This window comes from Thermothielavioides terrestris, chromosome 3, assembly GCF_000226115.1.
Source record: "Thermothielavioides terrestris NRRL 8126 chromosome 3, complete sequence".
In the NCBI taxonomy this organism is placed as follows: Eukaryota; Fungi; Ascomycota; class Sordariomycetes; order Sordariales; family Chaetomiaceae; genus Thermothielavioides; species Thermothielavioides terrestris.
In genome coordinates this window covers 117,923-361,715 of record NC_016459.1, presented here as the reverse complement: position 1 = coordinate 361,715, position 243,793 = coordinate 117,923, and the positions used below count along the sequence as shown (strand labels likewise).

At 52.5% G+C, this 243,793-nt stretch overlaps 63 protein-coding genes across 63 annotated transcripts in view; 28 read left to right on the top strand and 35 right to left on the bottom strand.

Moving 5' to 3' along the window:
• Positions 1 to 5,994: 5,994 nt before the first annotated feature.
• Positions 5,995 to 6,810, bottom strand: THITE_2129386 (uncharacterized protein; the record flags this gene model as incomplete). Its single annotated transcript, XM_003653777.1, has 3 exons — positions 5,995 to 6,360; positions 6,442 to 6,509; positions 6,567 to 6,810. 3 exons carry the CDS (start codon positions 6,808 to 6,810, stop codon positions 5,995 to 5,997), a joined length of 678 nt encoding a protein of 225 aa, XP_003653825.1.
• Positions 6,811 to 9,065: 2,255 nt separating this feature from the next.
• On the top strand, positions 9,066 to 10,962 carry THITE_2144836 (uncharacterized protein; the record flags this gene model as incomplete). Its single annotated transcript, XM_003653776.1, has 2 exons — positions 9,066 to 9,174; positions 9,248 to 10,962. The coding sequence occupies 2 exons, from the start codon at positions 9,066 to 9,068 to the stop codon at positions 10,960 to 10,962; spliced, it is 1,824 nt and encodes a 607-aa protein (XP_003653824.1).
• A 2,167-nt stretch (positions 10,963 to 13,129) lies between these two features.
• Positions 13,130 to 17,109, top strand: THITE_53748 (uncharacterized protein; the record flags this gene model as incomplete). Its single annotated transcript, XM_003653775.1, has 5 exons — positions 13,130 to 15,877; positions 15,935 to 16,018; positions 16,135 to 16,439; positions 16,524 to 16,842; positions 16,951 to 17,109. The coding sequence occupies 5 exons, from the start codon at positions 13,130 to 13,132 to the stop codon at positions 17,107 to 17,109; spliced, it is 3,615 nt and encodes a 1,204-aa protein (XP_003653823.1).
• A 768-nt stretch (positions 17,110 to 17,877) lies between these two features.
• THITE_2129383 (uncharacterized protein) lies at positions 17,878 to 18,615 on the bottom strand (the record flags this gene model as incomplete). The annotated part of the gene is made up of 4 exons (XM_003653774.1): positions 17,878 to 18,039; positions 18,083 to 18,258; positions 18,370 to 18,434; positions 18,563 to 18,615. 4 exons carry the CDS (start codon positions 18,613 to 18,615, stop codon positions 17,878 to 17,880), a joined length of 456 nt encoding a protein of 151 aa, XP_003653822.1.
• A 1,906-nt stretch (positions 18,616 to 20,521) lies between these two features.
• Positions 20,522 to 21,091, top strand: THITE_160883 (uncharacterized protein; the record flags this gene model as incomplete). Its single annotated transcript, XM_003653773.1, has 1 exon — positions 20,522 to 21,091. One exon carries the CDS (start codon positions 20,522 to 20,524, stop codon positions 21,089 to 21,091), a length of 570 nt encoding a protein of 189 aa, XP_003653821.1.
• A 2,818-nt stretch (positions 21,092 to 23,909) lies between these two features.
• On the bottom strand, positions 23,910 to 25,550 carry THITE_2144834 (uncharacterized protein; the record flags this gene model as incomplete). Its single annotated transcript, XM_003653772.1, has 7 exons — positions 23,910 to 24,317; positions 24,383 to 24,448; positions 24,512 to 25,032; positions 25,098 to 25,249; position 25,409; positions 25,483 to 25,486; positions 25,533 to 25,550. The coding sequence occupies 7 exons, from the start codon at positions 25,548 to 25,550 to the stop codon at positions 23,910 to 23,912; spliced, it is 1,170 nt and encodes a 389-aa protein (XP_003653820.1).
• Positions 25,551 to 38,223: 12,673 nt separating this feature from the next.
• Positions 38,224 to 41,060, top strand: THITE_118127 (uncharacterized protein; the record flags this gene model as incomplete). Its single annotated transcript, XM_003653771.1, has 5 exons — positions 38,224 to 38,613; positions 38,653 to 38,715; positions 38,798 to 39,370; positions 39,436 to 40,362; positions 40,401 to 41,060. The coding sequence occupies 5 exons, from the start codon at positions 38,224 to 38,226 to the stop codon at positions 41,058 to 41,060; spliced, it is 2,613 nt and encodes an 870-aa protein (XP_003653819.1).
• Positions 41,061 to 42,289: 1,229 nt separating this feature from the next.
• On the bottom strand, positions 42,290 to 43,419 carry THITE_2144844 (uncharacterized protein; the record flags this gene model as incomplete). The annotated part of the gene is made up of 2 exons (XM_003653770.1): positions 42,290 to 42,837; positions 42,921 to 43,419. 2 exons carry the CDS (start codon positions 43,417 to 43,419, stop codon positions 42,290 to 42,292), a joined length of 1,047 nt encoding a protein of 348 aa, XP_003653818.1.
• A 937-nt stretch (positions 43,420 to 44,356) lies between these two features.
• THITE_2116365 (uncharacterized protein) lies at positions 44,357 to 46,120 on the bottom strand. Its single transcript, XM_003653769.1, has 3 exons — positions 45,671 to 46,120; positions 45,251 to 45,616; positions 44,357 to 45,198 (listed from the first exon to the last, which is right to left on the bottom strand). The coding sequence occupies exons 1-3, from the start codon at positions 45,923 to 45,925 to the stop codon at positions 44,566 to 44,568; spliced, it is 1,254 nt and encodes a 417-aa protein (XP_003653817.1). The 5' UTR covers positions 45,926 to 46,120; the 3' UTR covers positions 44,357 to 44,565.
• Positions 46,121 to 48,946: 2,826 nt separating this feature from the next.
• On the top strand, positions 48,947 to 50,459 carry THITE_2170544 (uncharacterized protein). Its single transcript, XM_003653768.1, has one exon. The coding sequence runs from the start codon at positions 49,365 to 49,367 to the stop codon at positions 49,761 to 49,763; it is 399 nt and encodes a 132-aa protein (XP_003653816.1). The 5' UTR covers positions 48,947 to 49,364; the 3' UTR covers positions 49,764 to 50,459.
• A 345-nt stretch (positions 50,460 to 50,804) lies between these two features.
• THITE_160890 (uncharacterized protein) lies at positions 50,805 to 52,301 on the bottom strand (the record flags this gene model as incomplete). Its single annotated transcript, XM_003653767.1, has 5 exons — positions 50,805 to 50,845; positions 50,944 to 51,097; positions 51,277 to 51,517; positions 51,645 to 51,817; positions 51,900 to 52,301. The coding sequence occupies 5 exons, from the start codon at positions 52,299 to 52,301 to the stop codon at positions 50,805 to 50,807; spliced, it is 1,011 nt and encodes a 336-aa protein (XP_003653815.1).
• A 3,712-nt stretch (positions 52,302 to 56,013) lies between these two features.
• THITE_2116361 (uncharacterized protein) lies at positions 56,014 to 56,884 on the top strand. The gene has a single exon (XM_003653766.1). It carries the CDS (start codon positions 56,160 to 56,162, stop codon positions 56,520 to 56,522), a length of 363 nt encoding a protein of 120 aa, XP_003653814.1. The 5' UTR covers positions 56,014 to 56,159; the 3' UTR covers positions 56,523 to 56,884.
• THITE_2088966 (uncharacterized protein) lies at positions 56,852 to 58,743 on the bottom strand (the record flags this gene model as incomplete). Its single annotated transcript, XM_003653765.1, has 2 exons — positions 56,852 to 58,310; positions 58,376 to 58,743. The coding sequence occupies 2 exons, from the start codon at positions 58,741 to 58,743 to the stop codon at positions 56,852 to 56,854; spliced, it is 1,827 nt and encodes a 608-aa protein (XP_003653813.1).
• A 1,376-nt stretch (positions 58,744 to 60,119) lies between these two features.
• Positions 60,120 to 62,140, bottom strand: THITE_2116360 (uncharacterized protein). Its single transcript, XM_003653764.1, has 5 exons — positions 61,630 to 62,140; positions 61,023 to 61,555; positions 60,859 to 60,951; positions 60,681 to 60,796; positions 60,120 to 60,623 (listed from the first exon to the last, which is right to left on the bottom strand). Exons 1-5 carry the CDS (start codon positions 62,020 to 62,022, stop codon positions 60,268 to 60,270), a joined length of 1,491 nt encoding a protein of 496 aa, XP_003653812.1. The 5' UTR covers positions 62,023 to 62,140; the 3' UTR covers positions 60,120 to 60,267.
• Positions 62,141 to 62,808: 668 nt separating this feature from the next.
• On the bottom strand, positions 62,809 to 63,945 carry THITE_2116356 (uncharacterized protein). The gene has a single exon (XM_003653763.1). The coding sequence runs from the start codon at positions 63,677 to 63,679 to the stop codon at positions 63,128 to 63,130; it is 552 nt and encodes a 183-aa protein (XP_003653811.1). The 5' UTR covers positions 63,680 to 63,945; the 3' UTR covers positions 62,809 to 63,127.
• Positions 63,946 to 63,984: 39 nt separating this feature from the next.
• THITE_2116354 (uncharacterized protein) lies at positions 63,985 to 65,644 on the top strand. Its single transcript, XM_003653762.1, has 3 exons — positions 63,985 to 64,448; positions 64,506 to 64,853; positions 64,925 to 65,644. The coding sequence occupies exons 1-3, from the start codon at positions 64,088 to 64,090 to the stop codon at positions 65,482 to 65,484; spliced, it is 1,269 nt and encodes a 422-aa protein (XP_003653810.1). The 5' UTR covers positions 63,985 to 64,087; the 3' UTR covers positions 65,485 to 65,644.
• A 218-nt stretch (positions 65,645 to 65,862) lies between these two features.
• Positions 65,863 to 68,224, top strand: THITE_2116352 (uncharacterized protein). The gene is made up of 5 exons (XM_003653761.1): positions 65,863 to 66,192; positions 66,250 to 66,515; positions 66,580 to 66,774; positions 66,835 to 67,873; positions 67,939 to 68,224. The coding sequence occupies exons 1-5, from the start codon at positions 66,002 to 66,004 to the stop codon at positions 68,033 to 68,035; spliced, it is 1,788 nt and encodes a 595-aa protein (XP_003653809.1). The 5' UTR covers positions 65,863 to 66,001; the 3' UTR covers positions 68,036 to 68,224.
• On the bottom strand, positions 68,225 to 69,654 carry THITE_2116350 (uncharacterized protein). Its single transcript, XM_003653760.1, has 3 exons — positions 69,410 to 69,654; positions 69,208 to 69,341; positions 68,225 to 69,148 (listed from the first exon to the last, which is right to left on the bottom strand). Exons 1-3 carry the CDS (start codon positions 69,411 to 69,413, stop codon positions 68,414 to 68,416), a joined length of 873 nt encoding a protein of 290 aa, XP_003653808.1. The 5' UTR covers positions 69,414 to 69,654; the 3' UTR covers positions 68,225 to 68,413.
• Positions 69,655 to 69,933: 279 nt separating this feature from the next.
• THITE_2051103 (uncharacterized protein) lies at positions 69,934 to 73,203 on the top strand (the record flags this gene model as incomplete). Its single annotated transcript, XM_003653759.1, has 4 exons — positions 69,934 to 70,044; positions 70,402 to 70,710; positions 70,891 to 72,795; positions 72,919 to 73,203. 4 exons carry the CDS (start codon positions 69,934 to 69,936, stop codon positions 73,201 to 73,203), a joined length of 2,610 nt encoding a protein of 869 aa, XP_003653807.1.
• A 361-nt stretch (positions 73,204 to 73,564) lies between these two features.
• THITE_125640 (uncharacterized protein) lies at positions 73,565 to 76,292 on the bottom strand (the record flags this gene model as incomplete). The annotated part of the gene is made up of 8 exons (XM_003653758.1): positions 73,565 to 74,532; positions 74,674 to 74,859; positions 74,930 to 75,139; positions 75,250 to 75,700; positions 75,775 to 75,849; positions 75,911 to 76,036; positions 76,099 to 76,154; positions 76,238 to 76,292. The coding sequence occupies 8 exons, from the start codon at positions 76,290 to 76,292 to the stop codon at positions 73,565 to 73,567; spliced, it is 2,127 nt and encodes a 708-aa protein (XP_003653806.1).
• Positions 76,293 to 77,899: 1,607 nt separating this feature from the next.
• Positions 77,900 to 79,893, top strand: THITE_2051832 (uncharacterized protein; the record flags this gene model as incomplete). The annotated part of the gene is made up of 5 exons (XM_003653757.1): positions 77,900 to 77,994; positions 78,101 to 78,320; positions 78,433 to 78,684; positions 78,778 to 79,548; positions 79,651 to 79,893. The coding sequence occupies 5 exons, from the start codon at positions 77,900 to 77,902 to the stop codon at positions 79,891 to 79,893; spliced, it is 1,581 nt and encodes a 526-aa protein (XP_003653805.1).
• Positions 79,894 to 80,066: 173 nt separating this feature from the next.
• Positions 80,067 to 82,121, bottom strand: THITE_2066678 (uncharacterized protein; the record flags this gene model as incomplete). The annotated part of the gene is made up of 1 exon (XM_003653756.1): positions 80,067 to 82,121. One exon carries the CDS (start codon positions 82,119 to 82,121, stop codon positions 80,340 to 80,342), a length of 1,782 nt encoding a protein of 593 aa, XP_003653804.1. The 3' UTR covers positions 80,067 to 80,339.
• A 1,114-nt stretch (positions 82,122 to 83,235) lies between these two features.
• Positions 83,236 to 85,593, bottom strand: THITE_2144820 (uncharacterized protein; the record flags this gene model as incomplete). The annotated part of the gene is made up of 2 exons (XM_003653755.1): positions 83,236 to 85,298; positions 85,383 to 85,593. 2 exons carry the CDS (start codon positions 85,591 to 85,593, stop codon positions 83,236 to 83,238), a joined length of 2,274 nt encoding a protein of 757 aa, XP_003653803.1.
• An 812-nt stretch (positions 85,594 to 86,405) lies between these two features.
• THITE_2129363 (uncharacterized protein) lies at positions 86,406 to 87,717 on the top strand (the record flags this gene model as incomplete). Its single annotated transcript, XM_003653754.1, has 3 exons — positions 86,406 to 86,592; positions 86,644 to 86,762; positions 86,842 to 87,717. 3 exons carry the CDS (start codon positions 86,406 to 86,408, stop codon positions 87,715 to 87,717), a joined length of 1,182 nt encoding a protein of 393 aa, XP_003653802.1.
• Positions 87,718 to 87,990: 273 nt separating this feature from the next.
• THITE_2027419 (uncharacterized protein) lies at positions 87,991 to 89,643 on the bottom strand (the record flags this gene model as incomplete). The annotated part of the gene is made up of 3 exons (XM_003653753.1): positions 87,991 to 89,121; positions 89,203 to 89,443; positions 89,504 to 89,643. Coding segments are annotated over 3 exons (1,512 nt in total), but the record flags the coding sequence as incomplete, so codon positions are not given.
• Positions 89,644 to 90,413: 770 nt separating this feature from the next.
• THITE_2144817 (uncharacterized protein) lies at positions 90,414 to 91,157 on the bottom strand (the record flags this gene model as incomplete). The annotated part of the gene is made up of 3 exons (XM_003653752.1): positions 90,414 to 90,417; positions 90,522 to 90,792; positions 90,857 to 91,157. The coding sequence occupies 3 exons, from the start codon at positions 91,155 to 91,157 to the stop codon at positions 90,414 to 90,416; spliced, it is 576 nt and encodes a 191-aa protein (XP_003653800.1).
• Positions 91,158 to 92,034: 877 nt separating this feature from the next.
• Positions 92,035 to 93,119, top strand: THITE_2144816 (uncharacterized protein; the record flags this gene model as incomplete). Its single annotated transcript, XM_003653751.1, has 2 exons — positions 92,035 to 92,591; positions 92,684 to 93,119. 2 exons carry the CDS (start codon positions 92,035 to 92,037, stop codon positions 93,117 to 93,119), a joined length of 993 nt encoding a protein of 330 aa, XP_003653799.1.
• A 2,085-nt stretch (positions 93,120 to 95,204) lies between these two features.
• THITE_2088950 (uncharacterized protein) lies at positions 95,205 to 96,323 on the top strand (the record flags this gene model as incomplete). The annotated part of the gene is made up of 1 exon (XM_003653750.1): positions 95,205 to 96,323. One exon carries the CDS (start codon positions 95,205 to 95,207, stop codon positions 96,321 to 96,323), a length of 1,119 nt encoding a protein of 372 aa, XP_003653798.1.
• Positions 96,324 to 98,143: 1,820 nt separating this feature from the next.
• Positions 98,144 to 99,306, top strand: THITE_2051196 (carbohydrate esterase family 5 protein; the record flags this gene model as incomplete). The annotated part of the gene is made up of 4 exons (XM_003653749.1): positions 98,144 to 98,518; positions 98,599 to 98,778; positions 98,841 to 99,113; positions 99,232 to 99,306. 4 exons carry the CDS (start codon positions 98,144 to 98,146, stop codon positions 99,304 to 99,306), a joined length of 903 nt encoding a protein of 300 aa, XP_003653797.1.
• A 413-nt stretch (positions 99,307 to 99,719) lies between these two features.
• THITE_2129357 (uncharacterized protein) lies at positions 99,720 to 100,471 on the top strand (the record flags this gene model as incomplete). Its single annotated transcript, XM_003653748.1, has 3 exons — positions 99,720 to 99,782; positions 99,834 to 100,150; positions 100,276 to 100,471. The coding sequence occupies 3 exons, from the start codon at positions 99,720 to 99,722 to the stop codon at positions 100,469 to 100,471; spliced, it is 576 nt and encodes a 191-aa protein (XP_003653796.1).
• A 221-nt stretch (positions 100,472 to 100,692) lies between these two features.
• THITE_2129356 (uncharacterized protein) lies at positions 100,693 to 101,390 on the bottom strand (the record flags this gene model as incomplete). Its single annotated transcript, XM_003653747.1, has 2 exons — positions 100,693 to 100,962; positions 101,037 to 101,390. The coding sequence occupies 2 exons, from the start codon at positions 101,388 to 101,390 to the stop codon at positions 100,693 to 100,695; spliced, it is 624 nt and encodes a 207-aa protein (XP_003653795.1).
• A 1,111-nt stretch (positions 101,391 to 102,501) lies between these two features.
• THITE_2088947 (uncharacterized protein) lies at positions 102,502 to 103,661 on the bottom strand (the record flags this gene model as incomplete). Its single annotated transcript, XM_003653746.1, has 2 exons — positions 102,502 to 103,296; positions 103,530 to 103,661. The coding sequence occupies 2 exons, from the start codon at positions 103,659 to 103,661 to the stop codon at positions 102,502 to 102,504; spliced, it is 927 nt and encodes a 308-aa protein (XP_003653794.1).
• Positions 103,662 to 106,272: 2,611 nt separating this feature from the next.
• On the top strand, positions 106,273 to 108,123 carry THITE_2116333 (glycoside hydrolase family 10 protein). Its single transcript, XM_003653745.1, has 3 exons — positions 106,273 to 106,804; positions 106,864 to 107,698; positions 107,786 to 108,123. Exons 1-3 carry the CDS (start codon positions 106,472 to 106,474, stop codon positions 107,860 to 107,862), a joined length of 1,245 nt encoding a protein of 414 aa, XP_003653793.1. The 5' UTR covers positions 106,273 to 106,471; the 3' UTR covers positions 107,863 to 108,123.
• Positions 108,124 to 108,565: 442 nt separating this feature from the next.
• THITE_2116332 (uncharacterized protein) lies at positions 108,566 to 109,770 on the top strand. The gene is made up of 2 exons (XM_003653744.1): positions 108,566 to 109,037; positions 109,161 to 109,770. The coding sequence occupies exons 1-2, from the start codon at positions 108,648 to 108,650 to the stop codon at positions 109,479 to 109,481; spliced, it is 711 nt and encodes a 236-aa protein (XP_003653792.1). The 5' UTR covers positions 108,566 to 108,647; the 3' UTR covers positions 109,482 to 109,770.
• A 169-nt stretch (positions 109,771 to 109,939) lies between these two features.
• On the bottom strand, positions 109,940 to 111,419 carry THITE_2144812 (uncharacterized protein; the record flags this gene model as incomplete). Its single annotated transcript, XM_003653743.1, has 2 exons — positions 109,940 to 111,241; positions 111,354 to 111,419. 2 exons carry the CDS (start codon positions 111,417 to 111,419, stop codon positions 109,940 to 109,942), a joined length of 1,368 nt encoding a protein of 455 aa, XP_003653791.1.
• A 3,580-nt stretch (positions 111,420 to 114,999) lies between these two features.
• THITE_2116329 (uncharacterized protein) lies at positions 115,000 to 117,298 on the top strand. The gene is made up of 6 exons (XM_003653742.1): positions 115,000 to 115,390; positions 115,469 to 115,505; positions 115,570 to 116,245; positions 116,313 to 116,718; positions 116,816 to 116,962; positions 117,035 to 117,298. The coding sequence occupies exons 1-6, from the start codon at positions 115,121 to 115,123 to the stop codon at positions 117,080 to 117,082; spliced, it is 1,584 nt and encodes a 527-aa protein (XP_003653790.1). The 5' UTR covers positions 115,000 to 115,120; the 3' UTR covers positions 117,083 to 117,298.
• Positions 117,264 to 119,124, bottom strand: THITE_160918 (uncharacterized protein; the record flags this gene model as incomplete). The annotated part of the gene is made up of 2 exons (XM_003653741.1): positions 117,264 to 118,041; positions 118,106 to 119,124. 2 exons carry the CDS (start codon positions 119,122 to 119,124, stop codon positions 117,264 to 117,266), a joined length of 1,797 nt encoding a protein of 598 aa, XP_003653789.1.
• A 205-nt stretch (positions 119,125 to 119,329) lies between these two features.
• THITE_2116328 (uncharacterized protein) lies at positions 119,330 to 121,101 on the bottom strand. Its single transcript, XM_003653740.1, has one exon. The coding sequence runs from the start codon at positions 121,022 to 121,024 to the stop codon at positions 119,591 to 119,593; it is 1,434 nt and encodes a 477-aa protein (XP_003653788.1). The 5' UTR covers positions 121,025 to 121,101; the 3' UTR covers positions 119,330 to 119,590.
• An 873-nt stretch (positions 121,102 to 121,974) lies between these two features.
• Positions 121,975 to 123,125, top strand: THITE_160920 (uncharacterized protein; the record flags this gene model as incomplete). The annotated part of the gene is made up of 3 exons (XM_003653739.1): positions 121,975 to 122,102; positions 122,593 to 122,768; positions 122,845 to 123,125. The coding sequence occupies 3 exons, from the start codon at positions 121,975 to 121,977 to the stop codon at positions 123,123 to 123,125; spliced, it is 585 nt and encodes a 194-aa protein (XP_003653787.1).
• Positions 123,126 to 123,341: 216 nt separating this feature from the next.
• Positions 123,342 to 124,142, top strand: THITE_2129349 (uncharacterized protein; the record flags this gene model as incomplete). Its single annotated transcript, XM_003653738.1, has 4 exons — positions 123,342 to 123,465; positions 123,516 to 123,795; positions 123,847 to 123,904; positions 123,969 to 124,142. 4 exons carry the CDS (start codon positions 123,342 to 123,344, stop codon positions 124,140 to 124,142), a joined length of 636 nt encoding a protein of 211 aa, XP_003653786.1.
• A 16,619-nt stretch (positions 124,143 to 140,761) lies between these two features.
• On the top strand, positions 140,762 to 141,850 carry THITE_2116327 (uncharacterized protein). Its single transcript, XM_003653737.1, has 3 exons — positions 140,762 to 140,831; positions 140,902 to 141,272; positions 141,328 to 141,850. The coding sequence occupies exons 1-3, from the start codon at positions 140,814 to 140,816 to the stop codon at positions 141,830 to 141,832; spliced, it is 894 nt and encodes a 297-aa protein (XP_003653785.1). The 5' UTR covers positions 140,762 to 140,813; the 3' UTR covers positions 141,833 to 141,850.
• Positions 141,851 to 142,307, top strand: THITE_2116326 (uncharacterized protein). Its single transcript, XM_003653736.1, has one exon. The coding sequence runs from the start codon at positions 141,864 to 141,866 to the stop codon at positions 142,041 to 142,043; it is 180 nt and encodes a 59-aa protein (XP_003653784.1). The 5' UTR covers positions 141,851 to 141,863; the 3' UTR covers positions 142,044 to 142,307.
• THITE_2116324 (uncharacterized protein) lies at positions 142,308 to 144,797 on the top strand. The gene is made up of 4 exons (XM_003653735.1): positions 142,308 to 142,741; positions 142,794 to 143,110; positions 143,169 to 144,563; positions 144,646 to 144,797. The coding sequence occupies exons 1-4, from the start codon at positions 142,561 to 142,563 to the stop codon at positions 144,682 to 144,684; spliced, it is 1,932 nt and encodes a 643-aa protein (XP_003653783.1). The 5' UTR covers positions 142,308 to 142,560; the 3' UTR covers positions 144,685 to 144,797.
• Positions 144,798 to 145,903: 1,106 nt separating this feature from the next.
• THITE_2050978 (uncharacterized protein) lies at positions 145,904 to 148,079 on the bottom strand (the record flags this gene model as incomplete). The annotated part of the gene is made up of 4 exons (XM_003653734.1): positions 145,904 to 146,365; positions 146,645 to 147,183; positions 147,275 to 147,846; positions 147,922 to 148,079. Coding segments are annotated over 4 exons (1,731 nt in total), but the record flags the coding sequence as incomplete, so codon positions are not given.
• A 258-nt stretch (positions 148,080 to 148,337) lies between these two features.
• THITE_2144808 (uncharacterized protein) lies at positions 148,338 to 152,389 on the bottom strand (the record flags this gene model as incomplete). The annotated part of the gene is made up of 5 exons (XM_003653733.1): positions 148,338 to 148,367; positions 149,403 to 149,421; positions 149,619 to 149,990; positions 150,049 to 151,481; positions 152,069 to 152,389. The coding sequence occupies 5 exons, from the start codon at positions 152,387 to 152,389 to the stop codon at positions 148,338 to 148,340; spliced, it is 2,175 nt and encodes a 724-aa protein (XP_003653781.1).
• Positions 152,390 to 153,447: 1,058 nt separating this feature from the next.
• Positions 153,448 to 154,665, bottom strand: THITE_2088932 (uncharacterized protein; the record flags this gene model as incomplete). The annotated part of the gene is made up of 5 exons (XM_003653732.1): positions 153,448 to 153,596; positions 153,685 to 153,930; positions 154,018 to 154,092; positions 154,173 to 154,254; positions 154,318 to 154,665. The coding sequence occupies 5 exons, from the start codon at positions 154,663 to 154,665 to the stop codon at positions 153,448 to 153,450; spliced, it is 900 nt and encodes a 299-aa protein (XP_003653780.1).
• Positions 154,666 to 155,818: 1,153 nt separating this feature from the next.
• On the bottom strand, positions 155,819 to 157,033 carry THITE_2050501 (uncharacterized protein; the record flags this gene model as incomplete). Its single annotated transcript, XM_003653731.1, has 5 exons — positions 155,819 to 155,964; positions 156,040 to 156,275; positions 156,358 to 156,467; positions 156,522 to 156,611; positions 156,704 to 157,033. Coding segments are annotated over 5 exons (912 nt in total), but the record flags the coding sequence as incomplete, so codon positions are not given.
• A 493-nt stretch (positions 157,034 to 157,526) lies between these two features.
• On the bottom strand, positions 157,527 to 159,373 carry THITE_125655 (uncharacterized protein; the record flags this gene model as incomplete). Its single annotated transcript, XM_003653730.1, has 2 exons — positions 157,527 to 158,965; positions 159,175 to 159,373. The coding sequence occupies 2 exons, from the start codon at positions 159,371 to 159,373 to the stop codon at positions 157,527 to 157,529; spliced, it is 1,638 nt and encodes a 545-aa protein (XP_003653778.1).
• A 1,383-nt stretch (positions 159,374 to 160,756) lies between these two features.
• On the top strand, positions 160,757 to 162,514 carry THITE_2049603 (uncharacterized protein; the record flags this gene model as incomplete). Its single annotated transcript, XM_003653729.1, has 2 exons — positions 160,757 to 161,037; positions 161,098 to 162,514. The coding sequence occupies 2 exons, from the start codon at positions 160,757 to 160,759 to the stop codon at positions 162,512 to 162,514; spliced, it is 1,698 nt and encodes a 565-aa protein (XP_003653777.1).
• A 1,181-nt stretch (positions 162,515 to 163,695) lies between these two features.
• THITE_2116320 (uncharacterized protein) lies at positions 163,696 to 164,745 on the top strand. The gene has a single exon (XM_003653728.1). It carries the CDS (start codon positions 163,902 to 163,904, stop codon positions 164,547 to 164,549), a length of 648 nt encoding a protein of 215 aa, XP_003653776.1. The 5' UTR covers positions 163,696 to 163,901; the 3' UTR covers positions 164,550 to 164,745.
• Positions 164,746 to 166,136: 1,391 nt separating this feature from the next.
• THITE_2116319 (uncharacterized protein) lies at positions 166,137 to 166,883 on the bottom strand. Its single transcript, XM_003653727.1, has one exon. It carries the CDS (start codon positions 166,774 to 166,776, stop codon positions 166,201 to 166,203), a length of 576 nt encoding a protein of 191 aa, XP_003653775.1. The 5' UTR covers positions 166,777 to 166,883; the 3' UTR covers positions 166,137 to 166,200.
• A 111-nt stretch (positions 166,884 to 166,994) lies between these two features.
• On the bottom strand, positions 166,995 to 168,176 carry THITE_2116318 (uncharacterized protein). The gene is made up of 2 exons (XM_003653726.1): positions 167,926 to 168,176; positions 166,995 to 167,827 (listed from the first exon to the last, which is right to left on the bottom strand). Exons 1-2 carry the CDS (start codon positions 168,118 to 168,120, stop codon positions 167,648 to 167,650), a joined length of 375 nt encoding a protein of 124 aa, XP_003653774.1. The 5' UTR covers positions 168,121 to 168,176; the 3' UTR covers positions 166,995 to 167,647.
• Positions 168,177 to 168,309: 133 nt separating this feature from the next.
• Positions 168,310 to 170,567, bottom strand: THITE_2170542 (uncharacterized protein). The gene is made up of 3 exons (XM_003653725.1): positions 170,195 to 170,567; positions 169,022 to 169,226; positions 168,310 to 168,484 (listed from the first exon to the last, which is right to left on the bottom strand). The coding sequence occupies exons 2-3, from the start codon at positions 169,133 to 169,135 to the stop codon at positions 168,338 to 168,340; spliced, it is 261 nt and encodes an 86-aa protein (XP_003653773.1). The 5' UTR covers positions 169,136 to 169,226; positions 170,195 to 170,567; the 3' UTR covers positions 168,310 to 168,337.
• Positions 170,568 to 193,079: 22,512 nt separating this feature from the next.
• THITE_2116317 (uncharacterized protein) lies at positions 193,080 to 194,188 on the top strand. The gene is made up of 3 exons (XM_003653724.1): positions 193,080 to 193,383; positions 193,451 to 193,563; positions 193,658 to 194,188. Exons 1-3 carry the CDS (start codon positions 193,275 to 193,277, stop codon positions 193,886 to 193,888), a joined length of 453 nt encoding a protein of 150 aa, XP_003653772.1. The 5' UTR covers positions 193,080 to 193,274; the 3' UTR covers positions 193,889 to 194,188.
• Positions 194,189 to 195,802: 1,614 nt separating this feature from the next.
• On the bottom strand, positions 195,803 to 198,737 carry THITE_160936 (uncharacterized protein; the record flags this gene model as incomplete). The annotated part of the gene is made up of 3 exons (XM_003653723.1): positions 195,803 to 195,983; positions 197,458 to 197,613; positions 198,664 to 198,737. 3 exons carry the CDS (start codon positions 198,735 to 198,737, stop codon positions 195,803 to 195,805), a joined length of 411 nt encoding a protein of 136 aa, XP_003653771.1.
• A 127-nt stretch (positions 198,738 to 198,864) lies between these two features.
• THITE_2049581 (uncharacterized protein) lies at positions 198,865 to 202,349 on the top strand (the record flags this gene model as incomplete). Its single annotated transcript, XM_003653722.1, has 5 exons — positions 198,865 to 199,323; positions 199,432 to 199,681; positions 199,760 to 199,996; positions 200,065 to 200,140; positions 200,198 to 202,349. 5 exons carry the CDS (start codon positions 198,865 to 198,867, stop codon positions 202,347 to 202,349), a joined length of 3,174 nt encoding a protein of 1,057 aa, XP_003653770.1.
• A 309-nt stretch (positions 202,350 to 202,658) lies between these two features.
• On the bottom strand, positions 202,659 to 204,615 carry THITE_2088921 (uncharacterized protein; the record flags this gene model as incomplete). The annotated part of the gene is made up of 6 exons (XM_003653721.1): positions 202,659 to 202,925; positions 203,013 to 203,466; positions 203,528 to 203,540; positions 203,607 to 203,647; positions 203,697 to 204,331; positions 204,406 to 204,615. 6 exons carry the CDS (start codon positions 204,613 to 204,615, stop codon positions 202,659 to 202,661), a joined length of 1,620 nt encoding a protein of 539 aa, XP_003653769.1.
• A 23,306-nt stretch (positions 204,616 to 227,921) lies between these two features.
• On the bottom strand, positions 227,922 to 229,198 carry THITE_2088919 (uncharacterized protein; the record flags this gene model as incomplete). Its single annotated transcript, XM_003653720.1, has 3 exons — positions 227,922 to 228,203; positions 228,905 to 229,005; positions 229,102 to 229,198. 3 exons carry the CDS (start codon positions 229,196 to 229,198, stop codon positions 227,922 to 227,924), a joined length of 480 nt encoding a protein of 159 aa, XP_003653768.1.
• Positions 229,199 to 230,718: 1,520 nt separating this feature from the next.
• THITE_2050923 (uncharacterized protein) lies at positions 230,719 to 232,173 on the bottom strand (the record flags this gene model as incomplete). The annotated part of the gene is made up of 1 exon (XM_003653719.1): positions 230,719 to 232,173. The coding sequence occupies one exon, from the start codon at positions 232,171 to 232,173 to the stop codon at positions 230,719 to 230,721; it is 1,455 nt and encodes a 484-aa protein (XP_003653767.1).
• A 2,446-nt stretch (positions 232,174 to 234,619) lies between these two features.
• Positions 234,620 to 237,772, bottom strand: THITE_2144801 (uncharacterized protein; the record flags this gene model as incomplete). The annotated part of the gene is made up of 6 exons (XM_003653718.1): positions 234,620 to 235,024; positions 235,064 to 236,458; positions 236,625 to 236,810; positions 236,881 to 237,399; positions 237,482 to 237,536; positions 237,612 to 237,772. 6 exons carry the CDS (start codon positions 237,770 to 237,772, stop codon positions 234,620 to 234,622), a joined length of 2,721 nt encoding a protein of 906 aa, XP_003653766.1.
• Positions 237,773 to 237,832: 60 nt separating this feature from the next.
• Positions 237,833 to 238,190, bottom strand: THITE_2088916 (uncharacterized protein; the record flags this gene model as incomplete). Its single annotated transcript, XM_003653717.1, has 2 exons — positions 237,833 to 238,028; positions 238,069 to 238,190. 2 exons carry the CDS (start codon positions 238,188 to 238,190, stop codon positions 237,833 to 237,835), a joined length of 318 nt encoding a protein of 105 aa, XP_003653765.1.
• A 1,410-nt stretch (positions 238,191 to 239,600) lies between these two features.
• Positions 239,601 to 240,616, bottom strand: THITE_125661 (uncharacterized protein; the record flags this gene model as incomplete). Its single annotated transcript, XM_003653716.1, has 3 exons — positions 239,601 to 239,978; positions 240,058 to 240,489; positions 240,575 to 240,616. The coding sequence occupies 3 exons, from the start codon at positions 240,614 to 240,616 to the stop codon at positions 239,601 to 239,603; spliced, it is 852 nt and encodes a 283-aa protein (XP_003653764.1).
• A 243-nt stretch (positions 240,617 to 240,859) lies between these two features.
• THITE_132390 (polyketide synthase) overlaps positions 240,860 to 243,793 on the top strand; it is a gene marked incomplete at its 3' end in the record, with an annotated part of 7,685 nt that continues 4,751 nt past the window's right edge. The window contains exons 1-2 of the mRNA XM_003653715.1: positions 240,860 to 241,564; positions 241,665 to 243,793. The exon at positions 241,665 to 243,793 is cut by the window's right edge and continues 3,000 nt beyond it. Coding sequence (XP_003653763.1) covers positions 241,285 to 241,564; positions 241,665 to 243,793 — 2,409 coding nt within the window. The 5' untranslated portion in view covers positions 240,860 to 241,284. The remainder of the gene's footprint in view (positions 241,565 to 241,664) is intronic.

Sequence of the window (243,793 nt, the reverse complement as noted above, 5' to 3'; positions counted from 1 at the left end):
TTGATTTGCCTATAGATGACTATAAGCCGATAGTACTAGAGAAGTATTCGACTCTAGGCCTTAAGATACCTACCGATTTACTAGAGATACTCACTTCAGAGGGTATATATATATATACCCAAGATCGTAAGCTAGTATAGCGATTAGTTGATATCGTTAAGCGTTATCCCCACTTATAGAAGGATAAGGGCTAGATTGTCTAGGACGAAGAGGATATAATGTAAGTACCTTTTGTAGAAGGCTAGTAGCATTAGAAAATCTATGCTCGCCAATACCCTCTAAGTGTACACGATCGCGAAGTTCTTAACGCTACCTTCGACGAACTATACTGGTAGAAGCGCTTCGAATAGGCTACGAAGGCCACCCCTTTCGCGTACCTAGTATTTATCGTTTAACGTACCTCTCATAGTAAGATCAAGGGCTATATAGTTATCGATTTATATACTTTTAACAAGGTTATAGTACCCGACAACTACCCTTTGCCACTCTAGTCGGATATTATTGTATACCTACAAGGTAAGAAGTTCATTACTACGATCGATACTATATCCTTCTTCTACTAATTCGATATATATCCGCTATACTACAACTGCTTTACCCTGATTAGCCCTTATAGATTGGAATAGCTGAAAGTATGCCTAATAGGCTACTACAATACTCCTATATATATCTAGCGCTTTATAGACTAGTTGCTTCGCCTTTACACCTCTTTCGCCTATATATTTATCGACAATATCATCATCTTTAGCGACACTGTAGACGAGTACGCCAAGTACCTAGAAACTATCTTCAACTTGTTCGAGAAGAAGAACATCTCTATTGTACTAGCTAAGTCGTATATTGTATATTCTAGCGTAGAGCTACTTAGTTTCTACGTCGATAGATTCGGATTGACTAATATAGAGCACTGTATCGCTACCTTCAAGAACCTCGCCTTTCCGAATAACCTAAAGGCTCTAGAGCAGTATATCGGCGTATTAGGATTTCTATACTATCTGATCCTATACTATATATAGCTTATCGAGCTTCTCTAGAACCGTAAGACTATACTGCTTATAAAAGGCCGAGCTACTAGCTAAGTATAAAATAGCAACCCCGGCAAACGTACTACCTATTACGCTAAGACTTCCTTCGAGCCTACGTCTACCGAGAAGGCCTCCTTCGAAGCTATTTAGGATACTATCTACAAGCTAGACCCGACTATTCTAGTCTACTTTAACCCTAATAAGACCCTCTTCTTATAGATCGATAGATGCCTAGAGCGTAGCTTCAACGTTATAGCGTTCTACCTTACTAATAGCTACGAATAGAAGTCTAGAACTATTATCCTATTAACTTAAGTTTGGCTTATTATATTCCTAAGCCAATGCCTCACTAGATAGGAACTCCGATATAGACCTTCTAAATAGAAAGTCGCCTACCTTGTTTAGGTAGTTAAGAAGCTATATACTATAATCTACTTATTATATAAGCTAGTCGTTGTCCTTATAGATTACGCCTCTACGAAAAGCATCGTCAACTAGACTATTTTAGATATATTGTCTACTGAGCGAGCTAATTATAGGCTTATCAACGCCTCTATCTATCTCTTATAGTATAATTTAGAGATCTATTATCTCCTAGGCTACCTAAATTTAGTGCTAGATATACTTAGCTGTCTAAAGGCCCTATAGGACGACTCGGACTATAAGAACGGTTCTATCGACGACGATATAGTCCTCGACAATATCTGGTTCACCTTCGTAGAAGCAAAGTTGGATAACGACCTTCAAGCTTGCTTTATAGCTATATATTCTTATGACACTAAGTATATAGCTATTATCAAAGATCTTATCGTCGAATTAGCTACTAAGGGCAATAGCAAGGTTTTCTCTTAGCCTAGCCTCCCGTTTATCCTTGTAGATAGCCTTCTCTATAATATTCGACCTAACGGATTGTACTCACTTTATATACCTTACAATATAATTTAAACTATCTTAGAAGCCACCTACGATAAGAAGCACCACTTTGGTATCAAGTAGATATTATACGACTTACAAGGTATATCGATAGCCTATAAAACCTACAACGTTAAGAAGTACGTCAAACTGTGCCTAAAGTACCAAGTTAATACAACGGATCATCGCCCTAAACTAGGCAACTATTAACCGATTCGACTATCTAATACTTTGCCAATATACGTTATCGCTATTGATTTTATTCTAGGCCTACCGAAGGTCCTAGCTACCAGTTTGCCCTAGCAGCTCCTAAACTACGACCACTTCGATAGCTTGCTTATAGTATCTTATAAGTCCTCGAAGTATATCCTCCTTATTCTAGGCAATTCCAGCTATTCGGCTTAGGAATAGGGGTATATTTTGATTTACCAACTGCTTCTTAGCGACTAGGGCGTGCCTACTACAATCATCTCCGACTACAATTATAAGTTTACTTCTAACCTCTAGCAAGATGTCTAGAAGGCTCTAGGCACTAAGTTGCTAATAACGATATCCTACTACCTATAGACGGATGGCCTTTCGAAACGTAAAAAATAGACTATAGAAATTACAATATACTTCTATATATTTGAACGCCTAGAGGGCAATTGGCTAGATATCATTGTACCTCTATAATAGTACCTCAACAACGTTTATATTAAAGCTGTCAAATCCTCGCTTTATAAGCAGCTCTTCGGCTTTAAGTTTCTTAGACCGTTGGAAGCTCTTACCAACTAGGCCACTACTAAGCCAGCTACTATTCTAGCCTTATAAGATACTCTATATTAGGATGCTCAATTGAGTATAGACTTCATAGTAGTATACGCTAAGCGCTATTACAATAGTAAACACTACGACATTGAGTTCAATATAGGCAACAAAGTTTATTTATATCTATACTATAGTTACTATCTCCTAAGCAACCTATCCTAGAAGTACTTGCAATAGCGCACTAGGCCTTTTCTAGTCAAGTGCTACGTCGGTTACCTAGCTTATAAATTAGATCTCCTAGCTAATATAGGTATCTACCTAGTCATTTCTATCGCTCACCTTCGCCTAGCTCCTTAGGAAGACGATCCTTTCGACTATAATACGCTACCTCCTAGCCCAATTATCGACTCTTAATCGGACTGCTCCTCTAATAATAACGAATTAGGCAATAAATATAAGGTTGATATAATCCTTGACTATAAGGTTATATATAAAGGCCTTAAATACCTAATCAAATGGACTAGCTATAGCTAAGAAGAGAGCATTTAGAAAACCGTATACGAGCTATACTATATATAGCGCCTGATCAACGAATACTAGGCTCGCAAAGGCGATTATCTAGATCGCCTAGTCTCTCGAGAGGAGCCTCCTATACCTAATTAGGTACCTTAGCTAGCTTGTAAGCGTAGCTAGCCTCGTAAGAACCTTGTTCCCGCTAATGACGATAAGATATAGAAGAAGTCAGTTGATCGCTATCTAGACTAATCCGGCATTACACTTCTAGCCCTACGTTGTAGCACTCAATTAAAGGGTATTTGACAATACGAAGGATCTAGATAGGTAAGGCAATGAGGGTATTGCCGTTTTTTCCTATAGGCCCGGACTTGATATAGGGTAGGAGGAATAGGGGGGTTATATGACCTATATGTCTATATATATAGATTAGATAAGGGTACCCTACGCCCCGAGTTGTAGACTTTGCAACGCTAGGCCCATTCGGGCAGGCGGTATACGCATATATGTTCTGCCCTGCAGATATATATTTCTAGGCGCACTACCGCCTAGATCCTTAATCTACCACCATCATCAATCTACATCTTGTTATTCTACGTATCTACAGCACTTCTCCGCATTAAAAACCTACGAAGTCAAGAAGTATATAGCGCATTGCCCATTATACTATCTCAATGCTATAGATCGACAAAAGCCGATTGGCAAGTATTAGCCAATTTAGCTGAGCAATATACTTCTAATACGTATAATCGCGATCGATTTCATTGTAAGCCTCTTAAACACGTTATTAAAAGGCTTACCTTAGCAACTAGAAGGTTACAATAGCTTCGATATAATAATGACTATATCCTACAAGAGTAGTAAATAGACCTTTCTATTGCTAGGTAATAGCAAATACTCTATAAAGGATTAGGGCTACGTTCTTATACGCTAGTTGCTTCTATTAGACTAGGGTATACCATTAGCTATTATTTCCAATTACGATCGTAAGTTTATATTGGACCTCTAGACCAATATATAGGAGTACTAGAGCACTAAGCTATTGATAACCACTATATACTATCCGTAGGCAGATAGCTTAGCAAAGTATAAGAATTAGACTATAGAAATCGCTTTACAATTCTATACCTTTGAATTCCTAACTGGCAATTAGGTCGACATTATCCCTCTATTATAATAGAACTTTAACAACGTCTATTCGGCTCCTATCCGTTCAACGCCTTATAAGTAGTTGTACAGTTTTAAACTATAAGAACTACTCGATATACTTATAGCTAATCTAGGCGCGGCTACTCTAGTAGACCTACCTACACTGTGAGAGGATCTACGTTGTAAAGTATAGTTAGCAATGGATTTCGCAACTATACGAGCTAAGCGCTACTATAATAGCCGTCACCGGCAAATCGAATTCGATATCGATAACAAGGTTTACCTTCGGCTCTATTATAGCTACTACCTGCCTAGCAACCTACTTTAGAAGTTATTACAATAGTGTACTAGGCTATTCCCTATTAAGCGCTATATTAGCTACCTAGCTTATAAACTCGATCTTCTAAGCTATATAGGAATCTACCTAGTCATCTCTATAGAGTATCTCTTACCTACGCTATTAGAAGAAGATCTATATAGCTATATTAAACCGGAGGCAGGCTTAGTCGAAGATTCTTAAGTATCCGATTAGTCCAAGGATTACGAATTTAGCGATAACTACAAGGTAGAGCGTATTCTCAAGTGCTTGGTTATAGGTATATAGATTAAGTATCTAATCTAGTGGAAGAACCTAGGCGCCTACTACAACGCCTAGAAATCGCTATACAAAATACGGTATACGCCTAAGGTTGTAGAAGAATATTGGAAACGCCTAAGCATCGACTTGCCTATAGGCGCAATATAGAAGAAAGAGGAAGCCGAAGCCCTAGCTAAGCGCTTATATAGTTGGCCCTAGAAGAATATAAAGGCTATAGATAAGGCTATAGACAAGGCTATAGACAAAGTCGTAGACAAGGCTACAGAGAAGGCTATAGACGCTATAGCACCCGCTAAGCATTTACATAGCTACCCCTAGAACATAGCGCTAGCTATACTACAGCTTCTAGCGACTATAGGTAAGGCTCTATAGCTAGAAGCACCTACAGTAGGTCTATCGACGAGGACCTCCTTATAGGAGGCGTCTATACTAGCCGGCCTATCGATAAAGACCTCTTTACGAGAGGTGCCTATACTAGCTACTCTATTGACGAGGAACTCCTTATAGGAGGTGCCTACACCGGTAGCCCCGATTGAGTATATAATAGCGCTATAGCTTATAGTGCTATAACCTATAACGCCTAGGAAGACACCTATGCCAGTTTAGCACATTGTAGAGCCGCCTTCGCCAGTACGTTCAACCATTGTAGTGGCCGGTCTAGCCCTGAATCTATAGCGTAGTATATACACTAGCAAGGAGGATACGTAGAAGGATTAAATTACCGAATCGGGAAGGAGGATCAATACGAGGATCAACGTAGTAAAGGCACTGCTATATTTTTTCTTACGGCCTAGCACTTGATATCGGATACTCCTATATATATAAATAGATAATGACCCTATCTAGGTTAGGCTCTAGGTTAGGGTTGCTCTATATAGGGTTTGCCCTACATGGCCTATGCGCCCTACACACATTGCCAAGAATATCTTGGCAATGGTGGGAGCCTCCCCACTTGGAATCTAGGATCACACTTACCATCAATCTTCCTGCATACTGCATTTTGCGTGCCACCGCATCATTGAGGTCTGGAGGAGCAAGTCACTATGGTCAGTCACCAATCACAAACAAAATGCTCGAGGTGATGAAGGCACACTCACCCCTGAAGATGAACCACGGTAACGACAGAATAACCAAGTCCGTTGTCATGTTCAGTGCGGCATCAACGTAGTAGAACTTTGGCTGATCAAAGCAGGTGCCGTCGACCGTCTTGTCCCAATAAAAATTGAGGGGCCGACATTGGAGAAACAAGGCGATGGTGAAGGCGCTTTCCGAAGTCACAACCCACGCGGCGAGGCAGAACAGGGCCTTCCGCCACGTGTGGTCCGCGGGCAAGACCCGGAGGAAGAACAGGAGGAGGGACAACTTGACGACGCCCAGAGATGACGGGTACAGAACCTGCGAGGTGAAGCCGCACTGCCAGGGGGGAGGGGCGGGATGGACAGGCGGTTAGCATTCAGTGGCATGCTGATCAGCTTTTGTATGCATGAGACCGACCTTTTGCATCTGCACCTCGGTGTCTTGAGGGACTTCCCAGATGTGCACCCCAAGGCCGTAGCGGATCGCTGTGCCCGTCAGTCTCGACATTACTTGCCGTGTCCCGCAAGGCCTAGGTGGCTTACCAAAAACCGTCGCCACGATGAGTCCGGTATAGAGCACCAAGCCAATGGCGATGGTGATGTCGTCCCACCCGATCCTGGCAAACCGGTACCGGGAGTAGAAGCGCAAGACGACCGCGCACAAGGCTAAGGGCCCAAACGAACCCATGAACCCATACAGAGTCGGCGCCCGTGTCCCGCTCGGCAGACTTTGTGAGTCGCCAGTGGTCTGCCTGGCGGCCAAGACAGCCCATTCGAGCAGCGCCATCTTAAAGAATTGAGGTGGTCCAAGGCTGATGATGATGGTGGAATAGTCCTACTGAGGGACAAGACGACGGCAAGAGACGCCGGATCAAGTCACATCGCAAGACAGGCCAGGGCGGTCTCTTGGGCTTATCAGTTTTTCGAGCATCTCTCATCGATGAAGTAGCTGCCATGAGGTTTTGCGGGGAGGTTTTCTGAGGGGAGAATTTCTGCAACTCGTCTGGAACGGAAGACGCTCAGGCGCGCTTGGACACACTCGCCAACCGCACATGTCACGGCAGCATTGACGGGCCCCTGAGAAAATGTTGCCGCCGGCAGCAAGCCGTGTGCCTGGGCCCTCGAAGGCTTTCCATCTGACCAATCAGTAGCCCTCCAGCCTGCTCGGTTAACTCGCGTCTTTATGAACTTGCCGGCACCAGCGTTCCTCCCCGGATTTTCAACGCATGGCCAGAACTCATCTTGAGCCAACTAAGTCTTGGCCATCCCGTCAGCTGGAGGCACTTTCTAACTACACTCAGAAGCCACGCAATCCACCACATTCGACATTTCTTCAGCCTATCTTGGATTTGGGGATACCTCTGAATAACCCCGAATTCCCTTTCCCACGGCCTCTGAAGCAGATCGCCCAGTTCATAGAGCCCTTGCTTGGATTGCGGGCGCCTTCAACCGTCAACCTCAAACACAGCTTCGGATGTTCAAATATCCCCGGATGCGAGCAAGCCAATTCTGGTCACTCCTTGCGGAGGCTGCTGCTGCAGCGCCTTGACAGTTGTTGGTACGGTAACGGCACCCATGACACACTCTCGGGCGGCTCGGGCGGGGTTCAAAGAAGCGGAAAGCTCTTGGCCAACGTGACCGAGATACGCCGAGTGGAGCGAAGGCATAAGGTAGGGAAAAGAGAAAAAAAAAGGAGAAAAGAAAGGAGAAAAGAAAAGAAGGTAAGGAGAAGAAAGAAAGAAAAGACAAAGAATCGCAGCCTTCTGGATTATTGTGTGGTGCAGAGGTGAGGGCGTCCTGGGATACTCAGGGTTCGTCTTGGCGTTCCCGGGAAACAGCTCCTCCAAACCAGTTTCAGCAGCTCGGTCCGTGACGGAGGAGGAGGAGTTAAATAATTCGGCGTGCCGGCCCCCAAATGGCTGCCTTGTGTATACGCTACATAGGGCGAACCTTGAGCCCCGGAATCCATACACTACCCTACCACAGTAGTATACACTACTCGTCGGGGCTCCAACCTCCTTTGGTAGTCGGTGCCGGCGTGTTTGGAGCCCCAACAAGTCCGGTTCCCTCGTGGCATCAGGGTTGTTCCTTTTGAGAGGCACTGTGGAATTGGAACAGGATGCTCAACAATTCCGAACCGGACACTGCACAGTAGGTAGGTACTAGGCAAGGCAAGTCGCATTCTGAGCTCTATCAGGCCTTTCCAAGCGTCTTGGCGTCTCATGCGCGGTAATGAGAGGGTGGTGAGGGCGGCGAGGAAGTCGGGCGTCCAAGACAGTTAACAGTTAATGGGAAACGAAGACGTGGTGATTACGCTGTACTAAAGTAGCATCTCAGTAGTTAAGCCACGGAGAGCGGGAAAATTTGAAGCCGGCAAGCTCACGGTGGTTTCCCCGGCTGCGACTCCCGCGAGCGGACGGCGTGGCGGGATGATAGGAGGTGGTGTTCATGCTTGCGCTACAAAGTACACTACACTGCGGAAATTGCATACGATTTGATACATGATGCCGCCGTAGCTAACGTCAGCTCACAAGCCCGACTCCATCTGCCCGTTCAGGTTGAATATCAAGGTAGTATAGTGCTTGACCTTGGCCTGTGGGATTCCAGACACGCGGGAGAGCCACGGAAGGTGGGGGAGTTCCTGTCAGTTCTGTCCCCTCCCCCCGGAAGGGTTGCATCTCGCTTGCCGCTGGAAGACCCTTTTCAGGCTGGCTCGCTCTCGGAATGCCATGGACCCCTGCTGTTCCAAGCAGAACCTTACACGTTGTGGTTCCACGCTCTACACTACATTTGGATGCGTCTCCGGCCAACATGCCGCGCCAATAGTACTGTAATTCCGTACATACCTCCTTCTTCCCGGCTCGGGCTATTGCGTTGCCGGGTAAACAATGGCACGTCTTCCGGGTCCGCGCCGCAGGTGCTGATGTTTAATTGTCCGCCGTCGCCGTGCAGGTCCGCGGCGCCATGAAGACGCGGAGATCGTTCCGGACTCTGAGCATCTTTGACGTCTAATGAGCAGCTACCCAGCAAGCCGCGGTAAAAATGTTGTTTTCCGCTGGCGTGGCTGCGTTGCTCGCCCTGGCGGTCCCCGTGCGGTCGTCCGGCTCCAGCGCGTTTCCTGCACCGGGCGATGCGAGCTATGAGTACGTGGGTATGTCGCGCGCAGCATTGCTCCAAGGAACCTAACCATTGCTGGGATTTCCAGCTGACAATGACGACCTCAGTGGTCGGAGGTGGTACGGCCGGCCTAGCCATCGCCGTGCGGCTGGCGGCGTCGGGTAAATCCGTTGCCGTGGTCGAGGCCGGCGGCTGGGCGACCGAGATGGGCAACATAACGACGGTTCCTGGCTACGCCTTCTCCGACCCGGTGCTTGCGCCCGTCGAGGACTTTCCGCCGGTCCCGCTGCTGGACTGGGAGCTGCTGTCCCAGCCGCAGACGGGTGCAAACAACCGTTCGATACACTATGCCGCCGGCAAGACTCTGGGAGGCTCGTCATCCATCAACACCATGGCCTACCATCGCCCCACCAAGCAGACGCACCAGCGTTGGGCCGACGTCGCCGGCCACGAGAGCTACACGTGGGACAACATGCTGCAGTTCTTTGAGAAATCGACGACGCTCACGCCTCCCGACTGGCAGAAGCGTGCCACACCCAATGCCACCTTCACCTTTGACCCGACCGTCTTCTGCCTCAGCGGCAAGTCCTCGTCCTGTGGGCCTCTCCAAGTGTCGTACTCCAACTGGGTGGATCCGACCAACACCTGGTTTGCCGTGGCCCTCAACGCCGTCGGGCTGGGCTCCAACTCCACTGGCTTCAACAGCGGCTACCTCTCCGGCGGCGCGTACACGACCGAGACCGTCGACCCGAGCACGGCCACCAGGTCGTCGTCTCAGACAAGCTACCTGGACTGGGGCCTGCGAAACACGCAGATCAAGGTCTACAACGGAACCCTGGCGTCCAAGGTTCTGTTCACGTCCGGGAAGGCAACGGGCGTGTCCGTATCGACCAACGGGACGGCCTACACGTTGACGGCGACTCGCGAGGTCATCCTCTCGGCTGGGACCTTCCACTCGCCGCAGCTCCTCATGCTGTCCGGCATCGGGCCCCGAGCCCTCCTCAGCTCGCTGGGCATCCCGGTCATCTCGGACCTGCCGGGCGTGGGCCAGAACCTCCAGGACCCCATCTTCTTCTCGGTCCAGAACGGCGTCACGACCCCGTCGCTCGCCAGCGAGTTGGCCAATCCCAACCAGGCAGCCGCTATCCTCGCCGAGTACGTCAGCAACAAAACGGGCCCGTACAGCTCCCCCGGCGGCTACATCGCCTTCGAGAAGCTCCCCGCGGCATCGCGCGCCAACTTCTCGGCCCGCACCAGTGCCCTGCTCGCGGCGCTGCCCTCGGACGCGCCCGAGATCGAGTACCTGGCGGGCAGCTTCGCGGGCACGGGCGACGGGGTGACGACGATCGGCGACCTGAGCGCGGCGATCCTGCACCCCTTCTCGCGCGGCTCCGTGACGATCCGCAGCGCCAACATCTCGGACCCGCCCGTGATCGACATGGGCTGGCTGACCGACGCGGCCGACGCCGAGGTCGCCGTCGCCGCGTTCAAGCGCGTCCGCCAGGCCTGGAGCTCGCCCCTGCTGGACGACTGGAAGGTCGGGCCCGAGGTCAAGCCCGGCGTGTCGGTGCAGACGGACGCGCAGATCCTCGACTACGTGCGCGAGAACGCCATCCCCATCTGGCATGCCTGCGCGACCAATGCGATGGGGACCAACGCGAGTGCCGGCGCCGTCGTCGATTGGCGCGCCAAGGTGTTTGGCGTGGACGGACTGCGCGTGGTGGACGCCTCGGCGCTGCCCTTTGCGCTGCCGGGCCATCCCCAGGCGACCATCTACGCTTTTGCCGAGAAGATTGCGGCGTCCATCCTGGCGGGCAACTGAAAAAGCTGGACGTGGGACCGGACTCCGATGGATTGGGCGAGGAATGGAATCGTAGTAGGCATGTACGGAGTATGTAATTCGGTAGTACCATTGAAGTAATAAGAGCCCATGTACGCCTATGCGAGCTACCTTTTGACTTTTTCGGTGTGTTCTTCCTTACCTTTCCCCCTTGCTGCTATCTCTCTTCTTCCTGTGGCTCCATTTCATCGGACATCAATATTTTTGACCTTGACGGTACCCTTGGTTTGCGCAACCTTGGTAACGTTGCGCCATAGCGTAGCCGCCTGAACGTGAAGAGGTGGCCAAACAGCTTGCCAGTGTCCTATGCAATTGCCCTAACTCGCCTAATTAGGATTCGATAATGTCAACTGCTTGGCGATTCTGGACGACGAAGGCAACATCCAGGCTGGAGCTGCGGAAGTATTCAGTCAAGAAAACGAAACCGCGGTGACAAAGATCGCTTGTTCAGGTAAAGCAAGAAAAACACGGCGAAAGCATATGGGTCGATGAGGGTTTACGTCGCAAAGGGAGCAATGCAAGGAGACTGTTGAATGAGGTTTTTTTCCATGCTAGGGGAGAATCCAGATACACACAGGTGTTTGAACGCTACCTAGCTGATGGCCGAGAACACTATCACTCTTTCGCCTTCAACTAATCCCCGCAAGAACCCTCGTCTCATGGTCGCATGTGAAGAGGAGTGGAGAGCTCACAGGAGGAAGACTCCTCAGACAAGTTACCAAAAAGCGATCAAGCAACTTTTGCTCTTCACATTGGGGGCTGTTGAGCCTGTCGTCTCTTTGGCCTCTGTCTGTCCAGACGGAAGGTGGCAGAGCTATTGAGCTAAAACTGCAGCTGTATGTATGTACATGGATGCAGGTAACGGAATTGCGGAATTGGGCCCCCCTGGTGTACTTCCATCACGAGGAGCGTCTGAGCTACACAGACCTGTTGAAGAATACAGGTGAAATTCTGATCGTCGCCCTAACAATTGGGGCGCCCCTCCTCTTTTAGCGCTGGCACTCGGGTCGACGGTCTCGGTCGTGTAAGCGCCGCCGGAGAGATAGCCGCTAAATCCAGTAGAGTTGGAACCTGTTGAGGGGACTCTCCTCCCTCCTATCGAATCACTTTGGAATCCTCTGCCCTGAGGGACATAGTATTCTACCCGCTAGTTTTTCTAGCCGCCATTCCTATTTTATTTGGGGTAAGGTAGGCGTGTTTGTAGAGGTTTTGCACCGCTTTAGTCCAGGAACTCTTGCCGCGACCTACTGTGTAAGTTCAGTCCATGCTAACAACTGCCGACAAGGTTGAATCTTGCAGCAAACTGCGGCCGCAAACTGCAACCGCTTCGGCATCATGACCCGCAGCTGTGGGCTGCAGCCTGCACCTGCCCCATGTTCCGCCCGCTGCAGTTCCACAATCAATCATTGGTCCCAATCGTTTTTCAAACACGCGCCACGCTTTGTTTCAACCGCCCTGCGTTGGTTACCCCCTTGCGTTTGCCTGCCTAGGGGTCGCTGCACGAGCCGCACAAGCGCGCCAAGTCGTCGGGTTGGGTCGCTGCCTGGTTGGGCTCGCAGCGGCTCCATGTCACGTTCTCCGGTTCGAAGGAACCCGTCATTGTTGGTCGCTCGTCGCTGGTCGTGGTTGGCGTCACGCCATGCCATAACAATGCGAACCGCCCGCCATGGATCAGGTGGGCTGGTGAGCAGGCCGGTGGCCCAACAAGAGCATTTCGCTGCTGCGTCCAAATCCAATGCCCGATGCTGGATCACCATCTCATCCGACTTTGACTGGCCGCGACTCGCGCAACGGCATCACGGCCACATGGCTGTGGAGGCCTCGCCCCATCTCATCGCCCTTTGTCCTCGCCACGGCGCTGCTCCAGGAGGTGCTCCATTGCTTCATTCCCCAGCCCTATAAAGCGTTCCGTTCCACTCCCGCCAGCTATCGGTCAAAGGGGTAGACGTCAACGGTACTGCACTCCACACTTTGACTGCTTCGAGAGACCACCGACCGCTGCACCACACATACTACCCCAAGCTTGGCATCATCTCCCGCCCCGGCGCCGTCACCGGCTCCCGTCGCTGAGCGTCAGCGCTTGACCCCGGACAGCGTCTTCAAGGCCGACGGTTACGATGGCGCGCCCGGCTTCCCCCCAGAATGAGGTATGTTCCGTCCCGGATGCGGCCCCACGCCCCCATGTTCCCAAGCCCGCTTGTATGTGTCGACTCCCGGCAGCCTGACTCTCACTGACCCACCGCAGCCCGAGAGCCCTACCTCGCCCGCCGATACTCCGGGCAGACTCCCGCTGCCGTCCGCCCACCGCCACCACGGCCGACAGGGATTCCGCCTGGACGTCAAGGACGCCCTAACCCCGGACCCGACCAACGAGGATCTGTTCGTCGTCCAGGACAACAAGTTCGCCTTCTCGCCTGGTCAGCTGTCCAAGCTGCTCAACCCGAAGAGCCTCGACGCCTTCTACGCTCTCGGCGGCTTGGCTGGACTGGAGAAGGGCCTGCGCACCAGCCGCAATGCCGGCCTCAGCAACGACGAGACCACCCTTGACGGCGCCGTGGCTTTCGAGGACGTCGTCCCGCGGGGCACCCCCAAGTACGGCGCCCATGGCGACACCGAGCCCCTGCTCAAGTCCGCCCGCCCCGCGACCCCTACGCCGGCTGCGCACCCCGCTGCAGGCCCGTTCGCTGACCGCCGGCGCGTCTTCGGCGCCAACCGGCTGCCCGAGAAGAAGAGCAAGTCATTGCTGGAACTGGCCTGGATTGCGTACAACGACAAGGTGCTGATCCTGCTGACCGTTGCCGCCGTCGTGTCGCTCGCCCTCGGCTTGTACCAGACCTTTGGGGTACCGCAACCCGACGGCGAGCCGCGGGTCGAGTGGGTCGAAGGCGTCGCCATCATCATCGCCATCGTCATCGTCGTGGCCATCGGCACGCTCAACGACTACCAGATGCAGCGCCAGTTCAACACCCTGAACAAGAAGGCCGGCGACCGCACCGTCAAGGTCGTCCGCTCCGGCAGGTCGGCCGAGATCTCCGTCTTCGACGTCATGGTCGGCGACGTCATGCACCTCTTCACCGGCGATGTCGTGCCGGCCGACGGCGTCTTCATCTCGGGCCACGGCGTCAAGTGCGACGAGTCTTCGGCCACCGGCGAGTCGGACCTGCTAAAGAAGGTCGCCGCTGACGACGTGTTTGCCGTGCTGCAGCAGGTGGCCAGCGGAGCAACTCCGCCCGCCGACATTGAGAAGCTCGATCCGTTCATCATCTCGGGCAGCAAGGTACACGAGGGCACCGGCATCTTCCTGGTCACTGCCGTGGGCGTCAACTCCAGCTATGGCCGCATCATGATGTCCATGACCGACGAACAAGACGACACGCCGCTGCAGAAGAAACTGAACGTCCTGGCCGACTGGATCGCCAAGTTTGGCGGCGGTGCCGGGCTCCTGCTCTTTCTCGTGCTCTTCATCAAGTTCCTGGCGCAGCTGCCGAACAACCATGACTCGCCCGGCCAAAAGGGGCAGGCCTTCCTGCGCCTGTTCATCACCTCCGTCACCGTGATCGTGGTGGCCGTACCCGAAGGCTTGCCCCTGGCAGTGACGCTGGCACTTGCCTTTGCGACCACGCGGATGCTGAAGGATAACAACCTGGTGCGGCAGCTGATGGCCTGCGAGACCATGGGCAATGCCACCACCGTCTGCTCCGACAAGACCGGAACCCTGACTCAGAACAAGATGACCGTGGTGGCTGCCACGCTGGGGAAGAGCCTGAGCTTCGGCGGAACCGATGCGCCTGTGGACGAGTATGCGGCTGGCGGGCCCCCTCCAGCCATCAACATCCCCAACGTGTCTCTCGGCGATTTCGTCAGGGGCCTCTCTATGACGACCAAACAGCTTGTCGTCCAGGCCAATGCTGTCAACTCAACTGCGTTCGAGGGTGTCGTCGATGGCGAGAAGACCTTCGTCGGATCCAAGACCGAGGTCGCCCTGCTCACATTTTGCAGTCAACACCTCGGCGCCAGACCGATCCAGGAAGAGCGAGCCAACGCGGACGTCGTCCAGGTCGTGCCGTTTGACTCGAAAGTCAAGTTCTCAGCCACCGTCGTAAAGCTACCGAACGGAAAGTTCCGCGCCTACGTCAAGGGCGCCTCCGAGATCCTGCTCTCCAGGTGCACCAAGGTCATCGCCCACCCTGGCAATGATAGGCTGACGATAACCGACATGACCGAAAACGACCGCGCCATGTTTTCGCACACCATCACCTCCTACGCCGGCCAGACTCTCCGCACCATCGGCTCCTCGTTCCGCGACTTCGAGTCGTGGCCGCCGGCGGAGCTGGCCGGCCAGCAGGAGCTGACGGCCGCCGAGTTCGACAAGATCCACCGCGACATGACGCTCCTCGCCATCTTCGGCATCAAAGACCCGCTGCGGCCGTCCGTCAAGGACGCCATCAAGGACTGCCGCCGCGCCGGCGTCACCGTGCGCATGGTCACGGGCGACAACATCCTGACCGGCCGGGCGATCGCGCGGGAGTGCGGCATCTACGACCCGGCCAGCGGCGGCATCGCCATGGAGGGCCCCGAGTTCCGCCGCAAGAGCGAGCAGGAGCTGAAGGCGCTCGTCCCGAGGCTGCAGGTGCTGGCCCGGTCGAGTCCGGAGGACAAGCGGATCCTGGTGCGGACGCTCAAGGAGCTGGGCGAGACGGTCGCCGTGACGGGCGACGGCACCAACGACGCGCCGGCGCTGAAGATGGCGGATATCGGGTTCGCCATGGGCATTGCGGGCACTGAGGTTGCGAAGGAGGCCGCCTCCATCATCCTGATGGATGACAACTTTGCGTCCATCGTCAAGGGCATCGCCTGGGGCAGGGCGGTGAACGACTCGGTCAAGAAATTCCTGCAGGTGAGTCGCGCCCGCTCCGAGTGGCGGTTGCATGTGAGCTAACGACGCTGTGTGTAGTTCCAACTGACCGTCAACCTCACCGCCGTCGTCCTGACCTTTGTGTCTGCCGTTGCCAGCGACGAGGAGCAATCTGTTCTCAATGTAAGCATTCCTCCGCCTTGGCTTGCAGCCATCGTGTTCAGACAGGCCCCTCGGCATCAACCCCGAAAGAGGCATTCTCTCAAGCGAAAAACAAGTACCTGACATCCATCCACTAGGCCGTGCAACTCCTCTGGGTGAACCTGATCATGGACACGTTCGCCGCGCTCGCGCTGGCCACGGACCCGCCCGCGCCCTCGGTCCTCGACCGCCAGCCCGACAAGAAGACGGCGTCCCTCATCACCACCCGCATGGGCAAGATGATCGTCGGCCAGGCTCTCTGCCAGCTGGCCATCACGCTCCTGCTCAACTTCGCCGGCGCCCGGCTCCTCGGCTATGACACGTCCGACGCCGCGCAGGCAACCCACCTTCGCACCCTCGTCTTCAACACGTTCGTCTGGCTGCAGATCTTCAACGAAGTGAAGTGAGCCCTCCTCCCCCCCATCTTTTTTTTTTCTTCCTCTCTCCAAACTCAAACTAACCACCACCCCCCCCCCCCCACCCGCAGCAACCGCCGTCTAGACAACAACCTCAACATCCTCGAGGGCGCGACCCGCAACCCCTTCTTCCTGGCCATCACGCTGACCATCGTGGGCGGCCAAATCCTCATCATCTTCCTCGGCGGCGCCGCCTTCCAGATCACCCCGCTGTCCGCCCGCGAGTGGGGCCTCTCCGTCGGCCTCGGCGCCCTCTCCCTGCCCTGGGGCGCGCTGATCCGCCTGTTCCCCGACGCCTGGGCCGACGCCGCGGTCCGCGGCCTGGCGGCGCTCTGGCCGTTTGGGCGTCCCGCCGCCGGGGACGGGTCGTTTGCTGCGCCGGCCGATGATGTGGAGAAGCAACAGCAGCAGGGCCAGCCGCGGGTGGTGCTTGCGGCGGGCGGCGATAGCGGGAGGGGTAGCCGTCGGACGACGGGGCTGAGGGGCGCGGACGGCGAGGCGCCGCCCCCGCCTCCGCCGCTGCGCACGCTGACGGGCCTGCGCGGCAAGCGCGCTGCCACGCATATTCGGCGCGGGTTTCGCGAGTATATTCATGATCAGAAGGAGCGGGTCATGGTGAAGGCGTTTGGGGGAAGCAGGACGGATGTGTCGGCCTGATGGGACGAGGACCATGGTGCAGTGGTGGATGGGTGTTGGGCGTGTGGGTGGATATTCGTGGAGGGGGGTAGTTGGGTCTACGCGTCGCTGGGTCTACGCGGATGTGGTTTGGGCGGCTGTCTCCTTCTGGTCGTTTTCACGTCGCCGACCTCCGTCACTCTTTGGACTTTTCCTTTGTTGTTGGGTCTCTTGATTCGCCGGCGGATGTCTGATGGTCTGTTTCAGGGATTGTCGGTGGTGTCTGGTCTCTCGTTTCTGTTGTCTCTCGTTTCGGTCTTCCCGCACGTTTCCACTTGCCCTGTTCCCCTCTCCGCGTTTTCCTTCTCCACCTCTCCCCTTTCCTCGTTCTCCTTTCCTTTTTCTCGTCTGCCTGTCAGTGTGTTGTCTGTTTCTTGCTTCTTCTGGTTTCTTAGATATTGGGGCGACTCGCATGGCAAGCACGGGGTTATGTTCACGGATAAACCCTGGGCTGGGCACTCGTGTAGAGGGTCAGGTTCTCCTTTGCAGAATGAATATCTCCAAGATAGCCTAAGTAGAGCATTGCGTCAATTGAACACAAGGTTCAACGCAACTGACCTGTCCGTTGTCATCCACCTGGTTTAATTGGGAGTATCTGATGCGCTTCCCGCCGGGTTTTGGTCCACCCTCATCCCAGCCCAGGATTGACTCCCCCTTTCTCCCACACCTCCCCTAACCTCTCCTCAACCATTTACATGCCGTTTTCGACGTCTTCTGGAAACGAAAGCTAACATCGACAGGAAGTGAGCATCACGATGGTGACGAGGACGACGGGGACGATGAGCCCCGAAGAGGGACCGTCGAGCCCGACCGACTCGTCACCCGCATTGACACCTCCACTATGATAAAGACCGTGTTCCGGGCCGTGTACCCGCCCTCGGCAGTGCTGATGTGCGGAACAGGAGGCCGGGGCTCAGCGAGCGGTGCTCTGTTCGTACCACTACGCCAAGCACACCTTCCATCGCGAGAGGATGCTGAGAACGGCGACGAACGTGCTGAATTGCATAGACCCGGTCGAGAAAGTCCGCTTCTCCATGCAGAGCACGCCGCTTGCTAGGCCTGCCACGGTGGCTCCGGACACGAACGAGCAGGAGTCGGATGAGGATGCTTGATGATTGCCTTTTAGCACCGCTGTGCTTCCCGAGCAGCGTTCCTCAATGGGGAGACTAGTATGTAAAGATGTATTTTAATGCCAGCTTCACCGCTTCACGTTACGGGTTACCGTGCTTAATGTTTGCGCACCTTGCAAAAATGCGACAATGATGCGGCGGTGTCTTGATGTGGTCTCGAGTATTCCCACCCTGCAGCTGGAATGATTGAGTAATACCGTGTTGGAGGGACAAATTACTCAAGTATCCGGATTGTGATACAGGAACCACTTGCTCAGGGCATGCGTACCCTTGGGCAAAAAGAAAAAAAATTGTGAAAAAGTAACGAGCTCGCCCGACTCGAAGTCGGGACCTTCAGGTCGGTCGGGTTAGATGGCATGGTGGCTACGAAGAGCTCGCGTAATCGCCCGCCGACTGCTGTGCTAACTACACCACAAGCTCATTTGGGGGGGGAGGGTTACCGGCATGCGAGCCGCAAAGCGCTTTTATGCCCTACTGGTTGTAGATGGTATCTTTCGTTTTGGTTTCATCTGAAGCCGGGGCCAACGTCATTGGATCGGTTCTATCGCAACCGACTTGTCCGTTTATACTCCGCCTTAGACGCAAACCCCCGGATTCGGACCCGCAAGCCCCGCTCCGGCCGCACAGCCCCACTCCGGTTGCGACACTCCGTGCCGTGTTGACCCACCTGTTGCCCGTCGCCCCCGACGTCTGCCGTTGCCCCCACACCGGCAGCTTCACCGGGCGTTTCCCAAAACGGGAACAGAACAGCGAAAAGCGGAAACCTTTGCATTTGGGATTTAGGCAAGATATTCATATATTCATTATTACTATCCAGAGACACGATGAATGCTTCTTATATTGTATGGTAGGGGTGCTTTGTGTGTGCGTGAGAGAGCAATTTCTGTTCCGTTGTTTTTCTTTTTCTTTTCTTTTCCTTTTTTTTTCTTGTCTACTTTTTTTGGGCAGTGCGAGGGTTGGTCTGATAATGGATCTGGCAGTGTCCGTTTAGTTTCATTCTTTTCTTTTTCGAAGGGGAGGGAAGGGGGGTAGAATTGGGAGGATTGGCTCGTATTCAAAAACGGAAGTATCATACAAGCGTGACCACAACAGCTGGATTGGCTTCTCCGAATCAACGCCCTAGGGCTCAAATGCTGGTGAAGGAAGGCGCGTTAAATCGACAAGACCATAGGTATTTCTTTGGCGAGTTTGAGAGCTGAGAGTTGTCACGCCAAGTTCTGCTCACTAACTTCATTCTCAGCGTGTCGAGAAGGGGGCAACCTGGCCCTGTGCCCAAATCAGATGCTTTCATCCCATGATTACAGGTAGCAGAAAAATGTTGTTTATTTTTTCACCCTCGCTCCTGTGCCCGATTCTCGCTGTGTTGGCCGCGGGTAAGCAAATGCTGCAAAAGTTCTTCGTTCGTGAACCTCCCTGGCTGCCTTCTGGCCCCCGCTGCGGTTAAGGTTCTGTCAACAATCGCGAAGACCCCGCCGCGCAATTTGCGGTTCTGAGCCAGCTTACCAAACTTTCTCTGTCGCCATTTTGTTAAGTCAGTAATCCACGATTCTTGTGGTGTCGTTCCAAGTCTCGCAGTGCTAAATTACCCGACCAGGTGTCTTTTCTGTCTTTGCCGATGGCAAGTTGCACAGCGATATTCGGTCACAAAACTGCGAAGATACCCACACAGCGGTAAGAACTCACCTATTTCTCTTCTCTCTGCCGGTGTACATCTATGTACATGCGCATCCCATCCCATGCGTCGCATCCCGTGGGTCTTGGCGAAGTTCGGCGATGTCTCCGACGGCCATGGTAACGTCTCCCTTGGCTTTGACAACATGGCTCCTCCTGCGTCTTTCACGACTTGGTGGCTCCGGCAACGTCCCTGATGGACTTAATCTATTCCTGCTGGGAACAAGCCGTGTCCTCCACAGCGTCACTGCTCGAGGTGATCTGCTGCTAGGCTCGTCAGTCAGGAAGTTGCGGTGAATCATCAGCGTTGCCTCGACGTCCAAGGAATCTCCACACTGTCTCGTTTGGTTGCGAGATACCCATTTCTCAGAGGCCCGAAGCACATCCGACTAATGAGATCCTGGGCACCCACAAGTCCGGATCTCCCGACACCGCTCGTCAACCCTGACAGGGCTTTCTTTCGCATCTAACACACCCAGCCGACCTGGCGACGACGACTGCTGGGAGCCCGTTATGCGGCCACCGCACAGCTTCAGGGGCTGAGAGTGCTCAAGGCCGCGATCAAACGTGCTGATTCTCAATGTATACAGGACATGAATCCCTATCCAACGCCACCGGCACCATGCGCTCGATTCGACGGCATAGTACACATCCAACCTTCAAAGGAAGCAGCGGTGCTGTACGCGGAGTGGGCTGCGAATTGCCCCTCAACCGACACATACATCCACATGAACCTCTTTTGCGACGCGTCCAAGTCGCCTGAACAGGATAAAGGGGGGATTGCGGTGACATTCTCGCAATGGCTGCCGGGTGAGCCGGTGAATCGGCCGGTGATTCGAGCCGCCTGGCCGGTTACTCCGCTCTACGACCGTCGCTTAGGCGAGTTTCTCGCCTTGTCCGAGTGTCTCTTCGTCGCTACACAAGAGATACTCCAGTTCTCGAACTGCCCGCTTCTCGCCGGAAAGACAGTTGTGGTGCGGATCTTCAACGACAACATGTACAATTTGGAATATCTTCAAGGGACCAGGGTGCTCGACCAGGCAATCATGACGTTGGCCCGTCCGGTCCTCGATTTGATCGCCACCCAGTCGGTTGTCATCCAGAAGTGCGGCGTCTCCGTCAGGCTGGAGGCTCACTGGATACCCGGCCACGAGCACAACTAAGTACGGATGCATATTTTGGCAGATCGACTTGCCATCAAAGCGCGGCGATGGGGCCGCTCCTGCTCAACCCTTCTTCGGCGCGAGTGGTACGATATACCCAACCTCCAGTCTCGGGTAGCTTACCTGGTAGTCACTCACTTGGACACACCTCCTCGGCCCCCGAGCTTTTCCATATACTCAGTTTGTTTTTCTTTTTTTTTTTTTTTGTATTTTTTTATTTTGTTATTTTTGTATTTTCTTATTTTGTTAATTTCTTATTTCTTATTTCTTATGTTATTTCTTTTTTTTAAACTTTTTTTTTTAAAAAAAAGGAGAAAAGAAAAGAAAAATGCTAACTCTGGCCGTTGAACAGGGACAGCAAAGAGGAAGGACCAATGGTGCGCTATCTGAAGCAGGCTCTGGCCCGGTAAGCCTTTCAAGCAGCATGGTATATGCCATCTCTACGCAGTCGGTTGCCTCTTGTCTCCATGCCAATTCCCTCACCGTTTCCACAACCACCACCCTGGCGTCAGGTGCGGCGGCACTCAACCTTGGCCAAAATCACGCACAAGAGCGTACAAACAAGCACGAAGCCCAGACAACCCATCACTCAAGTCTCTCCGAGTCACAATCCGGCGATCAACCTGGCCAATCCCAACGAAAGGAAACCCCTTTCTGAATGTGCCGGCCAAGCTCAACCACCACTCTGCGCACCGGGCCAACCTCAGCTCAGCGGCTCCGCAACGTAACCTGCAACAACCACTCTCCATGGCAATGTTCATGGCAATGTTTTCGACGCCCAGTCCACCTCGTGTAAGACAGACAAGCAACGGCAATGAAGAAAGGGAGATACGGATGACTGGGCAAGGGGTTGGGCGCACCGAGAGGAGCCTCGCGGTGGCGTGACATACTTCCTTTGTATTGGTAGTCATGTACAGTACCTATGTTTATGCTGTTGGAGTGTACTGAGACACCACCTCATTGGCACTTCGTGTGTCTGTAATGTAGCCACAACCCAATCATTTGCTGGATCAGGACAAACATCAGCAGCGGCAACAGCGGCGCTTGGCGGTGAAGGATCAGTTTGTCAGTTTTGGGGGTGCGGTTTGTCAGTATCGGGTGCGAACGAGCAAGGTAAGGCGGTAAATGTGAGCAGTAGGAGGAAGCAATGTAAGTAAATGGAGGGTAGTGAAAACACTGTCGCTCTCAGGACATGAAGCCGGCGGAAGTTTGCGTGTGTATCAACAAGCTGAGGTGGGAGGAAAGCAGAGGCCCGGGGCATATAAGCGCTTGCGGCTTCCATTGAGGCAACCTCCCCCCCCGAAATGAGCCTGTGGTGTAGTTGGCACAGCAGGTTGGTGGGCGATTAAGCGATTTCTAACCCAAGGCTATCGTACCAGACCTGAAGGTCCCGACTTCGAGTCGGGCGGGCTCATTTCCTTTTTCATTTTCCCCCCCAAGGTACTCGGCCATTAATTTCGTCTTGACTTCAATTTGGCGAGCTCATTTACTTTTTAAGTAGAGCAAGCGGAAGGTGAAGGCAGAACGGTGTAACAACAAGAGCATCAGCGCAACAACTGGCCGGCGCCAGCGGGGGAGGTTGTGAAACTCTACACCGGTAAGCAACGCTAACCAGCAATTGGGGGTAGCGGATGCGGCAGCAGATTGGTCCAGTCGCTAGATATTGTACCCATTGTTCCTCGCCACCTTGCACACCTCGAGAATACTGCAGGTGAAAGGGGGCAGCGAGGGGGGAGCACATTGGGAAGCGAAGGGAACATTCCCAGACGTCCAACGTGGTCGACTCTAAGTTCTTGCCATTGAACAAACACTGTAAAAAGCTGCAAGAGAAGGCCCTGACTGAGAGATCGTCAAGGAAGTGCGCCCTGATGTTTAATTAGGCAAGTTAGGTGACTGTTTTTCGAGGTGTGTGAGGCACAGGCCATATAAGCGCTTGTGGTTGGTGTGCAAAACAACCTCCCCCCCTGAATGAGCTCGTGGTGTAGTTGGCACAGCGGTCGGCGGGCGATTACGCGAGCGAAGCTCATTGTGACCCTCTAACCTCACATGAGTGACGCGCCATCTAACCCGACCGATTCGAAGGTCCCGGCTTCGATCTGGGCGAGCACATTCCTTTTTTCTTCAACTTTTTTCTCCCCCAACGGTATGCATGCTCTCAGCAGCCACTGGGAACTCATCCAGAAGATCTGGACATCAATTCAAGCGATCACATTGACTTTCTCGCTTTCCTACTTGCGTGTGTACGATGCCATCCCACCTCCCATTACTTGGATGTCCCGACTTCGACTCGGTCGAGCTCGTTACTTTATTCCGTTTCTATTTTTTGTTTTGTGATTTTTTTTTTTTTTTTTTTTGGCAGCGGAGAGAATTCGGCTAGTCATGTTGACTCCAACATTTTGCATACTCGTTCAAGCGGGCTGGCCAATGCTCTGTATGTGATGCTCGGTTATATGAGCCGTCGGCGGCTTGGCTGGTTAACTCCGGAGGGGACGGACGGCGGAGGTCGGAGAGATGTGGAGCAAAAGCGGGGGCTGCGGGGACTCAACGGCCCATATGTCCGGGCCCACATGTCCGGGCCCACATCTCCGGGCCGAAGGAAGAATTCTTCGAGTACCATCGCCGACTTTCAACTCCTCTCGTCAACGCACACAAAAGTTCTGACAACAACGCGTTTCATTTACGTGCAACGATGAGCCATTAACTTTCGATGTTCAGGATGAAAATGCAACCCCAATCGGACATCACGAACTTAGGTATCTTTTCTTCCAACCACCATTCTTTCCAGTGGCCTCATTACCGGAGCACTTGACGGCTAGTTTCACACAATCTGAGAACCGAGATTCCTCAGCTCCGTCGCAGCCGCCAACATCCCGCCCCCGCTGCCCCGGGCCGCCGCCATCCCCTTCCGCGCCGCCGCCTCGGGCCACCAGCGCGGCAGGGGAAAGCGCGCCGGCGCCGGCCACTTCAGGGGCTCGCGGCGCTCGGTGGCGCACCAGACCGCCAGGATGACGAGGGTCAGCGGCAGCGCGGTGGTCCACAGCATCCAGAAGTCCGCGCTGACCTGCATGTGGCGGCCGTCGTCGGCGGGGCTGAAGAACTGCGTGCCGAAGACGGACGTGACGGCGCTGAAGGGGATGAACACCAGGCCGAGGATGGACATCAGCCGGACGCTGCGGCTGTGCTCGAGGTTGACGGCGCTGTCGTGTGCCATGTTGATGTGGAAGGCCTGTCCGCTTTGCTGGTTAGTTCACGGGACGGCCGGAATGGGCGCGTGCCCGGTGCGTCGCTCACGAGATCCACGGTGTTCTTGATTCTGGCCTGGCAGCTTAGGATCCTCAGTCTTGTCGAATGAAACAGCTCGCGGCGGTGCCGCAGGCGTCAATGTGTGTTTTCTTGAAGAAGTCTTCCATCTTTCAAGACGGATTCGTGATCTGACACGGCCAAATCCACCAGTCGAATAGCGGCCCGCAACGCCTCCTCCATAAAGATGGCGTTCTTCGCGCTCGTGTGGATGCGGTGGAGGTCCAAGTCGGTGACGGCAGCGTCGTCTGTCGACCGGAGCATCCCCGTTCGGCGGAAGATGTCCACCTCGTCCTCCCGGACCAAGTGTGTGACCCGCCACGCCACATCGTCGACGCGGTGATACCACGACGCGAGTGCGATGTCGACCAAGACAAAAGGGTCGACGGCTGCATCGGTCCAGTTGGCAGACTGGCCGAAGCTGATGAGTCGCTGCAGCGTTTCAACGGGAGGCTCGAACACGATGGCCGCGACCGTGTATGTCTTTTCGGGCGCCGCGGCAGGGTAAGGGGGCGGGTTGTCTGTTTGTGGCTTTTCGGTTTTTGGAATCCATATGAGGACGAAGCCCCATTTCTGCCAGTTTGGTTGGCGGCCGGGGATGTCTGCTGCGGGCACCACAGCCAAAAAGTGCATCCAGAGAGCTGCCGCGGTGAGAAACTCGGTTAAAGCCACGCAACACAACTGCCGAAAAAGGCAGCACACTTACTCTCCCGCCCGGCGCCGCCCAGGCGACGCCCGTATACGTGTGTAACCCCCCGTTCGCGCTCCCACACAAATTCATCCGGAATATCGTACAAGCTGGTGACAGCCTCGTAGTCCGCGCTACCTTCGGAGAATGCTCCGTCGAGTGGCGCGATGCTGCAATTTCGTTAGCGTAGTTTAGCCTGACGACGACGACGGACAAGTGATACCGGATACTCTTGTATATATAAATAGATGATGACCCCTTCTAGGTTAAGCTCTGGGTTAGGGTTGCTCCATACAGGGTTTGCCCTACATGGCCTATGCACCCCATACACTGCCAAGAATATCTTAGCAGTAGTAGGAGCCTCCCCACTTTGAATACATCATCATTCATTCTACCATTTTACCTGCCTACTATTATTGTATGTCACCGCATCAAATGGTAGCTACGACTTACGATCGCGCTGACCGCCATCTTCTTCGATCTATTTGATCAATCGAATCTATTCGATTAAACCATTCGAGCATCTACAATCTTCGCGACGGCTCGCCTACAGAAGTCTCTATGCCCTACAGAGGCCAACTACAACTATCTCTACTAAGTAGTTGGGTCCAACAAGGACTTTGACAGCCACTATACCTCCCCTCTTTCGCTAAGCGCTATAGCCCCTATATTCTTATAGTCAAGTAGGCTATATCTTAGCTATACTTTACTCTCCTAATCTGAGGCTCGCTAGACCTTGTGGCCTACAAGTGCTTAATAATACCCTCGACGCTATAGAGCCCCTTAGCTAGCTATATAGCTAGTATCTAGAGCCTTTACTATAACCTATAGTTGAAGGCTACCCTTTCTACTCTATACCCACTTACACTGTACTATTTACTTGGTTGGCTAGTTAGTTACGTTGGTTGACGTGAAATATACCTCCTAAAGTAGTAAAGGGCTTAGGGAAGCCCTCCAGCTTATAAAACAACCCTTTAAAGGATGCCCTAGATATACTAGGCGAGTTTCCTAAGAATCTACTAGCGATCGCCTAATTATCTATAGCGCTGACCGTTCTATCGATAGAATAGGTCAAGGAATACGATCTAGGCTAAGAATACTAGGTAGCCGAAGCCTATAACACCTAGCGTATTTAGGTCGAGTATCTAATCCTCTCGACCAATTTAAACAGTGGACTCTACAATACTCGAGACTCTACAACCCTCGATCGTGACCTATAGGATATAGAAGTATCCTTCGTCACTAGGTACGATTTATAGCTAGGCGACAATAATATAGAAGAGGACCTTTATAGTGCTGAAGAATCGCTCTCGAAGCTAGCCAACTTTGGCTATAATAAGTAGACAATCGTATATATCGATTAGCGCCTTAACCGCCTAGAATACGACTAAATCAATCTAATAGATAAGTTGACGGCCTAAGTAACCGAAGTGATCTAATCGAATATAAAAAATTTAGATTAGAATATACGCCGGATAGAAGCCTATATAGCATATCTAGAGGAATAATCTATAGCTCGTTCTACGAGGACTAATTCCTAGGCTTTGTAGTAGGCCTATTAGGAGGCTATAAATCGCCTATATATAGGAATGGCGCCCTATTAACCTCAGCCCACTATTCCGGTCCTCAATAACTTTATATTGAACAGCCTATAGTATATTCAGAGGTAGTGTATACCTATAGTGTAATACTACACGTAGGCTACGCCGTAGTTCGTAGAAACGGCCTGAGTTTCGTTGGCCAATCAGACCCTGTAGATGCTGCCTAGGTCAACCCCAACTATACCGGTTACATCGTATACCGGCCTAGATCCGTATTAGTAGGCACCTATATATCTAGTTAGCTAGGGTCTTTACCAACTGGCATAGCCTTATCTGCTAGCGTAGCTAAACCTACTAGCTTACCCTATATAGCCTACGCCTATTTAGACTATATACCCAATTTCTAAAGGCGGTATAACTATTAGCTCCTAGTATAACCTCGTTTACAATAGCCTATATCGTATAGAACTATATTATTGTCGACCAAACCCTTAGAGCGATAGTCCAACGCCTAATAGCCACTAATATTAAGACGGTATATTCGACTCTAGCTATATAGCAGGCTACATCGAATTCAAAGTCAAGCGAGAGGACATTAGAGTCTTCGACCTATACTACCTAGATCCCGATGGCCTAGGAGTAATCTATAAAGGCAAGGCAATTACTTATACTAATGCTTATCGCTTCTAAGCCTATATTGAAACCTTTATTGAAGACGATAACGACGGATCTGTTAAGCGGTAGATCGTTAAGATGTTCCTAATACTCCTTAAAGGCAGAGCTAAACATTGGTGGTCCAATAGGATTTCTAATAGCTATCGTCGCTTTCTTAAGGAGTAAGGCCTTAAGACGATACTAGAGGCTTTAAAGACGTACTTTAAACTAGATTCAATAGTTGCTACTAAGAAATTCAATACAACCTTCCTCTACCTTAAAGATATTGCTACTAATAAAGAAGCCTTTATAGAGTTTATCGAACGTAAATTACACTAGGCTTATACAATAAATGACAATGCCGACGGCTCTAGTTGGCAAGGTACTATACATTAGATCTAGGAGTATATAGATCTAAATATCTAGCGATATATCCGCTACCCCTAGTTTTTTACCTCTCTCGATCAATGCTTATATAAGTAGGAACAATCGTAGGCTATACTCAAATCTATAGCTATAGCGAAGTTCCCTAACGTATAGAAGAAGCTAAGTGGCAAGGACAAGTACAAAGAGGAAGAAAAGGTTAAATAGGCGCCTTGATATTAAGCTAATAAGTCTCGAAGCAATTATAAGGATCGCTACTACTATAGTGGCGACTACTATCGCCTAGTCGATTGTAACTATAACTAAGATCGGGACGACCGCCGTGACTATAACGATCGTCGCTATAACGACCACCGCTACTACGACGATTGGCGTAATGATCGAAAAGACCGATACGACGATTGGAAGGACCGCTATAACGACCGTAAGCGCGATCGACCCTATAACTATATGTATTTCGTTGGCGATCCTAAATCTAGGAACGAAGCTGATACCTCGGATATCGTATTGGACCGCTCTACTACGTCTAGCACCTCTATGTCATCTTCCAAATCGGAGATCGTATATATAGTTATTGACTTAGAGCTTATATACCGTAAGTACTATAAGACCTTTTAGGCTAAATAGGAGGTGCGATAGTACGTTAAAACCTATAAAGGTATAGGCCTAAGGCAGGCTTAGAAGAATTATATAGCTAACTAGGCTATACCCAAACGTTGTATATATAGCTATTATACCACCGTTCTAAACTTATATAACGCTCTATTCCGATATCTAAAGTATTATAAGGATATAAAGAATAGTGTTTTCCACTGCCTAGCAGAGCCTAGGGCGGAGGCTATAGAGGTGGAATCTATAGGCGAATTAGCTACCTAGCATAGATCAGAGACCTTTGAAGTTATAGCTTACTAAATCAAGGAAGCCCTAGCTCCGGAGTTGAATGATAGTATCGATAGCCCATTGGGCAATTACACGTACTTCTGTATTACTACTCGTATAAAGGAAGACGGCGATAAACTAGAAGTATACTTCGATCTAGGAGCTAGCCGCTCGATCATTAGCTATAACCTGTTAAACCTACTCAACTACTCTATCGAACGTTGCAAAGGCAAAGTAATAGGTGTTGGTGATAAGAAACTAGCCCTCTCGTAGTAGGCTACTTTTACTATCTTCTTAACCAGTATAGAGGATGACAAGCCTACTTTGTATAAGTTTACCTACTCTGCTTAGGTAGTAGATTCCCTAGGACCTAACCTTCTATTCAATAATGATTTCCTAGACAGCTACTAAGCCCTAATCGACTATAACGTAAAGAAGGTTGACCTCTAGGCCTTTAAATTTAGTATTCTATTTGCTATAAATGCGTATTTAGCTCTATACGTTTGGAAGGTTAAGACTACCTATACGATTATGCTTCTACTGAATTAGGAGGCTAAGATCCTAGTCGAATATAAGCTACTCCTGAAAGGCTAGTCCTTTATATTCCACTTTGACTATCTGGCTATATATTATGCCGTAGTTATAGCTAAGACTACGAAGGTGGCTATTATCAAGAACACTTTATATAGTATTATTAAGATCCTAAAGCGATACCTAGTAGGTAAGATTTGCAAATACGAAGATAGTAGTTTCTTAGCCTGCTCCTAGATATTAGCGCTAACTACATTGGTAGCTAGTATAGCGACGGCTACGATAGCTACCTTAGCAGCGGCTATAGATATCGAACCTCCTTCTTTAGTAACGTAGTCTACTATGGTTATACTAATCAATAGCGAATTCGCTTTCGATGACTATATCGTAGCCGTGGCTTAGTATAGCTATGATAAGTTATCGATACCCTTAGCTATCAACCTTGTAAAAGCCGTCTCTACCAACGAGTTTAACAATACTGATTCTGCTACGCTAATAAGCGACTACGTCTTCCAACTAGTATAGGCCAACGACTTTGAACTGGCTAGTAAGCCATTTGTACTAGAGAAGTAGTTAACACTAGGCTTGTATATAGATCCGAGCCTAGACGAAATCGTCACTAAGGACAGTGTATATATATATACTAAGGATCTCGGCACCGTATAACGTTTTATCGAGGTCGTTGAACGATACCCTAACTTCTAGAAGGATAAAGGTCTTATCTAGCAGAGCCTAAACGAGTTGATATATATGCCTCTGATAGAGGGCTAGCAAAACTAGAAGGTTAATACCTAATCCTATCTATTAAGTAAGAAAGACCAAAAGGTCTTCGACAAGACCTTCGACAGCCTGTACACGTAAGGCCGTATAACTTAGGCGAACTAAGCTACGCCTTTCGTATATCTAGTATTTATCGTTTAGAAGCCAGGGTACAACGGAGAGCTTAAAGGCCGAGTTGTAATCAATCTACGAAGCCTAAACTATATAACGGTACTTAACAACTGTCCTTTACCTCTATAGTCGGAAGTCATTGCCGAATTGCGTAGCAAGTACTTTATCACAGCGATCGACGCTATATTGTTTTTCTACTAGTTTAGTGTTCATTCTCTATATCGAGATCGATTTACCCTAATCAGTCTACGTAGCCTTGAGTAGCCTACGGTGTACTTGATAGGCTACTATAACTCACTAGTATATATTCAACGTATTATAGACTAGCTCCTAAGGCCTTATTCCTTATATATACGCGCCTTTATCGACGATATTGTAATCTACTTAGATAATGCTAAGGATTATATACGCTATTCAAATACGATATTTAGCCTCTTTATAGATAAGAATATCGCCCTATCGCTAGCTAAGTTATATATAGGATATCTAAATGTAGAATTGCTTAGATTCTACGTCGATAGCCTAGGCCTTACAACTACTATATAGCGAATCAAAGCCTTTAAACAGCTCGCCTTTCTATATACCCTTAAGGCACTCGAGCAATATATTGGCGCTATAGGCTTTCTATAGCACCTGATCCTATACTATATGTAGTTGGTAGAGCCTCTATAGGCTTGTAAAATCGTATTACTAAGGAAAGGCCGTGAGGACGGCTATATCGAGACCAGTAACCCTTCTAAGAGGACTGTTTACTATATAAAAACGACCTTCGAACCTACATTAGCTAAGAAGCTCTCCTTTAAAGCGATCTAGGTAGCGATATATAAGGAAGATCCTACTATTTTATACTACTTCGACTCTAATAAGTAGCTCTTTATATAGATTAACGGCTACTTAGAGCGTAGATTTAGCGTAATAGTGTTCTATCTACGAGATAGCTATAACTGGGAGCCTAGTATACTAATTTCTTCGAATTAAGTACTCCTAGTTATATTCCTTAGCCGATGCCTAACAAAGGCTAAGATACGGTATAGGCCCTTTGAACAGGAAGTGGTATACCTAGTATAGGCTATTAAGAAGCTCTATACTATAATTTACTTAGCTAGGCTATTAGTAAACGTGCTTATAGACCACGCTGCTATATACAGCATCGTTACATAGACCTAGCTCAATATATTGTCCACTAACCGGGCTAATCGACGGCTTATCACCACCTCTATATACCTCTCGGAGTACGACCTTCGGCTTTACTATCTGCCTAGCTGCCTCAACTTTATACTAGATACGCTAAGCCGTCTAAAGGCGATATAAGATCCTATTGAGCGCCCTAAGGGCCTTATAGTGCTCGACAACGTGATATTCGCCTTCGCCAAAGCCTATATAGAAGATTCGCTCTACTAGAAGTTCATTGTAGCCTATAAAGAAGATTCTAAATATAAGGCTATTATCGATAACCTCTATAGCGACTCGCTATCCACTGAAGGTAGCGGAGTTTTCTCGTGTCCTAGGCTACCTTTTACAATGATCGATAGCCTAATCTACAATATCTAGCTGTATAGCGTATATCTTCTTTATATACTATTTGGCATAATTAAGGAAGTCCTTAGCTTGGTCTACGATGCTAAGTACCACTTTGGCGTAGAACGTATACTCTACGACTTACACGGTATTTCTATAGTTAATAAAACGTACGAAGTCAAGAAGTATATAGCGCATTGCCTATTATACCGCCTCAATGCTACGGATCGCTAGAAGCCAATTGGCGAGTATCAACCAATTCGACTAAGCGATATACTGCCGATATAAGTTATCGCGATCGATTTTATCCTAAGCCTACCGACTATACTATTAAAAGGCTTACTTTAGCAACTAGATAGTTACAATAGCTTCGATACTATAATGACTATATCCTATAAGAGTAGTAAATAGACCCTTCTATTATTAGACAACGGCAGATACTCTACGAAGGACTAGGGCTATGTCCTTATATGCTAGTTGCTTCTATTAGACTAGGGTATACTATTAGCTATTATCTTCGACTACAACCGCAAATTTATATTAGATCTCTAGACTAGTATATAGGAATATTAGAGTACTAAGCTACTAATGATAACTATATACTATCTGTAGACAAATAGTCTAGTAGAGCATAAGAATTAAACTATGGAAATCGCCCTACGATTTTATACTTTCGAATTTCTAACTAGCAACTAGGTCGATATTATCCCTCTACTACAATAGAACCTTAATAGCGCCTATTCGGCTCCTATTTAATCAACTCCTTATAAGCAGTTGTATAGCTTTAAACTATAGGGCCTACTCGACGTATTTATAGCCGATCTAAACGTAGCTACGTTAGTAGACTTGCCTACTTTACAAGAGGACTTGTGCCGTAAGGTACAACTGGCAATGGACTTCGCAACTATATAAGTTAAGCGTTGTTACAATAGTCGCTACTGCTAGGTCGAATTCGAGGCTAGTGACAAGGTCTATCTTCGGCTCTATTATAGCTACTACCTACCTAGCAACCTACCTTGGAAATTGTTATAATAGTGTACTAGATTATTTCCTATTAAGCGCTATATCGGCCAACTTATATATAAGCTTGATCTTCCGAGCTATATAGGAATCTACCTAGTTATCTCTATAAAGCACCTTTTACCTACTTCGCTAGGAGAGGATCTATATAGCTATATTGAGCCTAAGGTAGGCCTAGTAGAGGATTCCTAGGCCTCTAACTAGTTAGAAGATTATAAGTTTAACGATGACTACAAAGTGGAGTATATCTTTAGGCACTCTACTACTAGTATATAAATCAAGTATTTGATTTAGTAGAAGAACCTTAGTACGTACTATAACGCCTAGAAATCATTGTACAAGATACGGTATACTCCTAAGGTTGTAGAAGAGTACTAAAAGCGCCTAGGTATAGATCCGCCTATAGGCGCAATGTAGAGGAAGGAAGATACCGCGGTACTTGCTAAGCAACTATATATGAAGCCCTAAAAGGAGAAGAAAGTAGAGGCTGTAGACAAGCCTATACGTAAGGCTACCAGCAAGGCTATAGGGAAAGCTATAGGCACTATAGTACCCGCCAAGCGCTTATGTAGCTACCCTCGAAAGGAAGTAGCACCGACTACTCTATAACCTCTAGTGAATGCAAGCGAGGCTCTATCGACGAGGAACTCTTTATAGGAGGCGCCTATACTAGCCGACCTATCAATAAAGACCTCTTTACGAGAGGCGCCTATACTGGCCGCTCTATCGACGAGGAACTCTTTATAGGAGGTGCTTATACCAGTGGCCCCAGTTAAATATATAATAGCGCTATAACCTATAACACTTAAGAAGATACCTATGCCAGTTGAGCATATTGTAGAGCCGCCTTCGTCTACGGCTTCAACTATTGTAGTAGCTAGCCTAGCACCGAATATATAGCGTAGTACATATGCTCGCAAAGGCGCCGAACCGGCGCAATACCGTGAGAAAGGGGAGGATGTTTAAGAGGAATGAATTACCGAATTAGGAAGGAAGATCAATACAAAGATCAACGTAGTAAGGGCACTGCTATATTTTTCTTAGGGCCTAGCACTTGATACCGGATACTCTTGTATATATAAATAGATAATAACCCCTTCTAGGTTAAGCTCTAGGTTAGGGTTGCTCTATATAGGGTTTGCCCTATATAGCCTATACACCCTACACACTGCCAAGAATATCTTGGCAGTGGTGGGAGCCTCCCCACTTTGAATGCATTATCATTCATTCCACCATTTTACCTGCCTACTATTATTGCGTGTCACCGCATCACAAGCTTGGAAGCTGGTTGCAGCCAGAACTGGGCCCTCCTAGATGATGTCCAGGTCGTTTCCCGCCCATAGCCTTAATTCACCTATATGGGCAAACGCGGCTCCCTGGAAGGGCTGGCCTTTTCCCCTCCCCCGCACCGGACGACAAGGGGTCAGCTACAACGGGGAAAGCTCCTGGCATGTGGATGGTGCCCAACGGCGCAGCATACCTCGGTTCCTCCAAAACCGCCTGAACCGGATCGGCGGTGGCTCCGCCGCATTGGGCTGGCCTCGTGTTTGAGCGGGGTCTCTTGCCATTATGCAACGGAGCCGTCTCCGGTGACGGTCTGTAGGGAGAGGTTGGATCTAGGTAATGAGCAGTCGATTGCTATGTGAGCGAGAAAGCGAGTGAAAGAGCGTTGCAGTGAAAGCGCCGGAGTGACACTGTCGCAACCTCGCGCATTTCAACGACTAGTCGATTGTGCCTAAAGAGCGGGGTGCGAAGTCGGTGAGAAAGTGGCGCAGAGACGAGGCTCTGGCACTGCCTGACGATGCGGTACACGAGTGTAGATCTGGGCTATATCGAGATAAGGGATCTAGGGCCCCCCTGCGTGCTGTCCTATCTACCAAATGCGTGTGTTTGCGTATATGGGTGGTGGAAAGGTCAACAAGGCTCTTAGCCGTTCTGCGCCAGTGCGGCGGGTGAGTAGATAGCTAATTTTCACCTACCGTGCTCGTTAATAGTTACCCGAGGGTTGAAGGAAAAGTGGGGATTTTCGCAACCCTCTCTCCTTCTAGGAGAGAGGGTCACAAAATCGTAGGACACCACCCTTTGAATAGGACAGCCCCACACCTAATTTTATATACAAACGCGTCCTAGCCTAAGGTATTATAATCTACAACCGCGTCGAATTAATTAGGTCTATAAATGCGGGCAAATACAAAGGATAGCTTAAAAAGCTTAAAAATATAATAAAATCTAATCTAGATTAAATTGAAATATAATTATATAATACAACGCTAGCTTATATACCCTAACTACGTACCTCGACTACTCCCTTGACTACATACCTCTAACTGCTACCTACTTACTACGAGGCGGCTAAACCTATAGATACTAGCTTATTATTGCTATCTAGGCGTATCTATATACGTAGTAAGCTATTATAATCCTCCCTAGCTATAGAATCTTAGTATTGAGCTTCTTATACTATAGACTATACTATAGTATAATCCTCTCTAGCTATACTATCTTACGTTATATACTTCTTCGCCTTATATGCCTACTACTTTGTAATAATCTTACTAATCCTATTATATACTAGTTTGCAAGCGCCTTCGCCGTTGTAAATGCTTCTCTATAGTAGAGGCAACTCGTTATTATCGTTATTATTATCGTTAATATTATCGTTATTAGATTATATCTAGGAGAAGCTGTTATCTTCGTAGGTAAGTAGCTCCTATTTATCGCCTACCTAGATATAGCTCTACGTTAGCTATAGCTCTAGTACTAGGAAATTATATAGCAGTTGCTTTAGCCTACTAGTATCTAGTTCTTTGCCTATATCGATAAAGAAGATAGGCTTAGCTAGAGGATCTTTATTATACTACTTATTAAAGATTAAATAGTCGTTAGGGTTAAGAGGTATAAAGTCGTTGATCTAGCTAGTCTTCTTAAGGAATTCTTCGAAGGTTGCTATCTATAGATAGCCATTGCCTATAACCTTGTTACTTAGTATCCTTTTCCACTCTATCTACTCCTTTTTAAGCTCCTTCTCCCTAGTGTATACAATGTTCTTTACTACTTTACGAGATTGTTTAATAATAGCCTTTATATATTTCTGATTATAAGCGGCTTATATATAGTAGATATCCTCGACGGATATACTACTAATAACTACGTTAAATAGTTGGACTAAACGCCCTTTAGCCTACTTCGAAGTATATAATAATAGCTATTTATTTTTATTAGCTATAAATATAGTAAGGTGCTCCTATATAAACTAACCTTTTTGCATTGTAGTAGCGATATCTTCGATATAACGGTATATTAGAGAGCTAAATACATTATTATATTTGTTTTAAAGACAGTCAATGCCTTAAATACCTAATTCTTAGCGATCTTACTTTAAACGTAACGAAGGATATACTACAATGTTAGTTTTAAGGTTAGTATCTTCGAGCTTACTAATATAAAGGGTATAGTTCGATAGGAATATCCCTAACTTTGTAAAGCTAGTAATGATCCTACTATATTTGAAGCCTATATCTAAGATCTTTCAGAAGCTCTCAACAAACTATATATATATAAAGGTTAGCTTACCTTAGCGAACTATATAGGGAAGCCGCCTTTAATATACGCTTTTAATATATTGGAATACGCCTATATCTATCGGCTATATCTTATATAATGAATATAGTGGTAGGAAGACAATGATAATGTTATATATAAGGCAGTATTTTAGATATCTAATATATAGTGCTCTAAGAAGCTATCTATCACTAATAGGCAATAGATATACTCCTCTAGAAATATATTATTCTGTTTAGATTCAACTATATTATTAGGGCTCTAGAAGTTATATATACTATAGCTAAACTACTCTTTAAATATAAGCTTATACGCCTTAGCGATAGGATAGTGCCTAAAGGAATACTTATTAAAGTACTAGATCTAGTTAGCTATAATAGTATAGTTATTAAACGTAGTTTCTAAGACGTTAAAGCGGATATCGCTATTAAGGCTATCGACCTCCTAATTCTCGTTTAGCTAGCACTTAAAGATGTTATATATAGGAATAGTATCGCTAATAGCATTGCTATAGCTAATCAGGGTTATTAACTCCCTATTATAGAGGTCGGGGAACTCTAACTAAGAAAATAGTATAGTAAATAGATAGTAAGACCCTTGATATCAAGGAACAGCCCCTTACCTTCTTATTCTTCTTTATCTTAATAGCTAAGATCTAGAACTTCCTACTTAATATCGCTAAGCGATAGCTTATCTCGTCGATATTCCAACAACTAGCTACTATAATATTATATTTCTCAATAGTATCTTTAAAATAGTCGAAAAACTCGTTTAGTATATCGATCTCTTACTAGGTGGACAGTCGTATAGCCTCTACTAGCTTCCTACTTGTTAAGAAGTATATAGGATAATCGAACCGCTAACGTACCTACTAGCTATAGCTAATAGGGCCTATAGGAGGATTACAATATACCTATAGGCGATTTATAGCGCCTTTAATAAGATCCTAGGCTAGTAAGGATCTTAAGGTAGATAGCTACTACGTATATATATCGAGGGCATAGTCTTCTACGTTAGTAAGCGTATACGGCTACCTAGCGATATAACGGGTATTCAATGCTAGTAAGCTAGTATCGTAAAGGGCCTTGAAATGCTTAGTAATAGAGGTCTTACTATAGCTAAACCTCCTAGCTATATCGCGAATACTAGGCGTAGAGCGGTTACAAAGGTAGCTAGCTATATAGTATACCTACGTCCAGAGTAGCTAGCGAGCTATATAGACGCTAAGTAGCTCGGTGGGGTAGGCTAATAGTAGTATAGTTGGCGATTCGAAATACTAAGAAAAGTATCACGATAATGTCTACTGGGTTCAAATTGACGTGGTTGTGCAGGTGTTGATGCGGTCGTGATACCTTGGGCCAGGACGCGTTTATATACAAAATTGGGTGTAGGGCTGTCCTATTCAAAGGGTGGTGTCCTACGATTTTGTGACCCTCTCTCCTGGAAGGAGAGAGGGTTGCGAAAATCCCCACTTTTCCTTCAACCCTCGGGTAGTTGGTTGTGGCTCAAGGCCAATTAGCCTTGATGCCTCCCACATTTTCCCGCTACGGTAATTTGTTGACTAACCCGCAGGGTCCTGCCACAGCCCCCCGTCGCTACCAACTGGTGTAGTGTAAAGAGCCACAGCCTTGTCCCATCTTCAGCGGCCGTCTTGCGCGCCTCCTGGGCATAAATACCGGGTTTGTGAAAGCCCGACCAAGGCTGACTGGGGTCAGCAGGCTCTGTTCTTCCTGCTACTTAGGACGCTCAGGTTGGCCACTGTGCACGCTGAGTGCTTGCTAACCAGGTTACATCAATCTCTTCTGAGTCCTATTCTTTTGCCTAGCCGGTATGTCATCAAGTGGAAGCCAGTCTTCGCCTCACAGTGGAAATATCCACCTGGACTAATAGCGATACCACCAGTATATGAACAAGCTCAACGCCCTGTTTCCTTACCAGGCATCGACGACGGCACCTCTAGCACCCGTTAACAGTAAGACAAGCAGGAAATACCTAGCGATGACGGCAACCAGAGCCCTGACTTATAGACTGCTAACAAGCTGACCAAGCCCCTGCCCCGGGCCTGGCCCCGACCCCTTCTGAAGGCCAGCAGGCCCCACTGGAAGCCAGCCGTCCGGACATCAGTAGCCTGCGCCTCCCCAGCCGAACTCGGCGGCATATCACTGATGGCCCAGACAAAGCCGCCCGAAGCGGGCCACTATGAGTACCTGAACCCAGAGCTTGACTGTCCTAGTTGGTGGTCCTACTTCTTTGCCGGCGGCTACCTGTGGCGCTGGCTTTCCAGCCCGCACCTCTACTTTCTGGGCGGTCTCGAGTACCGGGCCAACCCAAGCCCCTTTACGGTTATCGATGGCTTGGGAGGCGAGAAGATATACGAGCGACCGTTCGAGTGCTATATCGATCCCTTTACGGGCAAGATCAGGCGGCTCTACGTCCAGGCCCCCAACTCCCTGTGCCGACTCTTTCCTAAGAACGCTAACGCCACCTGGAGGCGCACGCCTATCCGCAATGCATCCTCCATCTGGTTCCGCCTCGCGAACCTTCCCTTCCGCCTCGTGGACCGGTAGCGGAGGGGCGACATCTCCGAGTTGCAGCCCCGGGACTGGCTGGTGGTGATTCCCATGTGGGCCGTGACAGTGGTGCTTTTTCTCTTCGGTGTAAGTCTAAGTCTTCGTGGTCGAAGTGCCACTATGACTATCCGCGAGTCTCGGTTCTGACGGTTCTGACGTGAGCGGCCAGTGGGTGCTGAGTCTAATCTCGGGCGCGGTCTCGCCGAACGAGCGCAAAGACAAGACCAAGTACCTGCCTCTGCTGTACAGCGGGCTCCGCTATCCCCGCTTGGCGCGCAACATGCTCGAGAACCGCGAGGCGGTGCTTCGCCGGCTGAAAGCCCAGGAGGCCGACAACAGGACGGCCGCCATCTCCAATTACCGCACCTTCCGTCCGCGCTTCCTAAATTACCTTGTCGAGGTCGAGAACAACGGACAGAAAATGGTCGGCTATGAGCGGCTTCCCGTCCGCCCAGATGACCTCACGCCTTACGTCCTGGTAGCCTTCTCGTCCGAGCATTACCACATCCCAGACGAGAACGAAGCCCTGAACGACGACCGAAAGTCAGACCTGGAGGCTCTGCTAGCCATGGCCACCAAGGCGGCTGAAACGTACTTCAGCCCGAGTTCCGAAGATCTGGAGAAAAAAACCAAGGCGTTCTGGCTGTCGGCCAACTGCATGCCCTTCAACGAGCTTGCCGACGAACATGGCGTTGTCCACGAGGTGGATGAGTGCGACAGGGAACGGCTGATGAACCAAGACGTAAGGCGCCCCGAAGCCGATCCATCGGACAAGACAACTCCGCTAACGAAACCCCTTGCACGTAGACATACAGCATCAGCGACATTGTACGCGCCGCTGAGCATGTTATCGTTGTGGCGGGCAACATAGATCGCCCATGGGACGATGGCGCGCTCCGGGTCTGGGGCCGGCGGGTGTGGACGCTGCCCGAGATTCTGCTCAGCAAGGGGGACTCGGTCACGGTCATGCAATGCGGCATGCGGAAGTCCGATAATCAGCGGGAGCCCGAGCTACACATCGAGTTCCGCGAGATCCGCAAGGCCGTTTTCCCCTCTGTGGCCTGGCCGGACCCCCTGACGTCGCGCCAACTGATCGAACACTACAGCAACCTGCACCTGAGCCGGCTGGAGCTGGTCAAAATCGCGCTCGAGTGCCTGATGAACCGCAGCCTCCAGGTGAAATACCGGGGCGACCGCAGCTACGCGCTCATGGGCCTGCTGCGCAGCCGGCCGCCCATCGACAGGTCCGACTCGGCCTTCCAGGCCTTCGCGCGGCTCTCGCTGCCGCAGGACAGCGACCGGCTCATGGAGCGGCTCATCTGCCTCCTACCGGAGGAGCCCGAGCAGAGCTGGGAGCTGATGAAGGACAAGTACGAGGCCAGCCTGTGGGACATCTACCTGGACACGCAGGTGTGCGCCATCGGCGAGAACGACACGGTCGTCATTGACGGCGCCTACGGCGCGCAGATCCAGTGGTCCATGTTCAGCAGCGTGCGCGTCCGCAGGAGACTCACGATCCGGCGCCTGGTGTGCTTCTACACCATCACGTTCTCGCCGTGGATCTTCATCATCGGGCTCATCCTGGCCGCCAGCGCCAGACGCGAACAAACACAGTATACAAATAGCCTGCCCCAAAATCCCTTCGGCTTGGACATCCCCCCGACCTCCGACAGCACCCCTGACTCGGTAAAGAAGAAGTACAAAGCGGGCGTGGCCCTGACGGTCCTCACCCTGGTCCTCTTCATCTCCCGGCGCCCTACTACATCTCACAGCTGTACACCGGCAAGCTCTGGGAGGTCGAGCCCTGCTTCTTCGGCATCGAGGGCTACGTGCCGCTGGATCTCATCGAGGAGCGGCTTCTCGGCACGCGCTCCGTGCGCCATCGCCGCCTGCGCTGGAGTGCCTACGGCTCCCCGCTGTCGCGCCACACCGAGGGCCCGCCGCACTACGAGCGCGCCCCCGCCGCCGCCGCCGACGAAGCGGACACCCTCCTCCCAACCTACCCCGTCACCCCTCTCGACCCAACCGCGCCCTGCCCAGCCTGTGCCACTCCCACCGCGGCACCGCGGTTCTGCGAGCACCACCCCACGCCGGCCTCGCTGCACAAGATGTCCCGCAGCCCGATGGGCGCGCTCAAGCCCTTCACGCTGGTCGACACGCTCAACATGACGGCGACGCTCTTCTACGCGGCGCGCCCGCCGACGGTGCTGGTGGTGGGCGGGTCCGAGGGCGGCATGAAGCGGGCGCTGGCCTGCTCGTTCGACCTGGCGACGGGCACGCTGGTGCGCGAGACGGTGCTGCGCATCCCGACGCGCAGCGTCGGCTGCATGGAGCGGCTGCCGCGCGTGCGCATCGGGCTGGGCCGGGTCGTGCGCAGCGGCGATGTGGAGCCTCTTGGGGCTATGGGAGGGGCCGGGGTGGTGAAGTGGTGAACGGTGTGGCTGGGAGCGGGATGGGGGTGATGATGCCTGTGAGGGTTAGCCATGTGGGAATGTAGTGAATATGTTGTTCTTTGTTCTTGCCTTCTTTTTTTTTTTTTTTTTTTTTTTTTTTTTTTTTTTTTTTTTTTTTTTTTTTTTTTTTTTCTGTTTTTTTAAGCCTCTTCTTTCCTTTTCCCCCCTTACTTTCCTATCTTTCTTTTCTTTTCTTTCTTCCTTTCTTCATTTCTTCTTTCTTCCTTTCTCCTTTTCTTCCTTTCTATCCCTCTCCCCCTCTTCTTGTTCTTCGCCATTGTGTTACAAGGAGGATCAAGAGCAGAGGGAGGACGCCAGAAGGGTGGGCCTCTAGCCGCCGCGACGCACATAAAGCGGCGGGGGTCAACACCTATGGTGCCCGGGAGCGCCGCTGGCGCACCGCAGAAGCAAGTGGAGCGCATCGGGCCGAAATAGGGGCCCATACCTCGGTCGTCACCCAGCCGGAAAGGTGAGTTCCGGCAAGTTGGACAGCCAGAAGGAGGGATAGCTCACGACGCGTTGCGGGGCGCGGCGTGGGCGATACGCAGGAGCGGGTTGTATTTATACTTGAGGTGGAGGGACCGCTTACCTTCAGGGGGACATGCCCCCTTACTGTGTACTGAGTAATCAAGGCTCTGTTACTGCTTTTGATTGGTTCGATTGTTACCTTATCGTTTTCCAATTGCTGTTTCCAAGGTTTCCTTCCCCAGTTGTTTCGTTATCCTTTTCCCTCTTTTTTCTCAACGCGCCTGCATCGTAGGCCACACGCCCGTTTCGTCGAACTTGGGGGGCCGTATGCAGGTGGGCAATTTGGGGAGCTGTACGCAGGGCACCGTCACCGCGGGCGGCACCGGGGGCACACCCTGGGCACAACGTAGGCACCGGTGGCACTGGGCGCATTCCGCAGGTACACACAAGCACTGGGGGGAACAGGGGCACGGTATAGTGCCATAGGCGGGTAACCAGTGGTAACTGTAAGTACCTAAGCCATGGGACAGCCCGCGAAGCGGGCTGCCAACCCTTCGTGGCTTCAGACTTACATGACGGAGGCAGTCGCCGTAGGGCGTTTTAATAAAGTATGGCCCGGGCAGGCTAATAAAGAGAGCTGCCGCCGACAGTCTTTTAAGCCCTCAGCCTTTCCGAACTTGGCGGAGGCGAGTGTGAACCGGATCGAGAGCAAACGCACGCAAGTCATGCCCGCTCAGGTTTTACTGGGGCATGTCCATGATCTTACCCGCAGTGAGCTCCGCAATCTGGGCCGGGCTGAGCTCCTGAGCCTCCTGGCCAGGTTTCTGGGCGCCTTGAGCAGTCGGTGGCAGCGGCGGGAAAACGTCGTCGTATTTTACCTTCCATTGAAGGCCCGTCAACCGTTCTGTCGCCTGGCCCTGGGGATATTCCTCCTTGTCGCTGAGCGGGACTCCCGGCTGAAGCCATCGGTTGAAGTTGCGGACCAGGAGATCGTCAATGACCACCGTCTTGATCCGCCAGCAGTTTTGCTTCGTCTCGTCGCACAATGCGATGGCTTCGACGCCCTCGGTGTTGTGACGCATGTCGATGTAGCCCCCGAACAACTTGGACTCCCAAGAACGGCCGGATTCGCCCACCGTCCTGGTTCCGAACGGACCGAAGCTGACCTGGGGTGGAGTGTGTTCGCTTCCGATGCGCACGAGGAAGAGAACGAAAATGTGGACAAGTTCGTGGGCCAACGTAATGGACAGGCGAAGGTGGAGGTTGCGGAAGCGGCGAGTGCTCTTTGCTGATCCAGTTGATCTCATGTTCGTCAAGGCATCAGCTAGCCACTTCACGAGCTGCCGAGGTGTGAGTGGGAGAGCCGGTTACCTAGGAAAGCTCGAGGGTCGGTAGGATATCCTCTTACCGTCGCGTTGAGCTCGATGACTGCAGCTGACTTAGGCTGGAATGCATCCTGGCAGTCTTTCTTGTGGGTGCGGCCGTTTTTCCCTTCCATGCCATGTTGGTTGGACACGACAACATGCGGAAAGCTGGTGCGGATGGCCCCAAGATATTCCAGAATCGTAGGCTCGATGTCTGTCTCCTCGAGGTTGCGCAGCCCTGGCACCTCCAGGCTGACCTTGGCGACATCGCGTGTGATGGCCTTGAGCGCAAGGATGCTGGATTTGCACTCGAGCAGGTCGAGGGCCAGGCTGGCCAGGGATGCAACGCAGTCAAATACATCGTCTCCTGGACACAGGCGGCGGAACGAACCGTTCTGAGCGGGAAGCAGTACCCTCAACCCGCAGACGTCAAAAGGCGAGCTCGCGGCGAGGTCGGCCTCGGCCGCGGAGCCGGAGATGGCTTGCCATTGCGGCATGGGTGGCATGATGACAGGGTAGGAGGGGTGAGAAGTAATAGAGTGATGGAGTAAGTGGCTCTTACAATGCCATAACAAGTCGTTTTCTAGTACCCAGGAAGAATTTCCACCTTGTGAGGAGGGAGTGAGGTTGGAGTGAGAGGTAACTGGCGAGGGATTTCGCGATAAGTTTGGGAATGAAGGATGCGCGGGGATTCATCAATGAAGCCGATTTCTGAGCGACTGCCTGCAATGCCTGAGAACCTCAGACGAGACACAGGAGGCTTGTTCCAGTTGAGCAGCCCGTTGACGGCCGGCAGCGCTTTCCTCCGCCCGGTCTGAAGGGGAAGTGGCCGACCTGGACTTTGGTTCCTTCGCCATTGTTCGGGCAACAGTGATCAACATGATTGGGAGCCCATCGCCTTTCGTTGGCCGGCGCACGTCGTTGGCAGCTCTTAAGTATCAAGATCCAATCTTCCTGTACGCGAACCCCAACAGGTGGTCCCTGACGCGTCGCGTCGCGTCGCGGCAAATGTTCTGTTTCATCTGATCATCTTGTGCGCCAAAGTGGAGGGAATCGCGAAGTTGTGGCTGTATTGCCAATCATGGCGGCAAGCCTGCATCGCAAAGGCGACTGACTCCAGGGCCTCGCGAACACCCGCTCTGCCCATTCTCGCAGCCGTTAGCCGCGGGCCATGTTGAGCACTTGTGCATGAGACGATCCAAGAAATCTTTTCAGTGGGACACAACAAAATGAAGCTATATGCGTCGCCCTTAGCCTCGTAGATGACGTATCCGACTTGCTATGACGCTCCGATCGAATTGTGCTCATTTGAGCACCGTGGGAAGAACATCGCGGGTGTCAGGACGATGATCTCGTAGGCACATTACCATACCATGACAAAGGCGCCGCGATCTACTGCAAAGGATATGTAACTGCCGTGAGTGTAACTGGCAGTAAGCCGTCGTGCAACAGGAGACAGGCGCTAAGAAATGGGTTAAATTTCGCCAACTGCGTCTAAGCTCTGATGGCCTCGGATTTGAGGCGCGGTTGCCGAACACGTTTCGTGCTCTGTTTCCCCTCTGAGATATGAGAACTGTCGCGGTTGGCAGCCTGCGGCAACGTTCAACGAGCAGGCATCCTCAGTGAACCTGCCATTCTTTCCCCGATCAACCCTAACCGCAGCCCTGGCCAACGGGCTCACTATCCCTTGCAGCCTCAGCCGGACTACCATCATGTCCCTCCTGCCCCAAAGGAGTGTTAGAGTCTGGCACTGCGTCGGCCTGCAACGATATACCGATCCGGCTCGGAGGAGGCGGCGTGCTGGGTGGGCTCAAGGCGCACAACGAGTTCGGTTCATCGTCAGACAACTCGCTCTCCAGAGGCGATTCACCGTCGCCCACATCCCCGCCGCCGTGACGGCGCGGCAGCCAAGGGAATGCTTGCGCTTCCATCTCAGCATTCCAGTTGAAGACCATATGCGGCTCCCGCTGTACCGCCAGTTGGACCTGGTTGACCATGTCGTCGAGCTCAGGATAGTCGCCGGCTGCCACGACATCGCGCTCCTCCGGTTTCGTGGGCGGGACTTTGCGCTCCCATGGATCTCTAAAAACCCGATGCAAGACTATTGCGTCCCAAGGGTCATGGCGATGTCGATTTTCAGAGGACGCAAGGAGAGGGAACGGGGAAGGCGCCGAGCCGTCCTCGGAGAGCAGGAAGTCCACCATCTGGTCGAACTGGGTGTCTTGCAGTCTCCAGACCCGGAATGTCGTTCGTCTCCGACCAGAGTGGAAATATATGTCCTTGCACTGTTCCGCTTCAGCCCCAGGTTACTCGGCGAAACCATACGGGGAAACCCACCTCAGTTCCGGACTGGCCGCGATCAAACAGCACAATGCCCCCGAGGACACGATCCTCGGCCCAGTATCCAGCCACATCAGCGACGCCGTGCGGGTACTGATCGTCGTCGACGTAGTCACAATGGAAGAAGAGCGTGGGGAAAGGCTCAATCGCTTTCTCAAGGTAGGGAGGGCACCCATCATACTGGACCCATCGGGACTCCCTCTTCCAGGAGTCAACGAAGTCGATATACTCTTTGCTGTGCAACTTGGTCGGCGACTGGAAGATGAGGACCGCGATTTGGTGAATTGATGCCGCCACAAGCTCACAAAGACGCATCTTGAACTCGCGAGAGCCTGGCGAGGCGTTCTGGTAGCGCTGCATGACCTATTGCGGATGAGCAACCGATGCTTCTAAGAGGGTAGGAGCGGGTATACGTACCCATGCATTGAAGGTTAGAACAGCAGGGTCGAAGCCGTCGCGGAAGACTTTGAAGTTCTCGATCGCGCCGTCACACAGCCGATCATGTTCGATGAGGGGGTGGCCTTTGAGCAAGAAAGCCCCGCGCGTGTCCCAAACCGTGTGGACATCGGGAAGCCCGTCAAAAAGCTGCGCAAATGTAGTTTCGGCAAGGTCTGTAGACAAGATGTTGTGGATGGCGCCAACCAGAGGGTGGTAGTGCTCAGCGCCGAGCATTTCGGCTGTCACATTGGGTGGTTGACCCATGCGGGGCAAGTTCCCTGCCTGCCGGTTGCGGCGCACCAAAAAGAGTTGAGTAGTTTTTGATCACCGATTTCCTTGCAACGCGAGATGATGCTGTATGGCTACTCGCGTGGTTCGTGCGTGGTCTTGGGATTTGTCGGTCGAGGGTAGATGGTGCTTGAATGACGAAGGTTGAAAGAAGGTGGGGAGGTTACGGTTCTCTCGTACCAGGTACCAGGTAGCTTGGTTAACATGGAACTGTATACACAGTGTAATACAGTAAGTTACACTTAGTTCACAAAACAACCGAGCAGTTCTTTTACTGTGAAAGAACACACCCCAGGGGCGGCCCGTGCGTCTCCTGCCAAATTAGGTGGGAGACGCACGGGCCACTCCTGGTTCCCCAACCAAGCCCAGCCGGAGTTGAGCTCTTCCGACGCCAGCATCTGCATTTCCATTATTGAGGGCGCCACTCCGTCTTGGGCTAGACTTAGTTACCCAATTTGCGCGATAAGCTGTTGGCGACTCCAGTAAGGTACGGACGGGAGTATTACATTAGGTACACAGTACACGTAGTGTACGGAATAACGTCGCCCACACCCATGTCGGTTGCCCACGGATCCCGGCCACCAAACTGTCCCTAATCCAGTAAGCCAATTTCCATACAAAATTCAGGGGCAAGCTACAACACTAGAACAAGCATCACGTACGAAGACGGCCTAAAACAGCTCAAAATTAAAGCTATTCGCAAGCTAGTAATTGCAGGCCAACTACTGGAAGATGGTGGTTTCGAAGCTCAGTGCCGGAAGCTCCTTATTGACCTTCTTTGCAAAGCCTACAACGCCCTGGATGGCTGTTTGGAATGCCTTCGCCTTCGCTACTTCATCCTCAATCTCCTGCCTCTGACGCAGTTGCTCTCGAATGGCTACAACTGTCAATACGTAGGCCTCGCCGAAGTGCTTCTTTGTAGCCTTTTTCCTTCCTTCTAGCCTCTTCTTGACTAGGGCTTGGTTTAGCCTATTGAGGGTGTTGTAGTTAGCTTACAGAGTTAGATATTCCTCCTTCAACTGGACTATCTTCTGTTTGATCGGTGTAGCGTAAACCTTGAGGACCTCCTCTATAAGACTATCAATCTTCGAAGCTATAGCTCTAGTAGCTTCGATGCCTATAGACTGCCTAAAATTGTTGGTAAAGCTTATAAATGGGGAGGTCTTTAGGCGATAGTATACTAGGATCTTATTGGGGTTGAACGGTATTAATCTAGCCCCCCTTTATACGTTGGCGATATTCTTGTAGATCGTTTTACGTATTTGCGGGTAGATAGTTAAGAACTGGAAGTTGTTGATCTAGGAGGTATTGAACAGAGCGTTTTATATAACCAACTGGCGATATCTCTATACTAGAGGGCTAAAGACCCCTATATTAAGGGGCTATAGTTCGTAGGTTGAATACGGTAGTAGGTAGAGCAGTATAATCTTATTAGCTTTATAGTACTCAACGAACTATAGTAAAATGTATAATAAATAGCCGTCGAAGATCAATAGCTAATATATACCTATAGTTCGAGGGCGGGTATACTTGTTGAAGTGCTAGATCTATTTAAAGGCAATATTATAGTCTATCTAGCTATTGGGAGAGACCTAGATAACTATATTGTCGTTAAGGCTAGAAGGAATCTAGGCCTATTAAATATAAGTGCCTTCGAAGATAACGAAGGGTAGTAAGACGAAGCTATTGGCTAAGATATATTCGATGATCGACACCTAGTCGCGGTTGTCTAGCTAAATCGAATATAGTACTTCCTTATAGCGTAGAACAATTACTATAGCGTTGTCCCTAATCTCTTTTATATAGTCTTTTTTATCTATATTGTAGATGTCGTCGTTGGCGATGCTATATACTAGGCGGGTGGTCTAGAAGAGGTTGAACCACTGGGCAGCTATCTGATAGTCCAGAGTATCCTTCCTCAACTGATCTAATACGTAGGAGCAGTGTATTCGAAGATCTAGATGCTAGGAAAGGAAGTTGTAATACCAGTTCTTGCCTAGAGGTTTATCATCGCCCTTAGTATATAATAGTTGTATACCTAGATGTTCGATAGCCGAGATAGACATTGGCTAGCCCTATATATCCAACTGGTATATTGCCTTGACGATCGAGTCCTCCTCTATAGGTGTAAGGCGTTGTAAGTGCTTAGTAGCGGCCCGGTGGTTCGAAGTACGGCCACTGAAGCGGTCTATAAGTGTGGAATGCAGGATATTGAAGAGCTGGGCGGCCTGTCGAAGGCTGTGGACTTTCTTGGCTTAGAACGCTTCGATCGTAAGGCGAATTCGATCTTCTTTGTCAGGTTGGTTAGCCATCTTCCTAACGTATCTGGAAAACAACAAACTGTCAAGATTGATCAAGGTTTGGTGGAAAAACAGGCTAGTGATGTTGTTGTTGTAGTGTTCTGAACCGTGGGAAATTAGTGGCTTGTGTGGCTGACCGGTATCTATGGGCAACCGATATGGGTGTGGGCGACGTTAGTGTAGTTTATGTAATGAGCTGATGGTCGTATGCAAGGTCGTGCGCTAGGCGCTTGGCCGCGTGCCAGACCCCTGAATGTCCCCACTTGCCCAAGCTCAAGTAAGGATGGCTGGTCAGTGCCCTTGCAGCAGCGTGGGCGTTCGTGCTGCGATTGCCAGGGGGAATACCAGGGGCACACAACACAAGTCGCTTGTCCTGCAGAATGCGCCAAGTCGAGCACGAAGGAAGCGGGGAGACGACCAGTTTCGATTAAATCAAGTGGGGTTGATTTCTGGGCAAGAACCAACCGGATTCTACACTACACACACTAACGCTAATGTAGCTCCGGATGGAAGCTCCACAGAACGATGCCCAGGCTTTCAAGGACTGTGGCCCTTGCACGTGCGCTCCACACCCTGCTGCAAGCTCGCTCCTTCTGTTGCGTTGTTGCGACCCTCTCACCATTTTGGTGCTCTGCTCCTCTTCTCTCGGTTCCCGAACTTCCAACCTAAAGCCCGATCGCTCTGCACATTTGTCCCTGTCGCTCCTTGGTTTCTTTCCTCTCTTTCCGGTCCATCCCCACCTCGCATATTTTCTGTCCAACGCCGACCAGACATTAGCCGCCTGAAGCCCAACGAGGCGAAAATTGCCGCGAGACCACGCCGATCCCCCGAGCTCCGCGGATCGCTCATAAGATACCCGGACCAGCGAGATTGAGGACGCAGCCACATTCCAGCCAATCCGTTGATCAAGGCACCGACAAACGCTCTCTTGTCTCCACGACAACCCAACGAAACACAGAAGCTAAACTTCCCACCATCGACGGCCTACGACGAAGGCGGTGCGCCTGCCGCTCCCTCCCAAACCAACTTCCACCCATCCGGCCCCGCGCGCGCACCCACACACAAAGAACCACCCATCAGCCACCATGGGTCTCAATCTGCTCGACCGCATCCAGGCCAAGATCGAGCTTTTCCGCCTCGAGCAGCGCTACACGCGCCGGCGCCACCGCCGCTCGACCTTCGTGTCCAACGCCATCTACGTCGACGGCGAGTACATCTACCAGTCGCCCAACACGACGGGCTCCTCGTCCAGCACGAGCCGGAGCGCGGCCTCCACAGTGACAACGGCCGCTGCATCCGCGGCAAGGCACGTAGTCGGCGCGGGAGAGAGTACCAGCAAGCAGCAGAAGCGGCTCAATCGGTGGTCGTCCATGCCCGGGTTTGGGTCGAGCGCGAAGCCGGAAGTGATGGGTGCCATGCCGACGGTGCGGGAACAGGGCGAGTGGAGGAACAGGGTTAGTTTCCATGACGAGAGGGGATATTGAGGAGCGAGTGTAAGAGGTGGAGTTTTGTTGGGTTTTCTGTTCGGTGTTTCGGATGTTTCGGTGGCGGGTGGCTCTTGATCGGCCCGCTTTGGGGATCGCCGATGCGGCAGTTGCTGTCCGCCCGCGTCATCCCGGGTCGGAGGTGCCTCTGTTGCACGGGGTCCGGGGACGGCGGATGGCGGTTGTGGCACAGGCGATGGCGCTCGACTTGCGCTGACTCCTGTGCCGTTGGCTCCTCCTTGCGGCGGTACCGGAGCCACCCTTCAATATTTTTGGCTATTTCGATCATTTCTTTCTGACGACCAAAAGTTCTGCTCTTCGGTCGGGCTCGGCGCCTAGACGGAGCATTGACGATACGGCCTGCTTTTTACGACGTCGCTACACTTCGGTTGGCATGTTGGCATTCTTGCAAGGTCTGTGGGGGCATTTTTATGCATGGTATCTTGTCATGTCGAGGTGGAGAGTGGAGTGGCCTCGATTGGGGTTAGACGGCTTCATGGACTTGCTCCGGAGAAGCGGGCTGCGGAAGCCTGACAGCGGCGTGGGCGGACTCTTGTAATCCTACCACGGGCTTGCTGTTCTCGCTGTCAGCGTGCCGGGTGAACGCCAGCGCCAGCCTTCACCGGCGCGGCGGATGTATGTATGGCTTATTGAAGTTTATCCCATCGCGGCTGCGATGATTGTTGTGGGTCACAGACTTGCTATCTCCCGGATACAGGAGTGTGTTCCTGACAACTCGGCGATGTTGCCTACCGCATTGTCTTCATGCCTGTCCTATCGCTGCAAGATGCCAGGTCTGAGGCATGACCTCGCATCCGCCATCACCACAATCTTGGCATGGGAAGCTCGTACGGCACACGGCTTTCACCAACATGTTCGCACCTGACATACAATCGAAAGATCGGCTACGGAGGAATAAAATAGTAGTATAACTGGGCAGAATCGAAACACGTCTCACGTCCCCGGACTCGTGTTCCAAACTCCCAATGCAACCCCCATCGCATTTCACACAACCGACGACACCCACCCACCCCTTCCATCTCACATCGACATGCTGGGCTGGCCAGGGAGGCTCGTCAGCCCTGCAAAGCACGAGTCAGCATCCGTAATTTTCAAGCTCCAAGAGCAAAAAAACGCTGAAGCAATAATCGGAGAAGCCGGAGGAGAGACGATAACTTACATCCATCGATATTCTCGTGCACCGTGCTCTTGACCGAGCACTTGTTCATGTCCGCCACGCTCTGGCTCTTCAGCGGCCTGCCGTTCTCGCACGCCGTGAACATGCACGACGAGTCCATGGCGCGCTGCAGCGAGTCGCCCTTCCAGCCGAAGACCTGATCACCAGAACCTGTCAGCCCTCCCGTTCCTTCCGAGCGTACCAGGAGACATCATTGGGCGTGCAGAAGACCCAAAATTGACAAGGGGAACATTGGGACGGGGAAAGGGCCTGCGCCATCATCTACGCCAGCCTAACCCAGCGCACACAGAACAGTAAAGGTAAAGAAAAACGTACGTAGTCGGCGTGCGTGCCGTAGCCGACGTGGTCGCCGAAGCTCAGCACGAACGGCTGGCTGCCGTCCGTCGGCCACATGTCGTTGAACTGCGTCGTGTCCCAGAGGGTCTCGTAGGCGAGCTGCGGCATGCGCACCGGGTGCGAGGCCGGGCACGGCCCCGCCGGCGTGAAGGCCTCGCGCACCGTGTTGTACATGTGCGATTGGTGGTCGGGCGAGTCGAGGTTCTTGCCGTCCCAGCAGCTGTGGAAGCACAACGTTAGTTACCAGAGCAGGACAGGAGAGAGGTTGGGGGGACTGAAAGCCAAGGGAGGAATGGAGTGGGAAAGGCAAGGACCGCAGTTCTTGTAGGCGGATGAGGGGGACTCACGCCGGGAAGTGGTGCACCGTCATGATGCCGCCCTTGCAGGGCTTGGTCGGGAAGGTGGGCAGCTCGGGGAAGCGTGTCGCCTTGTTGTCGAGGCAGACGAACCGCAGGCCCGGGTTGCCCGAGGAGCTCGGCGCGGCGCTGTACGTCGGGCTGCCGACCGTCATGCGGAAGCCCTGAGCACGACAAAAGAGCCGAGTCAGTCGGCACGCTCCCCTGGCAGACAAGCAGGCAGCCTGGTGTCGGTGGTTTGCTTACCGGCTTGAAGGCGGTGATCTTCTGGTTGCCGTTTGAGGTGAAGTCCTGCTGCGTGTAGTAGATCGTCATGCCGCCGTTGATGCCGTTGGGCAGCGCCGTGTTCTGCATCAGGGGCACGCGCTTGTACGAGCCGTTGGTGTGCCTAAAGAACATCACGGCAGTCCAGTAGTTGGAGAAGTCCTCCGAGAAGGTGCACGTCGTGCAGGTGGCCTTCTCCGAGATGTCGCCCACCATGGTCGCGTTGAAGGCGTTGCCGCCCACGATCTGGTGCAGGTGCGCCGACGGTATCTTGCCTGGCTCGACGAGGGGGTCAAGCCGCTGGATGCTCACAGTGGAGCACCCGAAGCGCAGGGCGGCCTCGGAGGGCCCAGCAAGGACGAGGGCGAGCGAGAGCCACTTCATGGCGATTCGAGTCAAAGCTTGAGGTCAGCTGGCGAAGGCGACTTTGGAGAACCAGACCAGAAGTCGACCAACAACGGGGAGGTGGGCAAGTGGAAGACAATATATATTGGAGCGTATCTCCTAGGGCCCACGGGGGCCATCGAGGGCCTAGGCTGTCGCGGAAGCCTTCCACGGGGGCGACCACGACTTGCCATTCCCGAACTCTCCGGGATACAAAGTCATATATCGCTTCATTTGCATGCGGGGCTGGGATGGCACTGATTGGAAAGAGTCACCCCTGCGGTATATAGATATGTCTCTATATAGACATGCAAACGCCCATCGGCGTCTAGAAGAGCAGCAAGAGCTGGCTAATGGCACCCAATTTACCGTGCCTACTCCTGACAGACACGGGGTATGCAACGAGAAGCAACAAAGTGGGACCCTCCCAATGGTTTCACAATTCGCAACCCGGGATATTGTCCAGGAAAGGGAGGCCAAGTGATCCTCTGGATGGGGGTTTATTTAGCGGACGCGGTGGGCCACAAACCAGCAGCCTGTTCGGCTGCGTTGCGACACGCAGAATTTCCGTAGATATATATCTGCCGGCCACCTTAAAAAACTGCCGAGATCGACGGCGCTATATGTCCTTGTCGCCTCTTTAACCGGCATTCGGTTGCTTCGACGACCTATCACACGTGGCATCCCGTCTTCTTGACGTCCCAACTGCCTTGCTGTAGTATGGATGGCTAAGAAATGTAGCCCGGAACAGGATAGCGTCCGACATGACATTGCGAACCCGCACCGGCATAGGCTGCCGACCCGACAAGGCGAAGGACGATGTGTCGTCGGGTTTTTCCTCTTTCAGCCGACTTTTAAATCATGCGAACCTCAGAAAGCCGCCGATTGGGCAGCCGTGTCCGCAACATTCCACATTGGTATCTCACGCTGGCCCAACTTCTCAAGCACTCAGTGCCACCGCGTACCGGGGTGGTCGTTCCACATCCCGTGCCACAACGAAGAAGCTTAAATGTGCCCCTAGAAGATGGGCAATTATGCAGCAGATTCGCCTTGCCGAAGACGCGGGGGGGTTCGAGGCGCAGCTCAATGGCTCGGACTTGCACCACGCCGGCCGGGCTGGTGCACTGGAGCGGTAGGCCATCAACAGCCAATACCACAACTACTACATTGTATGCTGTTCAGGCTGGCAGTTCCGTTGCAGTTCGGCCACTCTGCTCTCTTCTGCTGTACTGTCTGCCATCTTGCCGACGATCAAGGGGGACCACCGGATGTTCATTTGGAACTGATGAAGCTGCAAGAGGGGGAGAACATTGACCCAGGGAGAATTCTGGGGCATCTCAAAGGGAGAGAAGCACGATCCAGTGTGAGACGCTACTTGTGTATAAAACCCTCCGGGAAACACTCGGTTTGTGGATTGCGCGATGTTCTCTGTTACCCTATGCAACCATAGGTAGCCTCACGGTCTTCTACGCTCCCCTTGCGAGCGAGGTAGCGCTATTATACTGAATATCTATCCCCAAGTTCTGGCCTGGTCTCAGCCAATCCAAGAAAATGCCGGAACCGGCCCGGGAGTGGATGTCGGACACAAAAGCACAAACCACAACCCACGCGCCGCAATCCACTCGGTTACCTGGCGACACGGTCGATTCGTCCAGGCCAATTCCCTAGTCCAACCAGCGATAACCATATCCCATATTCTCGGGACTCTCGTCGAGCCATCGGGAGCAATCAGAACGACCAAGCGCCAGCGAAGCCGCGGTCGGCGACATGTTGTTGTCTGTACTCCAGACGCGTTGTTTGTTCATTCCCGCGTAAAACCCGCGAAGGACAGGTCTCAGGTTGGGGTTGGAATGGCAGCCTGCCCGAAGAGAGCCTGAATACTCTGTCGAGGCCGAGAGAAGGTGCTCTCGGCCCGAGCGTTGTTCCATAACCGCCTGAGTGCACATCGACGGATCAAGTTAGCTAAGTCGTGTATGTGAGTGGGGCTTCGCAGCCAAGCAGCCATGCGGGCGGATGACCAGGTGGTGCTGGGCTCTGACGCTTTTTGATGTCTCGCCGTGTCGCTGGCGGAGCACGCTGCGGAGCCACGGTTACACTCGCCCACACTCCTGACTTGCAGTATCGTCTAGACAGCGAAGCCTTCGGGGCCAAACTCTTGAACACCCAAATAAATCAGTTACCTCTTGAAGCTCATCAAACATGGAGCAACACGGAAACCAGAGGCAGCAGCCAGGACAGCAGCAAGCCTTTAACCCGCTTGTGTTTGCCCTCTACGTCTACCTGATCATCGCGTTCTGGGTCGTGACGGTGGTAATGGCAGTCGCGCATCACCGGCATGAGAACCAATCGCCTCAGAGTACGCACACGTGCCACAGACCGGGAAGAGTCGGGCACCGGCACAGGCTAACCTGGAAGAAGAGGAAAAAGACGAGAAAGCAGCGGCAGCGGTAGCGCAAGCCACCGGCGCGAACGCCTGTACCAGCACCGGGCCGATTGCATTGTTTTGCCGGCTGCTACCGGGCCAGTCCGGGCAGTCCCCCCCCCGTCTCATTCTCTGGCTCGCGCCGTACCTGAGCGGTCGCTGGCGGAAGCTGCGCAAGGCGATCGCGCTCGCCATCTATCTTGCCATCCTAGTCGTGCAGCTGCTGGTGGTCCGCGGAGTGGCGACCATGTTCGCCGGTGGGACGGCGTATATCTTGCAGGTGTGGTTTCGTCTCGCCGCTGGGCCCGAGATGAGAACGAAGCTCGCGGCCGCGGCATTCACCGGGGCGGTCGCCCTGGCGTTGTTGGTCGATGCCGTTGCAGCGTGTGCTCTGGGAATCATGGTTCTGGTCCACGTTACGTGTATTGTAGAGCTTTACGTTTTTATTTAACTTTCCCTGGTCCCAAAGGTTTAAGCAGTCTTCCTTTCAGCACAGAAAAGAAGAAGAGGAACATAGAGGGGGAACAGCATCAAGCCCATGGCCAGCACCGTGGACGAGGTGGCTATATCCAATCTAGAGCCTTGAGCGCTCACTTTACTCACAGAGTAACGTTGGAGATTGCCCATCGCCACTGAAGACCCTCAAGTCCTCTAGCGCGAGTTGGGGTTAGGATGGCAGCTTGAATCCAATGAGGGCCAAGAGAAGATGCATATGTGGGCAGGAGGCGAGTAGGGGAACTGAGGCCCGGTCACTCCTCAGTGGCTGCTGCGAACATGCAGATCCCCGTTTGCGGACCGGCGGACCGCACTGCGTCGTAGAAGGAGTTGGGCTGTTGAGATTCTGGCAACGCACTCTAGACAATCAAGCACATGCGAGCAGGCGACATGTGGCTGTGTAGTGCACTGGCTCGGGTACGACCGGAACGAAGAAGTTTCTAAGGCTGCAGAGTGTGTGGGCGTCTTGCTACAGAGCTCCAGACGAAAGCCAACATTCTTCTTGCAGGCTGGTGTTCTGGCGCCCGGGAATAGCAGGAAAGCTGCTCGACCCGGGCGCCGGAGTACCACCGAGTTTTGGCCCCCAAGACTGCGACGTAACGAGGAGCAGCTGATTCTTTGCATACTGTTATGAGGCTGTGTTCTAGGTCGGGCGTTGGTTGTCTGGTGACTGTGAGTGGGCATTGGCGCGTAGCGTGTGGCGGAGCAGGCGGGCAAACACTCGCAGTTCAAGACGAAGCAAATGAGATCGGCTGCTTGCTACGTGCCTGGATCGCCCATTTTAAAGCACACCATCCTTCTCCCACAACAGTCAAAGTCCAGTTCAGTCTTCGTGCGTTCAACACAGAACCATCTCTTTGTCACGTAGTCCTTACCAACCCACCGCTATTAAGTCGGCCACACTACCTACCAGCACCGCGGATAGCAGCCTCTCCACAGCCATGACGAGTGTCAAACAAGCAGCTATGAACCCCTCCGCCGAGGGAAAAAGCCCCAAGACCAAAAAGTCGCTCTACCAGCGCTATGTCGACGCCAAGACGAGCCGCAACGTCAAGATCTCGGACGCCGACCTCCAGAAGTATACGGGCATGAACCGGGAGCAGCTGAACGCATGGGCCAAGGACCGGCCCGGCGTCGCTGGCAACCAACTCGCCGGCAAGCTGGCCATGGGTCAGGCTTCGGGCTTTGGCGGACTGGAGACGTCTCAGGGCTACGGCGGATGGGGACCGAGTGCCGAAGGAAAAGCGAAGTTTCCCCCCGCGCCTCGGAACGAGACGAAGGGCTCTGATGAAGAGGAGGATTAGGTATATGGGAGGCAGATGCAGTTGTTCGCTCAGTGCGATTGCTTTGTTGTCATTAGTTTGCCCCGGCTCACATCTTTGTTGCCGTATCGAAGTGCCCAACCGTCTATTCTCGCCTCCTTGTGTGATTCGATCCCTCGATAAACGGTCGATCATGATTCAGCTCAATCTGTGTTGAATTCCCTGATTCCAAGCAATCTAAGTCTATGAGTTCTCTTCCAAGTGAAGGTTCAAAAACAGGAAAAAAACAAACCGTCCAATAACCGAAACCTGCGCGAACAAGAATCCAAAATGAAGACTCCGCCGCCCAATACTGTCCAATTGTTGGATGCTCACAGAAAACCCGAGGTGGGCTTGGAGACGTCCCTGCAGCAGCAACCTACTCCGTTGCGTCCCTCCTCGCGGCAGATGATGGTCTCGTGGCGCTCGGTGGTAGTCTCGCGCCACCCCCAGCCATCCTCCCGCCCATTGCGCCAGATGTGCGCCTCGGTCTCACCGAGTCGGCCGATGTCGAGTTCTCGATCCCAGGGGCCGAGCCCAAATGCCTCGCTCGTCGAGCTGCTGGCCCGGAGAGTGGGACCGGAAGAGATCGACGTAGGGGAATTGGCCCATGTCGACTCGGACGACTGGCGCACCGGTCCCTTATGACCAGCGCAGCCGGCCAAGGGCGACGCCGCTGAGGGCGAAGACGGCATGTGCTTCCCGCCATGATCATCGAGCGTCCGCAAGTCGGCCAGTCTCGGTCCCAACGGGCGCAGTGCCGGGCCGAATAAGCCGCCATGCTCGGCCAGCCCGCCGGCCATCCTCAACCCACCCCACTCCTGCTTCCGTCCCACCAATCGCCACAGTCTCTCCTCCATCGCCACGGCCTCAGCCTCCATCATCGCTTTCTCCCTGGCGGCGGCGGCCGCCGCCGCGGCAACCCGCTTCCTCCCCCTCTCCTCCTCCTCCGCCGCCACCTTCAGGCTCCTCGCCGCCTCGCTAAGAATCGACTCCTCCACGGCCCGCGCAACCGCGGCATCCTCCAATTCCCTGGCCCTCCTCGCGCGGGCCGCGGCCGCCTCCAGCTCGCGCTGCTTTGTCTGCGTCTTCACCTCGGCCTCGCGCGCCGCCTGCTCCCGCGCCGCCCTCTCCCTCTCCGCCGCCTCGGCCCGCTCACGCTCCAGCCGTTCGCGCACCCTTCGAACCTCCTCCGCTACGGCCGCCGCGCGCTCCACTTCAAGCCTTGCTCGCTCCCGCTCCAGTTCAAGCCTCACTCGCCGTTCGCGCTCCCGCTCCTCGCGCAACTCCGCCTCCCGCCGCTGCTGCTCCCGCAGCGCCTGCCGCTCAAGCGAGTCGGTGGCGTCCTGAACGCGGTCGCGGTAGTAGCTGGAGGGGTCCAGGCCGAGGGTGGCGCTGGTGACGCGAGAGGTGGTGGTGGTGCGGTCTGCGTTGTTGGCGGTGGGGATCTGTGGGTGAAGCGCGGCGCGAGCGGGGTGGAAGTGGTGGTCCTTGCACACCGTGCAGGAACCGGTGGGCGGCATGGCTCTGGGGGCGGAGGTGGTCCTGCACTTGGTGCTGCTGTTGCTGTTCTGGGCGCTGGGGGTGGGGAAGGCTGACGGGACGGTGCCGCTGGCGGCGGCGGTGGTTGGGTTGGTGTTCGGGGGAGGGAAGGGGGGAGAAGAGGGCATGTATGAAGAGGGCCCGTCGGGCTTGTCGATGTGGATGACCTTGCGGACTTGGACGTCTTCGATGATCCAGGTGTTGAGCGGGCCGCGGGCGGCGTCGGCGGGCTGGGTGAGGTCCGGCATGCTTTTGCGTCGGTTAGTGAGATGGAGGTTGCCCCCGGATTGAGGACAGCGGAGAGTGGAGCTTACACGGACCAGTGCGTCGGGTCCTGCTCCAGGTTGAAGGGTGAAGTCGGCATGGAATAATCAGGCCAAAAACTGGCTTCGTGGCAGCAGGTGGTGGGGTGTTTGGTGCGGCCGTTCCTCCTCGATCCGTTGCTGCTTGGTTTGAAATTGGACTGATTTCTTGCTTTCCTCCGGCGGCGGTGTCGGCGGCGGCGGCGAGCTTCAACCGCGGGCGGGACGAGCCAGAAGAGATCGCGGTTCCCCGGTGGACGAGAGAAAATTTGGCCCATCTGCTGGTTGGCGAGGCCTGAATCTGTTGGCCCGACTGGGCGCAATGATCGGGTGGTGAGCTGGGCATAAGTATCCGCATCGCTCTCCTTCAAACCCAACATCGCTCTTTCTCACCGCTGCCACCGCTTCACCGGCCGGGGCACCTGAGACCAGGAATGTGCTCCGGTCTCATCGCGCATTGTTACCACAAAATAGGCATTGTCTCAGTTATCACTGTAAGGACTGAGATGTGTCTCAGTCACAGGTGTTAGATGAGTAAATTCATTTTGCATCACACCATCTATCCTCCAACTACCCAGTGGCTGGTGTGAGGGAATCAGTGCCTATGGCTATTTATCAAAAGCCGATCAACAGTGAGTTGGAGAGTGCCTAAGCCGCAGAATGCGACCTTGGCCGCGTTAAGTATGCTCTGTTTCCAATCCATTCAAGAGCGCATATTGAAGGCTGTGGATGCTCAGGCAATTCTTCGCGCACCCGCAGGGCCAGGCGAATCAATTGTTTGTCCACCAAGAGATGAGCACGGATGAGACACTCGAAAATAAAAGAAAATATCGACACATTGGAAAGGGCCTGCCTGCCTTTGTTCGTTTTCGCAAGAGGGCAAGATTCTCTGATGTTTCTCGGAGACAGCTTCCGGCAAACTGCAGAATAATGGCGACATGAGGCATTCCATGAGATGTGGTACGCTTGGTCTCGCTCTTTGTGCGAGGTAGCACATTATTCTGGCCCAAAGATAGGTGAACCTCCCGGGCGGGCGTTGCATGGGATGCCGCTGCAGCAGCAATTTTCAGTTTTGGAACACAGAAGCTCATGCAGCGCTGTCCAGGACTTTGGTTCAAATGCTCTTTTCTTTGAAACCGCTCGCGCCTTGCAGGTTTGTTAGCGTCAAAGCCGCCAGTGTCTCAGAGGTGCCTTGGTCTTGCTTCTCTGATTCAGCCTATGTTGCCTGGCTTGTTGCAGGTGGTGCCTGAGGGCCTTGCACGGGATGACATTTTGATGCATTGGGCCAACAAATGGAGCAGCTTCGTTTATATGGGGTGGACGAAGACGGGCTCAAGGCCAAGGCGGCAAGCGGCAAGGGTCTTGAGACTGTACCTCATGGCCAGCTTCCCAAGCCCGTTTGGATATTTGCTGGCCTGCTTTTGTTGATGTTTGTGAAACCGGGCTCGGAGAAGCCAAAATGCTGATGGTAGTGAGTATTGGCTTCAGCGGTGGATGTGAAGCTAGGCAGGTTCATTAAGCCATAAAACCAAGCTGAAGAGCTCGCAACCGCCGTCCCCCCCCCCCCCCCCCTTTTTTTTTTTTTTTTTTTTTTTTTTTTTTTTTTTTTTTTTTTTTTTTTTTTTTTTTTTTTTTTTTTTATCGCCACGAATGGCATCCCGGAGCGCCAACCTCCCGGGGCGTCTCTCAACACTCAGCATTTAATCTCCCACAGGTACAGAAACCGGTTTTTTCGAGTCACTGGGAAACTTTCACCTTGAGACTAGCGATCAATACCACGAGACGTGAGTCGAGCATTACACTTCATGTAGCACAACCCTGTTTGAAGCTGAGCAAAGGGCAAAGGAGGATATTTCTTTTACAATAGCTCTTGTTCCGCATCCATTTTACAGTTGAACATCTCTCTACAGACCGTGGAGCAATCGACTCCTGACGAGCCCAAAACCATAGTACGTGCACACCCCCGTGACGCCCAACATCGTCGATAGCAGCAGCAGGCCGCCGGTCAGGATACCCTGGTTGAAGAAGTGCGTCAAGGCCACCTTGGACCGCTTGAAGACGGGCAACTTGGCGGTCGACTCGTGGACCAGGGCGGCCAGTTGTTCCGATGCACCTTGCTGCTGCAGCAGAAGCCCGGCCAGGACGGTCTCTTGCGCGGACGGGCTGGCGAATTGCGCCTTTGGTCGCGTGAAGGTCTCTTCGCTGTAGGGGGCGTAGGAGATGGGGTCGACGGGCGTGTTGGACGGGGCCATGGTCAGGACTGGGAGGGAAGTGAGACGGAGGAAGCTTGAGAGGCAAGGCGAAGAATCCAACTTACAGAGAAGGCTCGTTGGGACATGGTTGACGAAGGACATGGGGCTGTCGAGGAACTGGCAGATGTATTTCGCCGCCGAGGGCTTGGTGAAGACATAGGCCGCTCCGAGTCGCCGGTTGCTTTCGCCTCAGCGTCAGCATCCAATGTCTAAGGAGGCCAGGTAATGTGGGATGTCACTTACCCCTGCGAGAAATCAATCGCGTCGTCTATGCTGGTCACGGCGTGCACGAGCAGACAGCTCTCCTGCACCTTCCGCTGCAGCAGCGGCGACTTTCTGCCCGGCGAGTCAGCCACACATCACAAGCTAGAGCCCAGCTCATCAAACCGATGCGCCAAAAAACTAACCTATCCTCTACATCCACCACCGCCCCAGCCGCGCTCCACGACAGCACGCTGACGCCGCGCTCCTTCTTCACCGCGTCCGCAACCGGCCCCTGCGGCCCCAGACCCATCCGCAAACCCGTCTTCTCCCCGCCGCCACCACCACCACCACCGCCCGGCCCCCCAACCCTCACCGCGTGCCGCAGCGCCGCCTCCAGGAACTCCCGCTTCACCCACTCGTTCACCAGCACCACGTCCGGCGCGTAGGGCGACCGGCCGCGCAGGGCGAACCGCGCGCGCACGAGCTCGCGCGCGGCCAAGTCGAGGTCGGCGTCGCGCTCGACGACCGCCACGACGCGCGCCTCGGGGTCCGAGACGAGGCGGTGCGCGAGGCGCGGCGCCGCGTCGTCGCTGCCGTTCTGCAGCACGCGGACGTGCGGGTGGCCGAGGTCGGCTTCGCTGATGGGCGCGGGCGCGGTGTCGAAGATGTCCTGGTCCAGCGCGTGCGCGATCAGGTCGAGGACCAGCGGAGGGGTGCGCAGGAGGGATTGCTCCGTCTGTGGGTTGTTAATGGTTCGGTTGGTCAGCGGGTGATTCGAATGAAGCCGAGATGGACGCGCCTGCTTCTTACCTCGACAACCACGCAGTTCCCGGAAGCCAGGGCGGGCACGAGCGCGGACATCAGGCATGAGAAGAAGGCGTGTTTGGCAGGGTGGATGACCACGATGCCGACCGCTTCCCTCTGCGAGGCGCTTTCGCCTCTGGAGACGGCATATTCGTCGTGGAGGGCCTTCTTGGGGTCGAGAGCGGCATGAGCCTGGCTCAGCTGCCGCAGAGCCAGCCAGTACTCGATCTGCACTTCGGCTCGTGTGTGGCCAGTGTCGGTTGCGATGGCCTCCTGGATCTCGGCCGCCTTGTCCGAGAGCGCATCGTGCAGCTGCTTCAGCTGGAGCTTGCGGAAGATGGGGTTGAGGGCCCGGCCGTCGATGGCGGCGGACCGTATCTTGCTGAATGGTCTCGGCATGGTTGTGGCATCTAGGGTCTACGTACACTGAGATTGATGTCTGGAAATCGGAAGGTGTACCTATTTACTGCTCACAACTTGAATTCCCCACCGAGTTAAAGCCCCCCAAGCTGTCCGCCGGGGGTAGCTGCAAGGTGAACGCACTCGCGTGGTACAGATGGCGCGCATGGGTCATCGGCGGGCACTCCGAGTCGTCGGCAGACCCGCCTCCACATCCCGACAGCGGCTCCGTCCCGTTTCGGCAGTTCAAACGAAGGACGCCCACAGTCCGACGGGACTTTCGGGCATCTCAATGGGGTAGACTGTGCAACCTATCATACCTAGCCTGTTCGTATCTGCTCATCCACCCGCCACGAAGAATTCATTGTCAAACTGTGTTCATTCCTGTCGTTTCGAGCCAGTGATCGCGATGTCAACCACCACCCAGATCCAAACTCGCACGCGAGAGAATGTGCTAAAGGATTACGAGCTGCACCACTCGCCGGCCCTATCACCCCGACCCAACATCGGCAGGAGCACAGAAGCTGTCAGGCCGCAGGCGACGGCACCCGTGAACCCGCCCGATTGGGATACCACACATCGCCGGGTGCCGCCGTTCCGTCCGATCAACAGAGACCGCGACCAGAGCGAGGTCCGAGTGTACAACAACAGAGCCGAGCAGATTTTCATCGGCGTCATGTTCACGGGGGTCTACCTCAACTCGGTGAGTCTATCCGGTGAGCTTGATGAGAGTTTGCGAGGTAATGAATTCAGTAAATGTCGTTCCTAACCAAATTCTCGTGTCAAGACGGCCGCCCAGGTCTGGAGGGCCACAGTGGGGAGGTGGAATGATCGCATATTCAAGTACGGCATCGGTGGGGAGATCTAGGGGGTGAATTAGCGTTTCAGACAACAATCGAGTTCTTAGTCTCTGTAATGCGATGAAGATCTGATGTTTGACCAGATAAGATTTACCCGGAATCAGGATTCACAAGTACAACCCATATAATTTTTAAAACGCCACCACTCTCAAGACACTTCTGGATCTCACGAGTGGTAATATTTATTCGGACTTCTAAGCTCCTGCTAAGACGAGCAGCCGGACTCCACTAAACCGCGCCCGACCCTACTCCGAAGCCTTGACCCCCTTCATGTCACCGTAATCCTCCTTCAGCTCCACGCCGCCAGCCACGACCGGCTTGCACGGCTGGAGCACATACAGCATCCTGGCCCACTCGGTCTGGCTGCAGTTCCGCCACAGATGCATCGTGCCGCGCTGGACGCAGATGTCGCCGCGCTTGAGCACCCTCTTGTCCCCCGAGTCCAGCTCCAGCTCGACCTCGCCCTCCAGGACCACGCCGTAGTCCAGACTGACGGTGCGATGCATGGGCGAGGTGGCGCCCGGCGGCATGTCGACGTAGCGCAGCACGGTGCCGCCCGAGACGACCAGGCCCGGCGGGCTGCGCAGGAAGTCCTGGTACACGGCCGTGTCGGCGCCGCCGTTGAGCTCGACGGGGAACTGGGACGTGACGTAGCACTGCGCGAAGGCCGCGTCGCCCGGGCCGAGCGAGTAGAAGGGCGCCGGCGCGGGGATCGACTCGTCGATGATGGCTTTGCCGGACGCGTCGTGCGTGGTAATGAAGCGGTTGGGATGGGGCAGCTTGCCTTGGAGAGCCATGGTGTGGGCGGGGTCTGATGTAGGTGTGAATGGAAGAGATGAGAAGATGAGGGTGGTAGTGACTGGGCGTTTCGGATAAGTTGACCAGTAGGTACTAGCAGTTCTCTCACAAAGCTATTAGTATTAGTAGTTGGTGTTTGAAGGCAATGCTTGTGGTGGGAAGACCCCATTGTCTGGGGAAGGGTATTCGGCAATTGTCTGCCGTGCACCGGGAAGTGGGCTCGGGTGATCCGGCCGCAGGGCGCGGAGCCCGGTGACCATCGCTTCAGGGCATACGACCCCAGCAAAATACATGTGTTACAACTGAGATATACGCTTCCCATCGGACACGGGCCGTGGAAGCCCCAGCAGAAGGCTACGGCGTGCGAGCAGGAGCACAACAGACAGACATCGCCAGCCCTCACCAACATGGCCTCGCCCGAGTACGCCCACCACTTCTCGGACCGCAACGTCCCATTTGGCATTGCATCGTCAAAGAAACACCCCGAGCCTCGGGCTGTGACCCGACTCGGAAACTCGGTCATCTTCCTGCATGACTGCCTCACCAGCGGCCTGTTTGCGGGCGTCAGCGGGCTGCCCGGGGAAGTATTCGCCAACGACACTCTGAATCAGTTTGCCGCGCTTCCGAAGTCGGTCCAGCGCAGTGTTCGCCAAGAAATCCAGAACCAGTACCGGAAAAGGGGCGATGTGTCTAGCTTCCCCCCTGGAAGCGTCGAAGATATCACGGAGGTGCAGATGCACATGCCAGTAAGCGTCGGGGATTTCGCAGGTGTGCACTATGTTACTTCCTCTGTCATGGCCTTCTTTCGCTGACCAGAATCGCCAGACTTCTCCTGCTCCCTCGCCCACGTCAAAAATGCCGGCCGCATCATCATCAACGATGCGCGCCCGCCGCCGGCCTTCTTCAACATGCCCATCGCGTACCAGGGGCGGGCCAGCTCCGTCGTCGTGTCCAGCACCGACGTCGAGCGGCCGATGGGCCAGTACCGAGACAAGACCGCCCCGGCAGTCGCCAACGAGCCGCCGCCGGTGGTGTTCGGCCCCTCCCGCGCGGTCGACTACGAGCTCGAATTCGCGGCGATCGTGGGCAAGCCGCTGCCCATGCGGCAGCGCCTGAACGCGGTCGACGCGGACGAGCACATCTTCGGCTTCGTCATCTTGAACGACTGGAGCGGTGAGTTTGCTCCCTTCATATCAAGGGCCATCATAACAATGCCATGACTAACCCTGTATTCCCATCCCCAGCCCGCGACATACAGGGCTTCGAAATGACCCCCTTGGGCCCGTTCAACGGCAAAAACTTCGGCACCACCATCTCCCCCTGGGTCGTCACGCTCGACGCGCTCGAGCCGTTCCAAACCGCCGGCCCGCCCCCCGCCGTCGCCATCCCGCCGCACCTGCAGGACCCGTCGCTGCGCACCTACGCCGTCCGCATGCAGGTCGAGATCCTCGCGGGCAACGACGACGGGGGCAGCGAGGCGACGGTGGCGGGCACGTCGTGGGTGCAGGACATGTACTGGTCGGCGCGGCAGATGCTGGCGCACGCGGCGAGCGCCGGCTCGGCCCTGCGCACGGGCGACATCATGGCCACGGGCACGGTGAGCGGGGACGGGGAGGACGCGAGGGGGTGCATGCTCGAGCTCACCGAGGGCGGGACCAGGCCGTTTAGGCTGCGGGACGGCAGCGAGCGGCGGTTCCTTGAGGACGGTGACGTGGTGCGCATGACGGCCGTTGCGGGAGGGGAGCAGTCGGGCGTGGGCTTCGGCGAGTGTGTCGGCCGGCTAGTGGCGAGCCGGCTATCTTAATTTTGATTGAGGGGAGCAGCCGGGGAAGAGGTGAAGCAGTCATGCATGTATCAATGTGATGCCATTCATCTGACCATCTATTTACCATTACTGGTCCATATTCTTTTTTTTTTTTTTTTTTTTTTTTTTTTTTTTTTTTTTTTTTTTTTTTTAGGCATCCTCGGCCACACTCATGCACACCAGATGCGACTGCTGCAGCACAGGGTCGTGCCTGCCACCACAGTAAACGTCGTGCCGGTTGTTTCGGATGTCCGACTGCCCTGTGGCGTCCTGGACTCTCGGTCTCCGGGATGTGGCCCGCCGCTCCCAGCAACTCCCGACCGCCGACTGTCTCACCCCACATCTGGGTCACGGCAGCGAGTACGTTCGCACGGCACACGCAATCACCCGTATTTCGAACCCATTCTTTATCTGTTCGCGCTGGAGGGCATATTACATTCGTTTCGCCGGCCGAGAACTCGAGAGCGGAAACGAGGCGCTTTTACCAGAGAGAGGCTCCCTTGACCAACCTGACACAATGCCCAACAAACTCCGAGACCTGCACACGGTTGACGACGTCAACTTCCCCTACATCTTTGAGCAAAATGCCTCGGTGCCGCTAAAGCTCGGCGGGGTGGTGCGCTGCAACGTGTACCGGCCCAAGACGGCCGAGCGCGTGCCGGTCCTGGTAACATACGGGCCGTACGGCAAGGACATCCACTACAAGGAGTAAGCATGGCATGCTGCTAGAGCCTCGACATCATCAGTAGCTAATCCAGCGGCCAGCTTCATCGACAAGTACGCAGAGGTCAACCCTCGGCAGAAGTCGGCCCACTCGGCCTGGGAGACGCCCGACCCGGGCTTCTGGACGGCGCACGGCTATGCTGTGGTGCGAGCCGACGAGGTGGGGCTCGGTCAGTCGCCGGGTATCCTAGACACCATGTCCCGGGCCACCACCGATGCTTTCGTAGATGTGGTCGAGTGGGCAGCGGATCAGCCCTGGTCCTCCGGGAAGGTTGGCCTGCTGGGCATCAGCTACTACGCAGGGAGCCGTACGTTCTTGGCCGGTGCTGCTTTCTTCTTGGAGGAACTTCCCCTGGTTGACGTTGTTGACAGAGTGGCGCGTGGCTGCCCGCAAGCCCAAAGGCCTGAGCGCCATCATCCCATGGGAGGGCATGTCGGACTACTACCGTGACCGGTGCCGTCACGGCGGCATCCTGTCCAACGGGTTCATCAAGTTCTGGTGGAACCGACAGGTCATCACGAACCAGTACGGGCGCCCGGGCAGGGCCGCGTCCAACTGGGGGCCGGGTATGTCTTCTGTCCCGCATGAATCCGAAAAGGGGAAGCCACTAATTCACTCATCCCTAGACACTATCGAGGGCGACCTCTCCGAGGAAGAGCTGGCTGCCAACCGCCGCGACCAGACCATCGACAACCAGGTGCACCGCTTCCGCGACGAGCCCTACTACGCATCCAAGGAGTACGACTTGGGCGACATCGAGGTACCGCTACTCTCGGTCGGCAACTGGGGCGGCATCCTGCTGCACCTGCGCGGCAACATCGAGGGCTACACGCATGCAGGCTCCAAGTTCAAGTACCTGCGCATGATCACGGGCCGGCACGATCTGCCCTTCTACTACGACGAGGAGGTCGAGGTGCAGCGCAGCTTCCTCGACGCCTTCCTCAAGGGCGAGGACCGCGTCGGCTGGTCGCAGGAAGGAAAGGTCCCGCCCGTCAGCCTGGTCCTGCGGAAGGGAAATGTGGGCTTCAACAACGCGGAGGCCGAAAAGGCCTACGCCCGCCGCGAGGAGAACGAATGGCCGCTCGCCCGCACGCAATACACCCGCTTCTACCTCACCCCCGACCTCACCCTCCTCCCCACCGTCCCTTCCCAACCTCTGCCTACCAAAAAGCTCACCTACCGTGCCCTCGGCACCATGACCAACCCCCAGCTGCTGCAATTCACCACACCCCCCTTCACGGCCGAGACCGAAATCACGGGGCACATCGTGGCGCACCTGCACGTGTCTGTCTCGCCGGACCCGGCCAGCGCCACCACGCCGTCCGACATCGACCTCTTCCTGACGCTGCGGCACCTCGGCCCGGACGGGCGCGAGATCTTCTACACGGGCACGGCGGGCGACCCGGTGCCGGTGACCAAGGGCTGGCTGCGCACGTCGCTGCGCCGCGTCAACACGGAGCACCACCGCCACCGGCCGTGGCTGCCGCAGCGCGACTACACCAGCAAGGACGTGCTGCCGGTCATCCAGGGCGAGGTGTACGCCGTCGACGTGGAGGTGTGGCCGACCAACGTGGTCGTGGAGGAGGGCGGCCGGCTGGTGCTGGAGGTCGCGTCGGGGGATACCCAGGGCAGTGGGATTTTCACGCATGATGATCCGGTGGACAGGTGAGTTGCTTTCTGAACGAGAAGGCCCGCGCGGCGAGGGGTTGGCTAACAACGATCATGGACAGGTCGAAGGAGGTGTTCGAGGGGTTCAACCACATCCACTTCGGCCCGCGCTTTGAGAACTACATCACGCTGCCGATTATTCCGCCGAAGGAGGATTAGGGGTTTTGTACGGGGCCGTAATCAGCAAGGAGCCTTCAGAGAAGATGATGCAGAGAGATGATGCATCGAATGCAAGTAGAGTCGCTAAAGATTGCTTGGTTCTGCTGCTCGACAACCCCCTAGGCGCATAGAATTACATGGCTCAGGATCAGTCTGAGGCATTACCTAGGGGAATCTCTCTGATGCTTGATTATCATGTCCCTGATGGCGGCAATTCGTCTGGAACCCAGAACTGAGATTTCAAACACGATTTTCCGCAGTCGAGGGTAAAACACGAACTTGGCATGGAATAATCAACGACCATCTCACACTGGCGGTGACAAATACAGAAGCATAAAAGCAAAGACATCATATGTCATAATACCAAAGGAGCAGCCCTCATGCCGCCGTCAGTGCCGGTGTCTTGGGCCACCGCCCCCACACAAACTGGCTGTTGCACATGTTGGTCAGCTCCCAGGTCTCGGCGGCCAGCTCGCCGGTGACGCCCTCGTCCTCCTCGTCGCCCACGGCGCCGGCGACGAACATGGCGGCCATGAAGTGGTCGTCGGTGGCGTGGGCGTCGCGGTACAGCGGGTGCTTCATGAGGCGGGTCATGGCGCGGCGCAGCCGGGGGCCCGAGTTGTTCCGGATGACGTCCTCGACGGCCTGGCGGAACTCGAGCGCCCAGGGCTCGGGCGGGCGCTCCTGGGCGAAGTTGTCCGAGTAGCGCAGCATGGGCATCCAGCGGTTGCGGTACAGGTTGTGCACGGCGCCGCCGGAGCCGATCAGCAGGTAGTTCTCGCGGCGCAGCGGGCGCAGCGCGGCACCCACCCGCACGTGGAAGTGCGGGTCGTAGAGCTGGTTGCTCGAGATCAGCGTCGTCGGCGGGCAGCCCCCCGGGAACATGCGGATCAGGATCAGGTACGTGTCGTGGATCCAGTCGAAGGTCGCGTCGCCCGACGCCGCGAAGCCCGCGTCCCGCAGCAGGCCGATGCACCGCTCCGCCGTCGCCAGGTCCGGGTTCAGCTTGTAGTCGACATACTTGCTGGGGTGCACGTAGGCCACCGGTGACTTGCCCGGGTTGGGGTTTGTGGCCACGTGGATCTCATCGCCCGGCGCGTCCCAGTGCGCCCCCTGAGAGACTGATCAGTCCGGGGAGCTCTTTCAGGAACTTGTTGATTTGAAGCACATACCATCATGATCACCCCCTTGATGCCGTTGGCGAGCGCCTCGTCGCCGGCCTTCTTCCAGTAGTCGGCCGACTCGGACTCCTCGCCGAGCATCATGGTGGAGCCATGGGAGAAGAGGTAGACTGGAGTCAGCGGCGCTGTCTCGGTGTTGTCAGGTCTCAGTTCGAGCACACATCGAGCGCTACTAACGCTCAGGGCAACTCACCCATATTGCCTGCTGCTGGGTGCCGAAGGTTTCTGCCAGAGATCAATGGCTCACTCACTCGGAACTTGTTTCGGACCACACCAGATAACAGACGCGAATACCGCTGCAGTTAGAAGTCCGGTTGCACAGCAGGTGACGAAGACCGTTCAAGGGAGCTTCACAGCCCGCCCAATTCGGGATACAAGGACGCCGCGAGGCGCATGGCCTCGCTCGGCAGACCAGTCCAGTCGTCGGGCTCGCATCCCTGCAACCGTCGATTGCTGCCGTCACCCGTTCCCGTGGGTCGGGACAGGTGGGGGACATCCACCCGGTGGCTCTGGCTGCTGTGGAGCCTCCCCAAGCCGATCCTTTGAAGCCCACTCAATGCTTCATGTTGAGCCCCCGTTCCGCTGCCCGTCTCGCGTTTCACAGCCTCTCCACGTCCAGCGCCGTGTCACTCTCCGCCTCCCGTCCCGGCTCCCCCCACCTCGCGCGTTTGCTAGCAACGATCGCATCGGCCCTTCGCTGACCTCCATGATCCCACGATGAGCACCATCGAGGTAGCTGGCAGCAGCACACGTGCAGACGGACAGGGGCTGTTCCAATGCGGGGCCTGCAAGCGTCACTACAATCGGCTGGACCATCTGGCCCGCCACGTCCGATCGCGTGAGCAACGCGCCCTCTTACTGTGATACACGGCGTCGTGGGGATCCTACGGGTGGTGCTGTTTATCGCCTGTCTGATAATGGTGGCTGACCGGCCCGTTGCATGCCAGATACCAACTTCAAGCCGCACCGCTGCTCTCTCTGCGGCAAGTCCTTCTCGAGAACGTAGGCAAATCAAATGACGATCTACATGTGACCCGCCAGAGTTGCGGGCTTGGCTGCGAGAGTCGTTCGTTCAATGCTGACAGCACTGGAAAATGCAGGGACCTGCTCAAGCGCCATGTTGCCGCCCACGACGTGCGCAACGCCAAGGTCAACAACCTGTCGCGTGGTGGTGCCGCCGACGAGGCCCCCGGCCGCGTGACCCAGGCCTGCCGGGCGTGCGCGACAAACCATGTGCGCTGCACCGAGACCAAGCCGTGCCGTCGCTGCGCCGATCGGGGGCTGGAGTGCGTCTTTGTGCGCACCGACGACGCCATGACGTCCCCCGCACCGGCGCCTGCAGCGGACTTCCAGCCGAGCCATCTCATGATGAGCCCGTCGTCGATGCCGTCCAGCCTGGACGTGCAGGTTGAAGAGCCCATGCGCCTGAGTGTGAGTGGCTCCGACGCTGCAGAGGGACCCCTGAGCCAACCGGTGCCCCCGTCCCTGCAGCAAGTAGCCCGGCCTGGACCTGTTCCGCAAACCCTCCAGCCGGGGACCGCTGCTGGTCCTTCTGCAGGCGCGGCCGTTGATCAGTCTGCCTTCGGTATGCTTGACCCGCCCTCATCTGCTTGGGAGCGAAGCTTGCTGACAAGGGCTGCAGATGACGACAACTTTATGGGTGCCCAGCCCGAGCTGCCGACGGGATATTGCACGCCAGCCTTTACCGAGTGGAACTTCCTTCCCGGGCTGTGGTCCGACACCGACGGCGTGGGCATCGGCCAGCCGTTCCCGGGCATCGAGCTGGACGACCTCGACCTGCGCTTTCTCGGCACTTACAACACCACAGTCCCCTTCGAGTTCGCGTACGCCCCGCAGCCCGTCTCCCCGCAACGGCCCTCCGTGCCGAGGCGCAGCTCAGACGCGGATGCAGGCGACCCGGCTTCCTGGGCCTCCGAAGCTTTTCGCAACCACCACTGGCGGTTCCGGCCGAATCCCAAAGACCACGGGGGCGCCGAGGAGCACAACTTGTCGCTTCCGTCGGATGCCCGCGACCACCCGTCCCCGGACTCGCACATCTCGTTCGCCCGGCGCGTCACGCCGGCCCGGCTGGGTGCCCGCGCGCGCGACAACATCCTGACCATCGTGATCAAGTCGTGTCGGCCCGAGAACCTGCCCAAGGCGGTCGCCTGCTTCCCCAGCGCCGAGCTGCTGGACACGCTGATCCAGTTCTACCTCACGTCGCCGCAGGCCCGCGCCGACTCGTTCATCCACGCGGCCACGTTCGACCCCAACGAGAAGAAGCCGGAGCTGCTGCTGGCCATGGCCGCGGCCGGCGCCGTGCTGACGTCGGACCCGACGCTGGCCAAGCTGGGCTACGCCATGCAGGAGTGCGTGCGCACGGCCATCCCGGCCGTCTGGGAGACCAACAACTCGCTGGTGCGCAACCTCGAGCTGACCCAGGCCTTCCTGATCAACCTCGAGATCGGCCTCTGGAGCGGGCTCAGCCGCAAGGTCGAGATCACCGAGAGCTTCCTGCAGTCGCCCCTGACCATGTTCCGGCGCGGCGGCCGGTTCCGGCGATCCAGCTACCCGCCCGTCGTGCTCGACGCCGCCGACCAGACCGCCGCGGCAGCCGAGGCCGCGTGGCGGGCCTGGGTGCAGCAGGAGTCCTTCAAGCGCACCGCCTTCCGGCTGCTGCAGCACGACCTCAACTCGTCCATGTACCTTATGGTCAACCCGCTGGTCTCGTACGCCGAGCTATCCCTGCCGCTGCCCTGCTCGCCCTGCCTCTGGTCCGCCACGTCCGCCCAGCAGTGGCGGTCCCTCCTCCTGCAGTGCCCCTCCCTCGCCCACCAGCCGCCCACGGTGGCCGACTACCTCGACGACCCGGGCGCCTTCCAGAACCCACGCGCGACCCCGATCCTCCTCGACGTGGCCGGCGCCAACGAAGCCTTCCTCGCCTGCGCCTGGTCGCTCGCGTGGGAATGCATCCAGCTGGCCGCGCTGCAGCGCACCACCGCCAGCTCCCCCTCCACCACCTCCTCCTCCAACAACCTCACCCCACAACCGCCCAACCGGCGATGGAACCCCTTCCTGCTCGCCTCGCGCCGCGAAGAGCTCCTCAAACTGCTCGCGCACTTCCGCCTGACCCTGCCACCCATCCCACACCCGAGCCCCAACCCAAACCTCTTCCCGCCCCCGTCCCCGACCACCACCACGACCCCCTTCCCCCCCCACCAACCCGGCACAACCGACACCCACACGCTACTGGCGCTACACACCCGGCTAGACCTGATCCACTTGCACCTGCACGCGCCCTTCGACGAGATCCAGACACTAGCAGGCGCGGAAGGGCCCGAGGCGGCGCGCGGCGCGTACGCGGGCGTGGCAGACTGGGCGCGCACCGAGGCCGCGCGCAAGGCGGTCTGCCACGCCGGCCAGGTGCTGCGCTTCGCGCGCCGCGCCGCCCGCGGCATGCTGCACGGCCCTGCCGCGGCCGGGATATACCAGGCCGGGCTGGTGCTGTGGGTTTGGGGGCTGCTGGAGGCGCGGAGGGCCGGGGGTGGTGGGCCGCCACCACCGGGGAAGGGGGGTGCGGTGGTGGCGCCGCAGCAGCAGCAGCAGCAGCGGGGGGTGAGTGGTGGGGAGGATGATGCGGCGCCTGCGAGGGGGAGGGAGAGGGGGAGGGGATCGGCGAGTGCGGGCCACGGCGGGGAGGAGAGGGTGTGCTTGGATGGCGGGGAGGAGGAGGGGCTGGCGGTGCAGCGGTTCACATGCTTTGGGGTCGGGCGGCCGTGTCTCCGGGGAGGAGGAGGGGCGGCGGACGAGGTGGTGTGGCTGGCGGATCCGGAGGCGGTGCTGGGCGCGATTCTGGGGATATTGCGGGATAACTACGAGGGCCTGCCCAGGCCGCATCTGGTGGAGCGACTGCTACAGCTGATGGAGGCGCTGCAGCGGGCGTCAGCCGGCATGATGGAGTTTCATGGGCAGTTGGACAAGCAGTGACTGGACTGCACGGGATGGGCGGAGTATTCATTGGGTAACCTGCTCCCCAAGGGGCTGTGGTGGGAAGTCGTCTAGTAGGATGGCCAATCTCAGTGGGTGGGAACAAGAGAATCGTAACAGACAACCATGTTGGGGACTGGGAAGGGCTCTGTAGTGCAATGTACAAATCTCGAAAAGAGACGAAGTCATGATAAGCGCCGTCCTGGCGGTGAATATATCCGAGTAAAGACCGAGGTGTCGGAAACCGAGTGGTCAAGCACAAACAGAACACCTCCGGAGCTGGAAAACATCTGTTCATGAGCTGCCGATAATAGTGGCACCCCGACTGCCCCTCTCCACAACTATCTACATGAACTCCACTCTATTCAATCCGCTGGGCACTCGACAGATCGTCAACCCCGTGGCCCTCCTCAACCTTGGCCTCGACAACGCCATAGATGGGCATCTCGGCAAGCGCAGAAGCGATGTGGTGCAGCGTGGGCAGGCTGTCCCAGGTCCCCGGCGAGAACTCCAGCCTGGCCTCGGCGCTGCGGCGCCTCTTCTCCACCCTGGGCGGCGTCTTCGCCCCCTCGCGGACCAGCACGGCATACTCGGCATCCGCCTCGCCGGGCTTGCCCACGGCCGGCACGTAGCGGTAGACCAGCGTGCCCTCCTCCTTAGGAGGAAGACCCATGCCCGGCGGCGCCGGCCTCTCTCCGACGGCGCTGCCGCTGCCCTCGACGGCCGCGGCCTCAACCGGCTCCTCCTTCAGCCCGTCCAGATACATCCGCAAGTACGACGCGCCGCGCCAGCTGCACTCCACCTTCACACTGCCCCCCTGGTCTTCAATCCCAACATCGCAAAACACCTTCGGCATGCCCAGCTCCTCCCTCCCGGTCGTCACCGCATCCGACAAGCTCTCCATCAGCACGACCAAGAACGACCCGACCACGCTTCCGCCATCCCTCTTCACATACTGCACCCCGTGCACCCACAGCCCGACAAAGCGATACCCGCCGCCGCCGAGCCAGCGCATGTCCCGCAGCTCGGTGCAGCGCAGCGTGGCCTCGGCGACGGTGCCGGGCGCGACGAAGCCAAACGCGGGCGAGGGGAACAGGGTGCGCAGGTACGTGGCGGACGAGCGCAGGCGGACCGAGCAGGTGGTGAAGGCGGAGTCGTGGGCCGGGATGGCGCGGCCGAAGTGGTCCTGCCGCGGCGAGGGCATGGGCCCGAAGGACAGGGGCGCGCGCAGGCGGACGGGCCCGTGCCGCGACCACAGGTGCTTGCGCAGCATGTGCGTCGAGTGGTGCCACTCGTCGTGGCCGAAGTTGTAGTCCCGGAACTCCATCACTGGGAGGGCCGCGGTTAGAGGGGGGTGGATGGGGTGTAGCAGGGACGTTGAAGAAGAATTTTAAGAAAGAGAGGGGGGGGGGGGGGGGGGGGTAGGGGGAGGGGAGAGGGAGCGGAGGGAAGTAAGTGGACGGGGCTTACTTCTGAAGCTCCCGCGGTTGGCGTCGGTCGGGTCCATGCCCGCCGTGCGGGTCAACTCCTGCACCTTGTGCGCCCGCTCGTCGCGGATCTTCTCGTACAGCGCGAGCCGCTCGGGGATCTCCTCAACGGGCGTATCCCGCGGGAACAGCACGCAGATGGACGCCGCGTCCTCGATGGCGATGCCGCCTAGTGGGCGTGATCAGCCAAGGCGTTCGGCACCTGATGGGGGAAGTGTATTGATGGAGTTCTGGCTCACCTCCCTGCCCCTGATGCGGCAGAAACGGATGCGCGGCATCCCCCACCAACGCCACCCGCCCACGGTGCCAGGTGGGAATCCGGTCCATGTCGAGCAGCGTCCAGACCTTGAGCGAGCTGGTATCTGCCATCTCCAGCAGCGCCCGGACGGCTGGATCGAAGGCGCTGAACACGTCGACGAGCATCTCCTTCGTCGCTGCGCGGTTCCATCCTAGGCGGCGTCAGCATGGTCTTTTCGTCAAAGGGGAAAAAAAGGAAAATAAAGAAAAAAAAAAAAAGAAAAGAAAAGAAAGAGCATTTCATTCGCGCCTATGAACGCACCCTCTCCCTTGGAAGCCGAGAGCTCGCTCGGGTGGATGGCGACAAAGTTCATCATCGTGTTGTCCGAGCAGGGATACATGACCAGCCGCCGGTCTTTGCCGATCCATATTCTCATGTAGCCGTCGCGCTGGACGAACTTCTCCGTCGCCGGGTTCGCGCGGATCTGGGCCACGGGGATCATGAACCGGAAGGCGCTCTTGCCGGAGTCGAAGGGCTTGATGTCCTGCAGGGTGACGCTCCTGCGGGTGACAGAGCTGACGCCATCGGCGCCGAGCACCAAGTCGCCGGAGAACGATGAGCCGTCCTCGAGCGTGACGGTGGCAGTGTCGGGGTCGACAGATGCAACACAGCTCGAGGTCTTGAGCACCGCCGGCTTGCCCTCGCCCTCCGCGGCCGTGGCCTGGCGCTTGAGCTCCTCATGCAGCCGGACGCGGTGTGCGAGCATCCATGGCTAGAGCAGCCAGGGCGTCAGCCACGCGTCCAAAGATGGCTAATCAATCAGCCACAACGGGGGGGAACACGAACATGCTGCCAGATCAGGAGTGATTTCCTGAGGTCCACATCAACTGTGATGTTGCCGTTGCCGTCATAGGTGGTCATCTATCCACCGAGGTAAGTCGAGACCGGGAACTCGCGGAAGGGGCCGGATATTCCGACTTACGCCCTGCACGGGATTTGCGCCAAAGGTCTCGGGCAGCACACCCAGTCTCCGAAGAATGCCATGGCAGTTAGGGGCCAGGTGGATCGCCGCACCCGTCTCTCTGGCGAGTTGCGATCGCTCAAACAGCTGTATTGTGTTGGTCAGCACTAGGTACCTTAGCTACGTCTGCTTCGCGGCTGGTGACATACAGTCACTTCGTGGCCGTTCTTACGCAGGCCCAGTGCGGCGGTCAACCCGGCGATACCTGTAATTCCCGTGTTAATTAATGAGACTGCCCGTAGTTTCAAGAGCCATGTGTGGGTTTTCGCTGTTGCGGATAGTCCTCACCTGCTCCCACAATCAACACCTTCAAGGGGCGGGGCTGTTGCTCCGCGGACGCCATTGTGAGTGGTGGTTAACTGTGCAGGGCGGCGCGAATGATACTGGAGCCTGGGACGGGTTGACAGCCACAGGAGGGAGGCTCTAAGAGCAGGAGCAGGGAGCGAGCATTCAATGAGCACCCCCTGGCGTTGTAGAAGCTGGCCCGACTTTTCCGGTTATAGACTTGAACTGGTTTCGAGCGCTGGTTTAAACCGACCACCTTGGGCGCGGAGGTGCTGCTCCTGCCGTTAGCACTCAATGCCCGCAGCGGGAAGGTGGAGGAGGACCCCCGGCCGGCCCCGGCCCCGGCGGAAAGCGAGGAAAAAACACCCCCGACCATCCTGACCCTGGCGGCCCGCGCGCTATTTCATCGCTTAGTGTAGACCTCTTGCTCACCATTAGGTTAGGTAGGTACCAAACTACCTTAACCGTGGAAGCACAGTGGTAGAAAAGGCTTGAATTTGGTAGGTTGGTCGGTTGGCTGTTCGGGATTGGCTTTCTCAGCTCCCCAGTCCCAGTGCGAGCGCCCGAAAATAACCCAATGTCCGTGCTGTGCACTGTGCCTGCCAAAACCGTCTCTTCACAAGAGTCGAGGACCGAAGCCTCCCCGCGCAAGACACGGGGAGGACGACACCCGTGAACATGGGCCGTGTGATTGGTCGCGGATTGGAACTACCTACTACACTACCTCAGGTAGGTAGAGTAGTGTGGAAAACCCGGGGCGTTTCCTGTTTCCATCTGATTTCCCAAGAATAGAGCTTAGGGCGCTGCAAATGGCTGGCACCGGGGAACAATGCCGGGTTATCCGAACGCGAGAGGGCGGCTGCTTGCGTTGGTAGCGAGCGAGAACACCGCAAGGGGGTTGGCGCGAAAGACCTGATGCGACTGTCGTGCAGCTGCACAGATTCTGATTTGGAAACCCATCCTAGCCACTACCGACACAGTACGGATTAGTTGTGGTATACACTAGATTGAACGTGTTCAGCGAGCCGGGCTTCGGGTCGCCGCGAGCGGTTGATCACCTGCTCGAACCGTGTACGGAATGAGGACTGGGGTACACTTACATGATTGTATGTACCATGTACACCACCAGTTCGTGTTGTGCCCCAGACTTTTACCCCAAACCCCGCAAGCGGCCAGCTGGGGATTTGAAGATCTCGGATTTTCCGAGAGCCCGGGTCCTGGGGCCCCGCGGGTCCTGGCGGCTTTACCCGCCCGCCTAGTGTAGTGTAACTACCGAAGTGAGTGTCGTGTACGGAATAGTGTAGCTCAGCCGTCGGGTTGCAGTGGGGGCCCAGTCCCGGGTACAGTCCGTGCCATGCTGCAGTATACACTCACTCACTGTGTACGCTGCCAGACCCTTGGGAACAGCAGGGGCCTTATTGAGTGACGCGGCCCGCGGTTGGTGTCGTCGATTTCCACGGGACGGACAACGTGCATACCTTATCTATGTTTGTACCCCGGACGTTTCGTCAGCTAAGTCCCGCTTCGCAAAACGACGAGAAAAATCTTAAACGCCCCGGACGCGCTGGCTTCTGGGAACCCGCGCACTCTCTCCATCCCCCCTCCGACTGCTTGTTGTGTGTCTGGCTGGCTCCGGACAGGGTCGCCGTGGTTGTTGTCGTCAAGATGGCGTCGTGGCGCGAGGCCTTCGCGCTCTCCAAGAGCGAGGTGAACGAGCGGATGCCGCCGGGCACCGTGAGGATTCTCGGTCAGTCTCAGCTGTGTTTTAGCCTCGCGGCGCGTCGGTCGCTCGCCGTCGTTTCAGGGACCCGGATTGTTACTGACAAGATCGATGATTTAAGACCAGCAGGATGACTCGTCAACCAGCACCGACGGCCGCCTGGTCAGGTCTCCGAAGCCGTCCAGGAGCGCGAAGGACCCGCTCAACTGGCCCTTCTGGCAGAAGGTGGCCGCGCTGCTTGTCGCCTCGATCTACGCCTTCATCGCAAACTTCACCTCCTCCGTCATCGCGCCGGTGCTGCAGCTCTGGTTCGTGGCCTATCCGCAGGAGCCCAAGTCGTTCTCCGACCTGTCTTACCTCATCGCAGTAAGCAAATGCCGAGCAAAGAGCAGAGCGTCCAAATCCGAATCCGCATGAAACTGCACGAGTGTAGCGCTGACTTGCAAACCCTCTTGTTTTCCTCTTCCCACCCCGGCAGGTCAGCAGTCTGCTCCTCGGCTCGTCCAACATCTGGTGGGTGCCGCTGTCCAACTGGGCGGGGCGCCGGCCGGTGCTGCTCCTGGCGACGCTGCTCATGACGCTCTGCACCGTGTGGTGCGCCGTCGCCAAGTCGTTCGGCTCCCTGCTCGCGGCCCGCATCCTGCAGGCGGCGGGCGGCGGCGCGGCCGACTCGGTCGCCCCCGCGCTGATTGGCGATATGTACTTTGTCCACGAGCGCGGACGGGCCATGGTGCGTTTTCTTTCCGTTCCCCCTTTTCTGTTGCGGAAACAGGACGCGCCGGGACGGGGATGCTGACAAGGGGCGGGGGGGAAACGAATCCAGGCCGTGTACACCATCTTCCTCTCCAGCGGCGCCATCACGGGCGGTCTCTGCGGCGGCTATCTGGGCTACGCCCACGGCTGGACCAACATCTTCTGGGTCAGCACCGCCCTGGCCGGCTTCGTGTTCCTCGGCGTGGTCTTTTTCGTGCCCGAGACGCTGTTCGACCGCGTCGCCGAGGACACCTCCAGCTCGTCCGGCGACGCCAAGGAGGCGGGCGCCAAGGACGTCGAGACGGTCGAGACGCGAGCCGCCTCGCCGCCCGAGCTGCAGGGCTCCTTCACCTACCTCGAGTCCCTCGGACTTCGCCGGCCGCGCGGCAGTCTGGTGCGCTACTTCGTGCAGCCGTGGCGCACGCTCGCCCTGCCGGGCACGTGGGTGGTGATGCTGCACTACGCCGGGCTGGTCGGCGGCATCGTCACGCTCTCGGTCATCGGGCCGCAGATCCTGTCCGCGCCGCCGTACCTCTGGGGCGAGAACGCCGGGCTGATCAACGTGGGCGGCCTGATCGGCACCCTGGTCGGCTACCTGTACACGTTCGTGCTGGCCGACAGCCGGCTCAAGCGCCAGGCGAAGCACCAGGGCCACGGCCTGGCCGAGCCCGAGAGCCGCCTGCCCATCATGTTCTTCCCGCTGTTCATCGCCACCTCGGGCTTCTTCGTCTTCGGCTTCTGCTCGCAGTACCCGGGCGGCTCCCGCTGGGTCGGCATGGAGATCGGCTACGGCATGATCTCCTTCGGCTTGACCCAGGTGCCGTCCGTGGGCTTCAACTACGTGAGTCACGCCCTCGCCGCCGGCGCCGCCGGCCGCATTCTTCCCTCGCTCTCTTCGGTGGTCTCCTCCTCGCTGACAAGAGTCTGTTGCCCCCCCTCGCAGCTCATCGACGCGTACCAGCACCTCGCTGCCGACTGCTTCACCATGGTCACGATCCTGCGCGCCATCGTCGCCTTTGCCTGGTCGTTCTTCGTCGCCTCCTGGGTCGAGGACAGGGGCGCGGCCGAGCCCTTCGGCATCTTTGGCATGCTGATGGGTCTGTTTGCGCTGCTGACCGTGCCGCTGTGGCTGTTCGGCAAGCGCATGCGCATTGCCACGAGTTCCCTCGTGCTCAAGCAGGAGTAGGCGAGTAGGATGTGGCGTTGTATCTATTGCGTTGGAAGCAATGGTTTCTGAATGGGTTCACAAATCATGATGGACGTAATCGGGTGTAGTTTGAGTTCGAGTACGGGATGTATGACTCGTTGGACCCCCGTGTTTTCACCCTGGGGTTGTCCGTCCGAAAGACAACTAGCAACCTAGGCTCTCTGCAATCTATTTGAGCGGATCTCGATGCAATAGATATTCTGGGTTGCAGGGAGTACGTGTGGAACCCGACGCCGAAGTGTCTCCGCACTCACTCAGACTGTAGAACGCCAGGGGCGTCAAGATCCGGTGGAGATTAATCTCGAATCCAAAAGTCCGGAAACCAGCCGTAGCAAGGCACGCACACGAACACCTCCCGTGTGTCTATTCCTTCATCCTGCCCAGAAACGGCTCTCTTACAGCTGAAACCCCTTTAAGTTACTCGGCTACTCCCCCTTCTCGTTCCCCTGCATCAGCATCTCCTGCGCCATCCACAGCTCCGCATACAGGCCGTTCCGCTCCATCAGCTCGCGATGGCTGCCCATCTCGACGACCCTGCCCTCCTTGAGCACGATGATCAGGTCGGCGTCGTAGATGGTGCGCAGGCGGTGGGCGACGAAGACGCTGGTGCGGCGCTTCTCGCGCAGCACCTCGTTGATGTTGGCCATGAGGGCCTGCTCGGTGTGGGTGTCGAGCGCGCTGGTGGCCTCGTCGAAGAAGAGCAGGGGCGGGTCCTTGAGGACGAGGCGCGAGACGGCCAGGCGCTGCTTCTCGCCGCCCGAGATCATCAGGCCGCGCTCGCCGACCATGGTCTGGTAGCCGTGCGGCCACGACTCGATGCGGTCGTGGATGTGGGCGCGGCGGGCGGCCGCGCGCACGCGCTCCGGGCTCGCGTCCAGGTTGCCGTACCGGATGTTGAGCTCGACCGTGTCGTTGAAGAGCGGCGTGTCCTGCGGCACCACGCCGATGGACCGCCGCAGCGAGTCGAGCGTCACGTCGCGGATGTCCTGGTCGTCGATCAGGATGCGCCCGGCCTGCGGCTCGTACGAGCGGAAGAGCAGCCGGAGCAGCGTCGACTTGCCGCACCCGGAGGGCCCGACCACGGCCACCTTCTTGCCGGCGGGGATGGTGACGGTGAGGTCGTTGAGGATGGGGCGGTCGGGGTAGTAGCCGAACGTGACGTTCTCGAAGCGGATCTCGCCGCCCTTGGGCAGCACGAGCGGGGCCGCACCGGGCTTCTCCCGGATGGAGACATTGACCTTTTGCAGGTTGAAGAGCGTCTCCATGTCGAGGAGCGACTGGCGCAGCTCGCGGTAGACGGAGCCGAGGAAGTTGAGCGGGACTGACAGCTGGAAGACGAGCTGATTGATCAGGACCAGGTCGCCGACCGAGAGGGAGCCGGCCACGATGCCCTTGGCGCCGAGCCACATCATGAGGGTGAGCGCGGACGAGAAGATGATGTTCTGGCCGCTGTTGAGGAAGGCCAGCGAGGTGGCCACCTTGATGGAGCTCTTCTCGTACTGCTGCAGCGCCTTGTCGTAGCGGCCGATCTCGTATGTCTCGTTGTTGAAGTACTTGACCGCCTCGTAGTTGATCAGCGAGTCGACAGCGACGGTGGACGCCTTGTTGTCGGCCGCGTTGGCCTGCCGGCGGAACTTTGTCCGCCAGGCGGTGGTCCAGATGGTGAAGGCCGTGTAGGCGGTCATGGTGAGCGCCGTGATGGCGGCAAACTCCCACCCGAACTGGTAGGTCAAGATGCCGCACACCATGCTGATCTCCAATGCGGTCGGCACGATATGGAACACCATGCTCGTCAGCAGGAAGCTGATGCCCTTGGTGCCGCGGTCGATGGCGCGGGTCAGGCCGCCCGTCTGCTTGGACAGGTGGAAGCTGAGATCCAGGTTCAGGAGGTGGCCAAAGGTCCTGGTGGCCACGCGGCGGATGGCCTTCTGCGCCACGGACGAGAACACGGCGTTGCGCAACTCCTGGGACACGACGGCGCCTATCCTGGCGGCGCCGTACGCAAAGATCATGGCGCCGGCAACCGTGGCCACGGTGCCGCCCGTGGCGGCGAAGTCAACGTTCAGCGAGTCCACAATCTCGCGGAAGTAGAAGGGCACCTGCACGTTGAGCACCTTGCCGCCGACCAGCAGGCCCACGGCCAACAGCACACGCATCTTGTCCCTCCAGCTATCCTTCGGCCACAGGTAGCGCGACATCTCCTTCATGATGGCCCAATCTGCCTTGCGCTGCTCCTGCGCGCTCTTGTCTACTGCGGCGAGCGGGTCTTGTTGCGGGGACGGCGGAGGGGCGGTTTTCGGAGCGCCGACGGCGGCGGGCGGGCTCGCTTCGGCGCCCAGAGTCTTCGGTCCCTGGCAGCGGAGAGCGGTCGTGTGGAAGACGGCTCGCAGAGGAGACGGCGAGGAGGGCGCAGCGCAAACAGCGCCGAGCCGGGGCGTCCATGGCGGTCGGTGGAGGGCGGCGCAGCACGTGCCTCGAGATCGGGGGAAGGGGGCGGCTCTGGCCCTGTGTAAGCTGGTCGCCATCATAATCCGTGGTTGGGAAGCCATCGTGGAGGGACCCAGGCCGACATCTTGCCCGGGCCGGGGCGACGTAGGTGTTGTAGCACTGCGGCCGGCAAAGGCGGGTTTGCGCGAGTTGTGCGGGATTCTGGCTGCAAAGCGCGTCACAGCGATGTGGGGTTTCAGAGCTGTCGTGGGTGAGCCCCTCGAGGCTAGCAACAGAACAGAAGCCCCGACGTCGTGGGGCGTCCTGTCCTTCCGGTCAAGTAGTTAGTAGTGGTGTAGTTCGCCCGTCTGGGCGTGCGTGGTTTTTCGTTGGCCTCGGCGAAAGAGGGAGAGAATGCTCAAGCTCCGAGAGCTTATGCCGCGATGCTCGGCTCCGGCGCAATGGGAACCAGCAGGGATTCAGTGATGCAATGTGGGGACACAATGGCGGGTCACAACCCTGTCTCAGCGTCGTGATGGCACGGAATCACCACAAGCAAAGAGCCAGTTCACCAGAACGTCGACCAAAGCACCACCAGAGCAAAAGCAGAGCAACGCAAAACGCCTGTCTATGCAATAGCTGATCCATGCCGTAACGAGCAAAATGTGCTCCCAGGCGCTGGGATATCCAGTCGAGCCAAGCAGGAAAGCAATGCCGAAAACGCCCTACACCATGCCGCAATGATCTAAGAACTCCTCCCAATGCAATGCAATGTCGGTTGAAGACTCCAGCCGAAACCAAGAGCGCTCGCTCGACCGATGCAAAGGATGCAAAGGCAGAAAAAAGTAAAACGGAAAAAAGACGACACACAGCATCCATAGACTCCACTCCCATTCACGGGCCGCTTCGACCGTTCGAAGCAGCCACGAGCCCCTCATACGCCCGCTCCACCGTCCTCCCTCCCATGCCCGGCAGCAAGCGCAGCTGCGCGAGGGACTCGACGCGGCCCGACCCGTCGTGCCCCCTAAGGTTCAGATAGTCGACCAGGTCCTGCGCCTTCTTGGCGCCAAAGCCGTGCAGGCTCCTGATCAGCGCGGGGTCGCGCGAGTTGACGATGTCCAGCAACCGCTTCGCGTGCGGCGACGCGGGATCATCAAAGGCCGACTCCTCCCCCTCCCCGGCGCTCGTCTTATGCGACGACGTCGTCGTCGTCTTCTTGCGCGACGCTCTCGCCCGCGCCGGCTTCTCGTCCGCCGCGTCATCCTCGACGTCGGCCTCGGTGCCCTCCTGGTAATCGCCATCGCCGTCGTCGTCCTCATTGTCGCCCCTGCTCTTCCGCTGTCTCCTGGCCTTGCGCGGCGCGGCCTTTTCAGGCTGCGCCGTGTCCGCCTTGCCCAGTTTCACCCTCAACCGCTCGATCTTCCCGAGCAGCCTGGCCTGCCCCGGGAAGTACGGCAGCGCCCTCTCGTAGAAGCGCAGCGCCGACTCGTCGTCTCCGCTCTCCTTCGCCTGCCGGGCCTGCAGCAGCAGGCGCAGCCCCTCCGATCGGCTGTCGTCGTGCCGGGCTTCGCTCTCGATGCGCCTTTCCAGGGCCTCGAGGCGGCGTTTGACCTCCTCGCTGATGTCGTGCTGGTGCTGGGCTGCCGCGGAAGTTTCCGGGGCCGTTTGGGGTTGTGGTGCCGAGGTGGCTTCGGCGAGGCGGGAGGCGAGGATCTCTGCCACCTTTTTCTCCACCATGGCCTCGATCTGCTCCGCTGTGATGGACAGCTGCTGCTGTCCCGAGGATGCAGCTACCGGTTGTGGAGGACGGAGAAGGGATGGCGGCGCAGGCCGGGCAAGCTTCGATGGTCGCGATGACACCCCGTCGGCAGCCTCGGACGCTCGCTTGGTAAGGGCCGGCTGCCGTGGCTGCGACGTGTTTGCGGTCGTGACCGCAGGGCGCGCCGTTGATGCGGCAGGCATCTTGTCGGGGTAAACAGAGAATGCCTTGGCCGGCTTGTCGGGCTTTTCGGCCTTCTCAGCCGCCTTCGCCGCGAGGGCGCCCGTGTGGACGTTGTGGGCGTTATGGAGGGGCCTGAGCGGCTGGCGCTGGATGTTAGCCCCGCCAAGTGCGGCATTGGGGCGGGGAGGCTGCTTGAAGACGACTTCGTTCTCGATCTCGCGCACTTCGATGCGCTTCGCGCGGGAGCTGACGTTTAGGCTGCTGAGCGTGTCGAGATGGTAGCTGCGGACCGGCGCGAGGTTCAGGATCATGATGGTGATGCCGTTGTTCTGTCCCAGCGACAGGATGCGCGTCATCTTGGACTCCCGGTACGGGATGCGCTTGTCGCCGCGCGAGATGGCGTCGATGCACTGGCTCAGCACGAAGAGGCTCTTGTTGATCGCTGCCGACTCCACCAGCCTCTCCTTGCCGTTGTCCGTTCGACGGTTGTCTTCCGAGCCGGCCAGGTCGATGGCGGATGCCGTGCTCTCCTTGACCACGTCGCCGGTCGTCTGCGTCACCTTGACCCGCAAGATGGCGTGGCTTCTGCTGCTGTGGGCGTTCAGCTTCGTGGCAGCAGTGACGCGGTTGTTGTTGGCTTCGATGTACAGCCGCTCGAAGTCCTTCAGGTCCCCGCACGATCGCTCCGACAGGCCCACCACGATTGTCTTCCCATCCTTCTCGCGGAGGGGAAGCCCGGCTGCGGTCCGCTTCTCCGGCGGTTCGAGCAAATCGTAAACCTTGTCGTTGTAGATTTCGTAGTACGACAGCGCCACATCGACCGTCGTCCGTCCATTCGTGTCTTTCATCAACTTCTTTCCCCTGCGGAACACGTTGCTCAGCAGCCTCGGGATCACGCCGCGGTCCGCGAGCCGGAGGCCGCCGCGCATGGTGTGTGTCTTTCCGGTCCCCGTGACGCCATAGGCAAAAATCGTCAGATCCAAGCCTTGAAAGAGAGCCTTTATATGCGGGGCCACTGCTCTCCCGTTAGCGGCCCGAGGGGAAGGTCAAGACAGCAAGGACGTGTCTGTGGTCGGCGTCGACCCTTCGTGGAACTTGCCTTCGGCTGTAAACAGCTCCTCCTGGGTAGTGGTCTGATCGTAGACGCTGTTGAAGGCAAACGAGAACTCTTCAGTCTCGTTCTTGGGGTTCGGGATCTTGACGACAGTGAAGGGCTTGCCCTCCTCGACGCGGTCCGGCCGCACAATAACATCCTTGCCGAGCTCTTTTTCAAGCAGTGGCCGGATTCTGGCAACAACGCGCACCGACATGGCGGAGAAATCAACACAGAGGGAAGAGAGGGGGAATGAGGGGGAATTGAGGGGACGGGGAGATCGTGGTCGGAGGGGGAGGAGGCCAATTGGGCACACAACGCTACGCTGCACTGACAGTTGTGAACCGAGCCAGAGCCGTGTTGCAAGAGCAGAAGCTGATCCCTGTCCAGCGCGAGCTTAGCTCAAAGGTTTAAATTGATCACCGGGGCAACGCCCTGCCGGCTTGGCGGCTCCTGCCGAGCCAGACCCACTGAAAGGGGTAGACGTTAAAGAGGTCCCGCCAAGACTAATTTCCAGCCCTGGTCTTACACCGTCAGTACGTAGCCACCATCGCCACGGGGTTTGCACTATCGCCACGGGTTAGCCACTGGTTAGTTCGCCGGGGGTACGGGGGGCGGCGCCAGCCCCCCGCTGGTTAGGGTGAGGGTTATGGTTAGGGTGAGGGTCAAGGTTAGGGTGCGGGTTAACTTCGTTTTCTTTTTTTCAATTTCGTTGAGGTTTCGTGAAGTTATTGCGACGAGTTTTTGCGAGTATTTGCGGTTTGTCTTCGTCGCTGATGCTCTAAGTCGTCGCGGCCCCACTTACCCCTTGGCGATGTGTAAAAGCCTGTAATTCTTAGTGTCTTGGCGGGACCTCTTTAACGACGACCCTGAAAGGCCCATGCTCCAGTAGCAATGCACCCGGAAGCCGCCAAAGCTCCGGACCACATGGAATTTGCGTCGTGGGACAGCCGGGCTTTTAGATTCGGCAAACTCGTCGTCCTCCTGTCGCGCAATTGACATCACCACGCCGTCCGTGACTGCGCGATCATGAGACGGCAGGCGCCTCAGGTCAGGAGGCTTCGACCCTCAGCCTTTACACCGTCAGCGAGAGCGCGGCCAGGGTTTGTGTGCAGGCAGTGCCGCGCAATCCAGATTAGCGTATCCCCCACCACCGACTCGCGGCCCGCCGCCGACGCCTTCGGAGCATATCCGGGATCGCAGCGGGACTCAGCAGGTAGGCAATGGGACTTGTTGCAGCAGCGGACAAGCATCTGACGTCTCTCAGATGCCCGGTTCGAGGTTCTGGGGTCACCATACTCCCTACTCTCGGTCACACTGTCGGCATCGCAGCGGCTCTACACAAGGCGCGGAACGCTGGTGTCCGTCGCCGGCAAGGTGGAAAATGTAGGCCCTCCACACTTCGCCTCCAACCAGCTCGAACAATATGGGTCGCTAACTCGGTGCTCGCTCTCACGCCCTCCAGGCGCAATCCACCCTCTCGCTCCTCCCGCCCCTCCGCCGAGCCTTCCTGGGCATCCCCTTCCTCTACCAGCGCATCTCGTCGACCACGCCGATCACCGCCCTCATAGCCACCAAGTCGCCGCACACGAGCCTCTCCGTGCTCCACCTCGACGGCACAACCGACTGGGTCGTCGCCCAGCGCAACGCCCTGCTCGCCTGGACGGGCCACACGCTGACGCCGACCCCGCGCGTGCAGCGCGGCCTGCCGCCGGCCCACTGGGGCAGCACGCACCTCACGGGCCGCGGCCTGGCGGCGCTCGCCGCGCCGGGCCAGGTCTACGAGCTGGCGCTGGGCGACGGCGAGGAGATCGTGCTGCACCCGTCGCACGTCGTGGCCTACGCCGTGACGCGCAACCCGCCGCTGCCTTTCCGGCTCCGGAGCACGACGCGGCTGAGCCTGCAGGTTCCCGCGCTGCCGGCGTCCGTGAGCGGCGCGGCGGGGCGGCTGGTGCCGGAGCGGGCGGCGCGGTTTTGGAGGGCCATGCGAGATACCGAGACGTACAAGGCCGTGGCGAGGTTGCTGTTCGGCTTGAGGACGGCTGCGAGGCGGACGATATGGGGAGATCGGCTTTTCCTGCAGTTCAGCGGGCCCATGACGGTGCTGATGTCGACGCGCGGCGTGAGGGTGCGCGATGTTCTCAGCAGGGAGGACGTGAATGAGATCGCGGACACGGAGGCCGGGGTGGTGCCCGCGGCGGTGGAGCGAGCCAGCAAGCCCAGGGTTTCGGAAGAGAAGCGGCCGGAGGAGAAGCCGGTGACCATTCACGTTGCCAACGTTGGGAAAGACGGGAAGGTCAGTTTTGAGGACGCCAAGGATTTGAACGACTTTGTACGGTGATCGCGAGGCGGCCAGCAACCAGATGTATCTTCTTTGTAACAATAGATTACCCCAGCAAGACGTTCCCGCCGTCGGCTTGGGCGGCTGATTGGACTGTCCCGTGGCCGAATCAGCATGCGCGAGTAGAGGAGGGGTTTCAGGCGTGGTTGAGAGTGGCCAACGAGAAGGATCATCGCGTGGTGGGTTTCAACATCGAGCCCAATACTGGAGGATGCAAGACACACAGTCTGAGCACAATGTTTCCGTACTCTGTCCTCGCTATTGCAGGCTCGCCTTGACGAGCGACCAGCATTTCTTCATGCCGGTTCCCATGGACTCCCTGTCTATCTCCTCCACTGTAGCCCAACGTTGCGAGTCCTCGAACTCGGCCGCCCCCATGCTGTCATCCAGCTCGAAGAGATGGACATGCATGGCCAGCTTCAGATGTGAAAACAGCCAGGGAACGCTGCCAAGTTCCCCGATGTGCTTCAGTGAAGGGGAGCCTGGACGCCTAGGTTTCCCATGCTCAACCAACTCTGAGACATACGCCTTTGCTTTCTTTGTCCTGCTTTTGGCCGTGCTGTCGTTGGGATCCGGCAGGGTGTGACTTGGCAGTTCCCACAGTCCAGCGAGCAGACCCTTCTCTGGCCGACGGCATATCAGGAACTGCCCATTCGAAGAGCGACGGACGGCGCACACCAGCGTCTCCTCTTCGCGGACCTTCTTCTTCGGTTTCCTGAGCGGGAACTTCTTAGCGTGGTGGATAATCGTCTCCATGGCTTGCGCATCCGGAGTGTCCGATGCCTTGGGGGGGGATGGTTCGGTAGGGGTCGCTGCAAAGAACCGAGACAGGGTTCCATTACTGCTTTTCAAAACGTCCCGGCTCCCTTTCCCCGATATGTCCTCCTCGTCGCCCTCTGCGGTTTCGTCAAAAGGCGCGCAAAGGCTGCAGATATCCTCAATATCATCGGTATCACCGGCGATTCCCCGCTTCGCTGCCAGAGAAAGCCCTTCCGCGTAAGCGCGACAGGTCCGGGTGATAGGACACAACGAGCACTTCGGCGTGGGCGTGCAGATCGTGCTCCCGAGCTCCATGAGCGCCTGCCCCCATCGCCCCGGCCGATCACTCGGCGGCAGCTCATCCCCCTCCGCCGCGGGCTGCCCATCCCGCGCAACCGCCCTCACCAACGCCTCGGCCGCCTCCCACAACAGGTCCACCGCCCTCTTATCCCCCTTCACATCCGCCAGCAATCCCATCTGCCGACTCAGCACGCGCAGCACATTCCCATCCACCATCGCCGCCGGCACGCCAAACACAATCGCCGCGATCGCGCCGGCCGTGTACCTCCCGACGCCGGGCAGCGTGCGCATCAACTCGCCCTCCGACCCGGGCAGCATCCCATCCAACAACAACCCGCTTTTCCCCTCCCCCTCCCCCTCCCCCTCCCTTTTCCCCTCCCCCTCCTCCTCCCCCTTCCCCTCCTCCTGGTCCAGACCACAGACGACCCTGGCGGCGCGCCACAGCCGCCGCGCGCGCGCGTAGTAGCCGAGCCCCTGCCAGGCGGCCAGCACGTCCTCCTCGCGGGCGCGCGCCAGGTCGCGCAGGGTGGGCCAGCGCGCCATCCAGCGGGTCCAGTAGCCGACGACGACGGGCACGCGCGTCTGCTGCAGCATCACCTCGGAGACCCAGACCTCGTAGGCGCGCTGGGCGAGGGCGGCGCGCAGGGCCGGGACTGGCGGCGGGCGGCTGGCCTCGTTCGTGTCGTTGTTGGGGTTAGAGTTGGGGTTGGAATTGGTGGTCGCGAACGTGGCCGGGTCGAGCCAGGGTTTGCGCCACGGCATGGGGCGGAGGGTGCTCGCTTTGGTGAACCATTCTAGGAGGGCGGTGCGGGCTTCGGGGGAGGAGAGGAGGGGGGGGCTGTGGTAGGCGAGGGAGTGGGCGCGTGAGGGGAATGACGGTAAGAGGGTTGGGGATGGAGGGGGCGGGTTGGAGAAAAGAAATTGGTACGCTTTCTGCGCTGTGGTGTTGCGTTTTGATGTTTTGTGCCGTTTGGCAGGCCGGGTCGTCTGCTCCGTGTCGCTGTCGCTGTTGCTGTCACTCATGTCCGGCCGCCCTCGGTCCGTTTCCGGGCGCAAATTCGGCGGAAGCAGCAGCGCACCGGCCGCTGTGGCCGGCGAGAGGGCATCTTGGGACCTCTTTGATGCTATGCGCGCACTCCTGCGAGTCGCCATCATTCGCGTCCACCTAGCCGCTGCAGTGTTGTGGGATGGCACAAGACCTAGGACCCTCTCGCCGTCGCGAACAGAACCCGAGTCAACCTCAGCGCATGTTTGCCAGCGCGCGATTACTCTCCTAGGTAGTCAACCCTAACCCTCGATTGGTCCAACAACCCCTGCAGGGAAATTGCGACGATCGCATTGACGTAGTCGAAGCTCTCTCTCATCCGGCCTGGGGGCTTTCTGGACACCTCTGCCGAAATCACAAGGGTACGGATCGGATAGCGAACTCAGAGATGTGGGCGAATGAGGCCAAGGAAGGGGAGAAGGAGGAGACAGGCCACCAGTCCGCTGATTAGACGACGAACCGCTTGGCCCAGCGACCTATTATTCCATGCCTGCCTATCCCATGGAATCAATTCCTTTGAGCGCCAGCTATTGGGGGTGAAGTTGAATGGAAATGCCCGGGCTTCTGCGGGCTGTCTTCAACCTACAGTACCTCAGCTGCAGGTAGGCTAAAGGGTCCTTGTCGTTTTCCTAGCCTCTTCGGGGCTGTCGATCGCAAGGTTTAGGCAGAGTCGAGCGACAGCCGGCCGTCCCTCTCCCACGTAGCAACAGCCTCCTCCCACGTCACGACCTTTGCGCCCTTCGCGCGCAGCCGGTCCTCCACCTCCTTCTCAATCTCCTCGGCCGCTGTACTCCCATTATCATACGTAGAGTGTGCCCCGGACAGCAGCACGACCTCGAACCCGGCGGCAAGGGCGCCGTTGCAGGTGGCCTCGACGCAGCACTCGCTCTGAATACCGAATACAATGATCTCCTGGACCCCAGCTGCCTTTAAAGTCGAGGCAAGTTCGGGATTTGACTTAAAAGTATCACCTGCAAGTCAAGTCAGGCTTGTCATCTGCCTGCTTGACGATACAGGAAGTGGTGCCACACTCACGCGTCCACTTCGCAACGAGCCGCTCCGACGGTGCGGCGTCGTCCGGCTCAAAGACCAGCTTCCACGGCTCGCTGCCCCGAACCAGCGGACCGTTCTCGGGCTCTTCCTCGTGCTGCACGAAGACAATGATCGCCGGGAGCTCTTCAGCGCTTGCTCGCTGGGCATTGATGATCGCTCGAGCTGTGGAGAGAATCTTTGCGCCTGCTTCTCTGATGCGCTCTGCGTGCGGTATTCTGGTTTGCGGGTCGGTCGCCAGGTCGTTTTGGATGTCAATTACGAAGAGGGCAGTCGCGGTTGCCATGGTCCACCACTGCCCGATTACCGAGGGTTCAGCTGGATAAGTGAGAGTGAAAAGGCTGGGAAACGCTGACAACGATGGAAGGGGCAGGACTTTTGCGAGACGTTCCGATTGCTCTTGAGTGAGCGCACTTGCAGAACGGCGGCTTCTCTGATTTCAAACGCGCTGCACGGAGCAACATTCACCCATCTTAGCTAGGATGTTTGCTGGCTGGCGGAACGTGGACAAGTGCGGGGCAACGTGACGCGCCCTGAAACGCCCAAACAGCAGTTAAGGGCAGCGTGAAAGTGCTGCCCCAGGTTGATTGCCGAGACATACCAGAAATGGATGTAGCAGTTGCTTGTGAAATGCAGGCATGCCACGTCCCTGGTAAAAGCCAAGGCATGCGAGAGATCTCGACTGGGGCTCACAACTAACTTTTCAAGGAAAGTTATCCAGATCTGGCCTGACAATCATGGATCCCGTTGGCTCGGCCTCGCCTTCTTAGTTTTGGCCACCCAAAGCTGGGGACCTGATTGACACCCACCACAAGTGGAGCTCTGCTCGGTGGTAACTGCAGCGAACTCCCACCTTCGGGCTCGCAAAGCCGAAGGAGCACCCCGCACTCAGGAGCTCGCGGTGTCGCACTGTCGGATGACTTCAGCGGACAGTCATCTTGATCTTGCAACTTGATTCTTCGACCTTAAATTAGCAATCTGGGTAGCCATTGACCTTAGGTAGTTTTACTTTTTCCGCCGCTCCAATAGCATCCTCACTCTATCCGAGCCTCATTCCTACTTGGCTAGCTTCACTGCTTCCTTCCTTCACTAAGCCCTAATACCTACATACGGTACCTTGTTTTGTTCGTGTTCTGTCCCGAGCTCAGAGCTCAGTCCCTAGCATGTCGTCACCAACAACGCTCGTCCCGCCCAAGGGCGTCTTTGTCCCCTCGCCCACCTTCTTCCACCCCGCCGCCTCGGACTCGAAAGCGCTCCAAGCAGCCGTCGATACGGAATCGCAAATCAACCACAGTATCTTCCTCGCCAAGGCCGGCATCACGGGAATCACACTGCTCGGCTCGACGGGCGAGGCGGTGCACCTGACGCGCACCGAGCGCCGCGACCTCGTCTCGGCCGTGCGCAAGGGCCTCACCGACGCCGGCTTCCCCGACTACCCGCTCATGGCGGGCGTGCTGACCAACGGCGAGCTGGAGGAGACACTCCAGTGGCTCGAGGACTACGCCGAGGCCGGCGCCCAGTGGGGGCTGGTGCTCACGCCGGGGTACTTCGGCCCGGCCGTCGGGCAGGACAGCTTAGTGGAGTGGTATAAGCTCGTGGCGGACCGCAGCCCGATCCCGATTCTGGTTTACAACTACCCCGGCGTGACGAACGGCGTGCAGGTGCTGCCGGAGACGTACAGGACATTGGCGCAGCACCCGCGCATCGTCGGGTGCAAGATGTGAGTGTTTACTCTTCATAGTCGGGGACGACTTTCCCCCGGAACAGGCGGGTTGGGCTGGCTGACACACGCGGAACTTCGCGTTTATCCAGGTCCCACGGCAACGTCTCGCACCACGTGCATGTCTCGCTCGACCCCGCGATCGACCACAACAAGTTCCGCGTCTACAGCGGGTTCGGCAACCAGCTCGGCCCGATCGTGCAGTTCGGCGCCGCCGGCGTCATCGACGGCATGGCGGCCTTCTACCCCAAGACGGTGGTGCGGCTGATGAACCTGATGCTCAGCAGGGATGTGTCGCCCGAGACCCAGGAGGAGATCCGGCGGCTGCAGTTCGCCGTCAGCCAGGGCGAGGAGTTTGTCATGAGGTATGGCGTCATTGGCATCAAGGAGGCTGTCTGCCGGGTCGCCGGCTTCGGCAATCTCGAGGGAGGGCGGCTGCCCCTCAGGGGCAAGCTGCCCGAGGGCGCGTGGGACAAGGCGAAGGGCCTGTTCTTGGAGACCATTGAGAAGACCGAGGCGGCGCTGTAAATTGCCCCTATACCTGAGATTGATATTCTTTATTAGACATCGATAGAAATCAGTTCTTGAAATAGAAGCATCCGCCTCTGCCTCTTTTGAGCACATTACTGCCTCAACCACGGTGGGCGAGATCAGGCGAAGCGACCAACGAGTAGGGTGAGCCAGCAGCTGGCTCATGCACTAGAGTCCTTGTTAGCCATGTGTTTAGGAGGGAGGAGGCTGGGATTTCTTAAACAAAGAAAGAAGTCTTTAGAAACTATCATCAGGTTTATACCTGCCTAAAATGAGACTCAATACCTCCGACAATAAGAAGCTTGGTCACCTCCATTATTCTGTTTGGCTTCATGTCAGACGATCGCATTACCTTTAAGCAATGCGCAGCAATCCACCCGCCTAACGGTCCACAACTTGGGCGGAAATGGAGCGTTCAGCGAGATGCATAATTCATCCCTACCGCGCCTGATATTATCTCCTTCCTCCTCAACTTGAACTTGCGACGGGAAAAAAAAAAAAGAAAAGAAGAAGAAGAAGAAGAAAGAAAAAACGAAAGGAAAGAAAGGAAAAAAAGCTGCGCCGGACCGTGGCAGGAAAACCATCGAAAACTGAAGATGATGTGTGTTGGCTAACAGGAATTACGATTTTTCAGCTGCCCTGATTCTGTAGCAACAGAGTATCGAGACATAACGAAGGGAACTGACAAGGCATATTCGGAATTGGTATCCCATGTGCGATGTCCCGTCTTATGAAGCGGAATGCGAAAATGCGTGCAGAAAAACGGAAACATCTCCAAAATGTTGACTGGTTGCTTCACCTGAAACAGGCTCACAGCTTGAGTTATCTCGTTTTCGCTTTCCTATGCCTCTGTGTGAGCCTTTCTCTGCTCTGTAAGGGGACAACTCTCACCATGGGACCTGACCGATGCTTCGGAATACCGAGTTGGCACTGCCATGACGAGTTGCTAGCCCCGGAATTGCTCCACAATGTTCCTAAACTACAGCATGAGGGGTCACCAAGAGTTAACCAGGCAAAGGCCAAAGAAATAGGTACAACATGAATTGCCAGGATGTACAGAGTAGAGACCTGAATCCCCCGCTGTGCATTTCATGCCTTGGAGGGAATTCTTGCGCAGGACAAAGACGAAAATGGGTTCTATCATCAACTTGTCATGAGATTCTGAGACAAATTGAAAAGCTTTCTTGGAGAATAGCATCTTGGAGCCAATCATTGTCTCTTATTCGTCATGTCCCTGATTTTATTTTTTCAATTTGCACTCTCAGCTTGAGCCCTTGTGGTGGCATATCAAAAAAGCTCATCATGAAAGCTCGGCTAGTAGTGTGGTATGCACCTATCCAGGTGCCATGAACTCCTGGGTTCACTGGTTGGGTCCTGGATGTGATTGTCCGGGCGAGCCGATGGAACAGGTAGGGGACGGCAACGTCTTCGGGTCGCCCCTTGCGGTCACCTATGATACTGATTCAACCCAGGATACATTTTCGAGCCAGGAAAGCAGACGACTGCCCACGCAACGTGCCAGAGTAATTGGGGTGCGGGCCAAATGAGTTCACCCCTGAGAATGTCCTGCTCTGATGTGAGGCTCACGACACAGTAACGCGGCTGTTCCTAGGATTGCCGAGAAAGGAGATATGTCTTTGTTCCTAATGGAGGATGTAATGGCTGTTGATAGTTATCCAGGTGCGATGATCGATCAATTGGAGACAGCTTTCATGGATCTAGTTCGGACAAGGGCGTGGTGATGTGGTTTCTGTTCACTTAGGATGTTGGCACCTTAGACGTTCGGCGCTGGCCCACGGCCGCACTGCCGCGGTTGTGTCGGTGTGGCCGTGGCTGAGCCGTCATAATCGTGGCTGCAGTTGTGTGGTGTCGTGATGTTCATCCCGTCATGGTGGCCCTCGCCCTCGACGCGGGTCCCGTCTCCGCGAGGGTTGCCGCCCTGGCAGCTGTCCCTCACAAAGGATGAGCAGGAATAATTTCTCAGGGCCTTCCGTCGCTCCTCGGTTCTTCTCCTCTTCTCCTCTCCACTCCTCGATATCATAAACATACCATCACCTTCATCTCAGGCACAATCAGCACGCCATGGCGCAACAAGAGTTCCATCTTTTCCCCCGCCTCCCCCCTGAGCTGCGCGAAATGATCTGGGCGGAGTCGTTGGAGCCTCGGGTGGTCGGAGTCAACCCGGTCCACAAGTTGCGCCCCAGGGCCGGCAAGTCTAAGATCTCGTGGCGTATTAGGGCGCCGATGCCAGCCCTGTTCTCCGTTTCGGTGGAAGCGCGCCGGGTCGCCATGCCCCTGTACAAGAAGCTGTACTTCGCCTGCCCCGCCGCGGTCAGGGGCGTGGCGCCCCCCGTGGTTTTTGTCTACTTCCATCCGGAGCTGGACGTACTAAGCCAGGACTTCGAAGCCATTGTTGTGTGGCCCCCCATGGGTGTAAACCGTATCCGCCGTCCCGGAATTCTCGCTCGCGTTTCCCTCCCTGGCAACTTCGACGACGTCGTCCAACCCATCGCCCCCCCGGTTCCGCGCGGCCGCTTCGACCCGCTGCGCGACCTCCGCCACGTCAACCTGGACATCCACGTCCTGCGTTCAAGCCTCACCCACCTCGCAATGCAAACCTTGCCGCTCACGCGGGACTTCGTCCACAGCGTGCTGAGTGGTCCGGGTTCCGTCCACATCCAGACCGTGACAGTGCGCATCACCGACGGCCTCGGAGCTGCCCTGAATTCCTGGCCTCGTGTTTACCGTATCGTCCGTTCCCCGGCCATTCATCCCGGAACCACTTTGGTGTACTCGGACATGCATGCGAAGCTCCTCCATCCCAACAAGTGCGGCATCGACCCGTCCTTTCCGAAATTTCGCTATGCGCTGGAGAACGACGGCGTCGTCATCGCCAAGCCTCGCCCCAGCACATGGGCAGCGTTCCGTGTGATCGATCCGCGCAGCCCCTACAGCGAGTTTGACGACGATGGCGGCCAATGGTCTGGGCCGGTCCAAGAGCTACTCTGGCAGACGATGCTCTACGACGGCATGAAAAGTAACGATAACAGCGTCGCCACCTGGTTGGACAGGGTCTTGGGTGCTCCGGACTGGATGCACGCCTGCATTAGCCCCTGGGGCATCTGCGGGGTCCATTACGGAATGGGAGACGCCAAACCGTTCCGCCACCTGACCGATCCCATGCTGTGGAACTGGCCTTGATGTGTAAGTCCGTTTCTGCTTCGCGCAGTGATCGGCGACGGAATGGCGCCCGACTGACAGACGTCGTACAACAGGGCCCCTCTTGGCGCCAGCGGCTTTGCTCCAGCCTGGCAGAGCGACGAGGTCGCCTTCTTGCGCTGTCGATGTTCGGAACATCCCAAAAAAGGCACATCAAGCCAAGGAGACCAGTCAGAAGAACTCCTGGGAAGGAATAGGCAGCGCCACAAAGACAATGGCCCGGGGAGCAAAGGCATGTAAGAATTGGACAAAACACCCGGATCAAGGAATAAAAGGAACTCTTTTCGGACTCTGAAGGATTCGGACTCTCCAGGACTCGGGCTTGACGATTTGTGGGCCCTCAAAGTCACCGGCGAGCTGTCGCCTGGAATCCCGAGAACATTATTTAGCTTAGCTCAGGGATTTCCTTCAAGTCAATTTTCCACGAACACCCGACTGGTGCGTCGACGGCCGTATCAAAAGAGAGTTTGACCCAAGACTTCTTGTGCGGCGCAGTATATGGGAAGAAAGCGGTTTCTGAGGCTAGAGACACAACTCACGCTTGGAGCTCGAGGTGCAGAGAGCAGGCTCCTGCGCTTGAAGCTCAGTCAGCCAGCCGTCTTGCCATCGAGTCTTGTTTGCTATGTATGGCACGCGACGGGAACAGACGGTGGGTGCGTTGTACGGCGAACTCAACGACGTGCATTGGGACACTCTGGGTGAAGCTGGGGTAGTGATGGCAGTGCTCGGATGGGGGCTTTCGGTGACATCTCAGGTGGCTTGCTCAAGATGTTGTGCCCACTTCCATATCCAGCGTTTACACTTGGGAACGTCCCACCGGGCCAACCCGTTTCGATCAACGGAGGCTTATCCGAGCTCCTCCAACCCGACAGCGGGACCACCCAGGCCTGACGGACGTTTGCGGTAGCATTATTCCCCACAGCTTGGGTTCCCCTCGCCACAGGCTAATAAAGGCTAAATGCGAGGTGCCGGCTCCCAGAGCTTGACCTTGCCCGGCTCCAACCTTTCCCCCGCATTGTCTTGGCCTGGAATGGCGGGATTCCGGGTACTGGGTTCTGTGCCATTTTGCACAAAGTGGGAACCCGAACCACAGACCGGGTCGACCATCATCCAACCATGCAGTGTTCGGTGGACACGTACGTACACTCCGTGTGTCTTCTGGAACTTCCCTAGCACAGAGCCCCACGGGACTCGGATACGACACTAGTCGACGCTAACATTACATACTACACTAAACAGCAACATCGGGACATTCCCAAATTAGCAAAGAGGAGGACCACGGTCCTAGCGCATGCCGGCGACGACGGCCCTTGTCGGCCACACCTTCTCGAAGCCTCCTGGCACACTCGCGCCGAGCCCCGGATGCCATGTGCTGCGTAACGCTCCGGACGAAAGGCCCACCCGTGACTTCGTGGACGCCAATGGAAGAACTTAGCGTACACAGTCGGTCGGCGGACGAGGTGCCACGCACGGCTTGTTCCGGTTTCCCCAGCCATCAGCCCTAGCTTGGCGGAGAAAGGGAATGCAACAGTTGAGAATGACAGTCCGTACCTGGCGCTAGGAAACCATGCCGGAGTCACGGTAGCAATCGGGCATGGGGAAGAACACTACCTCCCAACAACCAGGATCATGAGGGCAGATCTTGTTTCCCCGGGATGCTGGGCTGTACGGGGTATAAAGATCGGGGGGGATCTCTCGTTTGAACCCCCATCTCTCCACACCTTCGCCAACTCAGAGCACAGCCATTGAGGTCAACGATGCCAAACCTTCCAACCGCCAGGTTCCCAAGCAAGCCAGTCAACATGTGGCCGACTCCCAAGGTTGCCTTCCTTCTTCTTTGGGCGCACGCGCTGCTCGTCAAGGGCTCGCCGCTCGCCGCCGACGCCGAAGTTCTCGGCAAGCGCGCGTGCCCCGACATCCACGTCTTCGGCGCCCGCGAGACCACGGCCCCGCCCGGCTACGGCACGGCCGGCACTGTCGTCAACCTGATCCTGCAGGCCTACCCTGGCGCCACCGCCGAGGCCATCAACTACCCTGCCTGCGGCGGCCAGGCGAGCTGTGGCGGCGTGCAGTACGGCGACTCGGCGAGACAGGGCACCGCTGCCGTCGCGACGGCCGTCAACAACTTCTACCAGCAGTGCCCCACGACCCAGCTTGTGCTGGTCGGCTACTCCCAGGTAAGCGGCAGCCCCGGTATTCGACCCCAAGAACATGGGGATGGGGGGGGGCATGATAAGCTGACGGACTGGGAAAAAAGGGCGCTCAAATCATGGATAACGCCGTCTGCGGCGGCCCCGACAACGGGGCCGGCATCACCACCACAGCCTCGCCCATCTCCGCCGGCGCGCTGGCCCAGATCAAGGCCGTCATCGAGATGGGCTCGCCGCGCTTCGTCGCCGGCCTGCCCTACGACGTCGGCACCTGCACCGCTCAGGGCGTAAGTTCACCGTCCAACCAAGACACCAACCACACAACCCTGCGATACTGACGGACCCCCAGTTCGACGCCCGCCCGAGCGGCTACGTCTGCGGCGGCAACCAGGGCTCCAAGATCCAGTCGTACTGCGACTCGACGGACCCGTACTGCTGCACCGGCAACGACGCCAACTCGCACCAGCAGTACGCCAACAAGTACGGCCAGCAGGCGCTGGCCTTCATCGAGAGCAAGCTCGGCTCCAGCTCGTCCGGCGGCAGCGGCGGCTCGACTGGTGGCAGCGGCGGCTCGACTGGTGGCAGCTGCTCGGCGCTTTGGGGCCAGTGCGGCGGGCAAGGGGTGCGTATTTGTCCCTTTTTCTTTTTTCTTTTTGTCCTTTTCTCCCCCCACCCTCCCCCCTCTTAGTATCTGCTTTTGGCTATTCTGTGGTAAAGAATGGGAGCTGACAATGTCGCAGTGGACCGGCCCAACCTGCTGCTCTCAGGGCACTTGCAAGGCGCAGAACCAGTGGTACTCGCAGTGCCTGAACTAAGAGGCGGTTGCTGGCCTAAGCAGGCAGATGATATAGGAGAATCGGTGAAGGGGGAGAACCGGCGAAGGAGGAGAATCGGTGAGGGCGGAGAGCGTGGAAGAAAAGTGACGGAAACTTTCATGTAAATAGCTTCATTTCTGGCGTCAAGTTAATACACGCCGGTACATACACCGTATTCCTCTGTTCTCGGCAAACGCCATGCCAAATGCAGGAGCTTCACATAGGAAAGAGGGTAATTTGCTTACAGTAAAGGCGATGCCGCAGCCAAGGCACTTTTCATTCGACCGTTGCGCAGTTGGCGTCCCAAAGAAGCATCATCTCGTCCGAATCACTCGTCTCGCCAGGAAGCCAAAGCCGTATGAAAGGTATCGGCGTGTAAGGCGGCTCCATTTGACAACGACCAAGTAGCCAGGATGTGCTGGCATTCAGGGTGTTGCGAAACTGAAGGGACAAATGAATGGCCGCGTCTTCTGCCGGTGAGGACAAAAACACCCCTCTAAGTCAGGTAACTAAGATACGAGTTCCAGCTAGCACTGAGCAGCCATACCACCGCTGAAACACGAGCTCCCCAGGCCGGTCAAAACAAAGCATCGATCCATACAAAATGCATTGAGCACAGCCCTCTCTTCGGCCCACATCCGCAACCCCAAGGCCGGCACGGTCCACGGCAGAATCTCTCCAAGCCATTCGTCATCCGCCTCGTCGAAAATCGACAGCCTTGCCACCAACAACCCCGAGAGAAACAGTTCAAGACGCTTCCGGCGGGCATCGTGCCCCTCCCCGCCCCGCGTCTCAACTTTCCAGGTTCCCAAGCCAATAACACCGCCTTCATCGCCTCCGCCAGGTCCGTCATTCTTCCGCCCAACCCCCCTCAGCTTGATCAGCAGCGTCTTTGCAAACTCCAGTACGCCCGCCACGGCCCGCGCCTCATCTTGCTCGCAGCCCCCAGCGAACAGAAAACCAACGTAGCCGTCGACGAGATAAACAGCAGGTCCCCGACGCTCACATCAAGATTCTAGAACTTGATCTCACCTCCGTCGCATCCGTCAAGAACTACGAGCCCGTGGGTGTGGACGGGCGCGCGAGCGCGATGGCGCAGGACGACGAGCTCGCGAGCCGGCTGCGGGAGTGGACCGCGAGGGAGCTGGAGGGGCATTGTTGTTGAGGTTTGATGTTGCAAGAGAAGCTGGTTTTGCATAACATACGGTGATTAGGGACTGAGATGGGTTACAGCGCAAGTAGCAAACTTCTACTGAGTACGGGCCACTAAATGTGTAATCACATAATGCAAAACCCCGGGAGCCCAAACGTCGACACATGTCGCTTCCCGCAGCGCCGCGCCCCCCCGGTCTGCAAAACAGCAGCAACGCCCTGCCAGGCTGCCTCTTATTCCTGATAGCCCGGGCCGCCGCCAAGATCGAAGCAGTATCCCCCATCCGAGCCACCAGCATGGCATGCCATGCTGCAGCAAAGCTCGGGGTGAGCGAGGTCGCACGAGGCGCCGAGAGGAGCGCAGGCTGGTGCGGTCGGTGTTGGAGTCGCAGTCGAAGAGGACTCAGTCGAAGAGGACTCAGTCACCGAAGCCGAAGTCGAAGTCGAGGAGGACACGGTCGACGTGGTCGGGACCGAGGACGACACAGACGAGGCCGACGAGGTCTGAGGCGGGGCCCGAATGAGTTAATCAGTCTGAGCTGCACACAAGGGAGCTAGCTTGCATTAACTAAACATACCGGCTGGACAAGGCACGAGCACGCCGAGCTGACTCGGCCGGCGTCGGTCGCGCACTGCGTCTGGACGGGCGCGAAGTCGCCGGCAGCCGTGTACGTGGCGGCGAGGAACGAGGCGCAGAAGTCGGGCGCGGCGCTGGCCGCCGAGAGCACCCCGCGCAGGCACTGGTCGCGGCAGCGCGAGCACCCGCCCGATGCCGAGCGGGCCGCCTTCGCACGCGCCGTGGCCGGGGCTGGCGAGTCGCGGACCACGTATGCCACCGTCACCGATCCGTCCTGGTCGTACTCGTACTTGATCGTTGCCGAGGCGCCGATGATGCCGAAGGCGAGGGTGACAGCAAGGATGGCCGACTTCATCGTGGACGTCTTGGTGGGGGATTATCGGGTGGGGGTTGCTTGTTTTTGTTTTTTTACGGGTTGAAAAAGGGGACACCTTGGGATGAACCACATCTGGCTTCTTTTTTTCTCTTTTGTACAGACCTCAAATTCGTGCGAATGGCCCGTATCAGGCGAAAACTACAAGGATGAGGGCGATCTAGAAGGGCAGCTGAGGAGTGGATTCAATAGTTGGCGAAAATAGCGTCCCATGGTCAAATTTGCCTCCGCTTGGGGCTTAGCTCCATCATTCAAATTCTACGTATTGCTGCTGAAGAGAATTGTATTCACATGCTATTGTCAGTATCAGAGCAGAGGGAGCAGTGTGACGAGCCTTGATTTCGCGGCGAGCATTTCAGGGGAACATTGAAAAGACGAAAAAGGGCACACCGGGGCCGAGTGAACGTCATCGGCCCGGGCAGCGAGTGGAGCCGAGTGAGCGAGCTGAGCGGAGCTGAGACGAGCTCGCCACCAGGATTGGCTTGCAGACAACTCGAATTCCCTGACCGACCAATGGTGGTTTTTCCGCTTTGGTTCGCAAATGGGGTTCCCATGCCCTCCGTCGGCAGCAGCGGCAACGCGGCCGGGCCCGCACTCTGGGCATCCAGCCAGGCCAGAGCCATTCCCATTCAGAAGTTGGCTCTTGTTTTGGCGGGAGGGCTGGGAAAGCTCGAGGAGCGTAGTTTACCAGTGACCGAACGTTGACAAGGCCCGAGAGGTAGCGATGGCAGAAGCTTAGAACTTCACAGATTACAGTGAATGGTCGAGTCAGTCGCTCACCAGGATCACGCCGGATCTACGCATGATGAGTGAAGAGTTGATACGCGCTGAGAAATCCACTATTTGGTATCGAGCACAAAGGCCGTTGGCCTGGTCACGAACGTTGCAAGCGCCTCCCCCCAAAAGCAGCCCGCAACTCCCAACCAGTCCTCCATGCCAAGCCCAACCCGAGTAACCTTTCTGAAACTTTCAATCATGATGACCGGCCCGTATCCCATGAGTAATGAAAATAGAAAAGGAAATAAAACAGACGAGCAAAACGGAAAAAAACCCCGAGACCCAATCCCTCAACCATGCCCAGGCGACCCGGAACTCAAATCTCGCCGGAGATGTACGCCTCACGGCCGTCCTCCTCGACAATCCGCTCCAGCTTGATCATGCCGGCAGCCTTCTTGTCCTCCTCCTCGTCGTCGTCCTCAGCCATGTCGTCGGCCGCAGCACGGGCGGCGGGACGAGCAACAGTAGCAGCCACCGCAGCGCGGGCAGCCGCAACTCTCTTGGCAGCCTCGAGTGCCTCCCGGGCAGCCCGGCGCCTCTCCACCTCCAGCCGCGCGAGCAGCTCCTCGCCGGTGGGGGGCGGGAGCTCCGGGGCGAACAGCGAGCCGCCGTGCGCCTTGATGGCGGCGCGCTGGGACGGGTAGACGGCGTAGCCGCCCAGCTGCTGCTGCTGGGGGCCGCCGGGAGAGGGGAGGGGGAGGAGGTCGCCGTAGCCGGGCGGGGACGGGGCGTCGGCGGGGGAGGCGGGGGTGGTCCCGACGGCGGTGGCGGAGGAGGCGGGGGAGGCGGCCCTGGCGACTCTGCTGCGGCGGCGGCGCTTGGGCGGGGGGGCGAGGGCGGACTCGTCCGGCGTGGCCGGCGCGGGCGGGGCGGGAGCGGCACCCTTGGCGGCGGCGGCGGAGGTGCGGGCGCGCTTGCGGGGGCGCTTGGCAGCGCCGCCCTTGGCCGCGTTGGTGTCGGCCTCGTCGTCGGTCGACAGGCCGAGCTCCTCGCGCTCGTCCTTCTCCAATTGGGCGACCTTCTTCTTGATCTCCGACCAGGCGTTGCTGACGGAGCGCGGGTTCTGGAGGCCAAGGCGCCGAGCCACCTTGGCGTAGTCGATTTCAGTGCCCTGGGAGGAGAAGAGGCGTCAGTCGAAGTTCAGATGTTGACAGAATGATCATGTCATGTGGAGTGGACAGAGATTTGTGAAGAGGCTTGAGATGAATTATCGGTTCAAATCGCCCGAAACCTCAAGGGCCCAGGTGAAACTGGCATCCGGAAGGAGCAGGAGTTCGGAGGAGAGCGTCTCGGCAAGAGCGCTGGGGTTGGGCAAAAGATGTATCAGTGGGCTTGTGAACTTACAGCCGGGAAACCAGGGAGGGCGATGATCGTGTGGAGCATGATGTTCTGCTCGCGCTGGGTGAACCTCGAGAGAATCGTCTCGGCGGGAGTCGGTTCGGCCTCCGAGCCGTTGTTTTTGCCTCTGGGAGCCATTGTGGATGATGGTTCTCTTGGCTTTCTGGTGATTATCTGGCAGCGGAGAGCTCGATTAGTATGGAATCTGAGGGAAAAAACGAGCGATGGAGGAGACTGGGGAAAAACGCGCGATGGAGGCGAGAGTTGTGTGAAATCTCAGCATCAAACCAGCGACCAAGGAATGAAATGCTGTCAAGGATAGCCGTGGCAGTTGGGATGGCTCGCGGCCATCTCGAATCGAGCAGCAATCGTAGCTCAAGGCTGACGGCGGCGATGGAAGACAGAGAAGTGATTACTTACCTGAGTGACGAAGTCGTGATGGTGTTGAGAGCGATTCGACTTCAAGTAGCTGAGACTCGAGGTTCGACAGTTGGATCTGTTGGATCTCGATTAAGAACTCTGGCTGGAGCTGTGATGTTGGAAGAAAGAAGTCGAGTGAAGGGGAGGAAGTTGGAGGGGATTTATAGTTGTGGCCAGGGCAGAGATCCGCATCACTGGGAAGGCGGGTCTGGGGGGGAAAACACCATGCGAAAGCAATATCGACGACGGGTTTTTGTGACGATTCTCTCTTTCCTGCACCTCGAGGCACTGATTGTGTGTGATCTGGGTAGCGGGTCCGAAACGAGGGCGAAGGGGCTGTGAAGGGCAACACAAGATGAAGAATTTTGAACACCACGACTCCAATTTCGAGACTCCAGGCGGCCAATCACGCGTGAATCTTAGCATCAGTAAACTCAGTGATTAGGGCTCCTCAAGCCCCGGCGGAGGGCTGATGTGAATGCCGCCTTGAAGCGGCCGAGACGGGAAAGGGCGACATCATACCCTCTTACCCCCGAAAATCAGCGTCGCATGGGCTCGAGGTGAAGTGGTGAGAGCTTCAGGTAGGCCGATTTAGAGTCACTCTACCTCACTGGCTTAACCAGTCACCGTGGCAAATACCTCTTCATCTTGGACCAGAAAAGGGGTATGGGAGAGAGCCATGACAGTCACGGAGAGAACACCAACTGGGCAACAAGTGCTAGCGGTATACATGATGGGACGGGGCCATGGCTCCTTTGTCCATCTCGGGTTTGTTTACATTTCTGGCTACTCTTTTGTGGGATCCCGACAGTGCGGGTTCGTGTTCAGAATCTCATGTTTGAGAGAATGTTGCTTGAACAGGAGTCTCACTTTCGTTTATGTGGCTGTTGGTTTCCTTCCCTTGGACTTGTGACGTTCTTTCGTATCCACCACACATCAGCCTTAGGTCCCAAACCGTGAACCTCTCGACCAAAATCCTGCAAGGGCTGCCTCTGACTAAGCGGCAGACCACCAAAACAAAAGGCATCTGAACAAGGGATCGTGGAGGAACCGATGGGGTCAGAGAGATATTTACGGAGCTAGCATCCCATGACGACGGAAGTCGGGTTGTTTGTTCAAGTTGCCCCTCTCCTCACATGGTGAGCGTTCCAGCTTCGATTGTGAATGTTGCCATTGAATTGGACAGAGGTGGATGTCGTGAGGCTCTGAGGCCGCGGCCAAATGGTTAGATACGAAAGCCACCAGGCTCGCTCCCTCAGTTTCCTGTCAATAGCGTTTTGGCATTAATATTCTGGGTGATATACCGCAAGGCCCTTGCAGCGGTCACCATCAGGAATTCCTTTCCGCACTTCATTCAATCTTATAGGAAAGAGGTATCAGATCACCACGTGGCTTGGATGGCCAAGGTTTGGGTTTCTTCAGCCTCAGCTGTCGAAGTTAAGTATCCGCAAGGGAGTGATGGGGAGGCAGATGGACCTGGGCTTCAGTCGCACGTTTCTTTGCAACACAAACCAGATTGGCGAAAACCAGCAAAGCATGAAAGGCACGTCAGTTGAAGGGGCACAATGCCGGGAACTGCAACGAATGTCACATCATGATTGCGAGAATGCCACCGACGCCTTTTGCTGGAGCATCCAGTTTCATTGTATTTTCACAGTCAATGCCAAACCATGTTGGCTCAGTCAGTTGCGAGTTGATGGGATGTCGCTGCATCCTCCTGGTGCGAAAGCCTCTAACTGCGGAATACACTCCATTTTAGGAGACCCAGCTTCGGCTACACCCGGACAAGGAAACAAGGAAAGTCGCTCCGAGACGCCACAGGATGCCGCTGGATGGACCCGCCTAACTTTTCCCACGAAGGAGAAACGCTCGGGCTGTCCCGCTGTGTATGTCGACGCGTCATCCCACACCTCTTCCTGGAAATCACCACCGAGCTATCTTGGTATCGACATCGACGGGAATGGGAGAGAAGCTCCGCCTCGCAAGGTAGTAGCCCGCAGGTTCAGGCTAAATGGCACGTGCAGAGGCGGAAGTTCGAGTGAGGCCAGAACCCCAACCCCCCCCCCGGGATGACCGGGATTAAGGGGTTCGCTAACCGTGCGCAACGTTCCGCTGCGGGGGCCCGCAAGACCCCAGTTTCCGGGTTAGCATCGTCGCGGTGAGGCTCTGGCGTCGTGTTGACTTCCCGATCTGGACACAAACGGAACATGCTCCGAAGAAAACCGGGTTCGGTTGCGCTCGGGGGCAGCGCCAAGGCATGCCCACGCAGCGGTGGGCCCGCGATGCCGGACCGGATCAGCTTCGAGCGAGAGTCGAGAAGCACGATGGGCAGGTTGATCCGGTCATTGCGCCATGGGCGGCTCATCCCGTCAGGGGTAGCACCCCCCCGGCGCGATCGACGGATTAGTGTATAAAGGCTTCGTCTCTCGCCGCCGACAAGCAGCGGGCTGCTGCTGGCCGTCAAGTCGCTCATCAAGCCAACCTTGCGCCCGCTGTGATCCACCAGCTCGAACACCACCGTCAGCACCATGCGCTCCCAGGCTGTGTGGGCCGCGATACTCGCGCCGGCCACCGTGTCGGCCACGCTCAACGACCTCGCCGTCCGGGCCGGGCTCAAGTACTTCGGCACCTGCCTCAGCGAGAGTTACATCAACAGCGATAGCCAGTATGCGGCCCTCATCAATGACAAGACCGAGTTCGGCGGGCTCGTGCCTGAGAACGGCATGAAGTGGGACGCCACCGAGCCCAGCCAGGGCCAGTTCAGCTTCAGCCAGGGCGACATCACGGCGAACACGGCCAAGAAGAACGGCCAGGTCCTGCGCTGCCACACCCTGGTCTGGTACAGCCAGCTTCCAGGATGGGTAAGTTACCGGTCCTTCCCGTGTCTTCTTCGAACGCCCTGCTGACTTGTCGTCCACAGGTGACGTCGGGCTCCTGGACCAGGAGCACGCTGCAGTCGGTCATGCAGACGCACATCACGAACGTCATGGGCCACTACAAGGGCCAGTGCTATGCGTGGGACGTGGTGAACGAGGCCATCGCCGACGACGGCACGTGGCGCACCAGCGTGTTCTACAACACCTTCTCGACCGACTACATCCCGCTTGCCTTCAACATCGCCAAGACGGCCGACCCCAACGCCAAGCTGTACTACAACGACTACAACCTCGAGTACAACGGCGCCAAGACGGACACGGCCGTGCAGCTCGTGCAGCTCGTGCAGTCGGCCGGCGCGCCCATCGACGGCGTCGGCTTCCAGGGCCACCTGATCGTCGGCAGCACGCCCGGCCGCAGCAGCCTGGCGACCGCGCTCAAGCGCTTCACCGCCCTCGGCCTGGAGGTGGCCTACACGGAGCTCGACATCCGGCACTCCAGCCTGCCGCCGTCCACCTCGGCGCTCGCGACGCAGGGCAACGACTTCGCCAACGTGGTCGGCTCGTGCCTCGACGTCGCCGGCTGCATCGGCGTGACCGTCTGGGGCGTGACCGACAAGTACTCGTGGATCCCGCAGACCTTCCCGGGCGCCGGCGACGCCCTGCTCTACGACGACAACTACAACAAGAAGCCCGCCTGGACCTCGGTCTCGTCCGTCCTCGCCGCCAAGGCCACCAGCCCGCCCGCCTCGTCGTCCACCACCCTCACCACCGTCATCACCACGGCCCCAACCTCCACCCCGACGAGCACCACCGCGCCCACCACCACGTCGTCCTCGAACGGCGCCCAGCAGACCCACTGGGGCCAGTGCGGTGGCATTGGTAAGTGTTCCCAGGGGAAACCCCCTCCCTCCTCACCCCCCCTTCGCAACTGTCTGCACCTTTAGCTAACACGGTTTGCTTGCCCAGGCTGGACCGGCGCTACGCAGTGCCAGAGCCCGTACACCTGCCAGAAGCTGAACGACTGGTACTATCAGTGCCTGTAAGAGATCACCGCCGCACGCAGGCAGTTGGTGAGGAAGGCCGGGAGTAGGGGTACAGCGTGGTGGGCCTTGCAGGTCTATCAGCGGGTGAGACAGTCGGAGCGTTCATGATTCATTTGTATCTATTGGTATTCTCCGGGTTGCAAATAGATCCCACGTACATACCTTGCGTTTTCGCTGTCTCATCAGTGCTGCCTCAAGTTCTCATGAGAATGTGCTGCAGATGGAACCCTCCCGTGGACCAGCACTTCATCATCCATCTGTCTGCATGTAGATGAAGATGATCCGGCCGGATTTTTTCTCAGTTATTTTTTCCTGATGCATAGATCTAACTCCGGTGTCCTGTGATGTTGAAGCGGATGGAGTCCGCTCTTTCAGGGGTAGCCTTGGAAGCACGTCTTCGCTTGCATCATGACATCATCAGACCGCGCGCAATGCGATCGCCAGCCGGAACAGTTGCCACGAGAAGCCACTTAGAAAGCGCCAATTGACAAGCAATGACGCGCAGAAGGAACCGAGTACAAGATGGAACAAACGCTCCAAGCGAGTCGTTTTGCTGTGTGCATCTGGACATGCCAACCGGCGGGTGCCCACCACCACCATCATCGTGCCGTAATCATGCCATCTAAGTTGGCGGTCAGGGCCAGTCTGCCCCTTTGCTGGCACCGTTCAGACACCCAGCGATAGCTCGCCCAGCTCCCTGCTCCCCTTCCCTTCGCTAGTATTTAGCACAGCACACCTCCCGTGTTCCCCCCCAACACTGAACCGCGCCTCCCTCCCATCTCGCCATGTATCGTCCCGCCCTCCGCGCACCCACCGCCCTCGCCCAACCGCTGATCAGGCAAACGCTCGCCAGCACACACGCCCGGCCTCTCTTCGCATCCAGCATCCGCTTTCAGTCGACCGAGCCGCGAGGCACCCCTACCGGAGCCAAGATGGCAGCCAGCGCCGCGACCCGCGTGTCGGACCGCATCAAGCACGACCACGATGAGCTGAAGCAGTACTACGGCAACATCAAGAACGCGCCGCGCGACGACGACAAGGTCAAGTGGCAGAACCAGTTCGTCTGGGAGCTGGCCCGGCACTCGGTCGCCGAGGAGATCGTCGTCTACCCGGCCATGGAGAAGCACGTCCCCGGCGGCGCCAAGATGGCCGAGAAGGACCGGTCCGAGCACCAGCAGGTAATTCCTCCCACTTCCACCAACCCACCTAATGCATCCCATCCGCTCGCTCGCCCACCGCAGCAACCCCACCATTTCCACTGCCAACCTCACAACTGACACCGCACCGCAACCAACCACCAGGTCAAAGAAAAGCTGTACGAGTTCCAATCCATGAAGCCGTCGGACCCGACCTTCCTGCCGGCGATCGACTCCCTGTGGGAGACGCTGTCGCAGCACATCACGGAGGAGGAGCGGGACGACCTGCCGGCGCTGGAGCGGGCGCTCGACGCGGACGCGTCGGGCGCCATGGCCCGCAGCTTCGACCGCACCAAGCACTTCGTGCCGACGCGCAGCCACCCGGCCGCGCCGGACCGCCCGCCCTACGAGACGGCCGTCGGCATGCTGGCCACGCCGCTCGACAAGCTGATGGACATGTTTCGCAAGTTTCCCGAGAAGTGAGGGGGAGTGAGATGTAGCCAGCCCTCTTGAGGCGGTGCTGTGTATGAATAGTTGGTGGACGTGGGGAGTGTTGACGATTGGTGGCTGCAATCTAAAAAAAATTGTTGGACAACCGAGCATCTGAATCTTGTTGATGTCGAGATTTGCAAATCGGTGATGCGAGGATCTCCGCCCCGAAAGGGGGAGACCGCACCAAACACGGCCGCTCGGGGGAGGTCAGTCACAGGAGAACCCGCAGGCGACGATCGTTGTGCCCTGGAGTTGCTTGCTAAGATGCGCCAGGAGGCGCTGTTCCGTGTAGAGCAGGCTTTGGCCGCCTTCGGGCACACCGGGTCCTGGGCGTCGCCACAGTCCCGCTATCACCCAGCCTCCTCCTCCCTCACCAGCCATTCATCCCATTGCGACGGCTGGCAAAGAGAGAGGAATGCCGCTCCTTTGTGACTCAGTTGTTCTCATCCTCAACCCGTGCTCGTGTGGCCGGTGATCCACCCGAGCGCCCAGGCCGAGTGGCGCTGCCACGGCCCGGCCATGGACCTGGAGATGTCGAGGATGACGCCCGGCGCCCAGCCCTGCATGAACCAGTACCCCTGCAGCTGCGCGGCGTGGAACACGACGCAGTAGTACGACAGCAGCGCCAGCGCGGCCTGGTTCCGCTGGCGCAGCAGCGGGATCAGGTCGTCGGACATCTGGATCGGCCAGGCCGCCACGACGCGGTACTCGGCGACGGGCGACTTGAGCAGCGCGTCGCGGATGACGGTGACCAGGCGGTACGCGTCGGCGTGGATCACGGCGCGCACGCGGTCGTCGGGCTCGGCCTCGGCGACCTCGACGAGGAAGTCGCCGACGGCCAACACCACCCGGTCCAGCGCCGGGTTGGTCTGCCCGAGGCTTCCGCGCTGGGCAAAAAGCGCGGACAGCGGGCCGGACCGGAGCAGGGCCTGCGACGAGTCCAGGACGCTGCCGATGCCCTTGACGAGGATCATGACGTCCACCAGGTCGTCGACGGTGGGCGGGGGCGCGTCGGAGCCGACAGCGGCCGACGACGCGGCGAGCGAGCCGATGAAGAGCAGCGTCGACGAGGCGAAGAGCGCGTGGCAGTTGGCGGGGGAGATGTCGGACAGGGCGATGCGCATGGCGCGGATGCCGGCGTTCTGATGCTGCGACGCACGCAGCGAGTACGCCTGGCGGCTGTGCGGGTGCAGGTGGGCGAGGTGGTACGACGAGACGGCCAGGATCTGGTGCAGCAGGAAGACGTGGACGAAAGCCTGCTTGGGCACCTCGACCTGCCACAGCCGGCACAGCTCCTCCCGCTCGTCCATCTGGAAGGTCCGGAACGTGCACGTGGTGAAGTGATGCATCAGCTCCAGGTCCATAACCCAGTTGGCCGCGTCACCCTCGGACGGGCCTGTGACAAACTTGCTGAGGTACGGGAAGGGGTCCGGCGACGCTGCTACGGAGGGCGACCCGGCGAACGTGGCTGACGAGGCATTGGGCGAGGGTCCCGTTTCCGAGCCGCCGGCATCTGTGGATGGGCCGGGCGGCGGTACGTGTGGTTCGAATTTCTTGGGCTTGGAGTCGGCCGGCCGCGCCCGGCTTCTCCGGGGCGGAGCCGGGGCCGGGTGCGGCGCTGTCGCTGGCGGCGAAGTCGGGCCCGGCAACGGAGTGGGGGCGGAGGCGGGTTGTGTGTTCGGCTGGGCTGCAAGACTGCACTCGAGGCCGTGGCGGACACAGGCCCTGCACGACGGCCGTGTCTCATCGCACTGGCGTCGCGGGTCGCTGGGGTCAGCGGCGAGACGGGGAATACAGGAACGGGAACGGGAACGGGAACAAGAATTGTGCGCGTGGGTACCAGTTGACGTTACTTGCTTTGACTCGACGCTGCTTGCATCTGAGACAGCCTGTCCGCGACTTGGTATAGCCAAGGCGAAGGCGCGCCATGTTGCGATGGGCCGACCGACCGAGCTGCTGGCGCTGGCGCTGGCGCTGGCGCTGGCTCTGTCCCTTGGTGGCTCTGCAGAGGCCGCAGGAAACCGAAAGCGAGCCGGCACGGGCGGGGTCACCAGAGTGGGCAGGCTGCCCGGCAGCAGTTCCGGCAGATCTGAGGTTGAAACTTCCCGACCCCCCTAAATCCGCTGGAGGTTATAGAGGTCCCGCCAAGACTAATTTCGGCCAATTGTCGGCAATGTTTTTACAGCGTCAGTACCCCGCTAAGACCGCCAAGGGGTTTACACTATCGCCACGGGTTAGCCACAGGTTAGTTCGCCGGGGTACGGGGGGCGGCGCTAGTTAGGATTCGGGTTAAGGTTAGGGTAAAGGTCAAGGTTAGAATATAGGTTAACTTCGTTTTCTTTTTTTTCGATTTGGTTAAGGTTTAGTAAAGTTGTTGCTACGAGTCTTTACAATTATATATTGTCGATATTGCTCTAAGTTATTGTAGCCTCGCTTATCCTATAGCGATTATAAATACTTATAAGCGGCAACCTCTGAAATTAGTCTTAGTGGGACCTCTATAACTACGACTCTAAATCTACTATGCAGTTTTCCTATTTCTACTATACACTATAGATAGTCCGTGCGCTTCTACTAAAATGCTATAGCTTGTGTCGCTATCGTCCCTCTCTAATATACTGTAATAGGAATCGCGCTTAAGCGTTCTTAGAGTCATTGATATAGGGCTGAAGAAAAGGGGGGTGTCAGGTGATCTGTAGATAAGATAAAGCTCCTTGCAAGGCAGGTGGTCTGTGCCCACTGTAGCCCAGATTTACCTATAGGACTTGCAGCCCTGTGGTTCTTCTACACTTTCCAACTATCAACTACTACAATATAGAGCATTTGACACCATTTGGATCCAGCCTTTTCTTCGCTATATCAAAATGGTAGCTACGACTACAAGGTCATGTTGACCACCATCCTCCATTTCGTTATTGATCGACTAGTCTGCGTAGTGGCCTAGCTGACAGCAGTAGCCGATTGAACTATCCGTATCTTGTGCGTAGCGACTTGACGAAATCGATAGCGCAAGGAGCATACTATCCATTCACCATCTTTGGCGAACCTTTCATTAGGCCCTCGTCGTCACCAATCGTTATCAATCATCCGATTGAACCATCCGTATCCTACGCGTAGCGATCCGACGATATCGATAGCGTTGGAAGCACTATTTCGAACGACGGTTCAGTGGAGGTCGCCAATTGTATAGCGGTTCTACCGACAGCGGTTCCGATCTTTAGCTACTAAGCTAACCAGTTCGACTTGCGTAGCGGTGACGGCCGACAGCACTTCGAATACCATCTTAATCGACAACTATCTGTATACTTGTTACGGCTCTTACGCAATAGACCAGTGCGGTAACTAGCCAATCGCCCTAGTACTAGTTCCGTCAATCGCCTATAGTTCCGTCAATCGCCCCGGCAACAGTTCCGACAATCGCTCTGGTCAACCAACCGGCTAACTAACTGGCTAACCAACTAGCTAACCAACTGGCTATTAAGAATATAGGTTGGAGGAGAGGAGGATGGTGCGCTTGGACCTAAGCTAGCCTACTGGATCTGAGTGACCCACCTTGCTGGCATATAAGCCAGTGAGGGCACTGGTGTTTTCTTTTGTAGGCTGGCACTTGATATAGGGCTGAAGAAAAGGGGGGTGTCAGGTGATCTATAGATAAAATAAGGCTCTTTGCAAGGCAGGTGGTCTGTGCCCACTGTGGCCTAGATTTACCTGCAGGACTTGTAGCCCTGTAGTTCTTCTACACTTTCCAACTATCAACTACTACAATACAGAACATTTGACACCATTTGGATCTAGCCTTTTCTTCGCTATATCAGTTATATAACCTTACCTTATTGATAAGCCTCTCCCTAAGTATCCCTGAAGTGACGTAACTTTACGTTATCGATAAGTAGCTCTGATCAACGCTAATACAGCTTTGCTTCTGTCTTGTAAATGCCCTCTCCTTTAGTAAGCAACGTAGCAATTGACTGTTTAAATCTCTCAGCAGTTCCTATCGCGATTCCTGTTGTAGTATATTAGCTAGGGGGCGTAGTGATACTCATAGCTAAGTTTTAATGGAAGCACATAGACCATCTATAGTGTATAGTAGAAATAGGGAAACTATATAGTAGATTTAGAGAGGTTGGAAAGTCGTCGTTAAAGAGGTCCTGCTAAGACTAATTTCAGAGACTACCTTATATAAATAATTACAATTGCCAAAGGTAAACAGAGCTACTACAACTTAAAACATTAATAATATAAAATCATAGTAACTTATAATAATAACAACTTTATAATACCTTAACCAAATTAAAAAAAAAAAGAAAACGAAGATAACCTATACCCTAACTATAACCTATATCCTAACCTTAACCTAAATCCTAACTAGCAGGAGGCTAGCGCCGCCCCCTGTACCCCCGGCGATCTAACCCTTAGCGATAGTGCAAACCCCGTGGCGATCTTGGCGACGTACTGACGGTGTAAAAACATTGCCGACAATTGACTGAAATTAGTCTTGGCGGGACCTCTTTAACGTCCACCGGTCGGAAACTTCCATGTGGAAACTGTGGGGTAAGGTTAGGCAGCGACCTGGCCCAATCAGGAGCGAGGACCCAACAGGCCTTTGCCAATCCCCCGTTGTATTGCCGTATCGTGTTGGCGTATCACAAGTTCGGAAGTGTTGATCGAGTGGCCGGAGCAACCAATCCAAGTTGGATTCGAAACCGAGAGGGCAGGAACCTGGAAGTCGCAAAAAACCGCTGTACCACAGTACCTACCCTGCGCAGGCGTAGTGTAACAATGCGTAACATACCCTAAAGTGAAACTTGAACTTGTGTAACCCAACTGTGGCATCGGCGCATCAGCACTTCATACACACACATACACATCGCGAATAAAATCGTGCATTGCCTGCGTGATTGCATGCCGCGGTGCTTACGTAGGTACCTTATTTAACCTCGTTCCGTTTTCCCGTCATGGCTGCCCTGCTCACTGCCTCCCAGGCCAGTACCTTAGGTACCTAGTTTACGGCCGTTCCCTGATTACGTGTATCGACGGGAGTTAGCCTTTCCGCCACCCTTGCCCACGTTTTGGGACTGTTTTTTTGCGCAAATCGCAGGCATCTCGGCATCCGTTGCATCCTTGAGGGCGGTGCACTGGTCTTGTCGTCGAATTCGGAAGTGGTCAGGACTGCGTGCAAAATCCCAGTCACGCACCCAGCTTCCACTGAGCTTCGACGGCAGATGACACGAATGCGAGCCCCGAGATTACGCAGCAAGCCCGAGATGACCCTTGGGGGCTCCTGCTAGTATAGTGTACACTAGCTGGCTGATCTGCACGGTGCACTCAATTCACCAGCCATCCAATGTCCCCGCCCATGCGTTGCACTCAGCTCGTCTCGATGATTGACCAGAACGTGGGTGGGTCGCCTGCAAGCGACTGGCAACCCAGGGCGTTGCAACGACGGGACACGTCCCGGATCTCGTCCATCCCGGACCCAGCAGATCCACATCCACATGACATGCCGGGACAATCCATAGGGTTACCTCAAACGTTTGCTTCTGGTTAACGGCAGGGGTTCGTTTGAAAGCGGCAGAGGAGGGGAAAATGCTGGTATAAAGAAGCGGGCAGTCTGTCCTTTTGTCGGTCAAATGGACTCCGGCCGGACAACAGAGCCCGCGCCCGCCGAGTACCTCACCATGGCCGACATCCAAAACATCTGGGGGGCCTTCGGGGCCAAGCTGCCGCTGATCTTGCCCACCCTCGTAGCGCTCCTTGTCGTGCTGCTCGTCCAAAATGTCTGGAGTCGGAGACCGCTTGCAAACATTCCCGTCGTAGGGGAGGAACTGGGCGGCGATCAGAAACGCAGGCAGGCGTATCTCTCCCGCGCGGCCGACCTGTATCTCGAGGGCTACAAGAAGGTTCGTGGTTGGCGACTTAGCCGCCTCGTGTTGCGCTGCCTTGGGAGCATGCCGCTGATGAGAGCACCCGCCGCGCAGTTCAAGGACAGTGTCTTTCGGATCGTCACACCAAACAGTAAATCACGGCCCATCACTGATGACCGAATCTGGAGCTACTCAGCGCTGACAGGCCCCGCCAGAATTCACCGTCGTTGTGGTGCCTCCCAAGTACCTTCGCGAGCTCAGGAAGCTTCCGGATGATGTCGTCAGTTTCGACGGCGCCATCGAACAGAGCATGCACGCCAAGTACACCGGGATCTTAACCGGCCAGTCCATGATCCCCCACACGATCAAGACTAGCCTGACGCCCGCCCTCGTGCGGCTGAACCCATCCATCGCAGAAGAGGTCCAGCATTCGATCCGCCAGGAGCTGCCGTCCTGTGACGACTGGACGCCCGTCAACATCAACCGCAAATTGCTCCGCATCGTCGCTCTCGTGTCCGGCCGCGTCTTCATCGGCACCGAGCTGAGCCGCTCCGAGGAATACCTGGACGCTGCCATCAACTACACCGTCGAGCTGATGGAAGCCCGCCGCGCGCTGGATGCGGTGCGCCCTTGGCTGCGTCCGCTGTTGGGAAATCGCCTGCCCGAGGTTAGGAGGCTCAACGCCCGCATCGCGCAAGCCGACAGGTTCTTGCGCCCCATTGTCCGCGCCAGGCAGCAGATGAGGGAAGGCGATGCGCCAGACGACATGCTGCAGTGGCTGTTGGGCAGCCAGGACCAGTTCAAGCAGTACACCACCGAGGAGCTGGCCCGGATGCAGCTGGGCCTGACGTTCGCGGCGATCCACACCACGACGCTGACCACCACGAACGTGTAGGCAACACTCCTCCTCCTCCTCCCTTCCCAGAATCTGTAGCGCTAACTCTGAGGCGCGCACAAGCTTCTACAACCTTGCGGCCTACCCGCAGTACATCCCCGAGCTGCGCGACGAGATCCGCACCGTCCTGGCCGAGCACGGCGGCGTCTTCACCAGCGCAGCCCTGCAGGCCATGAAAAAGGTCGACAGCTTCCTCAAGGAGACGATGCGCTTCACCCCGGCCGGCGCCGTCTCGTTCCAGCGCAAGGTCACCAAGTCGTTCACGCTGTCGAACGGCCAGGTCATCCCCGAGGGCGTCGTCATCGAGGTGCCGGCCGCCGCCGCCAGCCACGACCCAGACGTCTTCCCGGACGCCGACAAGTTCGACCCGTGGCGGTTCTCCCGCCTCCGCGAGCAGGCCAGGGCGGCGGGCGAGGTCGAAGCCAGCGCGCTGAACCAGTTCGTCTCGGTCAGCCCCAACATCTTGACTGTACGTCGCCACCTGCTCTCCCGACGATATGATTCCCATCCCCCGGCGGAAAGGAGAGGGCATGAGAGGATGACTGACAGACAACCTTTGGTTCCAGTTCGGATTCGGCCGCCACGCCTGTCCCGGCCGCTTCTTCGCCGCCAACGAAATCAAAATGATCGTGGCCAACTTTGTCCTGAACTATGACATGGCCCTTCCGGAGGGCGTTCACGAGAGGTACAAGAACCTCTCCTTCGGGTCTTCGGTGAGTGGCTGCGCTCCACCCAGCCTACTTCTGCGCTGTTTAGGGATCGTGACTCACTCTGAGGTGTATCAGTCTGTGCCGGATCCGACTAAGGAACTCTTGTTCAAGCGGATTGTTTGATATTGGGGCGGAGGTTATCGTGGCGGACCGTAGTCAGGGTTTGGGCAAGCGCAAGCAAGACCGAGAAGGAAGAGCATGCCCGGAGGGAAGTCTGTAGAGTTCCGGTTGTGTTTTGATCACCAATGAATACATTTTGATATCTCGACACAAATCTGCGACTGTCCCAGCCAGTGCAATCCCCTCACCCTATATACTGGCAGTTCCCGTACTGCATCAGCTCCTGGCCGACCGTCACGAACATGGCCAGCGGGATCGCCGACCCGACAATCAGGAGACCGGCGTATGTTCTCATGGCGATCCTCTTCAGGTCGTCGACGTCGAACGGGAAACCCTCGCCTCGCAGGTCGTACCTGATGGCATAAGGGACCATAAACGCGAGCATGAGGATCATCAGCAGGCCGGACATCGTGAGCTGGGACAAGGCCGTGCAGATGATCCAGGCGATGATAACGCCACGCTGCGCCGCGGTGCTCTTCTGCCCCGGCCGGAACTTGGAAAGCGACCCGTTGACGGCCAGCGGGGTGCACGCCAGGAGGAGCGACACCACGACGGCGCTGGCGCCGGCAAGTTCCGGGTCCGTGAGCCACTTCTTCCACTTGGCGTCCCGGGGTGGGTGGTGGCGCTCGAACCGCGGGTGGGAAGGCACCAAGATCTCTTCGACCTGCTTCTCTTTTGGCTGGGAGATTGATGCCTCCCGTTCGACGCCGGCCGCGGCCGAGGTGCTCTCCTGGCGCTCCCCATCCTCCTCGGCCGGTTCGGGATTGGATTGCAACTCGACGTTCACGCCTCTCTCTCCCTCCTCTGAAACCCAGCCGTTCAGATACTCGGGCGAGGCAGAGGTGTCTGGCGTGAGCTGCCCGACGATGCCAGTCACGTTCGGATTCCCCACCCGTGCAGCCGCCTCGGCCAGGACCTCGGAGTAGACAATGTACACGGAGCTGTGCTGCGGGACGGCGAGCCTGGATAGCAAGTTGTTAGATTCGCGACCTCTCATTTGGCAACCGTCTTAGACGCAGCTCTTACTGGGCGAGGAAGTTGATGATGCTCATCAGCAAGTAGGGGGTGACGGTGAGCCCAAAGGCGGCAAAACCGAACTGGTCGATCTGATCCCCGCTCGCCTTGTACAGCGTCCAGCCGGCGCTGACCGTCTGGAAGATGGCAATGATGGGCTGCGCCACGCTGAAGGAGGTCGGCAGCCGAACTTCTGCCGTCTCGCCGGACGCCGGTTGCGACTCGATCAAGGGCCTGCCGTAGGGTAGCACTCTCGTGTTTCGGGGAAGGCGGAGCCAGTCGTAGCCTTTGGGAAGCTTGAAGCCGCCGTGCACGTTGGGCGTGCCGAACATAAACCAGCCGGGGTCGTTTTCCGGGTACCCAGGGAGCGTCCTCACTGAGCACTTGAACCCCCCGCTGCGGCCGGACGACGCGCTAGCCTTCACGCTATCGTCACCAGGGGCCAGCGGAGTTTGAGCCTCCGACCGCTCGCCCGCCCGCGTCTGGACGTCATGCGAGATGTCCCCAAGCAGGTAGTCATCCTCCGTGGGACGCCGCAGGTCCCTTAGCATGCCGTCGGTCGCAGCCGGCTTCCACATCTGGTTCCTCACGGCCACTACCAGGGCGCCCGCTTTCAGAGCGGTCTGCAAAGTGTCGGCCTCAAATTGGAGGAACGGGAACTTGGGCGAGAGTTTCCAGCTCCAGCCCAGGATAACCTCGAAGGCGCGGCTCATGCCGAGGACGGGAAAGAACAGGCTGATCAACATCCCCACCATGACCTCGAGGGTCTGGGCCCCGGGGGCCGTTTTGACGGTGGCGGCATGGGCCACGTAGTTCGACAAGAAGAATAGCAGCACGTCCGTGGCCTTGGTCGGGAAACACACCAGGTTGGGCTGTCCGTGGTCTGAGACTCCGGGGCCGGAGATCGTGACGCTACCCGAGGTGACGGTACCCGAGGTGACGGGTGCCGACGCAACGCGCGAGGCGAGGAGGAGCGCAAAAAGAACGGAGAACGCGCGACCTGCCAGTCGTACCCACCGAGCGGAGGCCATGTGGATTGCATAAGGAACTGACGGCGCATTCAGGACGCAAGAGCGCCAGCCGTGGGCTGGAGGAAACCCATTCTATTTCAATCAAGTAGTGCAAATCTGAGGAGCGAACGATTCACGCTCAACTTGGAACTGAGCTGCAGGACTCGTAACGGCCTTACCAGTGGTTAGGCGCTAAGCCACCAGGCCCTAATAAGCCTATTAGCGTTGAAATTCCGGGCTTTCAACGCCGCAGGATTGGCTGGGCGAGCTGCGATGGTGAGTTGTCTGTCTCAAGAGCTCGTTGTGCAACTCGGTTGTCACCACGTGTTCATCCAAGTCCTCGTGGATTTCGCTGGCAATTAGCATCTGTCAAGCGCCATCAGTCCGGGGGGGCTTGGAGGAAGTGAAGGTCATGACACAACAAGAAACCAGACGTCAATACAATCATGATACAATACTTCACACAGGTCCGGCGCGGGCATGCCGCCTAGGAGGCCGGCTTGTCCGAAGCAGACAACTGGTCAAACATGGCCCAGTCGACTTGCTCAACCGCTTCGCGATGCCTCTTCTCCACCTCGTCGGGCTTGTTCGCCTCGAACCAGAACGCCCACACACTCTGGGTATCCACGGCGGCCATGCCTCGGCTACTGACCAAGCCGACATGCTGAACCACCTGCTCGTTCAGCGCGAACCGTTTGACGCCATGCTCCGTGCAGTAGTCCTCGATCATGCTGTCCGTCTGCCCCCGCTGCCGCTCGCGCAAATACCGGATGAGCCCCGGCAGCGCGGGCCGGTGGAAGACCAGGGCCTGCGTGCAGCAGCCGTGCCTGTCCATCGGCACAACCCCGCCGGTGGAGGACGCAAAGGGCAGGTTGTGGTGTAGGCTGAAGCCCGGCAGCGGGAGGTTGTGCTTGCCCGCCATGAAGATCAGCACGGTAAACCCCGGCACCACGAGAAACGCCAGCACGGCGATGGTAGGCCAGTCGAGACGCGTGCGGCCCCCGCAAGCCTGCGCCCGCAGCATGCCGAGCAATGCCGCCGTCGCGCCGCCGGCCAGCAGCAGCGTCAACGGCAGGTATCGGTACCACCAGTCTCCCTCATTCGCCCACCCCAAATGCGTTTCTGTGTAGAATAGCCGCAAATACAGCCAGTCGTCGGCTGCCTTCCCGTCGGCCCCGCCGGCAGCGGAGCGGTAGTCGCGCACCAGGTACTGCAGGCCGCGCATCGTGCGGGCCATCCAATCCGCGGCGAAGATGATGTCGTCCTCGAACACGGCGATGAACGGCGAAGCGGTGTCGGCCAAGCACCGCTCCAGCACGTACAGGTAGTCGTAGACGCCCTTGAGCTGCAGGTCGCGGTCCTCCTCGGCCTGGCGCAGCCCAGCGCGCTCGAGTTCCGGCAGGCCGGTGTAGCCGGCGGCGGTGTCGACCAGGGCGCGGACCCAGGGGGCGTGCCAGTCCGGGTGGCGGGCCGGGTCGGTGTCGGCGAACAGTAGGCTGACGTTGAGGGCGGCGCGCTCGCGCGGGTCGAGGCCGGCGAGCATGGAGCCGATGGCGTCGGCGAGGTAGAGGCGGGCGGCCTCGCTCTCGCGGCGCACGGTCACGAAGGCGGCGCACACGGCGGGCGTGGCGCCCGTCTTGGGCCATCGCTTCCCCTCGCGCGTGTCGGCGTCATCGCGGTCGTCTTCGATGCGGGTGACGTTGGCGATGAAGGCGCGGGCCTCTCGCTGGCGGGCAGCCGAGTAGTCGAGGTCGTAGACGGTTTCGGAGCGGAAGTAGGCGCTGTGCGGGTCGCGCCAGAGGAAGAACCGGCCGTAGGTGAAGCCCACCAGCCAAAGCACCACGCACACTACAAGGGCTCGGGTCGCGCGGTGCGAAAATAGGCGTAGCGGATGGTCGAGAACGCCAGGAGGGAGCCGCATCGCGTCGTCAACATTGGAGCTGCCGGCGGAGAGGAATCGGGCTGGAATGGATGGATGGTTTTCGAAAGTGTCAGGTGCATGCCAGAACAGCCGGTGGATTGAGCCCAATGGAAGCAGGCCTCCCTTGGCCGCGCAAGCCAGGGCAGCCAATAGGAAGCCGTGCCGAGCTCCAGGCAACAGTTGGGCTCACGCGACAGGCTGGCAGGGCTCGCCGCGTCTCACGCGACCAAATCAGCCAACTGTGTCCACCTGCGCAAAGGATTACTATGGTACTCACCCATCCCTCACCGTTTTCAAGATACATTGGGACGGAGGTTCCAACACTGAGCGCCAGTCGCAAGAACTTAAGAGGGTTGTTACCGCAGCTCAGCCCTGACATTTTCTTGCGCCGCCGAGATGCCGAGATTATCCCTGTTGCATTACGCTTGTGCAAGTGGCGACCGGATAACTCGGAAATGGAACACAATGTGCATGATGAATCCGGTAATCCACCTTGCTGATCCCTCCAACGAACTCCGGTGCGATGGTCAACGTGGGAACGTGGACCGCGCTGTGCTCGTCAGAGGCATCGGAGCTACCCATAACGAACGTCTTATGTCGGGCCGCTGGAGAGCTTCTCGCCGCGGCCCGAGCTGCGGGTGGAGGAGCCCGCCGTGTGACCGAAGCAGGATATCTATAGAAGGAGTCATTTCCTGGGGACGGAAGAACTAGAACTTACCACCACCAGCTCGTGGCCAGCTGCGCTCATTCATCACACTGACGATCTGACGGGCGCACATCTGACGGGAACGCTGTCAAGGACACGCTCGGCAACGCGGCGACCTACCGCCGGCTTGCGCAGCGCGTGTCAAACAGACAACTACCCTGGCCTTTGCTGGCGCCGCCGCCGTGGACACCGTTACCGTTAACTACCACAGTATGCATGCCCCGGCGTCGATTGCGTCTCCTCGATGCAGGCCGTGCTGCGGCTCGGCACCACCCACATCTCGCTGGAGCCCGGCAAGGGGCTGGCCCGCCTAGCGTCCATTGTGACGGTCTGCCTGCCTTCAACACCGGCCGCAGCAGCATCACTAGCAAAGTGGACGCCGCCGTCCCGTCCCTATCCACGCCCCCCCAACAGAACATGCCATCACATGCAATCCTGCTCTTCTCCCGAATCGACCGCGGGAGACTGACCGAAATCCACTGCCGTATCCTGGCAGATGCGCGGACAGCGCACTGAGTTGGGTGACATCGTGCACCCACTGCTGAAGAAATCGCATGGGGCGGTGTCGGACGTGATCTGCTCGCCGAGAAAAGGAGGTGGCGGCGTTGGGCTTCTGGTGGCTCGCCGTGCTCTCCGCGACTACACTACGCTAGTGTAACGTTAGTTAGAGAACTAAGAGCTCACTGAGACAGCCAGCCCGACGACAAGCGTCCAGCCGCCATTCCCCCTGTCGACAGCCTCGGCGAAGCCAGCAGCCAGCGAAAACTCGGCCACAGCGCCGGAGCTCACCAACATTGCTCGGCTCGGCTCCCAGAGGAGATATGCGCTAACCTATGGCCCTCCGCCGACTCCTTCTCCGCAGGGGGGATCTCACTTGGGTCGAGCTGCAGGCGCGCATGCACAGCACCTTAGGCCTGTCCATCCCGGACTCGACCTCCCCGAGGCGCACACCGGCCATCATGGCGGCCACAATCCACGACGCTGCTTCCGCGTCGCTCATCGACACGGACGCGGAGACGGCGTCGCCTACGCTGTCCTGTACCGTTGACATGCCGGGCATCACCCGCCTAGCTAGCCAGGGAATAGTAGACCGGCCTGCAGATGGTCGTGACAGGCGACCTCACTTCCCCTGCTCAGGGTGACTGGGCCTCACCGCGTCCCGAATCAACCCCTTCGCATCCAAAGGCCACGCCGATGTCTACTGCGCCTAGTCCCCGCTCCTTCTGGGACTCCTACCGTGCCCTGCGGGCGGTTAATGCCCTCCCGGCGGGGGCGCTGATAGTATACGTCTTAAGAGAGGGCGAGGGGTGCGTGTCTTCTGGCACGGTGGGTAACCTCGACGTCAAGGACGGCCAGGGACCGGACGAAGAAGAGGGGTATGTTGCAAGCAAGTAGACGGGTGAGAGGATGCTTGAGACAGGGTCATGCTATTCCTGAAAGCTGCAGCAAGAAGTCTTCAATGGCACGGCGGCCTTGCTCGAGTTGCGACTGGATGAGAGGAAAAGCGCTGGCCTGGCAGTTCCTGGGTAAGGGGGAAGGGGCTAATCACGAGGTGGTGAGATCGCATCAAAGAGGTGTCTTAGTACCCCAGACGATGGCACGGAACGCGTCATGGTAAAAGCGCCACCCGTTTCATACCAGCGCCTCTTCACTGCCACCAGCGTGCCGGCGACAGATCCGCTGGGCCGGGCGCGTCCCGGCTTGGTAGGGCCCAACTGGTTCCCGGGAGTTGCCGGTTCTGCCTTAGTTTCCAATGAACTTCGTAGGCCGCTACATGTACATGAGGTGGACATTCGCGAGACGTACCTGCGAGCCGCGTCCTGCTCCGCATCGTGGCCGCCAGCGTGCCCCGCGGCCCGGACGTGTTCGACGGCTTTACGGGGTGCCACCTGGTGGTCTTCCTCAGCTCCGAGCATCACCCTCCCGCGAGGACGCCGGTCTGGGCTGTGGCCCGCACACCGATTTTGAGGCGCTCGCCGAAGCTGCTGGTGCAGGACAGGCTCGGAGGGCTGCAGGTGCAGCACGGCGATGCGTCGATCGCTAGACGTAGACGGATAGTTACGGAGTACGGAGTATTCCGTACACTAGTTAACTACGAATAACTGCAAGAGCACAGTGCATCGCATGGCGCGTGGCGCAGGGCTCGACCCAGCACCGCGTGGTGGCGCCCTAGTGTAGGTGCGCCACGCAACTGGCACCTCCACGGTAGTAGTGTATAGTTAAGGTAGTTTGTTATAGCCTGCTTTCTGCTTCAACGGCATCACCGACCATCGGATTGTTCCGCTCGACGGCATGCGAGCTGACGACGGCAAGATCACGCCAATGAGGAAGCATACGCAGCGTGGCCGACCGCTTCATGTCATGACGACCTCTCTGAAGAAAGAGGAAGCATATGGCGGTGGCTTGAGGTAGCGGCGCTGCAGAAGAAGCAAGAGTTGGAAATAGCTATCCGAATTGATGCGGTGGCACGCAGTCGTAGTATGCAGATACAATGGTTGACACGCTATAGCGAGCTGCAAGGTGTGGATGCAACGGTGGGATCGTAGCAGAGCATCGGAATGCAAAGAGAGTACGTTGTTTTAGTACAAAGGAAAGCTAAAGAGCGAACAGAGCGTGGTATATATATATCCAGGAGTGGGGAAACCATGGCTAGTGCGTTATACTAAGCTCTGAACCCCTTACCCCTGACGTGACATACCTCCTAGTTATTCAATAGAGCGTTTAAGTATATATAGTTGAACAACTGTACTATAAAAAACTAGAATATAGGAAATCCTTATAAACAGTAGGTTGTATAGAAGTAGGTTGTATAAAGCTATAAGAAATTCTAAAGTATAGTTCTAGCCAATTAGAGCGCCTAGATCTAAGGGGAGGTATAAATTCCTACCTATAGAAGCTTAAGCTTCCTTCTTCCTATATATATCCTCTTGTTTATATATATAGCAACTACTACTACTATTACTATTCCTAGCTCCCTAGAGTATATAAGACTATTATACCTCTATACTTTAATATCTTCTTAGACGAATCGCCTATACCTTCGCCTACTCCTTTAAAGTAGGGTAATAGCGTTAAAGAGCTTATAGTAGAGCCTACCACCCTATATATCGCTTCTAAAGAGCTTGCTACGCCTTCTTCTAATTGGCGCTATAGTCCCCTAGTCGAGTAAGTTATACACTCTTCCTTCTAGTTCACTACTATATTGCCTTAATATACCTTCTAGTTACACCCTATAAATAACTATAGAGTATAAGATCCTATATTTAGGTTGTATATACGCTACTCTTATAGGCTCCTACAATAGAATCTACTATAACTATAATAGCTATAGTATATATTGCTAGTACTATAAGCGCTTTAACTATAGCTATAAGCTGATCCTACCTACTATTGTAAAGAAGGTATAAGCTCTAACTATAGCTATTAACGACCTCGACTAGAAGGTAAGTCCTAATTATCTATTGCTTTATAACCTCTTTCTAATAGCTAAGTAGGTAGCGAAGAAGATTTGCCCTATACTTTATATACTTTTAAACGATCCCTAGGAGGTTAAAGAAGAGAGAGAGTAGTAGAATATAGAGATAGTAGAGCTAAAGGAGTAGTAGCCTTAGTAGTAGGTATAGGAGTAGATATAGGAGGGTCCTATAGTCGCCTAGGGTAGAGCCCTAGATAACCCCTTTAGTTTTATATCTATAGCGTTAATAGAAAGTAAGGTATAGAAGGTACTCTCTAAGTAGGTAGAGAGCGATAAACTAGTTGATAATTAGGAGCTAGAGCAGATCGTTATATATACAATAGAGCTAATAGAACGGTTAGAGATATAAGCTAAGATCCTTTGGCTTTAAGGAAAGGTGGCAATAATAGAGCTTATTAATCATTAGAATATATAAGGTAAAAATATAGAACAATAGTAGTAGATAGTCTTTAAAAAGAAGATAGTTGACTCTCCTACTCTTTTCTTACCTAATATATATTTTAAAGGTTTAATAGAGTATAGAAGTGTTTAAACTTCTACTTTAAAAGCTACTTCGTTAAACTATTTATAGGCATCTATACTATAGGAAGGTAGAGTATATCGAACTACTTGTTCTAATACTTTTAACGAAGCTATATATTATAAATATCTATATAGTGTAAACGAGTGTTAATCCTTATATACTCTTTTACTATAAGGCGAATCGTCTACTAGTTGTTATAGAAGATCTTCTAGGGCTCTCTAGTCTTGAACGTAAAGTCCTTAAATAAGCGCTTTAGAGCGATCGTCTTAGCTATAGTAACTAATAAAGCTTTCAATTCTACTTTGGTAAAAGATATAGTAATAGTATTTTATTATATAGCCTTCTAGGAGATTAACCTACTAAAGAGTATTATAATATAGCTCTACAAAGAGCGTTGTATATCTAGATCGTCAGTATATAATACGTTAAACGTAATCTAGAGCACTTAGTAAACGACTCTACCCCTATACTATATACCAAGGAAGTATATAGTATATAGGTACTAGATAACTCGTTTTACTACTTTAATATACTTTGGTCCTAGATTTGTTAGGAACTAAGAGAGCTTTATAGCTATAAACGCAACGTTGGGCTAGATTATAACTATAGAGTAGAGGATCGAGCCTATAAGCTCTTAGTATAGTTTAACCTACTTAGGGGTCGCCTCTCCTTCGAACTTACGAAGCTCCTCTATAAAGAGAGGAATAGCTAGAGCGCTTACAATATTAGAGAGACTATACTTCTTTACAATCTTCTTAATATACTAGTTGTATATAAGCTAGATTTTATACGCTCTATAGTTATAGATAACCTTGATTCTAAGAAAGTATTTAATATCGCCCTACTTATATACCTTGTACTTCGCTTTAATACCCTTTATAATATACTCTATAGCTATAGCATTATTTCGATAGTAAACTACTAAGAAGTTGTTAATATAGAAGATAAGGATTATCTTCTTCTTAGGGTCAAGGAATAGGTAAGGTTCTTTTGTAGAGGGCTATATACCTAGCTCCTTAAAAGCACTATAGAACTTATTGTACTATAGGAGTAGCGAGTCCTTTAGCCTATAGAGAGCCTTTAGGAGCTTTATATAGATCCTTAGTTTCTTAAATCCCTTTAGAAGCTTATAAGTCACCTACTCTATATCTAGCCTCCTTATATTTAGGAATGCCTACTTAATATCAAACTACTTCACCTTAAGGTCGAAGTACACTATAAGCGCTATAACAGTATAAAAAGAGTATATAGCGAGGGTAGCTATATATATATTTACAATATTAATAGTGTTTTATAGATCGCCTTATATATAGATATACGCCTTACACTTCTTAAGGTTACTATCTTTGTTGAGCTTATAGTCGAATACCTATTTTAAGGGCAGAGGCCTCGTTTTTATATACTTTCACTTAATCTCTCGCTATATTCCCTTACTTATAAGATTATAGATCTCCTTATATATAGCCGCCTTAAACTCCTTCCTATATAGGTAGTTCTCTAAGTCTCTCTAGCTCTTTGGGAGAAGGGGGAGCTTAGTATTATAATATATCGTTGGTATCTAGCTAGTAGCGGTAGTAAACATTATATATAAGGTTTAAAACAACTCTAGGGAAAGCGTCTTAATACCCTCCTAAGATATAGGAAAGAGCGTCTTATTATTATTGTAATGTTCCTAAGGAGTAGGATCTAGGTGATTAGTCTAGAACTTTAGCCTTAGGTTCTCCTATATTTCTAATAACCTAATAAAGAAAATGTATATATATTCTAAAGCTATATTTAGAGCTATATTCTTATATATTTTTATAGAAGGTTTCCAAATCTATATACTCCTCCTTATAGGTATAAGATGCTCTCTAGGCTTACGTTATAGTTTTAATATACTTATTCCTAGCTTATTGGTCGAAGGTTACGTTTATAGAGCTTCAAGCCCTATAGGCTAAGTATTTTACTTCGCTATATATTCTATTACATTGTAGAATATATCCTTTTCTTTACTTTGTAGAGCTATAGGCTCTATAGGCGGAGATATCTCCTTATACTCGCTTTATAGAGCTAGGGGCTCTATAGGCGGAGAAGCCCTATATTTGCTCCTAGGGGTAGCGCCTTATAGGACGGCTATAGCCGGCCTAAGATCCTTAGGTGCTCTACTAGTCTCTAGAAGAGTATTAGAATTATCGACTAGACCCCTATTTCCATTATTACCTCTATCTATAAGCTTTTTCTATAGCTAAGCCTATAGTTCCAGTGATATCTTAGGGGTTAAGAGTCTACCCTATATATATACTTCCTCTACCCCTAAGTCTTAACCTAGTAGTATACTTTTGTACTTAGGAACTATAATAGTAATAGACTTAAGCGTTAGTCCTCTATACTTAAGTTTATAGAGCGTTTAAAGAATCGACCTAGTGTCCTAGGTCTCTTTAACCCCCTTATCTAAGTGCTTTGCTACTTCCTTAACAATAGTAACTTCTTAAGTTAGAAGCTCTTCCTTATCTAGGCGGTAAAAGGTCCTTTCGTTGAATGTTATATTCCTTATTACAATAACCTTGTTAAGCTTAAGCACTTAGATATAGTAAATGTTAGATACTCTATACCTAACTAGGTACCTAATTCGCCTATATAGCTATACTTTGAATTCTCTCTTCTAATACCTAGCTTTACGCTCTTTATCTAAGGGGTATACTCTATAGCTATATATAAAGATCCTAGACTAGTTAGGGCGTAGATCCGCTATTAGCGCTTAATAGAAGGTCGGCTCCTACTAGCGAAAGTAGTTCTTAAACTAGGAGTAGAGCACTTTGTTAGGGCTTTGAAGACTATAAGTATAGCTAGGCGAGATAGAATATAAGAAAGCTACTACCTTTACTCCCTTTAGCTAGAGCTTTATAGGCAAGTTCATAGTAGTAAGTATCTTTATACTCTTAAGCTATAAGACTTGTCTTACTTATTTTAAAGCTCTATTTAGCTATAGAGTATATATTAGTATAAGCTCTAAGTCGATACCTTCGTTGTATACCTAAAGCTAGTAAGCTGTTAGTTAACGATCTTCTAGTATAATAACTCCTATATCGTTGTCCTAGTAGATCTTATAAACGTTGAGTCCCTACTACCGTTTAACCTAGCGTTCGAAAGCTCTAATAGTATTAAAGAGCTTGGTTTGACCCTTGTTAGAGAGCGTAAAAGCCTAGATCTATCTATTAAATTCGTCTTTAATTATAAGGAGGTACTAGGATCCGTTAAACCTAGGAGGGAATAAGAAGAGGTTCTAAGAGATGTACTAGAATAGGCGTAGAGCGTGATACTCTGTTTTATAAAGTATATTGTACTCCCTAGCGTACAATAGAGCGTATACCTTACATTTGATTGTTGGCGTTCCTTAGATCTTAACGTTCTTAGCGCTCTACGCTAATACCTAAAGAGCTCTTTAACCTAGATATCTAGATCTCTTATATTAGAGCTCCTTAGTATCTTCTCTCTCTCGAGGTATATATAATGTATATAACCTTATATTATCTTTATAAACAACTGTATTCACTGTCATTAGGCCTATAAAGCTCTATAAAGGTTGGAGAGTACAAAGGTAAAAGGAAAGGTTCTTCGATTCGAAGAAAACTATATTAAACTTATAAACCAACTACTTGACCTTTATACTCTTCTTAAACGTTCTATACTATAAAGAGTAGTCTAGACCTAAATACTAGATACTAGCTATATATAGAGCGGTTTCTAATATAATATTAGTATAAAAGCCCTCTACTATAGCAACGTTCTTTAAATAGAGGTCTATAGTTCCTTTCCTCTACTCTCTATCTAATACCCCCTTTATAATATACTCTCCTCTTCCTAAAATAGGGAAAGTGATAGTACCTACTTCTATATAGTCACTGTCTCCTAATAGTATAAAAGTGCTAGGCACTAGGAGCTTCTTATTGTTAACGATATATAGAGCAATATAGTTGTCGAAGAGAGTGCTCTAAAAGAGCTAGTAGATAATAGCGGTTAAGAATATAAATAGGTAGTAAGCTCCTTCGCTAAGGAAGCTTAGATCGATAACAATATAGACGACCTTGTTAAGAAGAGCTAAGCCGGAGTTCCCTTACTCTATAGAGCTAGTACTATACCGTTTTTAAAGGCTCTTTTAGAGGGAATACTACTTTAGTTCGTTGAAATATTCTCTAATTTCAGTAATCTACGTTTCTAAGAGCTTGTAATAGCCCTTCTCTACTTTAGTGATTACCGTCTAGAGAAACTAATAGTCGACTAGCTTCTACTTATATTTGCTATTAGCCTTATAAGGGTATAGGTAGAGCTTCGAGCTATAAGAGCCTATATTATCTAAAGAACCATTGTTTTAAGCTACTCCTAAAGAGGTAAATGTGCTATAGCTAAGCCCCTTAGAATAGGCGTTGTCGATCTAAATACCAAGGCGAGCGCCTAGCTTATCGAAAGTAGGAATTAGACGCCTTTTAGCTTCGAGTACCTTGATCTTAGAGAGCTAGTAGCAAGCCTAGTCTAGGGCGATCTAGTGGCTAACTACCTTAATAAGGTGCTTAGAAGCTCTAGGTCCAACAACCTCTAGGATGTCAAAGCTCTTTATATATAGGTATACCTCGTTCTAAGAATAGTACTACTTATATAGATTAATACCTACTTTATAAGCTTCTTATAGGACTATTATATATTAGTAAGTAGCTATATCTTCTATAAGAGCGTCGGTAGGTATAAGCTATTTATAGAGCTTATAGATAAAGGCCTAAGGGCTACTAAAGCTAGTGTTTAAGATAGCGATATATATAGCGTTGAGTAGAGGCTAGTAGATAGAGTATATAATCTACTAGTTGATAAGTAAGTACGATTTAACCCTACTCTCCTAGATAGTAGAGATTATAAGGTAGTCCTTATATATAGCTTCGAGCTTAGTAGCAACCTCTTGTTCAGTAGAAGCCTAAACTTACTCTAGAGGAACGCCTAATGCCTTAGCGCACTTTTTATAAAGCTCTTCGATCGCGTTTTCCTCTATAGGAACTTTCGGTCGTTTATTCTAGGGCTTATTAGGAGTATTTAAATCGTATTTATCCTAGATACTATTGCTTAGGGCTAAGATCTTAAGCTCTATAAACCACTTAGTCTAATCTATATAAAACTAGAGTATAATAGTTAAGTTGCTTTTAATAGTCGTTATATTGAGATATAGAGTATAAGAAAAAGAGAGAGAGAGAGCTTGCTATAGGTTACTTACTATATACAATTATAGAGTGTCTAGGCTTATAACTGATATACTATAGCGAGCTGTAAGGTGTAGATACAACGGTAGGATTATAGTAGAGTATTGGAATACAAAGAGAGTACGTTGTTTTAGTACAAAGGAAAGCTAAAGAGCGAACAGAGCGTGGTATATATATATCTAGGAGTGGGGAAACTATGGCCAGTGCGTTATGCCAAGCTCTAAACCCCTTACCCCTGACGTAACAATGGTGGAATAAGTGATGATAGATTCAAAGTGGGGAGGCTCCCTCCACTGCCAAGATATTCTTGGCAGTGTGTAGGGCGTGTATAGACTATGCAGGGCTAACCTTGCATAGAGCAACCCTAACCCAGAGCCTTCCCAAATAGGGTTATCATCTATTTACATATATAATATAGTTCTAGTATCAAGTGCCGGGCTATAAGAAAAACTAGGCAGTGCCCTCACTACATTGATCCTCGAATTAATCCTCTTTCCCAATTCGGTGATTTACTCCTCCTGAAAATCCTCCTTACGGGTATGCGTGCTACGCTATATATTCGGAGCTGGACTAGCTACTACAATGGTCGAACGCGTTGGCGAAGGCGGCTCCGGAATATACTCAATTGGTATAGGTGTCTCTCTAGGCGATATAGGTTGCAGCGCTATAGGTTACAGCACCGTTATATACTTAACCGGGGCCTTCGACGTAGGTTCCTCCCCGAGCGTGCTAGGCCGCGGTACTACGGTCTACGGCGCTAAGGGCTGCGTAGTCTGGGCCACTGGAGCGGGCACCTTCTATAAGGAGGTCTTCGTCGATAGGCCGGCTGCTGCTAGGTCCTTCTGAAAGCGGCTACGTAGGCGTTTAGCGGGTGCTATAGCGCCTATGGCCTTTTCCGTAGCTTTGTCGACGGTCTTCTAGGGCTGACCGCGAGGGCGCTTGGCGGGCGCCTCCACTTCCTTTTTCTATACGGCGCCTATAGGCGGATCGATGCCTAGGCGCTTCTAGTATTCTTTTATAACCTTAGGAGCGTGCTATATCTTGTATAGCGATTTCCAAGCGTTGTAGTATATACTAAGGTTCTTCTACTAGATTAAATATTTGATCTATATACCTATTATAGAGTACTTAAGAATACGCTCTACTTTATAGTTATCCCTAAACTTATAGTCTTCCGACTAATTAAAGGCCTAGGAATCTTTAACTAGGCCTACCTCTAGCTCGACGTAGCTATATAGATCCTCTCCTAGTAGCGTAGGCGAGAGGTGTTCTACTAAGATAACTAGGTAGATTCCTATATAGCTTAGAAAATCGAGTTTATAAGTTAGGTAGCCGATATAGCGCTTAATAGGGAACGGCCTAGTGCATTGTTGTAACAACTTCTAAGGCGGGTTGCTAGGCAAGTAGTAACTATAGTAGAGCCGAAGGTATACCTTGTCGCTAACGTCGAATTCGACTTGACGGTGGCGACTATTGTAGCAGCGTTTAGCTTATATAGTAGCGAAATCTATTGCCAATTGTACTTTGTAGTATAGATCCTCTTGTAGAGTACGCAGGTCTACTAAAGTGGCTACGCCTAGATTAGCTATAATTATATCGAGTAGTTCTTACAGTTTAAATCTATATAACTGTTTATATAGCGATAAATAGATAGGAGCTGAATAGGCGCTATTGAGGTTCTATTGCAATAGAGGGATAATATCGATCTAGTTGCTAGTCGGGAACTCGAAGGTATAGAAACGTAGAGCGATTTCTATAGTCTAATTCTTACGCTCTATAAGACTATCTGCCTACGGATAGTATATAGTTGTTATTAGTAGCTTAGTGCCCTAATACTCCTATATACTAGTCTAGAGATCTAATATAAACTTATAATCACGATTAGAAATAATAGCTAATAGTATACCCTAGTTAGACAAAAGCAACTAGCGTATAAGAACGTAGCCCTAATCCTTTATAGAGTACTTGCCATTGCCTAGCAATAGGAGGGTCCGTTTACTGCTCTTATAGGACACGGTTATTATCGCGTCGAAGGTATTATAGCTTTCTAGTTGCTAAGGAGAGCCCTTCGATAATATGTTTAGAAGGCTTATAATAAAGTCGATAGCGATAACTTGTATTAGAAACGTATTGTTTAGTCGAATTAGCTAATATTCGCTAATCGGTTTCTAACAATCTATAGCATTAAGGTAGTATAATAGGCAATACGCAACATACTTCTTGACCTCGCGGGTTTTATTAACTATAGAAATGCTATATAAGTTATAAAGTATACGTTCTACGCCAAAGTGGTACTTAGCATTATATACTAGGCTAAGAACTTCCTTGATTATACTAAATAGTATATAAAGAAGGTGTATACTATATAGCTAGATATTATAGATTAGGCTTTCGATTATTGTAAAAGGCAGCCTAGGGCGTAAGAAAACACCGTTGCCCTTAGCAGTTATAGCGTCGCTATAGGTAAGATCGTTAATAATAGCTTTATATTTAGAGTCCTCTTTATAAACTATAATGAACTTCTAGCGGAGCGATTCCTCTATACGAGCTTCTACAAAGGTGAACAATACATTATCGAGTACTACAAGGCCTTCTAGGCGCTTAATAGGATCTTATATTGCCTTTAAGCGGCTTAAAGCATCTAGCACGAAGTTTAGACGGCTAGGCAGGTGATATAGCCGAAGGTTATACTCCAAGAGGTAAACGAAGGCGGTAATCAGTCGCTAGTTAGCCTAATCTATAGAGGAGGTATTGAGCTAGGTCTATACGACAATACTATATATAGCAGTATAGTCTATAAGTATATTAACTAGAAGTCTAGCCAAATAAATTATAGTATATAGCTTTTTAACTGCCTATACTAGGTATACGACCTCCTGTTCCGAAGGTCTATAGTATATCTCGGCCTTTATTAGGCAACGGCTAAGGAATATAACTAGGAGCATTTGATTCGAAGGAATTAGTGTACTAGGCTCCTATTTATAACTGTTGTATAAGTGGAATACCATTACTCCGAATCTACGCTCTAAGTAGCTATCAATTTGTATAAAGAGCTGCTTGTTAGGATCGAAGTAGTATAGGATAGTTAGGTCTTCCTTGCAAATTGTAGCCTAGATCGCTTTGAACAAGAGCTTTTCGGCTAGCGTAAGCTTAAAGGTCGTTTTTACGTAGTAAGCAGTCCTCTTAGAGGTGTTGCTAGTCTTAATATAGCCTTCCTCGTAGCCCTTTCTTAGTAATGTAGTCTTATAAGCCTATAGAGGCTCCACCAATTGTGTATAATATAGAATCAGATGCTAAAAAAAACCTGTAGCGCTAATATATTGCTCGAGTGCCTTAAGGGTATATAGAAAGGCGAGCTGCTTAAAGGCTTTAACTCGCTATATAGTAGTTGTAAGGCCTAGGCTGTCGTTATAGAATCTAAGCAATTCTACGCTTAGATATCCTATATATAATTTAGCTAGCGACAAGGCGATGTTCTTAATAGCGAAAAGGCTAAATATCGTATCTAGATAGCGTATATAGTCTTCGGCATTGTCTAAGTAGATTATAATATCGTCAATGAAGACTCGTATATATAAGGAATGTAGCCTTAGGAGTCGGTCTATAACGTACTATATATACATAGGCGAGTTACAGTAGCCTATTAGGTGAACTATAGGTTGTTCGAGGCTACGTAGGCTAATCAAGGTGAACCAGTCGCGATATAGCGAGTGTACTCTGAACTAGTAGAAAAACAAGGTAGCGTCGATCGCTATAATGAAGTGTTTACTATATAGCTTGGCGATAATCTCGGACTGTAGAGGTAGAAGATAGTTGTTAGGCACCGTTATATAGTTCAAACTCCGTAGATCGATTACAACTCTGCCTTTAAGCTCTCTATTATAGCTTAGCCTCTAAACAACGAATATAGGATATATAAAAGGTGTAGCTTAGGTCGCCTAAGTTATATAGCCTTATATATAGAGGCTGTCAAAGGTCTTGTCGAGGACCTCTCGGTCCTTCTTGCTTAGTAGGTAGGATCGGGCGTTGACCTTTTAGTATTGCTAGCCTTCGACCAATGGCATATATATCAGTTCGTCTAGGCTCTACTAAACAAGGCCGTTATCCTCTTAGAGGCTAGGATATCGCTTGATAACTTCGATAAAACGCTGTACGGTGCTAGGATCCTTGGTATACATATATACGCTGTCCTTGGTGACGATTTCGTCTAGGCTTAGATCTATATAAAGGCTAAGAGTTGACTGCTTCTCTAGTATAAATAGCTTGCTAGCTAGTTTAGGGTTATTAGCCTACACTAGTTGGAAGACGTAGTCGCTTATCGGCGTAGTAGAATCGGTATCGTTGAATTCGTTAGCGAAGACGGCCTTACAAGGTTGATAGCCAGGGGCATCGATAACTTGTCGTAGCTATACCGAGCTATAGCTATAATATAGTCATCGAACACGAATTTGCTATTGACTAGCATAACCGTGGCAGACTACGCTACCAAAGAAGGGGGTTCGATATCCGTGGCTACGGCTAGGGTGGCCATCGCGGTCATCGCTATACTAGCCACCAAGGCCGTCAGAGCAGAAGTCTAGGAACACACTAGGAAACTGCTATCTTCGTATTCACGGATCTTGCCCACTAGGTACCACTTCGGGATCTTAATAATACTACGCGAAATGTTCTTGACAGCAGCTACTTTAGCGGTTCTAGCTATAACCATGGCATAGTATATAGCTAGGTGGTTAGAGTGAAATATGAAGGATCGGCCTTTCGGTAGTAGTTTATATTCGACTAGGATCTCTGCCTCCTAGTTAGGCAAAAGTATAATAGTGTATATAGTTTTGACCTTGCGTACATATAGCATAGAATACATATTAATAGCGAATAGGATAGTAAATTTAAAGGCCTAGAGGTCGACCTTCTTAGCATTGTAGTCAATTAGGGTGCAATAACTATCTAGGAAGTCGTTGCTAAATAGAAGATTAGGTCCTAGCGAATCTACAACCTAGGCGGAGTAGGTAAATTTGTATAAAGTAGACTTGCCGTCTACTATACTAGATAGGAAAATAGTAAAAGTAGCCTAATACGAGAGGGCTAACTTCTTGTTATCTACGCCTATCACCTTGCCTTTACAGCGTTCAACAGTATAGTCGAGGAGGTTCAACAGATTGTAGCCAATGATTGAGCGGCTAGCTCCTAGATCGAGGTATACTTCTAGTTTATTACTATCTTCCTTTATATAGGCGGCGATACGAAGGTATATATAATTGCCTAGAGGGCTGTCGATACTATCGTTAGATTCTAGGACTAGGGCTTCCCTAACTTGGTACACCGTCACTTTAGGGGTCTCTAGCTTGTACTTAGTGGCCAATTCGTCTACGGATTCTACCGCTATAGCTATCGTTCTAATCTCTACTAGGTAGCGAAAAATACTATTCTTTACGTCCTTATAATGCTTCAAATACTGGAACAGAGCGTTACGAGAATCTAGGACGGTAGCGTAGTAGCTATAAGTATAGCGTTCAAGTATAGCCTAGTTAGCTATATAGTTCTTCTAAGTACGCCTCGGCCCAATGCCTTTGCAGGTCTTGACGTACTATCGCACTTCCTACTTAGCTTGAAAGGTCTTATAGCACTTATAGTATATAAGCTTCAAATTAATAACTATATAGGCGATCTCCGATTCTAAGGATAATACGGTAGTAGATATAGCGGAGCTTTCTAATATAGTATCCGACGTATCGATATTATTCCTAGACTTAGGATTAGCAGCAAAATGCATATAGTCGCAGTGCTAATCACGCTTATAGTCGTTACAACGGTCCTTCCGGTCGTCGCGCTAGTTCTTCCGATTATTGCGTTGATCGTTATAGCGGTAGTCGTCCTTCTTACGATCACAGCGATCGTAGTCCCTGGGCTAGCGTTCGTCCTAGCCTCGGTCACGGTTAGCAGGTTGGTAGTAGTCACTGCTATAGCAGTAGCGATCTTTATAGTTACTTCGAAAGTTGTTAGCTTGATATTAGGGTGCCTATTTAGCCTTGTCTTCTACCTTATCCTTGCTACTCGGCTTTTTCTATATATTAGGATGCTTCTTCGTAGCCACTGACTTTAATATAGCCTACAATTGCTCCTACTTGTATAGGCACTAATTAAGCGAGGTGAAAAACTAGGGGTGACGAATATAATGCTAAATATTCAGATCTATATATTCCCAAATTTAATATATAGTGCCTTGCTAGTTAGAGCCATCTACATTGTCGTTTATTGTATATGCCTAGCGCAATTTACATTTGACGAACTCTATAAAGGCTTCTTCGTTAGTGGCGATATCCTTAAGATATAGGAACGTAGTATTAAATTTCTTTATAGCCACTATTGAATCTAGCTTAAAGCGTTTGCCTAGGGCCTCTAGTATCGCTTTAAGGCCTTGCTCTTTAAGGAAGCGACGATAACTATTAGAAATTCCTTTGGACTATTAGAGTTGGGCCCTGCCTTTAAGGAGTATAGGAAACATTTTGACAATCTACTATTTAATAGATCTGTCGTTATCCTTAATAAAGGTCTTGATATAGGCTTGAAAACGATAAGCATCAGTGTAAGTAATCGCCTTGCCTTCGTGGATTACTCCTAGGCTATCGGGGTCTAGGTAGAAAGGATCGAAGATATTAATGTCCTTATATTTAACCTTGAATTTAGTTCGGCTTATTGTATAGCTAGAATCGTAAGTACTATCGTAGTACTAGCGGCTATTAGGCGTTAGGCTATTGCTCTAAGGGTTCGGTCGACGATAAGGTGGCTCTATACAACGTAGGCTATCGTAAGCGAGGTTATATCGTAAGCCGATGGCTACACCTTCTTTAGGAATCGGGTAAACGATCTGGATAGGAGCTGGCTATATAGGCTATATAGGCTAGTAAGGCTAGTTGATCGGATATATAGGTGCCTGCTAACGCAAGTCTAGGTCGACGTACGATATAACTAGTATAGTCGCAGCTAGCTACGTTAGAGGCGTTTACAGAAGACGATCGACTAGCGAGGCCTAGGTTTGCCTATAGTAGTCCTCCGTTACTACACACTATCTCGGTATACGCTATAGGCTGTTTAGCGTCAAATTGTCGAAGCCTAGAACAGCGAGCTAAGGTTGACGCTGAGTCTAAGACGGTAAAATACCTGTATATAGGCGATCTATAGCTTCCTAATAGGCCTATCAAGATGCCTAAAAGCGAGTTCTCGTAGAGCAAGCCGTAGATTGTCCTTCTAGATACGCAATGTAGGCGTCCATCTGACGTATACTCTGGTTTAGCTCCTTTATATTTGTCTAAATCACTTTAGCTACTTAAGCCGTCAATATATCCGTTAGCTGGATCTAAGTATATTCTACGTAGTTAAGACGCTAGTCTATATACTCTATTATCCGCTTGTTTTAGCTAAGTCTTATAGGCTTTGAGGTCGATACTTCGTCATTACTGTAAAGAAGGTCTTTATCTTCGTTATCAAGGTCCTCGGATAAGTCTTGCCTAGTGACGAAGGATGCCTTAGTATCCTATAGATCGCGATCGAGAGTTGTAGTATCCTAGGTATCGCGAAGGCCGCAATTCAAATCAGCTAGGAGGACCGGATACTTGGCCTGAGTACGCTAGGTATTGTAGGCTTCGGCCACTTAGTATTCTCTGTCTAGATTATGCTCCTTAACCTGCTCTATCGGTAGAAGAGTCGGGGCGGTAGATGATTGGGCTATTGTAGGCAGGTTCCTAGGAAATTCGCCTAGTATACCTAAATCCTTTAGGTTCTATAGCTTAGAGGGCTTTTCTAGGCCCTTAGCCGCTTTAGGAGGTATATTTTACGTTAGCCAACGTAACTAATAGGCTAACTAAGCATTTAGTATAGTATAAGCGAATATAAATTAGAAAGGGGTAGCCAATAACCGTATAGAATATAGTAATAGCTAGATACTAGCTGTATACTAGCTAGGGGACTCTGTAGCTTTAAAGGTATCGCCAAATGCGAGTAGGATATAAGCTTTGACGAGCTTTGGATTAGGAGGGTATAGAATTGCTAAGATATAGCCTTCTTAACTATATAGAATATAGGGGCTATAGCGCTTAGCGAGAGAGGGGAGGGTGTAGTGGCTATCGGAATCCTTATCGGACTCGACTACTTAGTGGAGATAGTTGTAGTTGACTGCCGTATAGTATATAGAGGCCTCCTATAGGTGAGCCGTTGCGAAGATCGTAGATGCTCGAATAGTTCGATCGAATACGATCGATCAAATAGATTGAATAAGATGGTAGTCAGCGCGATACGAGAGTCGTAGCTACCATTTGATACAGTGGTACGTAGTCGTAGTATATAGATACAATGGTGGAATAAGTGATGATAGATTTAAAGTAGGGAGGCTCCCTCTACTGCTAAGATATTATTGGCAGTGTGTAGGGCGTGTATGGACTATGCAGGGCTAACCCTGTATAGAGCAACCCTAACCTAGAGCCTTCCCAGATGGGGTCATCATCTATTTATATATATGATACGGTTCCGGTATCACGAATCTACCACAGTAGTGTATTCTAGTTCAGGTATTGACTCCGTCGTTAGTGTCGTGTGGATATGCGTAAGTTCGAAATGCGATGGTGACTTGTCGAGGGGAAATGGAGACTTGACTTCCTCGCAAGGTCACTGCAAAAAAAGGCTTACACTCAGCCCCGCAAATGATGAGTGGCAACACAAAGCCGCAACGGAATCGCTCCCGGAGGAACCTAAGGCGCTTGGCACTACAAAACGATGGAACCACACACTAAAACCCGGTTTGAGCACCCCGCCGCTCTTTCCCTCTTCTGAATTTATGCGCGCTAGTTCGTGCCGCCACCGTCGTGTCGTGCCGGTCTGCTGAGCGTGTTGAGCAGGCGCCGCGGAAAATCCATCCCCTTCTGGATTGAGCGACTGAGTGGTGAGTTTTCAAATCTCACCTTTCCCCGACGGCTGACCTGGTTTGGACCAGGATGATCGCGCCCGAACGTTCAAAGTTCCAGATCCCTGGACCACGAGCATGAACGAGTGCCAGGAAAATTCCGTCCTCCGTGCAGTAGCGTGCTGCAGCTGCTTATCACGCTAGCCAGATTTTTCCCTGCATTGAGCATCAAACGAATGAGGTGGCGGCCGGTGAGCCGGATGCCTGGGGCGGCCTGAGCCAGCCGCTGTCTCATTCGCTGTTGTTGCTCGAGCTTTTGAAGCGGGTCCGGGGCCAACTCGCGGCGGGAGCGCAGGAACATTCGGTCTCGGTTCGTCGAGGTCTCACCTCTCCTCGGGCCGATGCGCGTCGACGGCCTTGGGATAACTATCTAAGGTCGGCAACCCCATCTTCCCTCTCACCACCGCGCTTCAGAACTTCTCTCGTCGACAAATGCCGTCCTCAACCGATGCCGCTGCCATGTCCGCCGCCGACGACGGCGACCGATCCGGCAGGGTCGTTGTTTGTGCCGTCGTGATGACGGTGCTCTCGGCGTTGACCGTAGGCCTGCGTTTTTATGTCCGGGGCAAGCTCCTTGGCACACTCAAGAGCGAGGACTGGTTCATACTCCTAGCACTGGTGCGTCCGTTGACTTTGCTAGTTCGCTCGCTGCCCGAGGGCGCTAACGGGAAGCTAACGGTCAACTTAGTTCTTCTCCATCACGTCGGGAGCTTCGGTGATCGAAGGTAAGCAATCATTGTGGACCCGATCCTCCCCATCTTCTCCACCCTTTCGCTTCCGCAGTGCCGGTCCGCGCCGGTCCGCACCGGTACCAGGCACTTGCATCAGCAGTTGCTGACCTCGGATCTTCCTCGCAGAGAGCCGGCATGGCTTGGGCCGCCATGTTGCGACGGTGACCCCAGCGGAGATGACGGATTTTTGGAAGGTTGGAAGATTCGGCCCCAACGTGTCCTATCACGGAGGCCCAAAGTGTAACTGACTCCTGCCTCAACCAGGCCAGCTATTTTGACACTCTCAGCTACAATTTCAGTCTTTGCTGCACCAAGATTTCGATCCTTCTGCTCTACCTTCGCGTCCTGACGCCCGACTACATCCGCAAGGTCATCTGGGTAGCTTTCGGCATCGTTGTTCTCTACAACGCCTGGGCTTTCGCCATGGAGCTGACAATATGTATCCCCCTGGCCAAAGAGTGGGATCCGTCTCTTCCCGGGTACTGTCATCCAACGTCCGTCTGGTGGGCGTTGACCTACATTCACATCGCCACGGACTTCATGCTATTTGTCATTCCGATTCCCGTCGTCGTCACCATGACGATCCCGACACGGCGAAAAGCTGGCCTCCTGTTTGTCTTCACCTTGGGCCTGTTGTAAGTTTTGCCTCGTACATCCGTTACGACAAACGGGAGCTGACAATACATCCAGCGTTTGCTTGATCTCCGTTGTGCGCACAATCATCCTGAGCAGGCTGCTCGACTCCGCAGACCCGATGTGGGATTATGTGGTTATCGCCAACTGGACGAGCGCCGAGACCAACGCCGCCATCATCTGCGCGTGTATGCCCACATTGCGGCCGGTTCTGGCCGCCCTTCTGAAGCGTTTGTTTCCGCACTTCGACCAGTCGCTGGAGGATCCCTCAAGCAATAGACCCAGAACGATAGGGTCAATGCCCATACAGGCGCCCAGGTTTGGGCGGGGCTCCAGCAACAACCAGCGGACATTGCCCCCTCTGTCGGACAGCTCTTGGGCGCTAGCCCACGGCGGAACCGCGTCCGTGACAACCGTTGAGACCCGTCAGAGCACGGGTCGTCGCCAAGATGGGGTTTCGAAAGTGGTATCGACTGCAGACGGCGAACCGTCCGACGTGGAATTGGAATCAGGGCTTGCACCAACCCCAACAGTGCCCGCCAAGCCTAGGAACTCGAGGTAGTCTTCATCTCCTCCTCTTAAGAGTTCACTTGATGCCTCAGTTTTGCCATCCCTGTCTACGCAGCTTCAACAGCCCTGTAGTTGAGAGTCCGGACAGGGGGCTTGAGGGAAAGGTGCATGGGCGGAGTGCCGGCACCAGCACCCCGGCCGCGGTGCCAGGGAGCCTGTCACCGGCGACCCCGCCGAACCAGCGCATCTGTCCTGTCAGGTAGCATGGTACACGAGTTTCGTTGGCTAACGACATCGTTGCATATGCCTGTTGCGGAATAGCGAAGTATCAACTGGGCGGCTTAGTGAAGCTCACTGCCGAATATTGGGGTTGGGTGCACGGGCTCAACCGGGAGGGCGTTGTGGTTTTACTGGTGGTGTTGTGGTCGTACTGCGGTCGGGTAGCATGGAACCACGACCCTCGCCCTCGGCTAACCACAAGCTCCGCCGCCTGCAGCTTGCTACTCCATTTTTTGACGCATCATTGCACGCTATTACGATGTTACCCTGACAGTTGCCCTTGCTTGCCTCACTTGCCCCAGCCCCGACGATGGATCCCCTAATTCCCCCACTCTCCCGGGTCGCCGAACTGGGGACTCTGGTGGCCGGGATATCAAGGCCTCTCTCTGCCGACGGCGAAGAGGAAGTGATTCCCTGGCGGGTCAGACAGTCTTTCTCACCAACACACACCCAGCCCATTTCACCTCTTCCCCCCTCCCCATGGCCAACCCGACAACGACAATGCGTCTCGTCGCTGCGGCCGTTCTGTCGCTCGCCGCTCTGGCGGGCGCGGCAAGGCGGCCAAGCGCCAATCTGAAGCGTCAGGTCTCACAACTCCGTGACAAGTATGACTTTGTCATCGTTGGTGGAGGCACTAGCGGCCTGACTGTTGCCGACCGCCTCACGGCCGCTTTCCCAGCCAGTGAGTACGATGCGCAATATCCTCCCCGAAGCTTGGCTGACATCTCTCATAGAGACGCTTCTTGTCGTCGAATACGGCGACATTCATTACGCCCCCGGGGTCTTTGACCCGCCGACGGACTGGATCACGGCCAACCCCGATTCCCCTCCCGCCTGGAGTTTTACGTCCCTCCCCTGCCCAGACATGGGCAACCAAACGGCTTTCGTTCAAGCCGGCCAGGTGGTTGGCGGCAGCAGTGCCGTCAACGGCATGTTCTTCGACCGCGGCTCTCGCTTCGACTACGACGCTTGGGCCGAGGTCGGCGGCCCAGAGTTTGCAAATAGCAGCACCACCTGGAACTGGGATACCCTGTTCCCGTACTTCAAGAAGGTGAGCCCGAAAGCTCTGGTCGATCCTACGCCCACCAGTCTGACGGTTGAAATCTCAGAGCGTTACATTCACACCGCCGAGCCCAGATATTGCCCAGCGGTACAACTACACCTGGAACTTGTCTGCTTACGGGGGCGATACCCCAATTTATGCGTCTTTCTCTTCTTTCCAGTGGGCCGACCAGCCGGTCCTAGCAAAGACGTGGACTGAAATGGGCCTGGAGCATGCCCAAGAGTGCGCCGGTGGTGACAAGCAAGGAATCTGCTGGGTTCCCGCCTCGCAGGACCCTGTCACGGCCAGGCGGTCATACTCCCGGCTAGGCCACTATACGGACGTGCAGCCCAGGGCCAACTACGACCTCCTCGTAAACCACCAAGCAGTCAGGGTGGTGTATCCTAACGGACTTGCGTCTGGCCCGCCGCTCGTCGAGGTTCGGACGCTGGCCGACGGCAGTTTATTCAACGTCACAGTCCGGGGCGAGGTAGTCCTGTCTGCCGGGGCGCTTCACACGCCCACGGTGCTTCAGAGGAGCGGGATCGGGCCCTCGGCGTTCCTCACCAGCGCTGGAATCCGTCCTCTCCTCGACCTGCCTGGCGTCGGCTCAAACTTGCAGGACCATTCGGGCCCTCCGGTGACATGGAACTACTCCAAACCCTACGACTTCTTCCCGCTGCCCTCCGAGATGGCCAGCAACGCCACGTTCAAGGCCGACGCCACGGCCGCCTTCAACGCCACTCCGGCGCGCGGCCCGTACACCCTCGCGGGCGGCAACAGCGCCATCTACGTCTCCCTCCCGCGCATGGACCCCGACGGCTACACCACCATCGTCTCCGACATCCGCGCCATGGTAGCCAACGGCTCCGCCGCGTCCTTCCTCCCCGCCGACCTGCGCGGCGACCGCGCCATGGCCGCAGGCTACGACGCGCAGCTGCTGGCCATCGCCAACCTCCTCGCCAACCCAGCCGCGCCGAGCCTGGAGACACCCTGGGCGACGACCGAGGTGCCCTACGCGACGGCCTGGTCCTTCCTGCTGCACCCGCTCAGCCGCGGCACGGTGCGGCTCAACCTGAGCGACCCGCTCGCGCAGCCCGTGCTCGACTACCGCGCCGGGTCCAACCCGGTGGACATGGCGGTGCACCTGGCGCAGGTGCGCTTCCTGCGGGGGCTGCTGGGCACGCCGACGATGCGCGCGCTCGGCGCCGTCGAGGTCGGTCCCGGCGCCGCCGTCGCGGCCAGCGACGCGCTGCTGGCCGACTACGTGCGCCAGCAGATCACCCTGTCGTTCATGCACCCGTGCTGCACGGCCGCGATGCTGCCGCGGGACCGGGGCGGAGTGGTCGGGCCGGATCTGAGGGTGCACGGGGCGGCCGGCCTGCGGATCGTGGATATGAGCGTCATGCCCATGCTGCCGGGGACGCACCTCAGTGCGACGGCTTATGCGGTGGCGGAGAAGGTGAGTTTTATTTCGTCGCAAGTCAAGTCTGGTATGGAGGGAGAGAATGTGTGTGCTAACGTGAGATCGTCATGTGTGGTAGGCGGCGGATATCATCATCCAGGCGTGGCGGCGACAGTGAATGGGCCGGCTGCGTGTGCGACGCTCTAGGGGGTTGGGGCCGAGAAAGAGGGGAGCATCATGGATGGCACGCACCTGTTCGGATCACTTGTCGTACAGTAGTTGATTGTCTGCCAATCGAATGATGGCCGACGGAACCGTTTCCTTGCTCCTGCTCAGCCACCCTTGCACGCGCCAATCCAGGAGGAGTGCTTGACGGTGCCCAGCATCTCGGGTCGTTCGTCGCTCAGCGACGCCGATGATGCCACGGATACAACTCTGCATTTAGCGCTGCAGGCAAACCAGAGAAACCAAGGTATTGAATGTTGGCCGCTCCGTCAAATGAGCTGGAATAGAGTCCTACCTGCTCGAAAGAGGTTTGCTCAAAAACGAACACCTCATCCCAGTCGAATCCTTGCTGCCCACTTCAGCCAAGACCTCAGTGAGCCGAGCGCCACGCGTCCATCGAAACCGGTGACCGCTCCCAGGCGTCGGCACCGTCATTGTCGCGCGCAAGGACCGAAAGCCGTTCCTGACGCAGCACCTGGAGGCCCCTGTACGAGTATGCGTCTGTGATTCTGGACATATTCGGAGATGGAGATGCCCCCTCCGTCGAGGCTGTATGGCAGGCCGGCGTTTGAAAGGTAGTGGAAGAGGTATGCTGCGGGAAGGAGAGACGCGCAGTCGCACCGAGGGCAGCATGTGAGCCCGGATCACGACTGGACAGCAGTGAAATCGCCTTACGAGGTCTGAGGAGAGCATTTGAAGCGGCGCCTGCTCTGACTCCGCTAGACGGGATCGAGCAAAAGCGGCAGACGCCAGGTCCTCCAGGCTGACTAAAGAGAACGAGAATATAAACAAACAAGCTCCCAGGGCTCTTGTTAAGACTGGTCGTAAACAAGTCGGGTCTCGGTTGACGGCGGCGCCAGTTTTTAGGAACACCAGCAGCCATGGCAGAGTCTGTCTTGTGTATGTGCTCAGGAATATCTTACTCTCGCGTACGCAGTACATGCACATGGCTCCGGCTCACCCGCCAATGGGGGTGGGGGGCAGGGGGGAGCCGAGTGGCCGGATTGACTGTGACGGCCTCGGCAGCCGGCAGCTAATGCAAGAACCGAGCCATCGGATCGGTTGTTGATCCACCATCGGTGCAGGATGATAGCGGAAATCAACTTTTCCTACACCCAGCGTTGTCTTTCCGGCTCTGTACCGCCGAACGCCCCATTCCCGACATCAGGAGGCTAGAGTGATTGCCCTGTCATCGCTAGCCTGCCCCTAAGACCATCACCAGGACTATTGCGCCACCTCCACCACCACCGCCTCACCGCCGCCGAAGAATCATGGCTCACCCAAACCCAGCTCATCGCACCCACAACCAGCGAGACAACCGCCCAGACCCACAGAGGCGGGCCGTCCCCGGCGTTGATCTCGCGCACGTTCATGCTGAAGACGGACGTGACGAGCCCCAGCGGCACAAAGAGCGTCGCCAGCCGCGTCAGCCGCGTCACGCCGCGCGCCTCGGCGATGGCCTTTTGCGACTCGCGGATCGCCGCGTGGTGCGCCATGATGCTCATGCCCTGGACGCAGTCCGCCGCCAGGGCCTCGGCGTAGGCGAGCGCGAAGCGGTAGTCGGCCAGCATGGCCTTGACGGTGTCGCTTTTGACGCTGCGCGGTGCTGCGTGCGAGGCGGACGTGTTCCCGTCCTCGCGGTCTTCGTCGTAGTCGTGGTCGTCGCCGTCGCCGCCGGAAGTGGTGTTACCGCGTGTGTCGACCCTCTCGGGGTGGTGGGGTTGGTGGTGGTGGCGGTCGCCGTGGTGGAACGCCGCGTCCGGCCGCCTGGACCACGGCGACGGCGAGGGGCGCTTTGGTACGGCGCTTGACGTTATGGGACTGCGACTTCTGCTCGGAAGAAGATTATTTCGAGCAGCACGACTGCCATTCTTACGGCCGGTGCTTCGAGCTGTCGAGCCGGTGGGCGTGACTGAGGAACAAAGGGCTTCCATGTAGCTGATGGGCGACTGGAGGTTGCGAATATGCCGCTGGAGGATCTGCTGGTTGTATAAAAGGTTTGAGAGCGTCGGGCTGGTAGTGGCTGCCCCGTCCCCGGTTAAGCGGGAGTGATCGAGTTCGTCGCGCACCTTGGCGGCGATGAGATCGAGTATCTCCATCTCGGAAAAGACGGCAAAGCTGAACAGAGGGCTCAGCGCGTAGAACGGATCGTTCACAGCCCGGTCCAAGTCCACGAGGTGCGCATAGTCATCCAAGATGCGCTCCATCGTCGTCTCGTTTCCTGGAGGTGCACGGTTACTCGTGCCGGCATGCAGGCCGCCATGAGGGCTGTCGTTGTCGGCATGGGCCCTAGTGCCTGCTTTTCTCCTCTTGCTCCTGAGCGCCACCCCTGGCGTGTGTACGGGAGTCGGCAGATACGTAACGTCGAATGAGTTGGAGCGGATCGCTCTCGTCTGCCACGGACCTCGGAGGCCCTGGTCCAGCGGGCTGCCTGCGTCGTGCCAGATGATGCCTTTATTGCGAGTTAGTGTTGGTCGCTGGACCACGACTGAAGGTGCGTGTATGGGCCTGTTTGAGAATCAGAGGAATGTGACGCCCCCTACCTAGCCATCCTTGGCCGCATGCGTGGAAGCCGATCGAGATGGTCTGTTCCAATGAGAAGTAGTCCAGGCCGTGGACCGAGAATTCCCGGATGATCGAATCGGCCGCCGCGACTCCCGGAGAATTGAGGCTCGCCAGTTTGCTCATGTACGCCGTCATCTCCTCCGAGGTCTGCCGCCTGAGTTGGTCCAGACCCTCCTGGTCGAGATCGGTGTGTCTCGGCGAGACGCTCTGGCGCGAGGCAATCTTGGTAATCTGCAGGGACACCATGTCTCCGTGGCATGAGGGTAAGATGTGCGTGGCCGTCCGCTTTCGGATGCACCCGCCTACGCTGCCCTTCACGGACGCCGAGGAGAAGAGGAGATGGCGCTGGAAGAACTCGGGGTCGATGCCGAACCTTGCTCCGAGCGTGTTGAGCCACTCAGGAGAAGGGTACCCCTGCAGCAGCAGCAAGGCAAAGCTGCCTGCGCCGGGGAGCGCCGAGTCCCCGAGGGCCTCAAACTCCCGAACAGTGCCAAACGGGATGTTGACAACCTTTTGGCTCGACACGTGGTAGAGGACGGCAAAGCGCGAGCTGCGGGGCCCCGCTGCGCCGGTTGCGGCACAGTTGGGCGTCGGCGTGGTCAAGGGCTCAGCCATCGATGAGGACGATGGCCGGCTATGCGTGAGAGGCAGCTGCGGTGCTCGCTGAATGTAAGGCTGCCAGAGGAAGTCTGCCAGGTTCCTGAAGCTGTCACCCGAATAGAGAGAATGCGAGGCCGTGGTGGCCGCGTGGCTCCGGACTCGAATGGCATAATCTCTGGCCGTGACTGTTGCGATTTGCGTCGTGGTCAGCGTTCGGCTTCAATAGGTGGTGTTGCTCATCAAGGGTTAATTAGCGCAGCATCGGGTCCTTACATGCATGGTGGCGAGTGTTCGTCGCATTCTCGTTGTCCAACGGTGTCGCATCACTCTGGCGATGGCCGCCGTCTCCCATCTGCGGGAGTGGCATGGCATCATTGAGCTCCATCACCAGAGAGAAGGATGTGACCAGTGGAAAAAGCTGTTACTGAGCCCGGCGGGCTGTCAGGGCTCATAAACATGGGCATTGTAAGGCTCGAGGTTGCCTTCGACACAGGAGATGGTGTGTGGGGAGGCCCGGCCATTGGATGCTTCCTGCGCAGCTGCCGCCTCGTTTCGAGTATCCGTCTCCCGCGTTCGACCCACCTGGTGCATCAGGCAGAGTGATGCAGGCAGGTGGTGCGCAGCGCTGATCGGTGGGTGGGGGGAAAGCTGAACGAGCACACATTGCCGGTAGTGTCTGGTTACACAGCAGGAGGTGAAATTTTCACGACATGGATGAGCCACATCAGCAGCAGTTTCCCCTTCCCCTTCTCTTACGTCAACAGTATTCAGCTGTGGCCTCGGCTGGCTGAAGAGCTACGCAACTTGACCCTCGAGACCAAGACAAGCGGGCCGTGAGTGGCTGCTGTATCTTTAACCGTCGGAGCCGGTGGACGGGATAAGGGGCCTCTCGGCCAATACTAGCCCATCAGGCGCCCAACAAGCGCACTCTCTTCCACAACCTTCCACTTCGATGCATCTAGGTAACACCATCCGCGTAGTGGATTCTGACAGTCTCTTGGTGCGATGGCAGGTAGCCTACGCATTGAGATAACGAACTTGAATCCATGCGCGAGCGGCTCCTGCGTCCAACTATCTCGACCAGAACATGACCAACTCATCAAAATCGGCCTCCGTTAGGGCTTTATCGTCTTTCTCGCTTGCCTCTGACTTCCCCTCTAGTTTGAGCAGTCGTCGCCTCGTGGAGGCAGCAGAGCGAAACAGCCGCGTCGCTTCGTCCTCAGAGCCGGCCGAGAACAAGGCCTTCGCCTTCAGAAACGAAGTCCGGGCAATCTCGGGGGCATATTTGTCGGCATCGACATTCCAGACCTTGAGAGCCTGCCCGATGAAACCCAGAGCCTCGTTCAGAAGCCCCTTGCGGATGCAGTGCTGCGCCATCTTGTGACACACGTCTGCTGTCCGGTGGTGATGATTACGAATGGTGGACTGGTACTGCTTCAGGGCCCTGCTGTGTAGGTCCTCGCTCTCCTGAATTCTTCCCTGTGAAAACCGCACGTTCCCAAGCGCGTGGAGAAATCTCCCGGTCCTGTTGAGGTCAGTAACAGTCCCTCGTGATCTCTTGCTTAATGACTCAGCCGGGCCATGGGAAGGGCAATGCACCTGAAGCTGTGGGTATCCATGTAGCCATAGAGCTCCTCGCGGTCGGCCAGACCCAGCTCGAGCACCTCAGATGCGCTGTCCAAATCGCCTTGGAGCCAGTGCGCCAATCCGAGGTTCACAAGCGCGAGCGAACGTTTGTCCTTGGTGTACCCGGGTATCTTCTCGTACTCGCGCGCAGAAGTCGCAAACGATTCCTCGGCCTTCTTGTACTCGCCGGCCATCATCCACACGATGCCCATTTGGTTGTAGGACCGGGCAAGTCGTTCGTCGACGGTTCCCGTCTCGGCCGCGATCTCCCGGCGGATCTCGAAGAAGCGCTCCGTGTGTAAGCGGCACGACGCGGCATCGTTGGTCTCGTTTGCCACCGCTCCGAGCGCGTAACGGATATCCGACTCCAGATCCCGCGTGTCGATGTTGTCAATACCTTGGCATAGCTCCAGTGCGAGCTCGAGCAGCGGTATCTGGATACGCGATTCGCCGCGTTCATGTTGGTACCTTGAGTTGTTGGTCCTCGTCAGCCGTTTGCCGGGCAAGTTAGAGAGGGATCACCTACCAGCCTGCGCGGTTGAGTAGCGTCGCGAACGCCATGTCGAGAGTCTCGTCTCCCGGTTCGATATAGCGCACGTACATGTCACTCAGGCTCGTAACATGCTGATACAGCTTCTCGGATAGCTCCCACAACCTGACATCGTGTCCGCCTACCGCCGTCGCCGGCCACGCGGCTGAGACTATGGCAACGGCATTCGCAAAGACATGGTGTAGCCGTGCGGGAGCCATCTTGCCCCTCACGACATCCTGCGTGACTCGGTGGAGCCAGTACTCGGCCAGCTCCTTGTTGTGCCGGATGAGCGACGAGCCGATAAGTTGCTTGCGCGCCGCAAAGAAGGCTAGCCGTTTCGTGGGGAACTCGGGTATGAGGTTGTCGATCGCGCCCGCCTCGTGCGTCAGCAACGATTCCTGGATGCAATCTGGGTCCAGGAACGAGGCCACCTCTAACACCGCCCTGGCCGACGCAGAGAGCTTCTCGATCGCCCAGACGGTCGACAAGCTGCCACGCGCTGACTCCCGCAGCGGCTGCAACACGGTCCCGTGCACGTCGGCCGCCTCCTCCTTATCGTCATACAGCTCGAGAAATTCGGCGTACGAGAGAAACTCGAGCCGGATGATACCGGCCATCTGCGCCAGGGCCAGGGGAAGGCCGCCGAGCCTCGCTCCGATCTGGCGCGCCTCGTCAAGGTGGCCCGCGATGCCGGTGAGGCTCTGGACAAACTCGGCCGCCTCGTCGGTGCTGAAGGACTGGATGTCAATCTCGGTCGTCTGGGGCGAGAGGCTCGTCCTCGCCAGCGGACTCCGGCTGGTGATCAGAACGGCGCCGCTAGCCACGATGTCCCGGTAAGGGGCAAGGATGTCCGGCTCGTCGGCATTGTCGAAGATGACCAGCCATGAGGCGGCGACCCTCCCGGGATTGCTTGCACCATGATCTACCTTGAACGGGTTACACAGCCACTCGATAGCAAGCCCCCTGTTGATTACCTTGTCGTCCGGCTCGTTGGGGTCCTGGATTCCGAGCCGAACGGCAATCTGCGCGAGGTCCGACTCGAGCTTGGATGTGTCCTCCGCTCGGACCCAGAAAATGGCGTCGAAGGCGTCTTGTCGGCTGTAGGCGTACTCGACCGCCACCTCGGTTTTCCCGAGACCGCCCATGCCGCATAACAGCCCGACCCGTATTCGATCCGGCTGGGAGGACACCAAGAGATCCCGAGAAGGGAGGAGACACTTGTCCAAATCCTCCAAGACCTTCTGCCTCCCAAAGAAGCTTTTGTTTCTGACCAACGTCTCCATCATGAAGCAGGGGATCCGGGGATCTGCTTGCTTGATCGAGAAACTGTCCAGGAGGGATTCAATCTCCCCCCGGCTGCTCGATCCCAGGTTTACGTAGGTTGACGTGTTTGGATTTGAAGGGTAGGAAGATACGGGTACCGGAAGCTGCCTTGCGAGCGCTGTGGGATTTGGATATTAGATTGCCAAGTTTGCGCAAAGAGTGCCTAATGAAGGCCCGCACGCACCTTGCCTAACATCCTCAACGCCAAGGCTCTCCATCGATAAGCCCGAGCTCGCGCTGCTGGCTCGATGTATTCTATCTGTTCTGCATGTTAGGGTGGAACTCGTACCGTGTTGTGAGACGACTCTTCATGGAGATGCTCGCTCGCTCGTAATGAGCTGCCAGCGCTTACCGCGAGAGAGTTGGCTTTCCAGGTTTTTTGGTGCCGAATTGATGACCGAAGCAAGCCAATCCCCAATCGGCCTCAACGGTTTTCCGTCGGAGTCACTCATGGAAGGGAGCTGCAAGTGGTCTAAGTCCACCCCGAGGCATTGCTCGGTTCTGGTCGCGATGGCACAGAGGCTTTCATCGACAATCTGCAGACCGTCATCAGCGCATAGGTTAATACCGTGCATCTGCCCATTCGCCTGACAGAGCGCACCGACGCTGTTTGGTGTTAGGCTGTCTGTTACCGGCGCGTAGCAAGTGAGTCTAGGCAAACACATAGAGAGGGAAACACGGTCCCGCTTACGATGATCTTCTTGGTCTTGGATCTTCGCAAAGCTGCAGATTCTCGTATGCGGGTGACCTTCTGTTCGAACACGGACAGCATGTCGACTCTCAGATTCGTCCTGTTGAACCGATGGGCCAGGTCGGCCAAGATATGGCTGCTTTCCTTGAGCCTCGTGAGGCACTTGTTGCTAAGCAACCCTGGAGCATCATCAAGCTTCATGATGCTGACAAGTCTTTCGCCGAATGCGTGGTTACCGACTCCTTCGAGCAAATGGGGCGTTCCGAGGAACACGAGGCCGCTGATGGAGACGAGAAGTTGTGAGTATCTCGAATAGTGCATATTGGCAATACACAGTGCCTGCGTTAGATACCATTGTTAATATTTGGCGTTTGGGCGGCGAAGACGGGAAGGGTGAAGTACCTGCTTCAACATGGCGCCACCCAGCCCATGGGAGATGAAAAGCAGTGGCTGTGGTGCCTGTAGTTTCCGTTGCTGGCAGTTAGTAGCTGGCTCATGTCCCCTGTGATCGACATAGTGGCTCGCTGAGCTCAATACAATGTTCGGCTCGGCCGAGGCTGCCACTTACACTGAGCTCGGTCACGAAGGCTTGGAGAGCCGTGAGTAGGCCCGGTCCCTCTTCCAAAACATGCTGCCAGGTAAATTGGTCGTCGTAGGGGATGTGGTGCTCGTAGCCGACCACCGTGACACCTTGTTCGAGCTCGGCGAGGAAGTCTGCCCACGGCGTTGTCGAACATATTGCCCAGGCATCGCTTTGCAGCGTGCCAACGCCGGGAATGAGTATGAGACTTGAGGTTCCGCGTCAGAAATATCTGGCTAGTTAGTTGGAGGCGCGGCCGGGTAAGGAATCCCCCGTCCACGGTCTGGGTGATGAGTGCAGGAGCCTTACTAGACATTCTGTCCGGCTTCCCTAACCACCCGAAGCCGGCGGAGACGGGGTTGAGCCGTCCCAGAAAGTTCTTCAGGGGCCATGGTGTCAGTTTAGACCGGAATGTGTAGTGCAATGAGATACTGGAGATGGAGAGATCGGAACGCCTTGCCCGCAGTCTCAAGGGCCCGCATCCGAGCTGTGGATCTGAGGCTCGGAGGGTGAGAGGGGGGTTTTATCTGGAAGCATGCGGGGTGTCTTGCACTGCATTTGTTTGGCTTGTCTGACATGCGTCTCCCCCCCGTTACACAGCACGCGCCATGGAGACACCTTAGATTCGCGTGTCAAGCCAGCTGGGACCTGGTACTCACTACAACATCATCTACGCTGTGCGAAACTCAAGACTCCAGAGAAGAATATATAAGTACACAGTGAAACAGTTGCTAGTGTGGCTCAGACTACTCGGTAACCAGTGGTATTTGTTGAGGCGCAGCTGATCAAGGAAGCGAGATCAGTCTGGGCGCTGTGAAAACACGTTGCCTTGCACTCTAGGATATTTCTCGAGAGGCGCGAAGAGCACGAAAAACCTCGAGTCAATGCTTTCCCGCGGGGGTTCACCGGCCTGGACACGTGGGTTGTAAAAGCTTCCGTGCGGTACCGCTGGTTCGCAGACCCCCCAGTCATCAGCATGGTATGTCGTTAAAATTGTGTCGAAACTCGAGACAGGACCCAGCTCTCCTCCACTCACCTTGGACTTTGGCCGACGAGGATTCGCCGCTCTTGAAGATGAGCACTTCGTCCACAGTCTGATCGGGCAAGTAGTACCACTTGTGCCTGTCGCTATGGTGGACTTGCAAGTTCTCCGTCGCCCAATCCGTGTACACAATGTCGCCGGGCATCAAATCGGCTTCGCGGTCCACCGTTCGTGCGTCGCAGATTGCCAGGGGCCAGTCATTCAGGGGTCCCCTCAGTGGGAACCAGGTGCTGTACCAGTCTGAGGGTTAGTCTGTTGTCCTTCTCGGCCCAACATGCTATGGTCTGACACTAATAGATGGTAAGACTTGCTTGATTAGCTTCCAACCACCGGCAATGATCTCATCGGCTTGGTCGGGATACATGACTCTCAACATTCTCTCGCCTTCTTCCGGCGTGAAGTCTGATGTTCATTGGAGGGATGGTCAACACCCGTATTCTGTCTGTTGTTGTCTAAGTGGGCTTATAGACTAAGGTACTGACCGATGTGGGCCATGTTGGTAGGCTGGTCGTGGTCGTAGTCCTTCCCTGTCGAGACTGGGAAGCTTGCATGGCGACGGCGAACCTTGGACAGCAACATCGTGGGTCGGCGTCGGTGATATTCGACAAATGGACTAGGGCAACTCACCGAGAAGTCGAGCGCCACAACATGCTGGGCACTCAAATGTTGTTTCAGCTTCCGACAGAGCGCGGGCAGCAAAACATGGGCGATCTTGTTGGCGTCTTCGTAATCTTCGTACGAGAGCGGAGACGAGAACGCCATCACCTCGAATCCACATGTCTCAAGCCTAAGATCGCTTCTCCCTCTCATGCTGGCCACCTGGATCAGATGCGCCTCGCGGAGGATGTTAGACTGCGCGAGGCCATCTCCGGGAGGAAACCGCAGACTGTACGGTTTCTCCTCGTCGTAGATCGACGATCGCTGGAGAAAGTACATGGTGGCATGTACAGACTCGCTCTCGTTGGCACTGGCCATCTGGTCGTGAAGGTGTCCTGTAGCTATCTTGTGATGGCAGCTTCTGTTTCGATTTTTTTTCTTGTTCTCTTTTTTACTCCTGAGCATCCGAAGGGAGCGCACAAATCCGGTCATTTTGGTCGGAAGAGCGAGGCAAGCTGGGCTTGTTGCTGGTGCTTCCGATGGAGCGGCGATCAACACACGACCCGCAGACATCACGGGATGCCGATCAGCTCAACAAGAGCCAAGAACATGCAGCCTTCTCAAAACTCTCAACTAGGCCAGCGGGGTGAGCCACGGAGGGTGGTGTCACAACAGCCAAAGGGGGTGTATGGCATGCTGCCGTGAGTGGAAGGAATTTTGCATCCCGCACAACCTGTTGCACATGACTCGGAGCCATTGGTCTATAACGGCCCACGTTATGCACACGAGCACATTGCTCTGCCACTCTGAGGAGGCTGGCATCATTGACCTCGCCCAGCTGCACGCCGTGGATGTGGGGGGCTTGGAGAGCCGCATGGATGCATTCTGTCCTTCGCACCCGCCTTCGATTCTTGCTTCGAGCCCAAGACCATCCGCTCACCATCAGTCTTGCTCCATAACTCCAACACGCACACATAGCACACTCAAGACGTGCCACGCTACCCAGAACCCTCTGTAAGTAACCCGGAGTCCATCAGTGGCCATCCTGACTATTCATTTCTCGCTGACGTCAACTTAGTTGCTTCAGCCCTTGACTCCGTGCGCCCAACAGCACCAAGAGTTAGAATGGAGCCAGCTGCCCAACCCAGAAAGCCTGCAAAGGCCCAACCCTGGAAGGAATACTGGCTTGCCATGACGAAGGACAGCCAGCCGCCTGCTCCCGGAGGTACTCGGCATGGCTTCGCAAAGGGTCAGATTGTCATCATGGATGGGAATGCCAATGGCCATTCGCTCGACCTCATTACTCAGAGTGCAGTCGTGCGGAAGCCAGGTGAAAACTAGGTAGTGATTGAGAGGCTGACTGTCGAGGAATGCGGGCATCTGGATTAGCGCGTAGGAGAGGCTGTCGGTGAGCGGCTTTGTTAGGATTAGCTATCGAGTTTACTTCATTCCTCAGGTGTTTTTTCTTCACCGAAGCTGCGTGTTCCTAATCCTGCAGGTGTGCCCTTCGCCCGCTTGAAGCTTCCCACTTTCACTTCTTTGCGCCATACAGCTTTCCGACCTCTGGTGGAAGTGCTGGTGCGTCGGTGAAGAACACGATGATTCTGCAATCGATGCTCTCTCGCAGCGGTGCGCTGCGCGGAGCCTCTGGGTTGGCAAATGCGGCATGTGGACAAGCTGCGCCAGTTTTAGCCCAAGCTCAAAAGGTTGCCCATCTGTCAGAGGTTTGGCGTATGTGTGCCCAACACCTACCGGCGTTGAGTCCCTTTTCCGAATCAACACTTTTGAAGATCAGGATCTCGTCGGGCCGTTGTTCTGGGAAAAACCACCATTCCTGGTTCTCGTTGTAATGAACCAGAACATCCTCGGAGATCCAATCTGGGTAGACAACGTCTGTTGCGACGCCATCATGCTCGGCATCGAATGTACGGCTGTCACATACGGCCAGCGGCCAGTCTTGCACCGGATGCTTGAGCGGTCTCCAGGCACTGTCAACCCGGCAAAGATAAAATCGTCAGTGGCATAACGCGCTCAAGGGAGGCGGCGTTTAACTTGGGAAGGGGCACAAACTTCACGATGGCCCAGCCTTGTGAGATCACCTCGTCAGCCCTCGGACCATACAGCGTCCTGATCATACTGATTGCGATGTCAGGAGTGAAGTCTGCCAAGGGGAAGTCAGTCTCAAATGCCATTATCACATAAGAAAGGACGAAGATGATCATCTACATGCCCACGTGAGCCATGTTAGCTGGCTGTGCATGTTCAAAGTCGACACCGGTTGAGGTCGGGAAGTTGATGTCTCTGCGCCGAATCTGATATGTTCCCTAGTTAGCAAAGCCAGGCATAGCCGACCACATTGGCAATCAACATCACTCCCGGGTCTCCTGGGTAAGGTACTCGCCGAGAAGTCAATAACACGTGTATGGCGAGCGGCCGGGATACCGGCCTTGACCGCCTCTTCGACCTCCGCACAGTACACATCTTTGACTTTCAAGAAATCTTGAAAGTCTGCATAGTCCATAGAGGTTGAGAATGGCGCCAAGAAAAACCCGCATTGATCGAATCCGACGTTCGTGCCGCGCAGGCGGGCGTTCCGGACTCTGATCAGCTGCATGTGTCCCTCGATGTTGGACTGAGCGAGATTTCCCGGAGGTTGGAATCGCAACCCGTAAGGCTTGACTTCAAAATAGTGATCAAGTCTCGATAGGAAGCCTAACTCAGCCAGTACCTCCTCCTGGTCGAGATCAGATAATTGTCAATATGAAAGTCGACCGGTCCAGTGAGCCAAAGTGAAGGAGCCAGGCTTACCCCCCGTTGAGACATGTTCTCACTAGGCAAGTATTATTGAATGAAGTGATCCTAAAGAAGAGAAGGGAGAAAATAACTTGTCTGTGTAAGAAGGAAGAAAGGTAATGCGGGGAAATGATCAGGGAAACAGCTTCATACTCCTCGTCTCGTGCGCCCACGTGCGTGAGTGCGACGTGCAGTCAGCTCCTAATCGAGCCCAACTCCCACTTCCTCCGCCCCAGCCTGCCGCTGTCGTCACCTTGATTCAGCTTTCCTTCCCCGCCCTCACTCACTTTTAACTACTGAGTTAAAAAAAAAAAAAAAAAAAAAAAAAAAAAAAGAAGAAGAAGAAGAAGAAGAAAAGAAAACAAAAGAAGTCAACTCAATGGCCAGCTTCCCTCTTCTCGCTTATGACCGTCGTGATGTGTCACGCGCGACCATTGCGTGCATTCTCATCGCCTGGCAAGGTTATTGTGCAGCTTGTTCTGCCTCATGACCAGGCTGCAGGCCATTGACGCCACGCTCATGATAAGAATGGTGATAAAGACAAAACGGAGGGACTCTAAGTAGCCGCCCTGGACTGCGGCTCGTGTCGGCGGATCCAGTTCCCACACGGCGTCGAAGTTCCTCCGGATGCGCTCGATGAGTTTATCGATCTCTCCGCCGCCACCTAGTCGTCGGTGGAGATCTGCGATGAGGGTGTTCTGGAAAACGACGGAAGCCAGAGTGATGCCGGTAGAGGACCCGACAGCCCGGAAGGCAAACGATGCCGAAGTGGCTATGGCGTGCTCAGAATGCTCCACCGAACTGATGAGCGCCAGCATAGTTGTCACCAGCATGGCGCCGAACCCCAGTCCCACCATGCCAAGATAGAAAAAGGGACACCAGGACGGCGTTTGCCCATCTAGCGTGGCAGCCAGAGCCGATGCCGTGACCAGGAAGACGTGAGCTGCGGCCGAGAGATAAACGTAGTTACCCGTCACCTTGATCAGCACCCCCGCGCCGTACGCACCGATAGCAGTACCCATGCTCTGGGGAATGAACCGCAGACTGGCGTGAGTGGGGTCGCTCCCCCGAACCTGGAGGTAAATGGGGATGTAGTACATGGTTGCGAAGGCTGCCATGTGAGCGAAGAAGTAGGTAAGGCAGGCCGACCAGACGTTGCGATGCATCAGGAGGCCGAGTGGAATGATCGGCTGCGCAGCATGGCGAAGTTCGATCAACAGGAATAAGGCGAAAAGAGCGGCGGCGAGGACCATGGTGGACCACACCAGTGGATGGGTCCACGCCACCTCATTGCCTCCTGCGTTAAGGCCTACCAGCAACAGGACGATGGCGAGGACAAGCGAGACAGAGCCGGCATAGTCCAGCCGGCTCCCGTGGTCTTTCTTGGAGGGCTGCGACGGGATATCGGGGACCACAGCGCAGAGCACGAGGCCGAGGACAACAATGGGTAGCTGGGCGAGGAATGCCATCTTCCAGCCAAACCATTTGTTGAGCAGACCACCCACGAGGCCGCCAAGCCCAGTGCCGCAGCCCATCGCGATGTTGTTGATGCCTTGAACGACGCCGCGCCGCCGCAGAGGCACCAAGTCGGCGCCGACGAATGTCGAGGTGGCGGTCGTCGCGCCTCCTCCAGCCCCGGCAATGGCACGGCCGAGTATGAAGACCCATTCCTGAGAGGCGATCCCGCAAAGCAGGGTGCCGATGCCGAAGACGACACCAGCCGCCAGGAGCCCCCGCCGTCGTCCGTAGATATCAGTCCATCTTCCTGCCAGGGGCTGGGTGGCAGCGGTTCCTACTAAATACGCCGTCCCAATCCAGGAGAGGTTGTTGAACGACGAAAAGGACGTCGAGATAACGGCGGTGAGAGTGGCGACAATGGTCGAGTCTACATTTGGGAAATTATAGCGGTCAGCACTTATTCTTGTCCTCGGTCAAGAAAAAAAAATAGGAAAAGCAAATAAAAAAAAAAGCAATCCAATTGAGCTAGCGCTAGCAGAAGAATAGTATTTAAGATGAAGATACGGTGGCTAGGCCAAATGAACCTCACCCAGAGCTGTCAAGACGACAATGATCTAGCGAAAACAATCCGTCAACTCGCCATCAGGGGCACCACAGCGGACGCGATTCGTACCCATATGCTCCCAAACACCACGGCGAGACGGGTGCTGCTTAACTCGTCGTGGTCGGGGTCAGCAGCGGTTGGTTCGTGCTGCTGGGAGTTGTATGCCCCTCCTAGGAGAGGTTGTCGCTCCGCATTCTCGGCTCGTTGCTGAGCGTAGGTGGCATTATCCATGTTGGTAGGCCCTCGCCGAGAACAGGAAGAACCGGGAGGTGGAGAAAGCGATGGCGCTAGCAAAGGGCTCTTTGCCAGTGTCCACGGCTTGAAAAGTTGGTGTGCGAGAAGTTAGCTGTTGGGTCTTGAAATTGCCAACGCACCACGGACCTCCTGGGCTGCAAATTCATGCCTTTTTTTGGTCTTTTTTTACGAGGGGGTTGGGTGGGGTTGGGGGGTACCCGAGCCGGTCACCGGAATGGAATGGAGAAGGCACATCGACGGAAGGGAGAGGGAAAAAAAAGGCAAAGGCTGCTGTGTAACCCGAACGATGCAACCACCCCACAGCCCACAGCAGAGAGGGACACGGGCCCGGCCAAGCGCAAAAAGTGAGGCCAGGTGTCAGTAAGGTAAGGTAAGGTAGGTGCCGTATGTAGAGGTACCTGTAGTCATCCACTGCGCAGATCTTAGCGATTGAAGACACTGCGATTTGAGTCCTCAAGAGCGACACGTTCAGTTGCGATGTCGATCTTGTGGATTGAAGTGGAGGACCTCCGTTCCGAAAACCTCCCATACCCTGCGTGGTAGGTACCTACTAGGTACCTTACAGGTACCTGTAAGTGTCGGGTAGTTGCTGGCGTGTGTAGATGGAAGAGACGGGAGAGCGGCTGGGCTGGGCCAAGTGGCTCGCATAAAATCTCAGGTTCCATGGAGGATGGTTGGGAAGGCGCCGATCCCAAGCAATCAGCAGCCCGGTGGTTCCGACATGACCTGAGGACCAGGGAGTCACTGTCCAACATCCCCCAGCTCGTGCACTCCAAGCCCCCAGCCACCGAAAGTCCGCCAAGTCCAAACCTCGATCTCGCGACCAACAGGTCTGTGGGAAGTGGCACTTTCAAACAACTGCAATTTCAATTCGGGAACCTCGCCCACGGAGCCCCTTCCCTCAACCAGTATCGCTGAGTCTCGACGTCAGTCGAAGCCTGAGCAGCGAAGTTTCAGTTGTTTCAACCCTGACGGTCGACAGCAACCATTCCTCAGAGTTGTCCAGCGACTTACGTGCGCCACAATGGCGTTGTTCCGTTCCTGCCTCGACCTTGTCATGGAAAAGTTGCGGGCAGTGCGCCCTTCGCCTTCCCGGGGGTGCACGGCGCCGCGCATGTCTCTGTCAGCCGCCGACACCGACATCACCTTCATCCGCGGACCGATCAATTACGCTGCGGTTGGCGCTATCCCAGTATGCAGCGGCTCTAGTTCGCCGTGATGGAAGGCTTGTTGATCGATTTAACTTTGTAGTTTGAACCCGGCGCAGTGGATCCCGCCCCGCATTCTCTGATCACCGTGGTCGCCGCCGAGGAAGCAGTGCCGGTCAGCCCACAATGGCTCGACGATTACCTCGCCAGGATGGAGGAGGGCTGCGACGTCTATCGAAGAGACCTCTTCCTGGATGGTTTATTAGTCCTCACCAGCTCTGAGCATGGGGGGCACGATCCTGCCACAGAGTTCCGCAGACACCTGGAGGTGCTCGGCGCCAGCTGGCTGCATGTCCGAAGTGACAAGGGCCTCCTTCACCGTCTGCCACCGGGGCCGTACATGTACATAGATAAAGCCCTCAAGCCCGTCTACCGGCTCTACGATGATGTACAAGGGTCGTTTCTCACAGCCCTGAAGCCACGGCTCACCTGGTATGTGCCATCCGCAACTCTTATCATCTCCAAAGCAATGCTCGGCTCACCATCATGGAGGCATGACACGGTCCCATATTCGCAACTTCGAGCCGCTGGAACTTCATACGATTGCCTCAGTGTTGCGGTGCCTGCAAGGTTTCCGGGGAGCGTGCAATCATGCGCCCCACGGCTGCGCGTAGTGGTGAAAGACCTCTACCGCATGAAGGGGTTGAAGACATCGCTCAACAACCGAGCGTACTACGACTTTAGCGAGCCCGCTGATTCCACCGCGGCTGTAATCAGCTCACTCGCCCGGGACGGCGCACACATCCTGGGCATGACGAAACTGAGCTCCATGATCGCACGCGAAGAGCCGCTGGACGCGGTGGATTTCCACACCGCTTTCAACCCCCGAGGAGACGGATATCAGTCACCGGCTGGCAGCAGCAGTGGCAGCGCTGCCGCGGTAGCTGCCTACGACTGGGTTGACTGCGGCATTGGCAGTGACACCAGCGGAAGTGGGCGGCGGCCAGCGCTGGCCAACGGCGTCTGGCAGTTTCGCCCGTCGCACGACCGTGTTGATCTGCGCGGCATGGTCGTCACCTACGCGCAATTCGACACACCGTGCATCTTTGCGAGGGAGCTCCGACATCTGAAAACCGCGCTGCGATCTTGGATTCCCGAGAGCGGAGGCGGCCAGACCCACGCGGACCAGCGCATGCCTGCTGACGTGCCCTCCTACGAAATCGTATACCCGCTGGACTATCTTCCGGTGCCGAACCAAGAGCAGATGGCCTTGATTGACAGTTTTCTTAGCGACGCCGCGTCTCACCTTCCCGCCACAGTCCGGAAGATCTCGATCCGAGAGACGTGGAAATCCAGCCACCCCGTGGGTACCCCCGACGATGTCGACGAATACCTCCGCGACGTCGTCACCCGCACCTACTACTACGCCTTTTATCACTCCAGCGATGAGTTCCGCAACAAGTACGCCCAAGCACACGATGGCCGGCCTCCCTACGTGATCCCGTTCGTGCAGCGCCGATGGGCAAAAGGAGCAGCAGTCACGGCGGCGCAGCACCAGGAGGCGACGGACAGGTTGAAGGAGTACAAAGAATGGCTGCTGCGCACCGTGTTTTATCAAGGCGGTCAAAATGAGAAGGAGAAGCAGAAGCAGGTTCTTGTCCTCCTTCCCATCGGCAACGTCGTTCCGAACTATCGCGACACGCCTTCGCCTTCGCCTGAGGAACAGTCTGCCCTGGACGAGCTGTTCCTGCCGCCGATTCTGGGGGCCCCAGACATCGCGGTGCCTATTGGCGACGTTCCCTATCAGTCCAGGATCACGGGGCAGACGGAGCATCTCCCTGTGGTGGTGAATTTCGTGGCGGCCCCGGGACGGGACTGGGAGTTGATCGCTGCCGTGGAGAAGATCATGGCGCTCTCGGCGCGGCCAACGGTTGTCAGGACCGGGAAACGCATGTTTGAAGCATCTTGAGAGAGGGGGGAATGGCTTGAGTGAGGAGCGGCTGCGCCGTCTAATTCAGTGGTCAGAGCTGCGATGCCGTTCTGTCTTTTTGCAGGTTAGGATGGTTGGGACAGGTCAGTAATGCACTCTGCACACATCCGTTGCGGTGTGTGGGCCTAAGCAACTACCAGCCAACATGAATGAGCAATCATCATACACTGCAGTTCGCTGCACGGTACCTACATGCCTGATGATGCCGTTGGTGATCCGCGCCGAGCGTTCGTGCCGTGGGCCGTAGCGTGTTCAAATAGGTATCTTGTTGCGTCTGTAGGCCTTGGTGAGTCGAGCACACAATTTCCGGGACACATTTTTCTACCGACGAAGAGACTAAAGCGCTCGCTCGTTTCTGTCCTTTGGATATGTACTCACGTCCAGATGGTCCGGGCCTTGAGCGGGAGACAGAGGCTGAGTGCTACTTCCGTGCAGATGAGGAACTGTTGTTGCTGCTTGCGCTCGGAATAGCATGCATCATTTGATGGCGGCGAGGATACGGCGCAGGGCGGCCAGTCGGAGTCGGAACTTGGCGAATCCCAAAGGCCTAGGTGTCGAGTGCCCGGGGCCTATCCGTACCTCCCATGGTCTGGAACGCCAAGATAGCGGCGCGGCCCGTGAGACTGAATAAACTCGGAACCTCAGACGCTGGCAACATCCGGGTACAGGAGCCAGAATGCGGGGCCAAGCGAGTGCAACCCGGGAAGGAAATCAGAGGATACAGCGACAATGTAAGGACCGACCACACAGCTGGCTCCTAGGGGCCAACTGTGTGTTTGAGGGGCTGGTTTGGAAGGTTATGCAAGCAGAGCATTGCTAGTGTGCTTTGTTGTTGCGTCCGGCGGGGGATTTTCTCCGAGATCTGCTGCCTCCGGCGGGTTTGAACACCCCTGTCGTGGAGTGTCTCCTTTGCATCCCTTTGCAAGATCTGCGTTCCGTGACGGGGCATTGACCATGCCGCCCTGACTTGTGGTTTGTCACCCTACACTACGATCTCTGACTAGCGCAACAGGAACTCCGGCATTTGAATGGGAAATTTCTTCCCCATATGATCGGCGGTTACAGTGGTCGCACCGCTTCATGGCGCGCAATGCACCGGCCGCACCGCTGACACCAATCCCGGTGTCCGGGTCAACAAAGGGGGAGGGGAGAAGGAACACGGCAGTTGGCAGCAGCAACGAAGCGACCGGGTTAAGGAAGGCCGTTTTATAGACGGCAGGTTCCCGAGCCCCGACGCGGAATCACCCACCAAACCAATCTTGGCTTCTCCATCTTGTTCCGTGGGACCAAGGCCCATGACCTCTCCTTCTTGCGTTCCTCTCGTACTCGCCGTCTAGTGTCCTGCTCGGCACTGAGACCGATGCTAATGGGTCCCAAGTTTATTCTCGATCACGCCGATTACGGGCCACAGCTCAACGTGCTCGTGTGGCTGCTCCTCTCTCTGTCGGGCCTCTTCCTGTTCACCCGTCTCTACCTCAAGCACAGTCAGAAGCGGGGCCTCTGGTGGGACGACTGGATCCTGCTGGCCTCCTGGCTCGCCCTGGCCGCAGAGGCCGGTCTGACTGCCTACCTCGTCAGCCTGGGCTACGGCAGGCAGCTCATCCCCCTGAAGAATCTTGCGCGCTTCGGCCTACCTTCCAACGTCCTGTCCACCCTGCTGATCATCTCGAACCTGTGGGGAAAGACGTCGTTCGGCATGACGCTGCTGCGCATCCCCGTCCGGCGGATGAGGGTCTGCGTGTGGTTTATCCTGACCTCGCTCACGGCCATCTTCACGCTCAGCGTCGTTCTCGTCTGGGTCGACTGTCTCCCGTTCAGGACACCTAAGGCGTGCGTTCCGATCGATGTATCGACAAGGTACAACGTTTTCTCCTGCGGTAAGGGGGTGTCGCAGTGCGGACTGGCCGCTAGAGGCAAGGGATGGCTGACACCCAGGTCCCGTCAGTATATTCGGCTCTGGTGGATGTGGCGCTCGCCTTCCTCCCTTGGAAATACCTGCTGGGTCTGCAGATGAGCAAGAAAGAGAAAATCGGCGTCGTGGTAGCCATGTCCATGGGCTTGCTGTAGGTACCCGCTGTCCTCCTCATTTGGCGGGTCTGTGTGGTGGCCGTTCTCGCTGACCGCGAGGGGCAGTGCAGGGGCAACAGCCGCCGTCAAGGCAACAACGATTCCCAAAGTGAACGTTCCTGATGCAAGTCAGTCTCGTCGGCCTATTCGCTGGTTATCGCAACGGGGAAGTGCTGACACGCATCGCATGCAAAGGGGGAAGCATCCCGCTGGTGGCCCTGGGGACGGCGGAAGCGGCAGTCTGCATCATGGCCGCTTCTATCCCGATCCTGCGGGCGCTGGCGCGAGGGAGTTTCCGCCGGGGCGCCCCGCAAGGATACTACGGAACAGGCTATCCGACCACCACGATGGCTGATAACGCGACGGGCCGGACCGTGTCGGTGGTGCTGCCGGTGCCACAGCCAACGCGGACTCAGCAGACACGCCAAGGTCTCGGCGGGCGAACGGGAAGCAGCGCCGATGTCTTGGGGGACGAGCTCACTGCCGGAAACGCGGCTGCAGTCGGACCGCCGCCCGGTGCCAATGAGGACGTGAGCGACGATGAGCGCATCGAAATGAGCCGGTACCAAATGCGGCCGCAGAGCCCAGTCGACTTCACGCGCTCAGCAGGCCATGCCGCATGAGTGGAGGGGCAAAGAGTGATTGCAACATTTGCCTCGATGCGACAGCGCCATGTCCGGACGAAATCACACGGCACTGCGAATAGAAAACAAAAGCACAGCGCCCACAGCCCGGTTCGTTGCTTGAGCGGCAAAAAGCCAATAACCCGAGCCAGCAACCGCATGAATGGCAAACGACACGGACATGTGCCATATTCCAAGCCGCGGCCATTTTCCAAGTCGTGGACTGGCCCAGTTTCCCTTGCAAACAGACTTCCGACGACGATAGCGAGGTGAATTGGCCCGTCGCTTTTTCATGACAGTTGTTTTTCCCCGCTCTCCTTCCTCCTCTCCAGTCCCTCTATCCTGATCTTCCAGCTGTCCCAAAAGCTCACGACTGACCAGACTCTGTGGCGCTTCAGGACCAACCTCGGCGACGCAGCGCTCGGGATTGAGAGTGACATTGCGAACCTTTCGACGACAGGCTCAATGAGGAACTTGTCTGTCCAGGCCGAGTCTGGCTCGCACCCGGACGACGGCCATTTTGTTTTTTTCCATTTTTGAGGACTCCTTCTCTAGTCAGCCGCCCGGCACAGACACGGTGTCATGCCTTGCAAGCCGAGACTGCGTCCCGTCCTATGAGATATTCCAACACTCACGGACAGTTGGAGGAATACATGATGCTGGGGAATTTCGACCCTGAGGGAATAGCTGGAGCCGATCAGCTGGGAACGGTCGGGAGATATACATGCTTGATCTTACAGCTTGGGCCGTGCGGAACGAGCGTGGCTGGGCGCAACCCGTCGAGCAATCGGAGCGATGCAGGCGCGGAGGGCGGGGTTTTGATGCATGTTATTGAAACGCTCGGATAGAGAAAATCTGGTTGTGTAACGCCCGAGGTCCGGGTTGGGCTCGCTCACGATGCCCGGCCATTACCGGCAAACTCAAAATGTCGACGTTCGTCGCTGTATCTCCGATCACGCGGCGCTCCGGGCTCGCCTAGTCGTCGAAGTGAGACTGCACGTGATGGGTCATGGCCGCGACGTCCCCTCGGAAGTCGCCGCACACAGGACATGTCGGCTCTTCCGGCTCCAGCGAAGGCGTCTTGGTGGTTTGATCGTCGCCGGCCGAGGAGGCGGCGTCTGCGCCTGCGGACTTGCTTGCCTTGCCGCGCTTTCGCGCAGGCTTGATGTAGGCGTCGAGGCCGACCAGCTGAGTGGGCAGCGGCTGCTCCTCTGACCCGCGACCTGGCCGGTTACGGTGTCGACCTCGCCGGCCCGACACGCCGGCAGAGCCTGGCCCCGTTGCCATCTCTGCTTCCGGTTCCAGGAGCTCCTGGACGGTTTCCCCCGGTTGGAAGAGGGACACGGTCGCGGCAGAGTCCCGGGCCATGCTCTGGACGCGGCCGACCCTCCCATCGGCGAGGCGCACCTTGATCCCTCGTGGGTGGTTGCCCCTGGTCAGGAGCTGCGCGACCGTGCCCTGGACGGTGCGGCCCGTGGGCTGGTCGGCCTTGAGCACTATGTTGACGAGTGCGCCCGGTAGCACCTCTCTGGTGGTAGGGACGCTGTGCATTTTGGAAATTGCCGGGTTTGCGAACGATGAGATTTAAGGCGGTGGCTATCGAGCCTTAGGGGGGGACGATGTGGTTGGCCCCCTCAGCTTCAATCTGTGAACTGATGGTCGTGAACTCACAGCAAGCGAACTCACGGCAAGATGCGACCTCGAGGCTCACGTGATCACGCGTGCCCACCGACCTCGGTGGGGTCATCTACCCCGGCAGTTGAGTGATTCCTTGAGTACCTTACCTAACCAGAAAACGACCCCCTGAACAACCAACCCTCAAGCCACCAAACTTACCGGTTTCTGCCACCTTCCAGGTTCTTCACCTTCCTTACACTCCCAGACCACCACGCAGTTCATCACCAGATTCATTCTCCTCCTCTGTTGCATTCTGCATCCCACACAACACGCTGCGCAATAGATGTTTATCACAGTAAGAAGGAATTAATGGCTCCGATACCTAGGTAATTACTCCGTACCTCCCCTATCACGAGCCGGCCAAATGAGTCCTTACAATCCCGACGCCATACCATGTGATTGCCAGCCTGGACCTCATACCCATCATGTGCGCCGTCCCAGAACCTTGATCCCAACCCCCATCAGCCATATTGTTGTCCGTATCCCCGCGGATGATCGCCACAGAAGAAGCAGGCAAGATCAGACAACCACATCATCAAGACCGCGAGAGAGGCGAAACAGAAAACAGGAAAAATTGAAACAGGAACAGAATGGACGGAGGACTCTCCAGTGCTCTTCCCTCCCGCCCAAAACCATCGGCAATGTTGCTGGCCCTTTGAACGCCACGCGAGCCTGTCTCGCTTCTTCTTCGGGGAAGCGGGGTCGGCAGTCTGTGCAGACGCGTGCTTCTGGTTTAAGAGCTGCTTCAGTTGCTCGGTCTGCTCAACATCTGCATGCTCTTCTCGAGCTGTTGCTTTCCTTGCTCAAGCTGTTGCTTGGTGTTCTCGATCTGCTGCTTGCCCTTCTCGAGCTGCAGGAGATGCAGGTTGTTTTGCTCGATCAGCAGCTTGTTCTGCTCGATGAGCAGCTCGTTCGCTTGACGCAGCTGCAATAATGGGTGTGGCGCAGTCAGTAGGCAGGTCTTGTCGGTCACGACCGGGGACAACTTTTGGGGGGGGGGGGGGGGGGGGGGAAGGAAAATACTTCGGCGTTTTGCTTCTGCAGCTCCTGGACGAGAGGGTCCGTCTGCTGCTGGTGCCTGTGCTGGTTGTCTCTCATCGCCCTCACAAGTGAGCGCAGACCATGCACGTCGGACCGGAGCCTTCTCGTGTCGTCAATATGGTCGCGCCGCATCTTCCCCGTATCCTGAACCACCGCCTGGCGAACAGCCCGATGCATTTCGCTGCTCTCTCCACGAAATGCGGGGTTGTACATTTCCTTGCACTCATCAATCTGGGCCTTGAGCGCCAAGTTCACGCCCTCAAACCGGCGGCACAGATCGTCGACCTGCTCGGTGTGGAGCGCCTCGACCTTCTTTGCCTCCTCCATGTCCTTGTAGAGGGCGTTCAACTTGGGGTCGTTCCGGGCCCACTCCTCCATCCGGGCCGCGACGGCCTCAGCGAGGGCTGTGGCGGCAAGGGCTGTGGCGGCAGGACCGGGGGCGGCAAGGGCGGGGCCGGAGAGGCTGGGGCCGGAAAGGGCGGGGGCGTAAAGGATGTTGACCGCTGTCGGCTTCGGCTTCGCTCTCAACTTTAATGGCGACCTAGATGTTTTTCCCCCATCAGCACGTTACAGAGCTGAGCAAGTCCGGCTTCAATCAAATCGCTGGCACTCCCCCATCAGTCCCACTGTTCCTTGTGCCTTCATCCCCAGACATAAGACTGAGTCGGCAATGGGCAGTGCGGCGCTCCGCTGGCGTCATTCACGAAGCATAGTCGTGTAGCCAAAGCGGTCTTGCGCCTCAGTTGTCTTTCGACACCGCTAGTCCACCCTGGTGTAGTCCGGTCTGGATCGTCTCCCTGCATGCAAAGCTATTGAAGGGCCAAGCTTTGCAATCCGGTTCGCGGCCTGCCGCCGAAGCGGTAAGACTGATGGGGCTTCCTGTCCTGCATATTGACCCGTTTAAACCGGCTCCTGCGTCCTGCGGCCTTACGAAGGGCCTTGACGCAGCTCATCGCGAGTTAAAGCACAGCACTACAGGGATGCCCGGGCGGATGGTGCCTGGCCAAGCAACACCCTGACGCTCTGGGAGGCAGGAGTTCTGTACCTCGGCGGATTGAAGACGTGGGGAAAGACTTACGCTTTGGCGGTCGTCGCTGTCCAGGCCCGCCGGCGGCGAGGCGGGCGTGTCGGCCCGGCACCGGCCGACAAACAGGCCGCACTCCGACGGAGTGCACTTGTCTGAGTCCGACATTTTGTCGGACTGCGGGAACGGGCGCGGAGGGGGCGGGCGAAGCGGGCGAGGGCGAAGCGGGCAAGGCGAGAGGGCGAGGCGGGGAGCACGGCTGCCAGAAGGTCGGTCTGTCGTGATCCGATGGTCAGTTCAATTATCTCAACGACACAAGTGAGGCGAGTGGGAAGTTTGGCAAAGAACAATTGAGAAGTCGAACAAAATGAAAAATTGTGACTGCTCGTTTTGGCGCCCCGAGCGCGGAGAACAGTGGCAGATTGTCAGTCTCTGTGGTTGGGAGACCAGAGGACTTACCAGTGTGGTTGGCACAGGCTTTTGTTGGTGGAAGATTAGGAGAGCGAAAATAGAAGAAGTGGAGAGGAAAGGTTGAGGAAATGGAAGAGGTGGGAAGGATTTTAGGAGACGAAAAAAAACGGATGCGCCAAAGCTGGTGCAGAACAGGGGAGTGCAGCGAGCTCACCAGTGCGGTTAAGACAGGTTTTTTGTCGGGGGAGACTGGGAGATTGATGCAGGAAGAAGCGGGAAGAGGGAAGGTTGAGGAAATAGAGGAATTGGGAGGAAGAATTTTGGGAGAAGCTAGAATTAGGTTAATTAGGTTGAGGAGAGAGGAGCACTGCGGACTTGCCAGAGGCTGGGGCAGAATTTTTCTGGGTGGAAGAAGATCGGGTGGGTGGAAGATTGGGAGAGAGTGAGAATGAAGAAGCAGAGGAGAGAGAAGGTTGTGGGAATGGAAAAAGTGGTGGGAAGAAGGAAGTGGCGGGAAGAATTTATTTGAGAGCCAGATCGAGAAATAGCAAAATGGGGTGAACAAGAAAATGGAACCATTGTGGAAAATTTTGAATAGAGGAACAAAAGCAGTGAATAACAGGCTTGTTCTGCTGCGTACTTACGCGTTTTGAATAGCAGAACAATAGCAGTGAATAACGGGCTTGTTCTGGCACGCACTTGCGCATCGAGTCCACCCGACACCGCAGCCCGGGACCAAGAAGGCGGAAGCATGGTAAAGTTTTGAATAGAGGAACAATAGAAGTGAATAACAGGCTCGTTCTGGCGCGTACTTACGCAGTCAAGTCCACCCCGGTGGCTACCGCAGCCCGCGGCGGGGAAGCAGCCTGGGAAGCTCGCAACTGGCCGACAGCCGAGCCGTCTGGAAATGCAGAGCTGAGTGCAATAAAGCGGAAAAAACTGGGCACGCACCTTCGAATTTGTTGCCCCAGATTGGTTCCGAGGTCTTCTGCAGTCGGCGTTGCGGAAAGTCTGCTCGGGCTGCGCGCTGAGAAAGCGAGAGAGAGAAATTTTGAGGATGGTGGATAGGAGTTCTCGAAGCAAGAAGTCAATTTCCGGGAGGAAACGAAAAATCGGTTGGCCGGAGGCAACGAGAAAACTGGGTGCTCCGAGGCAACGAAGAATTGGTTGCTCGGGAGAGGGGTAAATGCTCCTGGTTGAAGGAATAAAAAATCGAGACCGGCTGGCAAAATCCTCACTGCAGAAGATAGGTTTAGCCAAGTTGCTGGTTCGAGAAGTGCGGTCACACAGCTATTGTCCCCACTGTACGGAACAAAAATGGAATCGTCGTCGCCATCGAGTCACCACAAGCCAGATTGCTTACCCGACTTGCAGTTTGCAGAATGCATCGGGATGTGGTCGCCCAAATTGTGATTGAGAGCTCAATGTGAAATGCTGTCCTATATTCTGGGGTGATAAAAGCAAGCAGCAAGAGGCGCTATTTACCTTCTCACTTGCATAAACAAGGTAGACGATGGCAGCTGCGATTGAGTTACACACGTCGGTAGTCCCTTATATTCCCTTTCCCTCAATGATCCGTGGTTGAATTTGGTTGAGTGCTTAGCCTCTGCTGCCCGTCCTCGTCCAGCTCAAAGTCTCCAGCAGAGCAGGAGTGGCCTACATGCAGCACTCCGTCCTCGTCCGTCCATGGCGGGCGTGGGGTCTAAAGAAGAGTGGTGAGGCTGTGGTGAGGTGTCAGAACCAGCCCGGCCCAGGGTAGTGGGCTGGCCCACCGAGATTAGGATCCACCGGCCTGATGCCCAACTGCCGCCCAAGACTGGGCTCCTGATCAGGAACTCTCCTACAATACAACATCCTCAATACCACGATTGATCCTAGTTGTATATATTGCTTACATCGTAATAGCTTCATCTTCCTAAGCCTATATAGCAGTTCTAACAATTAAGAGTCTTATTAGCTCGAAAACCTAGCCCTATCTCTGAGTATATAGCCCTATATATAGCGCTTAGTAGTAACTACTATATCTTCGAAAGTCAATATAAAGATCGACATTATCCTAGCTAGCCTAGATAACTAGGTGGCTTAGAACTACGAGTTCGTTAACAAGGCTAAGTATCTCGACCTACTCGACTATTTCGAGGGCAAGGCGGAGCTCCTTCCAAAGTTTATATTAGCTGATACCTACGATCTCGCCTATAAGCGTATCCAACGTAAGCTCTAGGAATATATCGTCGAACTATAGGCTTCTACACTAGCTATAGCTATAGGAGCTCTAGCCGATCTAGGAGCGCCCGCTATAGGCAAGTAGTAGCCCGGTACTACCTCTATAGCCTAGGATAACGATATAGATTCCTAGACCCTCTCTAAGAACGAAGGTCTATAAGAGTAGCCTAGTGTCGAGGCACTGAATAGCTACTAGAGGAAGCTCTATAATAAGAGGGAGAAGTAGTTTAACAATAATATTGTTATTGTCATTATATAGGTCGAGAAGGATCTAGACTATAAGTATAAGGACTATAAACGCTAGACCAATTACTTTATTTAGATACTAACCTTTATAACTACTATAGTAGTAGCTAACTACTAGTCTACCTACTTTATAGAGTATACCGACCTTCGAATATAGTACAACAACCTTAAGAAGATTATTTGACCAACTATTAAAACGATAATAGAGCTTCGAATATATATTTATATCTACCTCGATATATTTAAATATCTTAGAAATATATATATTAAAGAGGCTAATTTCAAAAGGTAGCTCGTTAAGTAGAAGAACCTAATAGATAAAGCCTCTCTCTAGAAGATAAGCGAGACGAAGGATCCTAGCCTATAGTTCAACGAACTAATGGCTATACTAGAGAAGCTATTCCTAAGCTTTGTTTCCCTCTATACTATAAGTAAGATAGAGATCCTCGAGAAGCTAACTTTTCGAGATATAGCTATAGAAGTCTATAAAGGTATATACCTATTCCTTAAAAAGGCGTTTAACTATATAGAGAAAGCATCCTTCCTAATATATAGCCTTAGAGAGAAAGAAAACAAGGACCCTAAGTAACTAGAAGATTAGGAGGATCGCCCTAGGCACTAAGCTAGCTATAAGGAGGGAGCTAGAATTGGCTAATCCTACTTTAAATATAAGCTAAATACGCCTATAGCTCTTAGTACCTCTATAAGGTCCTCGAATATATTAAGGAAGTATTACGCCTATAATCATTTCTATCTAACTAAACGATACTACTATTTAAACCCTAAGAGTATATTACCTAGGTAGGAACCTAAAGAACATATTAAGGCTTGTATAGAGGCCAATTTAAAGGTTGATTCAACTCTATAAGCAGAGGCTAATAGGCTTTGGATAAAGAGGTCTAGGAGTAGCCTCGCTAACGATATAAAGAGCGATATAAGCGAAGATCTACTACCGTATTAACTAGCTAATCGCTCTAAGAGAGCTATAGCTATACTCTCGACGAAGGAGCCTAAGGTCTTCGAAGTAGATATAGCAAATGCTAACGCCCCTAAAGAGGGCATTGCTCCTAAAGAGAGTACTACCTAGGAAGAGGGTAATACCTCTGAAGTAGGTACCGCCCCCAATATAGGCAACGCCCCTAACGTAGGCACTAATATTATAGTAATATTTAGCTACTAGTATATTATAAGAATATAGTAGTAGAGAGCTATAGGCAAATATATAGCGAGCTTTACTACGATCCTAGCTATATTCTAGATAGGCTAGAGATATCCTCTAATCAACTCGGTAATCCTAGATTCGAGATCAACTATTTATATCGCTAACTATCTAAGTAGGTTTAAAAGGCCTTCTAAGTTGATTATACCTAATAACTATATCTAGGTAGGCGAGTACCCTATTTAGATTAAAGGATATAGCGAGATAGATATTAAATTGTAGAACGACAAAGGCGTTATAGTCCTTATGCTATATAACATAGCTTACTATCTAACCTTTGTATATAATATTATATTGTTAGAGTAGCTTAACCAACGAGGGATCTAGTAGGACAATAGGCTAAAGAGTATGCTAACTACCTACTTAGGCGCTAAGATTATATACTCTTTAGATATACTACGAAGAAGCTCCAACAATATATCCTTAAATATATACTCGAAGACTATACACCTATAGCCTTTGCTACCTAAACAAAGAGACTCGATCACTAGGCTCACTATATAAAGAGTATAGCAGATACTATAACTTGGCATCTACGCCTTAGCTATATAGGCCTAAGGGCCCTTGAACACTTCGTCAATTACTTACAAGGAGGGCGTATCAAAGGCGTACCAATGTTCAAGTATAATAGCTATAGCCTTAGCAAGTTAAAACGTAGGCCCAATCATATTCCTAGACCATTGAACTTGTTAGGAGCGGGGGCTCCTAGAAGGAAAGGGGTATACGTTGAAGTGACGGAGTACGAGCAAGGCACACGCAGAGCACACGCTACAGGGTAGCTACGAGGTAGGGGGGGTGCGGGTGGTTGCATTGAACGCTAGCCTCTCTCACTGCCTATGGGTTCTATCCTCCTTATCTCTCCTATCCTAGCCCTCGATCTTCCTCCGTATCGGCCAGCCTCTATTCCTAAGCTCGTAGATCCTTTCCTAGGCTATCCTATAGCGCCTATATAGCTCCCTAAGTGCGCCTAATCCGCTTTGTTGCCGACCTAATGTCTCAGTTCCCCGCACTTGCTTAGCCTGATGCCCCGTATTTCGCTTAGCTCTGAGCCCCTCCGATTGCTCCTCTAGGTAGCTCGTGTGATTTGGGCTACTGACGTACGCCCTAGTGGCGCACGTAGATGACTTGTATAGTGCCCTATAGTTGGCTAGGCTATGCTAGGTGCTAGATGTAGAGCGAGGTGGTTGGGCTAAGGGTTGTGCTAGGTGCCAAGGCGCGTTCCGAGGGCTGTGCTAGGTGCCAAGGCGGGTCCCACGGGTTAGGGTGGTTCTGAGGCATGACAGAACTATAGCCTAGGCGATAGGATCGCCTTAGATCTATACCTTTTCTAGGAGGGCCGACAACGCTTTAAACATTTGTTATTAGCGATAGATCGCTATTTAAGTATAATATAGGACTACTATCTATATAACTGTAAGGCGCTAGATATCCTAGTAGCTATTAAACACCTCGCTATACTGCTTAAAAGGCAGTATTAGCTACGTATTAAAGTCTTAGAGTATAATAACGAATTTATATAGGCGAACGCTATTACTACCTAGGTAGAGAGACAAGGTATCTAAATAGAGCCTTTAACGTCTAATACGCCTATATAGAACAGAGGCGCTAAACGTTTAGGGAGTATAATCAAGGAGAAGGCTAGAATGATAGCTATCGGTATATAGTTGCTAGAGCAACTGTAGCTAAAGGTTACTAGAGCTATAGTATATCTCTACAATAGGATACCATCCTTGACAATAGAGTAGATAACGCTACTAGATCGCTTTTATACCTTCCTCGCTAAAAGAGATAGCCTAAGAGCCTTAGAGTATAAGCTATACCAAGGGTATTTGAAGGTCTATAGTTGTAAGGCATTTACTATAATAGATACTACTAAAAAGAAAGAAAGGCGTCTTAAATAGTTTCGACTAAGAGCTTAGATTAGCTACCTCGTAGGATATAATTCCTTAAACATCTACTATATCTAGAACCTAGCTATCGACTAAGTAGTATATATATACAATATAATTTTTAACGAGAAGTAGGTATATCTAGGCAATCTAAAGCTTATAGTATAAGACATTCCCTAGGTAGACCTCGAAGAGCTAAAGCGCTAGCTTAATACTAAAGGCGCTAATAATACCAATTAGCTAGATAATAGCGATCTTACGTCTATAGCTAAGGAAGAGGATACAATAGAGGCGTTTAGTACACCTTTAATAACCTTCGAAGAACTAGAAGAGAGCCTAGCTACTATCGAAGAAGTATTAGATACTATTGTAGTAAAAGGCGATACTATTAGCACCTTCTTAGAGTTCTAATATCTAACTCCTCTATCTACTCTGCTAAGCGCTCTAATTGTAGCTACTTTCCTAGGTTTACGTTCGTCTAAAGCCTCTAAAGGAGCGTTCTAGCTATAGGAGGCCGCCTTTAATATAGGAACGTTGGGCCCTAGAGCTACTGAACATAGGCACTTAAGGAGGGTCCTCTATATAGAGGAAGAGAGAGAGGAACTTACCTAAAAGAGTAAAAAGAAGGCTAAGAAGATAGTCGGTACTATTAAGAAGAAAGACGACGATACTAAGAAGATCTCCTAAAAAGAAGTCGATCGCCTATAGTAAAAAGGTAAGCTTAGATCTATCTCTTAGTCGATACTCTCGTCTATACCTCGATAGTACTTTGAACTCGAAGATTACCTATTGAGCTAGCTATTCCTAGAAGCTGAACGTAATTATCTTCGAAGCTATAAGATAATAAGCTCCTAGGAAGAGATTCGCTACTATAATGAGGAGATCTAGGGCAATTAGATCCTAGATTATATATAGGTATATGTCTATAAGTTTAATAAGAGTAGATACCTCGTTAAGTATAAGGTAAGGCTTATAGTATATAGCGATTAGTAAAAGAAGAGGTTTACTAAAGAGAACTATATAGCTATATTTGCTATATAATTCTTTAGAATAGTATTTACTATTATAGCGAAGTTCGACCTAGAACTAAAGTAGTTCAATATAGTTAATACCTTCGTTAATATAAAGATCGATAAAGACATTTATATAAAGATACTATATAGCTATTGTAAGCTAGGAACTATCTTAAAACTAAAGAAGATACTCTATAGCCTATAGAAGTCTCCCCTCCTTTAGCAATAAGAGCTAATAGCTACCCTAAGGAACCTAGGGTTCTAGGCTATATTATAAGAGCCCTATATTATAACGAACAAAGGCATTATTATCTTCTTCTATATAGATAATATCGTCTTCGCCTATTATAAGAAGGATCAATACTAAGCTAACGAAGTGATTAGCTAGCTATAAGAAAAGTATAAACTTATAGGAGGAGATAACCTTCTATAGTTCCTAGGTATAGAGATTATTACAACTATAAGAGGCGCTTAATTTAGCTTAGCTAGACGGTATATATTAAGAAGATTATAAAGTTAGCTTAGGAAAAAAGAGAGCTAGAGACTCTAATAGCTAAGGGCAAATTGCTCCTATACAACGATATTGCTAGCTATAGCTCTATTAGGCTCTATTAAAGGAAGATCGGCTTAATCCTATATACTATCGTCAATATATACCTAGACATTGCCTTCGTAGCCTCTAAGCTTATATAGTTCAATTAGAACCTAGGACTAGAACACTACTATATAGCTAATCGAGTATTATAATATCTCTATTGAATAAGGTTCTAGGCCCTCTAACTAGGAGAAGGAGATATCCTAATTGTAGCTAGCAATACTAGCTTCGTCAACAACAGTATCGATTATAAAAGCTTATAAGGTTACGCTATTATACTATTTAGAGGGCTAATCGCCTAGCGAGCTAATAAATAGGATATAGTAACTATATCGACTATAGAAGTAGAGTTGTTAGTACTTATATAAATAGCGAAAGAAGGTATATTCCTTCAACGTCTATTAAAGGTACTAGAGATCTATCTAGATAATAAGATCCTATCGATCTAGTACAATAATAAGTAGACGATCTAGCTAATTAACGCTAAGATACCTATACTATAGACAAAGCTAAAATATATCGACATTTATAACCACTAGCTATACTAAGAAGCTTAGAACAAGAGGGTTAGTATAGATTACGTACCTTCGAACTAGATGTTGGCCAATAGCCTAACGAAGACACTAGAACTAGAGCCCTATAAGAAGTTCGTAGAGATGCTTAATCTAGCAGATATCTAGGCCCTTATCGAGATCCGCGCCTACAAGGTGGTGTAGAAGGAAGAAACATAGGGCTAGAAGAAGGCCCTAGCTGAATAGAAGGTTTAGTTTACAGTATAATATATAGGATTGAGAAGGGTAGGCGTATAAAGCTCAGTGGATTAGGGCGATAGTAGAAGGACCTTAATACTATAGAATTGCTAGATTAGGAAGGACGTAGTGTTGGAAATAGCTTTATAGATTACTGGATTTAGTAGGCCAGAGCCGGAGGCTCGACCTAGGGGGGTGTGTTAGAACTAGCCTAGCCCGGGGTAGCAGGCTAGCCTACCGAGATTAGAATCCACCGGCCTGATACCCAACTGCCGCCTAAGACTAGGCTCCTAATTAGGAACTCTCCTACAATACAATATCCTTAACACCACGATTGATCCCAGTTATGTGCATTGCTTATATCGTAATAGCTTTATCTTCCTAAGCCTACGTAGCGGTTCCAACATGAGGGCCTCCATTGCGTAGCATCGCTCCCTAGCAGTGATCTATGCACCTTCTGTAAGTTGGATTAGTCAGTGACACGCTATAGCGAGCTGCAATGTGTGGATACAATGGTAGGATCGTAGTAGAGCATCGGAATACAAAGAGAGTACGTTGTTCTAGTACAAAGGAAAGCTAAGGACTAAACAGAGCGTAGTATATATATATCTAGGAGTGGGGAAACTATGGCCAGTGCGTTATACCAAGCTCTAAGCCCCTTACCCCTAACGTGACACACCCCCCAGTTGTTCAACAGAGCGCCTAAGTATACGTAGTTGAACAACTGTAAAAACCAGAATATAGGAAATCCTCGTGAACAGTAGAATATATAGGAGTAGGTTGTATAAGGCTATAAGAAATTCTAAAGCGCGGTCTTGACTAATTAGAGCGCTTAGATCTAGGGGGAGGTATAAATTCCTACCTATAGGAGCTTAAGCTTCCTTCTTCCTATATATATCCTCTTATTTACGTATATAGTAGCTACTATTACTATTACTATTCCTAGCTCCCTAGAGCGTATAAGACTACTATACCTCTATACTTTGATATCTTCTTAGACAAATCGCCTATACCTTCGCCTACTCCTTTAAAGGAGGGTAATAGCGTCGAAGAGCTTATAGTAGAGCCTACTACCCTATATACCACTTCTAAAGAGCCTACTACACCTTCTTCTAATTAGCGCTACGGTCCCCTAGTCGAGTAAGTTATACGCTCTTCCTTCTAGCTTACTACTATATCGCTCTAACATACCCCTTAGTTATACCTTGCAAATAACTATAGAGCGTAAGATCCTATACCTAGGTTGTATATACGCCACTCTCGTAGGCTCCTACGATAGAACCTACTACAACTATAATGGCTATAGCGTATATTGCTAGCACTATAAGTGGTTTAATTATAGCTATAAGCTAATCCCCACCGCTACTATAGAGAAGGTACTAGCTCTGTGATATAGGGCAGGAGGAATAGGGGGGTTATGTGACCTATGTGTCTATATACGTAGATTAGATAAGGGTGCCCCGCGCCCTACGTTGCAGAGTTTGCAACGCTAGGCCCAATCGGGCAGGCGGGGTACATATATATGTTCTGCCCTATAGGTATATATTTCTTAGTATACCGCCGCCTAGATCTTCGATCTACTACCATTATCAATCGACATCTTATTATTTTATATATCTATAGCACTTCTCCGTATTAAGTGGTAGCTACGACTATAAGATCATTGACTTGATTATTTTCTTCTTTCGTTATCAATCGACTAGCCTATATAGCGGCTTTGCCAACAACAGTAGCCGGTTGAACCCCCGCTTTCTTCGTATAGCGACTTGACGAGGTCGATAGCGTTAGAAGCACCTGATCCTACCTTCGAACAACGGTTTAGTCGAAGAGCCTTAATCGCATAGCGGTTCTACCGACAGCGATTACAATCTTTAGCTATCGATCGATCAGTCTATATAATGGCGATCGCCGACAGTATCGCCGACAGCAGTGGCCGATCAACCATCTAATTCTTCTCGCATAGCGGCGACGGCTAATAGCGATTGGAACGCCCTTTTCTCTAGCTCAACGACGAACCTTTTATTAGGCCTTCGTCAACTATTAATACGTCAATGATACGTCTATTTGACCCGACTTCTATAGTTTAAACCAAGGTAATAGGCAAGATAGCCGATTATAGCTATAACATTCGTTCTTACGCCTCTTTGCTAGCTAAGCAACTCTCTAAGTACGATATTGCTATATCTAAGAAGATCGAAGAGACGTTATATACCTTGTATAAGGGTTTTATTCCTTCGGCTCTAGAGCCGCCTACTCCCTAAGAGTATACTTATCGCTATATCGTCGTTGGCTAAGAGGATGATCCTGATAATACTTAACTAGGCGATAAGCTATCCTTCGAAGATGCTTAGAGCAATTCTAAAGAAGTAGAAAATATTCTAAACCTCCTAGAACATATTAAGGTCGATACTAATTAGCCTTTTATCAAGTAGCTTAGCTAGACCGTTGGCGAATATACTACTTTGCTTAAGAGCACTATTGCTATAGTCAATCAACTTTAGGCCAACGTTGCTAAGATTCGACCTATACTCGATAGATTAACGAACTTTTATAACTATTTTAAGGACTTGCTAGAGGTTATAGGTCAACTTTAGGTAGCTATCGTTTAAACTAGCGAGGTCGTCCAATAGGTCTAGTATTAAAAAGAGCTTTTTATATAATATATATATAATATAGATAATCGGTTAAGTAAAATCGATAATGTTATTGCTTAGTTGACTACTAAGAACCTATTGGCTAATCCTAGGCTAGCTAAAGAGCTTTCGCTAGCTACTCCTATATTGACTATAGAGCTATAGCTATATACCTCTTCAATTCGGAGCCGCCGCTTAGTGGCAATGGTAGCCTCTTTGATAGAGAGCCTCCGTATACCTCTCCCGGTCTAGCCTACTTAACTTTGTATATAAACCGCCTTTCCTATTCCTTTAGAGAGCGTCGATATCGATATAGCTTACAACCTAGCCGTAGGTATACCGCCAGTGCGCTAGGCCTATATTACGTACCCCAACAATTTGCGCCTAGGTGGCTAGCACTAGGCTAAGTCGCCTTTGAGTGACCCTCCTTAGGGCGAGCCGCCTCAGGGTGGCCAACACTAGGCTATATCACTTCTTAGGCGGCCCCCTAGCGCTAGCGGCTATAATCCGAATGACCTAAGCGACCTAGACGATAGCGATAGGGGGCGCTGTCCAAATAGCTATCTAAACAACAACTGCCTATCTTTCCTGCCTCCTCTAAACTATAGCTACTAGGAGTACTCTTATAATACTATAGGTACTAGAGGTAGCTAATGTATCTCTACCTTCAAGATCAAGTGCAATGACATTAGCACTTTCAATCCTAGCTACAAGGACCTAGACGATATAAGCATCGTTATAGATAGTAAGAACGTGATTTTTACCGATATCTATTGCTTTATCTAGCATTTATTAACTTTTTTAGAGGACCTAGACACTGGCTACGATATAGCCTAGTAAATTTTGCACCTCCTGCCTATAGTTCTCGCTAGCCAAGCTCTCCTCTAGTAGAATAGCGAAGTTACTATATAAGAGCGCTCGTAGTAGTGTTAAGCAGGTCTTTATATAGTCTTTGATCAATTGGTAGAGCATTTTATAATAGATCGCTAAATGGCTATCGATAAGTTTAACTAAGGACGGTTAACTATTAGGTATATTGTAGAGAACCTTGACGCCCTAATGAACTTCTTCTAGAAGAAGTTACATTTTATATACGTAGTAGGCTAGATCAATTATAACAATTCAAATTGGTATAACGCTATAGGCACTATTTACAACCGTCTAGACTCGACTATTATATCTTTTCTTCTATAGCCTAAGACGAAGTATACTCTAGTGTATTATATATATAAGATTATAGAAGTATAGCCTACGCTTATTACTATCGCTTGTAATAAGTTCCTAGAGTTAAAGAAGTCTTCGCTTACTAGTAAGTCTACTATTTCTAGTAATACTAAGTTTAATAAGAAGCTCTTTAGACGCGTTAATCGCTATAGCAACGACCATTAGAACTACGACGATAACCGTTGTAACTGAGATCGCGACTAAGGTAGTAAACACCGCCTAGATAACCGTGATCCTAAGCGTAACGATCGAGCCTAAGACTATATATACCTTATCGACAACGTTGATTCAAAGACGTTATCCGATTCGGAAGCCAATAACGAAGCCGAAGCTAATTATAAGTTATCCGTTTCCGATAGCATCGACGAGTCGGATATTGCCTATATAGTTTACAATTTAAAGCTAACCTGTTACAAGTGCCATTAGACATTCAATATAGTTCCTACTACCAACGTATATATCTGTACTTATAGCAAGACAATCGTTCCTAAAAGCGTTCACCACTATTGAGCCAATTAGGCTAACCTAGGCCGTCGAACCTATAGATATTGCGATACCCTATATAATTTGTGGAACTAGCTCTTCAAATACTTGAAAACCTATTCGGTAGCTACTTCTAGTACTATCAAGTGCTTAAAGTATATAATTGCTACCGCCGATAACGCCTCGGAGGACGATATCCTACTTGCCAAAGGCTCTAGTCTAGCTATAGACTTCGCTATCGACCTAGAGGTATAAGAGGCCCCCGAAGTAGCTAACCTAAGTATCAACAATCTATATAGTATTTACATCTACTTACGTATTAAGGCCTATGCTTAGCTTAGCTACAAAGACTTAGAAGTTTACTTCGATCTAGATACTAGCCGTTCAATTATTGACAAAACCTTCCTAAGTACCCTCAAATATTCGATTAAGCGCTATAATAGCTAAATTCATAGTATTGGAAAGACCTTGCCTACCTAGTAGGCGACCTTCGTCATTTACCTACTAGGCGTCACCGCTACTAGCCTAGCCCTCCTTAAGTTCACTTAGTCTACCTAGGTAGTAGATAAGCTACTCGCCAACCTTCTATTAGGAGCCGACTTCCTAGATCTATATTAGGCCTCTATCGATTATAGTACAAAGATCGCTAGCCTACATAGTATCCTAGGAGGATTCGATATACTATTCGCTATATATACCTAGACGTTTCCCTATATATATAAGGTTAAGACTATATACGCCGTCACCTTATAGCTTAAACAAGAAGCGTTTATCGCTATAGAATATAAACCTCTCTCGATAGGTTGGTCTATAATATTTAACGTTCGCTATCTTACTATATTAAACGCCGTTGTCAACGCTAAGACCCCTAAGGTGGTAGCTCTTAAAAATCCGACTAAGGGAGTTCTCACTATTTTAAAGCGCTACCCTATTAGCCGAATTAAGGATATTGACGATAGTGGTTATATCGCCTATTCCTAGGAGATAGCCTTTATAGCATTGACTATAGCGACTGTCTTAACTACTATATCGTCTACTACTACGAGCTCTAGTTTAGTTTAGACCGCCATTTAGTATACTAACCCTAGTGTATTAGCCGCCTTCGATATATATAGCCTAGTTTATACTATTCTAGGAGACTCAGTACAACTTATAAGCGATATTTTATCTTAATCCCTAGTATCTTCTCGAGATTCGCCAAAGTCCCTAATACTTTATAGCGACGTAGTATATTAGCTAACTACTTTATCTGAATCTAGACCTATATTATACCAATTGGTGTACCTACTAGGCTAGCTAGCCTAGCCTATATTACGCTAATCGATCTAAGATCCTAGTATTGAAGGCTATACCAATAGGTATAATCCGAGCCCTGAGCCTATATACCTAGATTCTACTAATAAGCGTAATACGCCTCTTACGCTAGAGGCTAATAGTTATACTAATAGGTATAATCCTAGCCTCGAATTGCCTATAGATAACTGTAAGCCGGTGGTACTAGAGAAGTATTCGACTCTAGGCCTTAAGATACCTACCGACTTACTAGAGATACTTACTTCAGAGGGTATATATATATATACCTAAGATTGTAAGCTGGTATAGCGATTTGTTGATATCGTCAAGTGTTATCCTCGCCTATAGAAGGATAAGAGCTAGATTGTTTAAGACGAAGAGGATATAATACGAGTACCTCTTATAGAAGGCTAGTAGTATTAGAAGATCTATACTCGTTAATACCCTCTAAATGTATACGATTACGAAGTTCTTAACGCTACCTTCGACGAACTATATTGGCAAAAGCGCTTTAAATAGGCTATAAAGGCTACTCCTTTTGTACACCTAGTATTTGTCGTTTAGCGTACCTCTTATAGTAAGATCAAGGGCTACGTTGTTATCGATTTATATACTCTCAATAAGGTTATAGTACCTGACAACTACCCTCTGCTACTTTAATTAGACATTATTATATACCTATAAGGTAAGAAGTTCATTACTACGATCGATACTATGTCCTTCTTCTACTAATTTAATGTCTATCCTCTATACTACAATCGCTTTACCCTAATTAGCCTTTACGGATTGGAATAGCCGAAAATATGCCTTATAGGCTACCGTAATACTCCTATATATATCTAGCGCTTTATAGATCAGTTGCTTCGCCTTTACGCCTCTTTCGTCTAAGTATTTATCGACGACATTATTATCTTTAGCGATATAGCTAAAGAATACGCTAAGCACTTAGAGACCGTCTTTAATCTATTTGAGAAGAAGAATATCTCTATCGCGCTAGCTAAATCTTATATCGTATACCCTAGTATAGAGCTTCTCGGTTTCTACGTCGATAGATTTGGATTAACTAACACTGAGTACTATATAGCCGCCTTTTAGAACCTCGCCTTTCTAAACAATCTAAAGGCTCTAGAGTAGTATATCGGTATATTAGGATTTCTATACTATCTAATCCTATACTATATATAGCCTATTGAGCCTCTCTAGAACTATAAGACTATACTGCTTATAAAAGGCTAAGCTACTAGCTAAGTACAATATAGCAACCCTAGCAAGTGCGCCGCCTATTACGTTAAGACTTCCTTCGAACCTACGCTAGCTAAGAAAGCCTCCTTCGAAGCTATTCAGGACGCTATCTATAAGCTAGACCTAACTATTTTAGTCTACTTTGATCTTAATAAGACCCTCTTTCTATAGATCGACGGGTACCTAGAGTATAGCTTTAGCGTTATAGCGTTCCACCTCGCCGATAGCTATAAATAGAAGTCTAGAACTGTCATCTCGTCGACTTAAGTTTAGCTCGTTATATTCCTAAGCTAGTACCTTACTAAGGAGGAACTCTAATATAGACCTTCTAAATAGGAGGTCGCCTACTTTGTTTAGGTAGTTAAGAAACTATATACTACAATTTACTTATTGTATAAGCTAGTTGTTGTTCTTATAGATCACACTTCTATAAAAGGCATTGTCAACTAGACTATTTTGGATATATCGTCTACTAAGCGAGCTAATCGTAGGCTTATCAACGCCTCTATTTACCTCTTATAGTACAACTTAGAGATCTATCACCTTCTAGGCCGCCTAAACCCAGTACCTAATACGTTTAGCTGTTTAAAAGCTCTATAGGATAATCTAAACTATAAAAATAGCTTTAGTAACAACGATATAGTCCTCGACAACATTTAGTTCGCCTTTATAGAAGTAAAGCTAGATAACGACCTTTAAGCTCGCTTTATAGCTATATACTCTTATAACGCTAAGTATACCGCTATTATTAAAGATCTTAATATCGAATTAGCTACTAAGGGTAGTAGTAAGGTTTTCTCTTAGCTTAGCTTCCTATTCATCCTTATAGATAGCCTTCTTTATAACATTCGACCTAATGGATTATATTCACTTTATATGCCTTACAATATAATTTAAACTATCTTAGAGGCTACCTACAACAAGAAGCACCACTTCGACACTGAGTGGATGTTGTACGACTTACAAGGTATATCGATAGCCTATAAAACCTATAACGTTAAGAAGTACGTTAAACTATACCCAAAGTGCTAAGTTAATATAATAGATCGTCGCCCTAAACTAGGCAACTATTAACCGATTCGACTATCTAATACTTTGCTAATATACGTTATTACTATCGATTTTATTCTAGGCCTACCGAAGGTCCTAGCTATCGGTTTACCCTAGTAGCTCCTAAACCACGACCACTTCGATAGCTTACTTATAGTATCTTATAAGTTATCGAAGCGTACCCTCCTTATTCTAGGCAATTCTAGCTATTTAACCTAGGAATAGGGGTATATTCTAATTTGCCAACTGCTTCTTAGCGACTAGGGCGTACCTACTACGATTATCTCTAACTACGATTATAAGTTTACTTCTAACCTCTAGTAAGGCGTCTAGAAGGCTCTAGGTACTAAGTTGCTAATAACGACGTCCTACTACCTATAAGTGGACGGCCTTTCTAAACGTAAGAACTAGACTATAGAAATTACGATTCGCTTCTATATATTCGAACGCCTTGAAGGCAATTGGCTAGATATTATCGTACCTTTATAATAGTACCTCAATAATGTTTATACTAAAGCTGTTAAATCCTCGCTTTATAAGCAGCTCTTCGGCTTTAAGCTTCCTAGACCGTTGGAAGCTCTTACTAACTAGGCTACTACTAAGCCGGCTACTATCCTAGCTTTGTAAAATACTCTACGCTAAGATGCTCAATTGAGTATAGACTTCGTAGTAGTACGCGCTAAGCGCCGTTATAATAGTAAATACTACGACATTGAGTTCAATATAGGCGACAAGGTTTATTTACGCCTATACTACAGTTACTATCTCCTAGGCAACCTATCCTAGAAGTACTTGTAGTAGTACGTTAGACCTTTTCTAATCAAGCACTATATTAGCCGCCTAGTATACAAATTGGATCTCCTAGCTAATATAGGTATCTACTTAGTTATCTCTATCGTTTACCTTCGCCTAGCTCCTTAGGAAGACGATCCTTTTAGCTATAATACGCTGCCTCCTAGCCCGATCGTCGACTCTCAATTAGACCGCTCCTCTAATGACAACGAATTAGGCAATAAATATAAGGTTAACGTAATCTTTAACTATAAAGTTATATACAAAGGCCTTAAATACCTAATTAAATAGACTAGCTATAGCTAAGAAGAGAGCGTCTAGAAGACTATATACGAGCTATACTATATATAGCGCTTGATCGACGAATACTAAGCTTGTAAAGGCGATTATCTAGATCGCCTAGTCTCTTACGATGAGCCTCCTATACCTGATTAGGCACCTTGACCGGCTTATAAGCGTAGCCGGCCTCGTAAAAACTCTATTCCTACGGATAACAACCAGATATTGAAGAAGTCAGTTGACCGCTATCCAGATCAATCTAGCACTATACTTCTAGCCCTACGTCGTAGCGCTCAATTAAAGGGTATTTGATGATATAGAGGATCTGGATAAGCAAGGCAATGAGGGCATTGCCGTTTTTTCCTATAGGCCTAGACTTAATATAGGGCAGGAGGAATAGGGGGGTTATATAACCTATATATCTATATATATAGATTAGATAAAGGTGCCCTACGCCCTACGTTGTAGAGTTTGCAACGCTAGGCCTGATCGGGCAAGCGGGGTGTGTATACGTGTTCTGCCCTATAGGCACGTATTTCTTAGCGTACTACCGCCTAGATCTTCGATCTACTACTATCATCAATCGACATCTTGTTATTCTACATATCTATAGCACTTCTCTGTATCACTCTGACTATAGCTATCAACAACCTTGACTAGAAGGTGAGTTCTCTCTATTCTCCACTCTATACCCCCTATTTAACAGTAGGTTAGGCTATAAAAAAGATTCGCCCTACGCTTTGTACACTTTTAAACGATCCTTAAGAGGTTAAGGAGAAGGGAGAGTAGGAGGATATAGAGATAGTAGAGCCGGAGGAGTAGTAGCCTTAGTAGTAGGTATAGAAGTAGGTATAGGAGGGTCCTACAGTCGCTTAGAGTAGAGCCTTAGATAATCCCCTCGGTTTTATACCTATAGCGTTAATAGAAAGTAAGGCGTAGAAGGTGCTCTCTAAGTAGGTAGAGAGCGATAAACTAGTTGATAATCGGGAGCTAGAGCAGATCGTTATATAGACAATAGAGCTAGCAGAGCAGTTAGAGATATAGGCGAAGATCCTTTGGCTTTAGGGAAAGGCGGCGATAATAGAGCTTATTAATCGTTAGAATATACAAGGCTAGAGCGTAGAACAATAGTATTAGATAGTCCTTAAGAAGAAGATAGTTGACTCCCCTACTCTTTTCTTGCCTAATATATATCTTAAAGGTTCAATAGAGCGTAGAAGTGCTCGAACTTCTATCTCGAAAGCTGCTTCGTTAAACCGTCTATAGGTATCTACGCTATAGGAAAGTAGAGTACGTCGAACTACTTGTTCTAATACTCTTGACAAAGCTATATATTGTAAATATCTATATAGCGTAGGCGAGTGTTAATTTTTATATACTCTCCTACTATAAGGCGAATTGTCTGCTAATTGCTATAGAAGATCTTCTAAGGCTCTCTAATCTTAAATACGAGGTCCCTAAATAAACGCTTTAGAGCGATCGTCTTAGCTATAGTAAACGATAGAGCTTTTAACTCCGCTTTAGTAGAAGATATAGTGACGGTATCTTACTATATAGCCTTCTAAGAGATTAGCTCGCTAAAGAGTATTATAATATAGCTTTACGAAGAGCGTTGTATATCTAGATCGTTAGTATACAATGCGTTGAACGTAATCTAGAGCACTTAGTGAACAACCCTACCCCTATACTATATACTAAGGAAGTGTATAGTATATAGGTACTAGATAACTCATTTCGTCGCTTTAATATACTCTAGTCCTAGATTTGTTAGGAACTAAGAGAGCTTTATAGCTATAAAAGCGACGTTGAGCTAGATTATAACTATAGAGTAGAGGATTAAGCCTATAAGCTTTTAGTACAGTTTAACCTACTTAGGAGTCGCCTCTCCCTTGCACTTGCGAAGCTCCTCTATAAGGAGAGGAATAGCTAAAGCGCTTACGATATCGGAGAGACTATACTTCTTCGCGATCTTCTTAATATACTAGTCGTATATAAGCTAGATTTTATACGCTCTATAGTTATAGATGACGCTAATCCTAAGGAAGTACTCGACATCGTTCTACTTATATACTTTGTACTTCGTCTTAATGCCCTTTATAATACGCTCTATAGCTATAGCGTTATCTCGATAGTAAACTACTAAGAAGTCGTCGATATAGAAGATAAGGATTATCTTCTTCTTAGGGTCGAGGAATAGGCAAAGTTCTTCTATAGAGGGCTATATACCAAGCTCCTTAAAAGCACTATAGAACTTATTATACTATAGGAGCGACAAGTCCTTTAGCCTATAGAGAGCCTTTAAGAGCTCTATATAAATCCCTAGTTTCTTAAATCCCTTTGGAAGCTTATAAGTCACCTACTCTATATCTAGCCTCCTCGCATTTAGGAACGCCTACTTGATATTAAACTGCTTTACCTCTAGGTCGAAATACACTATAAGCGCTATAACAGTATAAAAAGAGTATATAACGAGGGTAGCTATATATATATTCGCGATATTAGTAGTGTCTTATAGATCGCCTTATATATAGATATACGCTTTGCACTTCTTAAGGTTACTATCCTTGTCGAGCTTATAGTTAAATACCTACTTCAACGGCAGAGGCCTCGTTTTTATATACTCTCGCTTAATCTCTTACTATATTCCCTTGCTTATAAAATTATAGATCTCCTTATATATAGCCGCCTTGAACTCCTTTATATATAGGTAGTTCTCTAAATCTCTCTAGTTCTTTAGGAGAGGGGGGAGCTCAATATTATAATATATCGTTAGTATCTAGCTAGCAACGGTAGTAAACACTGTATATAGGGTCTAAAACGACTCTAGGAAAAGCGTCTCAATACCCTTCTAAGATATAGGGAAGAACGTCTTATTACTATCGTAGTATTCCTAGGGAGTAGGATTCGAATAATTAGTCTAGAACTTTAGCCCTAGGTTCTTCTATATTTCCAATAACCTAATAAAGAAAATGTATATATACTCTAAAGCTATATTTAGAACTATATTCTTATATACTTTTGTAGAAGGCTTCTAAATCTATATACTCCTCCTTATAGATATAAGATGCTCCTTAGGCTTATATCGTAGTTTTAATACGCTCATTCCTAGCTTATTGGTCGAAGGTTATATTTATAGAGCTTTAGGCCCTATAGGCTAAGTATCTTACTCTACTATATATTCTATCGTATTATAGAATATATCCTCTTCCTCACTTTATAGAGCTATAGGCTCTATAGGCGAAGATACCTCCTTATACTCGCTTTACAAAGCTAAGGGCTCTATAGATAGGGAAGCCCTATATTTGCTCCTAAGGGTAGCACCTTGTAGAACAGCTATAGCCGGCCTAAGATCCCTAGGTACTCTACTAATCTCTAGAAGAGTACTAGAATTATCGGCTAAACCCCTATTTCTATTATTACCTCTATCTATAAGCTCTTTCTATAGCTAAGCCTATAGTTCTAGTAACATCTTAGAGGTTAAGAGTCTACCCTATATATACGCTTCCTCTATCCCCGAGTCTTAACCTAGTAGTATACTCTTACACTTAGGAACTACAATAGTAATAGACTTAAACGTTAGTCCTCTATACTTAAGTTCGTAGAGCATTTAAAAAATCGACCTAGCGTCCTAGGTCTCTTTAACCCCCTTGTCTAAGTACTTTGCTACTTCTTTGACAATAGCAACTTCCTAAGTAGGAAGCTCTTCTTTACTTAGACGATAAAAGGTCCTCTCGTTGAACGTTACGTTCCTCGTTATAATAACCTTATTGAGCTTAGGTACCTAGATATAGTAAATATTAAATATTCTATACCTAACTAGGTACTTAATTCATCTATATAGCTGTACTTTGAATTCTCTCTTTCAATACTTAGCCTTATACTCCTTATCCAAGGGGTATACTCTATAGCTATATACAAAGATCCTAGACCAATTAGGGTATAAATCTACTATTAGCGTTTAATAGAAGGTCAGCTCCTATTAGCGAAAGTAGTTCTTAAATTAAGAGTAGAGTACCTTGTTATAGCTTCGAAGACTATAAGTATAGTTAGGCGAGATAGTATATAAGAAAGCTACTACCTTTACTCCCTTTAGCTAGAGCTTTATAGGTAGATTTATAGCAATAAGTATCTTTATACTCTTTAATTGTAAAACTTACTCTACCTACTCTAAAGCTCTGTTTAGCTATAGAGTATATATTAGCGTAAGCTCTAAGTTAATACCTTTGTTATATACCTAGAGCTAGTAAGCTATTAGTCGACGATCTTCTAATACGATAACTCCTATATCGTTGTCCTAGTAGATCTTATAGATATTAAGTCCCTACTACCGTTTAACCTAGCGTTCGAAAGCTCTAACGGTATTAAAGAGCTCGGTTTAACCTTTGTTAAAGAGTGTAAAAGCCTAGATCTGTCCACTGAATTTGTCCTTAATTACAAGGAAATACTAGGATCCGTCAAACTTAGAAGGGAATAAAAAGAGGTCCTAGGAGATATACTAGAATAAGCGTAGAGTACGATACTCTGTCTTATAAAGCGTATTATATTCCCTAGTATATAATAGAGTATATACCTTATATTCGATTATCGGTATTCCCTAGATCTTAATATTCTTAGTGCTCTATACTAATGCTTAAAGAGCTCTCTAACCTAGATATTTAGATCTCTTATATTAGAGCTCCTTAGTATCTTCTCTCTCTCGAAGTATATATAATATATATAATCTCGTATTATCTTTATAAACAACTATATTTATTGTTACTAGGCCTATAAAGCTTTATAAGGGTTAGAGAGTATAAAGGTAAAAGAAAAGGTTCTTCGATTCTAAGAAAACTATATTAAACTTATAAACCAACTGCTTAACCTTTATACTCTTCTTAAACGTTCTATACTATAGAGAGTAGTCTAGACTAAAATACTAGATACTAGCTATATATAGAGCGGTTTCTAATATGATATTAATATAAAAGCCCTCTACTATAGCAATATTCTTTAAATAGAGGTCTATAGTTCTTTTCCCCTACTCTCTATCTAGCATCCCCTTTATAATACACTCTCCTCTTCCTAAAATAAGGAAAGTAGTAGTACCTACTTCTATATAATCACTATCTCCTAATAGTATAAAGGTACTAAGAACTAAGAGCTTCTTGTCGTTAACGATATATAGAGCAGTATAGTTGTTAAGAAGAGTACTCTAAGAAAGCTAGTAGGTAATAGTAGTCGAGAATATAAATAGATAATAAGCTTCTTCGCTAAAAAGGCTTAGGTCGATAATAGTATAGACGATTTTATTAGAGAGAGCTAAGCTAGAGTTCCTTTACTCTATAGAGCTAGAGCTATACCGCTTTTAAAAGCTCTTTTAGAGGGAATACTATTTTAGTTTATTAAAGCGTTCCTTAATTTTAGTAATCTATACTTCTAAGAGCTTATAGTAGCCCTTCTCTACTTTAGAGATTACTATCTAAAGAAACTAATAGTCAACTAGCTTCTATTTATACTTACTATTAGCCTTATAAAGGTATAGGTAGAGCTTTGAGCTATAAGAGCCTACGTTATCTAAGGAACTATTGCCTTAAGCTACTCCTAAAGAGGTAAATGCACTATAGCTAAGCCCCTTAGAGTAGGCGTTGTCGATCTAAATACTAAGGTAAGCACCTAGCTTATCGAAAATAAGAATTAGATATCCTTTAGCTTCGAGTACCTCGATCTTAGAGAGCTAGTAGCGAGCCTAGTCTAGGGCGATCTAATGACCAACCGCCTTAATAAGGTACTTAGAAGCTCTAGGTCCAACGACCTTTAGGATATCGAAGCTCTTTGTATATAGGTATACTTCGTTCTAAAAATAGTACTATTTATATAGATTGACACCTACTTTATAAGCTTCTTATAAGACTATTATATACTAGTAAGTAGCTATATCCTCTATAAAAGTGTCGATAGGCGTAAGCTATTTATAGAGCTTATAGATAAAGGCCTAGGGGCTACTAAGGCTAGCGTTTAAGATAGCGATATATATAGCGTTGAGTAGAGGCTAGTAGATAGAGGGTATAATCCACTAGTTAATAAGCGAATACGACTTAACCCTACTCTCTTAGATAGTAAAGATTATAAGGTAGTCCTTATATATAGCTTTAAGCTTAATAGCAACCTCTTATTTAGTAGAAGCCTAAACTTATTTTAGAGGAACGTCTAATGCCTTAGTATATTTCTTATAAAGCTCTTCGATTATATTTTTCTCTATAGGAACTTTCGGTCGTTTATCCTAGGGCTCGTCAAGAGTATCTAAATTGTATTTATCTTAGACACTATTGCTTAGAGCTAAGATCTTAAGCTCTATAAACCACTTAGTCTAATCTATATAGGACTAGAGTATAACGGTTAAGTTGCTCTCGATAATCGTTATATTAAGATATAGAGCATAAGAAAAGGAGAGAGAGAGAGAGAGCTTGCTATAGGTTACTTGCTATATACAATTATAGAGCGCCTAGGCTTATAACTGATATACTATAGCGAGCTACAATATATAGATGCAACGGTAGGATCGTAGCAGAGCATCGGAATGTAAAGAGAGTGCGTTGTTCTAGTACAAAGGAAAGCTAAGGACTGAACAGAGCGTGGTATATATATATCCAGGAGTGGGGAAACTATGGCCAGTGCGTTATACCAAGCTCTGAGCCCCTTACCCCTGACGTGACAGTCAGAGCCAGTCATCGTGAGGGTTGCGCTCCGTTGCGCTCTGTTCCTGGAAGCGGATCCCCTGCTGATTGGCCAGAGCGCCTGTGCTCGGTGACCTGGAATCCCGCGCGCCACACGGATGCTTATTTTGACTTCACACAAGCTCCACTGCTGCTTTGCTTCAACGTAGCCACCCGATCTGCCAGCCAAGGCACTGAACTCCAAAGCGACGTGCGACAATCCCTTGAGAAGCAAACGCGCCATCGACTGGTCCAAAACTGGCCCAAATCTTGGATGTCAGCCGACGAGACCTCGCCCCTCATCCACACCGAAGCGACCGCAGACACTGCCGAAACTGCCGAAACCGACACCATGAGCTCCTCCATCCTTTGGAAAACCGGGGGTACACAATCCATCTTCCTTTTACAACGCAGTCATCGTGCGCGGCTGACCTGCGGCCACTTACCCAGCCGTCTTCGGCGCAACCGGCGTCATGCTCGGTGCGTTCGGCGCCCATGGGCTCAAGAAGCACATCACGGACCCCAACAAGCTGGCCAACTGGTCCACCGCCGCTCATTACCAGGTAGTCCGCAGCCAGCCCCAACCCCTCCAAAATTCAGCTCAGAATCGAATCACTGATGACGAACCTTGATTCGCGACGCGCGCGCGCCCTCCAGCTCATCCACTCCGTCGCCTTGCTCGTAGCCAGCAGCAACCCCGTCGCCGGCTCGCTCTTCACTGCCGGCATGACCATGTTCAGTGGCAGCCTGTACGCCCTGACCCTTGATACCGAGCGGTTCAGGTTCCTGGGCCCTGTCACGCCGCTGGGCGGCATGTGTCTCATTGCCGGCTGGCTCGCGCTGGCCTTTGGCAAGCGCGGTGCTGGCCTGCGGTGGCCACGTTCATGAGCAGGAGGCGGGCTGTGCGCATTATTTGCTGGTGTACGATAGTCGGAGACTGCGCTAGGGGCCGGGTGGATGTGGTTCCATACCGACTGGCTTTGCCTTATGTCTGTTGAGTAGCTGTGTGTTTTGTACGCTGAGCCGGGTTTGCAGCGAATAAATCCATACTCCTAATTTTGTCAGCGCGGTGGGCGAACCCCGTCGTGGGCAGCAGCCGCAATGCCCTCACGGTGAAGACGTTCATACCCGCGTTCCGAGAGAAGGCGACAACCATGCTTCCGTCGTTTCCGTGCCGCGAAATGGAATGTTCATCAAAACCGAATTAGCCTTATAAATACGACGGCGGTTCAACTGCGGTTGCCTCCGAAGATATCAGGTATTATCTGCGCATCTCTTTTGTTGATCTAGGGAACTTGGGAATGGGAACTTGCAAACTGGCCTTCGTGATAGCGGTTCTCGTAGAAAACGATTGTCTGCCTTTGGCCGATGTGGCCAACTATCCAATCCTGATCAACCCACAGTTGAACGTCCAGGGTTGGGATGCGCTCGGTCTGTTGGACGCATAGTAACGCTACAGGGCACTGTCATGAAAGAAGTATTTGACCAACAGTGTAGAAGCTAGCGAACTCGACAGTCTACTATCAGGTCTCAACTTCTTTAGGTAACAGGCTGCAAGGAAACAAAGCTAGATCACATTAGGACCTTAGACTTTCTCGAGACAGTTAGTAGACACACATGCAAAAAAAAAAAAAAAATAAAAAATAAAAAGGAAGAAAAAGAAAAAAAGAGAAAGAAAGAAAGAAAGAAAGAAAGAAAATGCCAGTGGGTGCAGGGAGTTGAACCTGTGGAAGCGAGGACAACCTCACGCAATCTTCCTCACTCACGCACATTACCACTCCGCTGCAACCACTGGTAATTAGGCATGTGCTAAATTGGGAATATCTGTGCACATCAGTGTGCTGGCCATGTGCAGTCAAAACTGGGAAGAAAAGTGAACACCAAGCCCATCTGTGGCGTACTGTGTGCAAGAATAGAAGGCCGATGCACCCTTAACCCAGCGCCAGTGTGTCTCGCTGATCACGCACTTGCCATTCCTTGATGCCTCAGTAAGCAAAGCAGTACCGGGATAAATGAATCCATTCAGTCAGAAGTAGGGATCAACGATTGATGAGTCCGACCCTTCCCCTCATCCCCCAACCTCCCCACCCAACATCATTCGAGACCACAGCTGCCGCGTGCGCAGGGGACGGATCACCATTCTCATTCTCGACAAACACGCACTCCCTGAGGGGGTATGTGAAGGACGAAGTGGGAATCATAGGCAAGGAGATGTTCCTGGCGGCGTTCGAGGCGGCCATCCGGCACCTCCTCTCTGGGACTTGCCCACAACGGAACATCGGCGTCGGACTCTCCAGGACACAGAAAGCGTACAAGTGCAGCTGACAATGTTGGTAAAGATCTTAACCCGTCCAATCTCATGGTCGACGTAGTGAGGATGCCTGATCCGATGACCTCGGCTCTTGTGTCGCGACCAAGCGGCCAAATGTTGGGTGTCTCCGGCAGGATGGCGGAGTTGGATGCAGGGCAACGACACCGATTATGATACTTTGGAGATGGAGCACAACTTGTATGCTCGCCAGAAGATTCGGGTCTGATTGAACTGAATGATCGACATTCAGATAGATCGTCGTTACGTTGAGGGCCAGGAAAAATTTTGTTGTTTGAGCAGGGTCCGCATGAAACACAAGTTCCGTGCCAGTTGATTCCCATGGAGATGTATTACCAAAATTCTTCCTGTCTACTCCAGAATTCCTCTAGCAATACCTCCAGCCGTCCCTCCAATGGCCCCGGATCGAGAGAATGACCTTGCCAAATCCTCCCACCCAGCCCAGAACTCCCGAAGCAAATGGGATTACCAGATCAAGTGTGATAGATCCCCCACCCACTCTGAAGTCCATCCGGGTCGCAGGACATAAACCCCTTCGCTGCGACGCGATCGACGCCATTGTCTGCCCACCTGAACTGGTCGATGGAATCGGCGATCAGCGCCCGGATGTTGTTGTTGCCAACCTTGAAGTAGGACGCCTCCCCGTCCCGCCCGCTGTTTGCGTCGACGCCGAACGCGCCGGTGGCGTACTTGACAAGCCGACCCCCTTAAAAACACATGCCAGATTTCTTAGAAAAACATGCTAGCCAGGGGCGGCTCGTGCGCTCCAACCAAAATTTCGCAGCGAGCGCCACCACAACGCCACCACAACCCCTAGCATGCATGTCGCCACAAGAATACGTACCAAATGACGATGTTGCTGGTGTTGTTGAAGAGGCTGGAAAATGCAGATTTGATGGAAAACGCAGAATTGGCTGAAATGGTCAAAATGTAGTTGAACAAGCTTAAATACTGCCCGCCTTGGCCGCCTCCTACGCGCTAAGCCTCCGAGCTGCAAAGTCACGTGATGCTCTATTATTAATAGAGCCGGGCTTTTGGGACTGTAGGCACCGGGCCCGCGGGACTGTACCACGTGATTCTACCCCACTTATTTCCCAATTCGCCCGCCACGCTAAGATCTTTCTGCCCACTACACTTACACAGTAGGTCCATCCGCTCACTGCACTCTGGCTCTCTAGCTCTCTCTGGCACAGGCTAAATCGGCACCACGGTCGACGGCGCCTATTGTGCCAGGGTCACAGCCGTCGCGGTTGACAGGATTACAGCCGTTGATACGCTGGAATGCGTCTCAATGGGAGGGCATCGACCTGAGCGAGTTGGACCGCAAGGACGTCATTCCCAACCGCCAACCGGTAACCCAGGCACCCACAGAAGCACCCACGCAAGCACCCACGCAAGCACCCACGCAGGCACCTACATAGGCAAGCAGTACGGGCAGAAGCATGGCGGCAGGGCGCAAGGCGTAGGCAGGGCAGGTGAGCAAGGCGCTGGTGGGCGGTAATACAGCTTAGTCATGGCCACTTGCTTAGTCAGAAAAAAACAAGATTGAGTTCTCTGGATTTTATTGCATTTTTGAGCCATTTAGCCTACGCCAGAGAGAGCTAGAGAGCCAGAGTGTAGTGGGCAGATGATGGATCTAAGTGTGGTGGGCAGATGGATCTAAGGGTGGCGGGCGAATTGGGAAATAAGTGGGGTAGAATCACGTGGTACAGTCCCGCGGGCCCGGTGCCTACAGTCCCAAAAGCCCGGCTCTATTAATAAGTGGTCTTATCGATAAGAAGCTGCTCTGGTCAACGCCCAACACAGCTTTATATCCGTGTTTACAAATGCCCTCTCCTTTGGTAAGCAACGTGGCAACTGACTGTTTGGATCTCTCAACAGTTCTCTTGCGATTCCTGTTGTGACATGCTAGCTAGGGGTTGTGGTGGCGCTCGCTGCAAAGTGTTGGTGGGAGCGCACGGGCCGCCCCTGGCTGGCATGTGTTTCTAAGAAATCTGGCATGTGTTTTTCAGGGGGTCGTTGACAAGCTGGTGCTGGGTGAAAATATTGACCGTCCGGTGTCAGGCACGCAACTTAGAACTTTGTAAGTATACAACGTTTGGCCCCAAGGTATTGAAGCTGGTCTCACCATGTTCCGGGCCCAGAAACAATGTCGCGGAACTTCAGGCAGTCCTCAACCAGCGGCGATGCGGGGCTTGCGCGATTTTCGTAACTCGAGCCGTCGCATGTGGTGACAGCGGCGGACCGATCTGTGGTGTCGTCGGTGGTATTCAAAGCCGTCTCGCTGTGCCAAAGACTGTTGGCGACCCGAACACTGCCGGGGGGGAAGCAAGGAATCGAGCGACGAGGTCCGATGAGAAACGTCTGCCGGCGTGCAGCCGATCAGACCGATTGTCGCAAGGAAGAAATGAAGCGCGAGAAAAGCCATGACGATAACCAATGGCAAAAGCCAGGTATCTGGTGCTCACCTGGTGATAGGTAGGTTTGTAGGTACGATTAACGTGGTGGTGGATGGGTCGGAGCGACGAGAGGAAGCAAGGCGATGAGGCAGTTGAGGAGCAGGAGAAGGAATATACTTGAGGTCGGCAGGAGGTCGGCTTTGACTCTCATCTCAATTTGCTCTCCACAGCCAGCAGCACTCTTTCTATACCTGCGAAGGAGGGTGACTGCGTCCGCACGGCCTGTTGTTCAAACTTCTTGTCCTCGCTGACCCGGTGATGTTTCTATTTATCAGATGCTGGAACCATCCAGGCAAGACCGGTCACGGCTGAGAAAGAACAAGCCCTGAGAATTTGCCTGTTGACTTTTTAGGGTTCCATTCGTTTGCGTTTGGCCGCTAGCACCTGGAATTAATGGATGCCACCTGAGTTACGTATGCCAATCTAGCTGGAGACGCAGATGTTCAGGTGGAATCTTACTGTCTACCTAGGCAATCAACATCAGGTACAGAACAAAATTGCTATAGTAGGATCAATTATATGTGATCCCACCGCGGAAGCCTCGCAGCCGATGGCTTCGCGAGTGATCAGCACAATGCGGTCTCTGCGCGCTCAGTAAATCCCGGGAATCCAGGCGGCTCAATTATGGCGCGTACTTGCGGGGGTCCCCGCAGTCTAGCGTAACGGTGCGGCAGTCGGAGCAAGCTTTCCGCCACGGAGCGGACCGCAGATCGGGGGCGATTAGTGAGCGCGTGAACAACAGCAGGTGGAGACCTTCAACACAACCAAGACCTAAACTGGGGATCCCGGATGACACCGCCGCGGCCTCGGCGAGCGAGCTTTGAGTACGAAGTAGGGTGCCATGACCCGGCTGTGACGTAGCAGCTGGAGCTCACTGTCGATTCGTTGGATAGCCCGTCCGCTCGTCCTCCTCGCGTCGCGAGGGAAATCCGACGATGCCGAACCCCATGGCGACCTCCACCGCCTCTTCCCGTAAATGGCGATGATAAAAACCCGGAGGATGTCCTTCGCTCTTGAAAGTAGCAAAATTAGCGGGTTGTTCGATCAGGAAGCACCTCGGACCAGACTCCGCAAATATGGACTCCCAGAAGACCCCGGCGCAACCGACAGCGTACGGCAAGCGGCTCTTCGTCGACATCATCGATGATCGGGCCCGGAACGAGCCCCACCGCGAATGGGTATCCATCCCCAACTCCTCCGACCCTAAGGACGGGTGGAAGAAAATCACGTACAAGCAAGCAGCCAACGCCATCAACAGAGTCGCCCACAAGCTCGTCAATGTCGCCGGCCTCCCAGCTGACGGGGAATTTCCCACCGTCGCCTACATCGGCCCGAACGATGTCCGCTACCTCGTCTTCGCGCTCGGCGTCATCAAGGCCGGCTACAAGGCCCTCTTTATCTCGCCGCGCAACACACTCGAGGGCCAGCTCAACCTGTTCGAGCAGACTGACTGCCACTTCATCTGGTTCGACGCGGCGTACAAGGACACGGTCCAGTCCTGGTTGCAGGAACGAGACATGCGCGCCTTCATGACGGTACGTACGGCCCCTGACACAACCCAAAAATTGACTCGGCTCGTCTTTGATGAGCTTAACAAATAATATGAGGATCCATGTCAACTGACACATCTGGTGCTCACTCAGTTCCCCGTCGCAGGATGGTTTTCCGAGGAGCACGTCGAGCCGTATCCCTATAACAAGACGTTCGAGCAGGCTGAGTGGGATCCATGGGTGGTTCTGCACACCAGCGGCAGCACGGGGCTTCCCAAACCCATCGTAGTGAGACAGGGGATGTTGGCAATCGGCGATAAGTACCACAATCTTGGCGAATGGAAGGGCAGGAGAATCTGGGTCGACGAGATTTCGCGCAGATCGAAAAGAATCCTGAATCCGAGTAAGCAAACCGACCATCTATTAGCAGCACCCATCTTTTTATCATCGGTTTATTCTGCTGACCGCCAATGCTCGCAAGTGCCCATGTACCATGCCGCTGGCCTCTACCTCTCGTCACTCATGGTGCACTACTGGGACCTTCCGATAGCCTTCGGCATCGGTGACCGCCCGCTCTCGGCGGACATGGCTGTGGAATGCCTCAGGTGTTCGGACACAGACGCGGTGTTCTTGCCACCCGCGATCCTCGAGGAACTGAGCCAGTTGGAAGAAGGCGTCGCTGCGCTGAAGCAGCTTAAACTGGTGTGCTTTGGTGGTGGTAAGCAGCTTCCCATCGCAGCTGGGCGGCCCATGCAGCATGCTGCATGCTGACAAGAAAACTGGCAGGCAACCTTGCTGGGGAAGCAGGGGACAGGCTGGTAAATAGGGGCGTGACATTGATGAACCTCATATCGGCCACAGAGTACGTTGCTGGCAACCCACGAGCGCTGTACCTCCTGACACTAAGTGATGTGTGCAGATTTACCCCCTTTCCCTTCTATTGGCAGCCGGACCAAAAGCTCTGGCGATACTTCATCTTCAACTCAGAGCTGTTCGGCTGTGAGTGGAGGGAGTCGGCTGAGCCGAACGTGTATGAGCTGGTCGTCGTGCGGAAGGACAAGCACCCCGGCTATCAGGGATTCTTCTACACCTTCCCCGACGCCAACGAGTACAGGACGAAAGACCTGTACATGCCGCATCCGTCGCTGCCAGACCACTGGATCTACCACGGGCGAGCCGACAACATCATCGTCTTCTCCAACGGCGAGAAACTCAATCCCGTCGATATCGAAGTGCGGATGATGGATCACCCCGGAGTCAAGGGCGCGTTGGTGGTCGGCAGCAACCGCTTCCAGCCGGCGCTCATTCTCGAGCCAGCGCAGCACCCCGGGAGCGAAAAGGAGGTCAAGGAGTTCATCGACAGCGTCTGGCCCCTGGTGGTCAAGGCCAACAAAGAAACGGTCGCCCACGGCCAGATCGGGCGGCAGATGATTGGGCTGTCAAAACCAGACATGCCCTTCCTCCGAACGAGCAAGGGAACCATCCAACGCGCGGCCACCGTGCGGATGTACAAGGACGAGATCGACAAGCTCTACGAACGGGCTGGCGAGGTCGCGTCGTCTGAGGCACCGAAGATGGACCTTCGGTCGAGGGAGGCACTGACGCAGTCCATCGAGACGCTCTTCGAGAAGTGGCTGCACGCGCCCAAGCTGGAGCCGGACACGGACTTCTTCACGGCGGGCATCGACTCGATGCAGGTCATCAACGCGTCCCGGCTGCTCCGGGCCGGCCTGGAAGCCGCGGGCGTCCGGGTGGACGCTTCGGCCCTTGCGACGCGGGTCATCTACGGCCACCCAACCGCGAGGCGGCTAGCGGAATACCTGTTCTCGGTCGTGAACAAGGACAGCCAGGACGCCACCACCGGCGAGGCCGAGCAGGAAGATCACGCGATGGAAGCCATCCTGCAGAAGTACACCCGCGACATGCCGCCGGCGCGCGAAGATAAGCCGCCGCCGGCAGACGAGGGCCAGGTGATCGTCATCACGGGCACCACGGGCGCGCTGGGGTCGTACATGCTGGACTTGGCGCTGTCGTCGCCGCGCGTCAAGAAGGTCATCTGCCTCAACCGGTCCGACGACGCCGAGACGCGACAGAGCAAGGGCAACGCCGAGCGCGGCCTCAGCACCGACTTCTCCAAGGCCGAGTTCCTCCGCGCCGACATGTCCCGCTCCGACCTGGGGCTCGGCCGGGAGACGTACGACCGGCTGCTGGGCGAGGTCGACCGCGTGATCCACAACCAGTGGCCCGTCAACTTCAACATGCCGGTCGAGTCGTTCGAGCCGCACATCCGCGGCGTGCGCAACCTGGCCGACTTCAGCTGCCGCGCGGCGAAGCGCGTGCCCGTCGTGTTCATCTCGTCCATCGGCGCGGTCGACGCGTGGACCGCGCCGGAGCCGGTGCCCGAGCGGCCGCTGCACGACCTCGGCCTCAGCCGCGGCGGCTACGGCCGCTCCAAGCTCGTCAGCAGCCTCGTCCTGGAGCGGGCCAGCGAGGTGTCGGGCGTGCCCGCTGAGATCATCCGCGTCGGGCAGATCGCCGGGCCCAGCAGCGCCAAGGGCGCCTGGAACCGGCAGGAGTGGCTGCCCAGCATCATCGCCAGCTCGCTGTATCTGGGCGTGCTGCCCGACAGCCTCGGGCGCATGTCGACGGTCGACTGGACGCCGATCGAGGGCATCGCGAAGTTGGTGCTCGAGGTGTCGGGCGTGACCTGCAGCGTGCCGCTCGAGGACATCAACGGGTACTTCCACGGGACCAACCCGGCCACGACAGAGTGGGCGACGCTGGCGCAGGCGGTCCGGGAGTTTTACGGCGACCGCATCAAGAAGCTGGTCAGCCTGGACGAGTGGGTCGCCGCGCTGGAGGAGAGCCAGGCCCGCACCGAGGACATCAGCAAGAACCCGGGTGTCAAGCTGCTGGACACGTACAAGGCGTGGGCGAAGGCGGCGAGGGAGGGCCAGCGCTACGTCGCCATGGACACGGCGCGGACGACAAGCTGCAGCCCGACGATGCGTGAGATGAAGGCGATCACGCCGGAGCTGATGAAGAACTGGTGCAGACAGTGGGGGTTCTGAGGGGAGGCAACTGGGTCAAGTGCAATATTTGGATGGATCCCAGCCTCCTCAACTTATTATTCCGTCTTGTTCTGCTGTGACTGTGTGACTGGCAACAGTTACTATGTTGTACGTGTCCTTGGCTATGTTGGAATAAATTGTAAGAAGCAGCGGACCAGGATGCTCTTGAAAGTGACCTCCTTCATTCGGCCCAAGAGACTGTTATTCATTGACTTCCCATCAGTCTCTCCACAGTAACTATCATCATCGTCGCCAGTCTATGCTCCTTGCTGGCAACCGACTTTGACCAAGCGCAGCAGTGGCCGCCGCTCAGCTTTCCTCCGTCTTTCCCGTATTCTCAGCAAGTTCAACGGGCTCCTTGGCCTCAACAAGAGGGGCCTCCCGGTTCCGAACCTCCTTCAACGCCTCGTCCATGATGTTCGTTCTCGTCGACTTGAACTTCCACGCCGAGATTCTTCTCTCGAAGAGTTCGTCGATCTCCTCGAGCGTGCGGCCCTTGAGCTCCGGCAGGAACAGGAAGAAGAAAATGCCGCAGATGAGGTTCGACCCGGCCCAGATGTACCCGTATTTCGCGCCCTGCGGAGTGCCGCTGTTGTCAATGTTCTACCGTTCTCCAAGATATGGTTCTTCACAAGGGGGGGAGAGGGGCATCTCTGGACTCACCCAGTTCAGGTTCTGGGGGTTGATAAAGTACGGCGAACAGAAGCCCGTCAGCCACGCCAGGAAGTATCCCAGCGAGATGGCAGCGCCGACGGTCCACGACCTGAGCCTGGTGCTCACAAGCTCGGTGGCCACCGGGTAGCTCGCGGCGCCGACGAAGGCGTTGTACGAAAATAAGTAGAGGGCGGTGAAGGCGATGAGGCAGTTCCTGGCAACGAGCGTGCCCGGCATCGTCGTGGCCGTGACGGCGACTAGCAGCAGGCACAAGCCCTGCGCCGCGGCACCGATCATCATGATGCTGCGCCGGCCGACGACGTGGCGCATCAGGTAGATGCCGAAATTCACGCCGACAAACCCGAGGCAAGTGTTCATGACCGAGTACCGGAACGACTCGTCGACAGTCAGACCCGAGACGATCATGAAGTAGGTTGAATAACTGATGAGGAACCAAGCTCCGCTAAGCCAGCAGTCAGTAAGCGCAAACTCGTTTGTTGGAAAAGGCAGCGAATCCTGCTTACCTCCCAGTCTGGGCTATTGGCAGGCAGTCAGCATCTGGGAATGGATTCTTTCCGAGTGCGAGTCAAGGGGGGAACATACTGGCAATGACCGCGAAGCACAGCAGAGTCCGGCGCAAGTTGCTTCCTGCCGCTTGATGTCAGCAAACTACCAGGCACGAAAGCAGGCCACTCGATGACCGAAGACGTGCCTCTGACCATATCCAGCGGCCCGACCGAGCTGGCCAGCTTCTTCTCCTCATCAATGCCCTTGACCATCTCGACCCACTCCAACTCAAATTGCTCCTCGGTCAGCGAGTCGCTCCGCAACACGGCCAACGCCCTCCTCGCCTGGTCCAGCTTCCCCTTGTTTACCAGATACCTGGGCGACTCGGGCACGATGAACAGGCCGACGGCCAGGACAAACGGCACGATGAACTGAATGCCCAGCGGGATCTGGTACGACGACTTGTCCAGCACCTTGGAGGTGGCGTTGGTCACGGCGGCGCCGATGATGCTGCCGATGTTGACCCACTCGGAGAAGAGGGCGACGAGCACGGCGCGGAGGTGGGCGGGGGCGGCCTCGGCGCAGTAGATGTTGGAGAAGGTCACCAGGAAGCCGTTGCCGATGCCGAGGACCAGGCGGCCGAGGTAGACGACGCCCCAGCTGGTGGTGCCGATCTGGATGGCCGCCCCGACGGCCGTCAGCAGGCACGCCAGCCAGAGCGCCGGCTTGCGGCCGAAGAAGTGTGCGAAGGCGCCCGCGAAGATGGACGACAGGAAGGCGCCGAGCGTGAGGAGGGAGCCGATCAGCTGCTGGAAGGTTCCCTACGCGCGGCGGTGGCTTGTTAGCAGCCATTCTATCCACGTGTGGAGGCGAGGAGCGGGCTGGTACTGCCTACATCGATGCCGTAGCCGCCGGCGAGCGTCGGGTCCGGGTATCCAAACACCTTGAGAAAGCCCGGCATGGCCTGCAGACTGGCGAGACAGGCAGAGTCAAGCCCGTACTGCATGTTGGCCACCGCCACGATGGCGCAGATCATCAGGCATTTTCGATTTGCCCAGAGCGACGTCTCGGGGAGCCGCGTCGCGGAGTCCGACCCGGCCGCCATGTTGCAGCGAGTGCCGAAGCCGATGTGATGCTGGGATCTGGGAAACGGACGGAACGAGGCGGGCTTGTCAGGAACAAGCAGCTGCTCAAGCAATCACCGTCCTGAGCGGAGGTTGGGGAAAATAAATCAACATAAATAAGCCAGGGGCTGGCCCATGGGTGCTCTTGAATGCGACCCTCCGCTGTTTATCTTCGCTCTGCAGAGCCCGGCAACTCATGAGGGGTCCATGCGCCAACCGGGTATATCGCCCCGCAGTTTGTCGTGTTAGTGGTTGGGGTCGCTGTTGTCGATGTCGGGGAAGCTCAGGGTTGCTTTCCTCCCCGTGTCTTCCCCGCATTGTTCGGCACTTGAAATGAGGCCGCGCCCCTACGAGAATGCGAGCTCGGTCTTATTGTCTGCTCGCACCTTAACGTAGCAGGCCTAGTCTATTCTTGTCGCCCCTCACCCCAATCTCCGAAATTCTGGGAAGACACGGCAGTGTCATGCAGTGTAACCAAAACCTGTCCAGTCTCTGGTCGCTTTGGTGTTGCGGCCCCGTTCTCGCTCCACCCGATCTGCGATGTTGTGCAGTATTTGAACAGCAGCGCTCCGGCCGGTTCTTTCATGGATGCTTCAAACAAGCAGCCAACTCTGCATTCTGCATTCACCGGGCAAATGCTCGTTGCGCCAAGCCACCATGGCCAACCGACGTCGTCGTGCTCACCAACCCCCTTTCGAAGTGCCGACTACCTACCTGGTAGTTGTTGGAACCGCTGCGCAGGCTCAGGAAGATGTAGCTATCACGATGCACACGATGCACACAACTGGGATCAATCGTGGTGTTGAAGATATTGTACAAGACCCTTGACTGTGCTACGCCCCAGTAAGTGGTGAAGCGAAGCTTGAAAGGGCCGAAAGGGCCGAGGCCGATGCGACCGCCACCCGCAGGGCACTGTAGCCGACGACCACCTGAGCTAGATAGCTGGGAGAGAGGAGGCTAAAAAAAAAAAAAAAAAAAAAAAAAAAAAAAAAAAAAAAAAAAAAAAAAAAAAAAAAAAAAAAACTAACCCTAACCCTAACCGTTAACCCGAACCCTAACCGTTAACCCTAACCCTAACCACTAACCCGGGTGGTTGACCAGCTCGCAGTGGTCGAACCGGCTCGCAGTGGTTGAACCGGCTCGCAGTGGTCGAACCGGCCTGCAGTGGTCGACTGGCTCGCAGTGGTCGAACCGGCTCGCAGTGGTCGAACCGGCTCGCAGTAGTCGACCCGGCTCGCAGTGGTCGAACTCGCTCGCAGTGGTCGAACTGTCGAACTGGCTTGCAGTGGCTAAGCCACACCGCCATACCACTATGACGTCAACACTGCCCTCGACAGACGCCTACTACACCGCATTTTCGAGATACGTCAAGTAGCCGTTGATGATCCTATATCTCCTATAAATCGACAACGAAGTAAGTACCTAGGTATCACCATTCTATATCGATTTAGGATTAATACTGTAAGGAGATATAGCCAAAAGGGGGAAAGATGGAGAAAAGATTGGGGACATCTCTACCGCCAAGACACGGCATAGCTATAGCATCCAATCGAAACAACGAAAACTCTGGAGGATTTGCCTAGTAAATGAATCGAAGCCTCCTTCCTCGCTTCCTCTATATATATAGTATACATTCGAAAGGTATCATCATTGAAGCTTCGCTTCAATTATAGGAGAGGAGGCTCCTAAGGAGCCTAGTCTTAGGCGGCATTTGGGTAGACGTTAAAGAGGTCCCGCCAAGACTAATTTCCGTAGTCCCTACAGATACCCGTGGGTCCTACGCTTAGAAGTCACTCCTTTTACCGCCGCTTAACAATTTCTATACGGTGGTCCTTACGCCCACGTTGCGTTAACAGCTGCCTAGCCGCTAGTTTGTATCCTACCTACGTTTCTCTAACCAATCTACGTCTATACCTACCCTCTATTGTACTCCGACCTATATTACAATGTTGTATCGCTATAGAAGTACGTATTTAGCCTATATCTAATAGATCCTATTGGTAAATTGGTCAATTGGTTTGCTATCGGCGTATATTAGTAGTTGCTAAGCATTGATCTAGCTATAGACTAATATCCTACTATAGACTAGCTCGCTTTACGTAGCTAGTAACTAGAAAATACACTAGGTAAGTTGTTTTACTATCTACCGATTAGCAATTGCTTAGTATTGATCTAGCTATAAACTAGCTCGATTTATATAGTTAACAATAAAACAATGCGCTATATAGCTAGTAGTAAAACAATGTGCTATATAGCTAATAGTAAAACGACGCGCTATATAGCTAGTAGTAAAACAATATACTAGGTAAGTTCTATTGTTTTTACTACCTACTAATTAACAATTGCTTAGCATTGATCTAGCTATAGACTAGCTTAATTTACACGATTAGTAATAAAACGACGTGCTATATAGCTAGTAGTAAAACGATATACTATATAGCTAGCAATAAAATGATATACTATATAGCTAGTAGCAAAACGACGTACTATATAGCTAGCAATAAAACAATGTATTATATAGCTAGCAACAAAACAACGTAGTATCTATAGCCTATTAGCGCCCTTGGTCCCCTTTAATATATAAGTGCTATTTAGTCAAATAGTAAATTTGATCACTAGCGTTGAATTGCTAATACTATACCTATAGCGAGCTCCCTAGTCCTAAAATATATATCTACCGAACTCGACCTTGATTTAGCTACTTAGTAGGTACTACCCTAGCTCCTCCCTATCCCTAAGCCTCTAATCGTACAATCGTTATAATCGAGCGGTATTCCTAATCCTGCTCTAGCCTCTGCCTAGCTACTAGACAGCTCTACACTATCCAATAAACTATCTAATAAGGGAGACAGTTCCTCTATAGAGGAACCGGCTTCTAGACATAGGTATAGGCATATATCTTTAATTCGTCTATCTAGACTAGAGCCTAGGGCGTTAAATAGTAGCCTTGCAATTCCTAATAATATTTAAAAGATCTAGGAACATTAGTTCAAAGAGGACGAGTTTACCCTCCTATATATAGCCTAGCAAGCTAAATAGCGCTAGGTATCGCATTTCTATAGTAGGAGAGACGCCCTAAGGCAATAGTAAATAAAGACTATATTCCGCTACCGTCTCTAGAAAACGCTATAAAAGACCAAAGGGCAAGGTAAACGCAACAAGGCGCTATAGAATATAGAGCTATACCGCTATACTCTCTACAAGGTTCAATACAACAACGATACTATTAACATTGTAATTCGCTATAGGTATAATCACTTGATAGAAGACATTAAGATAGTTAAACGCCTATATACCATTGTAGAGCACATTGCCTATCTCCTTACCACTAGATATAGCGATAGCGCTATAGAACACTAGCTATATAGCCACGCCAAAACTCCTAAGGCTAAAGCACGTCTTTACTATATAGACGGCTAGTATATTATAACCTAGGAGATTTATAACCTTTGTAGATCTCTTAAGCTCTATAAATATAATAATTGTAAAGTATAGTCCTACAAAGTTTTTAAGGAAGCAGAATTTATAGAAGCTATTACCTAGCTACTAGCCTATAGTAATCAATATAAGTATAAGGCACTGACTATACTTAGCGAGAACTCCTCTACATTGGTCTTTATATATAGAGATCTATTAGATACGCTAAAAAAGTATAGCCAACTAGCGATTATAGATACTACTTATAAGACTGCCTATAGCGGTTAGCACCTATTTACGATTATAGTTTAGGACTTCAACGGCTACTAGCTCCCTTTTACTTACTTCTTTATAGAGAGGCAAACTACTAATAGCATCGTAGTATACCTAGATATACTATTAGAATAGTATAGGGGAATAGCTAATAGGGGCTAGCTCCTAAAATATATAATTACCGACGACTCTATAGCTAAACAACTTACTATCTAGGAGGCATTTGGCTATAATAAGTATAGTCTCCTATATATATAACATCTCCTCTATACAAAGTATTGCTAGAAGACTTTAAAGCGCTAGATTAGTACCAATAAGGAGTACCTTAGCTATATAGCGGCTACTCTTCTAAGCCGTCGTTTAGAAAAAGGCTATATAGAGTCTATTGAGGCTACTATTGCTTACGCTAGCACCAATAGGCTTAAGCAGTATTTGAAGAACAACTAGCTAAGCAATACTCGACCGTAGGCGCATTAGGTATAAGACACAACCCCCCTGCTCTACTAGATTACTATAACAAATATAGTCGAAGGATAGTACTCGAAGGTTAAGAACGCTAAGCCTATATTAAAGTAGCAGATAGCTAGCACCTTCCCTCTTACTAGTTTAATCATTTACCTTAATCACTATATATAAGACTATCGAAATAAGGTAATTTAGGCTAAGTTTAGAAGTCTCAATTATATACTCCTAGCTATATATATAGAGTGGTTTAACGGCTAGGGCTTTAATAGGCTACCTAAGCGGGCTTAAGCACTGATTATATATAAGCTATCGATAGTATATAAGCGGTTCAATGCCAACGAGCCTCTTGATTTTAATAGCGTTTTTATACCAGACTAGTTCCCTAGTCTATAGTACAACGATAGGCAGTGGCGGAGCGGTATAGCAGCTATCTAGCTACTATAGCTAACTGCCTAAGGTACTACCGACATTGCTACTAAGGTCTCTACGCTTAGGTAGGCTACTCTAGACGAACGTTGTAACCTAGACTACTATAACGTAGTCAACTAGGCGGATTAAGTAGCTTAGCTCTTATAGGATACTCTAATTCTAAAGCTAGTTAGTATCTCTCGCTATAGGTATATATAGTTTAGGAGCTAGTTACTCCCCTACTTGTATATCTAGTATCATTACTTATTAACGAACTCGTTGTAGCTAAAGTACTTCTAGTAGCTAGTCAGTATCTTAGAAGCAAAGGGGTTTAGGATATACTATAGCGTCGTTTTATAGCTAGTAGATTTCACTAGCTTAGACGAAGTCTCTATCAATTAGTAGCTATTCCTATAGGTCTAAGAGCTAATATAATTGCTATAAACTATAATATATAGGATCTAGGATAATATATAGGCAATATATAGCTTATAAAAGGATCTCGACTATATTCTAAGGAAGCTATTAGACAAGGTTTATAAGAATCTATAATAGGTTTAGGGGTTAGATATTTCTTCGTTTATATCTTAGCAATAAACAGTAATATACAGTTCTCTAGTTAAGTGCTAGCTAGCCGTTAGACTATACTACCTTATATCCTTATTCCTACCTCCAACTTTAAGGAACTTTGTAATAATTGATAGCTAGAAGTTAGAGGATTAGTAGCTAGCTAGCTACTAAACTGTAAATAAGTTGCTCAGTTCTTAGCCAATTAGCATGTTTAGAAAGGAGTTTCTACAATACTAAGATATAGCAAGTGTTGCTAGTAGTCTAAGTCTTAGCCTTAGGACAAACTTTATAGAGTTGATCGAAGTTTCTAAAAGTGGGCTCAACACTATATAAAATTGTAGACAAATAGAAATTTTATCCTAACCTCTAAGCTCAGCTTTATAAAGAAACTAGAGAAGGAATATAAGTATAGAGGAGGTACTAGCTAGCTACTATTCTACTACTAGTCTAGATACTTTATAGTTAGATAGATTTTAAAAAATGAACAATGTTTACTTTATATAGTTGATATTAAAACCTTCGATTCTTTAAGAACTATATAGGTATATAGGCTATAGCTTTTTCTACTACCCTAGAGCCTTCTACCTACTTCTTCTTCCTTTCCTTCTTCTAACCTTGTAGCTATAGCCGTTGCTATCTACCTACCCTCCTATACTACTGTTATATAAGTTGATTTGAAGCTATTTCTATTGTTACTATCGCCTAGAAGCTAATTAGCTATATTATAGCTTTAATCTATACTTTTTATATACTTTATAAGTCGGTTGAGTTGAAAAATTAGTCGAAATCGTAGTAGTATTACAATTAGCAGTAGCTAATTAAGTTATATAGCAACTTCAAATATAATAATATAGAGCTATATAAGGAGAACAACCCCTCTGTCGCTACTAACAACGACGCTCCTACTACTAGCGAGTAGCTAGCTCCCGCTACCCCCCTAGCCCCTATCGCCAACCCTCCTACCGCCCTCGACTAATAGTAGTAGCGCCTCTAGCCCTGCCCTATATACCCTACACGCCCTACGCCTACTACTACTACCACTACTACTACTACTACTACTATCAACGAGGGCGCTACTAGCAAGTAGCTAGCTCCCGCCGCCCCCTCTACCCTAGCCGCCGCCCCTCTCACCACCCCTAGCTAGTAGTAGCAGCGCTCCTATGCCTACCATACGTATTCTATACCTACTACTACTACTAACACTAGTACTAGTAGTAAGAACGCTATTAGTAAGTAGCTAGCCCCCCCTACCCCCCTAGCCCCCCCTGCCCCTAGCTAATAGCAATAGCGTTCTCGTATATACCCTACGTCTACTACTACTACTAACACTAGCATTAGTAGTAAGAACACTACTAGTAAGTAGCTAGCCCCTACTACCCCCCTAGCCCCTACTGCCCCCGCTACCCCTACCACCTTTGCTAACAAAGGTAAGTCTAAGCCGATTATATCTAACAACCCTTAGAAATGCCTAGCTAAGTCCTTAGGTATAAAGTCTTTAGTAAAGAGTGCTATTTAGATGCTAGTTAGTAGCTAGCTAACGTTAGGTAGACTAAGAAGAAGAAGGAGGAGCCCGACTATAGTGAGGTATAGGCAGTGCTATATATAATCTATATTATATATATCTATAATAGGGATATATAGGCCTACTACTTCTAAAAGAGTAAGTATAGTATTATATTTTTTAATATATTAGGTTTATATTCGCTAATTGGTATATAGATCTAAGTAATATATACTAGGAGTATACTAAGCAAGGCTATACTAAGTTCTACATTTTTATAAGTAATATTAACTAATAAACGACTACTAGTCTAGTACTAATAAGCTACTAATAGCTACCCTCTATAATTTAGCTAAAGATTATCAAATGGTATAAGCAAGTCCTCGAAGTCGACGAGGACAAGCCCTTGCCTACCAACCTCAAAGCGTAAAGTAAGCGTTTAGTTATAACCATTTATAAGCTATATAGCTCTATAGCTACCTTATATTTATACCTAACTAATTAACACTGAAAGGTACGATACGTAAGGAGACCGCCGTCGCCCCACCCCTAGCTAACGCTAGTATACCTACGTCTAGCGCTTTCGCTACCTCTATAGCTTACCTCTTGCTTACTAGGGCTAAGCCCTAGCAAAGCATTGAGGAGAGAGTCGCTCTAGCAGCGAAGCGCTAGGCTATAGCTACTAAGTGGCTAGCTACTACTACTAAGGAGTTAGCCTAGCTAGCTCGAGATGCCCTAGAGGAGGCTAAGCGATATACTAAAGCCCTAACCTAGATATATAGGCACTTTATAAATATCGAGTAGAATATTATAAATATACTATACCTCTACTTTATAGCTAGCTAGTAGCTAATTAGTATAGTATAGGGAAATTTAGGGTAGAAAGGGTAGTAAAGATAAAGATAAAGATAAGGGTAAAGTAGATATTTAAGTTCAATTCTTTTATTTTAATACGTTTCTACTATTGCCTAGTAGCTAGCTAGGCTTTGCCTAGGTCAAATATAGTCTTATACTTCCCTAGCCTAGCTATAGCCTCTATATATAACCTATTCTTATATAGTAAGATAGTAGTAGCTCTAAAGTAGGTTATATCACCTACTACGTGGACTTAACTAATATAGTGTAGACACGGCGATAGCCCGTAGCTAGCCTATAGCGTAAGCGCGCTATTACCTACCTTTAAGCGCGCTACACCCTAGAATATACGCGAAGACCCCCTGCCAGTACTGCTATAGTACTTCGAGTTGTAGTAGGGGGGTGGCGTTGACAGGGGCTGGAAATTAGTCTTAGCGAAACCTCTTTAACGACGACCGGCATTTGGGCATCAAGCTGGTAGATCCTAATCTCGGTAGGCCAGCCCGCTACCCTAGCTAAGCTTGTTCTAACACACCCCCCCAAGTCGAGCCTCTAGCTCCAGCTTGCTAAATCTAGTAATCTATAAAGCTATTCCCAATACTACGTCCTTCCTAATCTAGCAATTCTATAGTATTGAGGTCCTTCTACTATCGCTCTAATCCACCGAGCCTTATATGCCTACCCTTCTTAATCCTATGTATTATACTGTAAATCGAACCTTCTATTCAGCTAGAGCCTTCTTCTAGCCCTATATTTCTTCCTTCTACGCCGCCTAGTAGGCGTGGATTTCGATAAGGGCCTAGATATCCGCTAGATTAAGCATTTCTATGAACTTCCTATAGGGCTCTAGTTCTAGCGCCTTCGTTAGGCCATCAGCCAACATCTAGTTCAAGGGCATATAATCTACATTAACCCTTTTGCTCTAAGCTTCTTGACGTAGCTAGTAGTTATAAATGTCAACGTATTTTAGCTTTGTCTACAGTGTAGGCATCTCGGCGTTGATTAACTAGATCGTCTATTTATTATTATACTAGATCGATAAGATCTTATTGTCTAGATAGATCTCTAGTGCCTCCAATAGACATTAAAGGAATATACCTTCTTTCACTGTTTATACGAGTACTAACAACTCTACCTCCGTAGTCGATATAGTTATTATATCCTATTTACTAGCTCGCTAGGCGATTAGCCCTCTAAATAGGATAATAGCATAACCTTATAAGCTTTTACGGTCGATACTATTGTCGGCGAAGCTAGTATTGCTAGCTACGATCAAGATATCTCCTCCTCCTAGCTAGAGGGCCTAGAACCTCGTTCAATAGAGGTATCGCAATATTTAATCAGCTATATAGTAGTATTTAGGTCCTAGGTTCTAATTAAACTATACGAGCTTAGAGGCTATAAAGGCAATGTTTAGGTATATATTGACGGCGGTATATAGGATTAAGCTAGCCTTCCTTTAATAGAGCCTAATAGAGCTATAGCTAGCAATATCATCGTATAAAAGCAATTCGCCCTTGGCCATTAGAGTCTCTAGCTCTTCTTCTTCCTAGGCTGACTTTACAATCTTCTCGATATATACCGTTTGGCCAAGCTAAATTAAGCACTTCCTATAATCGCGATAAATCTCTATACCTAGGAACTATAGGAGATTATCTCCTCCTATAAGTTTATACTTTTCTTATAGCTAGCTAATCACTTCGTTAGCTCGATATTAATCCTTCTTACAATAGGCGAAGACGATATTATCTATATAGAAAAAGATAATAATGCCTTTGTTCGTTATAATATAGGGCTCCTATAGTATAGCTTAGAACTCTAGGTTCTTTAGAGCGGCTATCAGCTCTTGTTACTAGAGGAGGGGAGACTTTTATAGGCTATAGAGCGTCTTCTTTAGCTTTAGGATAGTTCCTAGCTTACAATAGCTATATAGCATCTCTATATAGATGTCCTTATCGATCTATATATTAACGAAGGTATTAACTATATTAAATTGCTTTAGTTCTAAGTTGAACTTTGCTATAGTAGTAAATATTGTTCTAAAGGATTATATAGCGAGTATAGCTATATAGTTCTCTTTAGTAAACCTCTTCTTTTACTAATTGCTATATACTATAAGCCTCGCCTTATATTTAACGAGATGCTCGCTCTTATTGAACTTATAGATATACACCTATATATAATTTAGGATCTACTTACCCTAGACCTCCTTATTATAGTAGTAAATCTCTTCTTAGGAGCTTATTACTTTATAGCTTCGAAGATAATTGCGTTTAGCTTCTAGAAATAGCTAGCCTAGTAGGTAATCTTCGAGTTCAGAGTATTATCGAAGTATAGGCGGGAGTATCGACTAGTAGATAGATCCGAGTTTACTTTCTTGCTATAGGCGATCGACTTCTTTTTAAGAGATCCTTTTAGCGCTACTATCTTCCTTTTTAATAGTACCAACTACCTTTTTAGCCTTCTTTTTACTCTTTTAGGCGAGTTCCTTTCTCTCTTCCTTTGTATAGAGGACCCTCCTTAAGTACCTACGTTTAGTAGCTCTAAGGCCCAATATCCTTGCATTAAAAGCGGCCTCCTATAGCTAGAACGCTCTTTTAGAGGCTCTAGGCGAATATAAGCCTAGGAAGGTAGCTACAATTAGGGCGTTTAGTAGAGTAGGTAGAGGAGTTGGATATTAGAACTCTAGGAAGGTGCCTATAGCATTGCCTTTTACTATAATAGTATTTAACACTTCTTCAGTAGTAGCTAGGCTCTCTTCTAGTTCTTTAAAGGTTGTTAAAAGTATATTAAACGCCTCTATTATATCCTCTTCCTTAGCTATAGGCGTAAGATCCCTATTATCTAGCTGATTAGTATTATTAGCGCCTTTAGCATTGAGCTAGCGCTTTAGCTCTTCGAAGTCTATCTAAGGGATGTCCTACGCTATAAGCTTTAGATCGCCTAGGTATATCTGCTTCTCGTTAAAGATTATATCATATATATATACTATTTGGTCGATAGTAGGGTTCTAGATACAATAGATGTTCAAAGAATTATATTCTATAAGGTAGCTAATCTAAGCTCTTAGTTAGAACTACTCGAAGCGCCTTTCTTTCTTTTTAGTAGCATTTGTTATAGCGAATACCTTATAACTATAGACCTTTAAATGCCCTTAGTATAGCTTGTACTCTAAGGCTCTTAGGCTATCTCTCTTAGCAAAGAAGGTGTAAAAGCGATCTAACGGCGTTATCCACTCTATTGTTAAGGATAATGTCCTATTGTAAAGATATACTGTAGCCCTTATAACTTCTAGCTATAGTTGCCCTAGCAACTATATACCGATAGCCATCGTTCTAGCCTTCTCCTTGATTATACCCTCTAAATGTTCAACGCCTCTATTCTATATAGGCGTATTAGGCGTTGAAGGCTCTATTTAAATGCCTTATCTCTCCGCCTAGGTGGTAATAGCATTTACTTATATAAATTCATTGTCGTACCCTAGGACCTTGATATATAGCTAATACTGCCTTTTAAGCAGTATAGCAAGGTGTTTAATAGCTACTAGGATGCCTAGCGCCTCGCAATTATATAGATAGTAGTCCTATATTATACCTAAATAGCGATCTATTGCCAATAGCAGATGTCTAAAGCGCTATTAGCCTTCTTAGAAAGGGTATAGATCTAGGGCGATCCTATCGCCTAGGCTATAGTTCAACGGTCTAAGAATATAGTTAGGCCTACGTTTCGACTTGCCAAGGCTATAGCCATTATACTCAAACGTTGGTATACCTTTGATATACCCTCCTTACAAACAATTGACGAAGTATTTAAAGGCCCTTAGGCCTATATAGCTAAGGCGTAGGTACTAAGTTATAGCATCTACTACACTCTCTATATAGTGAGCCCAATGATTAAGTCTCTTCGTTTAAGCGGCAAAGGCTATAGGCGTATAGTCTTTAGATATATATTCGAGGATATATTATTGGAGCTTCTTTATAATATATCTAAGGAGTATATAATCTTAGCGCCTAAGTAGGTAGTTCGGTGTACTCTCTAGCCTATTGTCCTACTAGATCCCTCGTCAATTAAGCTACTCCAACAATACAATATTATATACGAAGGTTAGGCAATAAGCTATATTATATAGTATAAGGATTATAATACCCTTATCGTTCTATAGTTTAATATCTATCTCGCTATATTTTTTAATCTAAATAGGATACTCGCCTATTTAAATATAGTCATTAGGTATAGCTAATTTAGAAGGCCTTTTGAACTTACTTAGATAGTTGACGATATAAATAGTTGACTTTAAATCTAGGATTACCAAGTTGATTAGGGGATATCTTTAGCTAGTCTAGAGTATAGCTAGGATTGTAGTGAAGCTCGCTATATATTTGCCTATAGCTCTCTACCGCTATATTCTCGTAATATATTAGTAGCTAAATATCGCTATAATGTTAGTATCTACGTTGGGGGCGTTGTCTATATTAAGGGCGATACCTATTTTAGGAGCGGTACCTTCTTCTTAGGTGGTGCTCTCTTTAGGAGCAGTGCCCTCTTTAGAGGCGTTGGCATCTGCTATATCTACTTCGAGGACTTTGAGCTCCTTCGTTGAGAATGTAGCTATAGCTCTTTTAGAGTAGTTGGCTAGTCAATATAGTAGTGGATCTTCGCCTATATTGCTCTTTGCGTCGTTAGTAAGGCTACTTTTAGACCTCTTTATCTAGAGTCTATTAGCCTCTGCTTATAAAGTTGAATTGGCCTTTAAATTAGCCTCTATATAAGCTTTAATATATTCTTTAGGTTCCTACCTAAGCGGGATACTCTTAGAGTTTAAGTAGTAGTACCGCTAATACAGGGTAGGAGGAACAGGGGGGTTATGTAACCTATATATCTATATACGTAGATTAGATAAGGGTGCCCCACGCCCTATATTGCAGAGTTTACAACGCTAGGCCCGATCGGGCAAGCAGGGTGTGTACACGTATTCTGCCCTATAGGCACGTATTTCTTAGCGCACCGCCGCTTAGATCTTCGATCTACCATTATTATCAATCGACATCTTGTTATTCTACACATCTATAGCACTTCTCTACATTAAGTAGTAGCTACGACTTCAAGATCATTGACCTAATTATTCTTTTATCGTCATCAATCGACTAGCCTATATAGTGGCCTTGCCGACAGCAGTAGCCGGTTAAACCATTGCTTTCTTCGTATAGCGACTTAACGAGGTCGATAGCGTTGGAAGTACCTAATCCTACCTTCGAACGACGATTTAGTCGAAAAGCCTCGATTGTATAGCGGTTCTACCAATAGCGATTACAATCTTTAGCCATCGATCGATTAGTCTATACAACAGCGATCGCCGATAGTATCGCCAATAGCAGTGGCTAATCAACCATCTAGTTCTTATATAGCGGCAATGGCCAATAGCGATTAGAACGCCCTTTTTCCTAGCCCAACGACGAACCTTTTATTAGGCCTTTGTCAACTATTAATATATTAATAATACACCTATTCGACCTAACTTCCCTAGTTTAAACTAAGGCGATAGTTAAGATAGCCGATCATAGCTACAATACTCGTTTTCACGCCTTTTCGCTAGCTAAGCAACTCTTTAAATATAATGCCGCCCTATCTAAGAAGATCAAGGAGACGATACGTACCCTATATAAGGGATTTATTCCTCCGGCTCTAAAGCCGCTAGTTCCAAGGGATCCTACTTATTGTAATATTGGCTAAGATAATTACAACGATATACAACTAGGCGATAAGCTATCCTTCAAAGACGCCTAGAGCAACTCTAAGGAAGCTAAAGACATTCTAAACCTCCTAGAGTATATTAAGGTCAATACTAATCGACCTTTCGTCAAGTAGCTTAGCTAGACTATTGGCGAATATACTACTCTACTTAAAGATACTATTACTATAGTTAATTAACTTTAAGCCAATGTCGCTAAAATTCGACCTATACTCAATAGGTTAACGAGCTTTTACGACCGCTTTAAGGACCTACTAGAGCTTATAAATCAACTTAAGGTAGTTGTTACTTAAACTAGAGAAATCGCCTAATAAGTTTAGTACTAGGATAAGCTCTTCGCTCGATATATACAATATATTAACGATCGGCTAAACAAGATCGATAACGCTATTGCCTAGCTAGCTGCTAAAGACTAATCAGCTAATCCTATACTAGCTAAGGAGCCTCTACTAGCTACTCCTATATCGACTACGGAGCTATAGCTATATACCCCTTCTATTTAGAGCCGCCGCTTAGTAGTAACGGTAGCCTCTCTAATAGAGAGCCTCTATACGCCTCTCTTAGTCTAGCCTACTTGACCTTATATATAGACCGCCTTTCCTATCCCTTTAGAAGGCGTCGATATCGGTATAGCTTATAACCTAGCTATAAGTATATCGCTAGTACGCTAAGCCTATATTATATACTCTAATAATTTACGTTTAGGCGGCTAGTGCTAGACTACATCGCCTTGTAGCGACCTACACTAGGCTAAGTCGCCCTAGGGCGACCTTCGCTAAGGCGAGCTGCTTTAGGATAGCCAACGTTGGGCTATATTACTTTTTAGGCAGCCCCCTAGCGCTAGCGGCTATAATCTAAACGACCTAAGCGATCTAGACGATAGCGATAGAGGGCGTTGTCTAAACGGCCGTTTAAATAATAATTGCCGACCTTTCTTACCACCTTCGAACTATAGCTACTAGGAGTATTCTTACAATATTATAGGTACTAGAGGTAGCTAATCTATCTTTACCTTTAAGATTAAGCGCAATGATATTAGCACTTTCAATCCTAGTTATAAAGACCCTAACGATATAGGTATCGTCATAGATAGTAAGAACGTAATTTTTACTAATATTCACTGCTTTATCTAGCGTTTATCTACTTTTCTAGAGGACCTTGACACTAGCTACGATATAGCTTAGCAAATCCTATACCTTCTACCTATAGTTCTCGCTAGCTAAGCCCTCCTCTAGTAGAATAGCGAAGTTACTATATAGGAGCGCTCGTAGTAGTGTTAAGCAGACCTTTATATAGTCTTTGATCAATTGGTAGAGCGTTTTACAATAGATCGCTAAATGGCTATCGCTAAGTTCAACTAAGGACGGTTAACTATTAGGCATATTATAGAGAACTCTAACGCCCTAATGAACTTCTTTTAGAAGAAGTTACGTTTTATATATATAGTAGGTTAGATCAATTATAACAATTTAAACTAGTACAACGCTATAGGTACTATCTATAACCGTTTAGATTCGACTATTATATCTTTTCTTCTATAGCCTAAGACAAAGTATACTCTAGCGCGCTATATATATAAGATTATAGAAGTATAGCCTATATTTATTACTATAGCTCGCGACAAGTTCCTAGAGTTGAAGAAATCTTCGTTTACTAGTAAGTCTACTATTTCTAATAATACTAAGTCTAATAAGAAGCTCTCTAGACGCGCCAATCGCTATAGCGACGACCGCTAGAACTGTAATAATAACCGCTATAACTAAGATCGTGATTAAGGCAGTAAATACCGCCTAGATAACTACGATTCCAAATATAACGATCGAGCTTAAGACCGAGCGTACCTTATCGACAACGCTAATTTAAAGACGTTATCTAATTTGGAAGCCGACGATGAAGCTAAAGCTAATCGTAAGTCATCTATTTCCAATAGTATCGACAAGTCGGATATCGTCTATATAGCTTATAATTTAAAGCTAACCTATTATAAGTGCTATTAGACATTTAATATAGTTTCTACTACCAATATATATATCTACGCCTATAGCAAGACAATTATTCCTAAGAGTATTCGCCGCTATCGAGCTAATTAGGCCAACCTAGGCTATCGAACCTATAGATATTACAATACCCTATTTAATTCTTAGAACCAGCTCTTTAAACACCTAAAGGTCTATTTAGCAACTGCTTCTAGCTCTATCAAGTGTTTAGAATAGGCAACTGCAGTTACTAACGACGTTTCCAAGGATAATATCCTACTTGCTAAAGGCTCTAGCCCTATAATGAACTTCGCTATTAACCTAGAAGTCTAGGAGGCCCCTAAAGTAGCCGACCTAGGTATCGATAGCCTATATAACGCCTATATATACTTATACGTCAAGGCCTACGCTTAGCCCGACTATAAAGACCTAGAAGTTTACTTTAATTTAGGCGCTAGCCGTTCGATTATTAACAAGACCTTCCTAAGTACCCTCGAGTATTTGATTAAACGTCGTAATAGCTAAATTTATAGTATTGGAAAGACCTCGCCTACCTAGTAGGCGACCTTCGTCATTTACCTACTAGGCATTACCGCTATTAGCCTAGCCCTCCTCAAGTTTATTTAGTCTACCTAGGTAGTAGATAAACTACTTGCTAACCTCCTATTAGGAGCCGACTTCTTAGATCTGTATTAGGCCTCTATCGATTATAGTACAAAGATCGCTAGCCTATACGGTATCCTAGGAGGATTCAATATACTATTCGCTATATATACCTAGACGTTTCCCTATATATATAAGGTTAAGACTATATACGCTATCACCTTATAGTCTAAATAGGAAGCGTTCGTCGCTATAGAATATAAACCTCTCCCAATAGGTTGGTCTATAATGTTCAACGCTCGCTATTCTACTACGCTAAACGCTGTTGTCAACGCTAAGACCCCTAAGGTAGTAGCTTTTAAGAACCTAACTAAGGGAGTTCTCACTATTCTAAAGCGCTACTCTATTAGCCGAATTAAGGATATTGACGATAGTGGTTATATCGCCTATTCCTAGGAGATAGCCTTTATAGTATTGACTATAGCGACCGCCTTGACTGCTATATCGTCTACTACTACGAGCTCCGGTTCAGTTCAGACCGCCGTTCAATATACCAACTCTAATGTGTTAGCCACCTTCGATATATATAGCCTAGTTTATACTATTCTAGGAGACTTAGTGCAACTTGTAAACGATATTTCGTCTTAATCTCTAACATCTTCTTAAGATCCGCCAGAGTCCCCGACGCCTTGTAGCGACGTAGTGTATTAGCTAACTACTTTATCCGAATCTAGACCTATATTACACTAATTGGTATACCTACTAGGCTAGCTAGCCTAGCCTATAGTACGCTAATCGATCTAGGATCCTAGCATTAAAGGCTATACCAATAGGTATAATCTAAGCCCTAAGCCTATATACCTAGATTCTACTAATAGGCGCAATATACCTTCTACGCCAAAGGTTAATAGTTATATCAATAGGTATAATCCTAGCTTTAAATTGCCTACGGATAACCGTAAGCCAATAGTACTAGAGAAGTATTCGACTCTGGGCCTTAAGATACCTACCGACTTACTAGAGATACTTACTTTAGAGGGCGTATACGTATATACCTAAGATTGTAAGCTAGTATAGCGATTTGTCGATATCGTTAAGCGTTATCCCTATTTATAGAAAGATAAGGGCTAGATTGTCTAAGACAAAGAAGATATAATACGAGTGCCTCTTATAGAAGGCTAGTAGTATTAGAAGATCTATATTCGCTAATACCCTCTAAATGTATACGATTATAAAGTTCTTAACGCTACCTTCGACGAACTATATCGGTAAAAGCGCTTCGAATAAGCTATAAAGGCTACTCCTTTTATATACCCGATATTTGTCGTTTAGTATACCTCTTATAGTAAGATCAAAGGCTATATAGTCATCGATTTATACGTTCTTAATAAGGTTATAGTATTCGACAACTACTCTCTGCTACTCCAATTGGACATTATCGTATATCTATAAAGTAAGAAGTTCATTACTACGATCGATGCTACGTCCTTCTTCTACTAATTTAATGTCTATTCTCTATATCGTAATCGCTTTACTTTGATTAGCCCTCGTAGATTAGAATAGTTAAAAATATATCTTATAGGCTACTATAATATTCCTATATATATTTAACGCTTTATAGATCAGTTGCTTCGCCTTTATACCTCTTTCGCCTAAGTATTTATCAACGACATTATTATCTTTAGCGATATAGCTAAAGAATATACTAAGCACTTAGAGACTATCTTCAGTCTATTTAAGAAGAAGAATATCTCTATTGCGCTAGCCAAATCTTATATTATATACTCTAGTATAGAGCTTCTCAGTTTCTACGTCGATAGATTCGAATTGACTAACACTAAGTATTATATAGCCGTTTTTTAGAATTTTGCCTTTCTAAATAATCTAAAGGCTCTAGAGCAGTATATCGGTGTATTAGGATTTCTACGCTATCTGATCCTATATTATATATAGCTTATCGAACCTCTCTAGAACTATAAGACTATACTACTTACGAAAGGCCAAGCTACTGGCTAAGTACAATATAGTAACCCTAGCAAGTGTGCCGCCTATTGCGCTAAGACTTCCTTTGAACCTACGCTAACTAAGAAAGCCTCCTTCGAAGCTGTTTAGGACGCTATCTATAAGCTAGACCTAACTATTTTGGTCTACTTTGATCTTAACAAGACCCTCTTTCTATAGATCGACGGATACCTAGAGTATAGCTTTGGCGTTATAGCGTTCTACCTCGCTAATAACTATAAATAGAAGCCTAGAACTATTATCCTATCGACTTAAGTTCAGCCTATTATATTCCTAAGCCAATGCCTTACTAAAGAGGAACTCCGATATAGACCTTCTAAATAGGAAGTCGCCTACCTTGTTTAAGCAGTTAAGAAGCTATATACTATAATCTATTCGTTGTATAAGCCTATCGTTGTCCTTATAGATTACACCTCTATAAAAGGTATTATCAACTAAACTATTTTAGATATATCGTCTACTAAGCGAGCTAATCGTAGGCTTATCAACGCCTTTATTTATCTCTTACAATACAACTTAGAGATTTATCACCTTCTAGGCTACCTAAATCTTATACCTAATACACTTAGCCGTCTAAAGGCTCTATAGGACGACCCAAGCTATAAAAACAGTTCTATCGACGATAGCGTAGTCTTTAACAACATTTAGTTCACCTTCGTAAAAGCGAAATTAGATAACGACCTCCAAGCTTATTTCACGGCTATATACTCTTGTAACGCTAAGTACGCCGCTATTATCAAAGATCTCAATATCGAATTGGCCACTAAGGGTAGTAATAAGGTTTTCTCTTAGCCTAGCCTCCCGTTTATCCTTATAGATAGCCTTCTCTATAACATTCGACCTAATAGATTACGCTCGCTCTATATACCTTATAAAATAATTTAAACTATCTTAGAAGCTACCTACAATAAGAAGTACTACTTTAGTACTAAGCAGATATTATACAACTTACAAGGTATATCGATAGCCTATAAAACCTATAACGTTAAGAAATACGTTAAATTATACCTAAAGTGCTAAGTCAATACAATGGATCGTCGCCCTAATTTAGACAACTATCAACCGATTCGACTATCTAATACCTTGCTAATATATATTATCGCCATTGATTTTATTCTAGGCCTTCTAAAGGTCCTAGCTACCGATTCGCCTTAGTAGCTCCCGAACTATAAGCATTTCAACAGCTTGCTTATAGTATCTTACAAGTTATCGAAACATACCCTCCTTATTCTAGGCAATTCTAGCTATTTGGCTTAGGAATAGGGGTATATACTAATTCGTCAACTACTTCTTAGTGACTAGGGTATACCTACTACAATTATCTCCGACTACAATTATAAGTTTATTTCCAACCTCTAGCAAGGTGTTTAGAAGGCTTTAAGTACTAAGTTGCTAATAACGATATCCTATTACCTATAGGTGGATAGCCTTTCGGAGTATAAGAACTAGACTATAGAAATCGTAATCTACTTCTATATATTCGAGTGCCCTAAAGGCAATTGGCTAAATATCATTGTATCTCTACAATAGTACCTCAACAACGCTTATATTGAAGCCGTTAAATCCTCGCTTTATAAGCAGCTTTTTAGCTTTAAGCTTCCTAGACCATTGGAAGCTCTTACCAACTAGGCTACTACTGAGCTAGCTACTATCCTAGCTTTGCAAGATGCTCTACGTTAGGATACTCAATTAAGTATAGACTTCGCAATAGTGTACACCAAGTACCGTTACGATAGTAAACACTATAACATTGAGTTCAATATAGATGACAAGGTTTATTTATATCTATACTATAGTTACTATCTCCTAGGCAACCTATCTTAGAAATACTTATAGTAGTGCACTAGACCTTTTCTAATCAAGCGCTATATCGGCTGTCTAGTATATGAATTAGATCTCCTAGCTAATATAGGTATCTACCTAGTTATCTCTATCGCTTACCTTCGCCTAGCTCCTTAGGAAGACAATCCTTTTAGCTATAATACGCTGTCTCCTAGCCCAATCGTCGACTCTTAATTGGACTGCTCCTCTAATGACAATAAATCGGGCGATAAATATAAGGTTGATATAATCCTTAACTATAAGGTTATATACAAAGGCCTTAAATACCTAATCAAATGGACTAGCTATAGCTGAGAAGAGAGCGTCTAGAAGACTATATACGAGCTACGCTATATATAGCGCCTAATCGACGAATACTAGGCTTGTAAAGGCGATTATCTAGATTGCCTAGTCTTTCGCAATAAGCCTCCTACACCTGATTAGGCACCTCGACCGGCCTATAAGCGTGGCTAGCCTCGTAAGAACCCTATTCCTACGGATAACAACCAGATATAGAAGAAGTTAGTTGACTACTATCTAGATTAATCCGATACTACGTTTCTAGCCCTACGTCGCAACGCTCGATTAAAGGGTATTTAATGATATAGAGGATCTAGATAAGCAAGGTAATGAGGGCATTGCCGTTTTTTCTTATAGGTCTAGACTTGATATAGGGCAGGAGGAACAGGGGGGTTATATGACCTATATGTCTATATACGTAGATTAGATAAGGGTGCCCTACGCCCCACATTGCAGAGTTTGCAACGCTAGGCCCGATCGGGTAGGCGGGGTACATACACGTGTTCTACCCTATAGACACGTATTTCTTAGCGCACCACCGCCTAGATCTTCGATCTACCATTATTATCAATCGATATCTTGTTATTCTACGCATCTATAGCACTTCTCTGTATCAACCGCTCAGTTAGATAGAAGTAATTGTAGGTATAGTACTTCCTTAATATGCTCGAGAACCTTATAGGGGTACTAGGAGCTATAGGCGCATTTAGCTTATATTTGGAGTAGGATTAGCCGATTCTAGCTCTCTCCTTACAACTGGTTTAGCGCTTAGGGCGATCCTTCTAATCTTCTAATTGCTTAGGGTCCTTATTTTCTTTCTCTCTAGGGCCGTATATTAGAAAAGATCCTTTTCCTATATAGCTAGGCGCCTTCTTAAGGAATAGGTATATACCTTTATAGACCTTTATAGCTATATTTTAAAAGGTTAGCTTCTTAAAGATCTCTATTTTGCTTATAGTATAGAGGGAAACAAAGCTTAGGAATAGCTTCTCTAGTATAGCTATTAATTCGTTGAACTATAGGCTAGGATCCTTTGCCTTATTTATTTTCTAAAGGGAGGCCTTATTTATTAGGTTCTCCTATTTGACGAGCTACCTCTCGAAGTTAGCTTCCTTAATATATATATTCCTAGGGTACTTAAATATATTAAGGTAGATACGAATATATATTTAAAGCTCTATTATCGTTTCAATAGTTAGCTAAGCGGTCTTCTTAAGGTTATTATACTACGTTCGAAGGTCGGTATATTCTATAAAGTAGATAGACTAGTAGTTGGTTACTACTATAGTGGTTATAAAGGTTAATATCTAAGTAAGGTAGTTAGTCTAGCATTTATAGTCTTTATACTTACGATCTAGGTCCTTTTTAACCTCTATAATAACGATAGTGATATTGTTATTAAACTACTTCTCCCTTTCGTTATAGAGCTTCCTTTAGCGGCCGTTGAGTACCTCGATATTAAGCTGCTCTTATAGACCCTTGTTCTCAGAGAGGGTCTAGGAATCTATATCGTTATCCTAGGCTATAGAAGTAGTGCTAGGCCATTGCTCGCCTATAGTAGGCGCTCTTAGATTGGCTAGGGCTCCTATAGCCGTAACTAGCGTAGAAGCCTATAGTTCGACGATATATTCCTAGAGCTTACGCTAGATACGTTTATAGGCGAGATCGTAGATATTAGCCGGTATAGGCTTCTAGAGGAGCTCCGCCTTGCCCTCGAAATAGTTAAGTAGGTCGAAATGCTTGGCCTTATTGACGAACTTACGATTCTAAGCTACCTAGTCATCTAGGCTAGCTAGGATAATATCGATCTTTATATCAGCTTTCGAAGATATAGTAGTTGCTACTAAACGCTATATATAGGGCCGTATATTTAGAGATAGGGCTAGGTTTTTAAGCTAATAAGACTCTTAATTGTTAGAACCGCTACGTAGGCTTAGGAAGATGTAGCTATCACGATATATACGATATATACAACTGGGATCAATCGTGGTATTGAAGATGTTGTATTGTAGGAGAGGAGGCTCCTAAGGAGCCCAGTCTTAGGCGGCATTTGGGCAGTCAAGCTGGTGGATCCTAATCTCGGTGGGCCGGCCCGCTACCCCGGCCGGGCTTGTTCTGACAGTAGTCACACAAGTGGAGAAGTGGTGTTTGGAGGATTACAGGGACAACTTCCGATTGCTCAGAAACTTGCGGCCGCCCTTGCACATACAATGTCAGCTTCTTTGCCCTTCTAGGAAACGGCAAGTCTTCCACGAAAGGCTGCACATCGCTCCCCTACCTTGCCTGAGAAACGGAGCAACAGCATCTCAAATTTCAGGCACCTCTGCTCTCAATAATCATATCCACGGAAGCGCAAGGCAGTCTCGGTGATGGACTATCGGTCCGTAATTAATACGTATTGGACGCGGTGCTTTGTTCCAGGCCAAACGTCACAACATCAAACACGTGGGATAACCTCTGTCGCAGTGGTCCCAGCGCCGATTAGGCTGAGAACCAAGGCTGACATTTAAGAATCGAACATGTGATCCATAATCAGACTGAACCTACCAGTGGGAGCCAGCTCGGCTTCGACGGTCCACGAGGTGCGAAGACTCACAGATCAGACCTCAACAGAGGACCAAATCATTGGGTTTGGAGCCTTGGACCCGCAATATTATGAGCGCATGATTCCGTGCCGGAACATCCAGTGAGTGCTGAGATAAGTGAATCACTTGTCAAAGGCCAGATGAAGTCAAGCGATCTTCTTCCAGTGACCCGGGCACCCGTCTCGGTCGCTCAGGTGGGAGGATAAGGGGCTGCTTCGGAACGAGATTTTTGCACGATGTATTTCCACTTCATGTGGATGTCATAAACCAAGAGATGAGAGTATGGCGTAATTACATCACCAGCTTATATCATCATTACAGGAGGAGGCTGAGGATGCTCCTGAGGTCCACAGAGCGCAAAGAAAGGCTTTTTTTGTCTCCCAGTCGCTGAAACCACGCGAGTTTAGATTGGTCTATCGCATTCTAGATGAGCCAGGACTAATCTTTCCAGGCCGACAGCAATCGTCTTGTTGGATTTCCTGGTGAGGCTTCTCGTGTCGCAATTTCCGTTGCCCTGCCCACGTCCCCATGTCGTTGTTGTGATGGTTTTCCAAACTATCCCGAGACTCCACAACCAGCGAAGGTCGCAAACGGACGAGAAGCCAAGAGACTTCCTGTGCCCCGCCGCGCGCTATCCGCAAGGTTTTGCTTTGAGGTCGTTCTCGAGTAGGCACGTATGTGACGAGCAAAACCCAAATTTATACCCTTCTGCGTCCCAACATCCCCAATAAGGTGTAGCCGCTCAGGCGCGGGTCGGCGCGGCTAGGGCGGTGCGGGTGGCAGTCGCAGGGGCCGGGGTCTGCTGCAGAGTGGCGAGGGTGAAGCCGGAGAGGACGGTTAGGCCGCTGAGGGCCGAGAGGGCGGCGGTCTGGCGCTTGACGACGGGGGTGGTGCTGGTGGTCGCACCAGCAGTGACGACCGTGACACCGGAGGGGAGGGTGACGCCGGACGGGAGAGTGACACCCGACGGCAGGGAGATGGTGACGGCCGCAGCCGTGGCGAGAAAGTCGAGGAAGGCAGCGAGCTTCATTTTCAATTTGTTTGTGTGGCGTTTACTGAAACGCGCAAAAGAGACGTCCAGAGAACAGACGTGACAGAAATCCCAGGAAGAGAGAGAATGGAGAAAAGAAAAGGAAGATTCCAAGGCGCCCGCCCCCTTGGAGTCGGGCTTTATATGGGAAGAGAGCGTCGCCAGAGTTTCGTCAAATGCTAAGAAAGCCGTAATAGATGGGCTGAGTGGACCTGGTGTGACGCAGGCCCGGGTCAAATCGTCAGGGTTTCTGACAACCTGTGAGGTGTGGAAGCAGAATTTTCGTGAGACGAAGTGGGCTGAGTAGACGGAGTGTGACAGCGGGGTTGCGGACGGTAGGCATATGGGGAGTCGCCACAAGGCTGTGGGAGGAACACATGACGCGCTGTCAGGGCAGACATTGGACCGCTGAGATCATGGTTTCTCCGTTAATGTCCTGTTCGCAAGAATAGCGAACTCATTCCTCTCTTTCCCGAGTGCCAAACGGCAGGAGAAATCATCCCCATAAACCCCGTTCGCTCCCCATTAGCGTAACGCAGCGTCTAGTAAAGAGATATTCCAGCCGTTTACACAGTCATCTTATTTCCGGAATCATATTTCGCTGGCCGTTCGTTGATGGAATCGCTGCGACGAAGGTCAAGGTCAATACGTAGGGGAGTTCTGCCACGATCATCAAGGGCTCCACGGCTCCACACGGGCTTGACATGGAAGTCCTGGGCCGGACAATGAGCCAGCCGTTCTGTTTCAGCACGTGGGTTGGACTGGCGGCCTTGCATGGTGACGATCTCGTTGATCACTTGCGAGTCCGTCAGCGCCTAGCCGGTCTCGGGATCCTGGGCGTTCATCAAGGTCCTCCAGAACAGGTGGCGACGGCCAGATGGGTGTTCGTGACGGTTCTGGATCAGCTCGGCAGCGAATGCCTGCATCGTCTTCGTCGTCTTCTTGATCATGCCGCCGTACACCAGCCAAGCTGCATGTGCCGCTGCCATGACCTTATCAACGGGACAGCAAGATTCAGGGAATTCAAGAGGGAGCTGTCTGAACCAGGCCATAATGCCGGCCCGACCCGGCGCCCCCGGCCGGCCCACCGAGATGAGGATCCACCAAACTCAAACCGGGCGCCCAACTGCCGCCCAACCTTCGCCCTCTCCTCTGCGGTGTTCTACAATACAACATCTTCATCACCACAATTGATCGCATCTTCTGTGGCGTGCCCGAATCGTGATACCTTCATCCTGTTGAGTCTGCGCAATGGTTCAACAGGAGCCTCCCGCGCACGATCAACAAACGAGCTTTTGCCCATCACACCCAACGACTAGGAGAAATCGGCCGGGTCTTAGTTTCCGTCGGCTTGCTCAAGCCGGCGTACTTATCCAGAACACCGCGTAAAGGTGCCCGACCATCGTCCTGGGCTCACCACCACTGGATGGCAGCACCTCCACCATGCTCACTCGAGACGGAAGGCTTCATCGGCAAATAGATGCAATGCTTGTGTGCTGAGGCAATGTGATGTCGAAAAAAAAAAAAAAAAAACCTACCGCTCAGTAGTAAGGCCGCGAGGCCTTGGTGATGGCCGCGAAAGCGGCTTCACACGCACACTGGCGCGCGAGGGCGCGCCGCCAGGCCAGGTCGGAGGCCTCCTACTCCGCCTGGGAGCCGGCCGCGGCGGCGCGCAGGGAGGCGAGCGCGGCGTCGGCGGCAGCCGCGCTCGCAGCGGCGAGGGTGTCACGGGCCTTGATTACGTCGGGGCGGAGCGAATGGCGGAGCCTGTGGACGCAGATGGTTAGCGAGATGGTATCCATCTCCCGAGAATGCCAGTCCAATCCCAACCAAGAAGTTTGCGTCGCTCGAAACTTCAAATAAAAAATGTCTATGGATGGTGCGGTCAAATGAGAAGACATACGTTGGCTCCTGTTGCTGCTGTTGCTGTTGCCGTTGCCGTTGCCGTCGCCGTCGCCGTTGTTGTCGCTGCTGCTGGTGTTGCTGCTGTTCCATGCTGCCGTCGTTGTTACTGCTGCTGCTGCTGCTGCTGCTGTTGTTGTTGTTGCTGCTGCTGCTGTTGGTGATGCTGCTGCTGCTACTGTTGTGAGGAGGGAGGAGGAAGAAAATGAGGGACAAGCGCCGAAGTCTGATATTGATTCTTTGTTAGACGGCAAGGAAGGCACGGCAAGGAAGGTCCTGATGATAATCACTCCAGGGGGGAGGAACGACCGGGGAAGCCTTCGGGAAGGGAGGGGGAGGGGCGGTTAGCAACTGCACCCTTCTGGAGCACTGTGGGCGATTCTGAGGAAGGAGATATGGCACTTCTTGCATCATAGCAGGGCAGCTAGTCAAAGCTCGAAGCACCCCCCAGCCATGTCGTTATTCTCTGCTCCTCAGTTTCTATTGCTTATTTTTCATGAATATCGCGTTGGATCTCTTGAACCTTCTGGGCCCGAACATTATCACAATGCTTCCTTCCAACCTTTTCCGTTGCTTCGGGCCGTTGATTTATGTGCCGCCCCTTCCCCTAATCATGGCCTCCGTCGCGAATCATCTGCTCCATTTGAATCTGCCGCAATGATATGGGCCGAATCACCGAACTTGAAAGATCCAGGTAGCGAATTGCATCGCCATGTGACTTGATCTCAGCGGCATCACTTTCGCTCAGCACCTCCTCGACGGTGGTCACTCCGTTGCTGTTCTGTTGCCTTGCCACTGCTTCCCAAGCGTCCGTCACCGGAGGCCGCAAGCGTGAGAGCTGGGCACGCGTCCATGTTCCCTTCCATGTTATCACAGCGGACCGCCGTGTTCCGGGCAGGGGATGAGGCCGCCGGTGCTGGTATCGAAACAGCATGGCAAACTCTTTTTGTCCGTTCCATATCTCCATGTTCTCCAGCTTGAGCATCCTCAGGGCCGTCGCGGCTGCTTCCCGAAGCATCTCCTCGATCCGCGTCAAACTTGCCCCTGGCACGAGTAGCTGCGTAGTCAGAGCGACGGAAGTCAGGTTCGCCCATGCCCACGATGTATGTTTGTTAGCGCAGTCGAAAAAATGGCTGGCCTCCACGATGAATGAAGCTGACAGCTGTTCGAGTCTGAGGCTAGCGGAGCAGACCGCGTGGCTAACATCAGGGCTCGCGATCCGAGAAGGGCTGCAAAATTCAAATCGAGCGGGGCGAATCAGAGGGATCCAATGCGGAGGAGCCCAATCAGGAGGAACCCAGCTCTCTTCGTTGACGGCCGCCGCGTAGTCTGGTGAGAAGTTCTCAAAGATGACTAGTCTCTCAAGCGGCTGTTGGCTGGAAGCGAGTGACCGGAAAAGCTCTGGAAACAATCGATCCGTAAGAATGTCTTGCGTAGCATCCCATTCCCTCCAGGGCTCGTAGTGGATTTCCTGCAGCCTGGGGAAGCGTGAGAACAGCTGCGCCAGTGCCTGGGGATTCCATCGCCGACGGGTCTGTTGACGTAGAAGCACGCTTGTTACGGCCGGGACCAGCGGCAGTTGGCGCCACCACTCCATCTCCTGTTCTTCATCCTTGAATGGTCCACCAATCATGATTTCGGCAAACACCTTCTGGAACACCTTCCAAGGCGGAAGTGAGACTTGACGGCCAGCCCTCCAGCCATGCCTGAGATCATCATGCTCAGATCGAATGAGCACAGACTGCTGCTCCGCTGACGGAAGTGCGCATTCTTCCGGAGGCAAATCGGGCTCAAACGTGAGATATTTGAACCAGTGCTCCGAGTCGCTCGGGGAGTGGATGCTGATATCAAGCTGCAGCATTTCCCCGCTCGGTCGCGGCTCCCACGTGCCGAGAGTCGAGAACAAGGCCTCGAATCCGTTCACGATCCGGACATTGTCCTCGTCGCTGAACCCCCAGGTCTCTGGATCACGGGACTGAGGCTCGCATTCGGAACAGTCGTACGCATCTAGCTCGATGCAGAACCATATGTAACGTACGAGAGCTCGGTTACGGAACACCATCGAACCGAACTCGGCAAGGCGTGACCCCGGTGTAAGCTTGATCCGGGAAAAGTTGTGCCGCTCGATGACGGTCTGCCATTCCCGCGACACCGTGGCGAAGCTGGCCAGACTAGGCCCAGTTTGCAGCAAGGCTTCCAGGATGCTAAGCCGGATCTCTGTGGGAAAGCGTTGCCAAGAGATGCTGCCGGGGGTTGATGACGCGGTTGCTGGAATAATCCATCGTCGCTCGCCGAGTCTCTTGGGCGGCCGGGACAGCTCGTCGATGCCATCGCTCAGGTATGGGGAAGAGTTACGGGTTCGCTTTTGACCGGTATTCGGCGCCTCCCGCTGCGTGTCTGATTTGCTCAAACCTCCGTTCTCGGAAACATTCGGACCGTCGACGTTCTTCATGTAAGCTGCCTCATCGTCACCGAGGCGAGGGCTACTTCCATGCCCGCCCTGGGACAAGCGCAGGGGTCCGATGAGCTCGGTGGAGTTGGGAGGCTGCTCTGGCGTGTCCAGCATCTCGGGCGCGTTGTGCTGCATGTCTGCCCCCACTGCGAGGTACCCGAAGATAAAGGATGGAGTTGATAGCGGTGTGGGTGGTGCTAAGAAGGAAGAGAGAGACTCTGAGGATGCGGGGGGGTTATTTACTATGTCTGCAAAATAAGCTTCCGTGGCGCACACACCTCCTAGCTCAAAACCTAGAAGGTGACATGTGACGTATAAGATGAGTGTCAGAGCGCTACAATGCAACTGTAGCCGTTGGGTTTGGCTCTATTTTTGACAGAGTCGTAGCTCGAAGAGGTGTGTGTGGAGACATTCAGGTGTGGTGCAATGATGCGTTCCCTTGGGGCAAAGAGTGAGGTAAGGTAGTTTGACGTTACTTGTGCCTGCTTAGCGATAGGTACGTCGGTACCGAGCGTAAACTCAGTCGAAAATACAACAGTGGTAAACCTCGGGCAATGGGATTTTGAGTTTTGGCCGAGTTTACGCTCGGCGCGAGTTATTTCTCTTTCCCTTGCATTTCAATCCCGGCAATGTATCTAACTCAATTCAATCAAATTCAACGCAACTCAACGCAATTCACCCCAGTTAGCAATCAAGTATTGCCCAGGATTTGAGTTGGTTGGGTTGTCTATTTGCCAGGACCGTTCCCTCGCCAAGATGCCTCCAGCCATACATCTAGCCACCACAGCTACTAGCAACCGCCCTGCCTTTCCCACTTTCTAGGCTTGGTATATAAACGGAGCTGGTGATAAAGACGTATTATATCACAACGGCATTAGCCTAAGCCACCCAACTACCCTAGCAAGTATGCTATAGCTCCAGCTATATACCTCTGAAGGTAAGTATGTAGGAAGTATACTTCCTAGGATTATATCAGGAGTTGCTTAGTTAGAAACAACGAAACTGGCCATTCTCGACTTAACTGCGATTTTAAGCAATTTAGCCATTGCGAGTGCCTTCTAGGGCTAGAAAGCCAGGCAGGGTATAGAAGAAGGATGTATAGTATAGACGAAGGAGGCGGGGCACAGAAAAAGGAGGAAAAAAGGAGGGGCCGGCTGCCAGGGTTAGGGATATATATGGCGATTTGCAATTATTTGCGTTGATTCAATCAATCAATCATAAACAACTTCACTATCACCGCGATCTAGGCAACTCAAACCAAATGGTGCCAGATATTTGAGTTGATTGAGTTGTTCGGAGTCTTGCCCGGCATCCTCGATGTAAGACGATGGCAACGGCCGGAAACGCACACCCCGTGCCGAGACGCTGAGGTGTGTCACCGCAGGCAGACTGTCATCCGCGCGATTGCGACAACCATCCGAGGTAACACAGTCAAGAAGCTACCATCGCAAAATCATGGGTGCCAGGGCAGCGAACAAGGGGCTCGCAGAGCATCGCTCGCTGTTAGAACGCGGCATCATAAGCGCGTCCATTTGTAGCGTGTTCAGCATACCAACCACTCATCACAAGGCTGTCATACCATGAGATGCAATGTCTCATTACCCAGTACGGGCATCCGGGAAAACATGCCTGAGATTGGACATGTGCTTACACCAACCAGCAGGCAGTGCATTGCTCATCGAGCATCCAAGCTGCCGTGTCTTTGACAAATATACAAGAGAGAGGTCAATTGCCGTCTAGAGGAACCATGTGGAACTTTGACTATGAAACTGCACATACGTGAACACGGGCGTTGGCTGGCTGACCAGAACCATCAACACCACAGGGATAACGATTGGGGAGGGCAGCAGTGTTCCGACGTTGATATCCTAATTTAACCCCTCAGCGCCCGACATCAAAGGCACCGGTTCATCTGCCATGACAAGGTAATATATGTGTCAGAATATAACGGCCCTGAGCTAAAGTCCCAATAACGAGGAATGGGGCAACCAAAGTTTTTAGCTCAGTGGCTCAACAACATGAATATGTGTACGCAAGAAGAAGTGTACACGCCGAATTACATCCGTCTAGGGACGTTGATACAAACAGAAAATAGGTCATCGACAAACGTCTCCACGGCATCATCACCCTCCTTGTTCACCACCACCTTGGACACGCCCGGGCACATGGCCGTCGAGACCTCCCTCAGCTCGATGGCCCGCTCGTAGCGCGGCGGCGGGTTCTGGCCGCCGCCGCCGGCTCCGCCCTGCGCGCCTGCCCGCTCACCCTGACTCTGATGGCGCGCCAACACGTGTGCGCCGTCGCCGCTGCCGAACGAGTCCTGTCGGTGGTGCGCCGCCGCGGGCATCTCGGGCATGTCATCGTGCACCGGTTCCGCGGCGGCCGCGTCTTCCACGTCGACGGTGATTTCTTGCGAGACCATGATACCGCCGAACGACATTTTGGTGGGGTGCTGCTGTTGCTGCGGCTGCGGCTGCTGCTGTTGTCTCCGCGCGGCCGCCGGGGCGGAGTCTGTGGACGATACCTCGCTCGGAGCCTGCGGTTCGCGGTCCGCAGCAGCAGCAGCAGCAGCGTGGTCCGGCGGCTCGCCGCCGTACAGCGGCAGGGAGGAGACGCTGCCGCCGCCGCTGGGCGTCAGCGCCATGTGCTCGCGACTGAGCGACACCAGCCTGACGGCGTCGCCGCGCCGCGGGCGCAGCTGGCTCGGCGGGTGGGCGGCGAGTGCCGAGAGCCGGCCGGACCGCGGGAAGCGCAGGACGCGCGGCATCGTGACCAACTCTCGCAGCCGGCTGCTCGGCGGGAGTGCGCTGCCTGGAGGCGACGCCGAGTCGAGCACCGGCGCGATACTGCGGTGTACTGACCGTGCGAAGGCGGCGTTGTGGGGGGAGTTCTGGTAGACCAGTTGCTGGGTCTTGAAGAAGGGCAGGGGGATGAACTCGTAGGTCGGGGAGTCGACGCGGATGTGGATGGGGATCATGATGGTGAAGGCGATGAGCGAACACGTCGACGGCCGCGTCTCGTGGGCCGGCGGCGAGCAGGGAACCTGCGACACCTTGGTCGCGAGCTTGGCGCTATCGAAGACGGGGTGCTGGACGGAAGTCCGAAGATTCCGCAGCGCATCGAGGAGCAGCCCGGCGAAGTGAGCATCCCGGGGCGGGAGCTCGTTCGCATGCTCGAGTCGCCGGAGCAGGGCGCCGATGGACATGCCGTCCAGCCTGCGCAGGAACTCGGTGTGGCCGGGTTCCAGCCGGTCCAGGGGCAGTTGGACGCTTGGCAGCATGTTCCGGGCCAGCCGCCGAACCAGGACGTCAAAGCCCGACTGGTGGACCTGCGTGCGGACGGCGAACAGGCCGACGTGGATACCGGGTTTCAACATGGCTCCGCAGGCGTACCGCTCCATGTCCCTCAGCTTCTCCTCCACTTTCGCGGTCCGGATCTGCATCTTGGAGCGGATGATATGGGCGACCTGTCGGGGCTCGGCGAAGCAGTAGCCGGCGGCGGCCAGGTGGTCGACGTGGCCGCTGTCAACCCTTCGGACCAGAAACATGAGATGGCCGTGGCCTCCGCGGATGTTGGCCGCCACCCCTTTCTCCACCATATCGCTGAGGTCATGCTTGATTCTCTGCAGGGAACCGCGGGAGCGCGTAGGCGTTGACGTCTGGCTGATGGAGTCCGCCACGGAGTGCCCGCCTGTCGCGAGGATCTCATCCCAGAGGACGCCGACGTCGACAAGTGTTTCGTGCATCTGATTGGCGAGAGCGGAGGCGGCAACACAGAAGAGTTCGCAGAATATGGTGTCGTAGTCGTCAATGACGTGGCCCTCGCTGTCGACGAGGTCTATGCCTGTCCTCATGCTGCGCCCGTGGTGAGGCAGCCGGGCTAGATGGAGTTTCATCTTGTCGAGCAGGCCGGATAGGGTGGCCCAGTTACGAGAAGCCCGAAAAAGCCAGTGAAACAACGGATGGGCCGTGGAAAAGGTTTCGTTGTGTGTCTGGGAAAGTGAGACCCCCACGTCAGCGCGCCTGTCGAGCCGACGTCCACCAGGGAACTGTGCTGCTTACCTTGTGCAGGAACTTGCTGGTGACCACTTCGCTGGGCAGGAAGCCATCAGGGGTGACCAAGACCCTCCCGCGCTCGTCGAAGACTGCTGCCGCCAAGGCGATCCTGTGCGCCCTGTTGGCATAGCCTTTGTGCACGCGAGCCTGGTAGATGGCGAGCCCAGCCATGATCAAGCATGCCGCGAACGACTGATGACCGGAAGGTTGGAAAGTCAGCACTGGACACGGTAGGAGCGAGGAAGAAGACGAGAGTGCCCACCAGGCAGGCGGTCACGATAACCGTCGTGTTGCGGGAGCTGGTGTCGGCGTTCAAGTTCACGCGCATCAGGGTGAACCTGGTGCCCATGACTGCGCACCAGTGCATGCCCGACACGGCGCCAGCCAGCACGACGGCGCATCCGATGCGCTTCCACCACGAGTTGGTCCAGGCGCTCCGGAACACGAAGAAGAGGGCCAGCGCGACGGTACTGGCGACGACGGCGATGACGACGGAGCCGGCCACGAACGAGGGGACGTAGTCGCATCGATAGTTGCTGATGGAGGTGTTGCCAAGGTAGTGCATGCCGCTGATGGCACCCCCCGAGAGCAGGCCCCACACGCCCACACGCCACCAGCTGATCTTGCTGCGGCTGGTTGTGGTACCGGTCACCACGAAGAAGGCGACCAGCAAGACGATGATGGGGAGGAAGAAGGAGGCGACCGTGAACCCGGCAGAATAGGAGATCTGGAGCTCGGGCTCGCCGTCCAACATGATCGTTGCGCGATTGCCAATGTAGTGCTGTAGGAAAGAGAAGGCGTCGACGCGTTAGCAAGAGTCGGGCTGGAGGCCAGTCAGGGACCGTAAGGGGGTTCGATTGTACCATGCTCCAGATGGCGACACCTCCCATCGTGATGGAGGCGCCGAAGAGAAGGAGGCTTCGGCAAGGTCAGCGTGGCCGTTCGCTTAACCAAGGAGAACACCAGCAGGACGCGGTGCGAGACGATACGCACTTGTTGTAGTAGCCCCGCCGTGAGGTGCGGCGGTTGATCAGCTCAAGCGTGGAGGCGGCACCGACAAGACTGATCACGTAGCTAAGCACCACCAGCGCCGGCTCGAGGTTGAAGGGCAAGATCTGGCCCAAGTGCTGGGCCAAATCCCGCCTGGCGGCCATGTCCATGGAGAGGCCGATTCAATTCCACGGCGGCAGTGCCTCGGGTATATACACCACCGGCTAGGCCAGCAGCGGTCGACCCGGAACGGCCCCGCAGAGGAAGACTGGATGCTGCCAATGCTGCTGTTCCTGCTCCTGCTGTTGCTGCTGCTGTTGCTGCTGCTGTCGATGCTGATGAGTCTGGCGCAAAACAAGGAACCGGAAGAGCTTGCCTGAGGCGAGCTCTCGGGGGGGAAGCGAGAGGACGGCGACGGTCCTGCCATATCAAGCGGGTTAGTGGGTTTATTCCCCATGACATGGCCCGTGTGCCCCAGTCATCGTGGAGGGCGTCGCTTGGTGGCGACCCTGGCCGCCAAGCAGGTGCGCGCACAAGATGGCTGGTTGTAAGGATCATGCTTCTCTCGATCTCAGTTCGCATCGAGGCTCGGCGTCTCTGACGAACATGGTGTTCCCTTGTAGGTTTTTGTTTTTCGGGGTCCATGGGTCGCCGATCCGATGCTCAGGTATCAGATGGCAGCAGTCGAGATCGAGAAGAGGGTCGTTCGCCGCTTTTTTGCCCCCAAGTTCGTGCAATGACGCAGAACAGCGGAAACCCTGCGGATGCCTCGCTTTGCTGGATTTTCGTCGGTATTCGATTACCCGGTCGGTGATTTTGGGCTGACTACACATTGTGTAGTTAGTGTGTAATGAGGAGGAAAATCTGAAAGTCTGAGCCGCCGCGGGGTTGGTTGGTGGCTGGCTGGCTTCTCTTGCTGCTCCTCCTCAGCTGTTAATGAATGGTCCTTCTCGGCGGTTCCAAGTTGGGTAACTACAGCCCGGATCTAGTGTGCGTGTAGCTGGGATCACCTTCCCTCACTTTTCCCTCCCTTACGGATGTTTTTCGCCTTGCCGGGTCCTTGTGAAGATCTCGAACAGGAACTAAAAGTTCCTCTTTGGAAAGCACCCCGCTTTCGCTTTAGCCTGGCCTCGGCATCGACATCATTTCTTGCCAAACAAAGCACCAGGAAGCTCCACCTTTTACATGGAAGACGGACAGCTACCAAACATCTTCCCTGCGTTGCCCACGGTCCCGGTGAGTGCGCCAGGATGATGCGCCAAGGACGCTACTGAGGACGCAATCCACACCCTATTACGCATTACGAAGGGGTACTATTCCGTGATCACGGCTGGAGCAGCCCATTGCTCGGCCCGGTCGGCGAGCTGTAATGACCGGCACGTCAGGATACACTACGAAATAACTGCTGTATTTTGTAATCTCACTTCCCACTCCCTCTGCACTCGAACCATCAATTCGACAGCGACCTTCACCATGAGCACAGTTATATGCACACTAACTACTCGGCCTTTCGAGAACACTCTCACAGTAACGTAAAGCTGTGAGGATTAACGACGCGCTACTGGTCTGGAAAAACGCGGAGCGCAAGAAACGTTCCCTGAGGGTTTGCCTCGAGCCGCGCACGTGCAGTGTCATCACTACACAGTACAGACATGCAGCTTCATAACTACAGACATGCTGCCTCATATATATAATACTTTCCTTCTCAATCGAGTCACGGATGACTTTGAAGCGCTGATGCCGCTGCTGCCAGTATGCAACTTGGGAACACGCTCGAAACAACAGTACCTATTTCAACACGCCTTTGCGCTGATCCACCAAGAAAGTCAGAACTGCAGATCAAGCGCATTCTTTCTTCCATTCGGCGGGGTAAGTAGGCTGGAAAAAGGAGAAAAGAAGAAGAAGAAGAAGAAGAAAAGGAGGAGGAGGAGAAGGAGGAGGAGCGAATAAAAGGGAAGAGCAGCGAGACAGAGACCCACGACATGCGACCTCTTAGTCCTCGAGCTGCGGAAACAGGCCCGCAGGGCCGTCTCCGTCCGTCAGCGAGCCCGCGTTGGAGGATGTCTCCACTCCTCGACCATTCTCCTCCTCAACCTTGCGGATCATGTCTTCGAGAATGTCAGATATGAGGCGGATATTCTCGGCATCGCGGGGCACGATGTGGCCCAAGCCGTGGTCGAAGAGCTCCGATTTGGACGGGTCGCAGACGTTGAACAAGGCCACCGCGCTGGTCAAGAAGGCGTCGTCGCAACCCCAGATGTGTAAAGTCGGGATGTCGATGGCAGTTCCCACCTCGTCGGCCAGCAGGCAGATGACACTACCGTCGTCTAGCTGCTTGAACGGGGGAGATCCGGAGATGAAGACGGCGAACTGCGAGGTTCGTTGAGTACAACGTCAGCGAACCGGCCCTTCACTTCTAACCTTGCAGGCGTGCTCTGGTTTTCTTTACCTTGATGCGCCGCGGCCTCCCGGTCCTCTCAGCCCGCATCGCCTCCTCCACCACCAAGCTGGCCCCGATCAGGGCGCCTTCTGAGTAGCCGAGGATGGCGTCGACATCCGGGTTCTCGTCGATCGTGTTGAACACGTCGTCGACCGCCTCGGTCAGGACCTCCTTTTGCCACGACTCATCCGTACTCAGGTTCTGGAACATGCGCATCGCGTCCTCGGCGTCGAGACCGCGGGGCATCTGGATGATGCGTCGCAGGTGGTCGAAGACGTCGCCGTGGCGCGTGTCGATGAAGCGGTAGCACGGGCGGGCACCGAAGTAATTCTCCCAGCCCTTGGGCGGTTCGACCTCGTGCCTCCCCTGGGTGTAAACGAAGGATGCGAGCCCCCGCCGTTCGATTTCCTGGGCCAGCGGGCCCAGCTGCACCCGGAAGTTCTTGGACGCCGTGGAGTCAGCCAGCCAGTCACGCGGAAAACACGAGCCAGTAGTGACACGGCACTGTTCCAGAAAGTAGACCTGCCTTGGCACTTCCGAACGCACCGGGAAGACACAGAAATTGCATGGTGCTATTAGTATCCCAGTGCTAATTTCTACCTGTTTTCCCTATCCGGCAAAGCGCCCGCCGCCTGTGTGCCAACAATTATTATATAAGGGGGAGGACCGTCGCCAGAGCTTTTATTCACACTTCACATGCTTCGGCAGGCATACATAGCCACGAGGGGCATGACGACCTTTTGTGCTGGACGGGGGTAGAGCGGTCGGCACCTAGGCGTTGACGAGGATCAACGTCATGATGCTTTCGGGTCAGGCACGATCACAATCTCTGCGGTATTGTTCTTCACAAGCCCGCCTCCCCGTAATGGGCTAGTCATCAGCTACGTCGGCGGCTAGTTAGCGTTGGCGAACCGCCGTTCGGAGTGGAGGTTAAATACATGCCAGGCGTCCGAACCCGAGTGAGTTTCACGGACGAGCTTTAGGGTGTTTCACATCCCGGGTCAAGACGCGAATGCCATGTCAGTATAACACATGATGGCGCAGGGGGCGAGTGCTGGCGCATGTGGGCCACGGCGCGATATAAGCACAGCCCAGGCGGTTTTTCCTCTTCCGGCTTCCGTTTTCACCCTACTAGACTTGCTCATGGAAGCAACGGCGTTGCTTCGACGTGTCTGCGGGCACGAACCACATTTGTAAACTCGCTCGTTCCTCCAAAACTGCCCGAAGCAACCCGCCATGGGTTCGCACAAGCGTAGGCTCGCCGCCATCATCGGCATCGGCAGCCGCTTGCCGGGCGACATCTCGACACTCAGTGATTTGTATCAGATGTTGTCACGCAAGCGGACCGGCTGGTCGGAGGTCCCCGCGGATCGTTTCAACGCGGGCGCCTACCACCACCCTAATCCCGACAGGAAAGGTTGCTTCAACTCACAGGGAGGCTACTTCATCAGCGGCGACGTGTCCGAGTTCGACGCCGGCTTCTTCGACATCACCAAGAAGGAAGTCGAGTCCATGGGTGAGTGACCAGACGGAGCATCAAGAGCATCGAGCGTATCCGAGTGTGTGACATCAGTGCAATCAGAGGACTGACCCGGGCCTCCCCGCCCCGAATACAGACCCAGCCATGCGGCTATTGCTGGAGTGCGTCTACGAAGCCCTGGAGAACGGCGGCGTGCCGAAGGAGTCCATCTCCGGGAAGAAGGTGGGCGTCTTCGTCGGAGCCAACTACTCCGAGCACCGGACCAGCAACCTGCGCGACCTCGACCACATCCCCACCTTCGACGCGACGGGCAACCAGGGCGCCTTCCTGGCCGGCCGCGTGTCCTACTACTTCAACTTGCGAGGTCCCGCCGTCGCCGTCGACACGGCCTGCTCGTCGAGCCTGCATGCCCTGCACCTCGCGGTCCAGAGCATCCACGCTGGCGAGTCGGACCTGGCCATCGTGGCCGCCTCGCACCTGCTCACGGACCCCGACATCTGGGTCTCCATGGGTAAGCTCCACCTCTTTTCCGACGCCGGAAAGACATACGCTTTTGACCACCGCGCCAAGTCGGGCTACGCCAGGGGCGAGGGCGCTGCGTGCCTCATCCTCAAGCCCCTCGCGAGCGCCGAGGCGGATAATGACTACATTTACGCCGTAATCACGCACACAGGGCTCAGCCACAACGGCCGTACCGTCGGTATCGCCGCCCCGAGCCCGGAAGAGCAGGAGCGGCTGCTCCGCAAGGTCTTCGCCGAGGCCAGGATCGACCCGCGCGAGATCGGCTTCTTCGAGGCCCACGGGACGGGCACCAAGAAGGGCGATCCCATCGAGGCAAGGGCCATTTACCGAGCCGTCAGCCACCTGTTCGACCCCGAGGACCCGCTCCACATCGGATCGGTCAAGCCGAACGTCGGCCACCTCGAGTGCGCCAGCGGCCTCGTGTCGGTCATCAAGGCCGCCTTGATCCTGTCGTACCGGTTCATCCTGCCCAACGCCGACTTTGAGCGCGCCAACGAGAGCATTCCGCTCAGCCAGTGGAACATGAAGGTGGCGACCGCCCAGCGGCCGTGGCCGCCCAAACGCAAGTACGTGTGCGTCAACAACTTCGGCTTCAGCGGGTCCAACTCGATGGCCGTGCTCAGCGCCGCCCCCAAGCCGAAAGGGTACGAGGTATCCGAGAAGAGCCGCGAGAGCCCCCTGAGGCTCTACGTCCTCTCCGCCGCCGACGAGACGGCCCTGCGGAACACCATCAGCAGGCTCAGCGTCTGGATCGAGCGGCACGCCGAGCTGTATCAGTCGACGCTGCCCAAGAACTTGGCCTACACGCTGTGCCAGCGCCGGTCGCACCTCCCGTGGAGGGTGGCCGTCGTGGCTGACATGTGCGGCGGCGTCGCCGCCGCCCTGAACAGCCGCGACACGACCATGGCACGCGCCCCGAGCGACCCGCCCCGCCTCGCCTTCGTCTACACCGGACAGGGAGCCCAGTGGTGGGCCATGGGCCGCGAGCTGCTGCGCACCCACCCCGTGTTCCTCGATTCCATCCTGCGAGCCGACGAAGCGCTGTGGCCCATCGCCGACTTCTCCATCTACACTGAGCTCACCCGGGACCGTGAGGAGTCCCGGGTCGGACTGGCCCACATCAGCCAGCCCCTCTGCACGGCCGTGCAGCTGGCCTTGACAGACCTGCTCCATTCATTCGGCATCCAGCCGATTGCCGTCACGGGTCATTCCAGCGGCGAGATCGCGGCGGCCTACGCGGCCGGTGCCCTGGGGTTCAAGGCGGCCATCTCTGCAGCCTTCTACAGAGGCAGGATGATCACCGAGCTGAAGGCGCGGCACCCCACTCTCCGGGGTTCCATGATGGCCGTCGGGGCCGGTGCCAGCGACTTGGCGCCGGTGCTCGCAACGGTGACGGACGCCTGCGTCGTCGTGGCTTGTGAGAATTCGCCGTCCTCGTGCACACTCTCCGGCGACGAAGCCGCCCTCGACCGTGTGGCGGTGATCATGCAGCAGAGGGGCATCTTCTACCGCAAGCTCTTCGTCGACGTGGCTTACCACTCCCCGCATATCCAACTGATCGCCGAATCGTATCTCCGCCGCGTCGGCCACATCCACCCCCTCATCGAAAGGGGGGCCGCCCCCGTCCAGTTCTTCTCCTCGCTGTACGGCCGCAGGGTCGCCTTCAAGGAGCTCGGCGCACGGTACTGGGTCGACAATCTCACGCAGGCGGTCCGCTTCTCGACGGCACTCCAGGGCCTCTGC

Coding starts and splice junctions, on each gene's coding strand:
- THITE_2116365 (XM_003653769.1), bottom strand. CDS start 45,925: ATGCTCGGCGCTGAGCACTACCACCCTCTGGTTGGCGCCATCCACAAC. Junction 45,617..45,670: donor TTCTAACCTTCAATGCATGG/GTACGTATACCC, acceptor CATCCGCAATAG/GTCATGCAGCGCTACCAGAA. Junction 45,199..45,250: donor GCGGCCAGTCCGGAACTGAG/GTGGGTTTCCCC, acceptor GAAGCGGAACAG/TGCAAGGACATATATTTCCA.
- THITE_2170544 (XM_003653768.1), top strand. CDS start 49,365: ATGGGTCTCAATCTGCTCGACCGCATCCAGGCCAAGATCGAGCTTTTC.
- THITE_2116361 (XM_003653766.1), top strand. CDS start 56,160: ATGACGAGTGTCAAACAAGCAGCTATGAACCCCTCCGCCGAGGGAAAA.
- THITE_2116360 (XM_003653764.1), bottom strand. CDS start 62,022: ATGCCGAGACCATTCAGCAAGATACGGTCCGCCGCCATCGACGGCCGG. Junction 61,556..61,629: donor GGAACTGCGTGGTTGTCGAG/GTAAGAAGCAGG, acceptor AACAACCCACAG/ACGGAGCAATCCCTCCTGCG. Junction 60,952..61,022: donor GTGGTGGATGTAGAGGATAG/GTTAGTTTTTTG, acceptor CTCGCCGGGCAG/AAAGTCGCCGCTGCTGCAGC.
- THITE_2116356 (XM_003653763.1), bottom strand. CDS start 63,679: ATGGCTCTCCAAGGCAAGCTGCCCCATCCCAACCGCTTCATTACCACG.
- THITE_2116354 (XM_003653762.1), top strand. CDS start 64,088: ATGGCCTCGCCCGAGTACGCCCACCACTTCTCGGACCGCAACGTCCCA. Junction 64,449..64,505: donor AAGCGTCGGGGATTTCGCAG/GTGTGCACTATG, acceptor CAGAATCGCCAG/ACTTCTCCTGCTCCCTCGCC. Junction 64,854..64,924: donor CATCTTGAACGACTGGAGCG/GTGAGTTTGCTC, acceptor TCCCATCCCCAG/CCCGCGACATACAGGGCTTC.
- THITE_2116352 (XM_003653761.1), top strand. CDS start 66,002: ATGCCCAACAAACTCCGAGACCTGCACACGGTTGACGACGTCAACTTC. Junction 66,193..66,249: donor AAGGACATCCACTACAAGGA/GTAAGCATGGCA, acceptor TCCAGCGGCCAG/CTTCATCGACAAGTACGCAG. Junction 66,775..66,834: donor CGCGTCCAACTGGGGGCCGG/GTATGTCTTCTG, acceptor ACTCATCCCTAG/ACACTATCGAGGGCGACCTC.
- THITE_2116350 (XM_003653760.1), bottom strand. Junction 69,149..69,207: donor TCAAGGGGGTGATCATGATG/GTATGTGCTTCA, acceptor TCAGTCTCTCAG/GGGGCGCACTGGGACGCGCC.
- THITE_2116333 (XM_003653745.1), top strand. CDS start 106,472: ATGCGCTCCCAGGCTGTGTGGGCCGCGATACTCGCGCCGGCCACCGTG. Junction 106,805..106,863: donor ACAGCCAGCTTCCAGGATGG/GTAAGTTACCGG, acceptor TGTCGTCCACAG/GTGACGTCGGGCTCCTGGAC. Junction 107,699..107,785: donor GGGCCAGTGCGGTGGCATTG/GTAAGTGTTCCC, acceptor TTGCTTGCCCAG/GCTGGACCGGCGCTACGCAG.
- THITE_2116332 (XM_003653744.1), top strand. CDS start 108,648: ATGTATCGTCCCGCCCTCCGCGCACCCACCGCCCTCGCCCAACCGCTG. Junction 109,038..109,160: donor AGGACCGGTCCGAGCACCAG/CAGGTAATTCCT, acceptor GCAACCAACCAC/CAGGTCAAAGAAAAGCTGTA.
- THITE_2116329 (XM_003653742.1), top strand. CDS start 115,121: ATGGACTCCGGCCGGACAACAGAGCCCGCGCCCGCCGAGTACCTCACC. Junction 115,391..115,468: donor ATCTCGAGGGCTACAAGAAG/GTTCGTGGTTGG, acceptor CCCGCCGCGCAG/TTCAAGGACAGTGTCTTTCG. Junction 116,719..116,815: donor TCAGCCCCAACATCTTGACT/GTACGTCGCCAC, acceptor CTTTGGTTCCAG/TTCGGATTCGGCCGCCACGC.
- THITE_2116328 (XM_003653740.1), bottom strand. CDS start 121,024: ATGCGGCTCCCTCCTGGCGTTCTCGACCATCCGCTACGCCTATTTTCG.
- THITE_2116327 (XM_003653737.1), top strand. Junction 141,273..141,327: donor GTCTTCACCTTGGGCCTGTT/GTAAGTTTTGCC, acceptor CAATACATCCAG/CGTTTGCTTGATCTCCGTTG.
- THITE_2116326 (XM_003653736.1), top strand. CDS start 141,864: ATGCCTCAGTTTTGCCATCCCTGTCTACGCAGCTTCAACAGCCCTGTA.
- THITE_2116324 (XM_003653735.1), top strand. CDS start 142,561: ATGCGTCTCGTCGCTGCGGCCGTTCTGTCGCTCGCCGCTCTGGCGGGC. Junction 142,742..142,793: donor CACGGCCGCTTTCCCAGCCA/GTGAGTACGATG, acceptor CATCTCTCATAG/AGACGCTTCTTGTCGTCGAA. Junction 144,564..144,645: donor CTTATGCGGTGGCGGAGAAG/GTGAGTTTTATT, acceptor CATGTGTGGTAG/GCGGCGGATATCATCATCCA.
- THITE_2116320 (XM_003653728.1), top strand. CDS start 163,902: ATGGGTCCCAAGTTTATTCTCGATCACGCCGATTACGGGCCACAGCTC.
- THITE_2116319 (XM_003653727.1), bottom strand. CDS start 166,776: ATGCACAGCGTCCCTACCACCAGAGAGGTGCTACCGGGCGCACTCGTC.
- THITE_2116318 (XM_003653726.1), bottom strand. CDS start 168,120: ATGCATCGGGCTGTTCGCCAGGCGGTGGTTCAGGATACGGGGAAGATG. Junction 167,828..167,925: donor TGCAGAAGCAAAACGCCGAA/GTATTTTCCTTC, acceptor CCATTATTGCAG/CTGCGTCAAGCGAACGAGCT.
- THITE_2170542 (XM_003653725.1), bottom strand. CDS start 169,135: ATGTCGGACTCAGACAAGTGCACTCCGTCGGAGTGCGGCCTGTTTGTC. Junction 168,485..169,021: donor ACAGCGACGACCGCCAAAGC/GTAAGTCTTTCC, acceptor AAAAACATCTAG/GTCGCCATTAAAGTTGAGAG.
- THITE_2116317 (XM_003653724.1), top strand. CDS start 193,275: ATGTCAGCCGACGAGACCTCGCCCCTCATCCACACCGAAGCGACCGCA. Junction 193,384..193,450: donor CATCCTTTGGAAAACCGGGG/GTACACAATCCA, acceptor CCACTTACCCAG/CCGTCTTCGGCGCAACCGGC. Junction 193,564..193,657: donor CCACCGCCGCTCATTACCAG/GTAGTCCGCAGC, acceptor CGCGCCCTCCAG/CTCATCCACTCCGTCGCCTT.